Here is a 223,979-nt window from a genome sequence, read left to right as displayed (position 1 = left end):
TAATTTGTGTCATCAAGTTCTGAAATGTTTGAGAGGTCTGGCAGTGCTCCAGGGAGGTAGGTGGATGGCCTCAGACCAAGGCCACCATGCCATCCCTCCATGTGTCGGGCCAGGCCGGCTCCATAAAGATGGAGAAAAACTCCATAGTCTTACTTCTGTGGAAGGAGCAAGCCTGTATGGGACACAGAAGTTAAGATTTGGAGGGACGACCAATGGGCACCAGGACCCCCAAGTCAGGGATGCCCCTTGGCACGGTGGAAAAGTGAGGCCGCTATGTTTGATATCAAAGAGTGATACGTAATAAATAAGGTGGATAATGGTGGACAGAAATACCTGTGGGCTTACAGAAGGAGGTGAAGCCTTGAGAAAATCTAGTCTCTCCAAGGTCATCCCACAAGTAAGTAGCAGAGTTGGATTTAACGTCTAGGTCTACCAGATTCTAAAGTAGCCACTCATTATCTTCACATGCACCTGTTGGGTATGTAAGACAAGCATTATTTATTTCATGGTATTTATTAATGCAGAAAGTGAAAAGCATAAATGGGATGACTTATTCTCATTTTCCAAGGACTTTCCTGGGTTCTTTCACTGACATTCCTGTGTCCTAGGAAACCCTGAGTCCTGAGAAACTGGAATGGTCGGTCACCCTAAAATATTACAACCATCTTACATGGTGAGAGTACGGTACCATGGCTACCTGTGAGTGGTAGTCTCTATGCATACACCTCCTACTGTGTAACGCTGTCATCTTTTACCAGCCATTCCATGGGACCCCAGACAGCACCTCAGCTGTCAGGGTGGCTCCAACCTTCATTCCCACAAAATCTGAATTCTTGGTATGTTGCTCCCATTTTTTATTGACCAGGTCTTTCAGGCAAGGGACATCCCTAGTGAATCCCCAGGTTCCAAACATAGTCCTTCTTTTTCTCATTGTGTAGCAGGAATGCAGTTTCTTCCAAGTAATTAGGATAATACCCCCACCCAGTTCAGTGATCTTCTACTCTGCTTATTGGTTTATTGGCATAAAGTGCCTTGAATGACTAGGAGACATACTCAGCTTTTAAGTCGTGAGAACCGTTAAGTGTTCCCTGGTGGAAGCATTTCTCCCTTGGGCATTAGGGCCTCCAAACCTACTGAGCCCAAGGTTGTAGGAACAAAAAGCAGAACTCTTCAAGGGCTTAATTAGGCATAATCATGAAAAGGATCACCCCGTCTCTACCCCTTGGTCTCCAGACCTATGCATCCTGTCTAAGGGGCAGTCAGCACTATATGCTGATCTCTAAAGTATAAGTGCATTCAGTAGGAGAGCAACTCAACAAGGTATTATCTCTTAGCTGGTACTGTATTTGAGCATCAATCAGGCCATTCCAGTATTATGTCAAGCTAGCTGCCTTTGAGTAATGGGTAATGTGCCAAGACTAGTGCCTCTGATCAGAGGTGATATTGTGAAAGATCTCTTGCAACGGATAAGGCATTCTGAAGTCCATGAATGGCGATGTTAGCAGGAACTCTATGGGCAACCCCACACCCAGAATTGTGTCCATCGCCTGTGAAAACTAACTACTACCTCCTCTATGATGGGAATGATCCAATGTAATCAACCTCATACCAAGTAACTAGTTGATTGTTTGGGGAGATAGTACCATATCAAGGGCTTAGCAGTTGCTATTAGCAGGTTGTCTAATTCATCCATGGATGCGCCAGATGAAACTCAGTGAGGGGACCCATGTAATTGAACTCAAGCATAGCTTCCATCCCTACTGCCAAGGCCATTTTATACACGGGTCCACTGAACAAGCATCAGAGTGACTAGGAAAAAGGCCAAGATCCACAGCATGAGTCAGCTTGTCCACTTGATTATATGGAGCCTACACTACCCTGATTGTTCTCAGGATGGCATTCATGCAGAACACCGGTATCTTCACACTATGGGTCTCATTTAAGAGGTCCATACATACATACCTTCCCCAAACTTTCTTATCACCAGTTAATTTTCTTTCAAAGCGTCAGTATCCAGTTACCCATTCTCCATTGCATATGAGTCAGTGTAGATCCACAGTTCAGGGCAAAGTGGAAAATCACATATACTGCCTGATGTTCTGTCCCCTGGGAGGATCTCCATTGACTACAGTCTTTGAAGGCTGCCCAAGTGGGGCTAGAGCATGGCGCTGTTCACTTCTGGCTTGTGCTGGCACACTGTGCAGATCCACTCCCAAACTGGTTGTGTGCTTTTTCCGTGTTGTTAACTGGTGGTGGGGACTTCTCTATGAAACTATAGTGTGGTTGAAGCATAGGCACCACAAATGCAGGTACAGGTACCACAGGAGTCTAAGTCATCTGTTTTTGCAGCTTACTGGTGCCTTCTTGACCTGACTGGCCTGGGTTCAATATTTGTACCTTCCATTTTATAATGGAATTCTGCCTTGCAAGTCTAATTTTATAGTTTTTGGGGTAAGGCACCGGTTCTTCCTGAGTAATGTAAGCCACATGTCGCTTGGTTTCTTCCCCATTCATGTCCTTAAGAGAACTAATGATATTGAGCACATACTTAACGCAGTGACTTGGGCTTGGTCTGTATCTCCGTCCTCCCAGTGCCTACAGGAGAGAAGGGACTGGTTTAGAGTTTTCTGGGTGTACTTCCACTTGCCCTTGTGCACATTCACAGCTTTTAATTTGTCTTCTCCCCCTATGTATGATGTGTAAGGTCATACAAAGAATCAGGTGACTCCACACCTTTTATAATCACTGTTGTTACCCTGGTGACTAGGTGCTAGAACCACTTGATCTCCCAACACTTTGCCCTCCATCTTATGCCATGCTGCCTTCAGTGATATTTTGTTATCATGATGCCACCATCTACCATGAGCTACTCGTGTCCCATTTGCCCTCATCAAGGAAGTTTTCCTTGGGCTGCTCACACATGACCAACCCAAACCAGAGTCCCATTGTATGAGTTTGCTTCCTGGGACGACTTCTTCTGTCAATTGTGTATCAGTCAGAATCCAGTAGAAGCAAATGGAACATTGAAATTGGGGTAGTCCAACGGTGGACAGGGTTGGAAATCCAGGGCCAACAGCAGTGGAGATGTCACCACCGCTTGGTACAAGTTTCAGAGGTGAAGAGGTTTTGGGACCTGAGAAGGAGAGTCATGTAGACAAGCCTCTGAGAGGGGAGCAGTTTCAGTTGAAAAACACAACCAGCCCAAGGCAGCCTCACTGGAAGAGCCAGGAGAATAATTGCCCTGTCCTCCTTCCCCTCCCACTTCCCAGCCGTTTCCTGCTGGACTCCTGGCATCCAGAGGGCACAGGAGCTCCACTGACACAGTTCATACAAGCCAGCCTCCCGTGGCAGAGCAGACAGCAGGTAGAGAAGGGGAAAGAATGGACCTGGAGAGTCAGGCAGGTGATTTCTGGCACACCATATGGAGTTGTTGCAATGATTTTATGAGAGAACAAACCTAGCAAAGTGCCTGACATATAGTAAGCACTCACAAGTGCAAACATTGAGGAGGCCCAGACAGGTGATGCTAACTGCTCAAGGACACACGACTAGGTCATAGCAAGGCCAGGTGGAGACTCCATACTTGCTGTCTTCACTGCCCCTTCCCGCCCTGATTGTCCATGTGGCTCTGCTACTGACATTAAGTTGTCCCTTCACCCTTAGTTTCTCCTCAAAGAATTATCTCCCTATAATACAGCTTTTCGCAATGGGATGCACATCTCATCACGCTATTTCTACCTTATTTCATTGCCTCGGCGAATATATCTCATTAACCTCCTTCCTGAACATCTCAGGTTTTAGATACCGACGTGATGCACCGCTCAACATCATAGTAGACATACTCCTTTTGCCACGGTTAATGGATTTTTCTGTTCATAGATGTCATACCCCTCTTTGGATACCAAAGTAAGTGCTATTAAGAATACTAAATTAAGCATCACAAGAAATGGGTTATAATTCTGGCTCTGCCACAAGCTAGGTGCCTGATCTGGAGAAGGTGCCTTTACTTACGGGGGTGGGGGGGGGTCTTGCATTTTTCATGTATAAGCCATAAAGCAGGTGACTTCCTAGGTTCCTCCCAGCACCAAAGTTCACTGATGATGCAGAGGAAGAGCGGGAGGAGGATGGCTCACAGAATGAGCCCCGGCTTTGTACCAGGCACTGTGCACAGTACTTTACCCTCATTGTCTCACTGAGCCAGCGTGACCGCCAGGTGAGAAAGGATCATTATCCTCATTTTACAAATGAGGAAACTGAGACTCAGGGCAGACTAGTGATGTACCCAGAGTCACCCAATGTGACTCCAGTACCAGAATGTGCAAATGCCTTTTAGCAGCACCAGAATGTGTACTGGAATCCATCTGATACTAGAAACCAAACTCTAAACCAATGGTTCTCAAAGTACAGCTCCAGATAAGCAACAAAAGCATCACCTGGGAATTTATTATAAATGCAAATTCTCAGGCTCCACCTTAACTCCAGACTACTGGGGATGGGTCCCAGCAAACTGTGGTGGTTAACAAGCCTTCCATGAGTCTGATGCATGTTCAAAGGTGGAGTCCCCTGTTCCAGTCATTATGTCTACTGTTCCCCCGCCATCAATCTCATCATATGCATCTCATTACACGCTCAAATATGCAGCTAGCAATATTGCTCTGTAAATACAGCCTCAGTGTCTTTCTATTCATGTATCCAATTTTACCACTAAATGTGCTAATTGCATAATTCTTCCTACATTAAGATCTCAGTATCTCTCATACTCCCTTTATTTTTCTTAAGTTTATTTACCTTGAGAAAGAGAGAGAGGGTGGAAGGGCTACAGAGAAGGAGAGAGAATCCCAAGCAGGCTTCACACAAATGAGCACAGAGCCCGACATGGGGCTCGATGTGGGGCTTGATGCGGGACTCACTGCAGGGCTCCAACTGACAAACCGTGAGATCATGACCCGAGCCCAAGTTGATGCTTAACCAACTGAGCCACCCCGGTGCCCCTTTCATACACCCTTTAAATGCTTTCCTACAACCGCCCTCATTCAGGTTTGGAAGATATTCTAAGCCTCAAGTTGGTGGCTCCTGTCTAGCAGAAGGAGTAGACATGAGAATTGATTATTTCCTGGTAGGGATCTGTGCTAGGATGGATATAGGAGGCGGCAGCATTAGATTCTAAAGCAGTATGTTACGAACAAAGAAGTTGGGGATTTTTTCCAAACAGAAGTGATGCTTGGATAGAGTTTCAAACAGTAGCAAGAAGAAGAGTTACTGTTATTGAGGAGATATTTTTGTTTTAATCTTGGTTCATTTCAAAAAAATCAAACAAAAGAGAAAATCATTTCACCAACTCAAAGATTTTAGCCAGCTGCCCCCTGCCATGATAACTGAGAAAGGACCTTAAAACAGAGACTCCAGTTTTAACTATCTTCCCCCTGAAAGCTCAGGATTATAGCTGAGGTTAGAACAGGGTGGTTTGGGGGCATTCAGGAAAAGCACCGAGATTCAGATGGGGTGGACAAGTTTTGAAGGACCAGGCATCGTTAACCATAAAGACAGATGAGGGCCTTCATTCCAGGCAGGTTAATAATGCTGTAGGGAGACGCGGTTGAGAGCAGAGAGTGGTTTATTATTTGTGAAGATCTGCTCTCATATTATGGCAGGGTGACCTTGACTGTGTCACCTAAGATACTTAAGACTTGTATTTTTCACTTGGTTACATACTTAAGATACTGTTCTTTAGAGTTTGGGAGGGACTAAAATACATAACTGCTCTAATTTATGCATCACACTGCATCGTGGATTTGCGATTATTATGTTGTTAACATTGCAGTTGTTTAGAAGAAATGGGAAAGCGTTGAGTAGTAGGTGACCCAGAGCACTGTCACTTATACGACTTACAGAGTGTGTGGCTGTGCACTGGAGCTGCATGTCAATATCACAGTAATGAGATTGTGTATTTTGCAGGAAAAGTGTGCGTGGGAGGAGTGGTTGAAGAAGAGGACCAGACCGAAGAGTTTAGTTTCTTGGGCTAAACTGAGGCTATTGTGTTAGTCTGCTCTGGTGACCATAACTCAATACCACAGGCAGGTGGCTCAAACAACAGAAACTTATTTTCTCACAGTTCTGGAAGCTAGATGTTCATGGTCAAGGTACCATCAGGGTTGGTTTCTGGTTTGGCCTCTTCCTGGCTTGCAAATGGCCACTTTCTCACTTGGTCTAAGTGGCTTTTTCTCTACACAGAGACATTCTCTGGGGTCTCCTCCTCCTCCTCCTCCTTCTTTAATTGAGAGAGCACATGCCCACAAGCAGAGGGGAATGGGGGAGGGCAAAGGGGGAGAGACGGAGAGAATCTCAAGCAGGCTTCATGCTCAGCATGGAACCCGACACGGGGCTCAATTTCACAACTGTGAGATCATGACCTGAGCCGAAATCAAGAGTTGGATGCTTGGGGCGCCTGGGTGGCTCAGTCGGTTAAGCGTCCGACTTCAGTTCAAATACAGTCACATTGGAAGTTAAGGCTTCAATACTTGAATGTTTGGGGACAAAATTTGGTGTCTAACCCCCCCCCCCCCCCACACACACACACACTGAGGGACTCTAAAAAGGTGAGTAACATGATCTGATTTGCCTTTCACTTAACTCAGTCCCAGAGGTGGGGAGTGGCTACAGTCCAGAGGCCACTCACAGCTATGGATTCCTGCAGGAAGCAGATGGGATGGTGGCAGTGTGGGAAGGAGGGCACACTTAGTGGGGGGACGATTTACAGGACATGGTGACTGAAGAGACAGGGAAGGAAGGGCAGTGAAAGGAGGAGGCACAGAGGGCTCTAGGGTGCCAGGCTTAGGGAGGGACTGTGTCCCAGCACCAGTGAGAGGTGGGTAGGGATGATGTGTCCAGTTTTAGGCATATTGAGTTTTGGGGGGCTGTGGGGCACCCAAGGGGAGGTGTCCAGGAGCCTGGACTCTGCAGACACCCGGGCCGGAGTCTGAGACGGGGACAATCTCAGTAGCAGATTTCAAGCGCAGTCACAACTCTCCTGAGCATCTATTCCGGACTGAAAATAGCCCACACACTGCCCTGCAAGCCTTCTAGTCACAAATGTGAAAACCTCAAACACCAACAGCCTAGCGTGGGCAACACCTTAGACTATTTCTAGTTTGTTTTTCCAGTTGGAGGTGCCTCGTTCCTCCCACCCCTCTTCCTCCACCCCCACCATATCTTTCATCCCCCCTCCCAGGGTTTTCTCCTGGGGCCAGCCTGCCAGCCTCTCTCGGCCCCTCCTCCGACTACTCCCTGCCTTTCTTCTGTACATCTTTACCTCTAGTTCCGTCTGCATCTTATCTCCTCCCTAAGCATGCCCATGTCCTGTCTTCATTTTCTTCTTCCTTCCCTGCTAACAGGCCCCTTAATGTGGATCCCCTCCAAGGGGACCTACTCACAGCCGCCCCACTTGCTGAGGGGCACTAGCCCCTCTTGTCTTTGTTGGCCCTCAGCCTGTCTGGACCCCTCCCCTCTCGGTGGGTGCCTCCTCCGCCCCTGAAACACATGAGCCTTGGATGCAAGACCAGCTTACTGGTGCAATGGGGCACGGAGCCCGGCCAGAAGGAATCCAGGTCTGTGAAGGTGAAGGGAGCTACCCAAAGCCAAAGGTGGGGGCGCAGTGGCTAAAGCAGATGAGAAGCTGATCTTCTGACTCTCAGTCCAGAACTCGTCCGGAGGCGCCTGGGAATTAACATCAAGGGTGTCTAGGACCACGCAGATCCCTACTCTCTCACCTCAGCGGGGCATTCGCTGCTGCCCTGGGGTCCTCTTCATCATCTGCTGATGCCCCATCGCCGCCCCCCTCCAGGATAATGCTGCAAAGCTTTCCCGCCCTCCTGCAGCCAGCCTGTAGTCCTGCTCTGCTCTCTGGCTGTGCGGCATCCTGGTCCCCACCGGGCCCGTCCCACGCCCAGTTGAAGGTTTTGAAGGGACTTGTGTTCAGGGAGGTCAGCTCAACCATCCTGGAGTCCACTCAGCCCAGCATTGCTCTACCTGGGTCTCCAGAAAGCAGAGTTCCTGTCTCTAACAGGGAGGAGGTCCGCCTAAAGGAAAGAATTGCTGAACACTGGGCAGCGGGGAGCCTGGAAAAACTGAAAAGACTGGGGCTCCCTCTTGCAGTTACAGGTCACATCTCTAAAAGGACTCCCCTTAAAGAGATCCAACTGCTTCCACTGTGTCAGCATCGCAGGGGGTCACTTGTGGGAATGTTGGCCATGTTTTTACACAGCCCAGAGGGCAGTGTGAGGAGTGAAGATGAGTGGGTCCCCAGGGGTCCTAGCTGGCCTCGGGGTAGACGCCCTAAAGGACTGTCTGGGACAGCAGGCCCACTAGCGGTCACTGATGATGGGAGCCCGGAGGTCCCTGGTCCTGGGGTTGGAGCTACTGGGGGATTCTCTCTGGGATCTTCTCTTGCATTTTTCCCTCAACCCACAATAACAGGACTTTGACGAGGGACATCTCTATTTCCCCAGAATTACTGATTAGGGTCCAAACTAGGAAAAATGATGCTAAGTATCCCATACCCTAAAGAGCGACAGCTGGGGCCTGACACCCTCCCCAAAGGGAGCATAACACTTGAAATAGCTCTGCACTTGGCCACCATTCCCCACTCCAATCCATACAAGAAGGTTGGGGAAGAGTGAGGAGGGAGCGGGCCAGGAATCACTACATTGCTTCTTCTCCTCTCCGTGAAGCCGAAGAAGCTGGGAGACTCAGAGAGAACTGCTTCCAGAGATTTAGGCCACTGACACCTCATTTTGCAACTGGACGTCTGTGATGCAGCAGACTTGCTGACCAGCCTCCCCAACCTGCTGCAGCCAGGCAGGGGGGAGGTGGGAGGGAGGCAGGGGAGAGGTGGGAGAGACGCAGGGGGTAGGTGGGAGAGAGGCAGAGCCAAGACGGGAGGCACTGAGGATCCCCCCGCACCCGCACAATGATATGTGCGTTTCTCAAGGGTGAATGGACACCCCAGAAGGGAGCCAGGCACGAGCCATATCGCAGATACAAAACCAAAGGCAGGCTCCTTAGAACGAAGTGGGTGTGGGGAAGTACAGGAGAGGTCAAGTCTGGGCTGAATTTCCTACAGAAAGGCCCTATGTGGTGGGGAGGCCCCACTCTAGGAGCTGCCTTGGGCCCCCTACGAGAGCCAGCATTGGGGCACCTACCACACGGCCGTCCGTGCTAATCTGTGAGGCCTCCACAGTGAACAGAGGGGAACGTGACTGTTGTCATGGTTTCTGCTCCCTCCACGGCCCCATCACTTGGAAGAGCGGAGTCATGAGAAGGCAGAGGAGGGGTTGTCTCAGAGCCTGAGCATAGCCCCCGATCTCCTCCCAGAAGTCAGGGTGCCCGCTCAAGAATGTGCCAGGGCGGGGGCGGGGGGAGAAGGATCTAGATCAAGCCGGAGATTGAAGTTTGTAATGGGCAGAACTGGGCTTATAAAGAAGCGAAGTAACCAGGAGGTTCCCAGAAGGGAAGGCACATTTGTACTAAACCATAAATGTGATCTATCAGAGCAGTGGACACAAAATGCATAAAATGAGCCTGGGTGGCTCAGTCAGTTGAGCATCTGACTCTTGATTTCAGCTCAGGTCATGATCCCAGGGCCGTGGGATCGAGCCTCACGTTGGGCTCCCAGCTGAGCAAGGGGCCTGCTTGTGATTCTCTCTCTCTCTCTCTCTCTCTCTCCCTCCCTCTCTCTCTCTCTCTCCCTCTGTCCATCTCCCTCACTCCCACACTCGCTCTCTAAAATTAAAAAAAAAAAAAGTCCTTTTCTTCTTGGATAATGTAGGAATTGCAAATGTTTAATTAACATAGAAAAGAAAACACAAAGATAATCTACACTGTGAAACTCACCAGGTTGTTCACTAAATGTTTCTAATTCTACTCTGGGCACTTACCAGCAAGCACAGACATACTTAGTGGCAGGCGTATAACCAAGGTCATGACCCTTCTCTGTATCAATTCATGGAAGTCACACAAAGGGGACCAGTGACCCAGGCCGTAAGGGTGAGGGCTTGATTTGGTGGCACTGCGCGAAAAAGGTCAAGTTTCACGTCCCTGCCTGAACAATGGAAAACGAGGCAAGTGCCACAGGGCAGACGATGGGAGTGCCCCAAAGGTCTTCAACCCCACTGGTGGCTTTATGTGGGTCATTCGGGAACTTGGGAGTAAAAGGCCAGATGATCAGTCTGGCTCTTTCTGGGTTTTTTTGTATAAGGCGGTGGGTGCTGCCAGCTTCCCATCCCCCCCTGGACCCCCAGAGAACCAAGGGTGGGTACCCATCCGGAGGCCCCTCCTCTGATGCGAGCACAGGCCCACATCCCGACTGAAGATGTCCTCAACCCTTCCCTCCCTGTAGAGGCTAGGCATGGCTCAGGAGCCTCTTGGTGAAGGAAGAAACAGGATGGGTCCGTCTTTTCCTTGACTGCTACTGGTGATGGCCCTCCTGTCCTCGGAGAGAACAGAGGACGGCCGAATGGGGCTGCAGGCTGGTCCTACAGTCAGCTGAGAGCTCGGGCCCGTCCTCTCCCACGCCACGCTGGGCATCTCTGCTGGAGGCTAGGTCTGCCCCAAGTCTCCCACTGATGTCCTGCGTGGCCCAATGTCCCCCTTCTTTCTCTCCCCCCGATCCCTGAAGCATATGATAGGCCTCTGCAAACCAGTAGGCTTTTAACGTGACTCTAAACTGCTCAGAGAGGGGCGCCTGGGTGGCTTCGTCGGTTGCGTGTTCAACTTCGGCTCAGGTCATGATCTTGCAGCTCGTGAGTTTGAGCCCCGCATCAGGCTCTGTGCTGACAGCTCAGAGCCTGGAGCCTGCTTCAGATTCTGTGTCTCCCTCTCTCTCTCTGCCCCTCCCCTGCTCACTCTCTCTCTCTCTCTCTCTCCCCCTCAAAATTAAATAAACATTTAAAAAATTTTTTAAAAAGTTGTTTTTAACTGCTCAGAGAAAAACTGCACTCGCAGCTGAATGCAAGCACCTGGGGTCTGAGCTGGACGGGAGGGGAGAGAGGTGGCTATTCTAGCTCCTCGAGGAAGGGAGACGGCAGTGGGCAGAAAAATCTGAGGGTGGGTGCCACCAGTAAGTCACTGGACTCCTGAGTCTGAATCCTGTGAAATGGGGAGAAAGACACACATGTCACTGGGCTGTGGCATTAGGTATAGCAGGGCCTGTAGACACAGGGAGCTCTGGAGCCTGGAGCGAGCCTGGAGACACAGTGTCAGCACTAAACCTGTGTGACAACATTGAAGGGCTTAGACCCTTTCCCAGGAACACTTAGCTGCAGAGAGGGTTAGGGGAGAATTTTCGAGAGGAATTATCCTGTTCGCCTACAAAGGACAAAGGGATGGGGTGTGGCAAAAGAAACTTTGGGGAGTTTCTCAGAGGGTGGTGGGGAAACCATTTCCAGGCACAGCGGTGCACGGGGAGAGGGGGCGAAAGAAAGAGATACCAGTAACATCGGAGAAAATCTAAAGCCTCACCTTGGCGGCCAGTCCCCACCCTGAAGCCCTCCAGCAATGTGAACCAGACTAGCAGCCTCTGCCTGAATATGTACCCCCATCAAATTGGGGCAGAGACAGCATGCACCCCTTTGGGGGGGCTGCACCCTGTCCACAGCTGCTTCCCACCTGGGGTCTTAAGATGGGGATTATGGCGAGGTGCCCACCTCCACCAGCCTGAAGCCACAGGGCAGGTTCCCCCCCCCCCCCGAGCCCTGTCCCCGAAGCACTGCCAGCAACGTTCACTATGTTCCAGTGAGGGTTTGTGGGGGCAGCTGTCTGAGAAGGTAAGAGGGAGAACCACAGAGATCACAAACATGGTAGGCGAGGGCCAAAGGGACCGGTCAACGTCCTCACGGCAAAGCGTGCGGGCACCTCGTAGCCACTCGAGGGTTCCCTTCTAGTCTGACAACTCGGACTTCCTAGGATCAGGGTGAGGGCATCTGGACCAGGGAAAACACCAAACTTTTAAGAGAAAGCAATCTTCCCGTCAGAGTAAGCCCCCCAAAGAAAGCGGCAACGGCTACCAAGGTTTACCCATTTTTATTTTTTTATAAAACCAGCTACAAATAGTCTCCTTCCCTCCTCACAAACGAAAGCCACACAACACAGCCTACACGTGTGTGAGAGAGAAGATGGCAGGGTTGGGTGGGTGGGTTCTGAATTTCCACAGGGAGGCACCCCCTCTGTGTTTTCATGCTTCCTCCGGGCCCGGGAAAGGGGCCGGGGCATTGAGGAAGGTCGATCTAGCTCCAGCACACCAAGTCATCTGGTCCAGGCCAAGGGGGATGGCGGGGTTTCCTTTCCTCCCTACCATGTTGGGATGGGGCCTCCAGTCACCCCTGAGATACCTTCTAGGATTTTCTCCATGATAGCAAGAACCTTCTCTAGCCCGAGGCCCCACCAGAGCATGTCTTGAGAAGGTGCACTCCCCGCTCCGGGCCCTCCCTGAGCACGGCCTTGAGTGGGCCAGTGCTTACGATGCCAATGCCTTCCAGACCCAAAATGGGGTACACAGTCCCCCGAGGTGGGCACACTTACGGGAATGCTGGCTGGGATATGAGAGGGGCAATCCAACAGGGGCATCAGTCTTGGGCTACCTGCCTTCCTTCGAGGCCACCATGGCCGCTCATGGGAAGAGAGGCTAAATGTCACTTGTTGCCCTCTGACAGCTGTCTGGATGGGTGCAGCCACCAGGCCAGAGGAAGGCTGGACAGCCCACAATGGAATCCCAGTAAAATATCTGCAGAAAGCTAGGCCTCATTTCCTCCTAGCTGGGCTATTATCCCTGCACTTCTACAAGAGGCAGAGGCAGGAGGCCTGAGATTAGTTTTACTCTGGAATTGGCCTTGAGCCTGGGAGCCCTTAGAAGAGCTTGAGAAACAGGAAGAACTTCAGTATTGGGTTAAAAACCAAATAAACCATTGGGTTTACCAACAAGGTGGCTCTCTGGGCACCCCCCCACAGCTTGTGGTAACCACTGAGGACAGGATGGCAGGGGGGATAGAGAATGGATGGGAAGCCCCAGTCTGACCTCGCTGCTGAGAGTCTGTCTTGGGAAGCCTCGCTCGTGCATTTGCAGGAGGCTGGCACTGCACTCATCAGTGTGGGCCTTCTGTCCTCTTCCCTTCACTGCTTAAAATTGTCAAAAATCGACTAAATAGAAGGCCCCACTGTGTGTCTTTTTCTTCTTTGCCTCCCCTCTCCTGCTTTACAGAGTAGATGCTGAACGTGGATGAAAATGTTTCAAGTGGCTTCATGCAAATGGTCTGAGGGTCATTTGCTCGGTGGGTCATGAGGATACTGGTGTGCCCACAGATGGATTCTGGGCCACCCAACGGTCTGGAGAGCAGGAACATGTGAGCAGGGGGGAATTGACGCCAGTGCTGGCTACTGCCTGCCCTCCAGGGGCAACTCCCACCTGCCCCCCAGCCCAACCTCCCTTGAGAAGGCCAGCCTCCCAGTGACTTGCCAGATCTGACAGCCAAATCAAGGGGCAGTGCCCTCTTCCCACCAGAAAAGACCCCATGGAGTCTACAATACGATCACAAGGCTCCCATCTACATGCACACAGGGGTCGGTCTCCGGCATGGCTGGGGATGCAGTTCTGGGTTCTAGAAAGCCGGGCCGTGTGTCCAGAGCCCCACAGCAAGAGCAGGGAAGGGGGTGGAATAAACAAACAGCAATGCCAACACCTGTACAAAAGAACTATACAATTTACATATATATTTATGTACAGTATATAAATCTCTTTCTTCTCAGTCCCAGCAAACACCTTCCCCCCCCCCCACCCAAAAAAAAAACCCCTCAAAGTTGTCAGTAGCAGATCCAAAAACGTACAATAAGAGAGAGAATAAACAGTCTTTTTCCCTTTCCTTTTCCCACTGTGGTATTAGATATTGGTATTTAAAAATGAAACCAAAAAGAAAACACGCAAATGGGAGTTATCAAAAGTGCAAACATGGTGGGCACCACTTATGTTACATGGGATGTGGCTGGGCCGGGGCGGGCGGGGAAGGGGGAGGGGGGCGTCGCGGAATCGGTGAAGGTTAGATGTGTCGGATGGTCTGGATGGTCCGTCCTGCCTCCCTGGTCTCTCCACCTGCCCACTGGTTTTCCACTCCTTAGACGAGGCGTCCTACTGGGAAGGGGAATAAGCAAGGAGTTAGAGGTAGGTTTCCGAGGAACCCAACGACACGCATCAACTACTCCCAACCTGGGAGTGGCAGCGGTGGGCTTACAGGTGGGGACAGCAGGACCCTGGTAGTGCTAACCAATCCTTCTCTTCGTTCTCGGCACAAAAAAAAAAAAAAAAAAAGAAGAAGAAAGAAAATGGGAGCCAAAGTTACTTGGCCGATTCCTCCACTCCTGCCGTACTACATTTAGGGGGCCCGTGGCGGGGACCCCAAAAAGAAGACAACTTCCTGAATCGGTTTGGACCTGCTCATTTTTCCTGGGGGAAGCTGCCAACACTACCACCTGCAACAAACAGGAACATACGACACTCAAGTGGCCTTGGCCCCGAGAACTGGTGGAGCTTCCTTTCTACCCGGATGCCTGTCTCCTGCAACCCCCTGAATGAGGAACGGACTCGAGAAAGAGCCAGAGGTTGTGTGGCGGTGCCTCCTGCTCTGGGGGTATTGGTGGCCCTCTTCTGCCCGGGTGAACCCACTGCTGGCCAGCACCTTTAAACAGAGTTGCTTTTCCAAAAGGCCAGGCCCTCATTGGGGTATCTCTCTGAAATCCCCTCAACTATTAGCTAAGAGGGCTTTGGTGCTGAGGGACATCGGCATAAGCTTCTTGGGTCCTGGTTCTCCAGGTCACAGAACATGAGGGTGGAGAGAATCTTGGCCGTAACCATGTGGTCCAGCCTCATCATCTAGAAACTGAGGCTTGCAGCAACTGAGGGACTTAGCCAAGGCCCAAGCCTCCCCCTGCTAACGCCCACTCTGCCCCATTGGGGGCTTATGGATCTTGGAGGCTTCTGCAGGGCCCAGGTCTCCTCGAGGAGGAGTGGGAGCTGAGAGGCGGATGCACCAAGAACTGGGCCAGCTCTGCGTGACCCCTGGAGGCCGCGTGACTTTGTGCATGTACCTCAACGCCACTGGGTCAGTCTACAGACTGGGAATCGGGGCCACGGCTGTGCTGCCTCTGCTCTGCCTCTGACAGGATCGCCTAGAGGGCTGACTGAATTCATGGAGAAAGGGCTTTGAAGAGCATGAGGTGCTGAGGGGCCCCGCACCCACCCAGCCGGTCACGCGAACCCACAGCTCAATGCTCCTGCCCCCGGTTTTGCTAACATTCCTAAGCCCTGAGAAAGGGACACAACCCAGGGTGGGGTGGGTAGATGCTGGTATGTCTGATTTGACAGGTGAGGAAACCAGCCTGGAGAGGGAGTGGCGGGCCCAGGGCAGGCAGGTGGGCAGTGACGGGATCCGGCCTGTCTCTGAATCCCATCGCTCATCCACTTGGCCCAGCAGCGGCCTCTCTCAGCGGTGAGCAGAAAGATTCCCACAGAGAAGGAGGGCCCTCTAATCGTGCCGCCTGCCAAGCCGAGAAGTGCAGGGCCCCTGGTGTCCAGGCCTGGCTTGTGGAGGCTCCCGGCACTAATGCTTTGCCTACATCACATGGCTTACTCCTCGGGGCAATTTTATACGATTGTTATAAAATGACCACGTTGTCTCCATCGTATGACGGCGGAGCTGTGGCTCGGAGACGACACAGCTTTTACGTGGTGAAGCAAACTCGGACCTGGCTACCTTCTCCCAGGACCGTGCTTTGAACCACCGAGGAGGGCAGGGGACAGAAAAAGCCTGAACCCAGGGCAGGCGGCATCCTTGGGCAATTCCAAGGGAGGGCTGGGATTTTTTTTCACCAATGGAGAAACTAGTTTCCACGCTGCCTGTACTGACGCAGGGCGGGGACGATAATCCTGATGAAGATGTTTTACAAACTGAGGAAATGCGGACCCTCGGACCCAAAGCCACACTCATCCCTAAACTTCGTGCACTCCCCCAGCCCCCGGGAGCCCCCCACCTAGCCTGCAAGCCTCTCTCAGCCCACCAGAGGGCACCGCATGACACCAGATGACCAATGCAGGGGCTCATTCCCCACATACCTTCGGCCCAAGAGACTTTTCTGGGGCTCTCCAGAGCAGAGCGACCCAGGGATGCTGCCTTCAGCCCCTGGGTGTGTTCCTCCACTACGTGCAACGTGCAATTTCTTTTGCACATTCACTACGAACCAGGTCACTGGGCTAAGTTCCTCACGTGCACCATCTTGTTAAACCTTCACACCCGATCTAGGAGGTAGATGCTATCATCTCCATTTTGCAGACGAGGAAACTGAGGATCAGAGGTTCCAGAGCTAGCAAGCAGCAGGGCTGGGATTAAAAGCTAGGTCAGGCTGCCCTCAGAGCCTCTGCTCTCACCCCCAGCTCCCGCCCCCACCTCCCTGATGCCTCTCACTAATGCTCCCTTCTCCTGCAGGCACTGCCTGCTTGGAAGCTATGGGTCTCCCCGCCCCGAGTTTGAAGGCGGTGCCCCGGGCCCAGCAGCCTCTACTCCTGCTCATGTCACCCCCAGCTGGGCCTGCTCCCCCACTTTCCCAGACTCACCGCTGATCTTGTCTCCCTTGGCCTTCCTCAGGCAAGTAAAACTGGCCTGCTCACACAAGGGACCACCTTCTCTGGGGTCCTTCTCATGGAGGGGACAGCATTCCGGCCTGGGAATCCTGAGGCTGGGTCCAAATGCCAACAATGATGCCACCTCACGTGGGCCCTCTGACCTCGAGCAAAGTGCTATTCCTCTCTAGGCTCGTCTAGACTCCTCGACTGCAAAATGGGTTGAGGACGCACACACACAGTGACCTGCTTATATACGTACACACACACACACACACACACACACACACAGACATGCTCGCAGGGACACTCACGGACATGCCTATGCATGACACACACAGAAACACGCACGCGGACACAGGCACCCCAGCCATACTTTCAACCAGGCAGTGCATTCAGGGGTCAGCGGCGGCCGCAGAGCTCTCGGGCCTCTCTGTCCCACTTCCGGGGTGAGGAGCTCAGGGGGAGGGTCGAAGGTGTTGGGTGAGGAAGGATGGCAGCTGCACTCTAGGGGCCTCCCTGGGCACAGCTGTGAAGCTAACTTGAAACTAAAGCCTGTTCTCAGCTGAGTCCGGCTTGAGGAAGAGCAGTGCTCCCTAAATACCACAATCCAGGTGACAGTTTTCCTGGGTGCTTCCCTCAGGTCCCATGTATCGGCCGGGGATGGCAGACACCTGGGGCCTGGCAAGGCTTCAGAGAAGGGCTAGGAAGCCCCTCTTCGCTCTGTGGCCAAGAGGTCACCACACTCGGCCTCCCCTTGGCATCTGTGTGCTGGGTAGACCAGAGGGGACTGAGGGCAGAGTCATTAGAGATCCCTGTGGGTCCATCCCTCCTCGATCCTTACATGCCCCTAGGTGGGCCTCGGGTCTACGCTAATGCTGGGTGGTCTCTTTCCAAGACTGGTCCTCTGCCTATGCTCCGAAAAATGGGCACAAACCCCACGGGTGTCAAAGCGTGATGTCACCACAGGGGGCAAGCCCCTCGTTCATTCATTCACTCGTCTGACAAGGATCTGATGGCACCGTGCACCGTGCTGGGGGTAGAACCGAGGTGACTCAACCCAGGGCTCCACGGGGGAATCAGAAAAGTCAGCTGCAACACAGTGTGAGAAGTGCTGCTGACCGAGGCAATAATCTGAAGAAGAATAGTAATGTGGAACTTCGATTCAGTTCCTTCATTGTCTCGGGCACCGTGATAAGTGTTTTCACTCACTGTCCCACTGAGTCAGCACAACAGTCCTTTGAGGTAAATACCATGGTTGTTCCCATTTTACAGATGAAGAAACTAAACTCCAGAGTGGTGGAGTAATTTGTATTTGGTGAAGGAGCCAGTCTGTGGCAGAGGCGGGGTTTGAGCCAGGACATTGCACTGTGTCCTGGGGACCCAGAGTTCTATGGGAACACAGAGAGGCGTCCTCAATCAGACAGGAGTGCCCAGAGCCATGAGCTCACTCACCCAGGGTCACACACCCCAGAGTGAGGGCCAGAACCAGCTACGGAGGGGGCAGGCCCCGAGACAGGGTACTTGGCTGTAATTCATCCACTTCCTGTGCTATCCTTTGGGTTCACCAAGGGTTATGAGCCAGAAAAAGCCCTTAAGTTTTCTCCCCGGGCAATCTCAGCTTTTTTCAAAGCTTCCATTTCAAGCAAATCAGTGTCACCCAGGTTGGCATCTTCAGCCCCGACCCTTCGCCTGCACTTAGAGAACCACTGGTCCTTGAGATGCATCCAACTTGACACGTTCAATCCATACCGGTTGTCTTCTCCATCCCCCTATGCCTGCTCTGTTCGTCCTTCCATGTTGCCCAACTCGGTGAACAGACCCGCCCTCCAGTTGCCCAAAGCAACTTCCATCCCTATATCCACTCGGTCACCAGAACTGCGGCTCTATGTTTCTCAAAACCACTCACTTCCCTTCACTCCCACTGTGCTTTCGTTAACTCAAGCCTCTGTCGCCTCCTGCCACAGCCTCCTGGGGGGACCTTGCCTCGCTCGTGTGCTTTTTTTCCCACACTGCAGCCAGAATGCATTTTTTTTAATTTAATTTTATTTTTTTTTTAATTTATTTTTTTTCTTTTTTTCTTTTATTTATTTATTTATTTATTTTTTTCAGAATGCATTTTTGAAGCAAAAACCAATCCTATCATTTCTTGGACTGAACCCCTTCCATGGTTCTCTGCTGCCGTTATGAAGTTGAGACTCTCCCCTTACCTCCTGTCACCCCCCAGCTCCTGCCACCTTTAAGTACGCATTTCCGTCCCACTAACATCTTTCAGTTCCTCTAGAACCGTTCCTCACCGCTACATCTTCACTCCAGGCTGTAGCTTAGAACACTTCTCCCTCTGCTGACCCCTTGCCTCGGCCATCTCCTACCCATTCCGCAGGTATCGGTTTAGATCAGGGGCTGGCAAACTCATCTGTAAAGAACCAGGTAGTAGATACTTTAGGCTCTGCAGGCCGTGTACAATCTATCCTTTATTCTTCTTTTTTGAAAATGACGTCCCTTGAGAAATATAAAAACCATCCTTAGCTCACAAGCCATGCAAAAATAGGCCAGCGACTAGATTGAGCCTGTGGCCCACGGCTGGCTTAGACATCGCTTCCTTCACAAAGTTTTCCGAGGCTGTCTGCCCCTGAGCTAATTTAAGTGCCCCTACATATGTTCCTACAACACTCTGCACTTGTCCTATTATGACAGAGATGATTAGGTTTCCACCAGAAAACCTAATCCACGTTCTCCTCCTCTTCCGGGGCGCTCCCAGACTTCCTTACTATTGGGTGTGGTCTGGTGGCAGTTCCAGCCACTACGAGGTATGAGAGGTAACGTGTGTCACTTTCTGGACTGGAGCATAACCCCCCCACCCCCCCATGAGCACTGTTCCATGCTTTACTCCATCTGGTTTACTGAGAATGGAAACAACCGCCATGGTGACCTTGGAAGCCACCTAATAAAGGAAGAGTCATTCTTAGCCAAGATAGATCTCAGAGTGACTGCACAGTACAGTCTCCATTCCTGTTCCTCCCCTTGCACGCACAGGCACGCACACACACACACACACACACACACACGCACCATGACCTGGAATCATGCTGAACTATTACAAGGGCAAGGTGAACAAATTTCTCCTGTGTTGGGCCACTACATGTGTGGGTCTGCTTGTCACTGCAGCCTGGCCTCTCCTAATACCCTCTCCTAGCACTTACCACAATGCACATAAACACTTTAAGATCTATGTCCTCGGTAGGCTGTGGAAGGACAGGGACCTTATCTGTCAACTGTGCCAGGCATCCAGCATAAAGCATAACACACTCTTCATAAGCAGTTGAATAAATGAGTACCTGGGATCTCGTCTATCAGAGGAGCCCGTGGTCCCTGTGCCTGGGTGGGGCATGTACTGGAAGGCCAGGAACACCCGAGTGAGCACTCACCTTCTTTGCTAACACCCAGGCAGCCCTTCAGCTCAGGCAGTGAGATGACCTTGTCCTTGTTCAGGTCACAGTAGTCAGTGAAACGCCGGGCACACTTCTTGGGCTTGGCTTTCTTCTTCACGTAACGCTTGAAGGGCTTCATCTCCCGCTTGTTAATGTCATTGCTGCTGTTGCTGTCCAACTGGCTGAAGTACCAGTGCACCACTCGCTCCTCCAGCGTGTGGCTGGGATCTGGTTCTGAAAACCTGGGCCACAGGCAGACACCCCCCACCCCCACCCCAGACAGCACCACTCAGGATCCTGCAGGAACCAATGGCCCCACTGCACGTCTCTCCCACATGGGCAATGCCAGGGTGGTCGTGCTGAGCTGCCAGCAGTCAGGTAGCGAAGGCTCTTTCAAGCCAAAGACCTCCCAGCCCCACTCAGCCTGCAGCAGAATCAAGCCAGCCTCTCCAGCTAGACTCTTGAGACCGGATAATTTATTTCTCAGGGGTCCCCGAGTGGGTCACCCTTCTTACGTGAACCTGCCTCACCCTCTACCACAGGCAGGAACGTTCTTGCATAAGATGGGGGCTCAAGATATATTGAATGGATTTCATTCACCTGAGTAAACCACAGCTGGGATCCACGTTGTCCTCCTGGCCTAGGGTTCATCGCCAGACAAGCTGCGGTTCACACGTGAACGTGTACGCTCACTCAATGAACGTGACTATGGGAAAGGGCGATCTGAGCACGCACACACGTCCAACACCAGGCCAGGTCCCGGGAGGCATTGCCCCCAGCCTCAAACTGCTCAATGTCTTGGTAAGACTGAGCCAAATACGTTGAGATCAGCCAGTGACAATTCAGTGTGAAGTTCCCAGGGCCCGTCACTGTCGGGCAACAAGTGCCATAGGAATCGAGAGAAGAAGACAATTGTGATGGACACAAACAGAGCAAGTCTAAAACTGGCGAGTCCCAGACCTACTAGGGGTGGGTCTCTCCATGGAGAGGTTTTAAGTCTGGAGGTCTGGGATGGACCTAGGAAACCACATGTATGCTAGAACCCCGGGGAATTGTGCTTAAAAGTACCAGACTATAGCAACCAAGAAGGCTTCCTCGTGTCAAGGTGCACAGCAGTGACCACGTCTAACACAGCCCACGTATGCACAGTACTGCATCTGGCAAGAAGAAACTATATCTTGCAAGAAAAATATCCACGGCACTTGCCAACACCTTGGGGTTCTTCTCTGGGGTTTGCCAAGTTTTCCAGAAGGGAGGGGACCATCTCTGACGCCACCGCTATGAACGAGCCAGCAAACTCTTTCCCTTTCCCATCCCCAAGTGCCCTCGATGTTTAGGGAAAAAGAAGTTTCATTACCAAAAAAAAAAGCCAAGCATCCCTGCTAAATGCCCATTCCTAATTAAGTGGATTGCAGTCTTGGGCAGCCCCCCCCCCCCCGGGCACCCTGGGCTGATTCCAAGGCAGTACAGTTGGTGGATCTGCCAGCAGGATGTCTTCTGGACAGGTTTAATGCAGGGAGTACCTGGGCAAGGTGTGAGGGACCATCAGCCCCTGGTTCTTTGGGAATCTGCCTGGTCTGTCATGGAAAGCAGGCTCAGAGGGTCCTTCAAACAGGAATGGGGTTATTTGTCGTAGAGCTCAGATTTTTGTTTCTGCCAGTACGTGGTATTTTGGCGTGTCAGAGCTCCCTCTATTTCACCCGTAACATTCACTCTCAAGCCGGCAGGGTATACCAGGTGAGCAGCAGAAAATTCTCTATCAAGATGCTTGTGGCACAGGAGGGAGGGTGGTCAGCTCCTTCTCTGAGCACTGTGCCTACCTGTGTTTCCCTGAATGCGAGGGAGGGCGTGGGCTGCAGAGGACAGCCAGGAAGAGCCCCAAGGGAGGTACTCCAGCTATTCCCACTGGGGACTCTCCCTTTGGAACCCTCCTGCCAGAGGCCATAAGAGCCCCATGGCGGCAAAGGCAGATCTTTCTCTAACCTTTAGGCTCAGCATAGCGTCATGTCTACCTAGAGGCTGGAATAATAAAGCCTCAGTCGCTGAGCTGGGAAGGGATGAGGTCATCCCGCCCAGCCGCCCCGCCAGGAGAGGCCCACTGCCTCCGACACGTGTTGCTGGGGCTCCAGCCTGTCCGGTTCTCAGCAGCTCCACCGATGGAGCTCCCGCACCGTCCTTCGGGCTGGTCTTCTGCCGACTTTACAACCTCTGGGAGTTTCTTCCCATGCACAGAGACCATCACTTGGCTTTGCTCCCTTTTCCTTCCTTTTCTTCTGACTCTCCCTCCCTCCCCTGTCTCCTTTTGTCCGCTTGGTCCTGCCCTCCTCACTCCCAGCAGCGTCTCACAGCCATGACCACTGGCCTGGCCTGGCCCTGGAGACTCCGAGGAGTCTCCGAGGATACTCCGAGAAGTCTTCTGAGGCCCCTCCGAGTGGTGCTTCTCGCTCCGCCGCACCCTCAGCCTGTCCGGGTCCTGCCTCTTCCCCCTTCCTCCCCCTTCCTCTGCCCTCCACGTAGGGCTCCCTGCTTCTGAACTCCTTTGACTTCCAGAAACCCACCGTCCCACCTCCACTCCTGACAACAGAGCCCAGCTCTACCTGTGACGCTGGCAGCACTAGGGGCCTACTTTGGAACCCAATACTTAGCGCAGGCCAAGCTCTAAGTACATCTAAAGCAAGAATTTCTTAGCCTTGAGGGCTCACGGACCCTTCTGAGAACCTAAACAAAGCTATAGTCTTCTCTGGAAAAGCGCACATGCAACATAGCACTGTGCTGACTTCCAGGGTTGAATGGACTCCCTAAACCTCATCCAAGCTCATGGACTCAGGTAAAGAACGCTTGATCTACAGGGAAGGATCTCCAGCCCTGGCCCCAGAACACTGTTTAACCATGAGCCTTCTGGAAGAAGATGGGGTGAGAAAACGGACGGTAGCTAGAGGGGTTTAGGGACAGTTTCCATGTTTCCAACAAAACATAATAAAAAAATACAGAAGGCATTCAGCTTAAAACTCTGAAAATCAGGTTCTGAGTTTGCAACAATCTTAAGTCTCTGCCATACTTCATACAAGATCGAGTCAGGATTGAGCTGTGTCAGGAGTCTGGGTTTAGTCACACCAGCAGCAGGCACGCATGTGCAAAAGAGCCAAGAGGCCTCGGTTGGCTCAGGAGAAGCTGAGATTTTCCCAGGGGAGTGCCTGATGGGCGGGGCCAAAGGGCCTCCCGCATTATTTCCAGGAATCTCTCAAGCAGTTTTATTAGAGCCCTTTCCATCACAGTGAGACTCCCCAAAACTTACCCCTGCCCTCAAAGCCATACCCCGCCCCCCCCCTTGGAGATGGTGTGGCAGGTCACACCCAAATGATACCGAATTCTAGATTTTGGAAAAACAAATCCAAAGACCGGTGTCCGTTCTGTCTCTGGGCTATTTTGGTGGCTGTCCTGTTGACTTTGACCTCCAGGGATGACGAAACACACTAGAGCTGGGTGCCTCCCTGGCCACACTGACTGTTCTCCCAAATTCAGAGGTGACAGGTGCTGCCCTTCTCCCGCATTCAGTTTTGCTTCTGCATCCTCACTCTGCCAGGCCTTGGCTGCAATGCACAGCTGGAGAGCCAGCCCATTTGCCACAAGAAAACTTGCTTTGGCCAGGATCTTGGGCCTTGTTCTGCTGTCCCAAGCAGTTTTAAAGAAGGTGAGGCGGGACGGCCTGGAAGCACTGGCCAAGCCAAGCAGACCAACGGAGCCCCATCTGGAGTGGGGTCCGAGCCCTGCCAGCTGTGCAGGGGGGTGGGGCTGGGAAACGCCGAGTCAGCCATATTCCACACTTTGCCTTACAAGGCCATCAACAAGTAACCACGCTAGGCAGGAAGGAGGAAGCCACAGTACAGATGGTCTCTCCGTGGGGGACTGCATGAGGGGCCAGAAGGCTCACGCAGCCCATCCCACCTCCCCGGAAAGTTCACGTTCTCTGGGGCAAGATGGAAAAAGGAGAGGGCTCCCCTGCTTGAGAAGACTGCCAGCTGGGATCTCAGAACTTTTCCTTTGGGTCTGATGAATGCTAATGGGTGCCATGGGAGGGCTGATCTCAGGAGGAGCTCACCTCCTAGAGCCCTGGAAGGAAGGAGCATAAGGATAATTCAATCATCCTGCAAACTTTCATTGAGAACTGCTATCCTTGAATGATACTTGCAGGCTGCCCCTCCCATGTACTAACCACGGATGTTTCTATGGACACCCTGTTCTACTTTGCCTATTCTTAGATTTGGGCAGGACCGCTCCCCCCCCCCGCCCCCCAAATGAGGCTGGAAGCCCAGAAAAGGAAGCAGACATCTCCCTCCATGCCATGTCCGATCACTAATAAGTCTTCAAATCTGATTACTTTCACTGCTAAAGCTTCAGAAAACCATCCCTTCCCCCATAGCTGTAGTGGGGCTCCCCCTCGCCTATCGCTCTGATGATGGCTGGAATCCTCCCAGCCCATTCTGCTCTCTTCCCATCCAGCTTCCCTATGGCCTTCGGGATGATTCTTCAAAAATGTTCATGGGGCACCTGGGTGGCTCAGTCGGTTAAGTGTCCGACTTTGGCTAAGGTCATAACCTCACCGTTTGTGAGTTCGAGCCCCATGTCAGGCTCTGTGCTGACAGCTCAGAGCCTGGAGCCTGCTTCAGATTCTGCGTCTCCCTCTCTCTCTGCTCTTCCCCCACTTGTTCTCTCTCTCTCTCTCTCTCTCTCTCAAAAATAAATAAACATTAAAAAAAAAAAAGCTCACCTAATCATGGGCATCGTCCTGCACTTGGTGTGAATCACAAGGCCTGGCATGATCTGGTCTCTGCCCCAATCCACAGCCCCACCTTCTGCCTGCCTCCCAGATTTAAGGCACACTTCTTACAACTCCTTGCACAGGCCCTGCCTCATTACGCCGAGGGCCTCTTTGCCCTGGTCCATCTAGGTTGGGGCATTACCCCTTTGTTCACGAAGATGTCGCTCAGGTGAAGTATCATCTCATATATAAAGCCTTCCCTCACGTGCCCTCCTGCCCCTGAAGCCCCCCAGGACTCTCTGCTTCTATTACCCCACTGACCTCATAGTGCAATCCTGTGATTCTATACCCCTTCTCTCGATCAGATCGGAAGCCCCTCCAGGCAGCGACCATGACTTCGTCCCCGGAACCCGACCCAGAGCTTATACCAGGGAAGAATGGAATTGTAAGAGTTGGTGCGAAGCCAGAATCTGTAGGCCTGACAGGTGTTAGGTTGTGGGGAGGGGGGGAGACAGGACTTCTTTGTCCCTTCTTCCCACTGGCCCCAGCTGATGTCCAGCTTTAATTGCCAGACCCTGAGAGGATGTAGGAGGGATCAGATGTGCCTTCCCTGACTTCAGTCTTCCGTGCCTATGATCCCAATTCTGCCCGAATTCAGAGCAGAGGCCAAAACCCAGCCTGGATTCCTGAATTCTCTTCAACAGCCCTACTCTAGCTGTGCTCCCCAGCCTCCAGCTGCCCTGTGCCTTTGCTCTTTTATCATAGAAGAGTGCCTGGCCAGGGTCTCTCCACATGGGATCCCAAGTCTCTTGGGCCCATCCAGGGTGCTGTAGGGACAAAGAGGGACCGTGGTAAATTTGATGGCTAGATTTGGCCTCTTGGTCTTTCAGTAGTTGGTGAACCCTCTGATGTGCGGGATAAGGATCAAGAGGCCTTATCAAGACTTGTCTCTCTGTATCACATAGGGATCTATCCATCTATCTACCCATGCTTCTAGCTGTTTACTCATTCAGCAAATATTTATTGCACCTCTCCTATGTGCCAAGGATTATTTTGAGTTCTAGGAACACAGCAGGGAAGAAGACAAATAATGCTCCTTCTCCATAGAACTTAAATTTTCATTAAGTAGGGGAAGCCAGACAATAAATAAACAAGCCAGCAAAATACCAGCTAGGGTAAGTGCCTGGCTGAGAAATTAAAAAGAGGTGTGGCGACAGAGGGTGACTGGCAGCCCCCTTAGATGGGTTGGTTGCTAAGAAGTTGACATTTAAATGGACAGTCGGGACCAATCACAGGAGGATGGGGCCTCATATTCCAGGCTGCAGCAGCAGCTGGCATGGAGGTCCTGGGGCAGGCAGGAACCTGGAGGGTTCTTCAAGGCCTGTTTGAGGGACTGAGAAGGACCAGCAGCTGGGACACGGCCAGTGAGACCCTCCTTGCAGGGCCAGTTCAGGTGGGAGCTACAGCTTAAAAGCTGGAGAACCTGCTACCCCTGGCCGTGGCCTCCTCATGTAAATGCTGCTCTTTCTTCCTGCATTCCCCAATTCCTGCCACACCCCCTGGCCCCCAGCTCTTCTCCCGGGTTTCTAAACTATTTCTTGGTTCATGTGGTGTGTCTTTTGATTACAAGTCCAGCCTCCAGGTTAACACAGTTACCAAATGCATTTCAAACTTTTAATTCTCATCAACACCAAATATGGCATAATATGAGCTTAACGTGAAAAATGTGTTTAGGAAAGAATCCTTTTTTAATCTTCTCCCCACTCTAAATTACACCTAAAAGAGAGGGTTTTTAAAAAGAAAAAGAAAAATCTCTTCCCTAAGGATACGTTGGTATTAAAAACTGGTATTAATAACATTGTAAACTTCTTAGTTTTTATTTTCTGTAAAGATCCCTGCAACCTGTGATTTGAAGGCAAGGCATCAGTCCTGATGCCGCCTGGCCAGGGGGACCAACCTGTGCCTTTGACCTCCATGGACCCCTCACCCACTGGCCCAGGACCCAGCCGGATCTGGTACTTTCCTGGCACCCTCAGTCTGCCTGGGGCCGAGGCAAGGCCCATGCCCGGAAGCTGGGCTGGGCTCCCAAGGAAGCAAGTGGGAGAAATTTGAAGTCTTGTCTTCTCAGGAGTGCGGAGAAAGCACCAGGCAGGCTCCCTAAGTGGCTGGTCAGAGCCAGCAGCCCCAGGTGGTTGTGGATGGGAAACACTCAGACCTGGAAGTTTTAAGCCCATGTCCCTCCTGTTTACTTTTTCCATTTTCTTCTTCTTCTTTTTTTTTTTTTTTTAATGTTTATTTATTTTTGAGAGAGAGAGAAACAGAGCGTGAGCATGGGAGGGGCAGAGAGGGAGGGAGACACAGAATCTGAAGCAGGCTCCAGGCTCTGAGCTGTCAGCACAGAGCCTGACACGGGGCTCAAACTCACAAAGCACGAGATGATGACCTGAGCTGAAATCGGACGCTTAACCGACTGAGCCACCCAGGTGCCTCTCCATTTTCTTCTAATAAATATCTCATCCCAATTTTTGCATGAAACGACAGGCGTTTTTCATATTCCGAGCATGAGTAACAAAGGCAATAAATACTGAATATGCTTCCACAAACTCCCCTGCCCCCTCTTCTTGGAGAAATGGATACAGTCCTCTCTATTTTAAATGCCCAGTCGCTGAGCACCATCGGCTGCCTCCAAGCTGTTCCCATCTCCCAGCCTATCAGACCCTGTCTCCATCTTCTCAGACTCAGTGCTGTGTCCCCCTGGGGAGGCCTGATGTCATCCACAGGGTGTGCAAACCCAGAAACCAGCCTGAGAGCTCACATGGGGCTGCTGAGAGGAAGCGCACCAGACCAGCACCTTCCAAGAGTGGCAACCAGGAGGCAACCTCTGCGTTCACTTGGACGTGACCTAAAACTGGGTCTTCTGGACAGCCACCCTCGCCTGCCGCAGGATGCAGCACCCCTGAGCTTGCGGTCCTGGTTCCCTACGCTAGACACACACCCTGTGCTCCTGCGGATCGCCAGCAAGGCGGCTACGCCGGGGCCTCTCCCAGGCCTGGAGCCTGGACCTGCCACCGTGGTGGCACTCCTTGCCTTGCTGATGACGGCTCTGTCTCTAGGCAGATGCGGAGGAACTGAGCCTCAGAGCTCAGAGACAGGTGCCCGTCCCTGCCAACATGGGTACTTCCTCCACTGCTGTAGGAGCCCGATGGCCCCCCCCCACCAACACACACCCCTTCTGTGCCTCCCCTCTGGCTTCCTGGTCCCTGGCCGTCTCTTCTGTCTCATCTGTCGCTGCTCTCCTCTCCCCCTCACCCCATCCAGCCCAGCCATACTGGACGATGGGTGTGCCCTTTCTTGGAGCCACAGTGTTCTTTCCCTTTTCCTGGGGTAGTTTTCCTTCTTTCACTGGCTAAGTCCTACTTGTCTTTCAAAACTCAGCTCAGCTATCACCTCCTCCAGGAAGCCTTTCTGATTCCTCCAGACTGAGTTAGCAAACCCTTTTCTGCTCTTCCACCTTATTCTGGCACTGACCACGCAATTTGCAAGTATCCCCACTAAGCTGCATACTTTGCGGACATGAACATGCCTCACATCCCTGGGTTCCTAGTCCTTAGACCAGTGCTTGTTCAACAGGTGCTAAATGTGTGGATGGGTGGATGGATACTTGCGTGCATGCGTGCGTGCTCCAACCACTGACCTAATGGGCCCAACTAGTGAGGCCTGGGATGCTGGTCACTGGGGAGTGTGTGCATTTGAGCCTCATGTCAGGACTGCCTCAGCCAGCGTATCAGCTGCTGAATTAAGTTGGATTTGGATATGGCGATGTCCAATCCCACTGCCCAGAGCCCTTGGGGTTCTCAGGAAGCCAAAAAGGCACATGATTCCTGCCTTCTCAGAAGAGAAGAAAAATCACCAAGTGCTGTGTACTCCCTCCCTGCCCTCACTGCCCGGTTACATGCCCCTCCCCCTTCCTGCTATTCAGGACTCTCACCCCAGTGCATCCACTCCTGAGGCTAAGGTGCTGGAAGTCTCTAGACATCCCTAAACTTGCCTGTAATCAGGTAACTAAAAGGCAGAGAAAAGCAATTCCCAAAGGACAGGGAGGGGAGAGGGTGGGAAGACTTTTGGCAGAAGGCAGGACCAGTCCTTGCCCTACCCAACCCGTAGCCCCTCTCCCAGCCTCCTGAAGCATCTAGAAAGTCAGGCACCCACATCCCCCGCTGGGCCTGCATCCCGCTCACGTTCTCACCTCCCACCTCCAGTAGGCGCTGCTGAGTTAATGGCCTGCACCATGTCGGTGGTGAGGGCATCCAGGAGGCTGGTGATAAATTCCATTTTCTTCCCTTCTGGACACCCTGAAAGATAAAGTGAGATTTGAGGGCAGATCCCAGGGCCCCTGTGATGCCCCACCCAGCACCCCCCCCCCCCCCCCCCGACTCCATCCTACAGAAGGGGAAGCAGAGCCAGAGGAGGGAGCTGCTTCTGCACCATGGGAGTTGGAAGAACAGAAAGAGGTGAGGGGACCAGCAAGGGGCAGCCTCTCCTCCCACCTGGCAGCTCCCTGTCCTTGAAGGGATCGTCCACCTCTGCACTCTTGGCCCTGGCGTCGCTCTCACAGCTGGGCATCACGTAGCTGGGAGGAGAGAGACACGGGGGCGGGTAAGGAGGGGCTGGGAACTGGTGCCACTGCCTGCCGCAACCACCCTGTTGCCACTAAGCCTAGAACTCCCGGGGCCAGCAGCAGAATGGCGCCTGTGCTGTCCAGCAGCCACCCGGCAATCCCAGTACCAATGTTTCCAGAGGCGTGTTCAGGCATGGCATGGCAACCACTCAAGCAGAGCGGCGCTTCAGTCACCTGAGGTCTGCACGCAGGATCTTTGGGATCCGCAGAACCTAGGGACTTGGGGCGATAACCTTCTCGCCGGTAAACTGGAGTTCGGAGAGGTTACCTCCTTTTCCGAGGTCACCCAGCGAAGAAGGGACAGAATTGTTCCCGGAATCCGGGACCCAGGTCTTTCTACCAGGACCGAATCTGCCCAGGAGCAGAAATGTTCTCTTCGTGCCTTGATTCCCGCCGGGCTGGGCCGGTAAAGGAGGGAAACACGAGCCTAGCCTAACAGGGAGCTGGGTCTCCTACCCCAGAGTCCCCCTAGGGGCAGGATGGGCTCGGGGGCGGGGGGCGGGGGGCAGAGCGGGCTTACCGTGTGGAGGTCCCGGGCAGCGGGCGCCCTGTGTCGACTAGCACACACCAGCAGTAGCCAGTGGACTGGTGGCACTGCACTGGCTTGTAGAGGCCCCCGGGGGCGCACTCAGGGATGACGATGCCCTCCCGGGGATTCTGCCTGGCCTCTTCCAGGGCACTCTGCCTCTCCTGGTCACACGAATGGACCTTCTCTGCAAGAGAAGATGCAGCCTTTGGGGGCTCTCCCTCCCGTGGCTTCTCACCACTGCTTTTGGGGTAAGGATCCAGCCCGGCCCCCAAGGAACTGATGGCTGCTGAATCACCACGGAGAGCTGTGGCTCCCACACTGGCCCACGGTGGCGGGGGCTGGGGGCCCAGAACCTGCCTGCAGCCTCTCCACGGCCAGGGCTCATTAGCATTCACACCCAGTAGGTTCTACCGCACGCGCAACCAGCCGGCCCTGGACGGCAGGGCTGTTCCTCATCCGAATGGCAGTTTGCCCCCGGGGGTGGAATTTCCCTGACTGTTTTCAGAGTGGCTCCTGCTGATGCACTGTCTCCTGGCCCCTGGGAGCTGACAAGCTGACGCAGGAACGCCTGTGTGTGCGGACGCTCTCCCGAGCCCAGACACAGCAGGACAGCGCCCCGGCCGCCAGCCTCAGAGAAGCGATGCTCAGTGCCCAAGAGGAGCAGAGACAGGGCCCATCCCCACTCCTTCTCAGGTTCCAACAGGAGGCTTGACAGGCCTGAGCCGATGACACAACACTGCCCCATCCAGCGGGAGAGAGAAACGCCCACAGGAAGCGTCTGCGCTCAGCAGCCTCGGGCAACACGCGAAGGCGGCCTTACAGTCAAACCCGGAGTCCCCGAACCGGGCCCAGGCTGTGTGCGGTGCCCCTCACCAGGCAAGGCCGGCTTGGGGGGGGCCTCAGCCCCACAAGGCCCCTGGCCTGAAAATTCCACCCAACAGTCTACCTAACCTGACTTCCCTTTCCTGTTGTGTTGTTGCTGCTGTGTTTTCTTTTGCCTTTTATTATTAAAAATAAATAGCACTGGGTTTCCTTTCTTGGTATAAAGAAAATTTTGAAAAACCCATGATCCCACCAAAGGTAGACACTACCTTTCCTAGACCTTTTCTTTTGCACATACAACATGAAAATACATATGCACACATCTACTTCGTTGTTTGGGTTGGTTTTTTTTGTTTGTTTTTTTGTTTTTTTACAATAAAAGTGATCACGTCATAAACGAGTACTATTATTTCCTCTTGTCTGTTTTTTTTTTTTTTTAATGTTTATTTATTTTTGAGACAGAGAGAGACAGAGCACGAACGGGGGAGGGTCAGAGAGAGGGAGACACAGAATCTGAAGCAGGCTCCAGGCTCTGAGCTGTCAGCACAGAGCCCGACGCGGGGCTCGAACTCACAAACTGTGAGATCATGACCTGAGCCAAAGTCAGAAGCTCAACCGACTGAGCCACCCAGGCGCCCCTCCTCTTGTCTATTTATTTACTTTATTATCTCTTTAACGAACACGAGTCTATAACTTTCCTCTTGAAGATGACAAGAATGGTCTTCAGCGACCCATGAAGTTTCACAATGTATTATAAAAATACCATTCTTAGAGGGGCCATGGAGTGGCTCAGTCGCTTGGGCGACTGACTCTTGATATCTGCTCCTGTCATGATCTCACCGTTCTTGGGTTCAAGCCCTGCACCGGGCTCCACGCTGATGGCGTGGAGCCTGCTTGGGATTCTCTCTCTCTGCCCCTCCCTCACTCGTGCGCATGCGCACTCTCTCTCTCTCTCTCTCAAAATAAATAAACATTTAAAAAAATTTAAAAAATACCATTCTTAGAGCCAGGAAGTTGGTACCAGCAACCTGGAGATTCATGCTGCTCACTGAACAGCACAAATGGTCAAAAAAAACAGCAACTGAACTCTAAAGGAGCCAAACCTCTGAATTAATGGCTCTGTGAACGATCGACAAATGAGCAGTACAGATGCGTGAACGAAGCAGGTGGACACAGAGATGCGAAGCAGCCCAAAGCAGTCTTAGAGAAAAGTCACACAACGGGGAAAAGATTCTTTGTCTCGCTCCTAGGAGAAACGCTGAAAAGCAATAGCCTACTGAGTCTCATTGCAGGGAGAGGGAGAGGGGGACGTTTCCTTAGGGGCATAAAAATATCTAAGGGTCAGGAGGCAGCTATGCTGAGCACGTTCATTATTAAACTAGAACTCTGATTTTGGAGAATGAAAAAGAATACTACTGTTTTCATAATGTAAACACACACACACACACACACACACACACACACAAAACTAAACAGGATCTCCTCGGCTGGAGGAACAGAAGTTTAAAACAGTTGACAGACTTTAGACTAGGGATTCTAAACCTGATTAGAACTACCACCAGGACAGCCTCTAGAGGCAGCTTAAGTAAGAGACATAAACTGATTGGTTTATCATAGACATAAAGCTGGCTCGAAGGCCCAGATTTTTGGCTTTGGCCCCTGGCTGGGATGGAGCCATGGCCCCTTTTAGGGATTACACAAGAGTTTCTCAATACCTCCCCCAACCCCAAGTTGGTTACCTTATTTCCCGACCTCATATTTCATGGCACGGGAAAGGCGACAGAGAAGCAAAAACCAAAGAAAAACAGCTTTTTTTACTGGCACCACGTTCGTGTAACAACCTCTGACAGAGGCTTTAAATTAAGGTCCTCCGGGCCAACATTCTAAAGCCATAAATCAGATGGAAAGGGAGAGGTGCAAAGAGAGTGGGGGGGCAGAGCGAATGATAACCTGACTTCACACCGTCGGGAATCCTGGAACTGCAGAAATGTGGAGAGAAGCCATCTAAGAAGGTGGGACCCCGTGGTTTGGGGGCCGTCGGCAGACTTCTGGAAGCCCTTGAAGGCTGTTCTGAAATGTTTCCAGCCAGTTCCCATAGAGGCTGCACTGAGTGGTATGGAGAATAGAAACCATACAAGTGATAAAGCTCGCTAATTTGGAAAAATGGGGACTAGCGTGGAATTAGAGAGAAGGCCAAATGTAGGGTTTATTGCTTGTTTGCTTATTACTTTATGACAGGCCCTGAAAATTCCAGATGCTCCTCTAAGAAAAAGACAGGAGAGGTTTATAATAAATCACTAACCCTCTGTGAAGAGTACCCAGGGAATTTGTCTTCCAACAGAGAGAAAATCTCCCTTAAAACCATCTTTATACTAACAGTCAAAGCAAATATTCATTGAGTATATGTGCCAGGTGACAAGACAGCTTGCTTAATCTCCTTCTGTGTGAGGTGGGCACCATTATTTTATGCCCATTTTGTAGACAAAGATGCTGAGCTTTGGAGGGATTCATGAATTTTCCCAAGTGCGCTCAGCCAGAGGGAAGAGAGCTGGGACCCCAGTCAAGGGCTTCTGACAGTCAAGCCTGTGTCTTGTGAAATTTTATACAGAGGTTACTGCCTCTAATCGGTTACCCTGGGAGAAAAATGCATTTCTTTTTAGTGTGAACCTCTTCCGGGTCAGTCACTTTGCAGACTACCCCAAATCTGCTGCATTTAAAACCAAGTGTGTAAAATCGCATCCTTGCACATGGACACAGCACAGCCTCTTCTGAACCTCTGATTGTTCTCGGCGTAAATACACTGCACATCTTGCACCCGAGGATTTTTGCCCACTTTGCTCTGGAACTGAAAACTTAAAGCCAAATTTGCCACTCGCCTGCCATCACAGAACAGCAAAATGCATACTAAGAGCTCGCACTCTATCTGAGTGTTTAGCATGTGCCAAGCTTGATACTGGGCACTTGACTTGTATTAACTCACTTCAAACTCATCACAAACCTGAAGACAGGGGTCACTATGACCCTCACCGAGCAAAAAAGGACCCAGGAACACAGGCGGACTGCATGGTTTCCTCAAGGTCATCCAACTGGAAAATGGCAGAGCTGGGGATCCAGCCCAGGGAGCCTGCCCCCGGGCTATGCTGTCCACTCTTCAATACCATCTCTCACTGCCACATGCTAATCTAATTTTTATTCTAACCCACATTTTTATTTTCCTTGGTGCGGCAGATGGTTAGAAAATGGTTCCAGTGAATCGCACCTCTCTGTATCTGCGCCCTTTTGCAGACCCCTCCACGTTGACTCTGATTTGCTTTGACGAATGGAAAGGGCAGGGGTGACAGTGTGTGACTTCCAGGCCTAGGCCTTAAGGGGCCTTGCAGTTTCAACTTTCACCTTCCTGGAAGCTGCCCTGAGGCTACCATGTAAGGAAGCCAGTCCAGCCCACTGGAGGATGAAAAGTATATGAAAGAAAACAGGACTGATGCAGTGCCCAGCCAGCACCAACTGCCAGATGTGTGACCTTGATCATCGAGGCCGCTCCCGCCCCATGGACCCTCCAGCTGGATGAGTCCAGGAGTGCGTTCAGACAGAGCCAGTCAAGGAACCACCCAGCCAATGCACAGAAACATTCCAGCATCTATTGCTGGAACACCCAGTGCAGAAGTACGCCACACCCTTCAGCCGATCGATCACTATTAGATCGATCAATTGATTATTCCTCCAGTCAGTGCTTTTCCAGAAGTCATGAAAATATGAATCAGTAGGTACCAAGGGACATAAACTCAATCTGTGTCTGAGGACCCAGAAACCAGCCCCATCCTTAGGGCCACTGGCACCCTCTGCCCTTTTGGGTTACCTCCTAAATGAACCTTAAAATTCACCACTCTCAGTCTTCCCAGGTACCAAGAAGTCACCTTGCAGTAATGTAAGGCAAAGGGTCTACTTCAAGGATCTCTTCTTGACCCTTGGTTCAGAGAGGGAGCTCCCCAGAAGGAAACGCCCCCTGCTCTAGAACATTCCGTCTCTGCTTAACGAAGTCCAGGGAAGGATGACAACATCACAAGATCTGGCCTGATGGTGATGAGAAGGACCAGGTCCATTGGCAAACACTTGCAAGGCGTAATCAGCAGCACAGAGGAGCAGTCAGGGCTGTCCAGGGGACACGCGGATACATGACACATTGTCACACAGTCACGTGCCCCACCCCTACAATCCTACCCCAGGAGGGTACAGAGGAGAGATGAGAGCCAGGTCACTCCCCACCCGGCAATGGGTGCTCTGAGTCTCACAAACCTCTGCCTGAGAGAAGAAATACAACAGAACGGTATCCCGTGGAAGAAATGAGGACACAGTCAGGCCCTTGTCACCAGAAAACACACAGCCCTCTCTGTCACCATGTATACTCGCACCACAGCAAAGCAGGCCTGAAGCAGGGAGGGAGTGGCAGGGAGGGGTAGAGGAGAGGGAAAGACTAGGCTGAACCAGACAAACCTAAACTCTGTCTGCAGGCCCAGGGCATGGGTTCTTAGTGTCCAGCCAAGACAGGATAAGCATGGAGAACCGCTCTGTCTGCTTCGGCTGGCCCCTGCCCCTGTGCTTCTCAATTACTCGTGGTAATGAGGAGCAAAGGAGAGCGCGGACAACCTAAATCCTCGGCTAATCCCCAGTCCTGATTTTAGCCCAGAGTTTATCCTTTTGTCCTGGGAACTTTTTCTCCCTTATCATTTTTTTTTTTCTTTTTTTCTTCTTTACTTTTTTCCTTTTTAAACAAAAATGGACAACAAACATAAACATTAGAAGATTCAAGTTTCAGGTCCTTGGGCTGGGCTTTCTCTCCGGTTGCTGCCTTCCAGAAGAGGAGCTGCTAAAGAAAGAGACAGACAGCAAAGCTAAGACACTGGGTAACCTGAGTCAGGAGGGATCCGTGAGCCAGTCACATCGTGGACTCTTTGGAGAAAGAGCAGGGGTGACGGAGGCAATAGGAAGAAGGCAGTGATCAGGGCAGCTCAGTAGCATTCAGGGTTCTACAGAGTCACGGAACCAAGGACAGACCTACATCTACATCTATATCTGTATCCGGATATCTAGATCTGTCTACATTTAGAGCCACCTATCTATATATGTGTGTATATTCATCCATATATAGATATAGATGGATGTAGATATAGAGAGAGAAAGCAGAAGAGGCAGAGAGATATTTACTTTAAAGCATTGGCTCACACGATCATGGGGACCTGGCAAGTGTGAAATCCGCAGGGCAGGCTAGAAATTCAAGTAGGAGTAATGGTACAATCTTGAGTCCAAAATCAATAGGTCAGGCCAGGAGGCTGGAAACTCAGGCAGGATTTCTATGCTACAGTCTGGAGGCAAAATCCTTTGTTCAGGAAATCTCGGTTTTTGCTTTTAAGACCTTCAACTGATTGGATGAGGCCCACCCATGTTATGGAGGGTCATCTGCTTTACTTAAACTGATTGCAAATGTTCACCTCATCTAAAAAATAACTTTGCAGCAACATCCACATGAGTGTAGGAACTAGTCTACTAGCGTAGAAACTGGGCACTGCGGCCTAGTCACGTTCACCTACAAAATGAACCATCATGAGGTCCGTATGAAAAATGAGAGTAAGAAAAAAACCCCAATCTTACAGAAAACCACACCGAGAAGGGCCATGGGCCATAGAAATGTGCACCGGGAAGGTGCCTTGATGAACGATGCAGTATTCGTGGAGAAAGAACCAGAAGCTCTCCTCCCAGGGGAGGTGCAGTTGCTAATTAAGGGCAGCTGCTCAGGCCATCCTGACGGAGGGCTGCTGATCTAAGAGAAAAGGAAGTGGGAAGCTGATGGAGTGGAGGGCAGCGTCCTGGGAGAGGAGGGGGCTCCTGGAGTCTCGGACCTAACGTGGGATCCTGAGTGACCCACGAGATGAGGGCTCACAGAGAGGATGCAGAGGAGGTCAGGGGCCCTCGTGGACACAATTTCTCCCAACGTCGTACTGGCTGTGTGCTGGCACCATATCACGCTATGGAGAGGTCAGAAAAGTTCTGGAAGACATAGCAAGAAGGAAGAACCAGTCCTGAGATCTTAACCTATCCTTACCCCAGGCATTCCTCCATTCCTGGAACTTTCCCTGAGGGCCCCAAGCTTGAGCGCAGTCTCCCTGTGCTGAGTCTAGGACTGAGGATGCCTCCCGTAGCCCTTACCCTTGGGGCTGTGACTTGCCAGCTCTGTACGTTCCCGAGAGCGAGGCCTAATGGCAGCCTTTCTCCCCCCTTCCTCATCCCCACCCCCGGCCCCCAGCTCCTCCTTCGTAGCAGAGCCATGGAGTCTCCATTTAAAGGACACATAAAAAGGATTTCGTCCAGGAGCCCCCGTACTGCTGGAATCCCTGCAATGCACTCTCCAGCCGCGGAATTCTGCTCCAGCCTGACATTTCAGAGACGGGGCCACCCATTGTTGAGTAAATGCCAAACGGTGGGGATGAGACCACAGAGGCTGAGAAGAGAATGCCTGTCCCCTTGACTCATCCTGGAAAATGCTACACTCAACCCTCAGACTATCAAGCATTGGATTTTCTTGGGGGGGAACAAATCAGCAAGAGGTTACCCGCCTGGAAAGTGAGAGGAACTTATTTATGCTTCGCTGCGAAAGGAACCGTCCCACCAGGCCAAGAACATTAAGGAAAACACTAGCGTGGTGTCGCCTGCAATTATCCTGAAACCCCTTCAAACACCGCACGCCCACCTAGCCTCTTATCAAAAATGAATGAAATGCTGAACGATAACCCAAAATAACAAACCGTGCTGTGAAAAACAACCTTTCCTCAATCACAACATGAAATTCCAGAGGCGGAAGAAATCGCGTGGCTCCTGCCTCGGGCTTCTCTGAGTCAGCGTGTGAGGGTGGGAGTCGCGTGCGCTGCCGAGGAGGGGACCGCAGACACGAGAGGAGGGGCAGGTGGGCCCAGGTCCGAAGGCACTGACCTTCCTGGCGTTGAAGGGCCAGAGATGTGGTCTCTGGGGGAGGAGATGCCGCTGGAGCCCATACTCTTCAGGAGAGATTTATGGAACGTCATGGAACAGGCCCTTTTTTGTTGACTTGGCCACACAGCGTTTTAGCACCTATGGTTTCAAGCCAACTATGTGAAGAAGTTATTTTTCTTACTTGTAGACTTCGCACTTTTTCACAGGAAGGGCCCAGCAGCCCCCCGGGGGACCATTCTTCCAAGCATCGTGTGCTGGGCTGGCTCCACCCTTCCACCGTGGACCCTTGCATCACACCCCACACTGACCTGCCATGTGGCCATCGCCAGTTCCCGAGTCTGAGTCATCCAGGGACCTAAGCACCCTCTGGAGGGGAGGGGGACGCGCAGAACTATCGCCCAGGGCTCCCGTCAGAACAGAGGACAGACGAGAGGCCTAGAAAAGGACAAGCCCAGAGGAGAGGCCCAGGCGAGAAGCAGCAGACTCACTGACAAACAGAATTGAGTCAAACCCCTAAAACCGTGTTCAGGTGTGTATCAAGTAGAGGTGGGAGTGGGGAGAACAGAAACCAAATAGGCACAAATTTAAAATAGTCACCTCTTCCACTGGAATGGGTGCCCCCATCTCTTTAATCTAAAGGCCATTTTCCCCATGGAGTGGGCGGCCAAAGGAAGTAAAGATGATATCATCACCCAATCTTAACCTGCAGAGGGACTTTGGACCCCTTCTCTGGAGGAGGGCACCCCTTCTGAGGGACTCACTGGCCAAGAGATGCTCTTCAGCTCTGGCCCATTAGAAGTGACGGTGGCATTAATCCTCAGCGGGACAGCCGTTCCCAAATGCCAGAGGGAACACAGGGCAGTCAGAGGAGCCAGTGTGGGGACACCCGGGCTTCCTGGCAAGGCTGAAAGCGAGAGCAAGGGCCTAGAACTCCCATCCTGCACACGTCACCAGGGCCTGGCACGTAGAAGGCTCCGTCGACATTTCATGGGAGTCAACAACGGCTGTTACAGATGCAGTGCCGCATGGTGGCCAAGGGCATGGGCTCTGGGGTCAGATGGACCAGCCTCTACCAAGTGTTATCTCTGTGACCTTGGGCAATTTCCTTCAGCTCTCTAAGTCCCAGCTTCCTTACCTGGGAAAATAGGGTAACGATAGCAATCTCACAGGGTCACTGTGAGGCTGTGATGAAATAGTGTATGTCAAGCATCTCACCTGGTCCCAGAGTCAGTTGCTACATGGCCTAAGGTCTTAGCTGGTGTAAGGGAGCAGTGCCCTCAGCCAATGTGGAGGGAACCTGGGCTTCCTGACCCATCCTCGTGAATAACTAGTCTCTGCAGTTAGCCTTCAGGGATGGATCAAGGGTGGGTAGTGGGCACAGTCTTCCCCAATGCAGGCAATAAAGGGGCACGCTGGCTGTAGGCAAACTAAAAAATATAATAATAGAACTAAGAATCAGTCTGCTTTTTATGATCGCCATCCCAGCAACTCAAAACAGTATCAGTGACGGAACATTTCCCTCCACTGGAGTGGAGGGCACCACTGCCCCCCTCCCTCTGGGACCCCATCGCTCGACAGTCGGCTCCTTCCTTAGACACCCCTTGTATTTCTTCCCCTTAGCACCAGGCAGAGGCCTTGGCACACAGCAGTTGTTGATGGGCCTGTGACCCTGAACAAGGCCCTCAACCAGCCTGAGCTCCTTTCTGTCATTTAAAATGAAGCGGGGGGTGGGGCGCCTGGGTGGCTCAGTCAGTGATGTGGCTGACTTTGTCTCGGGTCATGATCTCACGGTTCATGAGTTCGAGCCCCGCACTGGGCTCTGTGCTGACAGCTCAGAGCCTGGAGCCTGCTTCGGATTCTCTCTCTGTCCCTTCCCCATTCACGTCCTGTCTCTTTCTCTCTCTCTCTCTCTCTCTCAAAAATAAATAAACATTAAAAAGTAATAAAAAGATACGCTCTCTTGGCCCACAATTTTATAATTAGGCAACATCGGGTGCAGGTCCCCACAGCTCAGCTGCCTGATCGACATTCAGTCTCCCATGTCCCAGTGAACCCAAGCACCAGGAAGGGGTTAAGTGAGAGGCACCCAGTGAACCCAAGCACCAGGAAGGGGTTAAGTGAGGGGCACTGTTGGGGCTTTCAGGTTCTCCTTTGCACCACTCAGTCCCCTCAGGGTCACGCTGCGTGGCCTGACCTGCCGTGGCTCAGAGGCCCCGTCTCCAGAACAAAAGTAACCGTGCCCGTCCCACATGCCTGACACTGGCTGAGGGCACCTACTCACGCGGGTGTTTGCAGTAGGCTCTGTAAATAGGGCGTGTTGCTGGGATGAAATGTCGTGGGTGAGGACGTGTAAGGGAAAATTACAAACCAGCCAGCCTGTCTAAATAATTTCTCTCTGTGGAACCCAAAATGGCCAGGCATGGCTCACCATTGTCGGAAGCAGTGACCTCTGCCTTCCCACACAGAAGAAACTGAGGAGTGGAGGAAAACAAGATATAAATTCTACGGAAGATATTTCTTCGAGGATGGATTGTCCCAATATAGCATATAGGCACTTTTTTTTTTTTTTTAACTTTTCCCCCAAAGCATCACTGACTCATATCCCTTCAAATTTTAGAAAAGGCTCTATCTCTACCGCCTCATGCCATTCCGGGAGCTCATATGACCCTTCCACCAAAAAGAATGTGAAATGCTTCCCAGTGGTTTTGCAATGACATGTACTGAGAAGGGGCAAGCTGTCTTCTTTCTAGTTTTGCTCAGTAACTTCATTGACCTTGATCTGACAAGCTCTGTCCTTTAAGGGCAAGAGCTAGCAAATCAAACTTCAGGCGAGACAGGAAGGAGGGAGCCCATGCCGGGGGGGGGGGGGGCGGTGGGGAGTGGTGATGGGAGAGATAGCTTTTGTCAAATAAAGTATCATAACTTCACCCTTCATCTCCCAAAACACTAATGCATGAGTGTGCTTATAAGATATGTACCCTGACTTCTTCCAAAGCCATTTTACAAATAAACACAGAATGAGGATCCTCACACAGGGAAGAGATGGTATTTGACTTCTAGTAAACTGGAAGGAGCCAATTACAATACCTCAGCAGGACCTCTGGGTTCAGGTTTTCAGCAGCAGAGGCCAGAAGGAAAATGCTGGGGCGCATGGTTTTGCTATCAACACCAAAAAGCATACAGACTCACCTACAGAAAAAACCTTTGCTGTTCGAGCAAGTCCCAGATAGATGCTGGTGATACTTCCGCCCAGCACCCCTCTGTCTGAAGCAGATGCGGGGGGTGAGGGAACAAGACAGGGAAAGCTAATTTGAAAACAGGGCAATAATATACTGTGGGGCTGGGCTCTCTGGGGCCTGCAAACGTGTTTATGGCTCCTCTCTGCAAAGGGAAAGCTTGAGAAAGGCCTTTGTTGCTATGGAGAGAGCCATAGGGATGACCACCCTTCCCTGTCCCCAGCTCCCTTCTACTGGCTGTGAGTGGCCAAGACACCTGCAGAAGATAGATGGGCAGACATCCAGGAGGCCAGTTATAGAAATAAACATCAAGGGTTTGTTTTTATATAGATACTTTAAATGCTCACAAGCCCAGACCCGTCCTCGGCTGCTAACGTTAGCGGATTACTCATTCTTCCTTCCAATCACGTCATGTGCAAGGTTCCAGGTGGCTGTGGGGTATTTGCTCACAACGGCTACCGCTGGTTTCCCTGAGAGCTGTTTATTTTTCCAGGCCTCAGGTCATTACATCACCCCGCGGTTTCTGGGCAGGCCAAGAGTGCTGGTTTGGGGGGGTGGGGGATCCGGCCGGGAGGTGCAATTGCCTCAGTGACCCCACATCCCAGTCACAGCAGCTGTCCCGGCAGGAGCTTCCTGGTGAGGAAGGAGCAATCCCAAATGCAGCCAAGGGAACCACAGCAGGCCCAGAGGAGCAACGCTCTGACACTGACACCGGCAGGTAAGGGTCAGGGGGCTGCAAACCCCTTACCTGCGACATGGATGGTGAGTTAGGCAAACGCTCCCACGTAGGAGGAGACGGGGTCGTTTTCATGACAAAACTTACAAGAAACGCATTTCCACCCTGTGTCCCCGCTGACAGCTCTGTCTCCGGGAGACAGAGTTTCCACAAGCCGCTGCCTTCGGGGACACCCGGAAGGAAGCGGTGCGGGACAAAGAGGCAAGGGAGGAAAAGCGAGTCCTTGTGGATTTCACCCACAGTGCCAGGTTCTAGGGCCTTCCTGAAATCCCAGATGAGATCGTGAAAGGAGTTAACTAGGAAAGGTGGCGATAAAGGAACGAAACAGACGGATAAGGAAGAAGGGAAGTCAAATGACTCCACCAGTGGCCCCGAGAGCTAGCCAAGTAGAGGCAGAGGGAAAGGGCCTGTGTGCCTTGAGGGCATTGCTATGCTGCTCCAAGAGAAGAGTTAAGGCTCACACGACCATACGTCCTGAGAGTATTTTCCCAGGCCAGAAAGCACAGAATTTTGTCATACTGGGGGGTGGGGGTGGAAATCAAGAGGGAGAGAGACTTTTGTAAATCACAGCTGTACGACAGTGTCTGCACCCAGTAAAATTAGAAGCCGTGGGATATGGCGTATGGGACGGAGAATGAGACAGCCTAGTTTTCGTCATTTCGTTAATCTCTCCGCTCTTTCCTATAAAAATGCAGATGACTAAAAAGACTTTTACGTTCTAGTTATATCAAGAAATGCCTTAGTAGCTGGCCTCTGATACCAAAAACTCCGCAAGAGTTCGTATTTTCTTACAAAAGCAGAACAGAGTCTCTGGCCAACACTCATATGTGGGAAGACACCTGCTCTCAGGTTCTAGGGCGTTGGCTGGCCAGGGACGTCGTCCTCCTGAAAGTGGGAGAGCTCCTGGTGCAGTGGAGACAAGGATCCGAGAGAGAAGTCTGAAGAGGCAAACCCGTCAACGCCGAGGCTGCCAAGTACTCAACAGGCAACACTGACCATGGTGAACACAAGACAAAGCCTTAAAAACAAGGATCGACACCTCCAGGAGGAGAGAAGGAGACAGGATAAGTCTGCAGGCGTATGCGTCATGTTATTGCAAAGCTTCAGCTGCCCCGTGGAACCTCTCCAACATCAACAGTCCCCAGGCCAGAAAACAAACCTGGCGTCACAGGGTCTGAGTGTGAAAGACGGATGTTTGGGGTGTAGAGGGAACTGGGATGGCCTTCTTGCCTCCGAGAGCGAGTGGGAAGAGCTCTCACCTAGACTGGCTTCTGAGGCCCACTTCACCCTCCCCAGAGGCGGGGGCTGAAGCTCACCTAACCCAGAATCTTCTGGCAAACTCTGACGGGAAACCTGCCTCGGGGGCTTGACCCAGAGGCTCCAGTCCATAGCAGAGCCAGCACCCCAGAGATGAGTTATCATTAAGGTAGATCTGACTTATCAACAAACCAAATGGAATAGCATGACCGGTGGCTAGCAGAGAAGCCATTCTTTTTTAAATCGTTTATGACACACCTACTATGTGTTAGGCATTTCATATATTGTTGAATCCTCAGAAAAACCCTGCAAGGCGCTAATAACTTTGTTTCACGTACGAACTTTCTCGAGGTCACTTAGCTCTCATGGGAAGCTAGCACTGGAAGCCAGGTCTATGCTATCCCATTTATTTACATATTGTCTATGGCCGTTTTTGTGCTGTGACAGTAGAGTTGAATAGGTGACAGACTGTCTGGCCTGCAAAACCTAAAATGTTTACTATCTGGCTGACCCTTTACAGGAAGCAGTTTGCTGGCCTTTGGCATATAGGAATGAAATAGAAGCATTTGGATGGGAATGTGTGCCTGGGGGTGTCTTTTTTGTGGTTTTTGGCCCCTCGCGTAGACCAGGCAGAAGGAAGGGCCATGCCTCCTGAGATGTTTCCCAGCGTGCCCAGGGAAGCCTGACTCAGCCCAGGAGCTCTGGGCAGCTTACGTAGCCCTGCCTACCAGCCTCCCCCCCCCCCCCCCAACATGAACCTTTGCCAAGCGTTAACATTCTGTTCTAGTGCACGCTCTCACAAATGAGAGGTCTGACTTTTGTGGGCCAGGGTAGGGGCTCATTTGTACGTAGAAGGTGGTAAACCTTGTAATGGCAACAGCATGGGCTTTGGTATGGGACAAACCTACAGACCTGGCCTGGGCTGAGTCAGGCTTCCCTGGGCATGCTGGGAAACATCTCAGGAAGGCATGGCCCTTCCTTTTGCCTGGTCTATGAGAGGGGCCAAAAACCACAAAAAAGACACCCCCAGGCACACATTCCCATCCAAATGCTTCTATTTCATTCCCATGTGCCAAAGGCCAGCAAACTGCTTTCTGTCACTTCCAGTGAGGTACCACAGGCACCAAAACCACCTCTCTTTGACTTATATTTGCCTGACAGCAAGAGGGGAGGCGGGAAAAGGTTCTGCAAAGAAGCTTTTGCTCACGATGACAGTCACAAATTCTTTCCTGATTGAGAGATTCTCGCGGTAAGCAGTATCATTAATATTTCCATTGTTCCCTACCTACCATGATGATGAGAATAACAAAGATAGGTACTTACCGTTTATCCTGCACTTACTATCACTTAGCCAGGCACTGGTTAAGTTCCACACAGACAGTAACTCAGCTAACCTTTAACCACAGTCCCCTGAGGGAAAGATCATAATCCCAGATGAGAACTGAGGCTCAGGGGGGGATTATGTGCCTTGACTGGGTCACTCACTAAGTGTCGGAGCCAGGAAGCGAATGCAGGTTTTGCCGATTCCAACGTCTATGCTTTAACCATGGCACGATTGTGTCAAAGACTCTGGCCCACAGGATTCACAAGGTCTTCTTCCCACCCCACCATCCCATACCTCCATCTTTGATAAAAAAAGGGAACCAGAGGGGCACCTGGGTGGCTCAGTAGGTTGAGTGTCCGACTTCGGCTCAGGTCATGACCTGTGCTTACAGCTCAGGGCCTGGAGCCTGCTTCGGATTCTGTATCTCCGTCTCTCTCTGCCCCTAACCCATTAGCATTCTGTCTCTGTCTCCCTCAAAAATAAATAAAACATTAAAAAAAATTAAAAAAAAAAAAAAAAGGGGAACCAAACACATGCAGCCCAAGTCACAGAGAAAATCAACCAATGCTGTACGGATCTACCTCATGGGCTAACTCACTTCATGCACTCAAGTTTCCCCACTACCACCTTTAGGACAAAGCTGGCATACAGATAAACCTAAAGGGGGCCAATGAGAGCCCACTCATTAATTAATGGTCTTGTAAAACTCTGCCCATCAGTTCAAAGGGATGTGTCTTTTGTTTATAGACCTTGATATCCATAAGGAAAAAATGATATGGCTGAAATGAAATTCACCAACCAGGCATAAATTATGCAGAGGGGCATTTCTCACAATGAGGTCTTAGGCTAAAAGAAGGATGATTTCCCCATGATAGAGATACAGATTGGGTTTGTTAATACATTTTCCTGTTGGTGGACTTCTGGTCTTTACTGATGGTAGATGAACTTTATTGCTTTTGTCTTCATTGATGATCAATGAACTCTACAAGTGAGTCCTACAAATCTAATCACCCTTCAAAAATTATCACCTTTCCACAAGGGGTTCAGCCAGCACCAAACCTTGACCACTCATAAGACCCTCAAAAGATCATATCAGAAAATACATGACTGTAAGCAGCCATTTTGAGCCTTAAAAAACGCACAGAAGCAAGTCTCTTATGGCTTGAAGTCCAACTTTTCCATGCCAGGCCATTTTTAAAAATTCTCTGCCTGGCATATAAAGAGCCACTTGAAAGTATTAAAACATGTAGTCAAAAGATTTTTTTGCTAAAAGGATCAAATACTCATGAAAGATGATCCCTGACATACTAACTGAAGAAAATTAAAGTTGGAGGGGATTAACTCGTCTAATCTCATTTTATAGCTGTAGAAATTGAAGATAAGACAGGTTAAAGGACTTGCCCAAGCCCACACAACAGGTAGTTGTGGAGTAACCACAGGGCAACCACAGGCGAATCGGCATGTATACAATCCCAGGCAGATCATTTACCTGAATTTCTTACATTGGTGTTGTTCAGTTTGGAGTCCTTGATTACCAAGTGCTTAATCCATAGAGTGGGGGCCGTAATTTCTGAAAAAAAAAAAAAAAAAAAAAAAAAAGAGGAAGAAGAAGGGAGAAAATAAAGTCTGGGCAAAGGGAGTAGATAACTTGTAGTGCAGCCCCCAGACTTCAGGAGCTTTTTCTGAAGCCTGGGGCATCAAGGCTTGGAGTTTTCTCCCTCATTCCACATCCACTTTGTCCCAATGCCCTCTCCCTTCTCAGTAAGGAAGCTCTTCTACCCGCCAGCTCATAGGAGCCAACGAGGGCCTCCCATACTCAGAGGCAGAGTGGTCTAAGTCCAGAGGCGCTGAGCCGCTCCATCCAGGAATAAAAATATTATCCCAGGAGGTGAGGAGCATGGGCCCAGCCAAGTCTCTCTCAGCTGCTTCCCTGGAAGAAGATTTAAAGGGGATAAATCAACAAACGAATGCCAAACAAACCACAGAGACCATTTTGGAGGAAACGGCTGAGCCACAACAGATTTCAGCTTGCTGAGACTCTGTTCCACATGGGAAGGAAAGTGATGAGTCTGACGTGTGCATCAATACCTTTCCTAATGGATTCTCACTGAACAGAGGCTGAATCCCTCCATCCAGAGAGCTTGGGGGAACCTCTAGGGCCTTCAGGGCTTGGGTCGCTCAGTGGACAAGTGGTATGGGAATCAGGAGAACCCTGATTAACTTTAGAGTCATGAAGTCTTCAGTGGGATTGTTGGGGCGATCTCCCAAGGTGACACGGTCTCCACCTCCCACCTGATCCCCCGGGATCCCAGACCTGCCAATAATCCAGGAGATTTGTGGATCACAGAAACATCTGAATTTCTAGGCACGAACACACATATCTTCCACTAAATGACCAGTTGTAAAGGACAGCTCACATTCAATCCTATCTAGAGCTGAGCCTGTGCTAGAGACATCCCTAGCCACAGTACCAACCAATGGCATAATTTCTTTTTACTCCGGTCTCCCTGTCCAGTCTCGTGATTTAGGCCTGGATACACTCAGCCGAAAGCTGCTCAGAGGTCGCTGCATGTTGCACTCAGAGTCAAATCTCATTGTCAGACTTTCTAGAAATTGCACTCTGCCAAGCTTCCTGCTCTTCTTCATGGGAACTTGGGAGTACACAGCAAAGCATCCTGAAGAATGCAGGCCAGGAGCAACCCAAGCTCAAAGAGAGGCCAGCCTTCTGCACTCCATGCCTCACCTGTCGTTCCTCATACCTCCAGGGACATCTAGCCTCTATCTTGCTACCAGCCACACTATTTCTCTTGCCCTAGAATTCTCCTCTTACAAATGTCTTGACTCAGCTCTCACGGTCCAACTTAGCTAAACCAGGTCCACTAACCAATCCCTTTCGCCCTACTTTCCTACAATACCCCATCCCCACCATATGCTCCCCTCCCCACTACCCCAACTACAATGCCCTGATTCTTCCCATCTCCTTTCAAGATCCAGTCCACGTTCCATCTCTTGACACAGTCTTTTCCCAGACCATGGTGATCTCTTTCTCCCTTAAATGTCCATTATAATAAAAACTGAGACCATGTAATTTAACACATAAAGTTCTCTGATAGTTGCCATTGTCTTGAGAGCAAAGGCTTCATCTCATCTAATCCTCCATTGTCCCCCACAGGCCTAGCACAACGCTGGGCACAGAGAAGGAACTTGTAAGTGTCGGTTCATCTACTGAAGGGACAGTGCTGGCCTGTCTTTCTCAGCCATGGCTCCTTGGTCTTGGCAGCTCAAAGGGTCCATCCAGGCTGTGTTATTGTTGGACATCAGCAGCCAGGCAGGAAGCCTGGCTAGAACAGAGGACCTTTCCAGAAGTAGAGAGTGTACCAGTTCCTGGGAGGATTTGCATTTTTTAAAAGGTTAAAACAACCCAGACTAAACTGGGAAAAATTGAAATTAAAAAAGAAAAAACTAATAATAAAGCTTACACAAACATCCAAAGAAAGGATGTTCCTCAAATCTAAACACGGGTGGGAGAATTAGAGTCGTAAGTAATAAAAGAGCTTACCATCTCCATCGAATACTGGCTGAGTCTCCATCGTGGGTGTCGGCTTAGACCCGTCATCTGAATTGAGGGTTAAAAAGAATCGAAAAGAGACTACCATTATTGAGGTAAATACTATCTACTCTCCAGCACTGTTGAATGGTTGGGGTTTGCACATGGCCCGGCCAAGTCCCAGTGAAGAGACCAAAGGGAAAGGAAAGATAGAAAGCAAGAACAGGAAGGAAAAAAGAACCACAGAGACACGCCAAGAGTAAGACAAACCCAGCTGTGTGTTCACCATTCCAGGGGAGGGACAAAAGGGAGCTCAACTGTCATGGCTTTGGAGGGTCCTCCCTCACTAACCTGCACGGACCAGCATGATGACTCTGTCAGCCCTGGTCCTCCCCGCAGGAAAACTGAGGTGGGGGGCAGGCATCTTCCCCAGCAGCCCTGGGTTTTGCCCAGGCAGGTTAGGATAAGGTTAGCATACTTGGTGGCATAAAATTCTGGTGTCCCCAGTTCTGTCCTGCCCTCTTATGAACGGTACCAGCATAGTACCTAGTGGCCCTCGTTGAAGAGCTTCAGGAAAACACCAGACCATGGTGCTATTCCCTCTTGAACACCTAGCTATTTCTCTGGCCTCACCTAAAAGGGAAGAGAAGGGCAGGAGGGCCCATCCTGTCTCCGGGATGCCAAAGTGAAGAGAATCAGGAACCCTTAGAACGTTTTTTTAACTGTGAAACATCATGCCCTCCAATTCCCAGTGAGGTGGGGGCAAACAAAATTGGAAGGGGATGTGGGAAACCGCACCCTGGATTTGTTCTGAAATTTGTACCAGAGATGATGGGAGCAGGAGGTGCCCAGTAACAAAATGCTAATCTACATCATTCCAGCAACATTGGCAGCTCCCTGCGGGGCAAGACCCTCTGTGGGTCAGGAGCGAGTGTAGACTTTACCCACCTTTCAGGACTCTTGAGTTTTTTTCATCTAGATCCTCAATTTTAGTGTCGGGCAGTGTCTCTCAACTTCTTTTCATTATCACCCACCTAGACCTTCTCTCTTTTTTTTTTTTTTTTTAAATCATCTACCTAATGAACTATCAATAACACAGGTACACTGTGTTTCTGTTGATGTGGTGTATGTATAGCTGTGCTTTCTATGTAAAAAGAGCAAAGAGTTCTTTTTCCTCCTGCCGCCCCCAATCCATTTTCACCTGCTTGGTATCTCTGCCCCCATTGAGAATGCATAGATGAGAGATTTCTCTGTGTTCTCCCTGGGCGGGGGTGGGGGAAGAAGAACCCCAGGGTCTCAGGCAGTGTGATGATTACACCATCCCCTAGAAATCTTGTACAACCGAACACTCTATTCTCCAAGCATCGACTATTTTGTTGTCATTTTATTCAATCAGTCATTTATTTCTATTTGCTTGCTTGTTTTGCCAATGGCTCTTATTTTTAAGCTTTCGGTTTTGTTTATTTTAGCAGAAGAATAATTCACATGCAGTATTGTATTCGTTTCAAGCATACAGCCTACAGTAAGGCTAGTGACTATCTGTCACCACACCAAGTTGTTACACTATTATTGACTATATTCCCTATGCACGTTACATCCCCGTATCTTATTTGTTTCATAACCAGAAGATGGTACCTCTTAATCCCCTTCACCTATTTCATTAACTATGGAGAAAGCAAGTTCTCAGATAGTCTCTGCGACGCCAGTCAGATCACCCATAATAACAACCCTCCACCATTTGGAGCTCCCGAGACCTTTGGCCGACTTCCCTGCATCTTATCAAGGAGGGAGGAAGAACACAGAGTTCTGTTCCCTTTCTTGCACCAACACCCCACCCTTGGGATCTTAAGACTGGAGAGCTATAGAGACCCTAATCGTGGCTGGAGGCTGAGGCCAGCAATCCGACAGTTGTGTGACACCTGACCCTGCTATTATTCCCCTGTGCTGACACCAAGACCCCACCCCGACAGGGGCCAAGGCGATCCCCAACTATGTGACAATCATTCCAGGGAATGAGATATAGCAGAGGGAGAGGAGTTAACTAGCTGGACATCTTATTTGCCTCACACTGGAGTCCTGAACAGGCATCTTTTGATGCAAAACTGTGGAAGTTTGATCTGGAAGTCATTGAGGGAGAATAAACACAGAGCAGCACCACACAATGTCATTTTGTTTAATAGCATCACTTCCCCTGACTCTATTAACACCTCTTTCCATTGAATTCAATGAGCCACTGAATGAAGTCTTTTGGCAGCTGCAATGCACATTTGGTTGCTCCTGCCGGATGCAGAGTTCACAGTCTAAATAGCCTAGTGTGGTGTGCTCAGCCTCTCCACACCGGGTGGCTTCGCTTTAGAAGTCTTAAGGGCAACAAAGGGAAAGTGAGAAATCAAACATTCCCAGGAGGACAACGGTGAGAACCCAAGTGAAAAGCGGTTCATGCAGCATTTTCATATTCAACTAAAATCCTCCCGTATTCCAAGAGCTGTAACTCTCTCTGGAGCAGGATAAGAGAAAACATTCTGCTTATTTCGCCCATCATCCAGATGAGAGTGTGGGACTGCCCATCTGGTGTAGCAATCAGCAGAGGTCTGTTGCTCAAGGAGAGGAAGAAGTGTTTCCAGTCTCCCGGGGGAAGTTCTGCACTTCTGCAGGCCAAGGACCTCCGCGATTACCCAGATGCAGGCCCAGAGCCCACATCGCATGAAGCCACGTGCAGGGAGTGGATCTTCCTGCAGCGTAGGGTCACCAAGGGTGAAGAGATACAGCTGTGCTGCCACAATGGAGGCCCTAGATGGAAATCTTTATGAAGTGAGAAAAGACAAAGTGCCCTGCCGCCAGGAGAGCCACCTGTGAAACTCAGCTGCCCAAAGGCTGAGAAGCCAAGCCAAAGCCAACAGGACCCTCTGACCATCATCTCCGGGCACCTGGGCACCTGGCTTCCAACCCAGCAAACAAGCGCACCCTTCTACCAAACATAGGTCCAAGGCCTGGGTCCAAGGTCCACATCAGTGCTGCTTCCTGGCAAGCCTTGGGACAATACCGGGTCCCACACTGGGCCCCGGGGAGAGGGAAAAGCTTCCACTCAATTCCCCAGTCTCTAGTGGGGTCACCCTCCAGATTCTGGCTTTACATCCCATAAACTGAAAACTGAACCCTGCACTTTTCTTCTCTGGGCAGGGAGATCCTCTTCTAAAAATGAAGTATGCCTGCCTTCCCAGTCTCAGGATACTGTGCAGGAGTAAGGACTTTAAAAGCTTTAGGACACTAAGTATGAGCAAGGACTTTAAAGGTATAAATACCACGAGAATAAACCATTTTATCCAACCACTTACTTTTAAAATTGGATTTACAAAATTAAAATCCTATCAAAGTTTTTAATTAAAAAAAATAAAGTAAACCTTACAACTCAGTTAGAAGATGAACAGCCTAATTTTAAAGTGGACAAAATATTTTAGTAGACATTTCACCAAAGAAGATTCATGGACAGCTAATGGATACATGAAAAGATGCTCAACGTCACTAGTTGTCAGGAAAATGCAGATTAAGACCACAATGAGGTGCTACTATGAACCTGCTAGAATAGCTAAAATTTTAAAAAATAGAAAATACCAAATGTTGGCAAGGATGCGGAGAAACTGAAACCTTCATTCATTGCTGTGGAGTAGCCATGTTGGAGAACGGTTTGGCAATTTCTTTTTTTTTTTTTTTTTTTTTAAATGTTTAGGGGCGCCTGGGTGGCGCAGTCGGTTAAGCGTCCGACTTCAGCCAGGTCACGATCTCGCGGTCCGTGAGTTCGAGCCCCGCGTCAGGCTCTGGGCTGATGGCTCAGAGCCTGGAGCCTGTTTCCGATTCTGTGTCTCCCTCTCTCTCTGCCCCTCCCCCATTCATGCTCTGTCTCTCTCTGTCCCAAAAATAAATAAACGTTGAAAAAAAAATGTTTAAAAAACATTAGACACAGAATCTGAAGCAGGCTCCAGGCTCTGAGCCATTAGCACAGAGCCCGATGCAGGGTTCGAACTCACGAACCATGAGATCATGACCTGAGCCAAAGTCAGACGCTTAACAGACTGAGCCACCCAGGTGCCCCTGTTTTTGCAATTTCTTTAAAATGTTAAACGTAAACTTATCATTCTACCAGACATTCCACTCTTGAGAAGCCAACCAAGAGAAAGAAAAACATGTCTACTCAGAGGTATGTATGCCAATATCCATAGCAGCATTATGTGTATAGCCTCAAACTGGAAACAATCCAAATGTTTGTCGACTGGCGAACACATAAACAAATGGTGATATATCCAGATGGTGGAATATTACTCAGCAATGAAAAAGAATGAATTACTAATACGTGTGACAATATAAACCTCAAAAGCATTATACTAAATGAAAGAAGCCATAAGCCATGTGCAAATACTACCTATTGTATGATTCCACTTCTATGAAATGCCTAGTAAAGATCAGCCCATAGAGATAGACAGCAGCTGTGCAGTTGCCTAGGACTGGAGGAGGCAGTGGGTTATAACTATAAATGGGTACAAGGTTTCTTTTTGGAACGATGGAAATGTTCACCAGTAACGGCTGCACAATGCTCTGTGCTAAATCCAGTGAACTGGACGTTTATGATGGGTAAATTTTATGGCACGTAATTATGCTTCAATAAAGCTGTTAAAACAAAAGGGGAGGTAGTGCTGTTATTTCAGTGATTCTTAATCTGGGTGGAGACCCTCCCATGTACTTTAAAGAAAAACGTATCTGAAATCTCAGTTTACATATATGCACAGGACGATGTGATGCCTGATGCTCATTGTCGGTGGTTCTTTTGGACCTCAAATAGTAAGACTTTAGTTCTCTTTAATACCACAATACTCTTCCAGAACAAGGAGAAGAGGAGAGAACACTGGAAAAAAAAAAAAAAAAAAAAGTCAATTCAAAGATTATCGCTTTTCTTCCAGGCCAAAAAAAGAAAAAAAAAAAAAAAAGTAAGTTTGGAAACACGAAAAAAGTAAAAAAAATAGAACAATTAAAAAAACAAGGCAAGCTTACACGAATGAATGAATGAATGAATGAGGCAAACCTGACAGAACATCTCAAGGATAACGTCAAGATCAGCAATAATGGTACCACATTTTGCAACACTCGAGTTTTTGGCAGGTGGTTTTCCTCATCTGTTCTCACCACTGGCCAGCACAGAGGAAGCCAACAGGCAGATAAAAAGAGATCGAGTCTTGGGGATAGAAAGTGATGTGCTCAAGCCCCAAGGGAGTGAGCAGCAGTGGAAATGGCCCAGCCCCAGGGCCCGGGCAATTTCTTCAACCCCCAGCCATGCCTCGGCCTCGAGGTGCGGCCCCAGAGAGTTACAGCCCCACACGGGCTCTGCAAGGCTGTCCAGACAGTGGGTTTGTGTGACAGCACGATTCCTTGCCCTGCGAGAAGGCCTGGCCCACGCACAGACAGCTGGAAGTCACTTCGACCCCCGATGACACCGTTCAAAGCCTCCTCTGTTTGGCTTTTTGATTCCTGATTGACACTCGCTGGCAAGTGGAGATAAATGCGGGCTGAGGACAATGTTGATCCGCTCTGACTATTCTCAGCGAAAGACTTTTCAGAATAACAAACAAAACAAAACAAAAACTCAAAAACATTGGTGTGCTTAAGGGATTGAATAGAGCCCAAGAGGTCCAGGGAAGCAGGGCCGCGCCTTTCAAGGCGCTGGCAAGTCCATTGAGGAGTTAATTGTTTGGGTGTACAATGAGTTTATTCTGACCACATACAAAGAGCTTTCTCTTCCAGGTCCTTCAAAAGCAAATGTGTCAAAGGGGCCAGAGGAGGAATCTGTATTAATGGCATCTCTTGGGGTCTCTGAGACTGAGGAGCCTTGGAGAATGAAGAAAAAAGAAATCACCACCCCCCTCCTGAGATTCGGAAGGTCTCTCAGTGATCCCAAGTCCCCCTTGGATTCTTGGGCTCTGCCCAAACCATGTCCATCACGGGTCACGCTCCCTCTTGAATTCTTTTTAGGCTGCCATTGGTCATCTTTTCCAAAGACACAGAGATAAACTTCAGCCTGGTGGAACTGGAAGGTTTGCGCTTTTGAAGGGACCACATTTACACCAGAGCCACCAACCCCTTCAGTGTGTGACTCAGAGACCTTGTGTAGAAGTTGAAATGATGTAATCTGGGCATCACAGGGAGACAACAGTGCCTGTTTGCGAAAGTCCTGTAAGGCACTGGCCCAAATCATACCAGGAGGAGGATGGAATTTTAGTCAACCTCAACATTTCCTAAGATGCATGTCCCATGACCACAAGGCTCAGAAATGTACTGTGAGCTTTCCTAATCCTGACCTTTGAGAACAGAGGTTATCTGGGCCCTTCAGGTCCTTTCCAGAGCAAGAGATCAATGTTTTGCATTCCATCTACCCACCTGCACACTCCCTCCCAAAAGAAGTAAAAACAAGCTTAAAGTGGTCTTTTTTGCAAACAATTCCCTAAGTCCTCAAGCTCCACATTCCCATGAATAAGAGTAAAAACATGATGCTGGTGGAAAAAATAGACCCGACATGGAAGAAGAAGAGGAGAAAAAGGAAGAGGGAGTGGAGCGGGGAGAGGGGGGAGAAGGAGCCACCAGTGGCAAAGTCAGTTCAGAGCTGGGTGCACAAAGAGAACTGTGCTGATTTTTTTAACTCTTTATTTTGAAATGATGATGGGTTCCCAGGAAACTGCAGAAATAATACAGTATGCTTCACCCAGTTTCCCCAGGGGTAACATATTTATAGTTAACATAAATATATAGGTAACCTGAAATTATATAGGTAACCTCATTATTGTACAATATCAGAGTCAGGGCATTGATACTGGTGAAATCCACAGAGCTTATTCACACTCCAACAGTTTTACATGTACTCATTTGTGTATATGTGTGTGTGTGTGGGGGGGGTGGTGGTGTCATTCTATGCAATTTTATCCATGTGCAGATTCGTGTAACCACCATCAATAAAACACAGAACGAGTTCATCACCACCAAGATCTCCCTCTACTATCCCTTTATAATCACACTTCCCTTCGTGCACCCCATCTCTCACTCCTGGCAACCACTAATCCTTTCTCTGTCTCTATAATTTTGTTCTTTCTAGAATGTTCTCTAAATGGAATCATGCAGTATATGACCTTTGGAAATCAGCTTCTCTCACTTCGCATAATGCCCTTGAGATCCATCCAAGCCATAGTTGTGCATACCGACGGTTTATTTCCTCCTATGGCTGAGTCGTATTTCCTCCTATGGCTGAGTCGTACAGGCACCATTGTGTTTCACCCACTGAAGGATGCCTGCGTTGTTTCCCTCTTTGATTACTACAGGTAAAGCTGCCGTGATCGCCCCCGCACAGGTTTTTGTGTACGCGCAAGTTCTCTTTGCTCTGGAATAAATGCTCACGAGTGCAATTGCCAGACTATATGGTAAATGGATGTTTAGTTCTTTACTTTGTAAAGAAACTTCCAAAGTATTTTCCAGAGTGGCTGTATCATTTTGTGTTCTTACCAATAATGCATGAAGGACCCAGTCTCACCACAGCCTTTGGTACTGTCACTATTTTTTATTTTAGCTCTTCTAACAGGTGAACAGTGATACCGTATCATGATCTTACTTTGCATTTCTTTTTGGTTAATGATGTTGAGCATCTTTTTTGTGTGTTTATTTGCCCCCTGCATAGATGCTCTGGTGAAATGTCTATTCGTGTATTTTGTTGAGTTTCTGAGAGTTCTTTACGTGTCCTAAATAGAAGTCCTGTGTCATATATGTGGTTTGTAAGTATTTCCTCCCAGTCTGTACTTTTTTTTTGTTCTCTTAACAAGATCTTTCAGAGCAAGTTCTTAATCCCAATTAGGTCCAATTTGTCAATTTCTTAGATCATGTGTTAGTTGTTCTAAGACACAAAAGCTCTAGGTTCACCTAGCTGTGATTTCTTCTAAAAGTTTTAAGAGTTTTTCATTTTACATTTTGGTCCGAGGTCCATTTTGAATTAATTTTTGTATAAGTTGTGAGTTTTGGGGTTTTCTGTTTTTGCCTATGGATGTCCAGTCACTGTGGTGCCTTCTACCTTGGAACTACTTGTACACCTTAGTCATGTCAGTTGGCCATAGAAGTGCAGGCCGGTTCTTTGCTCTGTTCCATTCATCTCTGTGTCTATCCCTTGGCCAAGGCCACACTGTCCTGATTACTACAGCAGTATAAGTCTTCATCAGAGTACTAGGACGTCAACCTTGTGACATTCTGAAAAAGGCAAAATTATGGAGACAGTAAAAAGATCAGGGGTTGCCAGGGGTGGAGAGTGGGGCTGAAAAGGCATATACAGGCAGAGCACAGAGGATTTTTAGAAGAGTGAAGCAACTCTGATACTATAACGGTGGATATATGTCATTATACATTTGTCCATTCCCATAGAAAGTAAAACACCAAGAGTGACCCCTAATGTAAACTATGGACTTTGGGTGATAATGATGTGTCAGTGAAGATTCACTAATTGTAACAAATGTGCCACTCTGGTGCAGATGTTGATAATGGGGGAGGCTGTGCCTTTATCGGGACAGGGGCTATATGGGAAATCTGTGTACTTTCCTCTTAATTTTGCCACGAACCTAAAAGCGCTCAAAAAAAAAAAAAAGTCATTTTTACAATAGGAAATGAAACAAACATATCTAAAAGGGGAGAGGTCATAGCATTTGTTCAGAAGAACACAGGGAAGTATGAGTTGGAAATTCATAACGGGACATGGGGGAGTAAAGCACTAAAGGTCTCTTTGTTTAAAAAAAATCAGATAGAATGGTCCCTCCCACGTAATTTTTCGTTTCAAGATTGTTTTACCTCTTCTAGCTCCGTTGCCTTTCCGTAGAAACTTTACAACAAGCTGCTTTTGAATCTCAGTTTTCTTTCAGCAGTCACAAAATTGGGAGAGGAGGACCTGAGAGCCGCCCCTCCCCTGGGAGCTCCATGGCGCTCAGAGCTGGCGATAAGTGGTTCAGACATGGTTCTGAGGCCTTTGCACCCACTGGCTGAAATCCCTGCCTCTGTCCAGGTTGCTGGGCCACGCCTGGAACTGAACTCACTCAGCCAAGGGACAGTGTAGTCTCGATGGCCTGACAATTTCTGAGCCTTCACCTGCACTCCGGGGGGCCCCACAAAGGCACCAGGCAGAGGGATCAAGAACTTGTGAGTGGGCCATGCTCATCCCAGGCAGCCTCCTCCAAGGGCCTTTCCTGAGAGGCTCTGGCCATGGGAACTACCAACCAGGGCTGCTTGAAGGGGTCACCTGCTTTGCCTCCCTGCCCAGGTGACAGCTTCCCAACATCTGGACATCTGTGCTCCCTGGGAGGCTTTACCTCCACCTGAAGATAACCTCTGTAAGAAGAGGCTAAGAACCATTAGAATGGTTCCACAGGGTAAGGCCAGGACTCTCATCATGTTATTTGTCACTGGGTCCTCAGTGACTGCAACGAGCCTGACACTTAGGAAGCTCTCAATAAATATCTGTTGAATAAAAGAATAAGAAGCCAAGTAGATACACCAAAGGTTACTAGTAACACCAGGGACTCATAAGGATCTATGACTAGGAGGCTTTTCCAGATGCCTAAACCCCATTTCCTCTCTGGTCCTCGGAAGTGGGGATATGGCAGGGATTCAAACTCTTTGTTTAGTAGCCTCCACACATAGCTTTCCTTCAGAGACCCCAGAATAGGGACTGAGACGGAGGGCCAGGATTGAGTGCCATGAGCCAACTGGGGGGTGGGGCAGGAAAGAGATACAGCACACGCATGAGCGCTCAAACACACCCAGGCACACCCCTCTGCAACCGAACCCCACAAAGCAGGTACACGGAGGTGCCGGGCTTGGTCAGGGCGGCTCGGGACACCAGCAAACAGCGGCAACACACATGCAGAGAGCAAAAAACCGCCTCTCGCGGGCCTGGAGCTGCCGAGGCACAGTTCTGTTTCAGCAGGCACCGTATCAGAGAGAATGCTTCTCCCTGGGGAAATCTGATGTGAGCAGAGGCCCGACCCCTAGAGGTCAGCAGCTGCCCGTCTCCAATCAAATCCAGCCCCAGACGGTGGGCAGTCAGACTTTTGCCATCTGATGGCAATGCCGACAGGTCGACTACTGACCCAGCCTCTCCTTCAGTGCTGGGGGAAGAGAAAAGAGAGGTAGCTGGGAAGAGGTTAAAGTCATCTGAGCAGGAACGATGCTCCGCTTGTGGAATGTTCTGAGACAGCCAGCCTCGCACACCTCAGCTAGGCTCAGGGCGGCGAGGTGAACCTCCTTTAGGTGTGCCGACCACAGGAGGGCCGAGGCTGGAGGCCACACGGTCCCCTTTGTCTGGGGACTGCCAGACCCTGCCCTAAGCACATCCCTCAGCCCTGAATGAGAGCTCTGCTTCATCCACCACCGCAGCGATAGGTCCTCTGAGCCGGCACCAACCTGTAGACCAGGCTCCGTGAAAGATTCTAAACACTGAGATGCAGAGAGGGACCCACGACAAATAACTGTGACTCACTGTTTACTGAGAGCACACAGTATGGAGCAGCTCAGGGGGGATAACGAGTCTCCACAAATTAAAGGTGGGTTGGGCTTTGGGAGTACTGCCCCTCTCCAACACTGGCTTGCCAAGTACAGAAGTCTGTGCAGAAAATGCAGGCAGAGCCTGCTAATGTTTTCATTTTTCTCTCACTTTCCTTAAACAGCTAAATCCTAGACCTCTTACAAGTAGGAAATACTCAAACTGCAGAAAACTCCTGACGGCCCTCAACTTTCACTCGCTGTGCACAGAAGCACCAGCCCGGGATCTCCGTGGTCCTGGGTGCACAGAAGAAAGCTCCCAGAGAACTGGCAGAAAGAATTTTACAAATGCTCTCCGGCCCTCACCCCCTAGAGGCTGAGAACTCCCCTCCTGCACCTCACAAGCAATCAAGCCCAGGACCAGTCCCTGACTCCGTATTCAGCAATCCTGGAAGCTCCCCAAATCGTCCACTTTCATTAGCATCAAGACCCCAGAAAGAGGCACCTCGGGAAAATCTGCAAGCCTTGGTTGGCCGGGAAAATCTGCTCTGGGTAAATTCATGATCTCTAAACGCATTTTGCCTCCCAGCCTCTGCCCAGCTGTCCTTCGACCTGCTTCGGTTGAAACCAAAAATTTATCTCTACCTCAGCTTCTGCGGCCTCCAACTGTTTTAGCAGCAGATTGTCAGAGCTCAAGGGCGGCCTTCTTCCTCTCTTCTGATAGTCCTCTAAAGCACCAATAACACACATGTGGAGGCACGTGTGCCCCCCCAGCTCCCCCTCACCACCACCCCCCCCCCCACCACATCACTCTTCAAGGGCAAGGACCAAAGGAGAAGAAGGGGAGGGGAGCCAAGATGGGAGTGCCCCAGATCAATGGATATTTGAAACTCAAACACATGGCCCGGGACCTACACTGCACGTGTTAATTACCACACATGTGCCCATAAAGGGGTCCGTGAAACACAAGGGGCCCAAAGAACAGAGCGAGGAAAGGACATTCCAAGGGATTAAGTAAATAGTCTGAAGTTCTGACCCTCCTCCCCTCCCAGAGCACGTGCATCTGGGTAAGATAACAGCGCCTCCCTCCCTCCTTCCCCCACTTCTCCCCTCGGGCCTCACACCTGTGGACCCAGGAGCCGCAACCCAGGCCTCCTGTCTGGGCCAGCCGCCTGTGACCCGCTACCGCCCGGCCTCTCTCCCTCCTCCCTACCTCCTGTTATCTCTCTGAGCCTCCTCCCCCAGCCTCCTCTGCTCAGCCTTCTCCTCCTCTCCTCCGCAGGACTAATTCCTGGCTGGCAACCAGACCTTCCTTCTTCACACAATACACCTTTTCATTCCTTCCAGGCAGAGGGAACCGATCCCTCCGAGCCCTGTCGACAGAGCGGGCTCCAAAAGGCAAGAGGGCGGGAGAGGAAAGGCTGGGCCTGCGCCTCTCCCCTCAACCCCCGCTCCCCCCTGCCACCCCCTACCACTCTCACACCCAGACCCGGGGCCTGGCTTGTACCCCTCACTCTGCACAAGGGCCCAGGCCTCGCATCTCTGCAGCAGGCCTCAGGGCTGTGAGCTCCAGCTCCCGGGAGATGCCGTCTAGGAGACCCCACGTGTGGGCACCAGCTCAGACAAGGGGCCTTTGTGTCTTCCCACCTGCTGCCCTTCGGAGCACATTCCATTCTTAAGTGGCAGCCGAGAGAGGGACCTCGGCGGCCGACACAGGATATTACAAATGCCCTCTCGCACCCTGTCCCCCTTCAAATCCCAGCTTCCTGGACAGGTGTGGCTTCAGGTGGCCCTTCCTACAGGTGGCCTGAGCCTGCTTTTCTCTGCACGGCCTACGACAGACAAAGAGGAGAGGGTTAGCACCTATGTAGGTCCTCCAAAGTAGAAGGAAGGAGAGGCTATGGGCAAAAGTCAAGTCTCCAGAGACGAGCGAGTCCTAGCATCCCCCACTGGGCTTCTGCGCCACAGAGGAAGCCTCCGCAGAGCCATCTGGGAGGCAGGAACCCATCTGGAGTAGGGGGACGAAATGCTGGAAACTGAGCAACTTGTCTCTGAGAGGAGGCGTCAGACTCTACCCCTATTCCTTGCACCATCCCTGGAGGAATCAGGGTCCCCTGCCCTCTTCCAGCCGGATCACCAGGAGGCCACAATGACCACAGGTCTGTTTCTTTTGTTGCCCATTGGGTGCAAAGCCACATCAACCTGGAAAGTACTTCTCTGTGCGGTTTAAGAACTAAAATCCCATCGTCTGCCTTTCTCACTGTGGGGGCTTCATGCAGCCTCACGCCCTCTGTTCTCTCTGGTGGGGAAAATCTGGGTGGTATGTTTTGCACGATTGCCAAGCGTTTTTTCTACTACCACGACCTCATGCCCCAGGATAGAGGCGATGTTCCTGAAGTCTTTCGTTGCAACAAGCAAAATTAAAGGCAGCTCCCCTTTCCAACTCCAGCAAACTATAGACGGGCACATGCCATTCACAGGGTTGAGGAGTTCAGGTCTTTGCAGGAAGAATGATTCACACCCTTCTCCCACTTTCCCACCCAAAAGGGAACCACCAACACACACGGCTACCTCTCCCTGTCCTGGGAGAGACCTAGAAAGGCATTTGCTCCCTTCTTTTTACCCACTTACTCATTCCTGCTTGCGGGAAGGCCCATTAGTCCACATTTTCTAGTGGTATCACTATGCTCCACTTCCGTGACTTCTCGGAGCACCTGCACTGGGGGGCAGCAGGCTCTCCAGATTCTCGTTTCCCGCAATCGGGCAGGGTGACCTTGCCTCTTCTTCCCACCCCCATGGAATAAGGATTCGGGGCGGGGGGCCAGGGTCTTGCCTCAGTCTCCTCGTGACAGCATGTGCAGGACAAGCCCGAGGAACCTCACACTGATCCTCTGTAGGCCCGGCTCTCCACGTGGGCATTTACAAACATGAAATTCCCGAGGCCCAGATTCGGATGCAATCATCCCCCGTCTGGATTTTACCCAAGAGCCCGAAATGGAGGTTCTAGAGTGCCTGCACACACAGTGAAATTGATACTTGTTCTGCATGCCGCTACAAGCTGTGTGTGTGTGTGTGTGTGTGTGTGTGTGTGGTCCTGAAGGTAAGCGGTGGTGGAGCTTAGTGTCCTCCACGCTGGAAATTATGGCCCGCATATCCCAGGGACCTGTTCCTCATGTCGGCGGCTCCACTAAATAGCACTCAGACAAATGCTTTAATTGAGGTTAGCCACATAATTTGTAGGGCCCAGTGCAAAATGAATACGCAAGGCCCTTTGTTCAAAAGGCGGGAACACCGTGCCATTAAGGGCACTAAACTATAAAGTTTTATCCTCTCTTCCATGGCGTCTCTCTTGACTTGTCGTGGTGTTTTACGTTTTTCTATTTGATGTCGTTCGGGGGAAAGCGTACTGCGTGCATCACAAAAACCATAGGCCAACAGGGTGACGCGGATGTGCACATGCAGGCTTCACTGTCCCGCTGGACTTAACAAGACACAAGTTTAAAGACAGGATGATTGGGAATCCCAAGACAACGGCTGCCCAGGTGGCAAGCCCGTGCAGCCAGGCTAGTCTTAGCGAAGAAAATCCAGATGGGCTGGAACAATGAATTATTAAGGAGAGTCGGGGAAGGGAAAAAATGTTCAACCGACTTTCCAAAGCAAGAGGGTCAGGGCAGACTTGGACATGCCTGCCTTCATCGTCTTTTTTGGCGTAATGCCGGCTACGTGGTAGCTGATGGACTGAACTGCCCAGGAACCAAGATTCTCAGGGGCCCTGCCAGCTCTGTATGCCGTACTCACTCCCATCCCTCAGAACGTCTGCGAGCTTGGTCCCCACCACGGTACGAGCCTTACTTACCTCCGGTGCTTCTAGGAGGAAGCCCAGAATAAGAATGGAGGTTTTCTGTGGGGGACTTTTAGCTTACACCCAGGCTCCTTCCATCTTGTCTAGAACTCTCCTTGGACTGGCTTTAGAAGCAAACATTTGGATAGAGCATAAAACTCTACTCACCTTTCCTTCCTGAGTTACCCTGGCTCAAGGGCTTGTCGGTGACTGAACCTTGGGTAAAAGGGAAACAAAAATATAGACATTCAGAATGCATTGTGGTTGTTGGTTTCTTTCAAAGAGCTGGCAAAGCCTCATGTTATGAGCGTGTGGTTGGTTATGTATATACATACATTGTATACACGTCTAGGGACATTATATACAAAGCTAGTACATACATACATGTCAAGTGGGGTTTGTTTAACATCAATGTCACTGATATCACAGTACCGGTGAGGTGAACCATGATTTCCAGGCAACAGCCGTGACCAGATTTTTTATAAAACTCCACATCTACAGAACTCCCTGGTGAGTAACGTTCCGATAACTGCCCCTCACCTTCGCTCCCCATCTCCCCCAGTTCCCACCACCTCCATGTTCTGAGCCATGTCCACTCAGTAGGGCCAACTGAAAAGAAACCCCTCTTACTGCAAATGCAATGATTCACATCCCTTGCTGGTTAGGGCAGGAAATGGGCGATTTTCCATCTGCATTAAGTAGAAAATTGTTGGCCCAATTGTACTGAATGGGCCAAAATAGTCTGAGGCATGGAAACAATTTTCTAGATGCGGCCTATTCCTCGAGGAGGGGGTGGTGTGTGTGTGTTTGGCCGAATGCTTCGCCCTGCATGTGCTAGGATGCCACGTGCACCCGTCCCGCGGTCCTGACCCTGTGGCACCTGTCTTCCTCATGGAACCCACAACATGCAGGGGCAGGGGCAGCTCACCCACATAAGGGCATATGCAGAGAGGTCCCACCACCAGGAGAAACAAAGAATCCCTATTTTCTCACTCCATATCATACCCCTTCTCCATATACTAGTTTTGTGAGAATTCAATTATATTCCCCTGCGTGGCCTGTTTCTGGTGCATTTGTTTGCTTTAAATGAAACTTTCCAGGTCATTTGCAAGGAGGGCTCATTCCTGCCCTGCCCCACACCAACCCCAATTAAGGTTTCCAGTTTCCATGTAAACCACAAATAAAGTAAACTTTCCATTTTGGCCTGCAAATCTTGGTTTCCTAATGTAGATGCTCACTGCCCTTTCTTACCGCTCCCTTTATATAGCAGGGCCAGTAGAAAAATGAATACGTTTTATGAAAACAGAAAAACGTTAGGATGGCAGGACTGCTAACCCTTGGAGTTTCCCATAGGTTTTAGAAAAATGTTTTATAATTTGCTTGCACTTAAAAATTAAAAATAGGTAAATAAATAAAACCTTATACACAGAGATACGAAGAAATATGAAGCAGCTTGTGGCTGGACAGGCTTTCTTGAATGAGGACTGAGCCACATAGTGAATTAAGGAAGTGACTCCCAAGTCCCCTACTATCTGAATGGAAGTGGAAAGTGTGGAGCTTATATAAATCCAAAACGCACAATCCCACGAGGCTGACCTGAGAGCAAAATGTCTCTATGCTTATAGAGTTTGAAATAGAAAGGAACTTAATTATGCTTTGGGCTTATGTAATGGGTCACTAGAAAGCAATGATTCCCTAGCTTGTCTAGTCACCAAAACCACCTGAGAAGCTTCGCGAACATGTGGACTCCAGGTCTCATTCCAGACCTACTGGATCAGACTATACGGGGAGGAGCCTCGACACCTGGGCTCTTTAATTCCCCAGGCACTGCCGATGACAGCCAGAATTGAGGGCCATTGCCATGAAAGTTTTCTGTTACTCTACATTACATTTGTCGGGGGTGGGGGGGGGGGGAGGGACAAATATATGGCATCATGCCACCACTCTCCTCTCGTGTGCCCATGACAGACCTCACTAGTTGATCATTCAGCCTCTGATGCTGAACTCCCATACGGTCTTAAAATCTATCTCAATAAAGTGCTCCTGAGGCCACCAGCAAGCAGAGCACCCAAGCTAAAAATTTATATGCCATTCTCGAGGGGTCACAGCTGATGCTTGGGAAGAGAGCACTGAACCAGAAACCTAAACTCAAAATAAAGAAATACACACACATGGGCCTATACGGACCCCATCATCCAGCTGACTGCAGAGCAGCGTGTTCGAATGGAATCCTCCCTGACCCGGAAGAGGGCTCCTAACCACCACCCGTCTTTCAACCAGTTTTCAAAGGTTCCCCCGCGAGAGGCAGGAGACCAGCTAAGGGTCTCTCTCCAGCTCTTTTCTTTCTTCCCGCCCCTCCCTACGGTACCTGAACATACAGGAGTTTTATTCTGCACAGAAGAGCCACTGATGGGCTTCCCATCTGGGGTGACACACCAGCAGTACCCTGTGTAAGTATGGCACTGCACCTGTTCGGGGAAGCGGGGAGGGGAAGAGAACCGTAAGTCTGGCGTCGCCATATCAGCAGTCATCTCCCACCCCTTCCAAGGCGTTGCCACCGTGGCAGAGGAACTCTTTCCTCCTCTCACCCAGCCTCCGTCCCCCCTGTCTATTGCAGGTGGGTCAGTCGGCCAACAACATGGATTATGCGTCTTCTGTGTAATTCCCAGGCACAACCACACAACCTACCTATTTCTTTCTCGTGACTTTGAATGATGAATAGCCTATCTCATACCCAGATATATCCACTTCGTCCTCCCTGTGATGGTTCTCACCAAGACCTGCACATTCTCCCCCCTGAGCACTGGCATACAGCCCCATCCACTCGTAAACAATTCTGGCTGGTGAGCTAATTTGGCAAGTGCAAGTTGGAAATTCACCGCTGCAGGCTGATAAGGACTCTTCTTCAACAGGCATCGACAAGTAGTGAGCTCTTCTTCTTTTTCTAGCTTTTCCCAGCATCCGTTCGTTCATATAGTCAGCCTGCCTACTGATCGGGTGGCACGTCACTAGCAGTTGCCCGCTAGATGACGGGGTTGAGGTAAGAACAAAGCCACTTCCACCTGCAGGTTCTAGAGGCCCCGCTGTAACACTGGGCAATCCACCTCAAGCCTCCATAATCAGGCCCACCCTGTCTAGGAATAGTAAATAAAAATGAGGCTTTTGCTTCATTCAGGGTGACTTTTCTCTCTCTTGCAACAGCCGTCACTCTGTCCATTTCCTCCCACCCCACCCCACCATCCTCTTTCCCATCCGTTTCCCAACACGGAGCTCCTCTACACAAATCAGGGCATCACCCCCCCCCCCCCCCCCCCCCCGGCTGAAAACCACTCGGTGATTTGCCATTGGATTCAGGATGGAGATTAAGCTCATTTGTGTGGAGCTCAAGGTCCCCCAAGATCTGCCCCCTGCCTATCCCTGCGACCTCATTTTACACCCATGTCTCCACAAGTGCCCTCCACTGGAACCACAGCAAACCCTTTGAAGCCGGCAAACGCCTCACAGGATTTCATGATTCTGAACATTCGTCTGCTCCGACTAGTCAGTGGTCCAGAATGCCATTCCCCAAACCATCCCCACCCCCTCCTAGCCCCTTTGTATTCCCACCCTCTTCACGATGCACCTTCTCCGCCAAGTGGTCCCCGACTCCCCGCCTTCTCTCCTCTGATCCTCCATACACCCTGGCTCCTTAAATTAGGAGCCCTTATCTCCCCCTCAAGACTGTGACCTTCCTAAGGCAAGGGATTGCATGCTGGTTATTTATATCTCCTAAGCATCTAGCATAATGTAGGCATCTGATGAGTTGAATAAATGCTTGAATTATCATATGGCCCCCGTTCTTGGTCCCCATCAGTTCTAAAAAGGTAGCAGCAATTTAAACAGCCCCACTACTTTAAACGTAGACCTCAATGACAGAATGGGTGCCAACGGCAAAGATATTGACATGTGAAAAAAGTGCCTCTGGGGATCAAGGGCATAATTGGAATCAAGGATGGACAGTAATAAAATACACATTGACTGGGGAAGAAGAGAGGGTTTACATGGAAGACAGATCCGATGGCCCGGGTGAGAAAGGCAGAAAACCGCGGAATGGCTTCGGCTCTTGTGTGTGTACCAAAAGCTGTAGTTGTCCCCAAGACCGGTTGTCTGGCTACAGGCCTACCCACAGAAATCAGGGTAAGGCCAAGACGGAGGACGTACCAGTATGATGACTGTGTATCAATGAGGCGCTCACCTTGACTGCCCACGTAGAGAAACTACACTCAGTGCCTGTACTCCAGTGCCATTTTCCACTCCCGTTTCATCTCGTGGAGCTATCCATAAACTCCATGGCTGCGGTTGCTGCCCTAGGTGCTCACCCCCCGATCAATATCTTGGGTCGAGTCAGTGCTACCCTCTGAGAAAGCTAAGGATGGAATAGGAAAAACCCATTCCCGGGTTTGCATCCGGGTCTGGCCAGTTACAAATGAGGCACGTGACTTAGCTCTTTGAGCCCCATTTATGAAATGGGGATAACGTCGCCAAGCCTGGAGGGCTCTGGCAAAGAAAACAGACAGTGTGAGTCCAGTCCTGGCACGGGAGATGGCTGGATACAAGGTGGCTGCAGTGATGATTGCTCTCAGCTGTGTCAGAAACACCTGGCAAGCCGGCCTCCTCTGGGGCCAGAGCTCCCTTAGTAACCTCCAGAGGCTTGGGTGGGAAACCCTGCTGGAGATTTGGGAGTTTACCCCTCCAGACTCTGTCAGCCCTGCAGGGGACAGTTCCTAGATGATTCCTTGCCCGTGGCAGCATTTTAATGGAGCCTGGCTGGCTGCTTTCTCCTCCCTGGCCAATAATCACCTGTGGAGAAACCAGTCCCCAGGGCTGGGCGGCCACACTGACTCACTCCAAGGCCCCACGGTTCCCCTGGCCGTGGCCGGCCTCCCTCTCTCTCTGCGAGGACTCTGTCGCCAAAGTCCAACACTGGAAGTCGTGCCTCTGGCCAAGTGCTGCCTGCCGGGGCTGGATGCTGTGGTCACGCAGGCCCAGGACATGGAAAATGGCTGGATAAAAGCCCCCTCCTTCCGGGCATGCAGAGTCCCAGCCAGAGCTACTGAGGAGCGAACGAAATGCATGAGTAGGAGGCTAAACCCAACGCTTTGTTTCAGGGGATATAATCTGACCTCTGGGCTGAAGCAGGTCCCCAGGGCCACACGCCCACTGAGTGCGCCCATTGTATCCCTACCGGCATGGGGACGCTGCCTTCCAGCCCCCAGCCAGGCCCACAGGCCCAAACACAGACCCTTTTTCCTCAGGGCCCTCAGCATTTTCCTCAAACCAGGCTCCGGGAATAGACTCCAGATTACAAAATCCTCAGGTTGGGAGGTGCTACTGAGTCCCAGAGCACTGGACTCGAACAAGGAATTATTGTCACACTCCTCTGAGGCCTGGGGCACGCAGCAACGGGCGCTCGGAGGAGCCGAGCGAGATCTCGGGCTGCCGGAACTCAGGAAGCGACCAGCAAGGTCACCTCCCTTTGCTCAAGGAGCCCCAAGCTATTCGTCCGTGATTCTTCATCGAGGGGCTGCTTGTGAGTTGTCCTGGGGAGTTTTCAGGATGTCTTCTTGAGGAAAAAGAAGTTACAGGGAGACAGAAAGCATGGGTCATGGAGTCAGACGGTAGCCCAGCTTGACTAACCAGCTCCACCACGGAAGCTAACCACTTCTCTTTCCAACCCTCTGCGGCCTGGGTATGTCTCTTCATCAAACCAAGCCTCAGACTGCCCGTGGCTACTTATAAACCAGAGAGCATTGTACTTACCTCACTCGGTGGTTGCGAGAATTAAATTAGAAAATGTAAATAAAGCACTGAGCTCACATGGTAAGTGCCCAGCGAAGCTTAGCGATTTATTTTTATTATCATCGTGTTATTTTTCACCAAACTATCTGTACACTCAAAAAGGGCCTAGCTAGGGGTGCCTGGGTAGCTCAGTTGGTTAAGCGTCCGACTTCGGCTCAGGTCATGATCTCGTGGTCTGTGAGTTCGAGCCCCACGTCGGGCTCTGTGCTGACCGCTCGGAGCCTGGAGCCTGCTTCGGATTCTGTGTCTCCCTCTCTCTCTCTGACCCTACCCCGTTCATGCTCTGTCTCTCTCTGTCTCAAAAATAAATGAACGTTAAAAAAACAATTAAAAAAAAAGGGCACAGCCAGATTCTCTGACGGAAACCAAAGAACATCCTAGTCTGACCAGTCCCAGGGGGAAGAGGTAGTTTAAAGTCAGCAAAAAGTTTGAGAAAGTTTTAGTGGGAGAAGGGAAATTCTGTTTTCATATAGGAACAGTTCAATCAGTCTCAGAGGAGAGAAGTACAACTTCCTGCAGAAAAGCAACCAGGCTGTAAATTCTGTGGAATTGATGGTTTATATACACACAATCAACATGTAAATTCTACTTAGTTTGGCTTCCTCCCTTGAAAGCTTAAAGCTTTAAGTTAATAGGTCATCCCCTTTGTTCCAACTCCCCCCACCCCAGCCTCAAATTAATCAACTCTCATACTTAATTTATGGGAGAATCCGGGGCCAAGAGGAATTGAAAAGGTGATTAGCTACTTCTAGTATCTCCCTACACAGGTTTCAAAGCTCGGGGTTGTTCCAGGCCCAATGGTATTGATAACAAACCATGGGATTTGCTCCTATTCCACTCTGGAGCATCCTGGGAAAGCTGAAATATTAATTGATGGGTCTTCCCTCAGAGACACAAAGTGTTTGCACATCAACCTAAGTGAGGCTACTCACTGCTTAACTATACTGTTGAATGTAACTGACATACTTAATACAGGCTTTTATACACCAAGGATACTGTATATGAACTTCACAGTAACCACAAACCCAAAACCTATAATTGATACACAAAAAATAAAGAGAAAGAAAGCCAAACAGAACACCACAGAAACTCATCAATCACAAAGAAAGAGAGCAAAAGAGTAAGAAAGGAACAGAGAAGAACAAGAAAACAATCAACAAAATGTCAATAAATACATACCTATCAATGATTATTTTAAATGTAAATGGCCTAAATGCTCTAATCAAAAGACACAGAGTGGTGGAATGGGTTAAAAAAATACAAAACCCATCTAAATGCTGCCTATAAGAGACTCATCTCAGACCTAAAGACACATATAGACTGAAAGTGAGGGGACAGAAAAATATTTACCACGCAAATGGGAGTGAAAAAAGAAGCCAGGGTAGCAATACTAATATCAGACAAAATAGACTTTAGCACAAAGGCTATCACAAGAGACAAAGAAGGACATTACATAATGATAAAGAGATTAATGCAAGAAGATAGAACAACGGCAAATATGTATGCACCCAACACTAGAGCATCTAAATACATAAAGCAAATATTAATGGACATAAAGAGAGAAATTGATGGTAATATAATAATAGTAGGGGACTTTAACTAATCTCACTTGCATCAGTGGATACATCATCCAGGCAGAAAAATCACTAAAGGTACTTTAAAACAGTGTGTTTTAGGTAAGCAAATTTCATCTCTGACTCATATACTTAAATATTTTTGGCAAGAGGCCCTTTGCATAAACAGCCCAATGGTATATTTCAGGTCAACCTCTGTCTAAATTAAGACAAATGTGAAATTATTTTAAGCCTGTTAGTCTTCAACATTAGCCCAACTCCTGGACATCTGGAAGAACGTGGGAGGCTAGCACGCTCAACAAATGCATTTGAGTAACTGAGGAGTACAGAGGAGCAAAGTGAATACCAGCTCACAGGACAAAGCAGACAGGGGACTGAAGGCAAGGACAGCAGTGAGAAAAACAAAGGAGACTAACAGACTACACACATAGACAACTATCACCCACTGCCGCCATGCCCAAAATGGAAAACACCACTTCAGCTTTACGGGGGCTCCTCACTCACCACCGATGATCTATGCATGATCTCACTGGGGCGTCAGGATCACCCTGTGTGCCAATCCTTTATAGGAGAGGCACACAAAGCAGAAGTTATTTGTTCAAATGTCGCAGCTAGTTCTTAACAGCACAAGAATCTGGAGCCCTGGCTCCCAACTGTCATAAAATTTCAGAATTAAGAGAGCTGGAAAAAAAGGAAAATCTTAATGATCACCAGTGTAACCCAAACATTTCACAGAGGAGGAAACAGGTCCAGAGACAGAGAGGTGGCATGATTGCAGCACCTAGTCCCAGCAGCTGGCAGTCCCCCAGACCTGGAAGGGAGAAGGAGAAAGACGTGACTCCTTGTGCTGGCATCTGAGGGAACTGACAGGGTCTCTTTGTGCCTTGTAATTCTCTGGCATATGGAACTCTTTTGGGGGAAAGAGGAGAGGGAGATGGGATACATATTCAAATCAAGGAGGTGGCCGGAAGAGTCTCTTGCTCCAGCTTCAGTGAGAGGCTGTCTCGGGAGTGGGTTGGGTGACAGCACGGGGGCCTCTGCTGCACCCCATTGGCTGGCCTGCTTGCCTCTGGCTGTTCTTGGGGGGCTTCTGACAGGGGTGGGACCTCACGTCCCAGAGCAGCTTCTCTGTTGTTGGACTTTGCTCTCCTTGCTACCAAGGGCCCCCAGCTGTCACCCAAACAGTCCACGCCAGTCTCCCCTGCACACGTCCACCTGCTTCTAACTTCTGCCTCTCTGATACAGTCCTGAATACCACCGGTGTTCTATGGGGTGTGACGAGCAATTATTGGGGATGAAGGGGTTCTCTAGCCAAATAATTTTGGAAATACTGGGTTGAATAAAATTAAAAGATTTCTTGACTGCACCACTTCTCAGAGTCTTAAGTCAAATGATGATGATTTAGCTCTAAGAGGAAGATGTCGTTGGCTGCAATTCCTAAACTTATTTAACTGGAGGACCCTCCCTCGATTTCGAGTGGGGAGCGTTTCGTGGCACTAGCGTTCTCTGAAACACGCTTTCAGAACAAGGCAATGTAATGAGGTGCAAGGCCTTGCTGTGTTTCCTTGCTTTTCCCAGTCCGACTTGCTTCCAGCCCAGTGTCAGGTTCTCATTTTAGCTCAATCTTCCCTGAAATGATTTCCCTCCGGCAACCCCCCCGCCGCCCCCCCCCCCCACCACCTTTTTTGTAACGCTTTCTCCAGCTCTCTATCTGCGAAGAAATCCATCTTGAATTGCCTCGGACCTTCACTGACAGCTGGGATCCCCTCCAAGGCACAGCACCTTCCCACCCCGTCGCTTCATTTCCCCCCTTTCTTTGTGCCTCATTTGTGAACTAGAAAATGTGAGCCATATGCAAAGGGACAGGCTTGATCCAGCATTCTTAGTAGTAACTCCCAAACTTGTCATGAGATGACTACTATCATGTACACGAACATTTCCCAGCGGGGGCAAAAAAATGAAACTAAGCGCAGAAGGCATGTGGATATTTGTCTAACTCTTTTGGCAGTGGGAGTACGAGACTTTTTTTTTTTTTTTTTTCCTTCCTTATCTGCCAGTTGCTCCAAATCAGTTAGCAGGTTCTCTGGATTAAGTTAATGCACAGTGAAAGTTAAGCATCGTGCTATGGGTCCGACCGATAACTTTGTTTCAGGGCAGGATTTCCAGCTGCCCCACTTTCCTTTTGTCCGCATCCTCTATAGGACCTCTGAGAAGCTGTGTTTCTCCATGGGCGCCACGGGCCCTGGCTGAAAGAATGAGTCCCCAGGCCATCTGAGACCACCACGTGTTCCCCTAGAACATCTCTCTCCATCAGAAGCTGCAGGAGAACATTGTTTATTGGGTGTGCATTAGAGCACCCGGAGGACTTATAAAACAAACTGGCTGGCCCCCACCCACAGAGTTTCTGGATTCATTAGGTCTGGGGTCAGCTGGGGAATCTGCATTTCTAACAAATTCCCAGGCGTTCCGGCCGCTAGTCCAGGAACCACAGTTCAAGAGCCACTGATTGAAAGGAAACTTCTCCCACCCCACCCTTTCTGGCATTTATCATTACATGCTCAAGAAACAAGTACTTTTCTAGGTGGGAATTTGGGAACGAGGAGCCCTATGACCATACTTCTCTCCAAAGTTTTTACGTTCCAGTTGTTTTGACGACATGTGGTCTTTTAATTCATGGATTTAGTGATTGCAGCATTAAATTGTCTGGGTGATTTCACACATGGAAGAGAGTTTGATTGCAGTGAGAAGAAAGAGGGAAGAGGGAAGGGATGGTATAATTCTTTCAGTCTGGCTAGCATGAGCTGTTCTTTCCTCAGTTTGGAAAAGCTTATCCCACAAGCGTCCCCCTCCTCTTTAGTCAGGTTTGGCTCAGAAGGAACAAGATGCAGAAGGAAAAACATGGCTTTGGACTCAAAATGACCTGGGTTTAAATACCAAACTCTGCCAAAAGCTGTGTGACTCTGGCAAAGTCACTTAACTTCTCTGAGCCTCTCTATGATATAGGGCTAAGGGCTCCCACCTTGAAGGTTACTGAGAAGACAAAGTGAGACAAGATATATAAAGCATCTAAAACGGTGTAGGGAGTAGTTTGTGCTCAGCACTGCTGATTTTGTCTTTCTCCCCTTCCCTTTGCACGGAGGATGGGGTCAGAGCTTCAAGGTTCTGCTCTTCTTTGGGGCTGTCTCTTACCTTATGCCAGGTTAGGGAAGACAGTATGTTGGGGGAATGAGGGATTTTCCTTTTAGAGTATTTACATCCTCCTCCAGAGTTTAAGGGGGGGGGATGCAGGGAAGGAAGATAACCTTTCAAATTTAAATACTCCTAAATATGGGAGTCTTTGTTGACTCTGGTTTTTATGTGTTGTTCATGTAACAGAGCTGCCAGCATGATATTTGTTAGAAGTGGTGTGTTTAGAATGAGAGACAGAGCCATTCATTCCTGGGCTATTTACGTCCACATCTGAAATACCGTGTCCAGTTTTGGGAAGGACACTCTGTCTAAGAGGGACCTTGGCAAATTGAATCCCGAGGAAAGAGAGACATAAATCCCCATTATACAGGAATGACTGATAGAACTAAGGATTTCTGCCAGGGCAAAAAGAAATATTTGTTGGCTAAAAGAAAGAATTTCACAAGGACTTAATGGTGTCTGTCTTCAAATCTTTCTGTGGAGCGTGAGATTTCTGTGGGTTCAGCGAGTCCTATAGCTAGAGCAGGGGTCATCTGTTGCAAATTATAGCTCTCCCGTCAAGGTAGAGAAGGACTTTCCAAATAAATTGTCCCGAAATGCATTATGTATGTTGTCTTTGGTGGTAATAAGCTTCCTGTCTCTGGTGGCAATCAAGCAGAAGGTAGGTGACTGGGTCTTGCGCCCTGGATTGAGACAGGGTAGGGAGAGGAAGGAGAAGATGAACTAGATACCTGTGAGGTTTCCTTTGACCCAAAAGTTCTGTGATTCTACAACCTTGCTCCAAATTGAACTTTCGCTGCGTAGGAGTAAGGTGAAAATCTATAAACTAGTACCTACTTAGCAGTTAAGACTACTCCTCCAAATATATGGCACATATTTTTTGTATTTTTCAAAAAGCTTAAACACCATCCCCTCAGCATACACATAAGGGATGTTTAAAAAACCTGAGTATTAGAACTTCAGGGATCCAAAGAACTTTATTTTCTCCATTCCCTCTGTTTGGTGCCTAGAATAGCCCAGGCTTGGTGAACACCAAGTATGTCACCTCTTGTTTACTCGCTTTTATTTCCATTTGGGGGAAACTATCAAAGATGCTTTCTTTCTTTTTTTCAACTTTTATTTCAGTATAGTTGACTCACATATACTGTTTTGTTTAAAAAAGAAAATGTACAATAATAAAGCCCCACAGGGATTGGAGCTTTATTCAGAGCAGAAGGGTGAAAATCTGGCCAGTGGAGGGCTGAGGGCGGGCTGAGGGCGGGAGGGGGCGGGGACGGGGCGGGGACGGGGCGGGGACGGGGGCGGGGCGAGGCTAGCTGAGGATTGCTGAGGCGCTGGGGAGCGTGGGCAAGATGGGTGGGCGGGGCGAGGAGGGGCAGGACGGGGGCAGGAAGAGAGCGGGACAAAGGTGGCCGGCTGGGGTGGACCTCTTTCTTGCTACCGACCGCAGCTGACTTCACTTTTAATGAAACTTTTCTGTCTCCATATCTCCCTCTCGTGTTCTTATTTATCACCTTTCCCTACTATGACGAAAAAAAAAAAAAAAAATCCCACCCCTTAAATTTTGTAGAAAAGCTTAGTTGACTGACTCGCAGGACACCTCCTGGCTTGTGGTGTGCGCCCACAGTGGAGTGGCAATGGCCCTAGATGGGCATGTGTTCATGGCCCTGCCTGAAAGCTTCCTTAATAAGTGTTTGCTGTAGGCCAACTTGTGCCTTCCCCCTACCCCCAACCCCGGATTGAACATTACCTAGTGTCTTACAAAATCCAAAGGTGTAGAGGTCACCTCCCAGAGGCCATCAGTTGAACCTCCCTCCCAGGGCAGTAGCACTCTATCCCCTCACCAAGAGCACCCCTGCTGGGTGCCCATTCAGTCCCCAGGATGGGAAGGTAAGTTCTCTTTGAGTCAGACATTCCATTGGTGGATTGCTCTACTTGAAAAAGCTTCTTCCCTATTTTGAGTCAGAATCTGAGTCACTATAGATTTTACTCAGTGATCCTGGGTCAGCTCTGTGGCACTATTCAGTAAAGCTATTGTGGTCCACAAAGGTGTGAAGTCGGTTCTCTGTATTGCTTTGGTCATCCCTCTTCCCCCATCTGTTGGTTCTTCTCATGTGCAAACCAAACATGTCTGGCTCCTTTGAGTATTCCTCATGTGACATAATTTCCTGACCTTACTCACCTGAGTCACCCTGCCTAACCTGCAGTTAGGCAACATCACTTTAAAAGATGGCAATGTCCTTTACAGAGGCAGTAGAGAGCAGTGGTTAGGACCAAGTGCTGAAGCCAGGCTGTTTGGGTCTGAATCCTGACTCTACACTTGCAAGCTATGTGACCCGGGCAAGCGTACGGGGTCTGGGTGCTCCCAGCTGGGCATCTGAGCTCCCCGTGGTCCCTGGTGAGTCCGACCCTCCATCTGTCTACCACAGAAATCAAAGGTGCAAGAGGGGGTATACTTGGGAAGAAGGGGAGGATAGAGGCCTGCTCCTCTAGCCTTCCTGCTGCCTGTGGGAAAAGTGAGGCTCAGAGATGGGGGGCTTCAATCACCCTCTCCTTCTCTTTCTAAGTGCCTGGGCTTGAGCTATGAAGCAGTCTGGATGTTCCTTTTTAGCTCTCCCTCCTCCCCATCCTCCCATTACAGAACTGTGCTTCCTGAAGTCACCTCTGCAGGCCTGAGTTGTGAGACTAGCTTGCAAAGCAAACAATGCCAGCCAATCTGGGAGAGGATGCTAGGTGGCCATTCAGCATTGAAGAGGAGGACAGAGCAGTGGTTGGGCAGGCGAGTCCTCACAGAACACAATGGATAGATACAGTGTTCGAGCGTAAAGCAGGCTCCATCCACCCACATTGCCCTGCACTCATTGAAAAGAGGAGAGCAGTGGCTCCCACCGTGTAGGAGCGAGTAGATGAGCCACTTGCTAGACAAGTCCTTCCTGTACCTGGAAGGATCAGGCCCTGTCCTTACCATCATTTACAAAAGTAAAAATTCACTTTCACAGTACCAGCGGGTACAGGAGTTGTTCTTAGGTGATGACAGTGTCCTGGCATTACGGTGTGAAGGTGACTGCACAACCCCGTGAATGCTAAAAGCCACCGAACTGTGCACTTGAAAGAATAAATGTTATGGAATGTGAGTTATATCTCAAGAAAGCTGTTACTTTAAAGAACAAAACCAGGTGGCCAGCCCACAGGTTACAGTTTGCCGACCTCTGAAATAGCTCAACTAGTTCTCCCATTTTAGAGTTGAGCAAACTGATACCTAAAGAGGGAGAAAACTAACATTTGCCTAAGAGCAATTATGTGCTAACTCGTGGGCACTTTCATGTAAACTTTCACATGCAACATCTGGTTGTTTGGAACAAAAGCAATGCCATGAAAAACACACGTAAAGCAAGGAATAAGATGCCGTTGGCACAGTAGATGTTCAAATTGTAACAATAATAATATGGTTATTGAGTATTTACCGAAAAGGAAAAAAGAAAAGCAACAACTTGACCAACAGTGGGTCTATTTACCATTATGCCATTTATACATAAAGGATGGGCTTGATTTTTTTTAACAGTGTAACTGCTTTAAAAAAAAAAAAAAGAAAAAAGAGAAGTTGGCATTGTACACGCTATAGGAGGCTTAGGAAGCCTAGAGCAAGCCACCATCCACTAAAACATACAGAACTGGCTTTGTTTGGGGGCTTCCAAAGGAGCCATTTATGGCTAGAGAAGCTCAGAACACTCGAGCTTATGGAAGCAGCCAGGGTTTCAGTACTTTACCTAGAGAGGCCTTTGCACTGAGCCGAGACCCACATGATCGCTCTAGGTAACACAGTTCCACACGAAGACAAAACGACATAGCTTCTAGAGTCAACAAAGACAGGACAAGCCCTTCCCCCATGACAATGCTTAGCACTCCAGCCCTGCCGATGTTCAATCACCAGGGTCAGCAGACCATCAATCCCTTCCATACGCGCTGGGAACCTGGAAGAAGAGGGCCCAGGTGGTAAACCTGGGTGCTTCCAGGTCAAGCCAGTCACACAGTGCAGGCCTGCAGGGGTGACTTCAGGAATGGTAGCTCTGCATGATGGGGGCGGGGAGGAGGAGGAGCTAAAAATGAACACTCACACCTGCTTCATAGCTCAGCCCAGGCACTTAGGGAATAATTTGTAGTTCCCGAAGTTGCAGGAAATCTAACGGTAAGACAAGGGGAGCACAGAATGTTTTATTTGCACTTCCAACTTCGAAACAAAGCATCATCATCAAAAAAAAAAAAATTACAGCTCCCCAGGCCCCTCAAGGCCAAAAAAAAAAAAAAAAAAATGACCTCAAGAAATAAAAAAGCATGTGTATGTGTGCATTCGTGTGGGGAGTAGTGATTAGAACAAGTAAAAGTGAGAGAAGTGTTAGTGCCAGATAAAGCTTTATCAAGGAAGACTGTTCCTGGAACATGGAATCAAAGATGGGAAACAGTTGGGGCGCCTGGGTGGCGCAGTCGGTTAAGCGTCCGACTTCAGCCAGGTCACGATCTCGCGGTCCGTGAGTTCGTGCCCCGCGTCGGGCTCTGGGCTGATGGCTCAGAGCCTGGAGCCTGTTTCCGATTCTGTGTCTCCCTCTCTCTCTGCCCCTCCCCCGTTCATGCTCTGTCTCTCTCTGTCTCAAAAATAAATAAACGTTAAAAAAAATTTAAAAAAAAAAAAAAAAAAAAAGATGGGAAACAAAATATTTTTTCACATAGAAATAACATTACAGGGGCGCCAGGGTGGCTCAGTGGGTTAGGCGCCTGACTCATGATTTCAGCTCTGGTCATGATCTCACTGTTCATGAGACTCAGGCCTGCGTCAGGCTCTGTGCTGACAACGTGGAGCCTACTTGGGATTCTCCACCCCTCTCTCTCTCTCTGCTCCTACCCCTCTTTAAAAAAATAAAAACATTTAAAAAAGAAATAACATTACAAATGGTGTTTTATATTCCATAATATTCTTAGAACTACAAAACCATCTACACAAAAAAATTTAAATGGCTTGGGAATGTATTTGATAACAACCACAAATCAACCACTGTGCTCAACACTATGGAAGGCAATCTGGTCGTATGTATCAGATGCCTTAAAAAGCGCATGTCCTTCCAGGGTGCCTGGGTGGCTCGGTCAGTTAACTGGCTTCAGTTCAGGTCATGATCTCGCAGTTTGTGGGTTCGAGCCCCACGTCGGGCTCTGTGCTGACAGCTCAACGCCTGGAGCCTGCTTTGGATTCTGTGTCTCCCTCTTGCTCTGCTCCTCCCCTGCTCATGTCTCTCTCTCTCTCTCTCAAAAATAAACATTAAAAAAAATTTTTTTTTAATCCATGTCCTTTTGACCCAATATTCAGCTTCTGGAAATTGAATCCCTGAATTTCCAGGATTCATGGTACAGTCATACACTGGAATGCAATGCAGCCATTAACAATGAGGTAGACAGGAGGTGTCTGAGATGGTGGTGTAGGAAGAACCTAAACTCACCATGACCTCCTGTCATGGCACGTATGGATCTCTAGCTGCAAACGGATCGTTTTTCTCTGAAAAAGACCTGAAAACTAGATGAACTGCTCCTCTACAACAAAGGATAAAAGGACCACATCAAGGGGCGCCTGGCTGGCTCCGTCGGTTGAGCGTCCGACTTCAGCCCAGGTCCTGATCTCACAGTTCGTGAGTTTGAGCCCCATGTCAGGCTCTCTGCTGTCAGTACGAAGCCCACTTCAGATCCTCTGTCTCTCTCTCTCTCTCTCTCTCTCTCTCTCTGCACCTTCCCCGCTAGCATGCTCTCTCTTTCTCAAAAATAAACATTGAAAAAAAAAAACAAAAACAAGAACCACATCCAAATGGGTTGGAGAGGCAGAGACATCTCAGCATTTCTCTGAGAACCCTGGGATCTACACCAGAGATGAGCCCCCCAAAACACCTGTCTTAGAAAACCAAGGGGCTGATACCCAAGGTACCCAAAATGCTATCGGAAACTGAGATTCCCCCTTTTTTTTTTAAATTTTTTTTTAACGTTTATTTATTTTTGAGACAGAGAGAGAGCATGAGTGGGGGAGGGGCAGAGAGAGAGGGAGACACAGAATCGGAAGCAGGCTCCAGGCTCTGAGCCATCAGCCCAGAGCCCGACGCGGGGCTCGAACTCGCGGACCGCAAGATCGTGACCTGAGCTGAAGTCGGACGCTTAACCGACTGGGCCACCCAGGCGCCCCTGAGATTCCCCTTTTAAGAGTCCCACGTGCAGTCTCACTCATGCCAAGGATCCAGTGCAAAAGCAATTTGCAAAGCACCTCGACTGTATGTAAAGGAGACTCACTTGCTGGTCTGGGGCATCTGTTGGAGGGGCAGGTGACAGTTGGGGCTCTCTCTAGAGACAGAAGTGCTAGCAGATGCTATTTGGGTACTCTCCACCTACCCTGCTACTGCAGGCAGGGCTGTGCAGACACAGCACCTCCCCCTGCCTGCACTGTCCCATTGCCTTGCTGAGGCCAGAGAGCACAGGCAGGTGTCGCGCTACCCTGCTCTCTGGCTGAGGTGGACGAGCACGAACAGTCATGACATTCTCTCACTCCTTTCCTAAAGTCAGCAGCACAGGTGGTCGTGACACTCTCCCATACCCCAACTGGGGCTGGGGAGTTAAGTGGTCATGGATTTCTCCAGCACCCAATCTGCAGCCAGCATGCCCAGCGCAGACAAGGCCCTCTCCAGTCCCATGGCTGAAGCCCTCAGTTGAGGCATTATCCTACTCCATTTCTGAAGTCAGAGAGCATGCCCTGACCCCTACACTCTCCAGCTGCCCTGCTAAAACCAAACCACACAGGGGATACCCCTTGTTTGCCTGGCCCCAGTGGCCCAGGGGGCTGGCTTTCCTGAGCTCCCAGGAACTATAACAGACAGTTATAAATTCTCAGACAGTTCTTGGCAGGCCAACACCTTATCCAGGATTGCAAAGACTGCAGACTGAAACACATACCCAGTCTTCCTATGAAAAAGGCCTATTTACTTATCCTGGAGCTTCAGCCTGAGGGACAAGCTTCAGGTTTCCCATATATCTAGAGGCTACTAAGGCATTCCTAGGAAACATAACCAGGGAGACACCATTCTTGTGAAACTCTAGGGCTTGCTACATCTTGAGAAGACCTCCCAGAAAGAAGTTTGTACACTCGTCGGGAGCCCCAATTTTTTCAACTGCCACCCAGAAAACACCTCTAGATATCCTGACCTGGAGGTTGAAAGGTATTATGACTGCAGCCCCAAGAAACACACACACACACACACACACACACACACACACACACACATATATGTTCTTTAAAAGCTGCTGCCTGAGAATCTGGCTTCCAGTCAGCCTGAAACCGGTGCTAAATGAGATTCTTTCCCTCGTAACATTGACAGGTCTTGGCATACCTTCAGCAACAGGGGCATACCAGGAATAAATCAGGCTATTTAAATAATCACAAAGGTTTAAGAGACAACCAAGAACTCGGGCAAAGTTGAACTATCAGGTTCATCATCTACACAAGGCCACTGCCTCAAGACTGGGAGAGGTGGCTGTTTTGCTTAACGCATTGAAACAAACACAGAGAGTCAACCAAAATAAGGAACCAGAACTATGTTTCAAATGAAAGAACAAGACAAAACCTCAGAAAAAGATCTCTGTAATTATACAGAGCTAAGTATTCAAATTGGTAAAGAACTCAAATGATCATAAAGATGCTCACTGACCTTGGGAGAAGAATGGAGGAACCCAGTGAGAACTTTAACAAAGATAGAAAATATTTTTAAAGTGTCAAACAGAAGTCACAGTACAGTGCCAAAGAATACAAAAACTGAGCTGAAAAATACACTATAGGGGTTCAACAGCAGGCTGAATGAAGCAGAAGAATGGATCAGCGAGTTGGAAGACAAAGCACTGGAACTTATCCAGACAGAGCGGCAAAAAGAAAAAAGCATTTTAAAAATGAAGATAACTTAAGAGACATATGGGACAACAACAGGCAGAATGACATTCATATTATAGGAGTCCGAGAAGGAGAAGAGAAAAAGAAGAAAAGAAGAGCAGAAAACTTATTTGCTGACAACTTTTTGACCTGGGGCAGGGGGGTGGTGGGGGAGACATCCAGGTCAAGGAATCCCAGAGAGTTCCAAATGAAATGAACCCAAAGAGATACATGCCAAGGCACATTATAATTAAAATGTCAAAAATTAAAGAGAGAATCTTGAAAGCAGCAAGAGAAAAGCAACTTGTTATATACAAAGGAAACCCCAAAAGGCTATGAGCAGATTTTCAGCAACTTCCAACCACAAATACTCTACCTGGCAAGATTATCATTCAGAAGTGAAGAAGAGACAAAGTTTCCCAGATAAACAAAAGCTAAAAGAATTCATCCCCATGAAGCCAGCGTTATAAGAAATGTTAAAGAGACTTCTCTAAGCTGAAAATAAATGGCACTAATTAACAACAACAACAAAAAATGCAAAAGTAAAAAGTCTCACTAGAAAAGGTAAATATACAGTAAAGTAGTGGATAAGTCACTAATAAAGCTAGTATGAAGGTTAAAAGGCAAAAGTAGCAGAATTAACTAAAACTACATTAGTTATAAGATATATAAAATGAAAGAAGGTAAAGTGTAATGTCAAAAATGTAAAACCTTGGGGGACGGTGTACTAAAAATATAGTTTTGGAATGTATTCAAATTCAAGTTGCTATCAGCCTAAAATAGACTGTTACATACATACATAGAACGCATATGTAAACCTTGGGGTAACCACAAAGCAAAACTTATACACAAAAGAAAATGAGAAAGGAATTTAAACATGATACTAAAGACATCATACCACAATGGAAGAGAAAAAGGGGCAGAGAGAAACTACAAAAACAGCCAGAAAACAATTAACAAAATGGCAATAATTACATACTTATCAATAAGTACTTTAAATGTAAATAAACTAAATTCTCCAATCACAAGACATAGAGTGGTTGAGTGGATTAAAAAAACACACAACAATAAGACCCATCTATATGCTGCCTACATATAAGAGACTCACTTCAGAAGTAAGGACACACACACACACACACACACACACACACAAAGTGAAGGGATGGAAAAATACCTTCCATGCAAATGGAAACAAAGAGAAAGCTGGTGTAGCAATACTTAGATCCAACAAAAGACTTTAAAATAAACACTGAAATAAAAGTCAAAGAAAGGCATTGCATAATGATAAAGAGATTAACCCAGCAAAAAGATGCAACATTTATAAATATTTTTGTACCTAACATAGAAGCACCAAGATATATAAAGCAAATATTAACAGACATAAAGGGGGAAATCAACAGCAATATAAGAATAGCAGCTTACATCAATGGGCAGATCATCTAGGCAAAAAATTAATAAGGAAACGATGGTCATAAATGACATATAAGACCATATGGAGTTCATAGATATATACATAACAGTCTATCCAAAAGCAGCAGAATACACATTCTTCTCAAGTGCACATAGAACATTCCACAGGATAAATCACATGTTAGACCACAAAACAAATCTCAATAAATAGAAGAAAATTAAAATTATTTCAAGCATCTTTTCTGACCACAATGGTATGAAACTAAGAATCAATCACAAGAGGAAAACTGGAAAAACCACAAATACTTGGAGGTTAAACAACATGCTACTGAACAACTACCAGGTCACAGAAAAAAACGAAAGAAGAAAAAAAAACTTAGATACAAATTAAAACAGAAAAATAACATAGCAAAATCTATGGATGAAGCTAGAGTGGCTCTGAGAGAGAAGTTCATAACAATACAGGTCTACCTGAAGGAACAAGAAAAATCTCAAATGAATAATCTAACTTTACACTTGAATGACTAGAAAAAGAAGAACAAACAAAGCCCAAAGGTAGCAGAAGAAGATTAGAGCAGAAATAAACAGAATAGAGAATAAAAAGACAATAGATAAGATCAGTGAAACCAAGAACTGGTTCTTTGAAAAAAATAAATAAAATTGACAAACCTTCAGCTGGACTCACCAAGAAAAAAAGAGAAAGAACTCAAATAAATAAAATAAAAAAATGAAAGAGAAGTTACAACAGATACCACAGAAATACAAACGATTATAAGAGACTACTATGAACAACTGCATACCAACAAATTGAACAAACCAGAAGAAAGGGATAAATCCCTAAAAACATACAATCTTCTAAAGTTGAATCAAGAAGAAATAGAACATCTGAACAGACTGATCACTTAGTAAGGATACTGAATCAGTAAGCAAAATCCTCACAACAAGCAAAAGTCCAGGGCCAGATGGCTTCACTGACAAATTCTACTAAACATTCAAAGAAGATTTAATACCTATCCTTCTTAAACTATTCCAAAAAGATGAAGAGGAGGGAACACTCTCAAACTCATTTTATGAGGCCAGCATCACTGTGATACCAAAACCAGACAAGGACAACAACAGAAGAAAAGTGAAGGCCAATATCCCTGAAGAACATAGAGGCAAAACTCCTCAACAAAGTATTGGGAAACCAAATTCAACAATACATTAAAGGATTGGGAGGAGCCAAGATGGCAGAGCAGCATGGAAGTTTTTTGTGTCTCGTATCCATGAAATACAGCCAGACCAATGCTAAACCACCCTGCACACCTAGAAAACTGATCTGAGGATTAACACAACAATCTGCACAACCTGAACCACAGAATTCAGCAGGTAGGCAGCGTGGAGAGGTGAACTTGGGGAGAGAGAAGCCAGGGAGGGCAGGGAGCCGCTTTTGGGTGCGGAGAGAGAATGGACACAGGGGGCGGGGGGAGAATACGAGAAAAGCACCCTCCCCAAAAGCAGCTGGAGAGAAAGTGGAAAATTGGAAACAGCCACAGGGACTGAACTAAAAAGGGAGAAACGAGAAAGGAGAGGGTTTAAATTCCATTAAGACTGTAAACAGGGGGAGCGCAGTCTGCAACTCTGTAGCTCAATACCTGGTGGTGCTCTGGTGGGAAGGGCGAATCCCCAGGAGCAGAGTGAGGTCCGGGAGGTTCTCAGACCACATGGGGAGAAGTGGTTCCACTGCCAGAAGGACGCTTGGTAGAGGCTGTGAGGCCACCTGGGCCCAGGAGACCCCAGAGAACGGCCACATTTGCTGGTGCTGGAACAAGGTCGTTGGGGGCGAAGCCTGGTGCCAGATGTGTGTTGTGATTTTCCATAATCCCTGAGGTGCTGCTGCTACACTGTCTCACGAAGTTTTACTGGGGCAGGCTGGCACCTGGCCACAATCTCTGAGCACCGGCAGCAGCACAGTCCTGCAAGCGTTCCTGGGTGCGGCCAGCACCTGGTCACTGCTCCGTGAAACCCTCCGCAGAGGGGCAGAAGTGGGGGGCCAGGGAAGGCAGCTGCATCTGAGACAAAACTTGGGAGGGAGGCGCTGCCTGGGGCTCGGCCACGGACAGTGTGGAAGCGGGGAGTGGACAGAAGCCAAAGATGAAGGACGGGTGCATGACTGCTGATCAGGGAGAACAGAGTTCCGATACTAGAGACTGGGTAGCTGGGTGACGCCATTTTCACCACTCCCCAGCATGTGCGTACACGCCTACAAGTGCCACAACAATCCACCCCAGTAAGCTAAGCAGCCCCATCTAGTGGAGAACAGAGCCATTACACTAACCCCCACCTAACTGGGCCAACCTCACTCTTCAAGAACACAAGTCTCACCGCTGCTTAGTTTATGGACTATAAAGCGCTTCATAGTTTGACTTCTAGGGGAAAATGAAGTAATTTTAGTAGTATTTCAGTCTGTTAGCTGGTCCAACTATTCAATTTTCTTTTTTTTTTCTCTTTTTCGTTTCTTTTCTGTTTCTTGATACAGAAAGAGAAAAATTCATTTTTATTTTCAATTTTTATTAACAATATCTTAACTTTTTTCTGCTATATTTAAAAAAATTTTTTTCATGTTTATTTATTTTTGAGACAGAGAGAGACAGAGCGCAAGTGGGGGAGGGGCAGAGAGAGAGGAAGACACAGAATCCGAAACAGGCTTCAGGCTCTGAGCTGTCAGCACAGAGCCCGATGCGGGGCTCGAACCCACGAACTGTGAGATCATGACCTGAGCCGAAGTCGGACACTTAACCGACTGAGCCACCCAGGCGCTCCTGTACTATAATTTTTACTTTTGTGTAAATTTTTTCAAATTCTATTTTACTTCCATCATTTCACTTTCGTCTACTTCAGTGTATTCATTTTTTCAAATTTTCAAACAATTTCCTTTTTTCCCTCTTTTTCCCCTTTTTTCTCTAATCTATCAAGCCACTTTCAACACCCAGACCAAAACACACCTACGATCAAGCATCATTTATTCGATTTTGTGTATGTGTGTGTGTTTAATTTTTTAATTTTAATAGTTTTTTAATTTTAATTTTTTCTACCTCATTAATTCCTTTTCTCCCTTCAAAATGACAAAATGAAGAATTCACCCCAAAAGAAAGAGCAGGAAGAAACGCCAGCCAGGGACTTAACCAACACAGATACAAGCAAGATGTCTGAACCAGAATTTAGAATCACGATAATAAGAATACTAGCTGGAGCCAAAAATGGATTAGAATCACTTTCTGCAGAGATAAAAGAAGTAAAAGCCAGTCAGGATGAAATAAAAAAGGCTATAACTGAGCTGCAATCTTGAATGGATGCTGTGGCAGCCAGGATGGATGATACAGAACAGAGAATCAGTGATACAGAGGACAAACTTATGGAGAATAATGAAACAGAGAAGAAGAGGGAGATTAAGGCAAAAGAGCATGATTTAAGAATTAGAGAAATCAGTGACTCATTAAAAAGGAACAACATCGGAATCATAGGGGTCCCAGAAGAGGAAGAGAGAGAAATAGGGGTAGAAGGGTTATGTGAGCAAATCATAGCAGAAAACTTTCCTAACCTGGGGAAAGACACAGACATCACAATCCAGGAAGCACAGAGGACTCCCATTAGATTCAACAAAAACCAACCATCAACAAGGCATATCATACACAAATTCACAAAATACTCAGGCAAGGAGAGAATCATGAAAGCAGCAAGGGACAAGAAGTCCTTGACCTACAAGGGAAGACAGATCAAGTTTGTAACAGACCTATCTACAGAAACTTGGCAAGCCAGAAAGGAGTGGCAGGATATAGTCAATGTGCTGAATCAGAAAAATATGCAGCCAAGAATTCTTTATCCAGAAAGGCTGTCATTCAAAATAAAAGGAGAGATACAAAATTTCCCAGACAAACACAAATTAAAGGAGTTTGTGACCACTAAACCAGCCCTGCAAGAAATTTTAAGGGGGACTCTCTGAGGGGAGAAAAGATGAAAAAATACATACATACATACCAAAAGCAACAAAGATTAGAAAGGACCAGAGAACAACACATTAAAGGATCATACACTATGATCAAGTGGGATTTATTCCAGGGATGCAAGGATAGTTCAATATCCACAAATCAATCAAAGTGATAGAGCACATCAACAAAATGAAAGATAAAAATGATATGATCATCTTAACAGATATAGAAAAGGTATTTGAAAAAATTCAACATCCATTTATGATTAAAACTTCTCAACAAAGTGGATATACAGTGAATGTACCTCCACATAATAAAGACCATATATGACAAACTCAATGCTAATATTATTCTCAATAATGAAAAGCTAAAAGCTTTTCCTCTAAGATCAGGAGCAAGATAAGGAGCCTTATCTTCCCCCATTTTTATTCAACATAGTATTGGAAATCCTAGCCACAATAATTAGGCAAAGAAAAGAAAGAAAGGCCATTTAAATAGGAAAAGAAGTAAAACTTGCAGTATTTGCAGATGACATGATACTATATATAGAAAACCTTAAAGCTCCCACCAAAAAGCTGTTAGAATAAGCGAGTTCTGTAAAGTTGAAGGACACAAGATTAATATACAAAAATCTGTCATGTTTCTATGCAGTAATAACAAAATATTAGAAAGAGAAATCAAGAAAACAATCCTATTTACAATTGCATCAAAAAGAATATATATTTACAAATAAATTAACCAAGGAGGTGAAAGACCTATACACTGAAAACTGTAAGACATTAGAGAAAGAAATTAAGAAAGACACAAATAAGTGCAAAGATATTTTGTGCTCATGGATTGTAAGAATTAATATTGCTTAAATGTCCACACTACCCAAAGCAATCTACAGATCCAATGCAATCCCTTTCAAAATTCCAATGGCATTTTCAACAGAACTAGAACAAATAACTATAAAATTTGTATGGAACCTACCAGCCCCTGAATAGCCAAAGTAATCTGGTGAAAGAACAAAGTCAGAGGTACCACGCTTCCAGATTTCAAACTATACTACCAAGCTATAGTAATCAAAACAGTATGGTATTGGCATTCAAACAGACACATACACCAATGGACCAGAATCGAGAGCCCAGAAATTAACCCATGCCTGTATGGTCAGTTCATATATGACAAAGGAGGCAAGAATATACAAAGAGGAAAGGACAGTCTTCAATAAATAGTATTGGAAAAATTGAACAGCCACATGCAAAAGAATGAAACTGGACCACTATTTTACACCATATACCAAAATAAACTCAAAATGGGTTAAATTTTGAATGTGAGACCTGAAACCATAAAAATCCTAGAAGAAAACATAAGCAATAAGCTCCTTGACATAAGTCTTAGCAATGTTTCATTTTGGGTTTTTTTTTTTTTTTTTTTTTTTGGTTTCTTATTGGTTTGTTTTTGTTTTTTGTTTTGTTTTGGATCTGACCCCAAAGGCAAGGGAAACAAAAGCAAAAATAGACAAATGGGACTATATCAAACTAAAAAGCTTCTGCACAAAGAAGGAAACCATCAAGCAAATGAAAAGGCAACCGATATATTCAATAAGAGGTTAATATCCAAATATATAAAGAACTCATGCAACTTAACAAAAAACGCAATCCCATTTAAAAATGAACAAAGGATCTGAATAGACATTTTTACAAAGAAGACATTACAGATGGCCAACAGGCACATGAAAAGATATTCAGTATCACTAATTGTCAGGAAAATGAAAATCAAAACCACGGTGAGATAGCATTCAGAATGGCTAGTATAAAAAAGACAAGAAATAACAAGTGGTGGCAAGGTGGTGGAGAAAAGGGAACCTTTATACTCTATTGGTGGGAATGTATATTGGTGCACCACTATAGAAATAATATGGAGGTTCCTAAAAAAAATTAAAAATAGAACTACCATATAATCCAATAATTCCACTTCTGGGTATTATTTAAAGAAAATGAAAATATTAATTCAAAAAGATATAAGCACCCCTATGTTCACTGCAGCATTATTTACAATAGCCAAGATATGAAGACAATCTAAGGGTCCAACAACAGATGAATGAATAAAGAAAACACGGTGTGTGTGTGTGTGTGTGTGTGTGTGTGTGTGTGCGCGCGCGTGTGCACAATGGAATACTACTAAGCCATAAAAAAGGATTAAATCTTGCCATTTGTGACAACATGGATGAACCTTGACAGTATTACGCTAAGTGAAATAGTCAGACAGTGAAAGACAAACACGGCATGATTTCGTTTATATGTAGACTCTAAAAAGCAAAACAAACAAACAAACAAAACAAAACCGAGATACGGAGAACAGACTGTGGTTCCAAGGAGAGAGGGGTTGGCAGGTGTGAAATAGATCAAGGGAACAAGAAGTATAAACTTCCAGTTATAAAATAAATAAGTCATGAGGATGTAATGTAGAGCATAAGGAATATCATCAATAATATTATATTAAATTCGTATGGGGATGGATGGTAACTAGACTTATTGAGATGATCATTTCACAATGTGTACAAAAGTTGAATCATTATGTTGTACACCTGAAACTAATATAATATGGTAATGGTACGTCAATTATACTTCAATAACATCTTTTTACATTAGGTAGATTTATATGTAATTAACCGGGAAGTAAGTCCACAATGTAATTAGCTTAAGAAAATATTATTAAAAGATATATGATATCACACCATTTTTGTCCTAAATAATGATAATCCTGCACAAAGGAAAAAAACTGGAGGGTTAGAGAATTAATTGTTGCTCTTGCATGGAGATGAGATCATTGGCTCTACTTTTTTACCTTATGTCCTTGTGCATTATCAGAATTCTTCTCTTACAAAGTAGGTGTAACTTTTCTACTTAGAACAAAATGAAAATATTTCTATTTGAAATTATTTGATTAATGAAGTTCCTACCATACCCATATACACCCACTACATGAAATGAGCCTCTGTAACACATCATTTTACTAGATGCAGAGTATGGCAGCCGTGAATTGCATATAAATTATGTCTAATTTATTTACGCAATTCTCTATTATTGGATATTTACATTGTTTGCAAATGTTTGCTACTATAAGCAGAACTTAGATAAAATTCCTTGTGGCTACGGATTTGCACAGATTTTTAATTGTTTCCTTAGAATAAATTCCTAGAAGTGGAAGTATAGGCACAAGATGTGGCCACAACCAAGGACTTTTGACCCATTTTGCAAAATTATCCCACAGATTGCCAATGCCAATTTACTTTCCAAACTGCAAAGTGGGGTAGGTTTTTCCCTTTAGCAATTCTCAATAGTTAATAGTATTCAAGCCTGAATATTACCATCTTTTCTCCAATTTTTAACAATTTGGTAAGCAAAATGACATTTTTTTTAAATGTATATTTCTTTCATTACTAAGGAAAGTGACAGGACTCATATTCACTCATTGGCTATTTGTTACTACTGTGTGGCTGCTGGTTGGTTATCTCTTGTCTGCTTTTCTACTAGGATCTCCTTCCTTCTGGTGTGTAAGAATTCTTTATATATTAGGGGCGCCTGGGTGGCGCAGTTGGTTAAGCGTCCGACTTCAGCCAGGTCACGATCTCGCGGTCCGTGAGTTCGAGCCCCGCGTCGGGCTCTGGGCTGATGGCTCAGAGCCTGGAGCCTGTTTCCGATTCTGTGTCTCCCTCTCTCTGACCCTCCCCCGTACATGCTCTGTCTCTCTCTGTCCCAAAAATAAATAAACGTTGAAAAAAAAAATTAAAAAAAAAAAAAGAATTCTTTATATATTAGCCCTTTGTCATTAAGGCTAATATATGTCATGTGTGTTTTAGTACTGGTTAAGGTTTTATGTTCAGAAATTTTAATTGGTATTTATTTTCTCAACAATAAAATGTGCTCAGAATTCCAAATTACTGACTTGTAAATGGGCGTTTGAAATATAACCAGTTGTACATGTATGGCCTTGTATACTAGCTACTTTATTATTGGTTCCCGTATCTTTTCTGCACATAAGCTCCTTGAAGGCACAAATCGCGACATTTCTTAAACCCTCCATGCCAACCAGCACACGGTGCACAACACAGAGGAACTCCAAAATGTTTGAGATGAAAAAACACCGTGTCTGGGATGTGCTTTGAAGCAATCCAGTTTGGGATGTGAGATGAAAACGAGGCAGAAATGAAACAGAATCGGCCACATGTTAATTATTGTTGAAGCTGGGTGACAGATACATGGAGTTCATTATACTATTATTTCTTTTTTGTATATTTGAAGATTTCTATAACCAAAAGGATTTTTTCTTTTTTCTTTCTTTCTTTTTCTTTTTCCCTTTCTTTCTTTCTTTCTTTCTTTCTTTCTTCCTTTTTCCCCCCATTATCGATTGATCACCAGCATCACAGTGGGGACTTCTGGAATAACAATGGTGATGAAAATGAATTACATACGCATCAAGGCCACTTTTATAGCATAAAAAAGTCAAAAGCACAGGCCTTGAAATTAGGTAGCCCTGGGTACAAATCCTTTCTAGTGCAGTGACCTTGAACCAGTTATTCAACCTCTTTGAAATTTAGTTTTCTTTTATAAATAAGGGTATTAGTAACTACCTCAAAGGGTTCCAGTGAAGATTAATGGGTGTAAAACCCAGTGCCTAGCACCAAGTAACACTCAGTAGAGTAGATCATTATTACTCAGTGATGCACAAGCCTGACAAACTCCAGCCAACATTTCCTGGTGGTGCTAATCCAATCCCCTTCCACTACGGGCCGGGCTTTCAGTTCATCAGTTTGGGCATCAGACAACTGCTTGGCAGAGGACTTGGCAGAACAGATGTCGGGAATTTCGTTCCTGACGCCCAGAAGAGAAAACAGATAAGGCCGCAGGAAAGGACAAAGCACTTAACTCCCAGCCTTACTCAGCAGGTCACCAGAGAGCCTTAACTCCACATTCCGATGATGCAATCAAGAACAAGAGTGATGAAGTCCTTCCAACAGCAGGTCATTCAAAACCTTGAGCAAACACTATCATCACCTGGGGAGCTTAAAATGTTTGGGGTCCCACTCCTAGCATTTGGGGGGCAGACTCGGTATCAAGGTTTTTAAAAGGCACATGTGACCTAATGCGCACCACCCTGCTGTGTTAAGTTGGGGTGGGGGCTGGGGGGCACACAAAGAGGACAGGGAAAACAAGGAAGAGAACAGAGACCTCTGCGTCCCACATGAACCCCATTAAAACCAACCAACTCATGTGGTCCCAAGCTGTGTCCCATGCCAAACAAATCCAGTCCCATTAGGGTCCCCTTGCTCCCTCCATAAACCTCAAGAGCGTGATACTGCGTTACGATTCACAGGGCCAAGATACGGTAATAACATCATGATGCGTGCATATCAATATTCTAGAGAATATTAAAGCAGCACAGCTGGTCGCTGGATTTGGGTCTTAACAAAACAAAACAAGACAAAAGTCTAGCTAAGTGACAGTAGAGGCTGGGGGAGGGAGAAAGCATTTTGTCTCGCAGCCCTTGGGCAGCCTGTCGATGCGACTGAAGCACACTCAAAGAGGCAGCCTCATTTTGTGAAGTTGTCGCAGCGTCTTTGATCAAGGGAAAGAGCACATCCATTTCAATCACTGTAATGAGGACGGGCCGGCAGGCCGGCTGTCTGGCTGCCCGGCTGCCCACCGGGGCGAGCCAGCCTCGAGCCTGGAGACACATGGCAGTGCTTAGCGTGTCAAACAAATGAAGGGGTTCTCGACTGTCTATCCAACCTCTGCTGAACTTCAGAGGCCCTCTCTTTTAGCAATTCTGCCCCGACTAATCTGGAAGTTCCTTTCCGGCAAACACCACCTGGCCTGCCCTGGCCTCGCCAAAAGAAAAGCTGGCCAGCAGCTGTGTGTCGCGAGGCAGAGGACACTTCAGAACCAGGAGGGCAGGGGTCAACCTTCTCATAAGCAACACACTGGCGATTACACAATCCTAGAGAAAGGGGGAAATGACGGCCATCCACTCTGCCTCCTCCCTATGACCTCTACCCCCATCTCGGCCCCAAAGTGGTAGAGGGAGGTCTGATGATCTCCCCTGCACGTGAATTCCCAGCAGTGCAGTTTCAAATCTGTACGCAAACGTCACCTGCGCTCTTTTCACCAGAAGACATAAAAAAATAAAACACTGATGAGGGGGGAGGCTCAACAAAAGGCTTCATGTTCCTTAAGTGACGTCACCCGTAACACCTCGGGGAGACGTGAGTAGAACCAGAGTAGCTATGGGAGTAATGATGACGAACGTGCAAGATGCTTAAATAGCATTTGGTGTTCCCAGTGTCATGCACACGGTAACATATTTAACCCTCACCCCGGCCCTATGAGGGAAGCTATAGCGACTCTCATTAATAATGGTAGTCACCGTAGTAACATGTAATAATATGTACAGTGTAATTATTATGGTTATATACGATAATAACGGAGATCATAATCCCCGTTGCTCACAGAAGGACACTGAAGCCCAGAGATGCTCAGTGACTCGCCTGACGTGGGGGCTGGGCATCACACCCAGGGGTTGTGGCTCCAGGGCCTATGCTCGAACCACAGCATGAGACCGCCTCCCTGCACTCCCCACCTCAGTCTCCCTGGCAGCTGCCAGTTTAGAGGGCACCAGAACACGGAGGACCAGGAGGACATGGGCGCTAGCGGGGTCTGAGTGTGAATCCCGGCTCTGCCACTCCTTGTCCCTATAAATGGGGACACCAACACCCACCTCACAGGCCTGCGGTGAGGCTTACATGAGAAAATGAACAAGGGCGCCTCTCACAGGGTCGGCAGCCAAGGTCAGTGTAATCTAGCAGCTCTTAATCCTGGCCAAATGTTTGAACTGGCTACGAACTTTAAGAAATACGATGCCTAGGGGCGCGTGGGGTGGCTCAGTCAGTTAAGTGTCAGACTCTTGGTTTCCGCCCAGGTCATGATCTCACGTTTCGTGAGTTCAAGCCCCACGTCTGCGCTGACAGCTAGGAGCCTGCTTGCGATCCTCTCTCTCCCTCTCTCTATGTCCCTCCCTTGCTCACGTGCACACTTTCTAAATAAATAAACAAACTTAAAAAATATGATGCCCAAACCCTTCCCCAACACCCGTCCACACTTCCCAACAAGCGTCAGTCTGAAATCAGCAAGCCCCAGGCCCAGCCCTGAAAAGAAACATGAAACCCATGAAACCAAAGGCCAGGCTACACCCTTTGCCCCCTTGATTCAGAATTACAGAGAAGCTTTGAAACCTCTGAAGCCTCTGCTTCCAGCCCTAAGGTAGTGGGACTCCCCCAAATGGGGCCCTATTCCACAAAGGGAGAAGCAGGCACCACCATCACCCCAACCATGTGGCTGACTCACCCTCGTCCAGCGACCTTCCCTACTTTCACCCTGACAACACCTTCATCCAGCTGCCTCCCACTCGCCCCGGACGACATCCCCCATCTAGCCTCAACGCTTTGTAAAGGGCCATCCTATTGTCCCCATGCTGCCTGTTTTAGAAATAGTTGTGCCAACGTCACTATTACACAAAGCAGTAGCCAGAAGACAATGCAGGATGAGAGGTGGGACTGCCTGAAAAGAAATGTTAAAATCTGGGTGCGTGCATGCGCACACACGCGTGCACACGCTCGCACTCACACCAAGAATCGTGGGACAATGGGTACTCAGAGGGAGCACTGCTTCGTTCAAGGACTGGGGGTAGGAAGAAGGGGAGTGCAGAAGGGGTAGAAATAAACAGTGATGGGATTACCAGGGGTTGCCCATGGAAACTGGCTGGGATAAGAAAAATAATCAGTCAGCATTTGACAGAAGAGAAAAATGGAGACAGCCAGCAGGGAGCATGGGGACCAAGCAATACCAGTTTCCTGGCTCAGACTTCCATGCCCCTTTTTCAGGACCCACTGCCAGCTGGCAAAGGGTGGCACGGAGAGCCCAGGAGGGGGAATGCAGGCACCAGAAGGTACTACCAGAAGGTGTCAAAGAGCCCTCAGCTGTTTCCCAGAAAGCAAAGGCTCTGAGGGGCCCTCCCACTCTCAAGCGCCTCCCCTTGGCCTCAGTCCAGGAAATCGGGCTGAGAGACTTGGCCAAGGCTTCACCTGGGTAAAAGAGCCATCCTCGCTGCACTCCGGGACAAACACCGCCTCCTGGGGCTTCTTGGCTTGCTCTAGGGCCTGCGCTCGCTCCAGGCGACACTTGCTCTGGCCAGCGTCTATAAGAGGAGAGGAGGAGCACATTTCATATTTCACCCAGATCCGCACTGGAGCCATGGGACAAAATGGCTGCCCAGGACTAGGAATGCTGAGAGAAAACCTCTCTGCCTGTGGGTGAGCCCACAATACCACCAACTGGATTTTCTAACAACACAAAGGCAGTGGCTAATAAGTGCTGCTCGGCCTCATCGTCCCCTTAATGTTGACCTTAGAAAAGCCAGGGAGGCGTATTTATACCAGATTCTGCTTATTTTTTTCTCCCAAGTACCTTCAGCCACACCCACCCCCAACCAGGGGAAAATTTTTTTCACTGGGCATATTAAAAAACTTGCAAGCCCAAGGGGTCTCAAAGATGTTTTATGGTTTAAGAATTGCAAGCACTTTCTTTGGAACACCAAAAGCTCTAGGGCAGCCTGCTCAGTCTTATGCCATTTCCGACAACAGCTCGAAGCAGCCCAGAGCTGATTAAATCACAAACTCCAATCTCCACGGGGCCGAGGAAAGTGATATAAATTAGGGGACTGAACTGGGTGTGCAAAGAATGGCACTCAGCTTGGAGACACCACAGGGAGTGCTGGGGACTGCGGCAAAGTGGAGAACAGGCTCCCCTTTAGAGGAGGAAGCTGCTACTCAGATCTAGCCATGTGTTTCCCCGTGGGAGGGAACACAGACCTAACATTACCAGGGCTTCCAATTATTTATGAGAAGTACCAAAATCCAGATTTTTATGTTGAATCTCTCAATTTTGAAATGTTGTCTCAAATGTTTTTAATATTTTTAAACACGCGAGCAGCCCAAACAAAACCCATCTGTTGGCCAGCCATTTGGAATCCCTATTCGGGAGCCAACAATAACGTCTTGCCATTTTAAGCATCTCCATTTACAAAAACGAAAAATACAAATAAAGGGCACCAGCCAGATAGCAGCACACCTCTCTAAGCCCTAGCCTGGTGGCAGTGTTGGAAGGACAGAAAAGTACTCATTCCTTCAGGTAGGCCAGTTCTCCTTCCCATGTTCCCTGGTGGGAGGGCGGAGGGTTAGTGGCAAACAAAATGAACAGACGCATTCTGAGTTTCCCATGAAACTTCAAGTACAGCACGAAGGGAGCCATGTGGCCCGGGAGCCTCACTGCGGCTGGGCGAATGTGCCCATACTCACCTTTGCATCTACCGCGATGTACCACACCCAGGGTCGGGTCTCTGCACTTGGCTCGCTGGTACTCACACATGGACTCGTAGGACCTGCCATCGGAGGCACAGATGGGTTTGGGCTGGGTCCTGGAGCAGTGGAGGTTGCACTGCGGGTCACGGTCACTTATGAGGAACTAGGTTGGAGAAAAGTGAAAGAGTACAGAGGTTACGTTTGCAAGAAAAGCAGGGGTGAGCCCGTGTCTTACAATACTGCCTCGCCTTGGGGCGCAGGTCCAGAATAAACCCAAAGTCGTTAACCCCTAGAAGTGGAAGGGAACTCAGCCGCCACGAAGTCTAACCAAGGAAAGCATCTTGTGCTAAGTCATTCACAGGCAGGATCTCATTAATCCTCACAACAGCCCTATGAAATAGGAACTATTTATTTTGCAGATAAAGAAAATCAATCCAGAAAGAGGGAACCTGTCCAACGTTACACAGCTAGAAGTGACGGATTTGAACCTAGATCGGTCAGAAGTCAAATCAAAGCTTTCGCCACCGGGATATTCAGCCTCTCCATCTTTGCATGTAGTCACATGACCCCTGTTTGGGTACTTCCCCAAATCAGCAACTCACTAGCAATCCCTGCATCCCAGCTTTGGGGAGTTTCATTTATTAGAGAGTAGTACTGAGACCCAACTCCATCACCCTTCAACTTCTGACCATTGTTCTCTGGCAGAGGTAAGTGATTTTCTCTGAGAAAAGGATTTCCTAATTTAAAAAGATAATAATCGGATTGGGAAATACTGAGTTAAACAGGTTTCCTTGCTGCAGGACTGCTCGACATCTTTGATATATTCTTATACATTGTGATAGCAGCAAATTGTGTGCTACTCTTCCTGTTGAGCTAATTCCCTCCCTTGAATCTGGGCCAGCCTCAGTAATTTGACCAATAAAATGCTGTGGAAATGATGTTTGGGGCCTTTTGAGCAAGGTCATAGGAAGCTTTACAGTTTCCTCCCAGGCCTCTCACAACACTCACTCTGAAGGAACTCAGTCAGTACATAAGAAGCCGAAGAGCCCTTGAGACTGCCATGCTATGAGGAAGCCCAAGCTAGCATGTGACAAAACCAGGTGCAGAGAGAAATGCCCAACCAACCCAGGCACAGAGATATGTGAGTAAAGAAGCTGTTAGATGAGTCCACCCCCCACTATCATCTGATTGCATAAAAATAATAAAAATAAATAAAAATAATCGCATGAGACACCCCAAGTGAGAACCACCCAGCTGATCCCAGTCAACCCATGGAACTGTAAGGGATGATAATAAACTGATGTATTAGGCCATTAAATTTTGTGGTAGCTTGTTACACAGCAATAGATAACCAGGTCAAGGGGCATGCAGAATGATGCATCTCCCACTTACCTGACCATGAACCCTTTTTTTAGTGAATCCCTGTTAGCAAGTATAGGATACAGCTGGAAAACAGTAATTGGATCACAGAATCTGTGAGCTTCTGTTGCATAACCCATGATTAGGCTGCAGGGGCTGCATCCACTCTTATCTACCCCTAAAGAGCAGAGCTCTAAGCCCACTCGAGGCTCTTCATCAGTACAAGTTGACAGAATGCATATTCCACAATAATGCACGGCAATGTCGTGAGCACACATCTGGCCACTGGTGATACTGGAGTGACTGAATAATCACACCAAACTCAGAGGATCTAGGGAGGGTGTGAATACAACCCCTGTTTCCGATGTATCTTCAGGCCCTTTGTGCAAAGCAAATAAATGAGAGTTTGACCCTTTTCCAGAACAGCAGAGGGAGTCCGCAGGCAGTACCTCTCCCTTCAAGGGAGCACCAGGAAAACATACCCCACCCCGGCCAAATTCCAGGAGAGTCCAAGCCTGTCCTCTAGGGCACACACTGTCCCCCAAATGCGAGACCAGTTCCTCCTGCGACCCTGACCTCCTGCCTGAATGCTGGCTGGTCAGCACAGGGAGAGAACAGCTGAGGGCTGAAACCATGCAGCCCTCCTCAGGATGGACAGTGCAACTTGCCTTCCCTGCAGACCCTCTGGGCTCCCACACACACGGGTTCAACCTGAATCCTGCCCAAGCCCAAAAGGAAATGTCCTGATAGCGTCTCATAGTAGAGTCTAGTGCTCTGGGAGGGAAACCAATAATATAGAGAACCATATCCAGAGGAAGCCCACTGCCTCCCAGGCTGCCACACAGAGGAGAGAGTTTGAGCTGACAGGATAGTGGAAAGGGGTAGTGCCGTCCACACCTCAACCCTGCATGAGATCCTTGGCCTCACTGCCCTCAGGTTCACCCTGTTTGAAACCCTTGAGTGGTGTCCTATTGCCCCTCAGGACCTTCACACAGTCTCACAGGCCTGGCAGAATCTGACCTTGGGGGCCTCCTCCCCGGCCTCAGCTCTTACTGCTTCGTCCTCACCTCGCCCACTGCTGGTCAGGCACATTGGCCTGCTTTCCATTTCCCAAATGAGCTTCATTTGCTCCTACTTCCAGGCCTTTGGACACACTGTGCCTTCTCCCTTCCCTCCCACCCCTACTTCAGATTTCAGCTCACATCATCTCTTTTAGGAAGCTTTCCCTGACTCTCACAGATGAGCACGGGTCTCCTAGAATAACTTCTCACACGTCACTTTTCCTTCCCGGCACTGAATACAGTTTGTGACGATGAACTGTGTGAGTTGATTAACAATGGAATCCCCAACTCCGAATCCCGCAAAGACAAGGAGAATGTCTATTAGGCCTGTGAATACATCCCCAGCATCAAGCACAAGGCCGGGGCACTCAGGCATCTGAGGGGTGAATGTGTCCCCGTAGCAGCATCTCCCACGTGCTATTACCTCAAAAGCAACTGGTGTAATGTGATAGGTCTGGCCTTGAAGGCTCCTGCCATAACCCCAGGGGATCCCTGGGCCACTTCTGCACCCCCATGCTCTGAGCTTTCCCCTCTGTGCCAACCCCACATTCTATGGTGGCTGAGGTGGTCCACAACTTCCTGCCCCAGCTCCACCTCAGAACTTAAGCTGGCTCTGAGATTGAAAGGTGGGTCTTTTCTCTCCTACCCCACCCAGGCCTGTCTGCCACTACAACTGTCTCTGCCTAAAGCGACCGCGCGCCATGGAAAACTTGGACCCCAAAGGTCCAGCTGAATGAGGCGGGTTTGGGAAGCCCTGGCCACAGACTCCTGGATGGACACAGGACACAGGTGGCTGCAACCCACAAAGCCGGTCTCAAAACATCTCTCTTCCCCCCTCTGGATGGATGGCTCTCCCAGACCCATGCAGCCTAGAAATGCAGCCAGACCTGGCTCTGTAATTCTGCCTGGTGAGCAGCCGGCACCTGGGCCGAGGGTGGGATCGGTGTCCTCACATCCAGGCTTCTCCAGGCCAACCAGTGACCCCGAGACCGTCTGAGAGCGCGGGCCATGGCTCTGCTGTTATCACCACCGCCTCATCTGTGGACCCACGTGCTACTTACCTGCAGTGTGGCCTGCCTTTAAGACCTACTTGGTTAGGTTAATTTGCCACGGGAATCAGCAGGATCCAAGGAAAAACATGCCCTTTCTTTCTCAGGATCGGACAAGGACAGAACTATCTGTATCTCCTAAAGCCTGGGAAAACCCAGGAACTCATCCTTGGTCACAAAGGGATTTGGTAGCCAGAACTTAACTCTGAAGATCGGTAACAATAGGAACTAATAATTAGGTATCACTTCCGCTGTGTTCGCTAATTTAATCTTTGCAATAAGCCTGTGATAGGCAGAGTAAGCTACAAACCTAGTGTTACAGATGAGGAGACCAAAGCCCAGGTAACTCTTCTAAGCACAAGGTGTGAGTGTTGGAAGTGACACCCACGGCCTGGCTCGAAGCTGTGCTTCCAACTACACCAAAACCGCCCTTCTTTATTACAGGGCAAGTCTGCAAACAGAAGGTCCGCCCCTCCTGCACAACTGGATTCCCAAAGTCAAAAGCCACTTACCAAAAGCCTACTGTGTGCCAGCCACCAACCGCTAAAGACCCAGACAAGACAGGACTGCCTGGGAGAAGAGCCTCACAGGGCTCGTGTTCACCTTAAAAAGCAGGCATCGAAAGGGACAAAGTTCCTTTTCAAACCCAAGGAGATTGCCCTGTTCTCTCTTCCTCAGCTCACGGGAGAGGAGAGCTGTGGGCGTCACCGTGGCATTGAACTGCAAGCCATAAATTTGGTTTGGAAATGGCTTGCTCTGGGCCAACAGAGACGCTACGACAGCTGTGCCAGAGACAAGCTTAATGACTAGGGGAACATTCTGTCTGAAAACAGGTTAAAGAGCTTCAGAGGAAGCCCCACCCACCCCCAACACACGGAGATCCTTCCCACCTCCACAAGGGCTCCCCAAAGGTTCCATCTAGAAATTACTGGCCCCTGAGGCCAAGTAAAAAAGTTCCGAGACAGCACGGGGCCATTGCTAAAAGACTGTCTTGCCCCGTCTGTGGTGTCTCATTTTCATCTGTTTTAGGAACTGTGTGTATTTGTGGTTGTTTAAAAAAAAAAAAAAAAAAAAGGCAATGAGTTCTATAAAATGGACTTTTAATAGGATGACTATGCCCTAATATGATCACCCAAACCTCCACGGCCTGAGGGGATTACTTTAGGTCCACAGACACTATTTATTGAGCCATCCATTCATCTACTTCTGTCCTCAATAAGCCAGCACTATGAGCCCAGCACTGCATGAGGCATGGCAAACAGAACATAACCAACATAGTCCCACCCCCCAGTGAGCTTACACTCTAGGGTGGAGACAACAAGCAAGCAGACAGTGGCCATACAGCAAGGGAACAGGATACTGCAGGGCCTCGAGAGGATTTAGTCCTAGGGACTCTGCAAGGCTAAAAGCCACACAGTCCAACAGAACTGTCTGCAATGACAAACGAGTTCTATATCTGTGCTGTCCAACACAGTAGCCACAAACCACATGTGGCTATTAAGCCCTAAAATGTAGCTAATGCAACCGAGGAACTGAATTTTTAGTTGCATTTAATTTTAGTTAAATTTGCATAGCCGCATGTGTCTAGGGGGTACCGTATTCACGAGCACAGTTACAGAGGTGGGGGCGTGGGGGGAGGGGACAGAGACACTCATCCTTGCTGGAGTTTCTCCTAGTTGAGCCAAGCTAAGACTCACTGGACCATGGAAAAAAAGAAGCAGATCATTTCTGCATTTTGAGACTGGACATGAAATCAGTTCATTACTTATTGGTCAACAGCAGGACTGCCTACGAGTTCATCAATCTACCTGAGGTCACAAAGTTGGCTTTTTCCTCTCTTCTGCAGGAGTTAGGGGTTCAGGCTACAAGTGCCCAGCACCGGTGTATGGCCTGGGTCAGTTCTCTCAACACAGAGACCAAACTCAGAGTCTGAGTCACCCTGTTGTACCTGAACCTCCGAGCCACAGACATCTGCTGTACGCTCAAAAGCCGCCATGGTTGAAGGAAGTTTTTGGTATTGGGTTGGGGGCCGGGGGAGGGCAAGCTGTCTCCCCAGCTAGACAAAGCCTGGACTATTTCCTTCTGGGGGGGGGGGGGGAATAGTATTTTCATAAAAATCCTCACATACATTCCCTTCCTTCTTCCTAACCAAAAGACAACAAAAACAAAACAATTATGCTAAATATGATTGCATAATACGGAAACCAAACAAAAGGGGCCAGGACAATTGTGAGTTTGCAATCATCTGCTACTCCCATCCTCTCTCTCCTTGGGGAGTGAATGATTCCAAAGCAAACACACAGCAGTTTATGTTTTGCTCACATTTGTAAAGTAGGACAAGCACTTGAAATACATATAAACAACCCATCCTTCCTAGTGGAAAAGTAAGCTACCGGCTGGGGACTGTCGTCTCCAGAGAAGAGACGGAGGTGGATGAAGTCGGTGTCAGACTAACAACCCCTTCCGTCTGAAATGCACACAGGCTCCAGCAGAGTAGAATGCAAACCCTTTTGCACTGGGAGACCACTCCAATGCCACAAGCTGTGTTAGGTTTGACTGACTTCCAAGTTTCCATGACAATACAGGGAACAACAGAGGCAGCCCAAGGTTCCATCTAGGAGGAGATGTTCGAGTCTGTAGAATATGGAATTGGTTTTGCAGTCTTCACTTCCACCTGTATCACGCTGATTTAACCAGCATCTGAAATTCTTAATCGGCATTTTTCTGGTAACACGCGCATCTCTCTACTTTTCCCAGCTATAGAAGAGGGGGCAGGAGCCCTTCTAAACAGCCGGGGCAGCGCCCCAGCCACTGTGCCTAGAAATGGGAAGGCCACAATTTGGAGTAGCAAGTGGCCTTCCCCTTTATGAGATCAGAGCCAAAACTCACAGGCCAAACTCAACTGATGTGAGGTTTTCTTCAGTAAACTTCTGCATAACACGGCTCTAGCTACTCACTTTTAATATTTTTGCTTCGCTTAGCTGTTGCTGCGAAGCAAACCGTCCCCGAACTTAGTGACTTTAAATAACTGATCATTTCTCTCGAGTCCATGGCTTGGCTGGGCTCAGCTGGGAGATTCTTCTGCTCCGCGAGCTGTCAGCTGAGGTGACACATTTGGCTACCTTCAGTTGGGAGCTTGTCCGGGGCTGGAACATCCACTGTGGCTTCACTCACTGGTGCCTCCGTTGGAGCGTCTGAAAAAACTATGGTGCTGGCTGGGCCTCTCTCTCCAGCAGGCTTTTCTCGCTTATCCATAATGACTTCATTCAGTCCTTTACCTCCTGCCTAGATGTCTGACCCTGCCACCAATGTTTTCTCCCCATTCAAGTTCAAATTCCGTACTGCGCTGAGCTCGTCATCCCAAAGAGCAAATGTTTTCATGTTTTAAACACCACCAGTAGCTCCTTGGAGCTCTTGCTGCAATTGTGCTCAGATTTCCATCAAAACCCTCAGCACACCGCACCATCATTCGTTGTGTTTATATGTCTGTGAAGGACTGTGTCCTGTGTCTCTTTACATACACGGAGCCTAACACTGCCCGATCTAAAGCAGTGTTCAGTAACAAACCTTACCTAAAACATATCCCGGATAAGAAGCTCCCCCCCCCTTTTTTTTTATCACTTACTGTGAAAAGAGATCTTTGTCCAACCACCGCCAAAAGCTTAAAATTCTCAAACGCATAGAGTAATGTAAGCTGTTTGTTCTTGTCTTTCCTTTGAAGGAACATCTATTAGATAAGGAAAGCCGTACATTAAACACAGGATTTTTTCCCTTGAATTAAAGGAAAAGGAGTCACAAAGACATTGAAGGGGATGTACCGGAGTGGCTGAGACAGGACCCATATACCCACGGCAGATATCATCATTAAGCAGCCAAGCAACTCATTCCCGGTGAGGCTGCCCCTGCAGGAATCCTTCTCACACAGCCCTCCCCCAGCCTTCCTACGACCCTGCAGATAAGTTATCCCTTCCCTAAGTTAGGCAGTAATCTGAGGGGCCCAGGGTTGCTGAGCCCGAAGTGAGTATGTGTCAAGGTAGAAAACTCTGATAATGGTATCAATGAGTCCTTTATAAGTCAGATTTTTGGCACCCTGAATTCACTTTTCCACAGAATGACGATTGTAAGTAATGGTGAGTTTCCCGGCCCAAACTGCAAACGCTTACTTGGAAGGACTGGGTAGGGGAATGACTACCTGTGCGCCTGCTCTGTCGGTATTGGTATCACAGTACAGGTCCCTCTCGTCTGCGCCCCCAGCTGCATAGGAATGGTTAGCCCCCACTGCGCTGTTCCTGCCTCAGGACTTGCTGGCCCTTCCCCTGGACTGGGCCCCAACCTCATACCTCCCATCCATCCTTCCAATTTCAGCGCAGATGCTGCTTCTTGGGGGCACTGACTTCCCAAGTCAATCAGGACCCCTGTGATGAGTCTCCTTAACAGCCTCTGCTTTCCACTGTGCTCTGTGTCACAACTGCAATTAAGTCACCAGCAGTTTAATTGTATGTTCCTTGCCCAGGAACCAAGATTTGGGTGCCACGCCGCCGGATCCCCAGTTCCCAGCAGGGGCCTTGCCCCAAGCGGGCACTCGATAAGTACCTATGACGGAATAAATGAGGAGGAGGCCGAGGCCCCGCCGGGTCAGGCTAGTTAAGTGGCGGGCACTCTTTCTGCCTGCTTCTAAAAGGCCAGACTCCTTCTGCTACCCCACACTGCCTCCTTTGGCACAGGGTAGAGCACTGAGCCCAAGGCTGGCTGGGGGCGGAGGGGGCTCTGTTGATAGCTCTGGTAGCAGTAGGCAGGGTCTCCGGCCTTGGCTCCTCAGTGGCAGGAGAGGAGAAGGGTCTACAGGCAAAGCGAGCTTTCCCAAGGGAGGGATGTTTTCCCGTCACGTTTGTGACTCAAAGTCCAGCTCGAGTTTTTAGAACCCAGGCACCACAGAGCATTTCCGGGAGGTAACTCTGCCACCGGAAAAGGCAAAAAAGCCACTCCTAGAGCCAGTGCCTGGAACAAAGAGTAGAGAACCACATTCCAGATGCCGAGCCGTAGCTCAGCCTCTTACTCTCCGGCCAGGGACTGTCCACCTCTTGTCACTTGCTTCACCATCTGCAGAGCCGGGCTTTGGTCTTTTCCCCCCGGGGGCCTGCGTCTTTGGGAACAAAGAGCAATTTCACATTAAAATGTCACTCACCCACCCACTATCTAATCCATCATCTGCATGGAAAGTCCACATCCCTATTTCTGCCAGCTCTCTCTCACCCTTCCTTGACCCCACGACCACTGCATTTACACAGGTGCAACGGAGGGTCTCGATCTGGCGGCTGCGGGGTGGGGCGCGAGAAGATGGAGGAGGGGAGATAAGGGAGGTCAAAGGGAAGGGGAGGTCTGCAGCCACGGTGGTGTCTGCTCTTCTTTTACACGCTTCCACCGCGGGGCCTGACAACAGCATGCCCCCCGATTAAAGAGCTTTTCACGCTGCTGAGGGAAAGCAGACATCCCCCTCCAGCTGTTCGGCAGCTGGAACCACTTCTGTTGTTTTAGCCAGGAGAGGCCTGACCTTTGTCACCCCACTCCCACCCCCTCCCCAAGGGAGGAATTTAGTGGTCACCCCACCCCATCCACCCAGCTCCCCTCCTCCCCTGTGCCCCCCACCGCTATGGGGATGACTGGTCAGGACCCAGGGGAGAAGGCTGTCCCAGGCCAGGTGTCACAGTGGGGGACAGGAAGGGAGGGAGGGGCAGTAGGTTGGACAAAGCATCTGGGGCCCTGGGTCCAAAGAGGCACTGACAAGGTAGGCACTAACAAGAGGTAGGACTGACTCAGATGCTTGCAGTTCACACAGACCCATCCACACCCCGCTACGTGCCCCCTGCTCATCTATGAGAAAGGCAGGGCAGACAAAGTGTGGGTTAGGGTCCACATTATCAAATTCCAAAATAGGAAGCGTGATTCTAAGTGAAAGGAACCAGACTCAAAAAGCCACATACTGCATGACTCCCTGTATATGACATTCGGAAAGAGGCAAAGCTATTCGGATATCAGTGATTGCCAGGGATTGGAAGGAGGCAGAGAAGCGTGAGAGAATGGGGGTGCACGGAATATTCTCTATCTTGGTTATGTTGGTGGTCATACAACTACATAAACATTAAAGACCATAAAAGTGTCCACCTAATAAGGGCGATTTCTACTGTACGTAGATCATACCTCAATAACCAAAAATAACCCTAAAACTAAAGAAAAATAATGCCAAAGCATGTTTATTTTGAATGGCACATCAGACCTCCCAGAGGCAGTCGAAGAGATTTCTGGAGATTTCTTTGCCCACTCCCTCAATTACCAGGCATTGCTCCGTGCATTGAGGGTTATAAAAAAAAAAAAAAAAAAAAAAAAAAAGCAAGAACAAAGGCCCTGCCCCCTTAAAGCTGAGCTGGTTGCAAACACTGGCATGCACACAGCTAACTCCATAGGGATTGCATTTGCAACAGCAGTGACCAGGAAGCAAAGACTAAGTCACAGACAAAAGGGAGGCATGTTTGAAAATGGGATGCCAAGAAGTCTGAGATGTGGTGTGGCTAACTCTAAAGAAGAGAGAGGGGAAAAGAGGAGAGGGGAGAAAAGAAAGAATAAAGAGGCATCCATTCAGCAAAGAACTGCTGAGTGCCTATTCTGCCCCCAGACTATGCTGAGTGCTGAGGACAGACCAGCTGCCCCCTTGTTCTAGGGAGTCAGAGGAAGAGGTCCATTCAGACTAGAAGGATCCAGGAGGATTTCTCAAAGAAGGGGCCATTAAGGGGATTGTAAAGAATTTCCATAAGCAGGAAGGGGTGTCGCAAGGGCATCTTAAGCAACAGTGATGGGTACATGGAAATAAAGAAGCAAACTCATTTTAAAAAATAGATTAGAGGGGCACCTGGGTGGCTCAGTCAGTTGAGCATCCAACTCTTGGTTTTGGCTCAGGTCATGATCTCACGGTCTGTGAGTTCAAGCTCACTGCACAGAGCCTGCTTCGGATCCCCTGTGTCCTTTCTGGCTCTCTCCCACTCACTCTCTCTCAAAAATAAATTTAAAATGAATAATAATAATAATAATAATAATAATAATAGATTAGAAATGACCATTTAGGGGAGAAATAAGGCTCTTGGGCCAGGTTGGGAGGGTCTTGAAAATTCCCAGTTGTCTTTTTTTTTTTTTTTTTTTTTTTAAAGAATTGGAAGCCAGTGAAGGAAGTAAAAGGCAAGGTCAGACAAATCCCTGGTAGGGGTATAAAAGACCACAGAGACTGATCTGGAAGTTATGGTAGCTACATGCAGCAGGAAGGGAGAAAGGGGGGGCATACTGGGGCCAAGGAAGTGGCCGGGGAAGGCTACTGGATGAGCTAAGAGCATCAGGAACCAAACAGCTGTCTGTAGAGAGTAGGCGTTGCTTGCTGCCCAGGGGGGATGGTCTGTGGACTCTGTCACAGCCCTGTTGGACTCCCACAGGCGACGAAGGGACACGTGGGGTGCCACAGGCATGCACGTTGGCAAGGAAAAGAAATGGAGGATGAGTGGAGATAAAAATATCTTTTTGAATGAGTGGAGTCCTTACAGCTTAAAAACCGTTTCGTTTTCAGCCCTCCCTGGTCACAAACAGGGAATCAGCCTTTCAATCAGAGGCAAACAGCATTGATTTTTATTTCCTGCCTGCACTCCTCATCACTAAATACTAGCCAGTGAACTTATGAAGTGAGGGCGTGGAGAGTCACCTGCCTATCTGCCCCCCATCTCTGCCACCAGCATAAATAAAAACTCCGTCACTACAAATAAACACGGCACTCTCCAGGACCCAGGACCCACATTTTTTTCACTTCTCTCAGCCCACAAGCACTGGGGAAAAAATAAGTAAAGGTTAAGTTGATGGCTAATAAGGAGCAACAAAGTGGTCTTGTATTTGGACTGTACCCAAGAGATGGTGGGTTACAGACAGAACCCAGACTTGGATGCAAAGCCAAGAGCACAGGGAAGGAGCTCTTAAGTGCCTGCTTGGGTCTAGATGCCCAGCCCTTCAATCAAAGAGACACACACCTGGTAGTAAGGATCTGCTAAATTAGCACTATCTCTCCACCTGGCAACAGCAATGGATTCTGCCAAGGGGAGTGGCTCCTTACAAGGTTATCCTGAACATTCTTACAGGCTCCGTCCAGTGACATGTTCCAAGTGTTCACTGGGTGTTACTAAGAATGGACTAACACGTCACTGAACATCCTGGCTAGTGGCAGTGGGAACCAGACAAGGCTGCACACCCTGGCCCCGCCCCCCCCCCCCCCCCATATTCTGTCCCACTGTCACTAGCAGCATTTTATGTGATATGTTACATGTGTTTTACAACGGGGAACGGGGGGGTAATGAGTGAGGAGATTGGTCAGGATCAGAGCTACCAACTCTGGGGCTGGGGGTTGGCTGGGGTCAGTCCCGATATAGCTGGGTGCTGGGCAGTGACTGAGCCCCTCTGGTTGGAAGGACAAGGTCCCAAAACAGAATTGTTTTCACAAAAGACTTGAAGGGATTCTGGGCAAAGTGGGAGGTGAAGAATCTGAAAAGGCTGTTCAAGAGACTTAAGAACACTCTGAGAGATTCTAGGCATGCACAGAGCTACTTGAGGGCCTAGGTGACAAAGAGACACAGAAATGAGGCAGGTCTTTCCCTCACTTGTGCATGAAACCCAGCCCTGCTCTGGCAACTGAATCAACAGCTTTGGCCGCAGCTGGAGAGAGTTCCATTGGCACAGATGCTGGTGTTCTCATGGTGGGAACTGCCAGCAATGAGGTTCCTTTGGGCAAAGGGGAAAATCATGACCAATTTGTGGAAATATTTAAAGCACCCCAATGCTGTTTGAGTAGATGAGGGTCTTGAAGTCATTGCAATTTGAGAGTAAAGGTAAATGTGGCACCATTTTGTAATCACAGGCAGAAGAGGTTTGGAAATACCAGTTGTAGGAATAGACGCTAACGGGAGTGAAGTCTACTTAGCAGGCTGTGGGAGTCAAAACAAGCAGCCCCGAGCTTAGGAAGAATTTGCGAAGGCCAAATGAAAATCTGGAGATCAATTTTCCAAAACAGTGACACTGCGTATGATCGTCAGGCTCCCAGGCTGGTCAACAAAATGCCTCAGTAGCGTATAATAAGGCTGAAATAAAGCTAACAACACTTGGCCCAGAGTAGGCTGGAGAGTTTTGAGGTAGGTGGGAGTTGGATAGTGTCCCCAAAAAAAGAGCTAGTCAACTGAACCTGTTCGTGACTGAGGTATGAGTATATCCACAGTATGGATGCCTATACACGCGTGTGTGCACATGCACAAACACTTGGAAGTATCTTCAGCGGGGTGCACAATCACTAGCTTTTGTTCAAGGGTCCAGGGTCAAGCACGTTGAAGAAGAGAGCCGCTAACTAAGTTACTTGAAAAAGCAACAGCACTGGAAGTCTATTTCCCTCTCCTGGTGGATTTACCCTGCACTCTCAGATGTAACAATATGTTCCCCAAAGAGGTGAATTGAGACCCTATTTAGTGAGCCCTCACACCATCCACAGAAGTCATGATCAGACACTCCTAGTCCCTCCTACAACAGGCCAGTTGTGCCAAGTGAGCCCCCCCTCACACAGAGTGCTCCATGCCCCCACCCCTCACCCCAGCAGCCCCCCTCTAGCCACCTGGGTGGTGAAGAAGCCTACGAGCCTCCTTCAGGACTAACCCGCTTCACCTGAAAGACAGACTTTTGTGTTGGCCAAGTCTCCTCTCTCATCCAGCCCCTGGGCCGCCTTTAACCCTCTCAAGCCCACCAGTTGGGATTCCTGGTGCTGCTACTATTAGTTTTCTGACCTTAGGAGATATTTGTCCACTCACATTTGTCACAGTGAATCCTGCGACTCTTACCACTGACTGCTCCCATTATCAGCACAAAGGGCCCCAAACCAGCCCCTCCACGGCCCACCCAAAGATAAAAGACTTCCACACTAAGTCTAAACATGGTGGGAGGAAGAGGCAGGAGTATTACACCCTGGGAACTACTTCATGGCTCCATAATAACTAAATGGAGAAACCGGTGTACTTCCAAGGTCATGGGATTATCACGAAGAAAAACGTCATCGTAATGCCGGTCTCGTTTGGTCAAGATACGGTGGCATTTGCGTAGGCTCGTCTTCGTATCCACAGACACGGTGGAGCAATTTATACCGACAAGGGAGATAACAGAGGAAGAAGCACTTTATCCGCAGCACTTGAGGAAATCCACTCCCTCCCAGCACTAAGCCCTGGGGATGAAAGCTTAGCAAGTACAGACTGAAACAAACAGAAGAGGAAATCCCAGGCTTGCTATGTCATCGAATTATGCTGGGCTGTGTGTGCTTCCACTGTGTGTGTCCTTTTATTGCTACTTCCACAGTCATCTTGAGATCCTGCTATACTGGTTCTGGGCACCAGATCACCAAGCACACCTACACACACACACACACACACACACACACACACACACACACACGCACACACGCGCGCGTGCTCAGACATAGGCGCGTGCCTGCGCGCGCACACACACACAGCCCGCAAAGTCACTTACGGACAAAAGGGAAGAAGAAATAGTTTAGCCCACGTGGGATTCCCATGCGCCGTGTAAAAACCTGGTGCTGTCAGACCATCTTGGGCTGAAAATCCCCACTGGGTCACTCAGACAAGGATTAATTACTGCTGTCCAGAGCCCAGGCTCACATCTTACTTCACACAAGTGTGAGGCTGTTCTGGGCAGGAGAGAAATCCTGTTGACCCAAACTGGGCCAAGGAAAAGTAAATAGAACCATGTCAAATTCTACAGGCAGGAATGGAAGATTAGTGGAAAACCAAAGCAAGCCCACTCCTAAGGGAGAGAGAGAATGGTTCTTCCGCTTTCCAACCCTTCTGGTTTCTGGGCACAGAGAAAGTCTTTCTTTTAAGGATAAAGCCTGTATTTGACTTTGGAGGATCTTTTTCTTTTAGTCCAGACATTCATAATATTTCCCTCAAACACCAGGGCAGACAACACGATGGGGAGGACATCTACCTTTGCAACAAGCAGCTTGTGTCTGGTAAGCAAGCCTGTGGAAATGACATAGCAGAGGGCAGGCTGAATCTACCTGGGAGAGCCTCAGGATGCACCAAGCAAGCCTGCACATCCCTAAGGATTGGGACTTCTCGGGCTTTCTGACGTGATGTATGATGTCCAATGCCCACAAAGACTCAGCACCGAAGACTTTTAATCCAGCCTCCAAAGGGGTTCTCAAGACTTTTTATTAGCCAAGGAAATGTTCACAATATAAAGTTCAGTAAAACCAAAACAGAATATCAAATATATACGTGTATAGATAGCTAGATACAGATAATAGACATGTGAATATATACATACATACGCGTATATATGCATACATACAATACATACATGTGCACATACATACATATGTATATCTTCCGCTCCAGGGAGAGGCAACAAAAGATAGAAGGAAATACACCAAAATGTTAATAGTTTTTCCTATTAGGAGATTGGGGATGGAGCACACACAAAAATCCAGATAGATGGATCTAGACCTGCCCCTTAAGCACAGCTGCCCCCGAAGCTCTACCGTGAACTCTGGTGTTCCCTCAGGCTCATCAAAGCCTGACAGCCACAGGCCCACACGAGGCTAGGGACTGCGAGAAGCTTGCCTCCGCATGAAGCGGGAGGACAAGGTTCTTTCCTCTTGGCTTCTTTCTCTCCCGGCGTCTGATCAGGTTTCCTGTTCTTCTGTATCACACACACAGCTCCCATAAGCAGGCGCAGAACTTTCCACAGGGTGTCATGCTGGGCCCAGATGACCCTTCGGCAGCATCCATCCAGGCAACAGCCTGGTCACCAGGTGGTCTCCCTCTGTGGTTCAGGTTGCACAGCAGGCAGTCCAGCTTTCTCTACAGAAGGAACTCTGAATCTCACAGGTCAGGTCAGAATGAACTCCCATCTTCCAGTCCCAAGCAGCGCTGTGACAGGAATCTGCCAGCAGCCTCCAGCAGCCTTTGAAAGGCACACGTGCACCTGCACCAACCATCACAATGCAGGGTGATGAAGGGTGGTGACTATGCTGTCATCTGGGCGTATGGGAGAGGAGTGAAAAATCACATGGCTAAAAATAAGGCTTTGCAGAACGAGCAGCTCCAGCACCAGGTGTACGAGAGGGAAGCAGAGGGCTCTCTGCTCTCCCATCATGCCTGAAAACTGCCTTTAGAACAAAAATGTCCTTGCATTTACTTCCTTGCAAAACAAACCAAAACCTATAAGGCAGTTTTGCAACCTTCTCCCCAACCTGCTGCATTCATTCATTGGACAGAAATTTATTAACCCCTCTATGGGCCAGGCATGGCGCTGGGCACCGGGCACACTGCGTGGAACATACTGGCCCAGTCCCCACCCTCACGGGGTGCGCTGAGTCTCTACGATCCCGTAGTTCCTGTTTCACATACAGATGCCGTCCTTCGAAGCCCTTGGTGCCATCAGGTTACAGTCAGGACCCAGGCACAGACTTCAAGGACGGGGTCAGCCGAAGTAGGATATGCCACCCACATGTGGCAAACTCTTTGCAGAAGGTTCTTCTGGGTCTGAATCACAACACGACTGCCCCCCCCCCAAAAGACAATGCTATTCTTCAGCTGATCCAGAAAAACAGATTGACTCTAAGGAGAACCCAGAGGCTTTTCTGGAAGAGGGACTCGTGAGGCCCTCAGACCAACTCCGGATGCTGCTCAAGCTAGCCAGTGCACTCGAGCTGTGTCAAGATCCGGGGATGACTGTGTTTCCCAGCCTGGCCTCCAAGAGGATAGGGCTAAGGGTAATGTGCTGGAATGCCTGGTGTTGTACAAGAAACTATCCTTGTAGGGAAAACAGAAGAAGACAATTTCTAAACTGCATTCTTTTACCTCAATAGATATATCCTCCTTAAGCCCTGATGCATTGTATTTATTTTTTTAAATTCTTTTTAGTGTTTATTTATTTTTGAGAGACAGAGAGAAATAGAGCACGAGCGAGGGAGGGGCGGACGCAGAGAGGGAGACACAGAATCCGAAGCAGACTCCAGGCTCTGAGCTGTCAGCACAGAGCCCGATGCGGGGCTCGAACCCACAAACCGTGAGGTAATGACCTGAGCCAAAGTTGGTGCTTGACCAACTGAGCCACCCAGGCGCCCAGCCCTGATGCATTTTAAAGCATCTTGGAAGAAGAGGCTTAAAGTAGAAGTTTTTTGCTTCAAATCGATTCTCCATGCCAGATCTAAATCTGTTAGAGTCTCGGCATCCACCAAAAAACTGCCTAAAAACTATACTTTTTAGCACAGAAATTCCAAGAAAGAAGAGTGTATTTATATAACCTAGACTAGAAAACACGTAATTGCACAGCTACAATTTCAAAGCCCTCAGAGCAAAAGTTAGAGGGGAAGAGGCCATAGCAGAAATAAATTTAGGGGCGAATCCTCATCTATTGTAGGACTTGTGAGTGCCAGGTACAGTGCTGGACATCTTACACAAATTACTGTCATCAGTCCTAACAATGACCCAAGAGGTAATGTTTTCCGTTCCACTTTGCAGATGAGCAAACTGGAGCTCAGAGAAGTTAAGCGATTGCTCCAGGCCACACAATCAGAATCCAAGCCCAGACTCATGACTCCACAATGTCACAGGCCAAAGCACCGTGTGAGGACCCACAACCGTTCCCTGATCTAACTTTGGGCGACATAAAGACTCAGAATTTTATTTAATTTTAATTTTTAAAAGTTTTATTTATTTTGAGAGAGACGGAAATAGCATGAGTGGGGGAGGGGCAGAGAGAGATGGGAGAGAGAGAATCCCAAGCAGGCTCCCTGTTGCCAGCCCGGAGCCTGCTATGGGTCTCAAACTCACGAAACCAAGAGTCGGAGGCTTAACGAACTGAGCCACTCAGGCACCCCAATTTTTTTAAGCTTATTTATTTATTTGGGGAAAGAGAACACAAGCAGGGGAGGACCAGAGAGAGAGACAGAGAGAGACAGAGAGAGAGAGAGAGAGAGAGAGAGAGAATCCCAAGCAGGCTCCAAGCTGTCATCCCGATGCAGGGCTCGATCTCATGAACTATGTGATCATGCCCTGAGCCGATATCAAGAGTTAAACACTCAGGACACCTGGGTGGCTCAATCGGTTAAGCGTCTGACTCTTGATTTCACCTCATGAGTTCCTGGTTTGTAGGTACGAGCCCCACATCAGGCTCTGTGCTGACAGCTTGAAGCCTGCTGGGGATTCTCTCTCTCCCTCTCTCTGCCCCTCCCTTGCTCACGTTCTCTTTCTCTCTGTCAAAATAAATAAACTTAAAAAAAATTTAAAGAGTCAAACATTCAACTGACTGAGCCACCCAGGCACCTCAACACTCAGAATTTTAAAAATTCACTCTGACATGGTTATGTCCTTGCACAACTGAGTCAAGAAAATACAGACTCCTACCACCCGGCCACCACATTCTCACCTTCTCCTGACCACCCCCTTAAAAAAAAAAAGGGTACAAGAGGGCAGTGGGGCAGAGTGGGGAGAAACAAAGAGTCTGGATCCTTCACAGGCCACCGCACCTGGTCCCCAGCAGCAACCTTCCCGGGACCCAACGCTTCCAGCCCCCGTAGTCCAGCTCTACCCCGTCACCTCATCTCACCTGGCTGGGAGCTGCTCTCAGCAGGTAAAAATATCAGGCACAGAGTTCAGAGTCCATGCCATTCTATTTCTGATGGGGGTCGGGGGGGGAGGGCAGTCCTCATTTATGAGCTGGGGGGAAGATGTATACCAGACTCGCTCACTACCCCGACTATCAGGCAGCTGTGATGTTTTTTTGAATAGAAACCAAATCTGAGCCTTTCACAGGACACAGTAAAGGTGTTGTTTGGAAAGTCACCTGTACCTGGCAGAAAATGCATGTGTAGCACGCCTATGCCATGTGGAGTACAGACTGGATAGACAGACCCGGGATCCCATCCCTGAACTGTGGGCCTCATCCAAGATACTTACCTCTATGAATCTCTGTTTCCTCATCTGTGAAGACAAGGAAATAGAGTGGTTCCTATCAAAGGTTGATCTGGGGGCGCCTGAGTGGCTCAGTCGGTTAAGCGTCCGACTTCAGCTCAGGTCATGATCTCATGGTTTGCGGGTTCATGCCCCGGATCAGGCTCTGTGCTGACGGCTCAGAGCCTGGAGCCTGCTTCGGATTCTGTGTCTCCCTCCCTCTCTCTGCCCCTCCCCCGCTTATGCTCTGTCTCTCAAAAATAAATAAATGTTTAAAAAATTTTTTTTAATTAAAAAAAAAAGGTTGATCTGAAGATAACAGAATAGGTTGGCACATTAAAGGTTCTTGATAAATCTTAGAAATCATTATATTATTACTTCTGTTATCAACTCAAATCAGATGCTTATTCTCATTGGAGATCCTAGGGATTGTTTTCCAAGTAAAGTTCAACTTTGTGCAACTTGTAAAGTAGTCACTTTCCTTTGTATTTTACATTTGTGTGGGCGCATTTCTTTCTGATTTCCTATTACGCTGATTTTCAACCCACACAGCACTATCATCAAAAACCACAGCAAAAAGAAGTGGAAAATATTTGTTCTGTAAAGTTATAAATTAAAAAACAGGAGCTCCTGGGTGGCTCAGGCAGTTGGGCCACTGACTGGCTCAGGTCATGATCTCATGGCTCATGAGTTCGAGCCCCGCGTCAGGCTCTGTGCTGACAGCTCAGAGCCTGGGGCCTGCTTCAGATTCTGTGTCTCCCTCTCTCTCTGCCCCTCCCCTGCTCACACTCTGCCTCTCTCACTCTCTCTCTCTCTCTCTCTCTCAAAATAAATAAATGTTAAAAAAAATTTTTAAACAGTACAACCGTTCCTAACTATACTCAAAAAAGTCTTTTACTTGTCTTATGGAGATGGCTACAACGAATGTTTTTAATGAGAAAATAATGTGATCACAACTCTACGATCACCATCTGAATCTCACAAGAAGTAAATACGACCTTTTTAAACACTTTATTTTAGACTTCATTCTTTCCAGTAAGGGTCGCTTGCCTGAATTAATGAACAAAATAAAAACTTTATCTTAAGGATGCATTTCTCAATAAAACTATGCTCTTTTTTTTTTCCTGTCTATGCCTTTCTGTGGGCAAAACCCAGAGGATCCTATCAACTTCAATGTTCTGCTTTGCATACCGCAGTATGCAAACCCTACACATAGTAAAAGTGTGGTTTGGTTTAATGTAAGAGTTCTGTGTCTTCAAGAAGTCTGAAAAGTGCGACCCAAGGCTGGTCTCATCTTGTGCCTCTTATCTCACAATTGCTCGAACTCCTTGCAGGGTGACAGAAGGAGAACTGAACTAGACTGCACAATATACACCCACGTTTACTACAAAACCAGGGTCCCGCCACCTCCCCCAGTGAGCGAGCCCTTCTGGAAGCTATGCCCGCTCAGGCACTGTGCCCGTGGCTCCACACATCTCTGGCAACCCAGAGCAGCCTTCCCCACGGGCTGCTTGTGTTCGGGAGAACACGGGGCAGTGGCAATGGGGGGGGGGTGTCTCCATTCTTCTGAGCACGCCAGCCCCAGGTACCCAAGTGTGCTCCTGGCGGCTGCCAGGAGCTCCATGCCTCCATGGAGCAAGGCAAGCTCCATGCCTCAGCTTGCAGGTAACAGGATGGCAAAGCCACTCTTTGGCTGGGGACTCCTGGGACAGGTGAGCGGCTCCGTGGCTCTGGCCCTGACGAGGCTGGCGTCCCCTCCTCCCTGCATGCCTCCAGCATCCCTTCTCGTTCCACACCTTGAATCCAGTTCAGCTATGGCCACAGGATGGCTGGGCAGCAAGCGGGAAGAGTGCAGAAAGCCCCGAGCCAGTGATGAGAATCAGAAGTAGAAGGGTGGATTGCAGCCAAAAATCTGGAGTCTGTAAAGGAGGCTAAAACGAGGGTGGCCATTCGTTTCTTTCCTGCCCCACGTTTCTCTCTCTGCCCCCCCCACCCCCGACCCTTGATGGCTGCCACAAACTCCCACCACACACCTACCAGCGTTACTCAGGGGAATTTTCTCTTATTTTCACAGACAGGACAAGACCTAGACTGCTGCAGCCTTCCTTGGTCGTCCTTTCTAAACAGCTAACTGCTCTCTAAAAATCTTCCCTTTAGGCTCATCTAAGTCCCTCCTGCTGCAATTTAAGCTTATTTCCTTTTGATCGATTCAGCAGTTATTTCTTGAGAACCCATCGGAGGCCTGACCCAGGGCTGCAAAAACAATGCAATCTGGCTCCTTCCTTCCAGAAGCCGATGCTCTGGTTGAAGAGAAAAGATCGACGGGTAAGAAGAGGCTGACCCGGCCTGCCTCACTGACTAACTGTCAAAAGCAGTGACCGCAGGCGGGGCATAGGGTCTGGGAGAAGGATGAGTTGAGGCGGCGGGGGACCCTGCAGAAGGCGTAGCACCTGGCTCCTTGAAGGGTAAATGCTGTTTGTGCTCATGGCTGAGAGGAGGAAGGGAGAGCACTTTGAGCAGTGGACCGCGCATGTGCAGGGAACCAGGCACAGACCCGCTTGGCTGTAGCAGAAGGTCCGAGTGAGGACGGAGTGGGGTGCCTCTTTCCTTCGGGCCAGAAGGACCCCTTGGAGGCCCCGGGTAGGAAAGTCACTTCATAAAACTGGTATTTTCAGCTAGTTAATCTGGCCGCGGCAGGGAGAAGGGACGGGAGGGAAAGAGAGTCAGTGCAGAGTGGACAGTTAAGAGGCACTGGCAGAAATCCAGGCATGAGGTGTTGACAGGGGCCTGGGCTACCCAGTGGCAGTGGGGCTGGAAAGTAAGAATCAATATGGGAGGTGGTTCAGAGGAAGGTTCTGGAAATGGCTGCCACCATCCTGGGGTTCCCGCCTACTTCAGTAAATGCGATGTAATTAGGTCACCTCCCGCATTCCCTGCTCCAGGCCAAGCGCCGCTTCCGCTTCCGGTGCGGGGAGGGGGAGTGGGGGGATGAGCGTCCTTGTCAGGGAGTGAGCTTCAGAAGTGCTCTCTGGCCAGGCCGGCTCTTCTCTGGAGAGTCTCTCCAGGTCCTCCCCGAGAGGGACCTTTCTTGAGCCCCAGTCCTGGAGGCTAGCAGCTCTGACTCTTGTGTCCCGGGGGGTGGGGGGCCCTCCTCAGACCCCTGAGCCTCCAAACTCCACCCAGGGCCCCGGCTGCTGGCTCCTACCCAGGAGGGTTGGGAAGTGGCTGGGTGATGTTACTCTGCACCCTGTCGGCTGCCAAAGGGAAAAAAAAATCCTTCCCCAAAGCCACACTTTGGTTCAGGCAATTTAAACGGATGTTCCACAAAAGACTCCACCTCCCCCGCCCCTCGCCCCAAGCACAGACCCATCGACCCTCTGAACCAGGTCTGGCACAAAGCAAGTGCCACGCGGACCTCCTGAGGGGTGTGGCCCACCGACCGTGGAATCACACCCGTGACCTGGCTGGAGATGTGCAGAGATGGGGAGGGCACCATCAGGGGTGTCGGTCGGCAGGGGCTGGAACAGGGTCGAGGCAGAGGATGGAACGGAGCCAGGGGAGACCCAGAAGCAAGGCAGCAGAAGCACGTGTGCATATTGCAGCCCAGTCTCCAAGGTGGACCTGGGGGTCAGGCTGCTCTCTCGGGGGCTGTGAAGCCCCCCTGGCCTGCCCCCCGACCTCCTGAGGGGGAAGACCACTGTGGGCCCCTGGCGTGTTGTGCACCAGAGCTCACTTGAACCTCCAGAAAAGAGACTATCGCCACCTTGGTCCAGACACCACAAAGAGGTTTCCCTGAAGCAAGGCTTCTCTCCTCCTTTGCCAGCCTGACACCCGTGGGCCTGCCTCTTTCCATGGCCACACCGACGAACAAGCCCCATGGAGTCTGGCCAAACTCCCAGTTACTGCTAACAAGTCCCACCTGTGTTTAAGCCAGGCCCAAGAAGGTCTTTATTGACTTGTACTTTTCCCCTAGAGATCACGTAGCTGTCTCTCTGTCCCCCTCTCTGGGGGCTCAGATTCCTAAAGAAGGCTCCAACGTTCAGTACCCTTTGTCCCCGGATTAACTTTCAAATGGCTTCCAGAACATCTCTCTCAAACACTCATCCCAACATCCTGGAAGGCACTCAGTTTCCTCAGGCATTTCTGTGGCCAATGTAGCACAGTATTGAAGAGCGTGACCTTTAGAATCAGACCAGGATTTCCAATCCCAGCTCCAGCACTTACCTGCTGTGTGACCTCAGGACAGTCACTTAACCTCTCTGAGCCTCAGCTTCTTCATCTATAAAATAAGAATGCCATTCCACGATTTGTCATGAGGACTAGTGCGGTGATGCTCATAAAGCACTTAGCACAGTGCCTGGTACACCATGAACACTAGACGAAGGGTGGCCATCTTTATTAGGACCACTCCAAAATTGGATAGGGGCAAAAGAGGCCGTAGGGAATGGAAGAGAAAGACTTCAACATGTGGAATGGCTCCAGCTTCCTCTTCCTCCTCTAACCGGTCAGCCCAGAGCCCCCAGGGACCTTGGAGGTGGCAGACACTGGCCTCAAGAAGGTCTCTTCCTGTGCAACGTGTGAGCTTGTCTCTCCCGGGGAGGCTCCAGTCCTGCAAACACATCTTCCTTCGGAGAGATCCGGGCCCTCCAGGGAGAGTGCAGACAGATTTCCAGATGGTCATTTCCTCTCCAGAAAGGCATCCGTCTTTGTCATACATCCCGGCACCTACACCACCTTTCACTTGGGGCGTTTAAGAGGCACACTTTGCTGACCCTCCTTGGTGAATTTATGATAAAGGTGGAAACTGAGAACAGATATAAGCACAGGAAGTAGGTGTATGTATGTGTAAATACACATACAGACATATCTATGTGTGTATGCATATATGCGTGTTTTTATATAATGTGTGTGTGTGTGTGTGTGTGTGTGTATATATATATATATATATATATATATATATATATATATGCATGACTTAACCCTTTGGGCTCTGAAGATATGTAATATGAGTAACTCTACCCCGATGAGCACATTAGTTGGACAAAACAGATGAACATAGATTTTCTCCCAAATTGTTGTTAGGTGGTTCCTATTTCACTTGCACTCTGAAATACAAGGCCCAGGAAGACGATAAAGGGCCCACTGAAGAGGACCCCACAAAGTAGGGCACCTAGGAAACCCAGGGCACACAGCCACACTACATGCACCAATGACCAGAAAGATCCAGACCTGGAGCCATGCTGGAGTTTGCAAATCCAGCTACAAAGCTGTCTGGGCTGGGCCGGACCCTCACCCCTGGCTGGATCTGGCGCTGGCCTCAAACACACTGAGCCTGCATAAACAAACGGGATTACGCTGACCCAAGCTACGAGGAGACTGCATTTTTGCTTTCTGAAAAAGTTGCGATTTGCCAAGAAAAACCATCTCTGATGCAGACGAGGAAAATCTTGAAATAAATCAGAGCTGCGCATGGGCACGGGGCGCAGCGGAGGAAGCCTGCCTGCTTCCTGGAGGAGGAGGAAGTGGACTCCAGGTCAGCCCGACCTCCCGTTTCCCAGACTGGGTGCCAACTGCGGACACTCGGACGCATCGTCCTCCAGGCCTCGGGCAAGTGTCTTCTCCAGTCTAGGCCTCAGGTCTGAAGCTTCCTGGGTTTACTCGAGGTATCCCTTCTCTTCTGGCAGGAATCCTACTACATCAAACCCCACGGCTCTCCTTGTCCAGTTCCCGGTCACCTTCTCTTCCCCATACTGACCCCTGCCTTCTATTTATTCCACTTCTCATTTCCTCGAGTTACAGGACACCCCCGGCCAAGGTGGCTTGGAGGTCCTGCTGGGTGATCGGTCCCGCCAAACCCTTGCTTGGTTCACAGGTGAGCGAGGAAGGGGGGACCGGGCCCATCCAGCCTCCCTCCAGAAAACCAGAGCAGTGGTTGGAGAAGTGGCCTCACCCCCATGCAATCCTGCACCCCCTCTGAGGTTTTCTGGCAGGGGAGAGAGGTTTCCTCTTACCCATGTCACTGAGCTCAGCTCCCTATCCTGCCAGCCCCTTCACATTCTCAAGCAATCGCAAAGCCCTTCCTGTCTGGCGTTTGTGGGTCCCAGCACACACGCGGCAAATGCTCAGATGTCAGTGACCTCCAAAACCAAGCCCCGGGGCCTGGACCTCGTGAAGCCAGCCTGGATGTGTAATACTGAAACAACTGGAAGCTGGCCAACACTTACAAAACACATTCTGCATATATTATCTCCACTGGTCATACGAAATAAGCACACAGGCTCCATCCCCAGCTCTTGTTTGCGGCCTTGGCCGTGCTGTTTGACTCCTCTGTGCCTCCATTCCCACAGCTGTGGGATGGCCACAACAGAACCACCCCAGGAGGATGTCATAAGCAAAGTGAAGACTTGTAAAGAAAGCAGAATCATGGCCGCCACAGACTGAGGCCTCAGTAAATGTTGGCCATTATTGTTGTCGTCATCCTAACCGCATTCTGGCTCCCCCAGCAACATGCGAGCCATCCTGGGCACACTGACCAAGGTTCAGAGAGGTCAAGCAACGTCCTCGAGGTCACCACACAAAGGAGTGCTAGAACATGGCTTTCAATGAGATCTTTTTACTCCAACGTACTTTCCACCATTCAACATCCAGGAATGGTTATTTGGTACCTATGTGTCATTCTGCCCGAGGACTGCCGACCGTGAGCAGGGCAAGTGTGGTCCCCAACTATGCCCCAGTGAGGAACAGAAAGTATAAAGAGAGGAAGCTGGTCTGGGAGCGATCTGACAGGACTGGTCAGAGTGCTGGCTGCAGGACAAAAGCAGGGTTCAGCTGTCTGTGAAGGAAGGGCCATTTGATCCTCTGCAGAGCCTCGAGGGCTGGAGGCCACGAGAGGGAGATACAACAGGAGAAGGAATCCAAATCTCTCCTGCATCCGCTGCCCGGCCCCTAGAGCCCTATTTTTTCCACTTTCCCTTCCCTATGCTCTCAAAGTTATCAAGCCCATCACCTGACCTGAAGCTTGAAGCAGGGAGGATGGCTCTGTCCTCCCTGGCACAAAATCAAACACTAAGATTCAACCTAGCTATCCCTTGGGGAGTGATCGGTCCTGATATCGAGGCTGTTCCTTCCGAAACTTCTCAGAACACAATGCGGAGGCCTGAATGGCTTGACTTCATTATGCCCCAAGAATCTCCCATCAGGAAAACCCTGCTTCTCGTTCTTCACACAAAGTTGTCATCCAGGAGAACATAGTTCATTTGTGTGTGTTCCCTAGCCGTGCGATGTCCAGACTTCATCAGGGCTTTGGTTAATACCAAGCCAGGAGATGGAAAAAAATGTAAAAGACTGTGATATTAACCAGCTCCGCAGGCCTCCATGCCAGAGGGTTCCTGAGACGAGCCTCTCATGGAGCCCTAACAAGTCCCCAGGGAGGTGAGTCTTCATTTGGGAAGAGCCAGCACACCACTCCGGGGTATGCTCAGATTTTTCCAGAATTTGTCTGTCTTTCCTGGTGGTCTGAGGTATAAGCAGGAAACTGGGTTTCCTTTCCTGCTTTGCTTATTTTGATAAGAAGGAAGTTGGAAAAAGGACAACGTCTAACCTACAATGGAAGATTCCGGAGAACTGGCAGGCCTCAAGTCTCTTCATTCACTTCTCCTAGGGTTCAGTCACTTAGTCCACAGATATCTGAGCCTACTATGTGCCCGGCACTGTTCTTAGTACTGGTGAGACAGCAGTGAGCCCCTGCTCTCACAGGCTTTACATCTCACACACAAACAAAAGGACAAACCATTTCAGACAGTAATTTATGTTCAGAAGGAAACAGAACAAGGTGATGGCACAGCAAATGACTGGATCATATGGTCAAAGAAAGACTAGACAGTTGGGGGTGGGGTAACACTTGAGCACAGACTTGAATGTCAAGAATGTGCTACCCACACAAAATCCAGGGAGGATCATGGCTCCTCCACTCAACAACCTTCCAGTCGAGGGGCGCCTGGGTGGCTCAGTCAGTTAAACATCTGACTTCGGCTCAGGTCATGATCTCGCAGTTTGTGGGTTTGAGCCCCACATCAGGCCCTGTGCTGATAGCTCACAGCCTGGAGCCTGCTTCAGATGTTTTAGCTTCATAGTAAGGATGTTTTCACTTACTAAGTGAAAGAGGCCAATCTGAAAAGGCTACATACTATATGACTCCAACTATATGCTATTCTGGAAAAGGCAACACTGAGGAGATAGTAAAAAGATGAGTGGTTGCCAGCGACTGCAGCAGAGGGATGAATAGGCAGATCACAGAGGATTTGGGGGGCAGCGAAAACACGTGATACTACAATTGCAGATTCACGCCATTAACCATTTGTCCAAACCCATAGGATGTACAACACCAAAAGTGAACCCTAATGTAAACTATGGACTTTGGGTGATTACAGTGGGTCAGTATGGGTTCACCAGTTGTCATAAATGTGCCACTCTGGCAGGGGGAGGCTGACAATGAGGGAGGCTGTGCATGTGTGGGGGCAGGGACTATATGGGAAATTTCTGTAGCTTCCTTTTAATTTTTCTGTGAACCTGAAACTGCTCTAAAAAAATAATAATAGGGGCGCCTGGGTGGCGCAGTCGGTTAAGCGTCCGACTTCAGCCAGGTCACGATCTCGCGGTCCGTGAGTTCGAGCCCCGCGTCGGGCTCTGGGCTGATGGCTCAGAGCCTGGAGCCTGCTTCCAATTCTGTGTCTACCTCTCTCTCTGCCCCTCCCCCGTTCATGCTCTGTCTCTCTCTGTCTCAAAAATGAATAAAACATTAAAAAAAAAATTAAAAATAAATAAATAAATAAATAAAATAATAATAATAATAATAATAAAGTCCTTAGGAAAAAAAAAAAAAAAGATTCACCCAGGCATGCTTTCTGAAGAGGGTAAGAAAAGAAGCAGGGAAATTGATTTTGAGGTTACTGACGCTATCCAGGCCCAAGATATGGGGGTAGCAGTTTAAGATGGTATACATGGAGAGAGAGAAGACAGTACGGATGGGATATAGTCTGGAGGCAGACTCCACAGGATTTGCTGATGTTCCAGATGTGGGTTAACGGTTAAGGGGGGAAAAACGGACCAAGAATGATCTCTAGATTTTTGGCTTGAGCAAATGGGTGAGTGGTAGTGCCATTTACTGGGATAAGAAAGTCTGGGTAGGACTCAAGTTGCAAGGAAAGAACAATTTAAGGCTTATTAAGTTGTAGATGTTTACGAGACATCAAGAGTAGCTGCTAGTGATGCCCTACTTAGATCCCGTCTTCTGGCTGGTGCATCCATTGCCCATTTGCTGAAAGTACAGAAATGCCTTAGGAAGGCAGCCGTTCCACCAGGAGACGCCAGGGAGGTTATGTGCCTGCCTTCCCCACCCCCACCCAGGTGATCGGGCCAAGGCCAGACATTGCCTGGCATCACATAGTTTTTTTCCCCAGCTTTACGGAAATATAATTGAAAAATAAAAATTGTATATGTTTAGGGGGTACAACATGATGTTTTGATATATGTATATACAGTGAAATGATTACTACAATCAAGCTAATAAGGTAACCTCACATACTATCTTTTTTTTTTTTTTTTTTTTTTGCATGGTGAGAACACTTAAGACCTACTCTTAGCAACTTTCAAATATACAGTATATTAACTATAGTCACCACGCTGTACATTAGATCCCCATAAAATTTATTTTCCTCTTCTAACCGGAAGTTTATACCTTTTAGCCAACATCTCCCCATCCCCACCCCCAGCCTCTGGCAACCACCATTCTATGAGTTTGATTTCTTTAGATTCCATGTATAAGGGAGTGGATCGTATCTTGCTAGCCAGTTCCCCTGCCCTATCCTGCTTCCCTCACTCTCTTTCCCCTCAGAGCATGCTCTCAGTAAATCTCATGCACCAGAATCCCTGTTTCAGGCTCTGTCTGCAACTCTTAAGACAACCCTTCAATGGGGCGCCTGGGGGGCTCAGTCGGTTAAGCGTCCGACTTCGGCTCAGGTCATGATCTCATGGTTTGTGAGTTCGAGCCCCGCATCAGGCTCTGTGCCGACAGCTCGGAGCCTGGAGCCTGCTTTGGATTCTGTGTCTCCTTCTCTCTGTGTCCCTCTCCCACGTGTGTTCTCTCTCTATCAAAAATAAATAAATGTAAAAAAAAAAAAATTAAAAAAAAAAAAGACAACCCTTCAATGAAGATGTCCAAGAGGCAGCTGCCATAGGAGTCTGGAGGTAAGGGCTAGAGATGTAAATGAGGGTCACCAGGACACGGATTTAAACCCATCTAGGGGAAAGGGTACAGCTCCAGACAGAAAGTCCAGGAAGGCATGGGGCAATGCCATACGAAGAGGGGGGCCTCCTTCCAGTCCACAGCAAGTTACCCCTTGCACATCCATTGCCCCCCCCCCCACCAACCACCACCTCCTGTGCCTGGCTTTCAGAACCAATGAGAGGAAATACACCTCCTAGAAATCATTTTGCTGCATTTACTCAAACATATATTGAGTCCTACTGTGAACCAGGCAGTGAGCTGGCACGGAAGGTGTATGGTGAGGACCTGCTCCAGGAGCTCACCTGAGGGAGGAGTCAACAGGTGAATGAGGTTCAGTGTGGCAACTGACTCAAGGCAGGAAGTTCCAGTCAAGTTCTGTTGGCTTTCAGTTGTCTCATCTGCTCACTCCCCTCCCCTCCTCTGTCCATCTGCAGCCTTGCCCACCACCCCCCCCCCCCAAAAATACAGTGAGGGCTCTATCCCCATGAGCTGATGTGAGGTTAAGCAGGCTTCCTGAACTTTAAGGTGCATATGAATCACCTGGGATCTTGTTAACATGCAGATTCTCATGCAGTGGGGGGGGGGGGGGGGGGGGGGGTGTGTGCCCGGATGCTGCATTCCTAGCAAGCCCCTAGCAATGCCAACGATCCTGGCTGGCAGACCACACCACACATCAAGCATCAAGGGCATAAAGAACACATTTCACCCAACAGCAATGGCCAAGGGCAACAGCAGGAGGTCAACTCGAGGCATGACTTTCCCCAGGAAAGCCAGTTCCTGTGGCAGGAAGGGTTCAGAGAACCCTGGGCCTCATGCCAGCCTTTCTGCCTGAGCATATAATGATGCACAGATCCTTTCAGCCTAAAGCATGACGGGAAGGGTAAAAGAAGCAGGTAGCAACATCCACCACTGTTTACTGAGCTTGCCAACTTTATGCCAGCCACTGTGCAAAGGACATTACTCGGGTCTTTCTATCCACACAACGTGCGGTATTCGCACTTCTATCGTATACCAGCAAGAAAGCGCCAGAGGCTTTGTTACTAGCCCAGGACGACACAGCCAGGCAATGCCACTCTAAAGCCTGGCTCTGTATCATGACAGACGAGCTGCCTCTCCAATGAGCCAATTGAGTATAAAGCCCGGTGGCTCTGCCTGATTCTGCGACAGATCGCTGCGGGTCCTCGGAGGTTGTGGCTGATAGGAGCAGCGTGCCCAGGTGGGCATCCCATGACCACAGCCAGCCAAATTCCTCCGGAACACCCCGGGGTCCTGGGGTAGACACGGACATCACCCCCACCGTGATGCCCAGCCTGCTATTTCTGGTTGCCACTGCAAAGCACTGCGGGCTTCAAGACCCTTGGAGCCATTTTATAAAAGGAAAGAAACACATGAGAAGCACCGTTTCGTGGTCCGGCTGGACGATGCAGTGAGACCACGCAAGTTAGGGCCCCAGCCCAGCCCCGGGGAATGCTCTTTCGTAGCACACAGAAAACTGCTAAGGTTGTCCTGGGGTTTGCCAGGCGTCTCCCTCCCCAGAATACAAAGCCCTACATGATATGGGATTTCATTCACCCTCCTCACAGGCTAGTTGAGAGAGGTGAAGGGGGCTGCCGCTGTCACAGTCTGGGAGCCCCTGAGGACAGGGGACAGAGCCTGTTCACCTCTGAGGCCTTGGGCCGGAGCGCCCAGGGACTCGGGGCCTGACACATCAGGGTGTGCAGTAAATGTTGGCTAAATGAACTGATGTCTCCCGCTCTACTGGGAAAGTTGGCCCAGAACAGAGGAGGACTCATCACTCTAAATTCTGCAGTGAGTAAGTGGAAATGAAAACCAGTGCAGGCTGTGAGCCTCATGTCCTAACAGCCTGCCCTGGGATGGGTCAGGCATCCTCTGCAAGGCATGAGGGCCAGTTGGGCCAGCCTGCGAGATCTTGCCCCTGATGGAATGACCAAGGCAGAAGTCTGCGGGCCTGTGGCTGCTCAGGCAAGCTCGCTCCCTCCTAATCCCGCCCCTGGCCTCCCCAGGCTGTGACTCAGGCAGGAGGCAGAGCTCAAGAGGCATCCTGCCAGCCCTGCGGCAGGAAGCTGGTGTGAGAAAGGATAGTTCGTGGCCCTTCCGGGCAACCAAGTGTGGACCCTCGCCCCCGAGGAATTTAGACCCTCACAGGAGCCTGGGTGTATCAAACACCATAAGTAACCCAGGGCTCAGGAGCATACAGCAGGGCTCCCCATGTAAATGGTGACTGTGAATTGGCTTGAAGAACAGGGAGAATTTTGGGGTGCCTGGGTGGCTCAGTTAAGCATCTGACTTCGGCTCAGGTCATGATCTCATGGTTCGTGGTTTGAGCTCCACAAGAGGCTATTTGCTGACAGTTCAGAGCCTGGAGCCTGCTTCTGACTCTGTGTCTCCCTCTCTCTCTGCCCCTCCCCAGCTTGCACTCTGTCTCTCAAAAATGAATAAACATTAAAAAATTTAAAAAAAAAAAAAAAAAAGAATGGGGAGAATTTGGGGGCACCTGAGTGACTCAGTCAGTTAAGTGCCCGGCTCTTGACTTTGGCTCAGGTCATGATTTCACAGTTCATGAGTTCAAGCCCCACATCAGGCTCCATGCTGACAGTGCGGAGCCTGCTTGGGATTCTCTCTCTCCCTCTCTCTCTTCCCCTCCTGGGCTCGTGCTCTCTTTCTCTCTCAAAGTAAATAAATAAACTTAAAAAAAAAAAAAAAAAAAAGAATGGGGAGAATTTCAACCGCTCACCTCCAGCCACCAAGCCTATCCCTGTCTGTCCCGTCCATGCCCTCTGGCTAGAATGCCTCCCTTCCCTCCACCCACGCAAGTCCTCCTCCTGCCCCTCCACACCCCACTGGAGCATCGCACCCTCAGGGAAGCCCTCGCTGCCCACCCCCCCGACCTTCCAGGTGGGTCACAGCAGAAGGGCCAAGCAGTGCCCATGCTGAAGCTGGATTTTATCTGTGCGATTGTCTGCCCCTCCCCGCAGATGGAAAATCTACGAGAGCACTGGCCGTGTCCATTTTGCTCTCATCATTGTATCCTCACCTGGCTGTGTCTGGTTCACAGCTGGATGAATAGTGCAACGGACCTGGGAGGACAGAGCAATGGCACTTGGGGCGGGGCGCATCGTGTGCACGTGGCGGGAGGCTGTCGCGATGTCTCAGCACAGGAATTAGGGCTGTGAGTCCCAGTCCCAGCAACAGCCTTTCATCAACAATGATGTTGATGTGCTGCCTGCTCCCCAGGAGGGCTCCCATAGCTCATCTGCACCTGTCTAATCTGCATATCCATAAAACCGACAGCCAGGTGGGTGGCAAGCACAGAGCCAGCAACCACACTCACCGTATCCAGAATCAGCACATTAGGGTTCATTCATTCACAAAGAGTCGATCGTGGCAAAGCCCTGGAGAAGCCAATCCCACAAAGAGCTTCCCACGACAGCATATACGGGCCCAGGGGCCTTCACAGCTCACAGTCCTTCTGCCTGCGGGTCCAGTCCCCGCTAAAGGCTCTGGGCTTCACTCTGGGGGGGTCCCTTAAACCGAATCCACTCCATGCCAACAGCCTTGGCAGCCACCAAGGAAAGAGACCGAGTCCACCCACACCTCCCGGGAGACTAGGGATGTGGCAGAAAGCCACCTTGACAGTAAAGATAGGATGTGGGGTGTGTGTGTGTGTGTGTGTGTGTGTGTGCACGCACGTGCACACATGTGCCCACACGCACACGGTAGTTATCTTAATAGGATGATTTCGTACAGATGGTTATACTACTTCTATATTGGATAGTACTTCTTTTTTTTTTAACGTTTTATTTATTTTTGAGACAGAGAGAGACAGAGCATGAACGGGGGAGGGGCAGAGAGAGAGGGAGACACAGAATCGGAAACAGGTTCCAGGCTCTGAGCCGTCAGCCCAGAGCCCAATGCGGGGCTCGAACTCACGGACCGCGAGATCGTGACCTGAGCCGAAGTCGGACACTTAACCGACTGAGCCACCCAGGTGCCCCGATACTTCTACAAACCTATATTGAATAACTGTGTAATAAAAACACACGTTTTGAAGAATCTACTTCTGCCAGGTTTCCGCTGACTTTGCCAAAGCCAGGAGCGTGAACAAAGCAGGTTTCCCTGCAGGTCTCAGGCGTACCCGATCCCGAGTGCAGCTTTGACAACGATGAGGGAAGAGGATACGATCTGCGATCATGGTCAGAGTTGCAAGCCCAGCTGTACATTCACAAGCCAAGTGGTCTTGGGCTTAGGTCACATTTAATATGTTTCCTCTGCATGTCCAGGAAATGTAAATAATCACAGGTATATTAGGATATTGCATGTGCCTTGCACCTTCTAGGTCTCAGTAAACAGTAATAGTAATAATTCCTGTGGTAAAAATAAAAATCATTATTTTTTAAAGTACAGAAAGCTGAGGCTCCTGGGTGGCTCAGTCAGTTAAGCGTCTGACTCTCAATTTTGGCTCAGGTCATGATGTCTCAGTTCTTGGGATCGAGCCCTGCATGGGCTCTCTGCTGACAGTGCATAGCCTGCTTGGGATTCTCTCTCTCTCTCTCTCTGCCCCTCCCCTCTCACTTGTGTGCTCTCTCTATCTCTCTCTCTTTCTCTCAAACAAATAAATAAACATTAGGGGAAAACGTACAGAAGGCCAAGATCCAGGGTCTGTGTGGGAAATAACTTGCCTCTTGGGTGGGACATAAGCTGGACAAGGAGACACGATGCTGGGGAAGCAGAGTCCAGATCGGACAAGGGGGCAGGAAGGGCTGCACCAGGGAGATGGGTGCCATTCTTCACCCTCCACAGGAAACACCCAGGTTTCTAAGCATCCTCTCTGTCCCAGAATGGGAGACGGTTGCTTAGTCCAGCTCTTCCCATAGGCCCGACCTGGCTGTAAGAGGCAACAACAGAGTTTCCCAATGGGAAATCAGCCCCATGGGAAAGAAGTTTCTATCCCCTTCTACAAAAAATAACCCTAAATCAGCACTTAGGCACCCCATCCCGGGGGGGTGCGCCCCGAGAAGCAACAGGAAGGAAAATCTATGCCTTAATCTCCAGAGAAGCAGGAATCAGAGACCCCCACAACGCCACTGCAGAAAGAGGATGTGTCCTCACCCTTGTATCATTTGCTTGCGTGTGTTTGATGTCCTGAGAATCGCCTGAAGCACTCCAAAATCTACAAGTTCAAAAAGGAGAGAGAATCTTCGTTCTAAGCTCAATGTCCTGTGGTTTCTGCCAGATGGGCAGCTATGAAAACCATCATCTCTCATCATCATAATAATAATGGTAATGATGGCACACATTTTTTTCTTATTGCCTGGTATTATTCTAGGTGTTTTAATACGTTAATTCATTTAACCCTCAAAACAGTCCTGTGAAAATAGATTTTTAAATAGGTATTTTTAAATAGATTTTAGAGAAGAAGAAACCGAGGCACAGGGAAGTTCTGTGACTTGGCCAAGGTCGCCACCTGGTAAGTGATGGTGTCAGGAATGGAATCCAGCCCATCTGACCCTAGGGTTCATGGTCAAAATCACATCATATAGGGAGAAAGGGGGGGGGGGGTGAGGCAAGGTTTTATTTTTTAAAGAAGACACTGCATATTTGCTCCCCTTCTGACTTCTGCTGTGTTCCTTCAACATCTAACATTCATTAACTGAGTGGCTACTGTGTGCTTAGAAATTGTCTTTGGAATCATTCCTAACGGCTCTTTGGAAAAGACACACGAGTTCACTGACCTCCAGCATCCTGCTCAGTAGATTCTCTTCATATAGACACCAAAAAACAGTACTTGCTATTTAAAAAAAAAAAAAAAGCTTAAGAGGGTGTAAGTTTGAAGAATCTTTTAAAAAACTATTTTTAATGTTTCTTTTTTTGAGAGAGAGCATGTGCAAGTGGGAGAGGAGCAGAGAGAGAGAGGAAGAGAGAGACTCTGAAGCAGGCTCCACACTGCCAGCACAGCAGGGCCAGATGAGGGGCTCGATCCCACAACCATGAAATCATGACCTGAGCTGCAATGAAGAGTTGGACGCGTAAGTGACTGAGCCACCCAAGTGCCCCTAAAACCATTTTTTCAATGGCCAACTGATGCATCCCAAGTCCAAATGTTAACATGCTGCAGCCTGCCAACGAGTTGTGCTGTGCTCCCAAATACACTGTCATGTGCTCCCAAGGTGTTTGCACAACACTCAGGAACAAAACTTCTCCCAGGCCATCTCTGTGTGTCTATTTAAATGTTTGTTCTCTAAATATGCCATTCGTTGATTAATGAAGAAACTGCGGCTTTATGTATTTTGTTTTGCTTTTTAAAATTCAGGCTGCACATGTCTGTTCCTGTCAAATTCTAGAATCAAGTAGTGTTCCCTACAGCAGCACGTGTAAACCACATTCAAATGCTCAGGCACATACTCAGCAGCTACTGTCATCATGCATCAATTGTTTAAGAGCCCATGAATGTGTAACTTATTGCATCATAGTAACAGCCCATTAGTAACAGTTTAAGACATTATAAATCTGGACCCTTCTTCCCTGATGGCTTGTGTGTGCTCCCACACTCATGCAATAAGAAACAACCAGTTGTTAAGTGCTGCTAATACTTCCACTTTGAAATAAAAATATCTGACTACCCTTCCTTTAAAATTTCTGGGTCAGTTCAACTCATGAGTATTCTGCTATTGCAATGTAAATCAGGACTTTCTCAACACTTCACAGGAAAGACAACTAAACAAGACTACCATTGGATGAATTCTAATATCATTGAATATCATTGATATCTGTCCTACAAACTGAGGTTTCTTCTTTTTTTTTTTTTCATGTTTATTTATTTTTGACAGAGAGAGAGAAAGACAGAGCATGAGTGGGGGAGGAATAGAGAGATAGGGAGACACAGAATCCGAAGCAGGCTCCAGGCTCTGAGCTGTCAGCACAGAGCCTGATGCAGGGCTCAAACTCACAGACGGTGAGATCATGACCTGAGCTGAAGTTGGACGCTTAACTGACTAAGCCACCCAGGCACCCTGCTATCCTACTTTTCAATGATTAATAAATCAGGTATGCTTATTTTTTTAAGTTTATTTGTTTTTGAGAGAGACAGAGTGTGAGTAGGGGAGGGGCAGAGAGGGAGGGAGACACAGAATCTGAAGCAGGTTCCGGGCTCTGAGCTGTCAGCACAGAGCCCGATGCGGGACTCGAACCCATGAACCGTGAGATTGTGACGAGCTGAAGTCGGATGCTTAAATGACTCAGCCACCCAGGTGCCCCTAAACTGAGGCTCTTTCTAAACGTGTCTGGGAAAAGCATTATTGTGATTTTTTAAAGTTAAAAAAAAAAACACTAAACATGGAGGGAATTGGATGAAGGTGGCCAAAAAGTACAAGCTTCCAGATACAAAACAACTAAGTCCTGGAGACGTGACGTGAACATGACAGCCAAAGCTGACACTGCTGCTTGGTGCGCTTGAGAGTTGCTAAAGGAAGAGATCCCCAAAGTTCTCATCACAAAGGAAAAAAGAAACATTTTTTGTATCAATATGAGGGGATGGATGTTAACTAAATGCTACTGGGCTGATGGTTCCACAGTGTATAGAACTCAAACCATTATGCTGTACAACTTAAACTTCACGGTGCTGTAGGTCAATTTTATCTCAATCAAACCGGGGGTTACAATAAAGTTCAAGTTAGTCTGAGAAGGGAGCGTTCGTTCATTCCACAAGCTTCTGTCTGTTCTCAAGCTCAGGCTCTGTTCTAGGCACCGGGGTGCCGGCGGCCGTGAAGCTTCCATTCCACTGGAAGGACACAGCTGATAATAAACAGGAAAATACATAATCCGGCAGATGGGGATGCTAGGGAGAAAAGTAAAGCGACAAAAAGTAAAGGTACAAGGAGGTCGGGGGATGGCAGTTCTTACACACGAGTTGGTCAGGGAAGAGTCTCTCGGAAGGTGACATCTGAGCAGAGGTCTGAAGGAAGTGAAGGAATGAGCTATTTGGTTATCTGGCGAGAGAACATTCCATACAAAGGGAAGGGCAGGTGTAAAGGCCCCGAGGAGGGACTGTACCTGGAGTGCTCAGGGAACAGTAAGGAAGCCAGAGCAGCTGGACCAAAGAGGCAGCATCAGGAGGTCAGATCAGAGAGGCAGCAGAGGAAGACATCACAGGGGCCTTTGGAAGCCACTGTGAGATGACAAGCACGTACAGGCGACCCTTCCCGAGAGTTTTGCTGTCAGAGGCAGCAGAGAAATGGGGTGGCGAGAAGGATACGTGGGAGAACTTATAGCAGTTTTGACACCAAGGGAATGATGGGGGGTGAATAGTGATACAGAATGCAGGGAGGCGGTTGTGAAAGGAATGTCCTCAAGGAGGCGGGAAGAGATGAGGTCTGGTGCAAAAGTAGAGGGTTTGGTTCGGCAGCTCATCTGCTGGGACAGGGGGACAGAGTCCTGAGGCCACAAACGAGTAGGTGCAGAGATACCGGGACGGCAGCCTGAGGAAATGCTCCTCTCTTGCCTCTGGCCTCTCGGTGAAAGGGGATGAAGGCCGTGAGCCAAGTGCAAGGAGGGAGAAAGACGTGCTGGGGGTTGAGAGGAGAATGTGTAGACCAGTCTCCTGGTGAGAGAAACAGAGCAGGACTGCCAGGTGGCACTAGGGACACACGGGAGTGAACTGCCAGTGAGAACAGTCAGGACGGTCTCATTAGTGAGCATTACAGCTGGAAACAGGGTAGGGCTCACAGGTGGACAGAGACACCCTAGTCACCGGGCCGGTTGAGAAGGAGCCTCCTCTAATGACGGCAATGACTTCACCAGACCCGGCGGCTCTGTTTTGTTTGGTTTCCTCCTTCTGCTATCTCTCACGTCTGACTGGCTGTTTAAGAGCACTTCCCATCTCTCAACGAATAGAAGAGACAAGTGACAAGCAAGTCTGACTACTCTGCGGGTGTCTTCGTTGTCGCAGGGGTCAGGGAGCTACGCCTGGCCCAGCTCCCTGTTTCTGTCCTCGAAAGCTGTACTTAACTTTGAAACAGAGCCACGCCCGTCCGTGCACACCTCGTCCGTAGCACCTTTTGCACCACCGTGGCGGAGTTGAGTTAGTAGAGACTCTATGGCCCCCAAGCCTAAAACATTTGCTATCTGGTCCTTTACCAAAAAAAAAAAAAAAAAAAAAAAAAAAGTTTGCCTACCCCTGATTTACAGCCACCTTCTCAATCCTTACCGTGCATCAGACACCTCCAGAACTTGTTAAAAATGGACTGCCGGGCCTAACACTAAGAGTTTCTGATTCAGTGGGTCTGAGGTAGGGCCCAAATTTACATTTCTAACAACTTTCTAGGTGGTACTGATGGTGCTGGTCCAGGGACCACACGTGGAGAACCACTGGCTTAGAGGAAGCCCCAAACATGGCAACATTGGCCTATTGTGCTCACATCGAGAGGGTCCTATTCATGACTCTGCAGTGAACTGAGCTTTCCTGTTCTAATTCTAGGTCCAAACACATAAACAGATATTCAAAGAAAGCATACACAACTCGAAAAAATTCTCTGGACCCTACAACCCAGCAATTGCACTAGTAGGTACTTATCCAAGGGATACAGGGGTGCTGTTTCGAAGGGACACATGCACCCCCATGTTTATAGCAGCACCAACAACAATAGCCAAAGTACGGAAAGAGCCCAAATGTCCATCCACGGATGAATGGATAAAGAAGATGTGGTATATATATACATATGTACATATATATACATATATATGTATATGTATATATATGTATATACACATACACACACACACACACACACACACACACACACACAATGGGGTATTACTCGGCAATCAAAAAGAATGAAATCTTGCCATTTGCAACTACGTGGATGGAACTGGAGGGTATAATGCTAAGTGAAATTAGTCAGAAAAAGACAAATATTATATGACTTCACTCATATGAGGACTTTAAGAGACAAAACAGATGAACATAAGGGAAGGGAAGCAAAAATAATATAAAAACAGGGAAGGGGACAAAACAGAAGAGACTCATAAATATGGAGAACAAACAGAGGGTTAATGGAGGGGGTGTGGGAGGGGGGAATGGGCTAAATGGGTAAGGGGCACTAAGGAATCTACTCCTGAAATCACTGTTGCACTATATGCTAACTAACTTGGATGTGAATTTTAAAAATAAATAAAATTAAAAATTAAAAAAAAATTCTCTAAACAGGAGAGGGAGTAGCCAAAGAGATAACAAACCCCATGTCATCCCTACGTCTCTTCAACCTGAGCAACGCTATATTCAATTAGCTTACTAGCTGCTGTGAAAAGGGAAACTTCTTTTCCCTGCTCCAGAAGGGCGTCCGAAGTCCCACACACAGAGCAAAATTAGGTCAACAAACTTTCTACCATTGTGCCAAGTCTGGGTGTGTTTCATTAAAATCTATTCTATCCCTCCAGCTACGTCAGGCCGGAAGGTAATCAGGGCCTTCTCCAGACACCCATGTGCTCCAAGTAGGGTTACCAGCTTTAACAAATAAAAATAAAGAATGCCTAGTTAGTATGAATTTCAGATAAGCAGTGAACATATTTTTAATATAAGTATATCCCAGGGCGCCTAGGTGGCTCATTAAGTTAAGCGTCCAACTCTTGGTTTCAGCTCGTCACGATCTCTCAGTTTATGGGTCCGAGCCCCACGTCAGGCTCCACGCTGAGGGTGCAGAGCCTGCTTGAGATTCTCTCTCTCCTTCTTTCTCTGCTCCTCCCCTGCTGGTGAGCTCTCTCTCTCTCTCAAAATAAATAAATAAATAAAAATAAACAAACAAAACAAAACAAACAAAAGCAGGTATATCCCATGCACTATTAGGGACATACTCATACTAAAAATGAACAAAAAACATTGTTTATCTGAAATTCAAAGTTAATAGGTGTCCTATGTTTTATTTGGCCGCCCTAACTCTATGTTCTGCAAAGCACCCAGTCTTATTTCACTTTATTTGGTCTTCCTAGAAAGCTGGCAAAAAGTACATAATTTTCATGTATAGGTAAATAAAACGTTGGATACACAAGTACAAGCTACGATGTTCCTGCCCTGGGGTTGGGGGGAGGGAGATACAGTCTCATAGAAAGGAAAGATACAGAAACTATTTTGTTACACAGCAAGCCTACCCTCCAGGTACACAATCCAGGTGCCAGAGGCTTTGAAGCCACACACAGCTGTCTGCCCCTGCCCTAGCTAGCCTTCGGCTATCCCTTGGGTTTGTTCTGCCTCTCCCTTCATTGTCAAGCTGTCAGTGATCAGTGTCCCCACAGGCAAGCCGTTGGCCGTCCCTCCTCCGATTTTCTCAGACTTCCAATTCGAGGCTTCCAATTTCCAAATGCGCAAAAGTAAAGGACTCGTTCAAACTGTGTTTTAACTGAAAATAAACAGGTCCCAGGTGAAAGTCTGGATATTTCTCCTAGACAGAAAGTAGTTCCCAGGTCTGAAGGATACAGATCAATGAGGGTTGAGCAGGGATACAACGAGGAAGGTGAAGACATAAATGCATGTTCGTGAGGCATGGGGAAAAGCTGAAAGAGCCATTCTCCATTTCCCATTCCCTCTCTCCTGTCTGGAAGGTACTGTGATAGCCAGAGCTCTAAAAACTATCTGTGACCTTGGGAAAGGAAGCCACCATCGAAGGATGGTGGCATAGAAAGACAGGAGAAGCTGGGTCCCTCGTGCTTTTAAAACCACCATGCGTCTAGAATTCCTTCGCACGAGAGAATAAACCCGGACATAATTAAACCTCGCCTATAGTTCAGTACCTGTCATCATAGCGACACCATTTCTAAATGCTGCAGGCTCAGGGTATATGAAAATAGGGAAAGCCAAAACAAGGTTACCAAAATTGTGTTACATTTTAAGTATATACACTTCACAAGTTGGGGGGGGGGGGCAGGGTTTCCCACATACGAAAATATAATTTAATACCATTGTGCTATTTGCTTTTTTCAATCCCGAAAATTGTGACTGTATATGTAACCTCATTTGGAAACAAGGTGCAAAACGTTGACATAGAAATGCAAGTTAAAACCACAACAAGATGCCACATACCTATGCTAAAAATAAATATAAACACACACACACACACACACACACACACACACACACACACACACTATCCAGCGCTGGTGAGGATATAGAGCAGCTAGAACCTCACACACTTGATGAAGGGAATGCAAAATGGTCCAGCCACTCTGGAAAAGAACTGGGCAATTTCTCATAAAGTTAGGTGTTCACTCACTCGTGATCCAACAATCCCACTCCTAGAAATTAAAACTCATGTTCACGCAGAAACCTGCATATGGATGTTTCCAGCCGCTTTATTCATAATCTCTAAACACTGAAAACAACCCATACTCAGCAACAAAAAGGAATACCTAATTGATACGTGCAGTAACACGAATGAACCTCTGATGTACTACAACAGGGGAAAGAAGCCACACTCAAAAGACCACGTAATTCCATTTACACAATGTTCTGGAAAAGGCAAAACTATAAGGACAGAAAAAAGACCAGTGTTTGTCAGGAGTTCAAGAAGGGTGGGTCAGTTCAAAGGAGCAACGCAGGGGGCAACTAGGTGGCTCATTGGGTTGAGTGCCCAGGACTCCTGACTCTTGATTTCAGCTGGGGTCATAATCTCATGGTGCGTGGGTTCGAGCCCCACATCGGGCTCGTCGCTGACACTGAGGAGCCTGCTTGGGATTCTCTCTCTCTGCCCCCCCCCCCCCCCCGCTTCAAGTGCGTGCACACACACGCACACACGCACACTCTCTCTCTCTCTCTATGAATAATAAATAAGTAAAACTTTTAAAAAAGGAGCAACACAAGAGAATTTGGGGGGTGACAGAACTGTTCTGTATCTTCACCGTGGTGATTTACAACTCCATGCATTTGGCAAATCTTGTAGAACTGCACACCAGAAAGAGTAAGCATTTCATCTACTCTATGTAAAGTGAAAAATAAATTTTTAAAAAGTTTAAATGAGTGCCCCTCGGGAAAATAGTCCCGGGCCGCACGGCTTTCCTGGAATGCCCCCCCTGGGCCCCAGTCTCCGTGTCTGCCCCAATCTATTCTCCCCCCACCCCCTGAGACCAGACACCGTCTGGACTTCCCTCCAGAATCCAATGCAGTGGTAGGCAGAGAAGACTCTCCATCCGAATCCTGAACACGTTTTAACACCAGCCACTAACTGGCACCCCTGAAATGCAGAACAATAGCCATACTGTATGCAGCTCCATACAGGCCACTGCATAAACATTAGCAACAAGTTCCATGGTGACTCCCTGCCACTGGCCTTTGCAGCTGCCCAACTCATGGGGCTTGAGGACCCGCCCAGGGTAACACAGAGTCTGGGTACAGCTCCACGCGTCGGTCTTCAACCTATAGTTCAGAAGAGTCTCGGTCCTCGGAAACTCCCTGGTGATAATACAGACCACAGGCCCCTACCCACCAAAGTTCCCAGTTTCAGGCTTCCTGTTAGTCATCCCTGATGACCTCCCAGAGGACACTCTGCCCTGAAGCCGTGAATGTCCAGGGTTAATCCCTGAGAGTCAGGCCATGGAAAATCCATCTTTTCAGGGGGGATTCTGACCGGGGGCGCGTTTGACTTGACACCTCCCCAGCGTAAACACAGTCTGTCTCTCTTGACCTTATGCAACTACTCTGCCTGGTTTATTAAACAAACTGAGAATCCAAGGCTTATAGCAATAGGAGTATTTTTGTTGACAAAAAAAAAAAATCTTTCAAACATAAATCATTTAAGGCACCCTCCACGTTAGCTGGCATGAAATAAACAGAGCCTGTCTTGTGGGCAGAAGGTGCCAGAGAAGCTTTGCCAGCTTTAAGCCTCCCGCTTGGCCATCACAAACTCCACCCTAATGCTTCAAATATAGTAAAAACCTTCAGAAAGGTTTCTTCCCAACGATTTCTTTCCACTCACCTGTGCTGGGTAACCTGAACCCATAACGTGCTATTAATGCACCATCGTGTACTGAAAGGCATAGGACTTGGTAACTAGACAGACTTGGATACAAATTCAGTCCCTTCCTAGGGGCCCTGAGCACTTTTCTTAAATTCTCAGTTTGCTTGCCTATAAGTGGGGGTAATAACTGGTCCCCTTTGTAGGACTGTTAGCTGAAATAAATGAGAGTCTATGTAAAACACCTGAATGGGACTTACTCCTACAGCACGCCCAACCCATTTAAGCCCCCCTTCCCCAGAGGTAATCTGCTCTATCTGGAGTTACCCCACATCAGCCCTAAAAACACAGCTAAAAACAGAGCAGAGGCAAATGATCAGACAGCAGGAAGAAGCCATCTGCTCCAAGTTGGGAAACCTGGTTCAAAGAGGTGACTGATTTGTGAGTGAAGAAAAGAAATCTGGTCTCCAATTGTGTCACTTGGACTAGTAACCCAGTGGCTCCCTCCCCAGGGAGTGAGACCAAGAATCCACTGCTCTCTCACTCACACTATCCTTATTCACACCCAGCTGGAATTCTTTTTGGCCCAAGAATCAATGAAAAACAAATTAAATGGCCAACATCCATCAGAATACAGATTTTTTTTTTAAGTGTTTTAACGGCTCCCACCTCCTAGGGTGCTCTTGGAAAATGCCCTGACATTTTCTGGAAACTTTTTACACAGCAGAACTTAAAACCCAAGATTGTTTTCCAATGGAAAATAGCTCCTCACAAAAATAAGGGACTGAACATTCATTAAAGATACAGTCACAATTTTGAAAAGCTTTTACATAAATCCTTGCCAGAAATCATGTTTCCCCAATGCTACACCCTGAACTAGAAGCTGTCTCCCTCCACAGCCAAACTTTCCATCACCCAGATACTGCAGTGGGAACTCTGTACGTCAGAATTTGATGTATCAGTCCATAAAGTCAAAGTGAAGTCTGTCAGAGGATTTGTATTTGCTTAGAGACGCTTACCACAGGCAGGGAGGAACATCAGCCAATCTCTGCTATCAGATGTAGTTTATTACTCATTCAGGCTGTAAGGCAATATTTCATACACTAGTTAAAGTAAAATTACATACTGCATAGAGTCAATGCATACTATGATTCGGAACACAGGGAACTCACATATTTATGATGAAATGCTGGCTGCTGCCATTACCAATAGATGGTTATTCAGCACTTGATGCAGTGTTGGGTGCTGGGAATACAGAGATGGAAAATAAGTTTCTGTCTGCTGAGTTCCTTTGATGCAGCTGGTAATATGGGGTTCCTGCCCTCAAGGAGCCCACAATCTAGTAGGCAAAAAGATAAATGGCCAGTGAGCAAACCAATCCATCACCATGGAGGGCTTTAGGAGACGGGAGTATAAAGTGCGGGGGACAGAGAGGAAGAGGAGAGGGACATTTCAAAGAAACAAGCTAGAAAGAAGAATTCCCCCAAAGAAAATTCTCCCCACCCCAAATAAATAAATAAATAAATAAACACACACACACACACACACACACACACACACACACACACACCAATAGGATTGACAGTCACAGGATAAGGAAAGAGAAGGAACATAGAAAAACAACTTCCCTGTGCTGTTTCAGCCCAGCTGCCCCAACTCCTAACTGTATCTGAGCAGGTTACCACAATACACCAGAATGGTCTCCTACTTCACCTCCAACACTAACAGAAGACCATCTCAGGGCACTGCAAAGGTAGCAGGGCACCCAAAGAACCCAAGGCACTGTTGGAATTAGAGAAGCATCCAACATACGCGTATTTTTCAAAAAAAGGCGACAGAGGCCAGATGAAAAAGAGGACAGAATGGATGCTGAGGCTCAGGCCCTCACCGTCCTGGCTAGCAGATTCTCAGGGCTGTAGCTGTGTTCTTTCCTTTTCTGTGTTTAAATGCAGACGGTCCTGCAGTCAGAGTCTGTCTTGTTCCCGCCACCCTCTGACCAGCAGCCATCAGGAAGGTACGGCGTGGCTGCATTCAAGGGGGTGAAACATCAGGAAAGTTAAGCTGACAGCTAGGCCTTACCTTCTTGCTATAGATAACTGAGCAACACTATTGGCCAGCTTTCACATTTGAAATGAACAGACAGATTCAGTGGTTGCTTCATTTTTACTAATTGTATTTACACACACAAGAAATGCATGCTCCTTTTAAACAAGGAAAGTGGAAAGTCTCCTCATTAATCCCACTACTTCCTTATACCACACACAAAAAAAAATTCAAAATGGATGAAAGGCCTAAATGTGAGACAGGAAACCATCAAAATCCTAGAGAAGAAAACAGGCAGCAACCTCTTTGACCTTGGCCACAGCAACCTCTTACTAGACATGTCTCCAGAGGCACGGGAAATAAAAGCAAAATGATCTATTGGGACCTCATCAAGATAAAAAGCTTCTGCATAGCAAAGGAAACAGTCAACAAAACTAAAAGGCAACCAATGGAATGGGTGAAGATATTTCCAAAAGACAGCAGATAAAGGGTTAGTATCCAAAATCCATAGAGAACTTACCAAACTCAACACCCAAAAAACAAATAATCCACTGAAGAAATGGGCAAAAGACACGAATAGACACTTTCCAAAGAAGACATCCAAATGGCCAACAGACACAGAAAAGATGCTCAACATCACTCATCATCAGGGAAACACAAATCAAAACCACAATGAGATACCACCTCCCACCTGTCAGAATGGCTAAAATTAACAACTCTGGAAACAACAGATGTTGGCGGAGATGTGGAGAAAGGGGAACCCTTTTGCACTGTTGGTGGGAATGCAAATTGGTGCAGCCACTCCGGAAAACAGTGTGGAGGTTCCAAAAATAATTAAAAAGAGAACTACCCTACGACCAGCAATTGCACTACTAGGTATTTATCCAAAGGATCCAAAAATGCTGATTCAAAGGGGCACACGCACCCCAAGGTTTATAGCAGCGCTATCGACAATAGCCAAATTATGGAAAGAGCCCAAGCGTCCATCGATTGATGAATGGATAAAGATGTGGTATACACACGTGCGCACACACACACACACACACACACACACACACACACACAATGGAGTATCATTCGGCAATCAAAAAGAATGAAATCTTGCCATTTGCAACAATGTGTGTGGAACTAGAGCATATTATGCCAAGGAAATAAGTCAGTCAGAGAAAGACCAAGTATCAAATGATTTCACTTACGGGTGGAATTTAAGAAACACAACAGATGAACATAGGGGAGGGGAAGTAAAAATAAGGTAAAAACGCAGAGGGAGGCAAACCATAAGAGACTCTTAAATACAGAGAACAAACTGAGGGTTGCTGGAGGGGAGGTGGGTGGCAGGATGGCCTAAGTGGGTGATGGGCATCTAGGAGGGCACTTGTTGGGATGAGCACTGGGTGTTATATGAAAGTGATGAATCACTGGGTTCTACTCCTGAAACCAATACTACACTCTATTTTAACTAATTTGAATTCAAATAAACAAATTTAAAAAAAAGAAAGAAAGAAATCAGCCACCATGGGAATATTTACACCACGAGAACTGACAAACACTGACAAAAAAAAAAAAAAAAGTCTCCATAATCCCCCACCCAGAGGAAAAGAAACAATTAACTTTTTAATATGTACTTTTTCCATATTTCTCATTTACAAAAAGGACTCTATAATACAACAAATAGTGTTTTAAACTCCTTTTTTTCCCATACTAAATCAATTGGGAATTATCTATGTCACAAACACAAGACCATTTTTATAGATTGTGGCATAGATCTGTGCCATAACTTACCTACTTTCTTTGAAAAAAAATGTTTTAATGTTTATTTTTGAGAGAGAGAGAGAGAGAGAGACAGAGCGCAAGCAAGGGAGGGGCAGAGAGAGAAGGAGACAGAATCCAAAGCAGACTCCAGGCTCTGAGCTGTCAGCACAAAGCCTGACACAGGGCTCAGCCTCACGAGTCGTGAGATCATGACCTAAGCCTAAGTCGGACACTTAACCAAATGAGCCACCCAGGTAACCCTGAATGCCTACTGTTTTGTGTAGCTCTGAAGGGAGATCTAGGACCAATGGGTAGAAGTCTTAGAAAGGTAGAATTACATTTAATAATCAATCACTTATGCACTTAAGAAAATAGGCCTTCAGTTAAGGATGTTATAGAAATAATTTCTTAATCATGGTAGAAGCAAAAAAGATATGCAAGATTTCTTCTGATAGATTTCACCTTTTATAGACAGTGAAGTTACCTAAGTTTTGCTATCAAAACAATAACACAATTCCTCAATAGTAAGACATTAAATGGAATAGTACTGCTTCCTGTGGCGGTCAATCCCTGAATTCTAAGCCAATGTCTATTCCACCAAGTACCTCACGACAGCCACCAAAGTAGAAGCAATTGTGATTCCCAGCCTCAGAAACTATCTCCACCGCCACCCATTCAACCTCCTTCCCTCTTCACCAAAGGTTGTTCAAGACCATTTCTTCACAAGAGCCGTTGTTCCCATCCAACCCCTCCTGTCTCCTTTAAGACCTTCCTCCAATTCTGCATCTCTAACCTCTTGCTCCTCTCAGTAAGGAGTTATCCTACCATCTTCCAAAGAAAATTCTCTGACCCTGCATCTCCATCTAATTCTTACCCTTCCTGTCCCACGCTTCATGGGCAAGCTTGTTGAAAAGGTGGCGTGCGCTCCCGTTTCACTTTTCTCCTCCGTGGCCATCTGACCTGGGCCTTCACGATGCACTGAAAGTGCTCCTGCTGAAGTGGCCAGTGGTCTCCTGGTGGCCAAACCCGCTGGACACCTCCTATGTGTTAGCCATCTGGACCTCTTCCAGGTTTCCCTTTCTCTCTCCCGTAGCTTCCAACTTCTCTGACTCTTCCTTGTTGTCCCTGTCCCACACCTATTACTGTGCAGCATACTGTGCCACGCCACTGTCAGTTTGGGTTACTACCACAAAAATACCAGACTGCTGTCTGTTAAGCACACATCTATTTCTCACAGTTCTGGAGGCTGGCAAGTCCAAGATGAAGGTGCTAGCAGATTCGGTGTCCGGTGAGAACCTGCTTCCTGGCTCACAGACAACCATCTTCTCACTGTGTCCTCACATGGCAGAAGGGGAGAGAGAGTTCACCAGGGTCTCTGTTATAAGGCACTGATCCCATTCATGTGGGCCCCGCCTTCATCACCTAATCACTTCCCAAAGGCCCCCGCTCCTAATACCATCACAGTAGAGATTAGGATTTCAACATATGAATTTAGTGGGAGACACAAACTCAGGCAGGCCATAACATCGTAAAAGTCGGTAACTCTTTGTCATGCTCACAGATTCTGTGGGTCAGGATTTCAGAAAGGGTACAGTGGGGATGGCCTTTCTGTGCTTCATGAAGAACTCAAAGGCTATGGGTGAATTGACAGCTGGGGCCAGGGAAAACCTGGAAGCGTCCTCATTCACACGTCTGGCAGTTGACGCTGGTTGCCATTGGGGACTTCAGCTAGCCGAAACATCTATACATAGCTTCTCCCCGTGGCCTGAGTTCTTCGAAACATGGCAACCTCAGGTTTTCCGAGATCCAAAGGGGAATGCCCTAAGGGAACCAGTGGAAGCTGCATTTTTTTTTTAATTACCTAACCTTGAAAGTCACCCAACATCACCTCTACTGGAGTCACAAGTGTGCCCAGATCATGGGAAAGGGACGTAGACCCTCCCTTCTCTAGGAGGCACGGCACTGGCGCTGTAGGATAGAGGGTATTGTTACAGTCATCTTTGGAAAATGCAGACTGCCACCGTTCTCTTCCATGGCTTTTCTTCTATGCCCAACTTAATGGAAGCACCACCCAGAAATTGATCACACATTTCCCCTGGACCACGTTATTCACACCCACGGCTTTAACACTCCTCTACACATTGGTAGCTGCTCAGTCTACAGCTGATCCAGAAGCTGTCCCGATAGCTTCACCCGATAGCTTCATCTTTCTCAAGATGCCTCAAATTCAACAAGTCGGAAACACTCCTTCCTTGTCCTGCCCCAGGTCTGCTTCTTTTCCTGTATGCCCCACGTGGTTTGTGGCACCACCTGATTTCTGGAATCTAAGTAAGAAAACAAATGGGCACCCTCGATTTCTCCCTGTCTTTCACCCACATCCAATTGGCCACCAATTCCTAGCACCGCTGCCCTCTTTAGTCCTTCATCTCTCCCACAGTCATGAGAACAACCTTAACTCGGATCCTCATTATCCCTAGATGGACTTTTGTAATTAGTTCATAACTGGTCCCGCACCTCCAGCCTTGCACCCCTACAACTCTTCACTGCCTGGACTTTTATGTCACTCCCCTGCTTAGGGTCCCCCAACGATGCCCTACGATCCACAGTACAAAGTCCAACTCCTTAGCAGACAGAGGCGTCGTCCCTCAAGATCGGCTGCCACCTCTCTGTCCAGCCTCCCTCCTTCCCAATCGCCCCACCTCACAGCATACTGAACTTCCTGCAATCTCTAGAACATACCACTCTCTCATACCTCCATACCCTTGCCTGGAAATTCCTCTCCAGTCCCTGCCTTGGAAACTCCCACTCAGTGTTAAATACCTAGATCAAGTGGGACTTCTTTGATGCTGCTCCCAGAAGAATTTTAGCCGTTCTTTCCTACATGTTGCCATAGCACCCCTTCTCACCATTATCATATTTTTATTACATACCTTATCACATGATGCTATAGTTTGTTTATATCATCACCATCCTTTTTTAATGTTTATTTATTTTTTGAGAGAGAGAGCACGAGCAGTGGAGGTGCAGAGAGAGAGGCGGACAGAGGATCTGAAGCAGGCTCTGTGCTGACAGCAGTGAGCCAATGTGGGGTTTGAACTCCTGAACCGTGGATCATGACTCATGAGTTGGACGCTCAACTGACTGAGCCACCCAGGCACCCCTATATCATCACCATTCTGATCATCGAGATTATATGCATCATATTTGAAAGGCAACAAACAGATACACTATCAGAAAAATTCTCTTTATTAGAGACAACCCATTACAACCTTGATTCCAAACCAAACAATGCATGATTCCTTCCAGTGTTAACTATGAACTAAAGGGAGAAGGAAAAAAATATGTTCTGTGACACTCTGCCTTCAACAAGAGAGACAGTGTTGAAGGCCACTGCTAAATGTGGGCTGTCCACACTGCCTGCTAGGCACTCCCCACACCTTCCCTCCCAGAATGGGCACCACAAGCCCATGAAGTAGGATTATTACCTCCCGCTGTACCTGTAAGGAAGCCAAACTCAGATGACGAAGTGATTGCACAGGGCCCTCGGCCAGCAGGTATAAGAGCCAGCCTTTGAATCTACATATGTCCAACTCTAGGGACTATGCTATTTCACTGCCTCTAGGTTGTTCCTTAGTCTCAAATCACTGATGCTTCATATCGCCTAAGCATTTTAAGGACAGACCAGAACCCCAGAAGTCATGTGTGAGAGTCTATAAAAAGGAACTACAACTTCAAGAAGTCATCTTGGAGACAACTTCCTCCAATGAGGTGGAGGAATGTCAAGTGTCAAGTCACATAAGTGACCAGTAAAGACAAGTTGTCGAATGGTCTCCCCGCCCTTGCATGTGCTGGAGAAAGCCACCTCTTTGGGCACGGTGGTACTATCATTCAGATAAGTTACACAACCATGAGCAAGAAATGGCTTCCACCGAGTGAGCTCACACGTGCACATCCAACAAGTGAAGACACAGGTGGAGGCTGCTGTTCTCACTGCCCCCCGTGGCACAGGTAGGAAGAAGTTCTGCAAAGGTATACTTCCGCTAAGGCTCGGTATATTACATAAGTGTATCGGTCAGAACTGTTGCAAAGCAGTCTCTGTTGCAAATGACAGAAAATAAAATCGAACTGACTTAAGCCAAAAGAGGAGTGTATCAGCTACGCATTGGTGCGTAACAAGCCGCTCCAAACTTTAGTGGCTTAAAATACCAACTTCTGATGCTGTGGACAGACTGAAAGTTTCCTCTGCTGGCTTCTCCCGGGCTCATTCATGCAGCTACATTCAGCAGGAAGGTCAATTAGGCTGGAAGGTCCAAAATGGTCTCAAGGGCATGTTAGGCAATTGGCACTCATGATTGGTGCTTCAGCTCTCCTATCCATGGCCCCTTGTCCTCTAGTAGACTGACTTTCTTACATGGTGGCCTTGGGACAGAGGTCCAAAGGGGTGAAGGCATAAGCTTCAAGTCTCCTTGGGGCCCAGTGTCCAGAAATCAGTGTTGCTCCCACCAATTTCCATGAGGCAAAGCAAGTCACAGCCCAGCCCAAGTTCAAGAGATGGGGAAACAGACTCCACCCCTTGATGAAAGGAGTCACAAAGAAACTGTGGCCATATTGAATCTATCACAGGAAGTTACTGGCACATGTAATGGCAGATACGAAGGAGCGTCGGTATAGCTACAGCCAGATGCTCACAATATATTATCAGAAACCAGTCTCTTTCCTCGCTCACCTTTGTGAGCTTTTCATTCCTAGTGACCAAGGGACCACCAACCACCACGGCCCTACCTCCTCACAGTGTCCCAACCCCAGACATTCTCCTCCCTAGGAGTTGCACTTCAGAGTCCCAAACCTGAATTCATTGGCCCAGCTTGGGTCACCGGAGCATCCCTGACCTGACAGAAAGCACACACTGATTGACTAAGCCCAGGTCACACACCTACCCTGCGACTCGGAAGTGGGATCAGTCCACCTAAGCTATGGGGACTGAGAGTGAGAGAGGGGCTTTTCCCCTAAAGAAAGTAGAGGTTTTATTACCGGAAAAGAGAGAATAGATATTAGGCAGACCAAAACAACAGATGTTTACTATAATAGGCTTCTCAGGATGGTGACGGGGCAAACAACCACTACAGAATGCATTGAATTTCTCACTCCCAACGCATCACACAACTTTGCCAGCTGACAAGCCCCAGCTTCCCGGTGGGGTGGTACATGACCACTGAACAGTTTGTTGTGCATTTGAAAAACAAAGAATTAGGACAAAGCCTTTTGCAATGAGCACTTGCACAATTCTTCCATCTGGCCACAGCTATCCTTTCTCTGACATTTGTCACGTTGGTCCTGAAGACACCCCTCCCTGATAGGAATCACAATGCTTTGTCTTCTAACTTAGTGGTTTTTCTAGATCAGATGCAAACAATTTCCTTCCTGCCTCCTACAGCCCTATCAAAGGCCAACTCATCAATGAATAAATGGCTGAGAGAATGAATCACAACGTCCCTGCCTAGAGCTGTGCTCACATCCAAAGCCCCCAGCTACAGGAGAGGCAAAGATGGTTAATGGAGCAATCCAACTAGCAATCCAACTCTTTGGAAGCTCTTGGACTCCAACATACTAATTTGCATTGGAGCGCTCATTTTCCTCTCACCGGATATCTCCTGAGTATGGGACAAGGGGCTGGGGAAAGAAATTTCATTTTAAATTTCATCTCATGGTATAGCAGGTTCACATGGCCCTAAAGGCTTGGTCTTCCATGGAATTGGACGTCACCCTTTTAGAACTGCAGCTACCCAGTTACAATGCTCAACTTCTTGTCAGTACACAAATGGCTCTAACCCCAAAACGAGATGCTTTTCTACCCTCAAATATGAGCAAAACATCTGGGAAAGAAGAGGCCAGAGGCTTCAAGAGGCTCCCTTCCTTCCAAGGGAGCTTGTCTTGATATATGTAAGTAGCCATTAGTGAAAGCAAGTGGAATTTGAATTCATTTACGTTCTTGAAAGTCACAGTTCGCATAGGCCCTGGGTCCAGGCCTTGCCTGATAGATTTTATTCCCTTCTATAATTTTAGCCTAAAAAAGTCCCAAACTAGAGTATGCATGAGAATCACCTGCAGTACTTTTTAGAAATGCACATTCCTGGACCCCGCAACATCTCAGGTGAGCTACGGACTATTCTTTAGGAAATAGACCCTTTGAGAAATATTCTCTTTGAGGATGTAACAAGATTCTCAACCGCTGGGTCTCGGCTCCTCAGAGAAGAGGCCAACATGTTGTTACTGACACCCAGTTACAGGCTGACGTGGCTGAAGGTTCCATGAACTGGACCAGGCCATTGTGGTATGTGGTCATTAGACCAGGAAGCATGGTGAGCACAGGGACAGACAAGCACTCTTCACTGGGATGTGTAACTCATGTTAGCACTGGGGAGCACCCGGTTATCGGTTTTTCACAATTAACACGAAGAAAGAGCCTTTGGGTGTTGGGGAGAGGCAAGAACAATGTACCAGGGTCTCAATGATTATCAAAGAAAAATCTCCCGTGCTTCCAGCAGGGAGCACAGCCATTATGAAATAGCCAGAGCATTCAGTTCTTTTTGACAAGGCCTACCATCAAAAGAAACCATTTAATCAGAGCCTCACTTATTGGGGTTTTATCAGAGCCTAATCAACCTGAGCTGGGAAAATAAATACCCAACTCCAGCCTGCTCTAGCCATCCTACCCCATCCAATGGGAGGAAAACACTGAGACACACATATGAAGTTCACAGTCCAGAAGTCCAGGCTCACTAAAAGACAGATCTAATCATAGGACAACACAATGTTTCCCAACTCCCTACACCTGACCACAACATCACTGAAGGTCTGTTGATCACAGTTCTTTTTATGCAATCCATCAAGTCTGGTTTCAATAAAAAAAATTACAAGGCTTGCTAAAAAGCAAAAAACATAATTTGTAGAGAGAGCTACCATCAGAACCAAATTCAGATAATGAAAGAGATGTCTGAATTAGGATATCAGTAATTGTAAAGCACTATGATTAATATTCTAAGGGCTCTAATGGAAAAAGTAGACAACACGCAAGAACAGACGGGTAATGTGAGCAGAGAGGTGGAAATTCTAAAGAAGAATCTACAAGAAATACTAGAGGTCAAAAACACGGTAACAGAAATGAAGAATGCCTTTTTTAGTTATTATTGAAGTATAATTGACATACAATGTGATATTGGTTTAGACATACATCGAAACATGCCTTTGGTGGGCTCATTAGTAGACAAGACACAGGTGAGGAAACAATCTCTAAACGTGAGGATGTATCAACAGAAACTTCCAAAACTGCGAGGGCGCCTGGGTGGCTCAGCTGAGCGTCCGACTTCAGCATAGGTCATGATCTTGCGGTAATGAGTTCAAAGACCTGCATCGCGCTCTGTGCTGACAGCTCAGAGACTGGAGCCTGCTTCAGATTCTGTGTCTCCCACTCTATCTGCCTCTCCCCCGTTCATTCTCTCTCTCTCTCTCTCTCTCAGAAAATAAACATTAAGAAAGAAAGAAAGAAAGAAAGAAAGAAAGAAAGAAAGAAAGAAAAAGAGAGAGAGAGAGAGAAACCTCCAGAACAGAAAAGCAAAGAGAAAAAAGGACAGGGGAAAAAGAAACAGAATATCCAATGACTATAGGACAAGTACAAAAGGTGTAACATACATGTAGCAGGATTACAGGAAGGAGAGAAAAGACAGAAAGGATCAGAAGAAATATTTGAAGCAATAATAACTGAGAATTTTCCCCAAATTAATGTCAGATATCAAACCACAGAAAGTTCAGAGAATAGCAAACGGGATAAATGCAAAAAAAAAACTACACCGTGGCATGTCATATTCAAACTGCAGAAAATCAAAAATAAAGAAAAATTCTTAAAAGAAGCCGGGGCGGGGAGGAACCCTTAACTATAAAATGGCAAAAATAAGAATTGCATTGGGGTTCTCCTTGGAAACCACGCAAGCAAGAAGATAGCATAGTGAAATATTTAAAGTGTTGTTAAGAGGGAAAAATCCATCAGCCTAGAATTCTGTATCCTGAAAAATTATCCTTCAAAAGTAAAGAAGTAAAGACTCCCAGACAAAAAAAAAAAAAACTAAGGGAATTTGTTGCCAGCAGACAAGCCTTATAAGAAATGTTAAAAGAAGTTCTCCAGGGAAAAGAACGAGGATATAGGTCAGAAGCTCAGACCTACATAAAGAAAGAAAGAGCATTAAAGAAGGAAAAATTTTTTTTCAGGGTGCCTGGGTGGCTCAGTCAGTTGAACATCTGACTCTTGATTTCAGCTCACGTCATGATCCCAGGCTGGTGAGATTGAGCCCCCACATCGGGCTCCACACTGAGCGTGGAGTCTGCTTAAGATTCTCTCTCTTTCTGCTTCTGCCCCTCTACCCCACTCACACGTACTCTCTCTCTAAAAAAAAAAAAAAAAAAAAAAAATTAATAAATTAAAAACTAAAAAAGGAAAACTTTTTTTTCTTACTCTTAATTGATCTAACATGTAACTTTGTTCAAAACAATAACAACAACGTATTCAATGATTATACCTTATGTATAAGTGAGATGAATTACATCAATGACACAAGAGCCAGGATTGAAGAATTAGGGATATTTTGTTATTTTAAGGTACTGACCCTGCCCATGAAGCAGTAGAATGAAACTTAAAAGTGGATTTTGGGATTGGGAAAACGGGACAGGTACATGCAAAAGAATAAAACTGGACCACTATTTCACAGCACACCTACAAAGAAACTCAAAATGAATTAAAGACCCAAATGTACGACCTGAAACCATCAAACTCCTCGAAGAAAATGTAGGCAGCAATTTCTTTGACATTGGCTCTAGAAAAAAATTTTCTAAATATGTCTCCTCAGGCAAGGGAAACAAAAATATAAATAAACTATTGGAACTACATCAAAATAAAAAGATTTTCACAGCAAAGGAAACCATCAACAAAATGGAAAGGCAGTCTACGAAATGGAAGATATCTGAAAATGATAGATCCGATAAGGGGTTAGTATCCAAAATATGTAAAGAACTTAAACAACTGAGCACCAAGAAAATAAACAATCTGATTAAAAATGGGCAGAGGGTCTGAATAGACATTATGCCAAAGAAGACATACAAATGGCCAACCAACGCATGAAAAGATGCTCAACATCACTTATCACAGGGAAATGCAAATCAAAACCACGATGAGATATCACCTTACACCTGTCAGAATGACTAGAATCAAAAAGACAAGAAATAACAAGTGTTGGCGAGGATGTGGAGAAAAAGAAACCCTGCGTACTGTTGGCGGGAATGTAAAATGATGCAGTCCCTGTGAAAACAGTATGGAGTTTCCTCAAAACAATTAAAAATAGAATTACCATACGATCCAGTAATTTCACTAATGGTTATTTACCCAAAGAAAATGAAAACACTAATTCAAAAATATGCACCCGTGTTTACTGCAGCATTATTTATAATAGCCAACATATGAAAGCAACCCAAGTGTCCATCAACAGATGATTGAATAAAGATGATGTGGTATATATATAATATATATATGGAATATTATTCAGCCATAAACAAGAGTGAAATCTTGCCATCTGCAACAACTTGGATGGACCTTGAGAGTATTATGCTAAGTGAAATAAGTCAAACAGAGAAAGACAAATACCATATGATTTCACTCATGTGTGGAATTTAAGAAACAAAACAAATGAACAAAGAAGAAAAGAGTCAAACAAACAACAAAAGGACTCTTAAACACAGGGAAAGAACTGGTGGTTGCCAGAAGGGGGAGGCAGGCGGGGGAGGGTGAAATAGATAAAGTGGATTATGAGGTATGAACTTCCAGGGGTGCCTGGGTGGCTCCGTCGGTTGAGTGTCCGACTTCAGCTCAGGTCATGATCTCACAGTCCGTGAGTTCGAGCCCCACGTCGGGCTCTGTGCTGACGCTTGGAGCTCAGAGCTTGGAGCCTGCTGCGGATTCTGTGTTTCCCTCTCTCTCTGCCCCTCCCCTGCTCATGCTCTGTCTCTCTCTGTCTCAAAAATAAATAAAAACATTAAAAAGAATTGAAGAGGTACAAACTTCCAGTTACAAAATAAATAAGTCATGGCGATGAAAAGTACAACATAGGGAATGCAGTCAAGAAATAATATTGTAATAAGGTTGTTTGGTGACAGATGGGACTATACTTACTACGGGGAGCACTGAGTAATGTATACGATTGTTGATTGATGTTGTACACCTGAAACTAATATAATAGTGCAGTTTAATTATACTGCAATTTTAAAAATAAATAAGCAAACATGTTTTGTAAAAAAAAAAAAAAAAGAAAGAAAGAAAGTGAACTTGAATTCATTGCCAATGTATATTGCAAACTCTAAGGCAACTACTAAAAAAAGTTAAAAAAAAAAAGAAGTATAATTGATAGGCTAAAAAATGAGTGAAAAAAGAATCACAGAAAATACTCAATTACAAGCATGAAGGCAGAAAAAGAGTGGAAGACAAAAATAGGAACCAAAAATAGGAAGAAGGAATAGAAACCTAAACAAATATAGTAGATACTGACCCAACTATACCAGTAATCACTTTAAATGTCAATGGTCCAAGTATATCAATTTAAGCTATTTAGAAGGGAGGGTCATCTGGGTGGCTTAGTCTGTTGAGCACGTGACTCTTGATTTCAGCTCAGGTCGTGATCCCACACTGAGTGTGGAGCCCACTTGAGATTCTTTCTCTCTCCCCCTATGCCCCTCTCCTCCACTCATGCGTGCGCTCTCTCTCTCTTTCTCTAAAATAATATAAAAAAAATAATTACATAAATTAAACTATTTAGAAGGGAGAAAAAGTATATGCCGACGGCCTAAGCCACCTTATCTGGAACTATCCCTCCAGGAAGCCATGCTGACAGCCAGGAGTTTTCCTTTCTGAAATGCTGTTCTAAAAGCAGCCTGGGGGATCGGGTTTGGGCCCACCCACAGGCCCTGCTGGGATTGGCTTTCCAACTCAGGCCAAGGGAAAAGGCTGGCCCAGGAATAGAGGAAGAGGAGCTCCAGAGAAATCTGGCACCACTCCCCTGGCTCCTGGGGGCAATGTCTCGGGGATCCAATCTGGGAACATCTTGGGCAGTCACCAGCCTGACCCCTGAGCCCAGAAGGTACAAGAAGGGCACAGAGACATGGCCCTCCAGTTGTCTCCTAACAGCAAGACTGCCTCCCACGGTCTTAGAGAAAATAGGAAAGGTGATCAGGCTCACTCAAGCTTCCTTCAGATGCTAAACCCAGGAAAACAACCTCCCATCCAGGGAAAGAGAAAATGAAGGAAGATTTTAGGAAGCAGAGTGTGTCTAGTTGCCGGCAGGAGAAGAAATGGTCACAGAGCAAATGGAGAAAGATCACACCAAAGAGCATCTCTCCCCCATTTGAGAGAGTCCTCCTGACCTGTGTCTGGTTGGGAAAGGAGAGGAATTTGATTTCTCTCTCTCTCTCTCTCTCTCTCTCTCTCTCTCTCTCTCTCTCTCACACACACACACACACACACACACACACGACTAGTTTCATTTTAAACAAAAGATAATAGAACCACAGAGTTGAAATCTTCCCCATATTGATGGGCTTTATGGCTTTCATTCCAAGGAGGAAAGCTAAGGGAAACAAAACAATTTGGGGTCCTTCTATGAATCTCTCACACTTTCCCATTACAGCCATTATTTTTACAAATACTTAACATCTCCTGAGCATCCTGCCATTATTTCATTTAAGCTCCACAATGACCCAATGAGGCAGATATAATCTTCAGTTTACAGCTGAGGGAGCTGAAGGTCGGAGCTTACTCTGCCCAAGCATACACGGCAAGAAAGCACTGGGCCTTGAACTTAATCCAGGTCTCTTTGGCCCCAAAGCACTGTGCTATGCTGCCTTCTCGATGGGCAAGAAAGCTCCCAACAACTCATGGGATAGTCACGGCTCAGACTTCTCTCGCCACCTAGCAACGATATGGGCAATGCATTTCATTCTCAAGGTAGATGTAGCTCGAGGGAAAGAAAAGTTAGAAGCTGGGAATCAGCAGTACATGGAGCCCGGGCTGTGGGCCCCATCTTTCAGTAGGCCTCTATCTTGATGGAGAGAATTTATAACAACATACCAACACAAGTGAGGACGTGATCCTCAAAGCCAAAGAGAAGTCAAGTCAGGTAATGAAGCATCCAGTCTTCCATTCACCCCATACCTTCAGGTCGCCTGGGCCAGTGCAGCCCCAGATCTGCCCTAAGGTTTTCTGAAGTCACTGTCCAAGAGGCAAGGAGAACGTGTCCATCGAAGTGTCTAGGCACCTTCAAACCCTCTTCAACAAATACAAAGGATTTCCACTTCAACCCTCAAACTGGATATTGATTTTAAAAAGGCCTCCCAGGAAAATATTGTACCAACCAGGGGCGCCTGGGTGGCTCAGTCGGTTAAGCGGCCGACTTCGGCGCAGGTCATGATCTCACGGTCCGTGAGTTCGAGCCCCGCGTCGGGCTCTGTGCTGACAGCTCAGAGCCTGGAGCCTGTTTCAGATTCTGTGTCTCCCTCTCTCTGACCCTCCCCTGTTCATGCTCTGTCTCTCCCTGTCTCAAAAATAAATAAAACGTTAAAAAAAATTTTTTTTAAATAAAAAAAAGAAAATATTGTACCAACCATAAAACATGCTTCCTATACTCCAGACCATTTGACTCCGTCCATGTCTGCACTGACTGCATTGCTATTAACAAGCATTAAGAGTCTTACACCAAGCTCAACCTTTACTTCTTCACATTATATCACTGGTTACTTGTTCTGTCTGCTCTGCTGCACATTCCTACCTAAAACTTTCAGCATTTGCTGAAACCAGGAATGCATCTCTTTCAGGGGCTGAGAAACCAGAGCCCTATGAACTGGAAGATATGATAACGCCAACAGTCAGATGGCAAGAATGGTGAAGTTGCCACCTGTCCTGAGTTTTGGGCCACATGTTAATCGGTGAGCTGGCCAAAGGCAACTCAGAAATACAATCCTCTACTGGCATTCAAACTATCTCCTCCCCTTGGCTGGACCTTTGCCACTTTCCCAAGTTCTCCAGGGCATCTTTAAATGCAAAAGTCACAGAGCAAGAAGGCAGGGATCTGGGTTCTGGCTCTGGCTCTGCCACCCTGGTTGGCTGTGTGGGCTGAGGACAGGTCTCACCCCATGCATAAAAGAAAAGCGTCCCTGAGACTTCTTCCCACTGTAGGACTCAGCCATCAAGCTTACCTCATTTGGGAAGCCTTCTGGAATCCTCTTCATTTGGCCTATTTATCCTACCCTGGAAGTGTCCAAATTTTTCCTACGTTCCCTTTTTCCTATCAGCTCCTAATCTCGGAACATCTGTGCCCGTAGTCATTTAATCTCCCTATAATAGAGGAAGGAACTGATCCCACTGTAATAGGGGAGCTCCCCGTTTGCTGGGCTGTGACCATCAGTGCCCAGCACACTTCTCACCACACATCCTACCCCACCACTCTGCTGGTTCCAAATGCTACAAATCCCAAAGTGGACACTGTGCCTGCTGCCCTCACATCCCCCTCACTCCCCCACTTGTGCAGTCATGTGGTCAGGGGGACGGAAGAGGAAAAACCTGAACCCCAGCTCCAGAAATGGGTATACTGTCTCCTACCCTTCCACAGTAACCGCCCTAAGGAACCTAGACCTAAGTCACGCACAGCATGGCAATCTCCCGGCAGAAGGGACTGGTGAAAAGAATGGGCATTCGATCCAATTTAGATGGATAAGCTAACAGCAAAAATTTTCTAACATCATCTAGGAATGAAGCAACCTTCATTCCCTTTTGTGAAAGGGCTACTTGAAGTCAATTCTCTCTTCTGTAGTCTAAAAAGTAGGATGTTTAGATAAGAAGTGTAGAATCGTTGCAGCAATTCTGCCGCCATGAAAATCCAGGCTTGAAATTAAACAGACAACGCAAAAGGCAGAGGGGAACGTCTGACAGCATTAATAAGCTGCTGAATCAAACCAATCCTGAAACCCACCTTGGACCTTCATTGGGTAAGCCAGTTCAAAACGTAGTTATCAGTTCTTTTAAACTCCTAACTGATGTGTACATACCGATGATCATACACAAAGCTGATCTATGATTACACTTTAAAGACACTAGAGAGTAAAACCGGCTCATGCTCTTACTGCTTCTGCTAGAAACCAGGAAGATTCTCCTTCCTAGACCACCGACCAAGAACTCAGGGCAGAGTGTCCCTCTCAGGGCTCTGCAGTCACACACAGCCTCCCTGTCAGGTCAGTGCTGAAAAGAGAACATTGGCACCAATGCTTTCTCTGTAGGCAACACCAGACCCAAGAGAGATCGCAATGCCACACAAAACTTAGAAGCCTTTTTCAGCTTAACCTGTTATTTGTCTAAAAACCAGTGATAACTCAGGGCACCTGGGTGGCTAAGTCGGTTAAGCGTCTGACTCTTGGATTTCGGCTCAGGTCATGATCTCAAGTTTGTGAGTTTGATCCCCATGTCGGCCTCTGGGCTGAGAGTGCAGAGCCTACTTGGGATTCTCTTTCTCTCCCTCTCTCTCTGCCCCTCCCCCTCTCACTCTCTCTGTCTCTGTCTCAAAATAAGTAAATAAACATTTTTTAAAAATCAGTGACAACTCGGGGCGACTGGGTGGCTCGGTCAGTTGAGCGTCTGACTTCAGCTCAGGTCATGATCTCATAGTTTGTGAGTTGGGGCCCCATGTTGGGCTCCGTGCTGACAGCTCAGAGCCTGGAGCCTGCTTTGGATTCTGTGTCCCCCCCCCCCCCCCCCGCTCTTCTGCCACTCGTGCTCTCTCTCTCTCCTTCAAAAATAAACACTTAAAAATTTTTTTAAAAATCAGTGACAACTCCTAATAAATTAATGGATCCCCCAAATGATACTAATATCACAGATGTTTATATGCCTCCTGATGGAAGTGCACACCAACTCCTATGAAGTATACTTGCCCAAAAATATATCAAATCTGTACCTGATCAAGTCTCTAGATCTACCTATCACAGGACAAGAAATATAAGGGATAGAGGAACATGTTACACAACACTATGGGAATGCAGTCAATAAAATCTAGTATAGAAAACCCTAGAACAACCTATTGATTCAAAACTAAATTACAAATTAAAAGGAGACAGAGGGGAAACTCACAGATTAAAAGAGATTTAAGATACAGATTAACCAATATGTGGACCTTCTTTGGATCTTGATGCAAACAAATACAAAACCATATCTAAGAGATAATCAGGAAGATTTGAATGTTGATTGGATTATATTATACAGGTTTCCCCTGCTATCTCAAAGTAGAGCCTTCCTATGAAACATCTCATAAACAGAAAAGGCAAAAAGTGGAGAAGCAATTACTAGTAATTTATGTGGAAAAGTTCTTCAGCATTCCCAGACCCAAAAAATAACCTCTCAGGCTTTTCTGATACCTTAGGACACATCGTGCTAACGGATGCACAGAATAAACTGAGATAAAGCAAGATGCTCACAGACAGAGTTCAAAGCTCTGGTGGCTTGATGCCGAGATGCTGAGTGTGGTTCCCGGGGAAGGAGCTGCACCCTGCCTCTAGAAGGGTTGGCTGCAAAACAAACACTAAACGCTACTTTCGTTTTTTGCCTTCTTTTTGTGAGGACAAAAATCCTCCTGGGATTTCTGTCGGTTAGCAAAAACCGGTACCACTGCAAGTCTTTCCAAAAAGCAAAGTGGCCGAATGCCCACTGTCCAAATATGGGAAATACCTGTATTAAGCAATTAGTATTCTTTGGTTGTGATACGGTACTGTGGGTAGGTTTCTTTTAACATCTTTGTCTTTTACAGATAGATTTGAAAATATTTACAGATGATAAAAATATAATGTCTGGACTTGCAAAATAATCTGAACAGGAGCCTGGGGGGATGGGTGGAAGAAACGAGATTGGCCAGGAGTCGTGCGTTATTGAATCTGTGTGTACATTCTATGGGATTCGTTATACTACTCTCTCCTCTTTGTGTATATTTGAAAGTCTTCATAATAAGGAAAAGTTTTTTTAAATGAATGGAACAAATCCAAAGATGAAGGAGAGTCCAAATTCTTTGCCAAAACCCTGCTGTCTTTTCCAGGATAGTCTGCTTACCCAAAGTAACACTTTTTATATAAATTTCCCCAAGTAATTACCTTGGATAAAATATTTTCAGGTGACACATCTTCTTTCCAAATATTATAGGGAATTTCCGAAATATGAGTGCTCTTTCCATAGGGTTACATAAAGAAGTTTAGTTCACAGAAAATACTATATAAAGCCCTATCAAATATTAAATCGATGACCAGTGTGATGGATTTCACACTGCTTGTGCATCTTTAGAAACTTACTCACCTTAATTTCTACAATCTTAGCAGGGGAAGACCTTTCTTCTCATCCTGATCCCAAAGATGATAGAAACCATAAAGATGTAAAATTTAGTAGATTGAAACCACAGTCTTACCACAATGAAAGGCATTTGCCAGACATGACAGAAAAACAGATTAATATCCTTAGAATTAAAAAACAAACAAACAAAAAATCTCTTCCAAGTCAGCCAGTGAGGCAGGGAAAAAAATTACCAGTGTTGTTTTTAAAATTAGCAAAAGATCTGGACAGATGATTCCCAAAAGAAAAGAAGTTAATGTAGGATTGCCAGATACAATGCAAGATACCCAATTAAATTTGAATTTCAGATGAATGACAAACAATTCCAGGGGCACCTGGGTGGCTTAGTCGGTTAAGCATCTGACTCTTGGTTTCGGCTCAGGTCACGATCTCATGGTTTGTGAGTTCAAGTCCCACATCAGGTTCTGTGGTGTTGGCATGGAGCTTGCTTGGAATTCTCTCTCTCTCTCTTTCTCTCTCTCCCTTTCTCTTTCTCCCTCTCTCTCTGCCCCTTGTGCACACATGTGTATGCTCTCTCTCTCTCTTTCAAAATAAATAAACATTTAAAAACAAACAATTCCAGGTAAATAATAAGTTTTTATTTGGGCCATACTTACACTAAAACATTATTTGTTATTTATCTGAATGCAAATTTCTATAATTTATATTATTTTACATTATATTATTCAATTCCATTATTCAAATTTATGCAATTTACAATTTAGGTAATCCTATATTAGTATTTTTATTTGTCAACTCTGGCAGCCCTAAGCTAATGACCAGTAAATTTGAGAAAATGATCAACCTCATTTCCAATCATCCAGGGACAGCAAGGACAACAGGCAGAACAGTAGGACGAACCAGCAGGGAGAAGGAACCACACGGGCACCAGGCCCTGGGCTGTGGGGAGGCGTGGCCTCAGGGCCCTGGGGGGGGGGGGGGGGGGCAGGAGGGAGGTGGCCAGCAACACAAGGAGGCAGGGGAGGCTGTATGCTTGGTTCAATGTCCCCGAACATGTTCTTCAGGGGAAAGGAAAAGTGTGATCAGCACCCTGGAACAGAGGACCCCTTAGAGAAGCATCACTTTTATTATTTGCTCTTAAAACTTTGTTGTGATGTATCCAAATACATTTTTATCTTTTCTAGAAAACGTTATTATGTATCATGTAATGCATACAAAACAGAATTTAAAAACCCATGTACTTCCCTCCTACTTTAAAAATGGAAAACACTGGGGCACCTGGGTGGCTCAGCCGGTTAAACATCCAACTTCGGCTCAGGCCATGAACTCATGGGTTCGTGAGTTTGAGCCCTGCGTTGGGCTCTGTGCTGACAGCTCAGAGCTTGGAGCCTGCTTCGGATTCTGTGTCTCCCTCTCTCTCTGTTCCTCCCCCACTCGCACTCTGGTGCTCTCTCTCTCTCTCAAAATAAAGATTAAAAAAAAAATTAAAAAAATTAAAAAAAAGGAAAATATTACCAATTCAACGGGCGCCTTCCATGTCCCCTCCAATGTGTCACTCACCCTCCTGGCCTCACACCTAAGTAATCACTAACCCGAGCTTCAAAGTTATCATTGCCCTTAATTTTCTCATGCGTTTTTTACATAGGCATGCACTCCTAAACAATGTATCATTTTTGCATGCTTTGTCCTTTATATAAATAGCATAATGTATGTGTTTTTGTACATTTTGCCTTTTTTCACTCAACATTTTGATGATGAAATCGATCCACAATAATGAGTATAGATCAGCCATTTTTGGTACCGTGTAGTATTCTACCCCTTGTATATACCATAATTCTAGTCTCCTGTCGAAGGGCATTTAGCTGGTTTCCAATTTTTTATTGTTGCCAAACAATGCTGCTATGAACGTCCTTACATATGGGTCTTGGTATATGTTTAAGCACATTTCTCTAGGGCATATATTAGAGTAAAATTAAAAGGTCAGTGCTGCGAAGTGATCGTGCAAATTTATATTCCCACCAGCAGCAATAAGTACATTTTATACCTATGTCCTGCTAAGGTTAATTGGAAACTCTCCTTTAAAGCAGATTGAGTTCAAAGCCTGCTGAAAATGAATAGGAGGCCTGGTCTTAGTAGTTACGAAACCTGAAAATCAGCCCCAAATGAGCACAGACTTACTGTCAGATGTATACTGAATCCAAGGGGATTTGGGCTGCATTGAGACAGGTTTGGAATGTTTTCATCTTTATTATTGTCCTCTAAGATTAAAAAATGCTCATTATAAACAAAACTAGTTAAATAATTCTTAAAAGACATCTCATAGAAATGTAACATCTCTATGATGGTCACCGTTAGTCACATGACTTACAATCTATGTGATTTTTTTATACACAAACCAACTTTTTTTTTTTTTTTGCACAAACAGGATCAAATATTCTGATTTGCAGTTTACTTTTTCTACTGTTCAATATATCTTTTCGGGGAAAGAAACAATCTACATTTATTGAAAATTCTACTATTCAATGAACATTTACCAAGCACGTGTTCTTGGGCAGGATGGAGTCTATAAAGAAAATTAAACAACTCCACCATTAAGAGACTCCCACTCTAAAAGGAAAGAAACTAATACACGTGGATCGTTGTAATGGGACCCTGTTTATCAAGCACCTTGTGTAAGCCAGGCATTGTATTTGACCCTTAATGAATGTGGTAAGCAGAAAAATGGCCCCCCAAAGATGCCCATGTCCTAGGCTTAATAATGGTATGTTACATGGCAAAGAGCAATCAAGATTGCTAATCAGCTAACCTTAAGATGAGGAGAACATCTCGACTCCGGATTGCACCAGGGACCCAGTGCAATCAATTGTAAGAGTCCTTGGGTGGGGAGGAGGGAAGCAGAGGAGTCACAACCAGAGAAATGGAAGCATGGAAAAGACTTGGTCATCTATTGCTGGATTTGAAGATAGAAGGGGCTATGAGCCAAGGAATGCAGGCACTTTCCAGAAGCTGGAAAAGGCAATAAAATGAATTCTCTCCCCTACAGCCTCCAGAAAGAACTCAGCTCTGCTGCTTTTTTAGCCCATTGAGGCCCACGTCAGACTTCCGAGCTCCAGAAATGAGTGTTACTTAAGCCAATGTCTGTGGTATTTGTGACATTCCACTAGCATCCTCCCTGCCACCCTGGACATAGATGCTATGGCCTCCACAGGACAAATCAGGAAACTGAGGACCCAGGAAGTTAAATTACTAGCTCGGGATCACAGTGGCAGAGCCAGAGTCAAACTTGGGTCTGTCTACCTTCAAAGCCTGCCCTGAGGCTGCCGCACCACCTTCCTGCATGTGGCCGGCTGCAACACAAGGCAGATGGGGACACGCACTGCCCCTGGGGAAAGCAAAGTGCAGGGTGCATACAGAACTCTGCTTGGGGCCAGCCTGGGAGGGCTGTGTGGAGCCCTTTGAGCCTTTCAAATGACAGGCAGAATTTTGGCAGACAGAGATGGGAAGGAAAGGAAAGGTTAGGAAATGCAATGGAGCTCGGTGAGGCCGCGCTTTGGGACACGTGGTAGTATCCAGCAGGACGCGAGGCTGGGCACGATGGCTAGAGACCGATACGCTTCCTGCGGGATAGCTACTAGCCATCTGTGGCTAGGAACATTAAAATTTAAGTTAACTGATACCAAGTTAATTAAAAGTTCAGTTCCTCAGTTGTGCTAACCACATTTAAAACTTCAACGGGGGCGCCTGGGTGGCTCAGTCGGTTAAGCGTCAGACTTCGGCTCAGGTCACGATCTTGCGGTCCATGGGTTCGCGCCCCGCATCGGGCTCTGGGCTGATGGCTCAGAGCCTGGAGCCTGCTTCCGATTCTGTGTCTCCCTCTCTCTCTGCCCCTCCCCCGTTCATGCTCTGTCTCTCTCTGTCTCAAAAATAAATAAACGTTAAAAAAAAAAAAATTTTAAACTTCAACAGCCACATGTGTCTAATATTGGACGGTGTGGATACAGAACATTACCATCCTGGCAAAAAGGTCTACTGGGCAGGGCTGCTGACAGTGGGAAGTCCTTGTGTCCGAGCTGGTCAGTGGCACTGTCCCCTGAGGGAACAATTCATGGGCTGCCACAACACTCTCCACCTCACCCCTCGACTTACTATCTATCTTATTTTGTGCCCTCTCCCCAGAAGCTCTGCAGACTTCTTCAAGAGCAGATACACAATAAACATCCACAAACCTACTTAAAACTCCCAGCACTGTCCTAGAGATGCTTATCTGGTCCTAAAAATAAACTATTCTGGGAAGTAGGTCCAGTTTTTCTCCACTGTCAATACTTGAAAAAAAAAAAAAAAGGGACACTCAGCCCTTTTCTGAATCAGATCCACGCTGCCCTGTGAAATGGTTTTTAAGGAGGAGGGACAGAGCCGCTCACATGTGTGGTGTATTTGTCAGGTTACAAAGCACCTGACACATTGCATGCCCAACCCCCCCAACCTCATTCAGTACTGTCCTCCCCAATCAGGGGAGGGGCTGTACCGAAGCTCCAGCTTCCCCCCCCACCACCCGCCCCAGGGGCCTTTCCTGTTCCGCAGAGGCTGCCCCATTCTGGTTCCCAAAAAAAGGAGGCTGAAATCTACATCTGGGAAATACGCAGGGCTCCACACCTAACAAGCTTAGATTTCTGCCAAAGGTAAGATTATTTTGTGATCTAGCAATTGAGTTTAGAATGATGTCAGATGCAAAGGGAAATCCAATTAATTGCCATAATGACCTATGTTGCTTTGGGGTCTTTATGGGGCTGTTGGGAGTGTTCTTGGAGATCCGATTTTCCTATCCCCTCAGCGACTCTGGATGCGTGCAGAGCATGTATGTACAATGCTAACCCTGTTTGGCAGGCCTCGCAAGCAGCTCTGATCGATTTCTCATCCGCAACTCAACCCTTGTCCTCTCCCAAACAGCCCCGCAGTGACAAACGAGGAAGGAGGGAGACTCCACACGGACATTCCCTCCCCTCCAACAACCACCACCACCCCCCCCCCCCCACCCCGCCAGCAATGCCAGGAACTTGGCTGCTTAAACAATAGATCTCTATGTGGTCGGGAGAGAAAGGGTGCCCTGTACCTGCTAAGCAAGGCCATGCCCCCCCTCCCCCAGCCTCTGCCAGAGGGGTGAGGGAGGAGGCCAGAATGCAGACAGGCATCCAACCAGAAACACACCTCCCCAGCCCTCCACTGGCAAGTAAGGCTTCTGACCCAAGCATCAGCTAGTGAACTTTTCTCCTCTGCGGGGCTGAGGACTCAAGATGTACAGGGGTGATCCCCCCTGAGCAAGGGAGAGGGAAGACTGCCCACTGCCGACTCAGCCTTACAAATGAGCCCTTTGGCCAGCTGATGGAGATGTTGATGCCAGGGCCTGGGCCTGCTCTGGGTCTAACCGGCCAAAAATTGAAACGAAAGCCAATAATCACTCCCCAGTGTGGTATTTTAGGTAGGGCCATGCACATCTGGAGTGATGGGGGCGGGGGGGGTTGCGGTGGAACAGAAGGAGGCAAGATAGGAGTTCCTAGTCTGGGAACTTTTTGTTTGTCTGTCTGATCACAGGTGCCAAGAATTGAATGAACCATAAAGTTTGGTTCATGACACTCAGCACTGGTCTACACAGGGACCACTTTCACCTTTCATTTAATCAGCCACTCCTCTTTACTAATGGACAAATACCTTCAAACCCATCCTTCCCTCCCCTTAAAGGTAGCCTACTGACACTAACTTACACTCACTGTGTGGTTTCCCCGGCCATATGGTTTCCAACCCCTTGCTCCCCCTAACTTCACCCGGAGCCCCATGTCCAGCATTGCCTTGCTTTTCTTTTCATAGAGCAGTATTGTAGCTCTAAGTATTCTAAGAGATTTTTTTTTCCCTTGAATTTTAGCTCTTTTTGAGCTTACGAAACATAACATGTTCCATCTTTTGGTATATTTTACATTCATGTCATATTCCCAAGGTTCGTCCATAGTTTTGTATGTCACTGTTGCTCATTTGTTTTGCCTTAGCGTAATTCTCCACTGTGTGCGGGCATCAGTTCATCTGTCCTCCAACTCACGGGCATCTGGGCTTTTTCCAGGCTTATAGCGTTATGAAGAAGGTTGCAAATGTCCCCTTCTGGACACGAGTTTCTCTTGGGCATATGTACTTCAGAGTGGAATTGCTGGGCCCTAAGAAATGGGAATTTCAACCCTGGGAGATAATGAGATAATATCAAAATGCTTTCCACTTGATAACATTTCCTATAGTTTCTAAGATGATTATTTCCTCTTCCTGTCCTTCTCAATTTGGTTTCTTTAAATTTCCCATGTCACCTCTATCAAAATGTTTCTGTCGTGTTCTTTGCCTACCACATGAGTAGCATCTTGGATAAATCCTCCAGGTGGGAAAGAAAGGTTCCTGTCAGGCACACAAGTAATAATAAGAAGGGTGTCTACACAGACACAAGGACCCACCCCGGTCCAGACACTGAGACAGATTGGTCAAATGGAAGGGAACGGTCTAGAAGCTGCTTCACATTTGGCAAATGCAAGATAGAAAAGAGAGTGAGGGTGGAGCCAAAGCCTGTCCCCCATCCAAGTCTGTTTGCTCAGTCTCTCCTCCCCCAAACCTCACATATCCACCACACTTACTAATTTTTAAACAAAGCACAAAAGCCTACAAATGGGGGGAAATCATTTGTGAAGTAACCAATTTCAGGTTTCAATGAGAGCAAGGCAAAAGTTGGTTCACTTGGGTGAACAGGAGTCGGTCGAAGGTAAGAGTGACCAATTCTCACCAAAAGGGGGTCTGCGGTAAAGTGCCTGAAGAGTCACACAGGAGTCAGGTTTTGAAGGTCAAAACAAGCCAGCGAGGGCAGAGAGAACAAATAATATACATAAAACAACTAAGAAATCAAATTCCTTGCTCAGGCTTCTGGACCTTCCCATTTTTTTTCCTATTTTCAAACTTCTTAAATCTACTTCCTGCCTCCGGTCATGCTAAGCGCTAAGAAAGTGGAACCCGTAGAATGCTGTTAAACATGCACTATCTGAATGTATTTGTTTTTTCCATCAACACCACCAGAGTCCATCCCCACCAGGCACTTGGCCCTGTGCTGAGCTCTGGGGATGCACCAGCAGAGAAGATGGGCCCAGTTCCCGCCCTCACCCAGCTCCTGGTCTTCCAGGGCAGACAGAGGCTTAGACAAAGACAGGCAGTTGACTTGGCCTGACCATCAGCCAGACTCTCGCAGCCTGGGAGAGCCCCTCCCCCATCCCATCCTGCCCTGAAACATTTTCAGTAAATTGTACAGGATTAAAGAAATGGCTGCCTCCTTGGTAATTAAAAGGATCCTGACCAGCGTCCCAGGTAGCCAAGGGGCTGCTCAGAAGTCAGAGACCAAAAAATCAGGTGCTTCCTACATAATAGCCTCCAATCTGATACTTGATAGCTGTCGGTTTCCAGAGTCAAACAAATGTCAGGAATTTTATGAAGGCAGGAAGCACATAAGGGAACAAGGATTGGGGTCTAGGCCTCGAGGGAGCTCAATTAGTGAGCCAGATAAAGTTAAACCCAAAGGGCATGCTCTCGGTTTCCTAGAAAGCCAGCTGGAAAAGATGCCAATCCTTAAGCCTCTGTCACTCAAAAGATTAACGGAAGAGACCCAGGGGTGCCCAAGGGAATACTGCAACAAGCCAGATGTTTCTGCTCCTCCTGTGATACTGCCACTAGCAACCAGAGCCACACCTCTCAGGCCACCGAGAAGCCACAGAGGGGAGCTGGCGACTTTGGGGCTAGGCTGAAACTCAAAGACATCACCCTTTAGCAATTCGGACACCAAGAAATGCTATCAGCATGTTCTTACAGACTCCCCTGCTGCCTCTGGGCTCAGTGTTGTCTCACTGAGCCACCCTCCTCTAACAGGAAGGGCACCACGAGCAGGAGAGCACTCCCTGAGCACTCCCTGCAGCTGCTCCGTGGCAGGGAAAGCACACCACCTGTAAATCCATAAAAAACTGGGATTTGGTTTCCAGCACTACATATGCACCACGAGTGTTTCAAGCCAGCCATTGAGCTTCCCCGAGACTCACTTGCAAAAAGGGCACTAAAAAGACTCACCTTCTTGTTCTTACAAGCGTAAGCCATCATGGAAGGTGCCAGCCCTAGCGTTCCTAAATGACAGCTCTTATTGTTGCCCATAAATGCACCCAAGTAACCACACGATCAAAACAACAGCTTCCCCTTGGTACTTTCTAAACGTGTGTGTGTGTGTGTGTGTGTGTGTGTGTATGTGTGAGAGAGAGAGAGAGAGAGAGAAAGAGAGAGGGAGAGAGAAAGAGACAGAGAATGCAGCTGGGATACACATAAGCCTATTTACAGTTCTTGCTTTGTTTCATCATGCCTATCAAATTCTTAAACTAAAGAAGCTGGAGGGAAACCTAACCAATGTCCCTATTTTCCCCTGAAGTCCCTAGCTTTCCCCTAAAAGTTGCTTCCTCCAATTTCAGAAGGCAGTTCTAGAAGGAAAGCCATATGGCTTGAGATGCTAGACATGCCCAGCAGCAAACCAGCCCCCCACCATTTGTCTCCGGGCCTCTCATGTGGGCGGGCATCCAGATTTCAGTCCGGGCGCTCTGCTCTGCGTCTCTGTCTTGACTGTTCCTAATTATTGGAGGGAACGCTGTGGCTCTCCTGACCTCGGAGTTTAAGAGCTGCGAGCCCTAATATCAAACCAAGCAGCTTCATTTAAAAGGCATCCTCATCTGCATCCATAAAAGTCCCTCCCGGAGCCCTTACTTGCCCCAGCTTCGGGAATGCCTGCTGTCGAGGATTTATGACACGCCCTGGATCTAATCTGCCGCACCTTAACTGCTGCTGTTGCACATCTGGTCATAAAAGCAAGGGCCGGCCCAACACGGGGACAAACACTTTTCTTTCCTAAGTGGCTGCAAATCTGATCTCACAGTGATAGCTGGGCTCCCCACCTCTGCAAGCCAGCATCTGGGCAGTCATTAAAGCTTGTCAACCTTTGCAAGGCTTTTTTTCCTCCACACACGACAGCTATAAAGATGATTCCCATACAGCAAGAGTTACGAATAAAGAACCTGCAATCTGAACAGGTGGGAAGGGGGCTAGGCCCGGAGATATCCAGGAAAGCACGCGCTGGTCAAGGAGCCAACCTTGTTTTCACAAAGATCCCGGCTACTTGCACACGGACACTCAGGCTACCCACGGAGGCAAGCAGCTATCCTGAGAGACCGCCCTGACATACACTGCTTTTTGGCCAGAGATCGCCTGGATTAAGTTTGATCAAATGAGTCGCCGGGTTTAATAGTACATTTTTTAAGGCAACGGAATCCATCATTAGACCAACTGGGGGGAGAGGGGGGCAATAATCGAGGCCAGCAATGAACACAATGCGGTCAGTTCCAGGAGATTCTACAATGCCCTGGGCAGCCTGTCCTGTGCACAGAATTGGCACGTTTCGTATCGTTCAGAGACTCCAATCAGACCAAGGTTCAACAAGTAGTTCAACCTCCCAGCCTCGCAGCCAGGGGAAGAGACTCGAACACTGCGCGGCTCCTCTCCACAGCCCCCCCCCTCCCCGCGCCTCCACCCCTCCTCCCGGGCTGTGCCCAACAGGAGGGAACATTAAAATTATCTGCTGTGGGTTTTACGAGCAGCGATCGCTTTTTAAAACAACAACAACACAAGGTCCTTGTGTGGCTCTCGGGTAACCTAAAACTCTGCAGGCAGAGCTGCCCCCCCCCCCCCCCCCCGCCGCCTGCCAAGAACGCCAGCGCTCTGGGACCCGGACCGGGCGCAGCGTGAGACCACAGGGCAGCCGACTGGAGCGGAGAGCGAGCCTCTTTCGGACGCAGGAGGCACCCGCTCGGAGCAAAATGCCCTGGGAGAAGAAACCGGGAAAGAAAACCCACCAGTGACAGTTCGGGGGGAGGCGGGAGGCAGAGTCGGCGCTGCAAGAAAGGATGGGGGTGGGGGAGAACGGGAGAAATTTTTATTTCAGCAACTTCGCCCAGAAGCCCGCGATGACTAGGTGGTAGGTGCGGGGGGGGGGGGGGGCGATACCTCCTCCCCCCTCCCCCAGCCCCGAGGGTTGTGGGCCAGGGACCTCAGTCTCCCTCCGCAGGTGGGCGCGCGGCCGGGGGCGCACTTACCCTGGGGCCCGTGGTGCGGTGGCCGCGAGCCGGGGACAGCTGCACCAACACGAGCAGCAAGTGGGGCGTGAGCAGACGGGCGCAGCGCGCGGGCAGCATGGTGCCAGCCGGGCCGGGCAGCCGGCTGCGGGCGGGGGGCGCGGGCTCCGCGGGGCGCACGGCCGCGCCTGCCTTCCTGCCTTCCTTCCCTCGGGGGCCCTCGCGGCGGCGGGCGGCGGGGCGGCGGGGCTGGCGGGGCTGCGCTCAGAGCGCGCGGTCATGAACCGCCCGGGAAGGGAGCTGGAGCGCGAGCGTGTGCCCTGCGCGCAGCGCTCGCTCGCTCGGCTCGGCCGGGCCGCGGCAGCAGCAGGTTGGACGCCAGAGCGCGGGCCATGGGAATTCCCGTTATAAACCCCCGGGAGGGGCGGGGCGGAGCCCGGCGGCCCTGATTGACGGGCCGAGGGGCCCGTAGCAGCCGTCCCTTTGGCAGGTGAAAGCCAATGAGAGAGCGGGAAAAGGGGCGGCTTGCGGTCAACCCCGCTGAGGAGCGACACCCGCTTGCTGTGCCAGAGTCGGCTCCCGGAGAGGCTGGGAGGGAGAGGAACTTTCTCTCGGCCCTTCTGTCTGAGGCAGCCTCGGAGAGCTCCGGCAGCCCCAACTCCCAGCATGCCCACCCGGCTAAAAATCATGCCTTAAGCACGTGTAGTTTTCATCATAAGCCCACGAGTTGTCACAACAGGCCTGTAAAATAAGGGAAAAATACTCCTAGCCCCCCTTTTCTGATGAGGATACTAGGGCGCAGACGAGCTGAGAAATCTGCTTCCCCGCCGCATCAACACCAAGAACAACCGAGAAGGTGGCCCACGCAGGCCAGGCTGTGACTTGCGTTGGGAGTGGGGAATGGGTGCATTCATTTGTTTCAGAGAAGCTTCGAGGGGGTGACACCCCAAGTCCTACAGCATTTTCCCCCAGAGAAGTGTCGAGGATATTAGGTGAAGTGGGTCCTAGGCATCTGCCCACTGGGGAGGGCCCCAGTGGGTATGGGGTAATGCCCACCTGTGGCCCTGTGGTGGCTCCAGGCCTCCTGGCTCCCTGCCTTGGACTGGAGGGCCAAGGGGCAGCCACTCTGTGGCCTAGGAGTCCTGAAGGAGGAAGTCAGAGGAGGGCTCTTCTGTGGGGGAGCAGAAGAAAAAAGTATTGACGGGGAGGGGTCTGTGGGTGCAAAGACCCCACGGCTGGGTCAGAGTGGGGAGAGGAGACCTCTCCTGGGTGCCCAGCCCACTTGGAGATAATAGCACAACACAGGGTCCAGCGGATGTTGGAGGGCTCTCCCCAGGGTGGTCCCCAAAGGGCCATCTTGGGAACAGTCCCAGCTGCTTCACACCAGCTCCTCGAATGGAGCCTGATGATCCACTACCCTCAACCCAAGAGAACCCCGGTTTCTCTTTTTGTGTGGAGTACAACCCTTAGTGTTTACTTCCATTGGTATAGACCACTCTGTTCATGAGGAGGGAATCTTTTCTCTAACCAGACGGGAAGCGGCACCACCAGAGCTTAATTCCTCCTCCCTGTCTGCGCCTAGAGGTCCTAACAAGAGTCAGCTCTGCTCCCTTACACCTTCTCTCCCGGACTGTGTGAACGTGCTTCCCGTCCAGCCCCTGCGTTCAGTTTTGCCCATTCCCCTTGCCTGCCCCCATCCAGCCTCCACCCTGCATCCTTCCAAAGAGCAAACCTGAATATACCACTCCCTACTTAATAGACTTACACTCTCCCCAGAGCCCTCAGATAAAACAGCCGAGACTGGATGCTGGAACTGTAACGGAGTGCTCGTGGTTCTCCAAACAAAAGTGAAGAACATCTCTAAGAGAATTGCCTGTCTTCCTCTGCTGAGAAATAACACAGTGGTCAGACAGGCTTTCCGACAGGATGGGTTCAAATCCTGGGTCTGCCACCTAGTGGCATAACCTTGCACAAGTCAGTTTCCTTGTCTGGGGTGCAGTCTTCCCCTCTGTAAAATGGGAATGAAAATAGTCCCTACTTCATGAGTTGTTGGGATCTAAGGAGATGGTTAAGTGAGAAATAGCGCATCTAGCGTAAGAAGAGGGCAAGACAAATGCCTCATCTCACTTTATCCTCAGAATGATCCTGTGAGATAGATCCAACTTTACCGGTGAGTAAATTGATACGCCACGAGATTGTGACTTTCTTCCCTCATTTGGCTGCTCAATTCCATCCACGATTCAAGGCCAGGTGTTCAGATTCTAATCCTGTCTCTGTCATGTGGTGACTACAGTGTCCAGTCTCAAATGCCATAGGGCTCGGTGTTCCCTGAGTGCACACTGGGAATTTCTTGAGCGATCTGCAAAGGACCTGACACTTTCGAGCTTCGCTGAGCTTCTGGGGAAGAGCCTGGAAACAGCCTCTGTGACCTGGCATCCTGGGGATTGGCCCCAGCTGGACTTGTGACATTTGTCCAGTACTGCTGTGCCTCATGCAGCCCTTATATCAATTTCCGTGTGCCCCATGTATTTGCCTAGCAGGGGTCGGCAGGGCGGAAATGTTATCTTTGGGCTCAGCGGCCCGACAGGTTTGTTCTGACTCTACCACCTGGCCTTGTGCGCACCATCGAGCTGGTCAACTTCTTTCCGTTGCTGGAATTATTGAGAAATCTGTTGGAGTAAGTAAATACGCCTGCAATGGCCCCCAGTATCTGGCAGCACAATGCACGCAGGGAAAAGGCATTGCAATCGTCCTTTTCATCCATAACACCACATGCTGCTTTCCAGCCAGAAAGCCTATTTCCAAGCGGTTGCTGGTCCAAAAGTCTACATTTTCTGGATTTCAACCATGTAGCTCAGTTTAAAATATGAGCAACTGCTTTCCAGTTACTTTGCTCAGCAAGTATTTTCTTTCCCTCCGGTTGGCATGCAGGCCCTGTCGTAACCATGGCCATCATTCAAATGATGCATTTTCTTCTCCCGACTCCTCCCAACCCCAGAGAAGGTTAGAAATTCCAGAGAACTACTAGTCCCAAACAGCGTCTCTCTGCCAGGCTCAATCTTCTGATCCAAGCAAAAAAGTGAAATTGACAAGTTCCTTCTTTCCCTGGAGGCCAGGCTTAGGGTCCAAAAATAAATCTAGCTATTCTGGCATCTGGTCTGTCCAGTTTCAGCCATACCCCTTGCCCCTGGGACTTCTATTTGCAAGGGGATATTTCAGTAGAAGAAAAATAATACTTTATATCTCATATTGAAGCCCGAGGGCCTCAAATATTTAGTACTAGCTACGGATGCCTATCAAGTCTATCTGTGTTTCTGTATAATCCAGAGGAGTCTTGCCTTGCCTCATTTCCATTTACTTTAACAAGCAGTTTGGTGCCTCTCCTCCTGTGCCCCTGTACCATGCTCATTATTATGAGGAATCTTTGGACGCACGCCCTGCCCTCTGAGAAATTACAATCTAATTTAAAACACAAAGCAGACAGATACTTGGAAACGGATATTTAAAAGCAATGTGTTTGGGGGACCTAGCGGGCAGGGAAGGCCTCATGGAGAAGGTAGGTCTTGAACGGGGCTTTGGAGAAAAGTGCTTCTGTAATATAAATATACCTTGATTTATATTTGCTTCCCTTGTGGCAACAGCTACCAACAGGAAAAGGTGAGTTGTGTCCGAGGTCTTGGGCTCTTCACATACACTGCTGCACCGAGAAACCTGGGACACCAAGAATCTTGGGTTTAAAGAAAGAAAGGTAAATACGTGAGGTGATGGATATGTTAATTAAGCTGATGGGAAAAAACCTTCACAATGTATACATATAACAAATCATCATGTCGTACCCTTCCGATATCTTATAATTTTATTTGCCAATTATACCTCAATGAAGCTGGAGAAACAGACATGTCAAAAGGAATTAGAGTGACTTAAACAATTTGGAGGCTTACCTCTCTCTTTCGTACACAAACTCCCTTCAAAGTCGAGGGTAGCTCCCTCTAACCCAGGTTTCTTCTAGCATCCCTGTCATTCTTAATAAGCAGCTTCTGCCTCAAAGTCCAAGATGGCTGCATAAGCTCTAGCGATCACACCTCTTTTCTAGTCAGCGGGGAGGAAAATGGGTAAAAGAAGAGAATGCCCCTCTCCCATTTTATTGTATCCAAATGACCACATCTAGCTACCAAAAAAAAAAAAAAAGGTAACCTTAATTTGAGGTGGGCACAGCTGTCCGGCTAAAACTCAGGGTTTATGTGACCAAGGAAGAATCCAGGAGACAGTTAACAACAGGGGCTATCATCATTGTGATACCTGGAGTTGCCAACCAAAAGAACCATGGACAATGCAAGAGAGTTCAGAGTGTTCAGTTGGTGCCTTTCCTGTACCTCTGCATGTGCGACTCTGTCATGACGAAAAATATTAAGAGGCTTAAGGCCAGACACAGAGACTCTTTTAAAATATAGTTGATGAATAGTATTGTGCTAACACAATGATTTGATATATGTATGTATATAAAATGATTACCACAATAAGTTAACATCCATGTCCCCAAAGAGTTACCTTTCTTTTTTATGTTAAGAACTTTATTTCTTTTTTTAATTAAAATTTTAGTTAGTCAACATACAGTGCAATTTTGGTTTCAGGAGTAGAATTCAGCGATTCATCGCTTACATGTAACACCCGGGGCTCATCACAAGTGCCCTCCTTAATACCCATCACCCATCTAGCCCATCCCCCACCCCTCTCTCTGTCAACGCATAGTTTGTTTTCTATCATTAAGAGTCTTTTGTGGTTTATTTCCATCTCTTCTCTTTTTTCCCCCTTCCCATATGTTCATCTGTTTTGTTTCTTAAATTCCACACATATGAGCAAAATCATATGGTATTTGTCTTCCTCAGATTGACTTATTTCGCTTAGCATAATACATTCTAGCTCCATCCACGTCATTGCACACGATTTCTTTCCTTTTGATGGCTGAGTAATATTCCATCGTGTGTATGTATACCACATCTTCTTTATCCATCAGCCGATGAACGTTTGGGCTCTCTCCATAGTTTGGCTATTGATAAGAACTTTTAGGATCTATTCTGTTAGCAACTTTCGATACAGCATCATTAGGTCTCATTATGCAGATGAGGAGCTGAGGCTTAACCACGAAGGTTAACCTTACCAAAGATGGCCCTTACGTTTTACATGCACATCAAAAGTTTTGGCATCCTCTTAAATCTGTTAGTCCTAAGAGTCGGAAGCACATGCTGTATTCACACGTGCTATTTTGTGTATTAGTGAAGGTTATTTCCACATGTATGAGTTTTCCCCACTCACCTACTTTATCTTTCATTTGCCTGTTTTATTGGTCTGTATTTTTTACACTGGAACCCATGAGGCAAGGAGCCTTTGTAATGTCTTCAAACCCATAACCGCCATGCTTCGGTACTCCAGAGAAAGCATTGTTACAAGGACCCTGTTTAGACTGGGGTTTAAGACTCCATTGCAGGGGCGCCTGGGTGGCGCAGTCGGTTGAGCGTCCGACTTCAGCCAGGTCACGATCTCGCGGTCCGTGAGTTCGAGCCCCGCGTCGGGCTCTGGGCTGATGGCTCAGAGCCTGGAGCCTGTTTCTGATTCTGTGTCTCCCTCTCTCTCTCTGCCCCTCCCCCGTTCATGCTCTGTCTCTCTCTGTCCCAAAAATAAATAAACGTTGAAAAAAAGAAATTAAAAAAAAAAAAAAAAAGACTCCATTGCAAATCATCACTGTTTAGTCCTAATCTATTGACAGAAACAATCCAGTCAATCAGACAAATGTTATTGCTTTCCTACAGTGTGCCAAACGCTGCACTGGGCTCTGGGTATACAGTGAGAACAAAGAGAGAGAATGACTGCTCTCACGGAGCTCACAGTTTCGTAGGAAGACAGACATTAAGCAACTGATTATCAACAATCAATTCACGAATTCCAGTGTCCACAGTATGGCAAAGATGTACAGGGTATTTGGGGAGTTATAAAAAAGAGTGTCTAACTCATGCTGGAGGGTCAACTTTCCTGAGAAAAGTTGAGATCTAAAGGATGTCCAGTTTCAGCTGGGCAAAGAGAAGGGGAAGGACATACCAGGCATAGTGAACAGCATGTGCAAAGGCACCAACGCAGGAGAAAATGTGGAACTAAATTTACAACTAACTGGATCATTCTTTTTTTTAAAGTATGCTCTGCATCCAGTGTGGAGCCCAAAGAGGAGCTTGAATTCACAACCCTGAGATCATGACCTGAGCTGATATCAAGAGTTGGACGCTTAACCGACTGAGCCACCCCTACGGGCACAGGATCATTCTTACCTCTTTAATTCTCAGTAGCCCAGGAAAAATAGTTATCATCATTCACCATCTGGGGCTGATGGACTCATTTCATGTTTTTACATTTCTAAGTCATTTTACAAGTAATTTACAGAAGTATGAATAAAAGGCGAGTGTATTAGTTAACTAGTGCTACATGACAAATTACTCCCCAAACTTAGCTTAAACAACAAACATTATCTTAGAGTTGCTGTGGGTCAGGAATCTGGGAGTGGCTTAGCTGGGTGGTTCTGGCTCAGGGTTTCTCAGGAGGTTGCAGTCAGGGTTAGCCAGCTTCATAGGCATCTGACCCGTACAATCATGAAAAGTCCCATGCTTCATAGTCATCGCCATCTTGAAATTGTTAATAATTTTTGATCAGGGAGCCCCCCATTTTCATTTTGCACTGGCCCTATAAATTATATAACCAGTTCTGGTTGTAGTCAACCTATTAGCCAGGACTATAATCATCTAGGGCTAGAAGACCCACTTTCTAGCTCACTCTCTGTTAGCAAGCTTCTGTTCCTCACTGGCTATAGGCCAGATATGTTCCTTCTTCTCCACATGGGTCCTCACAGTGGGATATCTGGCTTCCCCCGGAGCAAGTGATCAGAACAAGAGCCCAAAATGGAAGCTACAGTCTTTTATAACCTAGTCTCAGTAGTGACATACCATCACTTCTGCCACATTCTATGGGTCACATGGATCAACCCTGGAACAATGTAGGAAGGAACGACACAGGGGTGTGAATACCAGCAGGCAGAGATCCATGGAAGCCATCTTGGAGGCTGGCTACCACAGGTAGCTAAAAACTTTGTTAGTAGTTGTTGTTTGTTTGTTTGTTAGTTTGTTAGTTGTTGTTTCTAACTTTGTTAGAAATGTTAGTAAGAACTTAAATACGACAAAATTTTATTTCGTATTTTCCTAGTTTTAAAAGTAACACACTGAAGTGACTAAAAACTTCCACACGTCAAACGTCATGAGCTTGGAACGTATTCGTCATGCAAACAGTGATTCCAGATTTCAAAAGTATCTCTGAATGACATAGCTTATTATTCCTTATGGCCCTTCTTCACAAACGCAACCCTTTTGAAAGTGGTGCCGCTTTTGGTGGCTCATAATTTTGTTGAAGAGAGTATGGCCATCTTCTTTGGTCCACAATTGCAAAACATTTTCATTTCCAGATTTACAAACATAATTTGAAATCTTCATGGGGCGCCTGGGTGGCTCAGTCATTTGGGCATCCGACTTTGGCTCAGGTCATGGTCTCATGGTCTGTGAGCTCAAGCCGGGCGTCGAGCTGTGTGCTGACGGCTCAGAGCCTGGAGCCTCCTTCAGATTCTGTGCCTCCCTCTCTCTCTGCCCCTCCCCTGCTCATGCTCTGTCTCTGTCTCTCAAAGATGAATAAACGTTCTTTTTAAAAAAAGGAAAAAATAAAGATAAAATCTTCAACCCAGTTAATATTTCCATTTCTTCACCGTCTATTTCCTCTTTGCACCTATACCTCTCTTCAAAGTCTATCCACTCACAAACCACCTCAAATACATGTTGGTGCGCAAAGAATCTAAATGTTTAAAGAATATTGTCAGCCTTTTTTTTTTTTTTTAGCAAAACAGGAAGGTGCAGGCTCTTCTCGGTAAATATTGTATAATCAAGCCCATCTTGTTGAGTGATTAACTGAATGAAAATATATTTCCTCTTTGTCTTTAAAAAACATATTCTTAATTCATTGATAACTGAGTTGGAGAAAAATCCACCAAGATCTCGTTGTCCAGAGATTCCTAGGCTAAGATTTCTCTTACATAATCAATTTCACCATTGTCATTTGCTTATATTCTGGAGTGCTAGCACCTCTTTTCATTCATGTTCTGATTTATGTAGGAACCGTGAAACCTCTTTATCAACTTACTTCTCTTTGCCACTAACGATGGAAAAATTAAAAATCCAGAATTTTCATTTATATGCAATGAAACTAAAAGCACATCACAAAGATGGTACCTCCTCCTGTATATCATCTTGGAAAATGATATAATACTTTAGGCAATGAATTAAGAAAACCAAAGGATGATAAAATACCAGGGATCAATGACACTGCTACCTTCTCCTTCTAGGTAATTCCGCCATTCTTCAGCTTTCTTATTTTAGTCTTTTTCAGCATAGTTGGAGATAAATGATGAGCAATGATGAAATAATTCCTAGGATGACAAAATAAATGTTTCAAGACATAAGAAAAACTGGGATCACTAAGCGCTCGTAATGTATCTTACATTTATAAGAGGGTTCCAGGGCACCCATATCATAATTGCAAGATAGAATGAGTTTTGGTCTCTATGGAAAAAAAGGTAAATTTTATCTTTGTGTTTTGGAAGACATCTGAAAAAAGACTAAAAACCAAGGAATGTCGACGCTTTGCAAAAGGTACAAGGGCTTTTTAAAATCAACTAAAATTGGGTCCTATTGACCCCAGGCAATTGACCCCAGGGATTGACACAAGTCATCTAGGGGATTTGGGAGAAGTAGCACCCCTGAAGTGACCCAAACAGGCACTCCTCATGCCCCACCCCCATCCTTCCAGCCTCCCTGCAGGTGCCTCTTCTCTCTGCCTGAGGACTTCCTCTGGCTGCAGGTGCCTGCTCATCCGATGCAGAGGGCAGCCAGAAGTGCCTTGGGAGGTAATCCCCCCAGGAGCAGCCCTCACCCAATGGAGACCCAGAATTAGTGGGCACATTCCTCAACTTCCTTACCGCCCAGCAAGACAACTCTGAGGCGTGCTCCACAGTCTCTCAGTGGGTCCCCCACAGGATTAAGTCCCAGCTGCCCACAGCAGTGGCCCTCTCGTTAATGAACCATTAGCTGGCATTTCTCCCTTCCCTGTTGCACGTCCACATTCCCTGATTGTGCTTCCTTGGATCACCTCCAAACAAACTACTCGACCAAAATTCCTTGTCTCAGACTCTGCCATTGAGAGAACCTAAGCCAGGACACGAGGTGAAACCACATCACTATAGAGCAGCCGCAGCTCCAAAACTCATTGGCAGCGCTATCCTTGCTCTGCCAGAACCCGGGTGCTATCTACACAGAACGAGAAAAGTGGGCTGATGCAAGCAAGCCAAACAGCGAGGAGAGTGGCTAATGATGGCAGATTGCAGTTGAGGAGAAATGCCTTTAGAGGTCATTAGAATAAGAAGCTGTCTGAAACCATCAGAAATGCTTTTTCCGTTTGACAAACAGTTGGAATAGGCTCCCAGGGGTGGCAGATGGACAGTCTGATCTCATTTAGGAAACATCCTGGGGCAGTGGACCAGCCCTGGGCATGGAGACAAGAGACTTGGATTCCAATCCAGACCTCCGTACCATTCCCGCCACCACCGCCACGGAAGAGGAAAGAGGGGTATGGACCCTTCACAGAGTTGCTGTGAGGAATGAATGAAACCATGAGTTGTAGAAGAATGCTCTGTGGTCTTCATCTTCTTTAGCAAGATAATTTGCTAGCTCCCTTGGGGTACAGGCTGGGGCAGACACTGGCCTCCAGCAGACGGCCTTATTTTGGAGAAGCCATGTGAGTCCCTTTAGTCATGTAAATGAAGGGTCAGTAGGCACCGGTGTCCTGGGAGAAAGAGTAAAACAAGCCCTTTCTTGTGCTGTGAGCTCTGCTCCTTTAAAGGAGTCTGGTCACCCGGGAGACAGAGGAATCGGTTCTACCTCTGGGCAGTGGGAGGCTGGAGTCCTCCTGGAGCTGCGGCACCCAGAGAGTGGCTGCAGGGGTGAGCTGGGACCCTGGGGCTCAGACCTGGGCGAGGCCCGCTCAGTCCTGTGGCTGGGGGTGAGGGGCAGGCACCATCCCTTGAGGCATTTCAGTACCTGCAACAGCCCCAAGATCAGAGGATTCGCCCACCCCCCCCCCAACCCCACCCCGGCTCTGCCTCCCACCTTAGAGGATTCCTTCATCAGCTCAGCTACTGTGTCCCTTCTGTCTGGCTGCTGAAAGGACGCAGGCATGTCCCGTCCATAAGCCACCTCACAGCGGTATGGGCAACCTCCCACGGTGGCATTCTGGGGACTTGACCAATGTGGGCGTCTAGAACTTACCCTCTTCACCGAGGTTGGTCCTAGCTATCCTGGCAGCTTGGTCACTATCAGCCACGGAGAGACATAAAAGAGGCAGATGTGAGTCCTCCATGGAAAGGTCACAAGCACCAAGGGATGCCTGATGCACAATGAGGAGAAAGGGGGACACCGGCCCTGGAGACTTTCATCCATTTCCAGCAGGTGTAGGCCTGTGCGGCACAGCCTCGAACATGCTCTCCACACGCCAGGCTGTACTAAGATGTGCGTGCCAGCTGTCTAGCAGAACCCGTGCACCATGCCTGGGCACTGTTCTGTACTTTTGTCCCCTCCCTGGACCAGTTTCCTATTGCTGCTGTAACAAATCACCACAGTGCTTAAACACAACCCAGATTTACTGTCTGTCGAGTATGGAGCTCAGAAGTGCAAAAGCAGTCTCAAGGATCAAAAACAAAGTCTCCTCAGGGCTGCATTCCTTCTGGAGGCTCTGGGGAAGAGTCTGCTTCCTGGCCTTTTTCCGGTGGCCGCCTGCATTCCCTGGCCTGTGGCCCCACCCTCCGTCTGGAACGCCACACCGGCAGTATAGCATCTTCCCATCTGTCTCTGATCCGACGCTCCCACCTCCTCTCGTGAGGCCTCCTGCGATTCCATGCAGCCCACCGGATAATCCAGAATAATCTTTCTGTCTCAAGACATGTATTTAATCCTATCTGCAAAGTCCCTCTTGCCATCGAAAGCAACATATTCACAGGTTTCAGGGATTCGGATGTGGACATCTCCAGGGGTCAGTAGCACTGAGCCTACCGCATTCCCACACACCTCATTTCCTCTCTGATCCCCTCCCACCTTTTCTTTAACTGAAGCGTCACTAACTCCGGGGCTTCTGTTCACCCACCTCGGGCCCATGCCCGGGCAGCTATCCACACTGCCTCCAGACGCCCGGCCCTGCAGGCTCAAAATCCCACCACCCACCTCCAATCCCCGCCACTCTCCTTCAGCTCTGCAGTCACTGCATCTGCGGAATCTGTGTTGCCATTTGATTTTCCCAAGCTGTAATGCCATCACTCACTAGCCCCATCACACCATTCTCCTGCCCGCAGATGCCTAGTTATCTGTATTTGCTATTTTTTCTATAATGAGCTTTGTATCCGTGGCAAGGGGAAAGCGCTGTTTCAAACAGAAAAAGGAAAGATCCGGGTATCTGGGTGGCTCGGTCATTAAGCATCGACTTCAGATCAGGTCATGATTTCACAGTTCATGAGTTTGAGCCATGCATCCCGGGAGCTTGAGTCCCGCTTTGGGTGAGCCCAACTCTCTCTCTCTCTCTCTCTCTCTCTCTCTCTCTCTCTCCCTCACTCACTTGCACCCTCTCTCTCAAAAAAAAAAAAGAAAGAAAAGAAAAGGAAATGTCAAGAGCCAATCCAATCCCTTCTCCCTTCTCACCACACAGCTGTCCAATGTTTTCATGCCCCTCACTCCCATGGCCCCACATCAGGAACCCCCGGCCCAACTGAAATGTTCAGAATTCAGACCACATCCTCACCTAGACCACCTTCTTTCCAGCATGTCAGCTGACCACCTCCCGCAGAGGTCAACGGTGGTGATGTAACCAAACTGACAAAACTGGCCAACAAGAAGACATAAGCATGAACCCAGTGGGGTTTTTTTTTCCCCACAAGCCCTACATATGTATGTATTTTCATGGCTAACATTTATTGAGCATTTACAACATACGAAACATTTTATAAACACAACTCATTTCGTCCTCACGACAAACTTATTGTCCCCAATATTTTCCCCGTTTTTCAGATCAGGAAACTGAATGTGGAGAGGCTAAGGCACTACCCTGGGGTTAAACAGACCCCAGTGGCAAAGTTGTTTCCGAACCCGAACGTGTCTAACCCCACAAGCCACGTTCTTCACCACTAGGCTATAAGAACTAGGCAACTAGTTAGAGCTGCTCCTGTGAGACAGTCTAAGGGCCTGGCTGGCACCCAAGGCAGGAGCCAGATGGGGTCCATGGGACCTAGGTTCAAGGTTAATGGTATGGCCCGAGGGCTCTAGCCTCTGGACAAAGTGGTCCTCGGGAACGATCTGTGTCTGAGAGGTAAGGCAACAGCAAACACAACCCCGTTCCCTCAGGGGCACTGCACAGAGGCACACGGGGCTTCACATCCAGCCAAAGACACCCTCCACTGCACACAGGGGCACTGCCATTGGCCTACCCCTTCTGAATTTTGTCCTCCCAACAACCCGCTGCTGCCTGGGGTCCTGTGTCTGTGCTGCTGGACAATGCCCCTCAGAAAGCCACAACTCTCTGACCATTTAGACCACAGACACTTTGAGGTCGGGGCCCTTAGCTTCTATTTTTCTGGCTTCTCTATCCTCTCCCACCAGGTCAAAATTCATGCTCGATCACACTTGTTCGTTTGACCATTTAAATGGCCAGATGACATCGAGGTAAGCGCCTACGGGTGAGCCAAATTGAATAAATCACTTTAAAATTAACTAGGATGAAATGCAAATTAAGAGAAATTATTTTCTATTGCTATGTTCCCATGGGAGAAGTGTATTTTTAATAAGGCCATGTAAAAGTCCTTGGACGTACTTCATTCCGACGTCTGTGCCTTTACCAGATGTCTTGCACCATTAGACATCTGTGCAAAGACAGAACAACTTGCATTTGGATGCATGGATTAGAGGCAGAAAATACAACATCCCAGTTAAGAGTTCCAACCTGGCAGTTAGACAGACCTTGATTCAAATTCCATCTCTGTGACTTGCTGGCTGACCACGGACAAGCCACCCGCCCTCTCTGGGCCTCAGCTTTCTCACTTGCGAGAAGCTAATTCAACGTGCCTTCCTCCTTCACACCCATTGGGATGGCTGTTATTAAAAAACAACGACAGCAAAAAATCCAACAATAAGTGTCAACAAGCCTGTGGAGAAATTAAACCCTGGCGCATGCCTGGTGGGGATATAACATGGTGTGGCTGCTGTGGAAGAGAGGTTCTGACGCATGCTGCCACATAGATAAAGCTTGAAGACGTGACGCTAGGCGAAATAGGCCCCACACAAAGGGCAGATATTACAAGATCCCACTTCTATGAGGTAACTAGAGTAGTCAAATTCACAGACACGGAAAGGAGAATGCTGGTTCCCAGGAGCTGGAGGGGGCGAGGAAGGGGGAGGCGGTGCTTGATGGTTTTGGAGTTTTTGCTTGGAAAGATAGAGTTTTGGAAATAAATGATGGTGATAGTTACACTATAGGGTGAACATACTTAATGCCGAACTGTATAACCTACAAAGAGTTAAAATGGTAATTTCTATGTTGTCTGTATTTTACCACCCAAAAAAAGTGCCTTCCCGGTAGTCTCGTTGCGAGGGCTGAATGGATCAACATCGGCAGAGCCGCGGGCAGTGCCTCGCGAAGAGCAGCGTGTTACCATCGTTGATGTCGCTATCGTTGGCTTTAGTCCTCAGAACCAGTGGCTGAGTCTTGACCAACTCAGGACCTACAAGTAGGACTGAATGAGGGAGAGCAGATGAGAAACCCAGTGAGATATGAGGGGATTCTAACCTGACAGAAAAGTAGAAGGACCACAGGGCCCAGGGAGACCTGAGTGCCCAAAGCATCCCAGGACAAAAAAGAGAAGGACCTAGAAGAAACCAACAGAGAAAAGAATCTTCAGGGGCTCGTATGAAAGAGGGCCACAGCAGGCTTGCCAGAAAAACCACAGAGTGCCCTGTTAAAATTGGAATGTCAGATAAACGATGAATCATTTTTTGTAGTAAGTATGTCCCAAATACCACATAACCCTGATTTATTGCGTGGGACATACTTATGCTAAAAATTTATTCACTGTTGGTCTGAAATTCAAATTCAATTAGGTGTCCTGTATTTTCATCTGCCAAATCTAGCAGCCCTATGCCAGAGGCATGGCTCAGCCTTCAGTCTTTATACTAAGTCGCTTTTAAGATGATTATAGATTCTAGAGTATCCTGGTAGCTAAAAATCTGGTCAGGACAACTGTTGGGGAGCAGAGGATGGGACAGTATTCTTTGCTTTGCAAATTTATTCTTTCACAGTTGAGGTCCTAGAAATAGCAAGCTCCCTTAACTGTCTTAACATAGAAATTAATTTTTAAAACTTACATCTGCAGGCCCACTTTTGAAGGAGCCCACCCAGCAAGCCACAGTCCCAAAAAGCTGTGGTTCTGGCTTCTGAGAGCCGGAGAGGGGGGTAAGCCATACTAAGGCCCACTGCAGACAGAGGTCCGGTTGATAAAAGCCAAATCGCCATCCTGCACCCAGAGGGTCTGGTCTTTCCCCCAGGCCTGGCTGAGCCCCAGCACCTCCTGCCCAGGCTGCCGTGGCCATTTGCATAAAGCGCAGTCGAAGATTCCTCTGAAAGCAGAGACCTAAAAAGGGCTTTGTCTCTGGAAAAACCAAACACGATTCTCCCGCCTCAGCCCTAAACTGATTAAAAGCTGGAGTCATTCGTTTTGTTTTGAGAAGTGCCAGGGTTTTATGCTCGAGGTACCCCCTTCCCTCCTCAGTATTTCCAGCTGCTGAGGCATATCCGTGTGACAGACCACACACCAGCAGGCCCAGCGGTGCAGAGGCCTGGCGGAGATTAAACCCCAGGCTCAAGGGAGGGCCCCCTGTGCAGGAGGGGAGCTGAGCCCTGAGAGCTGAGTTCAAGGAGAGAACCCTCCTTGCCCACCTGGATCCCCATTCACCCCAGCCATGCCTCTGGTCCTTCCCGCAGTCACACAAGAGAGGGGTCAAAGGCAAGTCCATGGGAAAAGATCAGCACTGTACTGAACGTGGCCCAACATGCCTTCCGCCATCTTGACTTTCTCTTTGAACTTAACCAGATTTATTTACTCCACATCGAACTTTACTGGGCAAGATGTCCAAGAGCAGAGGGGGAGGAGGAACCACAAGGAGACATAGTCTGGGTTTTCATCCCAGCTCCACCAGGTGATGGGGGACCCGGGGCCCTTTGCCAGAGCGTGGCCGTGCTTTCCAGCCGGAGGCTATAACCGGGACGAAAACCAGATAAAATGTGCGACCTGAAAGCATGTGTTTGCTCCCTTGTTTATTTTCTGTGTCACCCAGCAGAATTCACTAGCTCTGGGCTGGAGACACACTAGCTAGAACAGAGCCAGGCACCAAGCTGGGGCTCCATAAGTAGTTCTGGTCGAATGAATAAAGAACGGCAGGTGCACTGATCAAGGAAGGGAGTGCAGGGCCCGAGAGCTGCCCTTCCCACCTGAGCAAACCTTATCTCTTCCCTGTGACATTTTCTTGGGATCAGAAGGGGATCTTTCTGACTGCTCAGGGTTCCTGAGCAATTTTTCTCACACCAAGTCCCGAAGCAAATGGCAGTCAAGTACGTGGTATTGGGTGCTCGTATCTTACCCCTCTCTCCTTTGCCTTTGGAGCCGTGTCGTCATCAGCAGTGCCAAGGCAGGGCATGGGGGACACGGCAGGGGTGTCCTTTCTGAGACCCCAGCAGGGAGCCTTTGGTGACCACCCCCCTCCTTCTGACCCTAGCTGCCAAGTGTCCTACCCGGAGAATGGGGTTATGTGGGGTTAAAGGAAATGAAAACAGGGCAGCAGGTACTTGAGGGAGGAGGCCAGAGAAACAGGCCTGGGCCCTGAGTGTTCTGGAGACGGAAGAGGCTTCCCATCCCCCCCGCCGGGGGGACTATTGGTGCTTTCCCTGCTCCTGCTTCTTCCTCCCTGCCTCCCCGTCCCCACCCCCACCCAACGCTGTAATGAAAAATTCATGTTCAAAGCCTCACATGTGATCTGATTTTCAACACTTTAATTGGATTTAATAGGAGCAGGGAGTGTAGTGCGCCCGTGGCCCTTTCTCCCCAGGGTGCTCCTCACCACCCCTTCCACTCACCCCTTCTCCTTCTCCTTCCGACTCTTCGACTCTTCGGAGACTCGAGACTCACTTTGTCTCTCCTCTCCCCCTCTCTGTGCTCTCTTCCCACCCGTTACTCCCCTTCTCCCTCCCTGCCAGCTCTTCCGCTCGGGCCCAGCACTTTCGGAGCTCCAGTTACAATTAATTTTCTCTTCCTTCCCCAACTGCTGGAAGAGCAGCCTCATCACTGACAACCCCGATGATCGGACTATTACCAAATACCTGGTGAACGAGACGTTTCTCAAGAAACTCCATTTTATCAGGTTCTAGAATACACACTACCTACTAAGAGACTTACAGGATTCACACCCACAATCTTTAATAGACGTGAATTAAGTATAATTAGTCTATTGGTTATTAGTGTGCAAGTGTTGCCATTTAAGGCCCTCCTTCTTGAGGTGACTGATATTTCCTGGACACAGTCTGGGCCTCGGCACTGCCACCCCATTTTTTTTTTTTTTCCACAGATACAGCTAAACTACAGAGGAAAAGAAAACAATCTAAGCCGTTTCCATGATGCATTGTAAATGGCTGGCAAGTGCCATATCTATATCCTTAGCAACAACAACAAAATCCTATACGGCTAAAAAGTTCTGGACACCGGCTTCCCAGCACCTGTGCCTCAGGACTAGCTCCCAGGAAGACCCGGAAAACATGCCTTTAGTCCTCTGCCCTCCCTTGCTTCATCTACACAACCAGAAGAGCATGGGCAGGCTCTTAACTTTTTATATTGAATGCCTCTATCGGTAAAAACATTATAAGTATGCATCCCCACTATATATATTTACGTATCTAGTTATAATATACCCTTTTGTGCTGATACATTATGTACACAGCGCATAGAATATGTTAAAGAGAAACACGAAATAACTGATATTTTTATGTTTTACTCACCACGACGGCTCCAATTGATCACTCGCTAATACTTGAAGGCAAAATATTTACTTAGGACAAGACTCTCCCTGAGAGTTGCTAGCAATTCATATTTTAAGTAGACTCCAAGAGAATCTCCGTTTGCTTTTGTCACTGATTTCTTGCCAGATCATTGTTTTCACCTTGTAATGTGGCCGGCTGAAAAGTACACCCCATAAGAAAAGTGAGAGAAGTATCAGTTCGGCCACTGTTATTGCTTTTGCTTGAAAAACAATATTCGATTACTTTAGGGTATGTTATCAATAGTATCGTGAAAACTCAGTTTTTTGCCGGAATCTTTCGGCTTCCTGATTACCTTGTGAGGGTAGGTATTAGTTACACAGCACGGTTTATAAATTATTGTGAACAGGCACAAACAGTGCAAGGCATCACAGCCCAGGTTTTGCTTAACCAGCCCCATTTCTCCTGCCGGGAGAGGTGAGGAGAGCTCCTGTTGATTTGCAGAAGGTATTCACGCAGGTGGAGCAACACTGGGCTTTCCCCTAGGACCTTCTAACCAGCTATGCTTCTACGGAGAGTAAGTGACTTGACCTGGGTCACAATGCTACCACACGGCAAAACTAGACTTCGAAGGTGAGATCTAGATAATTCCGAAACCCACATTGTTTCCAACTCCCCAAAAGCGGGGGATGACTAGGGTTTATATGTGTGCCATGTGTTTCCATGTGCACATATAAATGTAATATAATCATACAATATAGTTGAGTACGGGGGGAATGGGTAGATAAATGCTGACATTTATCCCAGAAAAAGTCAGTATGGACCGACAGTTCGAGAGCCCCCAGAACAAGCAATCTCCTTCGTCCGCATCTATGAACAGCTCTTGGTGGCTGGTAAGAGAACGAGGGTGTGCCCATTTAACAACCTCCTGGGGAAACTGAAAAACAAGACTCAGATTTGTTCCTGACTCATCTGTTTGGCCTCTTTGAAGGGATGGCATTGACTCTGGCCTCGGACAGAAACCTGTTCCCGTTTGAATACGAATCAGATTCCTTGCCAAGGTGATAATGACCCACATACCATTTGGGGACCTTCTGCGCCAGCTGTTCAAGCTCAAGAGAATGAACTCTGTGAGAAATCCGTGGTCCTGCATCTACATGACTATGCCATTGGCAACCAGTGCAAGTTTTAGGAGTAAGAGAGCAAAGGAATAAAGAGCGGCAACAGGGGGCTTGGTTTACCACCCTTGAGTGTGATTGGCTGGAGAGAGAATTTCAAAATAAAAGACCCCGTACCCTTTTGTCCCTTCTGCCCACGGTATCGCCATGCCTCCGGCAGCCCCACCCTCAGTGATGGGGGATCTCGGCCCCAAAATAATAAAGATGATGACAACCCTGATGACAATGGTGCACCATTTGTCCTACATACACTTTGTGCCAAGAATTGTCCTAAACACGTCTCAAACATCTCAAATCACCCCACGGTCTTCGAGGCAGGACCCATTATTATCTTGGGATGAGGAAAGGGAGATTCAGAAGCGCTGAGCAATTATCCCAAGTTCACATTGCTATTGAGGGGTGGAGCCAAGATTTGAATCCAGAGTCATCTGGCTCCAAAGACCATGATTCTAACCTCTGCTCTAGGAACCCCAGGTCAGGACCCAAAGAGAGAAGGGCCACCCTCTTACGGTGCATTTATTATGAAGTAACTCGACCCCACAAATATTTAGGGCCAGATATTCTCTTCCTGTGAGGTGATCAGTCACTACCTCATCCATTCACTCAGTAAATACTAACTGAGCATCTATTATACGTCAGGCGCTATTCTAAGTGCTATGGATACAGCAGTGAACAAAACAAATGAGTTCCTATTCTCATAAACCTCAAGATGTGATCACAGAAGATAGGTAACACACAAATCAACTGATACGTTATATGTCAGGGACTGACAGCACCATAAGGAAGACAAAGCAGGTAAGGGACACAGAGAGTGGTGGGCGGGGGGTGTTGCTATTTTGGATAGGGTGCTGGAAGAAGACCACCCCAATGGGTGACGTTGGAGCAGGGATCTGAAGGAGGGAGGGACTGAGCCCTCCAGAGATCTGCCGAGAAGTGCATTCTAGGCAGAGGGAAGAACAAAGACCTGCAGGTGGGCGGTGAGCGCATGCCCGTTTGGCCTGCTTTCGGGTTTGCTAATTTGCAGGACTACATTATCCTTATTTTGCAGAGGCCTAGATTCAAAAAGTCCTCCTCCTAACTGGTTGAGGAAGGAAAAGGAAGCAACTCCTGTTGCTTATCCGAGCTTACTTATCCTTACAATGGCTCTGAAAAGTCAATGTATCCAAGTCGTGATCTGCTGGCTCCAAAGCCTACGTCCTTTCCACTGTACCACATAGAAGTGAACCATGTGACTTCAGCCTGATATAATTCCTTCCTTATTGAGCACTCAGAGCACCTGGAAACCAGAACTTCAGGTCTTCATCCACCATCTGACATTAGCTGAGACCCTCCTGCGTGCCAGGCTCAGGCCGGGCGCTGAGGACACAGCCAGGAGCAAGATAGACATGGCCCCTCCTCCAAGGGTGATTCTCACCGACCACTCAGCAGGGCCACTTCTAAGACAACAGCAGTGTGTGTGACACACTCTCACCCACCCCCCAGCCCTAAGCCAGGACCCCAGAGGAATTCCCCCCATCCTAGCTCTGGCAGAGGGGAAATGAGTTCTGAGTCTCTGGTCCCCAGCCAACTTTGAGCTGGCACCTGGGGCTCAGCCTCTTCTACCTGCCCCCACTCACCCTCCACCCTGCTCGGTGAAGTCCTTCTGGGTAACAGAGAGCCAGTTTTCAGGTAGAACTCCCCAAGTCTTGTCCACTGACCGAGGTAGACTGAAGGATGTAACTAAGAACCTATTGCTTCCCGGGGGAATGGAATCCGAGAGACTCCCTAGGGTGGGCCAAGCCATTAGAAGAGTCCAAGATGGGTTTGCGGATTCAGACAAAAGTCTAGCCAGTTCTCATGTGATCCAAACAATATGCCTGACAATGAGCCCACCACACCCCCTGCCTCAAAGGGAATTAAACTCCATCAAGTGTCGCCAGGAACCCGTCTCTCAAGCTATCCCATAGTGGGACATAACTTCTAAACCCAGTGCTTCAACGAATGGATCCAGGGACAGCCAGCAGATGAGACACGAGTCCGATTGGGGGCTGTCAAAGCTTATTCAGAAATGGGCCTGTCAGCGCACTGCTTTCCTCCGTTCGGAAAAACTGAACGGGGCGGTTGGAAAATCAGCCTTGGAGGGATTGGCTGAGTGGAGGAGTGTTAAGTTGTAGCTGCAACCCACCTCCCCCAACCTCAAGGGCTTTGCCCTCGGTGTCAACAAATATGCAACCAATTAATGTAATTGCAGAGTTATTTATGGTGCCCAGCAAAGTGCAGCTGGGTCCTAAAAGACAAGGGTGGAAGCAGAGAAAAAAAAAAAAAAAAAAAACTCATTCTCAGTGTTTGGTGTGCGGTTTTGTTGGTTGGATTTTTTTTTTTTTTTTTCCCTTTTCTTTCAGATGTTTTAGTCGACTTGTGGTATCCATGTGTCTGGTGGTCATGGCCCCTTCCAGTCTGTTTGCAGGTGTTCCTGCCTGGGGGGAGGAAGAGGGGGGCAAACTGGGGGGAAAGCTAAAGGTCTTCAGATTTCAAACTGTGACCCTGACATAGAAAACTTTTTTCAAGGTTCCCCACTCTGACTGCACCCCCGTCTTAATCCTCCCCGTTGACCCTTTCCGTAACAACCACCACCGAAAATTGCACGTAGAGACCAGTTTTTTTTTCTTTCTATAGCTCTGTTATGTGATTGTTTGGAATGACAGCTGTGTTGCCATTCAGCGCCCCACACAAGACAGGTTTTAATTAGAGTTATTGAGGGGGTTGAATTGGCACAATTAGGGCCAGCATTAATGGGGTCTCCATGTGTTCTTTTGAACACTTTGGCCCCATTTTTTGTCCCAGGGCGGGAGGGGGTTGCAGCTAACGAAGTTGGAGAGTGCAAATTATCTCAGCAAAAGGAGGGCAAGTGTGAACCACCCAGGGGAAGGGGCGCGCAGAGAAAAGAAGCGTTTACACATGGTAGAGACATACACACATGTTCACACATGCTTACTTTCATGTCTTCTATTTTTGACATGGTCCTTTCAGAAGAAAGTGGTGGCCACCAAATATGCGTCATTGGGGACATAAAAGGACGCAGAGGAGATGTGATTCGTATGCCAAACTAAACTAAGTCTGTGTGTGTGAGTGTGTGTGTTGCACATACATGTTTTATACTCACCCCAAATGCTTGTGGGCATATTAGAGAAAGAACAAGATACAAAGACAAAATTCAATGATCAAAAGTCCTAACCCTTCATTATCTGAAATGTTGATCACCCTTTACTATCCCCATTCCCCATTTCCTTTCTCTCCAGATGTTTATTCTTCTAACTCCTTGAAACTTTACCCTCTACGGTCTCTTGACAGGGCTCAGTCAAAAAGGAAAAGCCCCAACCCCAAGTCTCTGAGCCTCCCTCTTGTGAGCTGCAGCCCCAGGAGGGTGCTGGGGGCAAGCCTAAAGCCTGTAGGCCCTCATGTCTCTGACTTCCCTATAACCCTGACACTCTTCCCAGAGGGGCCTTTTATAAATGGCATTTCCAATAAAAAGTCAATGCAGCTGACTGGGTAGTAGGAAGGTCAGAATTAGGAAGACAAATATGATGCCATCCAGTCATTAATCAACTCCGTCTAATGAGAAGGAGGCAGTTGAACTGAAACAGGCCGCAGATCAGTGTGGCCCCTGAGCCTGGGGTTGGCTTTTGAGAGACCTGAGTAGCTCTGGGGACAGGGGAGTTGAGCCATTTGGTAAGTTAAAGCAGCTGCACGCCAGAGCCGGACACGGAGGGGGAGGAAGGATCACACACACGCCATTCCCGGGTTGCAGCTAAAAAGGTTGTGAGGCACTTACTTACGAAAATCAGGGTAAAGCCCCTTCCCGTCACTGTGGGCCACCAGTGGCGCCAGTGGCTGCAACAAGGTCCCTTTATTTCACAAGGAGGCTCAGGCTCTATTCTGTATGGGTGACATCACCTTTTCTCATTCTGCCTTCACTGGGTGCTTTCCCTCATGTTTTAGCTCTTCTAGTGGCCAAGGTTACTCTTGCTCTCTGGCAGAGTGACTAGAAGGAAGAAGGTTGGCTCCCCCTCCGTGGGACAGTCTTGGCAGAAAGAAATGGGGGAGAGCAGTTAAGGGGGCTGAGGACCACTCCAGACAGACAAATACGCAATTCAAAATGCCTCCGGCACTCAGTGTGACTTTGGGCTCTGGCGTCCAGACAATGTGGTCTGATTAATCTGATCTGATTAATCCAACTCTGATTAATGCAACTCTTTTGCCTTCTGCCATACCCTCTACAAACCACAGGGCCAACCTTTATGAAAATCGGGATCCCACGTTGCTGACCAGATGGGTTTCCCCAATTTTCATCCTCAGATGAAATACTGAGCTGAAGGGAAACCACCCTGCCAGCACAGGAAGCATGTCAAGATGGCTTTGCTTTCAAATGGGTTCTCAACAGGGAGGAAGTGCCTCCCAGGGCGCATTTGGCAACGTCCGGAGATATGTTGGGTTGCCACAACTGGAAGGGGGGTAATGCTGGCATCTAGAAGGTGAGGGCCATGGAGGCCGCCATTTTGCAACATGCTGTACAGCACCCCCAGCAAGAGTTCTCAAGGCCAAAATGTCAATAGTGTCCAGGTTGGGAAACCCTGCTTTAAAGCCAAATAGACTTGGGCTCAAACTCCAGTTCTGCCTGTACCTAGCTGTGCAATTTAGCAAACCCATAACCTCTCTAAACCTTGGTTTCCACACCTGTAAAAACTCACTCCTAGACAGAGCATTGCAGGGGAGCAAGAAACACCATGCTCTCCTCCCCCCGCCCAACTTAGAAAGAATGTTCTGGGCTATCTTTATGAGAACCACTAAAAGAATGTGGCATTTGGTAATCACTAACGGGGTCTTCCAGCCCTGAAACTTTTACACTTGCAGTGGTCACCTGCCCCCTTCCCGGAGTGTATTTCTCCCTCAGAAACTGAAGGCGGGGCGCCCCAGCCCTTTGGGACACACCTTCGGGACACCTTACATTCAGAGCCAACAGAGTCAACGCAACACGGGGGAGGGAGGGATTCTGCAGGCGCAGGCTGCGCTGTGGTCCCCAGCTGCGCCCCCAGAGACGGACCAACGTGGGGGGGGGGGCCTCATTTCCGGTGGAAGTGGACTTGAGGAGCTCAGCCTTTTCTTTTGAACCACACGGCGGCCCAACGTCAATTAGCCTAGGCCTGAAAAATGAGAGCCCTCTCCGCTTTCCGCGGGGAGGGCAGGGCGCCCCCGGCCCGGCCCGGCCCGGGGTTGCTGCCCTGTTCCCCCTATTGTGCCGCCAACAAGAGCGTTTCATTGAAAAGAGCGGAGTGCATCTAATGCAGTTATCCGTGTCCGCCCCATCGGGCCGTGGGCTGGGGTGAGGGCGCAGCTGCCGCAGCCTCACACGCCCGCAACAAAGGACAGCGCCCGTGGAGAATGGGCTCCCCTTTGAAAGGCTCATCTGGTTTCCATTTTTGAAAGGTCCCCAATCTTCGCTTCCACCCAGCCCCCACCCACCTTCACCCCTCTCCTCCCCCCACCTCCTCGGTGCTCTGGCTGGGCCTCTTGGAGGGGGCGCCCCACGCTCCCCCGCGCGGCAGCTCCCCTGGAGGCGTGGGCTTCACCCCGCTTTGGGCAGCACCTTCGGCCAGCCTGAACCATCTGGCCAGGCCTGAGCCTCAGTTTCCCCACGGTGAAAATGCCCTGGTTGGAGACCACCTCGTTGGCTTGCAGCTCCAGTGGTCCGTGAGTCACTGAACTGATTTGCAAATTATGCGGCAAGTACATAATAGTGTAATTAAGAAGTTTTGAATTGCCCTAAAATTTCACAGCCTGGAGACAACCACTACCCACGTTCCAGAGTGTATTCTTCTAGTCTTTTTCTATGTATATACAACTGTCATTGTTGGTCGGGATCATGTTGTGTCAACAGTTTTATCTCCTGCTTTGGCTTTCTCTGGAGCACTTTCCTATGGAAGTCTGAAAATATTTTTAAGCATATACACACAGTTAAGGGCTTGTATCCTAATTGGTTTCACTGGTTCCCCCAGTGTCAGACATGTGTGCTGTCTTCCTGTTTGCTTGGGGTTTCTTGTTTTGGTTTGTTTTCACTCTTATAAATTACAAGGTGGTTTTTTTTTCTTTAATAGAATCCTCCAGTGGCTTCCCCAGTTGACCCCTGGGACTAAACTATAAATCAAAGGTGGGAGGCAGGCACTTCCACCTCTTCCTAGGGCTGGCACGGAGGGGAAAGGTCATCCCCGGCCTCCTCCTCCCCTCCCTGACACGGCCAGGCACCTGCAAGTTGGAAATTCACATGTGAATCATGGCCCCTGTAAATCATGGCCTCCGGCAACTTGTATAAACCTCACAGTCTTCTGTGGGGTGAAGATACAATCACATCCCCTCGGAGGGCTATTGTGAGCACTGAGTGAAACAAGATCTGCACGGTATTAGACGATGCCTGGCACTCGGCAGTCCCCCTGGTTAACTGAGGCCAAAGGCTTGGTGAATCTCAGGCCTGCCAGGCTGGTGGGGACTGGAAGGCGAGTGTGAGCAGAGCTCTCAAACCGGGCCCTCAGAGCAGAGCGTGTGGCTAGGGCATAGCTGCCTGGCTCTCCCATTTACTGTGTGACCTCAGGCAAGTTTCCTGACCCTTCCGTGGCTTAGTCTCCCCACCAAAAAGTGGGGAAGTGTGAGAATTAAATGAAGTAATACGGCAAACGTCCATGACACCTCACATCTATCAGAACGGCTATCATCAAAACGATGAGATCTGTGCTTGGCAAGGCTGTAGAGAAGAGGGAGCCATCAGGTCCTGTTGGTGGGTACATAAACCGGTGCAACCACCATGGAAAACAATATGAAAGGCTCCCCAAAAACTTAAAAATAGAACTGCCATATGATCCACGTCTGGATATATATCCAAAGGAAACAGAATCACTATCTCAAAAAAAGTATCTGTGTCCCATGATCATTGCAGCATTATTTACACTAGCCAAGACTTGGAAACAACCTACGTGCCCACCAATGGATAAAGAAGGTAGATAGACAGACAGATACACACACACACACACACACACACACACACACACACACACACACACACACTGGAACATTTTTCAGCCATAAAAAAGAAATTCTGACATCATGGATGGACTTTGAGGGCACCATGCTAAGTGAAATAAGTCAGAGAAAGGCAAATACTGTATGAGTTCGCTTATATGTGGAATCTAAAAAACAAAACAAAACAAAACTCCAAACTCATAAATACAGAGAACAGACTGGCGGTTGCCAGCAGCAGGCAGGAGAGGGGTGCGGTTTAAAAGCTGAAAGGTGGTCAAAAGCTGAGAACTTTCACTTATAAATAAGTTCTGGGAATGTTAGGTACAGCGTGGTGACTATTGTTATCGATGCTGCATTGTAGCTGTATTGAAACTTGTTAAGAGAGTAAATCTTAAAAGTTCTCAACACAGGGAAAAACTTGTCAGTATGTGGATTTGTGGTGATCATTTTGCAATCCGCACATATATCAAATCGTTATGTTGTATACCTTAGGCTACCACCGTGTTATATATCATTTATATCTCAAAACGAGTGGGAAGTACATAAAATCGTGTCTGGCACACAGTAAGTGTTCAATAAATGTAACTGTCATCATTTGGACCTACCTGCCCTCCTTGTGAAGAGTAAGGCCAGCCTCGCCCAAGGACTAGTTTTCTCTTTTGTCTCCCCAGATAGCCCCTTCTAGACTCTTATCAACACAGGCTCCTGCCTTCAACCTCAGGCCCAGCTCCGTCGTGAGGACCCCAAGACCCTAGAAAGCTGGGCCCCAATGAGATGCTGGTCCTCAACAAAGAGCCCAGGCCCACAGATATCCTCACAGAGTGCCCATGCCCCATCCACACCCTGGCCTCTACTTCTGGGATTTGGCCTTCCCGCCGGCTCAGAGAAGGGGACAGATTGGGAGTGAGGAGGGTGCCTTACCGTGACCTTGAATCTCCTCTCTTGCCCTCTCAGGACTTTCTGTTCATCTGTCCAGGTAAGAGTGACATCAGTAGCAGCCACCGTTGACTGAGTGCCCGTTAGGTGTCAGACCCGTAGCTCATTTAATCCTCATAGAACCCTTGCAAAGTGTTAAGATGGCACCCATGAACTATCAGCCCCCTGAACGATGAAGTATGGAAACAGGGCTCAGAATGGTTGAGCAACTTGCCCAAAGTGGTGGAGCAGAGGTTTGACTCATGAGAGTCTGGCCACAAAATCCTACTCTTCCCCAAACACCACACGGCTCAAGTTCCTTCATCAGTGAGGCTGGAGCTAGAGTCCCTTTCCTGCAGTCCATGCCCTGAGGAACCTAAAAATGGGACGGCCTTTGGGATAGGGTTGCCAGATTTAGCAAATAAAGATACAGGACCTCCAGTTAGCTTTGAATTTCAGATAAACAATGATTTTTTTTTTTTTTTTTTTTTAGTGTAAGTATATCCCCATGCAGTACTTGGGATATACTTAGACAAAAGTCTTTCATTATTTATCTGAAGTTAGCTAGGTGTCCTATATTTTATCTGGCAGCCCTCCTTCTTATGAGCTTCCTTTACGCTCCCCAGCAGCTGGCTTAGCAGACGAGAGGCAGTCTTGGCCTCTGGATCAAATCACAATGGTGTGATGTTACTTAATCCCTTCTCATCTCTGTGCCACTTTTAGAACCCAGAGATTACATGACTTGTCTAAGACCACAAGGCTGGAACTTGAACCACACACAGCCCCAGTCTGCTGAGCCTCCTGATATTATTACAATGTTCAGCGAACTGTTTGCCACAGCCCAAAGGAAGATCTGTGCTTTCCAGTGTAAAATTGTCACGTAAGCTGCACTGACATCAGAAACGTGTGAGATTTTCAACCAGTAATGCGACCCAAGGACTCTCTCTCTCCTCTTTTGAAAATTTTAAAGAATCTTTTGTTTACAAGTGACGGAAACCCTGATCTAAACTAAGAAGGACTGGATGGCTCTTGTCACTGAAAAGTGCAGGTGACCGCAGTGATGGGAGCCAACTGACAGATCTCCCCCCAATGCCCGAAGTTGGAATTTTTTGAGCAACAAAATACTGTTGGCTTATGTCCCAAGTATAAAAAAAAATACACAGGAGCCCATATTTTTATATACATAAATGATTGAATAAATAAATCAGGGAGAAGAGACAAATCTCCCATGCAGAAGAATTCCAAATAATTTATGTACTACTCTATCCTCAAAGGGAAGAAACATAAATCCCCACTCCTTAAGCATGAGCTACACATGCTGACTCCCTTCCAAAAAGTACAGTGTGGGAAGGGAGATTAAAAAGTAACTTTATGGGGAGCCGGGGTGGCTCAGTCGGTTGAGCATCCGACTCTTGATGTCGGCTCAGGTCATGATCTCACGGTCGTGAGACAGAGCCCCACGCTGGGCTCCACACTGCGCGTGGAGCCTGCTTTAGATTCTCTTTCTCCCCTGCCCCTCTCCTGCTCATGCCCTCTCTTTCTCGCTCGCTCTAAAAAAAAAAAGAAAGTTAACTTTACAATGGACAAAGCTGACCAACCCTACCTCAGCTGGGTGATTAACAGTGGTAAGTCATGTCAACAGTGTGTACCTTTGATACATTGTGATGGGAAGGCGCTTTACTTCTGCGGTCTTCCGCTGAAACATATAACCGCAGTCTAATTATGAGAAAAACATTAGACAAACCCCGAGTGAGGGGCATTTTACAGAATACCTGACCAGTATTTAATAAGGGAAACTAGGTTTGGGGTCTATGGGAACTCTCTATACTATTTTCCTAATTTTTCTATAAATCTAAAACTACTCTAAATTTAAAAGGTTTCCTTTAAAAAAGAAAGAAAGAAAGAGAGAGAGAGAGAAAAGAAAGAAAGAAAGAAGGAAAGAAAGAAGGAAAGAAAGAAAGAAAGAAAGGAAGGAAGGAAGGAAGGAAGGAAGGAAGGAAGGAAGGAAAGAAGAGACTTCAGGCATGGCTGCACTTGGAATTCAAATAACAGCCTCATCTTCTGACTCTGCCTTCCTTCTTATTGGCTTCGCGCTCCGTGTGACAGCAATATGGCGGCACCACCCCCACCATGATGTCCTCTCAGATTAGAGTTCAGCCAAAAGGAGCAGCCGCTCCTGTCCCAGAAGCCCGGTACATCTCTTTGTACCTTGCTGCGTCTGGCTGAGCCACAGGGTTCAATTACTGGGGCTGGAGGAAGGAGAAACCCTGACTGGCTTGGGCTGGGCTTCAGCTCTGAGTGGGGGGCTGACTGTGGAGGAGAGATGTGGGCAGCAAAAACTTGGGAGCCGTTACCTACAGGAGGTGAATGGATGTTTGAAGGTCAAAAATCATCAACGTCCAGTGTCCCCTTCTGCTCTAATGTCCCTATATGAAACGATGATGATGACTCTTCCTTTAATATCCCCACTTGCCAAAATGGTTAACTACTCTGTCTCTGTCCGTCCATTTTTTCTATCCGATTCAAGAAATCCCAACATGGAGGAACCACTGTTCAAGTCTGACCTATAGAGTTAAAGCGTCTCAGGTGAAAGAGTGGGAAAATGAATTTCTGGGCCATCCTGACCTCTTCTTTCTTAGGACTTCATCTTGAGAACCTAAGGAACTGAGGTGACAGCCTGTACCAGGGGCCAATGAAGCATAAAAGCCAGACAGCTCCCCCCCAAAAGAGCCCTCCTTGGGCTGAAACAGGAAAGTGTGGGAACCCCCTGGTTGTCATAATAATATTTAGTGATGCTTACAATGAGCCAGCACGCCCCTAAGCAAGTACGTGCAGGGATTTCTGTGATCTTCCTGATAGTGCCGTGTGCAGCAGGTACTATTATCCCCCTCTTACAGGTGGGGAAACTAAGGCAGAGAGCCCTTGAGTAAATTTGCCCAAAGTCACACAGCTGGCAGTTGATCTGATCCCAGGCTCTGGCTCCAGCACCACGATACTAGAAACCATGATTTTAAAACTAAAATAGAAGAATGGCCCCCCAATATAGATAGTTACCGTTGTCCTTCCTTTGGTTGGAGAGTCACTGCTGTTTCTAACCTCATTTCTGTTGCCTGGCTTTGCAGGAGAAAAAATAATCTCTCTCTCTCTCTCTCTCTCTCTCTCTCTCTCTCTCTCTCTCCATCTGTGTCTCAAAAAAAAAAAAAAAAAAGCAACAAAAACAAGCAGCAGGGAGATACTAAACAGGCTACCTGAAGAAAGCATGGATTCAAGATTTTGAGTTCAATTCGAGTCTGTGCATTGTTTTCCTTGGCTTATACATGAGATACTTTAATGCCAACTTGATTTTTTTCCCCCTCTTCCGAGCCCAAAGCCAGTTCGCACAACCAGTTTACCCCGCCTGCTCCCAACCTCCAGGCCGGACACCCAGCAGGTGTTTAGAAGGAGCTTGGCACTCCTGGGCAGAGCCCTGCCTGCTGGGGACTCAGCCTGGCCCAGCGCCCTCAGCTGAGACTAGATGTGGGGACCCTGCGTGCTGACCCTCCTTCGGCAAATGCACACGGGACTCTTTGTTGGCTCTCAGTTCCTCGCTATTACCAACCTTGAGTCCACGGTAACCATCAGAAGGAAAGCCATTCCAAATTCCACTCAGGCCGTCACACCCCGAAACCAACCAACCCTGAAGTCCTGGGAATTCATCTCCTCGAGGTCTCTCAATTCAGCCTTCCCCCAACTCCACTGCCTTGCCTGTCCCCACTCCTCACCTGGTTTTGTATGGCTCCTTCTTCAAACCTCCTACCAAGCCATTTCTCCACTCTCTAAGTCCTCACACTGTGGCCAGCACTGTCTAAAACCCAAAGCCCGTCAAGTACTAGAACAGGCATGCACCCCCACTGTCTACAGGATAAAGGCTGAACCCTTGGGATTTCTGAGGGCCCAAGTGAGTTCCAGGAATCATGGGAGAGACAAGAGAAATGGCGGACATTGCTTCTGTTCCCAGAGAGTCACAAAAAAACTAGGAAGACAGAGAAACACAGGAAGCTGCCTGTGAGGCACACCCACAGGTTTGTATAAGCCCAGTGTTGAGCAGAGTGCCTGGCACACAGTAAGCGCTCAATAAGTAGAATCTATAATAATAATAAGCAGCATTATCATTATCACACACACACACACACACACACGCACGCGTGTGCACACCCTCCACAGTTCTCCCACGCCTCGGCCCCCCCCAGTCCCTCTCCCGCTTCTTCCCCTCTGCGCCCAACCGCTCGCTCTGTGCCAAACTCCAACACCCTCAACGGTTTCCCAACTGCTGCCACCAATCTGGTTCTGGGGAGCAGGTCAGCAGTGAAGGAGCGGCAGCTCAGCTCGTGTGAAAACAGCCCCAGCTGGCCCCAGCCGCTCACACCTGCACCCTCCATTCATCCCCACTGTTTACACATTGTCATCCGCAATTAATGCTTTCCCAGGAACTGCAGCAGGCTGATTGCCTCACCGCCACACAGGGACCCCATTCTGAGCCCTTGTGTCTGTTAAATTGAGCATGGGGCCCTGTGATTAAATTAAGGTTTGTGGCTCTGCCACTCTGGCCCCCACTCCACCCTCCTCCCCCTCATACTCCCCCCCCCCCATCCTCCTGCTCCTCCTTCTCTTGTCTCCCTCCCTCTCCTTCCGCTTTCTCTTCCCATTCATCACGGGGGCCTCTTAGCAACCCGATGGGGGGAGGTGGGCCAGGGGGAAATGGCCTGACCCCTGGACAGGGAGGAAGAGTGGACGTCTTCCATTTAAAGCAAGGATAAAAGGGATGTACGACCCCTTGTGAGAGGGGGAGAGGAGACAGTGTGGAGCTAGAAAGAGGAGGGTGGTGTGGGGCCTTTGCTAAATTAATTAATCTATCCCTAGCACGACGGAGTGGTTAAGGGTACAGGCTCCAACGTAAGACAGACTGAATTCGGGTTCAATTCTTGGCTCTGCCGCTTTCTACCTTTGGGGTCTGATCCCAGTGTGGTGAATCTTGGCTTCTCTGAGCTGGGCAGGGGCATCAGAATGAGCAAGGAACCAGAGGGAGCCTATACCCTTGATACAATGTGAGGAGAATAGCATTTTGCCTCTGTGGTCTTCCTCCCAAAAGCCCATAAATGCGGTCTACTCGCGAGAAAAAAACATCAGGCAAATCCCAAGCGAGGGACATTCTACAAAACAGCCGGCCAGTTCTCAAAAACACGGGAAGTCTGAGACACCGTCACAGCTAAGGGAAGCCTGGGGAGACGCGCTGACTACAGGTAAGGTAGTATCCTAGACCCTCCTGGAACAGAAAAAGGACACGAGGGAAAAGCTGGGGAAGTCTGAATACAATATTGACTTTAATTAATAATAATGTATTGATGTTGGTTTAATGATTAAAACGAATGTACCATACAAATGTAGTAGGATGTTGATAACAGAGAAACCAGGATGCATAGTCTATGGGAACTCTCTGTACCACCTTTGCAGTATTTCTGTAAACCTAAAGCATTTTTAGAGGATAGTTTACGATTAAAAAGCGGGGGTGATGAGGCGCCTGGGTGGCTCAGTCGGCTGAGCGTCCGACTTCAGCTCAGGTCATGACCTCGCAGTTTGTGAGTTCAAGCCCCGCGTCGGGCTCTGTGCTGACAGCTCAGAGCCTGGAGCCTGCTTCGGATTCTGTGTCCCCCACTCTCTCTCTCTGCCCCTCCTCCACCTGTGCTCCTTCTCTCTCTCTCAAAAAATAAATTAAAAAAAAATTTTTTTAAGTGGGGGTAAGAGTGTAGCTTCTACGAAAATGGTGAGTGTAGCGGTTTTTAAACTTCTGTAAGTCCCCCCGAAACATATGGAATAACCAGCACAGCAAAGTCAAACACCCACAGGAAGCATTAGACAGGCTATCCCAAAACACCGCTAGGTAACCCCAAATTCCCCAAACTCACTGGAAATGCGGCCAATCTAAGGAAAGTAGCTACAATGGAGAGGGGCTTTGGCGTGACCCGACTCATGTCGCGCCACAGTATGACAATGTCTGATGACGCTAGAGACGTCTGACTCCTATAAACTCTCAAAACTAACAAGCCACGGCCCCTTACCAGAGAAGGCCACACCCTGAAGGGAAAGTGCTGGAAATGTATGGACGTGGAACAGGGTTAGACAGTAATAAGAGCAAAGGACAGAAAATGTCAAAACAGGAGAGTGAGGCAGAGGAAACAGGCGTCAGAAAAATACCAGGCCATCTTTTTTTTTAAATTTTTTCATCATTTTGCAAAAACAACCAAAGTTCTAGGGCCGAGAAGAAACTCTCCTGACTCAACCGTGTCTCCAAAAATACTCCATTCACTTAAAAAAGTAGTAACAGAAAAGGATCGTTTGAACATCTAAGCAGTAAGACCAAATAAATCAGTTACAAAGGAAAGAAAATGAGGTTGTCATCGGACCTTCCAAAAGGAATTCTTTTTTTTGCCAAAATACGATGAAATAACATATTTAAGACACTCAGGAAAAGAAAATATGCGCCGTGGAGACTGTATCCAGCCGAACTGAACTTCAGGTACAAAGGCCACAGGTAAGCTTTCAGCAACGTGCAAAAACTCGAGAATATTTTTTCTGTAATCCCTTCCTGAGGAATCTACAAAAAAATTAGTTTTAGAACACAACAACAACAACAAAGTGACTGGAAAACATCTATATGAGCACTGGTGGTAAGTATCAAATATAAATTTACCTGTAAAATTGAGACCAGGTGCTGGTCATAAATGAGGCAACATAGGCTGTGATGCTTTACCCGCTCTGACCGGGTAAATAAATACAGTGTAACCACCACAAGCGGGGCAAGAAGGGAGAGTGTCTAGGGAAAGAAGAAGAAGTATGCTGACTGCCTTGTAAGCGTTATCTGGGAATAAGACTATTGCGTCAAATACCGGCAGAAGAGGAGGGTATAGGGAGAGGAGGTTACCACCTAAGTTTAACATGGTTCATATTATGGGGGCACCTGGGTGGCTCAGTCGGGTAAGCGTCCGACTTCGGCTCAGGTCATGATCTCGCCGATCCCGAGTTCAGGCCCCAAGCGGGGCTCTGTGCTGACAGCTCAGAGCCCGGAGCCTGTTTCAGATTCTGTGTCTCCCTCTCTCTCTCTCCGCCCCTCCCCTGCTAGCTTGCTCTCTCTCTCTCTCTCTCTCTCTCTCTCTCTCTCAAAACTAAATAAACATTAAAAACTTAAAAACAAACAAACATGGTTCATATTATGGCATCAAAAGACAATCTGCCACCGCCAAAGTAGAGAGAGTGCTACATGCATGATATAAAGGTATGAAAATAAAGATAGCTGTTAGAACGAAAGTACAACCTTCCTACGGCTTTTGCAAGGAAAAATAGGAACACACCAACAGATCATGGCATTTTTATGAACCGGCCTCAGAAGTCACATAGCACCATTTCCACCATACTCTACGGGCCATGGCAATTACAAAGGCCCACGCAGTTTCAAGCAAAGAGACTTAGGCCTCATCTCTTGATGAAGGAGAAGGTTTTAGAAGAGCACGTGGGATGGGGAATAGTGTTGCAACCACCTTTGAAAATTGCTCTCCATCACAACCATTTACTGGGTTGGGGAGGCTACCGGGAGAATGCTAGTGAGAATTTCATTTCAAAAGTTTAAAAACGAAGACAGGGGTGCCTGGGTGGCTCAGTTGGTTGAGCATCTGACTCTTGATTTCGGCTCAGATCATAAACTTAAGGTTGGTGGGATAGAGCCCTCCTTCAGGCTCTGTGCTGATAGCGTGGGGCCTGCTTGAGATTCTCTCTTTCCCTCTCTCTCTCTCTCTGCCCGCCCTCCCCCTCCGCCACTCGCGTATGCACTCTCTCTCTCTCTCAAAATAAATATTTAAAATAATAGTAAAATAAAATAATAAATAAATAAGTAGGAAGACAAATGGAGGGGAAGGACAGAACACTGGCCTGCCAAGATCTCTGACAACCATGCTTCCGTGATATGAGGTAGTTGTGAATCTATTCCAGTTAAAATCATGATCAAGGGGTGCTTGGGTGGCTCATTTAGTTGAGTGTCCCCCTCTTGATCTCAGTTCAGGTCTTGATCTCAGGGTCATGAGTTCAAGGCCCACGCTGCGCGTGGAGCCTACTTTAAAAATACAAAGTAAAATCACGCTCAAAAGGGTTCCCAGAATTTTCGTTGACTTACGTGTAGGTGGCGCTCTAAGACATAACATCAAGATGAGGGTAATCTGCATCAGCGAGACCTCAGCACCTGGGTCCTGGATTCCAGTCCTCACCCTGAGGGATCATCTTGCTGCCCCGCAGGTCCCTATTGCTCGATTCTACTTTAAACCTTGTTTCACTCTTATGTTCTATGACCTGCACTGTTGCGGTTGGTATTTATTTCCACACTATAGTAAGATCTTAGGCAAATTGTTGAATACTCAATCAACGCATTAAATCTTTCAGAAATGTTAATTTAAACGATCACTAAAGAACACACAATTGAGGAGCGCCTGGGTGGCTCAGTTGGTTGAGCGTCTGACTTTGGCTAGGGTTATGATCTCACGGTTCACGAGTTCGAGCCCCGCGTCAGGCTCTGTGCTGACAGCTCGGAGCCTGGAGCCTGCTGCAGACTCTGTGTCTCCCTCTCTCTCTGCCCCAACCCACTCACATTCCGTCTCTGTCTCTCTCAAAAATAAATAAACATTAAAAACAAAAACCAAAAAGAACACACAATTGAAAGGGAGAAAAATGAGGGGATGGGAGAGGTCAGGTGGGAATGTGAAACCAGCAGGTAGAAGAGCCTTCGGCTTGGACTCCGAGGTTGCCTGGGGGGAGGCGGGGGCAGGACCAAAAGGAGAATGGAACGGGCCCGTCCAGGCATCATCTAGAATGTCTTCTAGATCAGTTTCCTGCCCTCACCCACTGCTGTTTAGATGCAAGTCTATAGTACCATGGTACTGGGACACCAGCATCAGCTACTATCTCAGTCCATTTGGGCTATTACAACAGAAATCGGTGGCTTATAAACAACAGAAGTTTATTTCTCACAGTTCTGGGGGCCAGAAGTCAAAGATCATGGCAGTTCTGGTGACGGCACTCTTCCGGGGTGTGGAGTGCCACCAGCTCATTGTATCCTCACACGGGGGAGAGCAGAGATGGAAGCAGCCTCCCTTATGACTCTTAACATAAAGGTACTAATCCCATCCTAGGGGCTCCACCCTGATGACCTCATCGAATCCTAATCGCTTCCCAAAGTGACATTGAAAGAAACAAAGAAGGGCATTTTCTATTGATAAAGCCTGTAATTCACCATGGAGCTATAATGTCATTAATATACAGCAGCCACTTTTGTAAAGAAGAAACTACAGCAAGGACAAATATGAACACACCAACAGATCATGGCATTTTTATGAACCTCTGAACACCATCACACTGGGGCATCGGGCTGCAACACTGCAATTTGGGGGGACACAAACATTCGGTCTGTAAAAAATCCCAAAGCCCAAGGCGAGGGCTCGGAGGCGCAGGGTTTCCACATACTCACCAGAAGTCACAAGTTTCCTGGCACCGGTGTGACCCACGGGGAGCTGACTCTTCATTTGTGAGCCCGCTTCACCCCACACCTCACTCTGCCAGCGGTGACTAAGCCAGTGCCTCAACCCCAGCTGTGGCTGCATGTAAGGAAAGAGAGAAGAATCCACATGACAGGGAGGTGAAGGAACAAGGGAGCTGGGTTTCTAACCCTCCCTAATGGGAGCTCATTGAAGACATAAAAGACGTTATCCTAGCGTCTTCAGTGCCGAGCACAAGTCAGGACACCCAAGTCAATACACGTACGTGCACGCACACACACACACACACACACACACACAGCAACCCCAGACCCAGAGATAGGCATGAGAAATAAAATAAAAAAGAAATTGGCAATAACAGGAAAAACATCGCAAAGGCTCTCATGTGTTACTTGTGTTATTAATAGAATTTTTTTTTAAAGAATGAAGGAAATTTGGGGCACCTGGGTGTCGGTTAACTATTCGACTCTTGATTTCAGCTGAGGTCATGATCTCACAGTTTGTGAGTTTCAGACCCGTGTCAGGCTTTGCGCTGACAATGTGGAGCCTGCTTGGGATTCTCTCTCTCTCTCTCTCTCTCTCTCTCTCTCTCTCTCAATCTCTCTCTCTTCCCCTTCCCCCCAATACCACGCTCTCACTCTCGCTCTCTCGCAAAGTAAATAAATAAGCTTTAAAAAAAAAAAGAATGAGGAAAGTTTAGCTACATTGAATTTGGAATAAATTTCAGTCTATACAAGCAATACGCATATATCAGGTAAATGTCCCTGAGTGTTGACAATCACAAACCAAGCTGGCTTTCGGCACGGTCGCCCTCACTCCCACCCTCCACCTTCGCCGAGCCCCCGGGGCTTCTTGGCCGGCCCTGGCAGCACGTAGCTCGACTCCAGCCGTGCGGAAGCACCAGTTATCCTTGGCAGCAAGAACCAGGCTTGTGACTGGCCAAAGGAGGTCTGAGGGTCATTTCAGCATGAACCTCTCAAACTATTTATTTTCAAGCAGGCCGAGAAGTGAGGTAGAGATGGGTCTAACACCGGGAGAAACCTTCGACCCATCTCATTTCCCTAGCTGGGTCATCCCAAAACACACATCCAGGGCTTGCCGTGCAATGAGCAGGAAATTTGAGGAGTTAGTCCTAACGGGAGAAGAAGGAGGAAGCCTCCGCTTTATCGTGGAAGTGAGGAAGGCTAGCTGCAAAGAAGGAAGGTTGGAATCTGAGTGAGAATCTGGAAAAATCCCGTGTCTGTGGGGTTTCCCACAACACAGGAGACAAGACGACCCATAGTCTGCATTGTCACAGCACTCTTGCAACCCCTTCCACCCAGTGGCAATGTCACATGACCCGAAGGTGTGCATGGGCTTCACAGCTCCAGGGTCTAAAATTCAATTAAAAAAAAAAAAAAAAACAAACAACCAGGTTCATGGGGAACAATAGCTTAATGGGCAGGAGGTTTTTTCCAGGGTGATTAAATGTTTTGGAACTAGGGGCACCTGGGTGGCTCAGTTGGTTAAACGTCTAACTTCTGCTCAAGGTCATGATCTCACGGTTCGTGGGTTTGAGCCCTGCATCTGGCTCTGCGCTGACGGTGTGGAGCCTGCTTGGGATTCGCTCTCTCTCCCCCTCCCCCACTTGCGTTCTCTCCCAAAATAAATAAATAAGTCTGGAAAAAGTTTTAGAACTAGACAGGGGTGGTGGGTGCACAACATTGTAAATGTACTAAATATCACTGAATTTGTTAACTTTTAAATGGCTAATTTCAGGTTCTATGAAGTTTACCTCAACTTGAAAACAAATTAGATGGTTTGACGCTGCGGCTAAATAAAAATTAACACCCAAGAACCAATTACCTTGACTTAGAACAGCAATATCCAGTTAGAAAAGGAAACTGGAAAGAAAGTCCATTTTAAAGTTGCAACCAGAACTAAAATTAAATTTAACAAGAAGGGTGTGAAATCCACGCGTTTAACATTAGCACACTTAATTTAAGGGCAGGACGGAAATAACTTGAATATGTATGGCAAGATCTGCCGTATTCCTAGACAGGAATCCTGAAAATTATGTAGATGGTAATTCTGCCCCCAGCGTTCTATAAGTTAAATGCCGTCTTGATCAAAATCACAAATTTTCTTCTGGAAGTTGACAAATTTACTATATAATTGGTTTACAATTTAGAGAGTAGAAAGACTAATCCCATAATCCTAAACAGCACAGATCACTTCCTCCTCGTAGGTACACCTTTTTGGAAAAGCCATAGAGCACAATGGCGGAGATCTCAGGCTCTGTAGTCAGAGTTGGTCCCAACTACACAACTCAAGGTCGTGTGTATGACTTAGCCATGGTCCTTAACCTTCCTACGTCTCACTCATCTTTTGCATAATGGAGAAGCTAATACCTACCTCACAGATATAAGGGTTAAGTGAAGTTCTCATATAGGAGTGCTTACTCTCCTTCTTCAGGCATGGCGAATCCCAGCATTCAGGAAATGTTCACTATTACGTTTATATAAATACATGATAGCATATATGTGATTGTATATATGTGACTGTAAGCTGGCTTTTTAAGCTTAATGTTCTATAATGGACTTCTTTGGAAGTCAAAACGCGTATTTTTATTACCCAGTGCCTAACTCAGCACCAACATCAACTATGCGCTCAGAATGTATTTGTTACACAAATAAATAAGGAAATTGATCTTGGCTCACGTTGGGGGCGCCTGGGTGGCTCAGTTAAGTGTCCAGCTCTTGGTTACGGCTCAGGTCATGATCTCACGGTTCATGACTTCGAGCCCTGAATCGGGCTCTGTGCTGACGGTGTGGAGCCTGCTTGGGATTCTCTCTCTCCCTCTCTCTCTCTCTCTCTCTGCCCCATCCCTGCTCATGCTCTCTCTCTAAATAAGTAAATAAATAAACGTTTAAAAAAATAAATAAATCTTGGCTCATCTTTATACACTTGCTACCCGTTGCACTGGTTGCTTTTTATTTGTTTATTTATTTATTTATTCATTTATTTTTAGAGAGAGAGAGAGAGTGAGAGACCGTGCACATTCACACAAGCAGAGGAGAGGCAGAGGGAGAGGGAGAGAGAGAGAGAGAGAGAATCCCAAGCAGGCTCCTTACCATCAGTGCAGAGCCCAAAGCGGGGCTTAGTCCCACAAACCAGGAGACCATGACCTGAGCCAAGATCAAAAGTCAGACCCCAACCAACCGAGCCACCCAGACGCCCCTCTAATGGTTGTTTTGGGTTCCAGCATGTGGATGCACCATAAATAAATAACCAGTCCCTCCACTGACAGACATGTATTACTTATAATGTACAAAAAAACTGAAAAGAACATTATAAATATCCAGTAATGGGGATTAGGGATAGACTTTGTGCTTTAAATAATTCCAAATAGGTGAAAACATTCCCATGACTTGTGACCGTTTATACCTGGAGGTCCTTTCAATGTGAATACCGTGAAGACTATCCCATTTGCGGGGTGAAGGAACCCATGATTTTGAGCTGAATACACCCGCTTCTCCAAGCACCTTTACTGGTTTGACTCCTTTCTGCTTTTCCAGAAGAAACATGGTAACTGCTTGTGAGACATAACCACCAAGTGAAAAGTAAATATGGTGAACATCTCTCTACAGAAAATGTGATTCGGGAGAAAGCCTGGAACCCTGAGAGCCTTTCTATGTTGGCAAACATGGCGATTCTGAGGTCTTCAACTGCTGTGTCAGAATGTGTGACCTGTACCCACATCTCCCATCAGCTCTGCCAGTAGCTGGGGTCTGGAGAGAGACTGCCCCGATATTTGCAAGCTGAGTCAAGTTAGAAATGGAACCCCCCGGCCCACCGCCCATCACCCTTCTCTTCCAACGCCGTCTTTCACTGGAAGGTCCTTGTTCACCCATTTGTGTCCAAACAACCCAGCTGGCATGGCCAGCTCTACCCACCTCCCTCCCACCTCAGTAGACATCCTGCGCCACCTTTCAGGGGCCACCCACCCTTCCATCAGCGAGGAAAACTGGCAGAAAGCTCACTCAGGCCCTGGAATATGGAATATGGTTCAGAAAGTTGGGGTTGCCAAAAGTAGGCATGTTTTCTTGGCTCTGTGGACGGCTCACTCTTAGGGAGGACAGCAGCCGGAAGAAGGCAAAACAGGACTCTTGAAAAGCCCGTGCCTAGCAGAACCCCATCTTCCTGCTCTAAGGCAGCACTAGCCTGTAGCAAGCAAAGCCCAGCCAAAGCTTCTAATACATCAGTGGTTCTCAGAGGTGATGTATTTGCCTCTCAGGGGTCATTTGGCAATGTCCGCAGACATCTTCAGTTCTCACAAGTAGGGTAGAGGGGTGCTACCAGCATCTGGTGGGCAGAGGTCAGGGATGCCACTGAACACTGGCCCCCCCACGTCCTGCCAACAAAGAATTATCTAGTCCAAAATGTCAATAGTGCCAACGTTGAGAAACCCTATGATCCATGCATGAGTGTGGAGACCAACAGATTTAGGGTTCAGACCCTTCGTCTGCCACTGAGTCATTAGGGAACCAATTATTTTCTCTCTCTGTATCTCTGTTTTCTCATCTGTAAAATGGGGTAAATGAAAACCATTTCCCAAAGGCTAGTGTGAGAAATAAAAGGAACTTGCCGTGTAAAATGCTTGGTGCAAAGTAGGTCTCCAATAAATGTCATAGGTATCCATTCAGCGAGGAGGGAAGCAGACTTCATATTCTTAAATGCCTTTTGTGAACCTATTAGAAGCCTCTAACTTTGGAAGAGAAAAGTTGGGCCATAAAAGCAAAAGAAGCTCATATTATTTCAGAACTACTGTGGATGAAAAGTCAAGAGGAAACAGGGATTTGTAGAAAGATATTCTCAAAATACGTTAATCAACAAGAAGTCTGGGGGTGCCTGGCTAGCTCAGTTGGTTAAGCGTCCGACTCCTGATTTCAGCCCACGTCTGATGTCACTGTTCCTGGCTGTAGGCCCCTCAATGGCTCTGTGCTGGCAGGCAGTGCCTGTTTGGGAGAACATGCGAGCTCTCTCTCTGTCCCTTTCTCTCTCTCAAAAATAATTTTTTTAAAAAAATGAGTCGTATATACACAGTGCTTTATGAAGCTCTGAACTGTGAAAAACTGAATTATACTTTTGGCAGATTTTTCTCTTTTCCAACAAAGGATTCTCCACATCAAAAACCACCCCTACACTTTCCATGGCCTCTGCACACATCCAGATTTACTCCCCTCACTCCCAACCCAGCAGTGGCCCTGGGTGTAGGGCAATCCCATCAGAGGTGACTTACTGCCATCTGGTGGTAGAACTGGTAAGGGCGGCCAGGACTTTGTCCATTGGTTTGAATCTCCCAATGATACCAGGACGTGATTTTACCACGCACAATCATTTATCTAACACCATTCTAGGCCGAGAATGTAAAGACAGACAAATATGCACCTCTTCCCAGAATCAGATGAGACATTTGGGTTCTTGGGCAGCTGCTGATAACTTGGGGCCCCTTCAAATCTGTTTAGTTTAAATGCTAATAAAAACAGAAATTATATAATTCCTATACTCACATAAGTAATTTCTTACATGTGCTCATATAAAGCTTTAATCATTCACACTTAACCAAGAGATCATGTATAAGCATATACATATAAAACAATGTCCAAAAGTACTGACAAATTCTTTTTCTGACCCCAGCAGCAAAATGTTTTCAACTTTCTAATATTTCTTCTTCTCTCCTCTTTTTTTCTTTCACGATTGTCCTAGTTGGGCTACTTTTTGAAAAGCAAATTGAAGGATTTCAAATGTAGATAATAGATCACCCCTTCGCGATAACAATGCTATTGACTGGTTTCACAATTTCAGCTGACTTCAAATGGCTCTCGGGCTGGTAGTCTGACCTAACATTGCACAGAACAGAGTGCATTTCAGGGCACAAACATACTCACTAGATCCAGTCTGGTGTTGCCAAGGACTGTTTCATTCCCGATCGAGAACACTGACTCAATGGAAGTGGGACCTGTTTACTTTTCCCCAGATATGAACAGAGTTGCGTGTGGAAACCTGAGTTAACTAGTACTCCATTTCCGATTCATTCCAGCCATTGTCTTGATGCTTATGGTTATCATGAAATATTTTCTACATCTAAATAATACATACATGATATACATATACACATATATAAGTTACAAAGAATAAGAAAATATATACATAAGTACATATCACCCAGATCAAGAAAGAGCAATGATAGTGACTTCTGAGTCCCTGTATGCTGTATCTCTCTCCCCCTACCAAGGGGACTCCAATCTGACAATGTTTTTGCATCTTGTGTGAGTCAGAGAGCCCGGTTGAAAACTACAGAAAGCAACTTCGACAGTCTTTTTTTTTTTTTTTTTAATGTTTATTTTTGAGAGAGAGACAGAGCATGAGCAGGGGAGGGACAGCGACAGAGAGGGAGACACAAAATCCGAAGCAGATTCCAGGCTACAAACTGTCAGCACAGAGCCTGATGCGGGGCTCATACCCATGAACCTGAGCTGAAGATCATGACCTGAGCTGAAGTCGGATGCTTAACCCACTGAGCCACCCAGGCACCCCAACTTTGATGGTCTTAAACAAAAAAGGGAATTGTTGGAAGAAGAGACGGGTTCTCACAGAAGTCTTATGGGGCCGAGGGATCAGATCAGACTTGAACTGGCAGGAACCATCTAGGCTGGGGGCTGTCGTGCCACCATAGACATTGAGTCCCCTGCCCCCCTAGATAGGAACCCAGGCTTTGCATCCTTCACTCACAATAGAATTATTTTTTGAACCTGGGTCCTGTGCCCACAGCGGGCAGCAGGGTGGCTTCTGGTATAGTCAAAAACTAAAAACTGTCCGCTGCAGTTGAGGACCCCAGAGCTGGTCCACCCACCTGTCTCTGCTCTCATCCTCCAGAAACTTTCCATCTGGGAGGGAAGCTACACAGGGAAATGAGGAACTGAAGAGTGTAGGAAAAGTGTCCTGAGGGTTCCCAGAGACTTATTGAGCACCTTTGCTGAGTACTCACAAATGTGACAAACATTCCATGGAGGAAAAAAATATGTCCCTCCGACGAGAGCTGAGCCCCTACAGGATGGGGATACAGAGGAATCTGAAAATGCATCAAGTCATGGACAGCTTTGGACGCCTTGCTAACGATTTTGAATTTTTTTTTAAGTTTACTTATTTTGAGAGACAGAAAGAGAGAGACAGAGACAGAGAATCCCAAGCAGGCCCTGTGCTGACAGCACAGATGTGGGGCTCAAACTCACGAACCATGAGATCATGACCTGAGCCGAAATCAAGAGTTAGATGCTTACCTGACTGAGCCACCCGGCGCCCCTGAGATTAATTTTAATAATATATATATTATGTAACCAAACATAGTCAAAGTAGTACCACTTCAACATGTAATAAATATTTTTTAATCATCAATGCGGTATTTTATTTTTGGAGTAAGTCTTCAGATTTCAGCACGTATCTTTACCCTTTTCCGGTACTCACATTTCCAGTACTCACATCCAATTTGGAAGCCACTAGCCACATTTCCAGCACTCACAGCCAGCATGCGGCTAGCGGCTTCCATATTGGACACCCCAGGGAGAGTCTAAGCAACCTTTGGATCTAGTGTGGATTATTGCAATAGGCTTCCTGCTTCCACTCTTGGTCTCCTGAAGGCATTTTCCACAAATGCCTGTCAGATCACATCACTTCCCTTTTTAAAGCCCTCCATGATTTCCCACCATCCTAAGGATGAAGTCAAGGATTCTGTCCATGTCCAACAAGCACCAGCAGGGTCCAGCCACAGGTGCTCTCTCTCTCCTCATCACCTACTCCTGGCTCCCTCCCTTGACTGCTTCTACTACCTGACAGTCCTTGCTGCTCTCCAACAACCCCCCAGCCCGGAGCCTCCCTACAGGCTATTCCCTCTGCTCAGGACACTCATCCCCATCATGATCTATCCATATGCCCTGTTTCCCTGTTTCCCAAACCCAGCTAGACACATGCCCTGTGGGCAGCCGGAGTCTCAGAGAGGAGGAGTTCACCAACTTTGGACCCTCTGTGCCCAGATGTGCCGTCCTGCCACCAGCCACAGCAGGGGGCTCTAGATCTGTGGATTTCCCCAGGGAAATCCCCAGTACAAGTCCTCTCTGTCCTCAGAGCCCCCAGATTTATTCAGGTGACTGTCCCCAACCTGGAGTTGTGATCCTGAGTGAGATAGTGGGGCAGGGTGCCAGCCCTTCCCGAGGGACTTCACTTCCCTCAGATTCTCTTCCCTTCCTTTGGTCGTAAAAGTGATCAAGACTCTTCTCTCTGTTTTGAGTTTCAGATGAAAAGCTGAGTATCCACATGCTCTGTTCTCTCTGCATTTCTGAAATCCTCCCGTAAAGGCATAAGAACTCGCCAGCCAGGCAGACAAGGGACCAGAGAATGCAGGACAGTTGGGTTTAGGGATGGGGAAGATTAACATTCAGCATTATCATCCTGCCACTTAGTAAAAAGGTATTTCTATTAAAAGATATTTGCTGGGGCACCTGTGTGGCTCAGTCAGTTAAGCGTCAGACTTTGGCTCAGGTCATGACCTCACAGTTTGTGAGTTCAAGCCCCGCATCGGGCTCTGTGCTGGCAGCTCAGAGCCTGGAGCCTGCTTCAGATTCTGTGTCTCCTCCTCTCTCTGTCCTTCCCATGCTCATGCTCTGTCTCTGTCTCTCAATAATAAATAAACGTTAAAAAAAATTTTTTTAAAAAAAAGATATTTGCCATACTGTGAGAAGTAAGCCCCCTGGCCCAAAGGAGGGACACAAACATCTGGAGCACAGTGAAGCGAGGCTTTGATCAATGTTCTTGCAAGAGCCGGTGTCTGATGGGCAGGCACACTCGGGGCAGTTACAGCAGACAATTTATCTCCTGGCGGGCAAGTCCCTCCCCTGCTTCCTCACTGGCTGAGTAATACAGAGGTCACAGCCTTACCCGGAAGTGCCTATGCCCATGTAAGGCAAAAAGTATTCTGACTGGAACAAATGTCCATTCCTCGAGGTGACGCAGAGACTTCAGTTCTTTGGTGCATGCTCATTGCAAAGCCTGTGAAAAATAAGCCCGTGAAATGGAGAGGGGAAGAAGAACCAGGAAGTGAAGTGTCTAAGGGTTTGGGACTCCACTGTGGTGGTGGGGGGGAAGGGCTCAAACATATTTCCAATAGGTTGTAAACCTATTGGTAGCCAGACAGCACAGCTTTTGGTCGGTATTTCTGAAAATGAATCATCTCCCTTACTTCTCACAATACCTCAATAACAAAAATAAAAGACCAGCACTAAAATGATCCATAATATGATGTCACATGTGTTACAAATTCCCCTCTTGATGCACAGCCCATGATTGCCCCGTGAGGTGAATGTAAGGGCAGCCCTGGAACCTTCTGGGCCTTTAATCCTGAACTGCACTCGGCGCTGACTTAGTGTGGGCTCCCGTAGGATTGCCCGTGGGCACACCTGCGGGGCCACAGGGCTCCAGCCTGCCCACCAGCCACATGGACGACAGGCACAAATGGAGGCCCAGGGACAGCAGGAGGGGCTGGGCAGAGAGGCACACATGTTCCTACACTGGTGGTCTGCACCAGGTTATTGCTCACCCAAGCTCACCTGTGCATTTGCTTCCTGCAGGTGTTATACGGGCGGAGTCTTGTAACCCCTCTTGATTAAATTCTAATTAGCATTTGTGGAGTCTTAGAAGCACCTCCACAGAGTCTTGGGTCCTCTACGAACCCAGATGCAAACCGCTTTTAAAATATTAACCATGCTTAAAGACACGAATAGACACTTCTCCAAAGAAGACATCCAGATGGCCAACCAACACATGAAAAAAATGCTCCACATCACTCATCGTCAGGGAACTACAAATCAAAACCACAATGAGATACCACCTCACACCTGTCAGAATGGCTAACATGAACAACTCGGGCAACAACAGATGTTGGCAAGGATGAGGAGAAAGAGGATCTCTTTTGCACTGTTGCTGGGAATGCAGACTGGTGCAGCCACTCTGGAAAATAGTACGAAGGTTCCTCAAAAAACTAAAAATAGAACTACCCTACGACCCAGCAATTGCACTACTAGGCATTTATCCATGGGATACAGGGGTGCTGTTTCAAAGGGACACATGCACCCCCATGTTTATAGCAGCACTATCAACAATAGCCAAAGTATGGAAAGAACCCAAATGTCCATTGATGGATGAATGGATAAAGAAGATATGGTAAATACATACAATGGAATATTACTCAGCAAACAAAAAGAATGAAATCTTGCCATTTGCAACTACGTGGATGGAACTGGAGGGTATTATGCTAAGTGAAATTAGCCAGTCAGAGAAAGACAAAAATCATATGACTTCACTCATATGAGAGCTTTAAGAGAAAAAACAGGTGAACATAAGGGAAGGGAAACAAAAATAATATAAAAACAGAGAGGGGGACAAAATAGAAGAGACTCATAAATATAGAGAACAAACTGAGGGTTACTAGAGGGGTGACGGGAGGGGGAATGGGCTAAATGGGTAAGGAGCACTAAGGAATCTACTCCTGAAATCATTGTTTTACTATATGCTAACTTGGGTGTAAATTTAAAAAAATTTTTTTAATAAAATAAAATATTAACCATGCTTATCTCTAGGTGGTGAGATTTTTGTTTTCTTCTTTGTGCTTATCTTTATTTTCTGCCTACTCTAAAATACACCTGTGTGACTTGTGTAATTTTGTTGAAGCCAAAAAGAAATCGATGCTATAAAGGACTCCTGACCCTATGAGTCTTGCAGCTGTCTGCCCTCCGGGACTTTAGTCTCCCATGCACTTTGCTCTCTCCTGGCCATGGAATATTTGCTCACATTTACAAGCAGGTGAGAAATGCTTAAGGGGTGAGGCTTACCGCCACCCCCCACCCCCGCTCCAGCAGTCTCCTTATTTTCCAGGCTGAGTTGTAGAGAAACCATAAGGAGTGTGACAATAACCACCGCCTGAGTGATTCCGGAGGATAATTGAAGAACTTCTTCAGGAAAGGTTGGGAGACCCTGGGAGCTATCTCCCCAGCTCTGAGTGCTAGCTCACCATTATCAGGTCGGCCAATCATGGCCCGCCAAAGGCCCAATGCCCTCTGCCCACACCACATCCGCTCAGCATCTAGCTGACCTATCAGCTCTCAGAGACGGGCCAAGGTCTCTGTTATCAGTCTCACGGGGACCACCTGCAAACCTGCTGAGCCCTCCAGCTATGCACTATTCCATTCAGACATTGACAAATGTGTCCTATGGAACAGAAAGAGTCCAGAAGGACTCCTGGGGTGGGGTTACCGTCTCTGGCCCCAGGAAGCTCCAGCCAATGTGCCAATGCCCACTTGTTATCCTATGTTTTAGCACATTTTGTATTTATTGTGTATTTATTGTGAATTTATAGTGCATTTAGTGTGGGAAAGAGAGTGTTTGTCATCCTTGCTGATTTAGTAGCGAGAACATTGGATGGTCCCACTTTGCTTTAATCTCAACAAACACGAAACAGACAATGCTTAGGATTGTGTGAGCTCCTTTCATTCATCCCCCCTTTGCTAACCTATATCCTTCCAAGTCGTCTTAACCCTAGAGTCTCAGGTTATGTTGATTATTGATGTTTGAGTCCCCTGAGAAAGTCATCTCTGCTTGAACCTCTTCCACCCACCCAGCCCCAGTGACAGGCACTTTCAAGATCCTTCATTTCCTTTTTATTTATTTTTTTTTTTAATTTTTTTTTTCAACGTTTATTTTTGGGACAGAGAGAGACAGAGCATGAACGGGGGAGGGGCAGAGAGAGAGGGAGACACAGAATCGGAAACAGGCTCCAGGCTCTGAGCCATAAGCCCAGAGGCCGACGCGGGGCTCGAACTCACGGACCGCGAGATCGTGACCTGGCTGAAGTCGGACGCTTAACCGACTGCGCCACCCAGGCGCCCCAATTTTTTTAACGTTGTATTTATTTTTGAGACAGAGAGACAGAGCATGAACGGGGGAGGGGCGGAGAGAGAAGGAGACACAGAATCTGAAACAGGCTCCAGGCTCTGAGCCATCAGCCCAGAGCCTGACGCGGGGCTCGAACTCACGGACCGCGAGATCGTGACCTGAGCTGAAGTCGGACGTTTAACCGACTGAGCCACCCAAGCGCCCCCTTCATTTCCTTTTTAGACAGTGAGAGGTTAAAAGTTTTCCCTGTGTGACATTAGATACAGATTCATTTTCCCAACTCTGCAGTCTCCAAACCCAAAATATTCTGCCATCTAAAGCTTGTTTTGTGGTTCCTTTCACAGCAAATTCTATTCTGAACTGGTGAAGCTATTTACGGTTTTTACTTACCCCATTCTATGATCCATGGCAGAAACACCGGAAATATTGGGAATATCAATACCCCAACTGGGATGTCACCCATCAACTGGGACGTCACCTAATCTGCAGTATATGCACTATATAACTTCGAAAAGTCATGGCAGGTTTTGGATAAGAAATTATGAACCCGAATCTGCTTCTCTAAATGCAACATTTGGTTCTCTATATCCCAATTTATTTTTTCTAGATGGTCTATGACTGAGAGGCATGCATTCAAGTCTCCTACTACTTGCTGGCTTCTTTGTTTTTAACTTCTATCTCCTACAATTGTAGCTTCATGCATATCGGGCTTTGTTACTTGGGACATATGCATAATCATTGTCTTTGATGTGAATTGTATCTTTGAGCAAAGTACTTCTCTTTATCTTCACCTTATATGGTGCTAAGATTACAACCTGTGCTTTGTTTTCTTTGTATTTGCCTCCTGTATCTTTGTACGTAGGCTCCTTGTCAACCTTTCAGGAAATGCTTCGTCTTAGATGGGTCATTTGGCTACAGGATGAAGGCAGATCTTGCCCAGGGGACAGTCTGAATCCTTCTTTATCATAGGAGAGGTAACTCTATTTCAACATTTATTGATATGTCATGCGTTAGCCTCACTTCTTTCATGTCAATATCATATAATACTTTATGATTTTTAAAAAGCTTTCACCGAGGTCTGTTGTCTTCGTTGCCGTAATTCCTCTCAAATTTCAGGTTTTTATTTTTGCTCCAGTTTTTCCTTTTACAACGACAGGTTCAAATAATGCCTCCAGGTCTCTATTATTTAGTAATTACCTTACTATATAAACCATGAAAAAATAAGCACATTTCTCTTCTTCCTTTCCTCTCCTCTTCTGCCCCATTTTAGTCCCTCATATCCCTCTCAGAGGCGGTCTGGTTTGGTTTGGATTTTAGTTTTTGTCAGTTTTGAGGAATGTCTTTTGACTCTCCGCTCTTGCAAATGTAGTAATCAGGAAACGGAGTCTACCTCTCACCTACTTTCCACCCCCGCAGGCATCATGACTCTTTGTCCGCAAAAACATCAGCCTGCATTTCCTAAAATGAGAACATAGTTCGACATAACCTCAATGCTAGTTTAACAATGATTCCGTAATATCATCTAATATCATGTAATATCGGTTACGTGATTTATATGTCAGAACACACCATTATTACCCTTTTCAGTCACTGTGAATGTGTAGGATAAGGTTAGCCTTCGTCCACAGAAAATATGTTCAAAGCTGGCTGCCAATCTTCCTTCCAGAATCTCCCAAATTATCCCTGAGTTGGCTGACATTCATCCCCAAGAAAGGTTCATAGAATCGGGGCACCTGCATGGCTCAGTTCATTGGGCGTTCAACTTCGGCTCAGGTCATGATCTCACGGTTCACGAGTTCAAGCCCCAGGTCGGGCTCTGTGCTGACAGTGCAGAGCCTGCTTGGGATTCTGTCTCTCCTCCTCTCTCTGCCCCACCCTGTTTGTGCTCTCTCTCAAATAAATAAATAAACTTAAAAAAAAAAAAAAAGTTCATAGAATCAATATTCTCTGAATTTTTTCATGTTCAAGACTATCTGTAGTCTTTATAGTTGAAGGGTAATTTGGTTGGATATAAAATCCTTTGGTAACACTTTTTTTCCCCCTTGCGAGCATCCACAGACTCTCCACAGAGATTCATTGGTTGTTATCATTGTGCCGTGTCTGCTTTGGCTCTCTCTATATGTTATGCCCAGAATTCGTGATCCCCAAATACCGCCAGGGAGCCGAGTCCGATGTAAAAGCAAAAGAGCCTTTATTCGAGCTAGCTCGAGCTCAATCCCCTACCTGCACCGACGCAGCGGTGAGATACCAGGGAGAGAGCAAGTTTCAAAAGGACAAAGGTTTTATTAGGGCCTAGGGGCAGTTGGTGAGGTAATGGCTGTGGCCTCAGCCGATTGGCTGGGGAAGGGTCCCAGTCCTGTTAGGCAGGTGAGCGGGAGGTTACTCAAGGGGAGGAGGCGTGGTCAAGGTGAAGGACACAGAACAAGATGGAGTTGGCTGGCGTAGGCCCGCCTTTTCACTATACACACACACAGAATATGCACATTTTTCCAAACCACTTCAGAATAAGCCCGCAGGCATCATGACTTTATCCGCAAAAACGTCAGCCTGCATTTCCTAAAATGAGGACATTCTTCTACATAACCACAATATGAGTTTAACAATAATTCCATTATATCACCTAATATATAGTCCATATTAAAATTTCCTCAATTGTCCCCTAAAACGTTCTCACATATTTTTAAAGCAGTATCCAATCATACATTGCATTTGGTTGTTATGTCTCTTTATTCTCTTTTAATGTAGAACAGCCCCCCAACTGAGAGACTAAGAGAAAAATTACCAGGTGTACTCACAACTGCAAAGAAAAGACCTCCCCCGACTCCCTCCCCACCCCCCCCACCCACCCTCACCCCCCACCCCCCCACCCCCCCCACCCCCCCCACCCCCCCCCACCCCCCGCCGTTTCCGAAGCCAGCCAGGGCGTGCCCGGTTGTGGTCTGACCTAAAGGCGGGAACCAATCAAGTTCTGCGGAGTGTTCAAATTTAAATGTCAACCAATAACAGCTCTGTAACCACAAAAAAAATCCCTAACTTGTTTGTGCCTGTCTGTAAAAGAAGCTGTAAGATCCTCCTCGGGGCCTCTTAGCATCACCGGCAACGAGTGCGGGGAGGACCGGGTTCGAACCTGCAATAAACGACCCTTGCCGCTTGGCTTTGACTCTGGACTCTGGTGGTTTGTTTTCGGGGGGTCTCTCGAATCGGGGCATATCACAACTTTTGTTGTACTTACTTTTTCAAAAACACATCCATATTCTAGTGCCCCATTGTCTAGATTTGTCTTGTTTGTTCTTTATATTTCATTTGTTTTGTAACACTTATATTTTCAATAAACTACCAGCTAGGTCTAAAGAGTTAACATTCATAATAAACGTATTTGGCTCTAATTATTTCATATTCATTTCATATTACATTCCATCAGGAGGCATATGATATCAGGTTGTCTCATTATTAGTAATCCAGTTTGATCACTTGGTTAAGGTGGGTAACTACCAAGCTTCCCCAAAGTAAAGGTACATACCTTCCCTCTATAATTACTAATTAATCTGTATGGTGATATTTTATCACCATATGAACATCTCGTTCCCCAATTACCTTTTCCTCAAAGGCTTCAGCATCTATCGAGAATTCTTACCTGAATCAACTGTTATGTTAAGGATTCCAGAATTGTGACTCAAAACAATTATTTGTGTTCTTGTGTTTCTATTTTGTGGTTTTTTCATAGAAGCAATGACTAGATTCCCTTTTCAGAATTCAAGAGCACAATGTTTGCAGGGGCGCCCGGGTGGCTCAGTCGGTTACTTCAGCTCAGGTCACGATCTTGTGGTTCATGAATTTGAGCCCTATGTCAGGCTCTCTGCTGTCGGCATAGTACCCGCTTCTGATCCTCTGTCCGCCTCTCTCTCTGCCCCTCCCCTGCTCTCTCTCTCTCAAAAATAAGTAAACATTGAAAAGATTTTTTTAAGCAAACAGCACAACGTTCGGATAGCTTTCATCTGCTCTATGGCAGGGTTTTCCTGATGAGTATTCTTCAGTTGTTGAAATTTTTGCTACTTTTTTCCTCTTTTCTTTTATAGTGGATTTAATTCGTTGCTGTGTGTGACTCGTCATTGAACGGGCTCATTATCTGCTTGAGGCTCCTGCAGAGGAGGCCAGGGTAGCCTTCCAGATGGGCTGGCTTTCCCCACCACCAGCAACTACAGACACAGGAGGCTTTCTAGAATTGCTGTTCACCCATACGCTGCTTCGTATAGTCTTCTGTGATCCCGATTCCCCATGTCCCTCGAATCTGAGACATCTAGCAAGTTGCCTGCTAAATAGACTGTGGTGAAAATGACATCATGGGGCTTCCACACTGGGTCGTAAGACACCCTGTTGCTTGGACTCAGGCCACTCGAAGCAATTGCTCCAGCGGAAGGCAGCTCCCCTGTTAAGAAGGCAGGCTATGCTGAGACCACCAAGCTCTGAGGAGACCCGGCCTGGCCACATGGAAGGAGAGGGCCGAGGCAAACTGAGGCAGGGAGCGTGTGAGTGAAGAAGGCTCAGGTGGCTCACCCTTGGCCACCCTCTGGTAACAGCTGTACACAGGACCCCAAGCAAACACTGCCAGTTAAGACTGCCGTCCCAGAATTGCGAAAGACTGTAAGTTGGTGTGTTAAGGCACTAAGTTGGGAGGTGGTTGGTTACGAAGTAATGGAGAATGTGAACGCCTACTTCGACCGGTTAAAGGAACCTAACCGGGATCTAAAATGTCTTCTGCGGTCACCCTGTTCACCCAATTCCCCTAACTGCTGTTACAAAGAAGGGATACCACTTTGGCACTGGAAATTGCCTTCTTCACGTTCAGGGGGCACAGATAGTTCTGGAACTTTCTCACATCTGTCTCCTTTGAGCCTTCCTATTTGTCACTCTTCGTCCCTCTTCCCTTCACATTCTCCTCTGTGACTTCTGCCTGCTGTCGGGCACTTGGGTGGCCTTTTCACGTATTTTGGAGTCTGCAAATTGTATTTGTCCCCTACTTTCATTAAAAAATATTGTCTGGGGGGCGCCTGGGTGGCTCAGTCAGAAGTGCATGCAACTCTTGATCTCAAGCCCCAGGATGGGTGTAGAAATTACTTAAATAAATGAATAAATGAAAAACTTAAGAAAACAAACAAAAATATTGTCTGTGGGGTTTTCCCTCCTTTTTTTTTGTTGTTGCTTTTGAATGATTTCCAAGAAAAGAGAGGGAAATGCTGATTTCTAAAACCACTTTCATACCGTAAGTCACTACTACATTTTTAATGGCTACGCTCTTTCAAATGCATCATCACCAATCCCTTACTAAAAGACAGTAAGGTTGTTTCCAATATTTCCCTGCTCCAAGCAATGCTGCAGTGAAAATCCTTTACCTATATCCTTTGTGCACTCAAACAAATGTTTCTGCAGGATAATTTTCTACAAGTCAGATTTTGGGGCCAAGGGCAATGGCTGACTGAAGGGTTTTGATGCCACATCGGAATATGGGGAAATGGCTCCGTTTTGCTAAGAGCTGAGCTACAGTGCCCCTTAAGGAAATTCACTGGGCTCCCCCTACCCCTGTGAAATTGTTCTGATGCTGTGCTGCTTGCTGTATCCGGCCTGTGAAAGAACTGGTCCAGTCCCGTTTGGAAAATCTATGCCATCACAAGAGCTCTTCCCTTCAAAGCTTCGAGACCTCAGAAAGCAAGGCAACAAAAAGCAGAGGTGCAACGAGGAACGTGACAGCACAACACAGCACAGCAGTGAGGGGCACAGAGCCAGACTGCCATTGCGAAAAACAAGCCCACTGACCCAAAGGAGGGACGTGGAGACTCGGAGCACAGTGAAGCGAGGCTTTAATCAACGTTCTTGTCTGATGGACGGACACACTCTGGGCAGTTACAGCAGACAATTTATCTCCTAGCAGGCAAGTCCCTCCCCTGCTTCCTCATTGGCTGAGTACTACAGAGGTTACAGCCTTACCCGGAAGTGCCTATGCCCATGTAAGGCAAAAACTAGTCTGAATAGAACAAAAAGTAGTCTAAGGTGACACAGAGACTTTCAGTCCCTCCTTCGTTCTTTGGCGCATGCTTATTGCAAAGCCTGTGAAAATAAGCCCACAAAGGGAGAGGGGAAGATCCAGGAAGTGAAGTGTCTAAAGGTTTGGGACTCCATTGAGGGGGTGAGGGGTGTTCATACATATTTCCAGTAGGATGGAAACCTGCTGTTAACTAGACAGCACAGCTTTTACTGTAACAGCAAATACTTGGTGCCCAGAAAGAGACAAGTGACATGCACTTGAGGAATCAAGAACGACCGTTGATTTCGCACCAGTGCGGGCCCAGCAGAGTCACCTCCAAAGACTGAGCCCTGAGCCCTGGTGTCAGCCTCTTTCTATGGGTGGGATTGCAGGGGCTTGAGGGAAGGAAAAAGAAAGAAAGAAAAAGGTGGGGGCATTTATTGGTTGTGCTATGCGGGCAGCAGCGGATGCAGGAGAAAAACAAGATTACAGAAGCCAAAAGCATGCAACGGGAGTATCTGGCCTGGGACCTCTGGCTGGCCCCTTTTATCTGCTTTTACCAGCTTTCCTTCTCGTTATTTGGTATTTCTGAAAAAGGAATCATCTCCCTTACTTCTCACGCTATGAACACTCAGACTCTCAAACCTGGGTGGGCACACGCATCCCACTCACAGCAATGCAAACTGGGCTGATTGCTTAACCTCTCTGAGCCTGACTTTCCTAATCCGTGAAAGGGTAGTGACAGTACCTCACGTGCACAGTGACTTCTGGCTATCATTAATGCAACACAAAAAATCCTTCTGTCCCCCAAATTTTATGGCATCAGAATAGGTTCAAAGAAGACATGGAGAAAAGGTTGTCAGCTTCCTAGACGAGATTTTTTTTCCTTTTCCGTGCAAAGGCACTTTGCTGGGGGCAAACAGACTGGATGAGAGGAGGTGGGTGAAGAGCGGGGAGGAAGGGCATAGCCAGGGCAAGAAAGTGTGTTTTCCCAAAGGGAAAAGTCCACAGTAGGAGGTAGAACCTCGGGTTTCTGAGAAGAGGTGAGGAGCTGGTGAATTAGTGTCCAGTTTACAGTGTTAAGGGGAGCTCTTGTTCTTTCTATGTGCACAACCTGATCAATAGATACATGTCCAGACTCTGGGTTGCTTTTAACAGATCTTTTAACAGATACTGATTGATTATGCCTCACCCCCCTTGGACATCAGACAACTGTGTAAAAAATAATTTTTTTTTTTTTTTTTTTTTTTTGGGCTTCAGTGTCCCAAGTATGGTTGCACATGTTAAAAAAAAAAA

The 223,979-nt window shown here is 47.8% G+C and overlaps 1 protein-coding gene and 1 long non-coding RNA gene across 5 annotated transcripts; one reads left to right on the top strand and one right to left on the bottom strand.

Annotated features, from left to right (window-relative positions):
• Positions 1–12,056: 12,056 nt before the first annotated feature.
• Positions 12,057–169,165, bottom strand: SMOC1 (SPARC related modular calcium binding 1). Of its 4 annotated transcripts, none has more exons than XM_045448136.1 (12): positions 168,799–169,165; positions 95,659–95,824; positions 94,387–94,499; positions 64,709–64,808; positions 62,509–62,556; positions 47,967–48,056; positions 45,897–45,977; positions 30,043–30,235; positions 29,392–29,474; positions 29,091–29,196; positions 20,083–20,327; positions 12,057–14,173 (listed from the first exon to the last, which is right to left on the bottom strand). In XM_045448136.1, exons 1-12 carry the CDS (start codon positions 168,895–168,897, stop codon positions 14,157–14,159), a joined length of 1,341 nt encoding a protein of 446 aa, XP_045304092.1. In that variant the 5' UTR covers positions 168,898–169,165; the 3' UTR covers positions 12,057–14,156. The 4 variants fall into 4 exon arrangements, with proteins under 4 accessions (XP_045304092.1, XP_045304093.1, XP_045304095.1 ...); XM_045448137.1 differs by having other exon boundaries at positions 12,057–14,170; XM_045448139.1 differs by having other exon boundaries at positions 12,057–14,170; positions 47,967–48,023.
• LOC123581985 lies at positions 41,601–47,495 on the top strand. The gene is made up of 2 exons (XR_006704125.1): positions 41,601–41,808; positions 46,923–47,495. It is a non-coding gene; the product is annotated as an uncharacterized LOC123581985 (long non-coding RNA).
• Positions 169,166–223,979: the final 54,814 nt, after the last annotated feature.

This window comes from Leopardus geoffroyi, chromosome B3, assembly GCF_018350155.1.
Source record: "Leopardus geoffroyi isolate Oge1 chromosome B3, O.geoffroyi_Oge1_pat1.0, whole genome shotgun sequence".
NCBI lineage: Eukaryota > Metazoa > Chordata > Mammalia > Carnivora > Felidae > Leopardus > Leopardus geoffroyi.
Note: the sequence above shows the minus strand (reverse complement) of the source record. Positions and strands in the feature narration are given on the sequence as shown.

What these genes read in the sequence shown, in the direction of transcription:
- SMOC1 (XM_045448136.1), bottom strand. Translation starts at nt 168,897, where the DNA reads ATGCTGCCCGCGCGCTGCGCCCGTCTGCTCACGCCCCACTTGCTGCTC. An exon ending in GGGTAACTCAGGAAGGAAAG is followed by an intron (nt 48,057 to 62,508) that starts GTGAGTAGAGTT and finishes CAATAATGGTAG; the next exon opens with TCTCTTTTCGATTCTTTTTA. An exon ending in GCGCCTACTGGAGGTGGGAG is followed by an intron (nt 20,328 to 29,090) that starts GTGAGAACGTGA and finishes CCTGTGGCCCAG; the next exon opens with GTTTTCAGAACCAGATCCCA.